Raw genomic sequence first — 241392 nt, forward strand, 5'->3', positions numbered from 1 at the left:
GATCACCTTCCGCAAGACCGCTCCAGGAATCAGTTAGTGAGCCAGGCAATCAGTCAGCGGGATATTGGTTGAAAATAACAGTCCTGGAATCCAAACGAAACAGGATTGCGCCCCTAAACAACTTTAGCAAAAAAGCATGGTCTCCTTAATTTTTAGGCTCTAAACCTACGTTGCCAGTAGAACTGCTGATCATACTTGCACAGGGGGGTGTTACCTTCTGTGCCTTATTTATCTGAAAAGAAAAATGCATGACTTTCGCGTACTCTAAAATAATTCATGTCAGCAAAAGGGGGATGCGTATTTACGGCTTCTAAAATTAGCAGCGCTCGCATGAATTATAAAAGCAGCAGAGCGATGGCGCATACAGGCGCCCTGGTAATCAAAATCGGTTTCAGAGCCGTCTCCCAATCGCTCCTTCCCTCCAACCTCTGCCTCTCGCCTTCTCCCATCCTCTTTCACTCCATCATTCCGGTGCTCCTGCTCGTTCAGTCCCCTATCGCTCTCCCCTCCCATCAGTTATTTCTGATCAAAGCAAATATTAGCCGGAAGAAGCATCTCTCGGCAGAAAAAATACCCCCTGCTGCATTTTTTTTCCCCCCCTCTGTGATGCCAAACCAGCACATTTCCTGGCTGTGCTCGGGGGGGTCAGAGCTCTGGAGACTCGCTTCAGGGTCACTTGCAAGGACAAGCGCTTTCTTGGTGGTGCAAAAACTCAATTTGGTGGGGAAATGAAGCTTCAAACCAAACCGCGGCCCAGTCACACACACACACACACACACACGACACTCCGTAGATGTAGCCGAAGCCCTGAAGAGCTGTTGGGCAGAGAAAGCCACTGGGCTTCTCTGGTTAAATGTTGACCGTACCACAGTATAGCAAGTAGGGTGTCACAACGGTTAATATAACACTGTGTGCACTGCTGGAGCCCTGGAATCAATTCCAGACTTGCGATGCCGCCTGCACGGAGCTTGTATGTTCTCCCAGTGTCTGCATGAGTTTCCTCCCACAGTCCAAAGACATGCTGGTGGGTTATTTGGCTTCTGGGAAAACTGAGCAAAGGGTGACTCTCTAGGAGAGCGCTGATCTCAATCCAGTTCAAGGCCTTGGCTGTTCAGTAACTGGTCATCCCCTCGTGAGAATGCAGAAGCGAGATGAGAAATGAGTACCCGATTTTTAGAGTTTTGCACAGCTACAACAACGAGGCAGGAAGCACTACAAACATCACGCCTGTTTGAAAAGGAGCAACAGCCCAGTCGTTCTTTTCAGCTGGTGTGTTGATGGAGAAGGAAAGCAGATGCAAACACACTCAAAAGAGGCATGACTGTTGGTGCATTACTGTATGCAACAGCACATCTGGCTAATGTGTCGATTCAGACAGCCTCAAGTTTTTGTACTTACAGTGGATGGAAACAAAAACAGAATAAAACAAAATTCAAGTAGTCTGTTACAGCCACTCAAGCTAGAAGGCCACAGGAACAGGAATATTCTCCGTTTTGGGCAACCCTAACCTTAACCCTTTATAAAATTTAGGACAAAAATTGCCATAATTTCCTCTTTTTATCTTTTTTTTTTCTAGTTTATCTCTCCTCTGTTTGCCTGTCCCCAGTCTGTCGGGGACTCTCTCCCATTCAGTATAATTTCTCTCTCTCTCCCAGCGTGCGACCTGTGTCTCAGCATCACTCCCAGGGCTGTTAGTGCAGTGCAGACAAAGAGAGAAAAGGGTTCTGAAATCGGGGGACTGGTGCATGTTGCTCTGCCCCCTTCCAGACCAGCTCTGGGAATAACGAACATAACAGCCCATTGACACAGAGAGCTCATCTTCCAGAGCTGTTGGCAGCTCACATTTATTTACAAGGTCCAGCTGACCCTGTGACCTGTGACGAACTACCACACCGGATGAAGGTGTTGTGCATTACAGCAGACAATGGCCTTGCTAAATATTTGATCAGGTACACAGGAGCGACATGTTTAATGCATGTCCAATCTCACACGGTATCTGCCCTCTCTGAATTGCCTGCCATGGCAACAGAATGATATTACATCCCCACAACACAATGGGCCTGAGCTGAGGGACCCACACAGCACAAAGGCAAGTGGAAGATTAGCAGGGAAGGTTTCTCTCGTATAGCTCTAGTCTAGCGTCCGTTTAAAACAAAACCCTAACATCTGCTCACTTTGAACCCTTGGGTTTATCATCGGGCTACTAGTTAATTATATCTTTCTTGATGAAATAAAAATTTTAATCACACTTGGCATGATTAAAAGGTCTTTTCTGCCATGGACAGAAAGAAATATTCCATTAGGCCCTTTTTAGATCGCAAAGATAATGTTGTGTAATTTAGGGGGGGAAAAAAAAGCAATTTCCAGGCACTCCCACATCTGTTTTGTCAGAAGTTACTATGATACTGACACTTATTTCATGAACAGTAACAGTCCAGCCCCCACCCCTACAGTTTCACAGACACAGCCTCGCTGAGAAGCACACACTGCAGCGATGAGGGCTCATACACCAGGAGACACTTGAATGGATACGTGAAGCCCTGGGAGCTCAACGGAGCCAGGGTGTGCAAACCCTTCCATTCTGCACAGCTGAAGTCTCACCAAAGAGCTGCAGGCTCAGGTGTTTTTTTACTTTAATATCACAACAAAAACAAGACGAGCCCATTTGACCTATGGCGCCTTGGGCTGCTAGAAGTTAAATGAGCCAAGGATTTCGTCCAGCTGTTTCTTGCAAGAAGTCAGGGTATCGACTTCGAAAACAGGACAGGGTATCTCGTAACCGATTTCCATAACTCCCACTAGCCTTCGTGTAAGGAAGTGCCGCCTATTCTCAGTCAGCTCTTTCTGCTTTTCAAAACTGGACATTCCCTGAAGGTCACCTGTCCTCTTTCCTCTGGATGGATTCCAAAAGGGCAGTATCTTTTATGTCACTTGGTAACCAAAACTGAAAAATTAAAGCGAAATGAGGCCTTACTAGGGCAGTGGACAAGTCTAATCAACTGATTAGAAATCTAAACTATACACCATTCTGCTGTGTTCTCTGCTTCTTCAGAAAACACAGCCTAGACGTGAACTGGCAACCTCTGGCTTGAGGCCCTGGCTACCTGCCACTTAGTCTCCCACATGGTAGGAGCTCAGACAGCCTGACCCTTTGACCTCTGACCTTTTCCTGGTAGGGGTTTTCCTTCCCCGCAGACAAAGCTCCACGGACCTCATGCATCTGGTCAAGCGATCAGATTTATTTCGATCTCTGGAGCAAGGCTGGCCTGCCCTCGCAAACACAACCTTCAGCAGTCAGATCAAAAATGTTTGAAGGAGAGACTCCAAAAAAGGAAATTTAAACTCGAAAACGAAAATCAATCACCCGTTGATAGCTCACACAAACGCGCCCAGATGTCTGCGCTTCCTCTGAAGGGTTACTGCATTTTCTGTTGCTTTCTAAAAACAAACTTGTCGGCGTCAGCCCCCCTCCCCCACTTCTGCTCTTCCCAATGTGAAGGGCAGACAAATTTGTCCCCCAGGACTCTCGTGGGGCTCGGGCTGCCTTGTAGGTTGGCACCATTTCGGCATCCCCGGAGCCCAAGTACTTTTAAAAAGTGACCTTTCCCGTCAATATTAGGGGAAAAAAAACCTTCTGAAATGTGGTTTGGAGGAATCTGGGCCCAAACAGCTTCAAGCTGCCCTTGAAAAGCACCGCGTTGAGGGTCACATGGCACTGTCAAGACAGGAACACCCCAACGCCTGTCTCCACGAGCTCCACTCATCACCCAGTCCCCTTGAGAGACGTCGGGTGCGAATTAGCAATTAGCCACTCATCGCTGCGCTCATCTCCCATCACCCGCTGCAGGCTGGGCCGCTGGGGTGCGATGTGAAAGTGTCAGCAGGGCCTGGGCGCAATGATGTACAGGGAAGAAGCAAGGGCCGGGGTCAAGCTGGAGATCTGGCCGACCTCATGCCCAAACTCAAGAATTCATCACTTCACGGAGGTCAAACCTCAGGGCAGTGAAAAGCTGTCCATTACACTCATCTGCACTATTAACGACGCGATATTACAGAGAAGGAAAAACGTTGATGCTTTAAACCCCAACCACGCTTGCTCGCCTCGTGCGCTGGCACCCTCTGGCCCGCCCGCCTGTCCTCGCCCGACCGCCTTCAGACGGCGCCCTGACGAGCCGGCAGCCCCAGCTGAGAGGGTGCTGATCCTCCTGCCGAAGGGATTGTCCTTGCAAGGAAGACCGAGTGTCCAGTGGGTCAGGAGGGCGCAGACTGGACCGCTACGTAGCCACATCTTAAGCGGGCAAGGGCATTGGCAGCCCTGGAGATCCTCAGTTGGGCATGGAGCACATTATAACCAACAGAGCTGTTTCATGTGCCCACTGGACCTGTGTGGAGCTCCCTCGACCAGCAGCAGACCCAGCGCAGGCAGGCCAGGGAGAGGACCTCAGCCGCGCAGCACACAAGGGATTCTGGCGACAACTGACGATTCAGTCTTCCAGGATCAGGGTCGACAGCGTCCCAAAGAGCATAATGCTTTTTTTTTTAAATCAGGGATGGTACATCGTTACAAAGCACTGTGCTTAATCTCTCACTTTGTTACTCCACTCGAACCCCTTTTTTTCCTTCCTTCTCTCCCCCTGTCAAACAATGAAGCGATTCTGCACTCACTATCTCCGAGCCGTTCAATAAACCCAGAGTCAGAATGTGAGTGGGTAACGGAATGGAGAAGAGAGGGAAAAGAAACAAGACCGATGGTTTTAGCGACTGGAAATGGGAGAAGCATGGCCCCTACTCTGCACTGAATACAAATCCACTGGCTTCCCCCTGATGAAACCTGCTCAGGGCAGATCTCCTAATTAGAGCACAAGCACTCCATGTCTTTGTCTCATTAATGGTTGCAAGGTGGGGTCATGCTTGTTAATTACCTGAAGTGTACTTGGCCTACAATTAATTTGAGCATTTACGTTCACTGTGTTAATGAAACACCTGTGGAGACCTGTACACCCCCTGCTCACGGCAGACAGCTCCTTGGAGATCCGAGGAGACAATGGGGTGGAAAAGAGCCCAGGCCTGCCTGAGCTCAAGACCAATTCTCTCCAGGGCTGGAAGCCCAGGCTTGGATAGTGATGCCCAGCCACACCGAGATAATCCCGTTTCTGCACCTCACTTCCACCAGTGACCTCCAAGGATACCCAAGAACGCACATCTGGGAGACATCCAGTTGTCTAACTGAGCAGAAACACCCCATGATGCCCTCTGGGAAACTGGCATTGGAGAACAACCACAGTTCAATGAGAATACCACCTGCTCCCAAACTGTGCAAGAGTGATTTGAGCTAAAGGCTCCCTAACCCACAGCCCATTTCCTTTGTAAAACTTTGACCATCTCCAATGAAAGAAGTGGACAGTAAAAGGTCAACAGGACAATGACCAGCACTGAAACAGATACAGAACTGTGCAGAGGAGCCAGCAGACAGGGGCTTAAAACACATTTACAAGCCCCTGATCAAATGATTTGCAGATTGCACTCACCCCTGTCCAACGAGGTGAGGTTCCAGGCAGCCAAGTAGCATGCTTTCACCTCAGTCAACCTCTCCTGTTCAGGGTCTTCAACCACTTCCAGGTTGACACCTGTCTCCTTCCAGGTCAGAGAAGACCAGCAACATGCAAGTCTGATTGAGTCAAATCAATGACAGCTGATGTCACTGGGCTGTGTCATGAGACTGACAGGGGCGAGAAGCTTCCAACTGTAATCCTTGGCATTAGCACATGGGATTGCAAGTTTGACCGCCCTGCTAAGGAAAATGAGGGCTTTGGTCCAGGATGAGGTTTATGAGCTGCGGTATAATTAGTCTCTTCCCCCTTTGCCAAATTGCCCCCTTCAAGACCAGAATGGATCTCAAGGTCATAAAAGCTCAGAGCAGCATTAAAAAAAAGCTGAGATCCATTAACTCAGTGAGAGGGCTACTCTGAAACTGCTCCAAGGTTTTTATTGCTTGTGTCACTCTGCGATCCTGGATAAAGCTGTTAAAAGCCAAAATTTTCAGCTGCCCTCAGCCGTTTTGATTTTGGACACAGATGTATGAAAAAAAGAAGCATTTTCAGCTTCTTGGTCGATACTCTTTTTTTTTAAAGTGCAAGGATGACGCATTTTATTCAATTAGACTGCGGGTGAACTCTAAAGTCCACATTAGCGAGACAGGGCACAGTCAGCACTTTGAGGCCACCGCGACGCTGCAATAATGAAGAATTGGAAAAGTCCCCTGTCACAGCCGCATGGCAGTTCTGCTCCCAAAGCAGCCTTGAAGTTCACTGCGCACCCAGGTTTTTAAAGAGGTTCAATTTGATTGCAGGGGGCTGCGAAAACAAAAGGCAATGGGAGGGATTCATCCAACACGGGGTCGTAGGGCAGCCAGGGGCCGATCCTGGAAAGCACCGAGCGCAAGGCAGGGTACACCCTGGACAGGACGCCAGTCCATCGCAGTGCAGCTGAAAATTGAACGAGACTCTGAAACCCCAGTAGACGGATGCTGACTGCAAAGAGGGTGATAAGCTGCCGAACACAACGTCGGAGGGAGAGCGTGAAACCTCACAAACCTCCACAAGGCGGCGTTGCACTCTCAGGCTGCCAGGGGGCCTCTGCTGGAGGGGCTGATGTGCCAATGCTGATCTGGGCTGGTACGAGACCCCCCAAGAGGGAGGTGTCCACGTGCCCAAAGCAGGGGTCCCAAAAGCAACCGAACACTCCAGCAACAACCAGCTTAGAATCTGTTATCTAATCAAAGCTACAGGGAAATCAATTTAATACATAATACATAAGCTCTTCCATATTTAACACGGATAAAAAGCTGAGCGCCGTGTCGATGTAAGGGTAGGAGATGCTGGGCTAATGGATCCTGGGACCAAAGTGAATTATGGAGGAGCAGGAGAAAACGGCTTTTAAAAACAGCAGTTGAAGGGCAGGCAGGACACACAGTCCCAGAGGCCATGCACAAAAGGTATGCCTCTACAAACAGCTTTTGAAAAAGGACACAGGGATTTAAACTGCAAAACACGGCAGGCAGTTCCTCTCTCTGGCAGTGGGGGAGCGAAAATCCATTTCCTCATGCCACAGCGCGTGAACTCTACACCCCCCCCGCCCACCTGCAGAAGTGCGCACCCTCGCGCTCGACTCCATGGGATCAGAGCCAGTGTCCCAGCAGGACCGGCAGCCCTCCTGATCGAACACTGCAGCAGGGAGCAGGGTCACGTTTACCCGACACTTTGACAAGCCCTCGAACCCCCCCTCCCCACCTCACGCCACTCTTCTGTACCCATCATGGCCAGCTCCCCTCTGGTTCAGCGAGACCCGGCTTCCTGCCAGCAAGCCAGCAACCCAGCCTTGACAGATAGCCAAGCTGACTGGCAAAGGCTCTTAGAGAAGAAAGCTGCATAGCTCCCTCCAGCTGTGGGTGTGAGAAATAGCCAGCTGTATCTTATTCTACCCCAGCCTCTAATAGAAGACCTTCCAACTGCCCGCAGCCTGATCCCACAGCTACATGCATTAGAGAAGAAAGGCCTACAGTACGGACAGCCAAGCTCACTCCCATTGCAGGTTCATGTGCTGCCGATAACACATTTATCCCTTCCAACGCGCTGCTGGTCTGCTCTTGAAGGCGTCTGCGCAACCAAACCGCGCTCGATGTCGTCATCCCGTCAGGCTTGCTCACGGTCACAGCTCAAGCTATTCTTGAACACCGCAGAGGACGAAGGCCAGGGCTCTCGGCGGGTTTTAGGTCAGCTGTTCCTGAGGAAGGCTATATATGGCTTCAAGTCTGGCAGCTAACCTAGTTTGCTCTCCCCCCCCCCCCCATCTTGGTCAAATTCATCTTCTGTCTGATCCTTTTGCCTCCTTCATTCAGGCACCCTTTTTCTTGGTGCTCCAGCACTCTAGGAATCTCAGGATATATATAAAAAAACATAAGGATCTGTAACCGTCACATGATTGCTTTTGTTTTGTTGGACATGGTCAGAGACTGAGCGTTTGGAACCCCTGAGCAAGAGGAGACCGACTCGTGAAAGACTCACGTGCACCACAGTGCACTGCCCCCAGCCCAGTTTTCCCAGTACCGGATCCCGATCTCCTGCTGGCGGCTGACGCAGTGGGCCAGGGCGGTAGGGATGGAGCGTTCCCCCCTCGCTGCGCCAGAGCCATCTACCCTGGAAGGATGGAGACCCAAAGACGGACCGACACCTGTCCTACATGCCACACTAGAAACAAGCCCAGAGGGATCTCCACCCCGGAGGAGCTGCCTGCACATGACTGGAATCATGGAAAAGTAACTGACACCACAGATGTTAAAGGACTTACAATGATATGGAAAAGGCAAATCTAACCATTTCATGCTAGTACGAGAGCACCTTCAATACAGTGGGGAAAAAAGTGAAATTGAACTCCTATACTGCAAATAAACAATGGCAAATAAGCTGAAAGCCTTGACTAGGCATGACCTGCAATTTATTTGGCCAGTGCTTTTAAACTAAGCAACTTACACCTGCACCCATTTATATTAGGTGTTATACTAGAGCAATTCAGGTGAAGTATCTCACTCAGGGGCTTTAAAAAGCTTTGTTTTACTTTGATGCACGCACATACCACTGTAAGGCTGAGTTACCTGGGAGAGGTGGAAGGGAATTAGAAACCTTCTGCCGCAGGGAAGAGAGACTTCAAACACACAACTAAAGAACTAAAGTCAGCCAAAGCTCTGCCTCAAAGCAGAGGTGCGGTGCCGTCACAGGGAATAAAGACTCGCGCATCAACGACAGCTCAAAGAACACTGAAAACAGGAAAAAAAAAAGAGCAGAGACACTGCAGAGGGAACCAAGGCAGCACACAGCACAGCGAAAGGTAGTTCGCGAGCCAAGTGGCAACTTTAAAGAAAAACAGCTGCATTAATCACAGCAGCATCGATGTCTTCGATCTGGTTTCTAATAATCGTGCTGTGAGAAACTGATGAGCCTGCGAAACAACGCAGGCACTTCCACAGTTACACGCAGGCTGCAAACAGGCTCTTCCCATCATTGTGAGGCAGAATGCACCAGGCGCTGATCGCTCGCCCACTGACGGGGAGTGTGAGCAGGGTTCAGACCATCCCGAGACAGGCTGCCCCTACCCTCCCGACGAGGCCTCGTAAGTGTGATCCTGCTCGGGACAAGACAAACTGCCGGCTCATACTCTGTCTGTGCTCGGCTGGGGAGTCAATCGTGCAAAGCTGCCATCTATGGGATGACGAAAAAGCCTCTTATCCACCCCTAAAAGGTCCAGATGAGGCACTAGATATGAACGCAGGTTAACCATCTCCTTGCTGGTTAAAACCATGGCTGACAGTGACCAAGTAGCTCCCTACAACTGCCTGACCACACTCAGGAGAGAGTCAACACAACACCTCTGGAACTGGCCACGACTCTCCTGTAGACAGAGGGGAGTGTGTTCACACAGAAGCAGGAAAGAGAAGCCTTGATTCCAAACTGGAAAGAAAGGAAGGAGAGAGTCAGCTACTCCCCCTGAACAGGCACCGATGCAGGCGCTGATGAGAGCATATTCTTTTCCTCTGCCACCCCTGCTTTTCGAGCAGAAAGATAAAAGCATTACCGCTGATCCAAACACACGCAGGATTCAAAAGTCTGCCGCCACCCCCGTCCCAGGTAATCCTTTAAGTCAGGGAACAAGGATCCCAAGGTGATGAAAGCCCGAGAACAATCCTCTTACACCACAGCACACATGTGCGCTCCAGGCCATCAGGCTAATTAAGAAAAAAAAACATGACCTCAGCAGCCCTCATGCTCTCTCCCTGCTGCACCCAAAACTTACATTTCAAAAGGATTTAATGTTTTCCAGAAGAAGCAGAAATAGCACACAAGAAGGGAGCTAGTAAAATCGCAGAAACCCAGAAAGGGAACAGGTCAGACTATTTTAAATGAGTGTGTAGAAGGCACTTGATTCTATGGATCTTGCACAGTGTTGTTGGACTTGTCTCTGCACCCAGCCCCATCCATCGCACCTGCGTACCAGCAGAGCAGGGGAACCTGGGACCCATCGCCCATTGAGCTGCCAGTTGCTTGACCAGAACAGCTCAACTGGAGGATGTTCCCAGTGCCCACAACATGCCAGCTTCACCCTGAAGGGTCTGGAATTATGCTCCCCTCTGAAAGCGTCGGTATAGTCTCGCAGACGCTCTGCATGACACCTTAGCACCGGCTGGTTGGCGTGTTGAAGTCTTTGAGGAGATTACAATATTTTCTGGACTGTGTCACAATCAGAACTGCCCCAGGTCTCTGGCCCATGGGAGAGCAAGACAGAGGCAAACATCTTTCAACGAGAATTTAAGCGGGCAACAGATTTACCAGCACAGCAGCTTCCCATGGCGCTCCAAGAGCACAAAGGGCAGAGCGGAGTGAACTTCAGCTTCCTGAAGAACAGAAGCAGGGAGTTAAGTTTCCTTGGCATCCTGGAACAGACCATCAGAAGTTCATCAGAGAGCGCAAACATCTTTCTAGGTCAGGGGTGCCCATTGCTGTCAGCAGGTTCTTTCCAGCTTGGCTCTTAACAAGCAAAAGCAGCTGCTCGCTAGCTGTCAATGCTCCAGTCAACCTCTCAGGTACTTCTGCTTTAAAAGAGACCTTGAAGACCCAGAAACACACCAGCCCTCCAGGACTGGACACCCCTGCTCAGGAGCCAAGGCTCATGGGTAAAGGGATGAAGGTGCTGTAGAAGATTCTCACTTCTGGCAACATGGCTTCAGAGATCTTCATACACAGAACACCTCACTCCAGCACACACCAGGGTGCAGAAGCATCCCCAGCTTTATCAAATATGTACTTAAGTCAAACCAAGACGACAGCACAGACCAAACTAAAACCAAAAATCTCTGGAGCTCTGGCTACAGAACTCCAGGACCATTGAGAGACCTTGCCTAACAGTAAGAACTATCCACAAACTTGTTGATTCACATTCAAGTGACCACCTTATCTGCTCTTTCACATTAAAAAACAATTCCTATTTCCATAAATCTGTTCATTTGCTGGACCCTTAACTCACAGGCTCATGCTTCTTTCCTGAATTTATTCTTATTCTGCGGTTCCTAGTTTTAGGGTAGGAGAGAGCAACAGCCGGATTTCACCCGTCAAGGCGCAAAACAAATGATGGCTGTGGGGCACACAGCGCCTCAGGACGCAAAAAAGCAATTTAAAGAAACGCGCGACGGCTTATTAGAAAATGAAGATTAACCTGGGTCGGGAGCAACACAAGGTAATTACAATCCATCGCCACCCGACATCTCCCAGACAACAAAGACACGTAATTGAGAAAAATGATTCCCCCCCCCCCTCCCGCCAAACATCCAGCTTTGAGACCTGTCTGATGCACATGAAGACGGCGGAGAAGACGAGACGCCTCAAGCAGCCCGCTCAGAGTCAGTGGGGCATCGCCACGGAAACGAGATGCCCCCCCCCACCCCACACGCTCCTGGACACGAACTGTCCCTTACTCCAGCTGAGCTGCTCAGAGGCACGCCGGCCCCAGCCCTCTGAACCACAGCACAACCGCCCCTGCGTACAAAACATGGCGAACATTTCCGGCAGCGAGTAAATAACACCCCGTTTTTCCCCAGTGGAGAGGGTCTCTCGATTAAACAGCATGCTGCTGGGGGCAGGCGGTTTATTTTGCAAGGTGAAGCTTACCAACCGCTATAAATCAGATGCTGGCACCCCTGCTCACTAATGAAGTCTTCAACTACATTAATCCTCCTCCATCCCCCCCCACACACTTGTAATAAACATTCTAGTCAATTAAAAATGAGCGAGGAATGGGAAAGGGAAAGCAGCAGGAGAAAACACCCTCTCACTGCCAGCCATGAAAAGATCAGGAGGAAAATAACACCGTGCTCCATTCAGGAGAGCACTGAGAGCCCAGCCCGCTGCTGCTCAGAGCTTGCACTAGCAAAGGGGGGTTCAATAGTATGGTACCTGCTGACCTCGGAAGCAACACTACCCTACAGGGGCCCTGCTTGGGTTAGGGTTAGGTAAGGGGGTCCACCCACATGACTGCCCAGCAGGAAGCTCCAGGGAACCAGCCAGGCCACGCTGATGAGCTCATCTCTTTACGTAGTGGCAGTCCTCCACCACAGCCTGCGAGAGATTCTCAAATCACACAGCTACACAGGGGGAAGCCAGGGCAGGGAATACAGAAGTTTGAGGGGACTACCTTCTGCGGTTTAAAAAGCCCAAGGGCATCATCAAGGTCAACCCAGCAGACATGTGGAAACAAGCTAATGTTTGTGAAAGAACATTGTGTTAATGTAAAAAATAAGACTAACCCAGCAATGCACCTACTTATTCATCTGGGAAAAAAAACCCCAACTACATTAAACAGATGAGGGAGTCTGCAACCCACGTCCCAGCCATGTTAAAGCTAGTCACAGCCTTCCTTTAAGAAACAGCTGGGTTGGATCTTCCACTCAGTTAACTGCCTCGGGCATCCATCTTCTGAGGGTGCTGCTGTAGAAAATCAGTGAAGAGCAGCTCAACTGAACAGAACAATTAAAGAAAATTATGGGCAAGACTGCTACTGCCAACAGTCCCCCCCGCCCGCCCCACCAAGATTCAAAAGGCTGAAACAGGATAAAATGGATCATTAAGACTGCTAAATTAAAACTACAGAAGTTTTTCCATTTTCCTTCTGTAATTTACCATTGCACTGCAGAGCGTTTTGCAGAGCCCAGATTTCAAGTTGCAAATATTAGTATTACACCAGGCACAGATTAATTCCCTGCTGTAAGGTTGAGAAAAAAAAAACCATCTCAGCTGTAGAGCCTCCTTCAAATGAGATATCAGCATTGACAGCATCTTGATAATCCTTTCATAAAATGTGAAGTACTTTACCCCTTGACACCTGCTTCTAATTATTCTTCATAGAATGGTGGCATCAATTAAAGTACTATGATCACTGCAAGCTTTCCAAGTCTCACTATTCCCTTATCAATGTCACATCCTTCCCCAATTCTAGAGCCCAGGAACACACACTGCAACTTCTCACTTGCTGAAAGAGTTCTGCACATCTGCCAATGACAATCAGCACCTACAGGGCATCAGGTGCTCTCCAATTACCAGTGTACAGGGGTGCTGCATTGTTCTGGAGGGGTGCAGAGATACCAGAGATGAACTGTCTTGATTCAGCAGCACATGCTATGGAGGACTCAGGTACCCCCATCCCAGACTGATGGAGCCCACAGGAGTGCTTTAGACCCCCAAAAATCACACTAGCTTAAATGCTTGCAAGAGAACTAAGCACACAAGGACATCAAAGCAGTTGGCTTTCAACTTGTTATAGCCATTAAGACTTGCAGCTTGCACAGGAAATCATTAAAAACTAGCCAGACCAGCTGGATGGTAAGCATCCACCTACAAAATACCCCCACCATGTTTTTTCTACTACAAAAACCATGATTAACCTTGAACTGTAAAAATTATCCAACACTTTGCACATCACTATGCAATCGCTGTTAGACTCAAAAGATCTATTCAACCCATGAGTGAGAGCTCCAGGAAAGCAGACATTTAAATGCTGTAACCGAGCCAGACAAGTTTAGCACCTAATTTAGGTATGAACTTCACATTGTATTTGTGAATTAATACCAATTTTTCCACATCATGCAAAAACGTGGGAGGCTACAAGCTACCCCTATTAAGATCTAAAACAAAGTACCCAGGCAAAACTAGTCACTACTGCCAGCCAGATCAGCCATCATCCACACATGATGGGAGACTAAGATCACTTAAATTTTACTCCACACTTGAGTAGCATACAGGAAGGTAACAATTCAGGTCATCCCCAGAACATCCAGCACAGTGATAGAGTTAACACTTCGATTCCTCCACTACCTTTCACCAAGCTCTGCATAAAATAGGAGACCACAGAGACCCCCTCCCTCCCCACCACCTTCCCACATCCCATTGCAACACACCAGCTTTCCATAGGAAAGCCCTTCTACCGGCCCCACTCTCCCAAAAGCACATACTGTACTTGCTGGATGGAGATGGACCTCACCAGCAGAGCTCTGATCATGGGAAAATACTCCGTTACCCCCTTTACCAGCACAATGCTAGACTCCTGCCATGAACTCCATTTCCTCCCCCCAACACACAAAATGCCCCACTGGAACAGTAAACCCTGTTTGAGACTTCAGGCTCCACAATCTGAAGGGGGATTTGTCTAAAACCAGAACTGCCAGACTTATCCAGCAATAAACAGGAGGAAAGAAATAAGTTAAATGGACATACAGTAGGTTTAACATTCAGAAGTATTAACAGTGCCCTCAAGGGAAAGGTCAGTTGCTTAGGATGGGAGATTATGCTTTAGTGTAGATAAGGTATGAAATACTTTATCATAATAGGACAGCTACAATTTAACTGATTGTTCAAGTCAAAGGATCCTGATGTCAGGAACACTCTCCATACACCACCCCCCCCCCAACCCACCCCATTAAACCAAGGGTGGGTCATACCCTGAAAGCCCAGTATCACAGGCTACTGGATCTCAAATGAAGCAACTGCAGAACAGTATGCATTAAAAAAAAATCCTGCACTTTTATTGGAAAGGGCCCAGCTTTACAAATTTCATCACTTTGCCAAGTTACACAAGCCTCTCAACACCATCAAGGTAAACAAAGCAATGCACAGTAACTCACCATTCAAAAAAAAAAAAGAGAAAGCACAGTTTATCGCGAACAAAGGCAAAACTCCTCAACTTAAGACTCGGCTAAAATTATAGATAAACAGCCAGGAACCCCTACCCAGAGGCATTGTGTAGTAAAGAAAAAGCTAGTTTCAAGTTCTCTTTAGCATAACGTGGCACAAGAGCACACTTCCAGAGCGACCCCTTGCTCCCCACCACTGCAGGCCTCTAAGTAGTGGTGGTGGTGGCGGTGGTGGTGTTGACGACCCTGTTGGGCTTCAGGTCGAACAGCTCCCGCAGGCTGACCTCCGGCTCCACGTGGTGAGGGATCTTGCGCTCGTTGAAGAGCCCCGAGAGGTCGGCCTCCACCTTGCCGCGGCTGGGGAAGCGCAGGCGCAGGGCGAAGAGCCGGCTGAGGTCCTCCTCCACCAGGAGCGTCCTGCGCCGCCCGCCGCCACCCAGCCTCTTCCGCCACTTCTTATTGGACCGCTGCTGCACCAGCTGCAACCAATGACGGGTCAGGGTCCACAGCCAGGCCCCTCCCATTCTCACAGTACAAGACCATTACACCCCCATGACCACATCAGGTTTTACCAAGTCATGCCCTCCAATATTGCTTTCCAGTATTTGGAAATTTCTGCATTCCCAGTTTATATTTGGGATTGTCAATCTTACTTGTTCCAGAAGGGGAAAAAAAAAAGATACTCTGCAGGAAGGTAAAAATTTAACATGAAGTCATTAACCAAGGCATGGCAAAATATACAATCAATGGTCCAAATTAAGCTAGTTAAACTCTGTCCATGGGAACAGGCAAGACTCATTCAACAGAGGACATATCCATCTGTTGACAGTTCTACAGCATATCAGAGTAGGATTTCTCAGCATTGCCCTACAGAGACTATAGCTTGGAGAAACCAGGTCAGTCACTTTCCTGACCCATCCAAAATGGTTTGGGAACTTGCCTACTTAAATGGAACTCTCCAACACAAGGGTGTCAAATGTCCAAACCCAAGGCAATTTAAACTCAGTTTGAACCCCCCTCCCAACACTCCCTGTGTGCAGTTTATACAGCATCAGACAAAGTTGCCAACAAGGCTGTTTCTTAAAGCCACTCCAGCTGAAGTGAACAAGCTCATTTGGAAATTAAAGATAAGGATCTGCCAGTGCATTGGTGGTGGAAGACCTTAGTGAACATGAAGACAGGCCTCCTTCAGTCAACTGTCCACATGCAAGGATCATCCAAGAACTAGGACGGCCACTTCTTTGCAGAAGCAGAAGGAGGAAATGAACACAGCAGCTTTGATCCCTTGAATCCCACCTTTCCCAGTGGGAGACCAGAGCACCTGGGCTTACCTTCACCCTCCCCTCCGGGTCATGATGAACAACATGCCTGGTGAGGCTCTCCTGAAAGGAAAGGTCATGCAGCGATGAGTACAAGAACAAAGCAGCCAACAAGCAGAGGCTATCCAGCCCAGAGCACTAACAGCATTGATCCAAGAACTTCCAGATGTTCCTGAAAGTATCTCAGAAAACCCAGTTGGCAATTACTTCAGCCTGGCAGCTTGCTAAAACCTCACATGTGCAAGAGATGAGAACAGTTCCTCTTACAGCACCAGTTTGTTTTGCAGCAGAGTATAAAGTCACTGGGTTCACCAATATATCCCAGCATAGGCCAAGATTAACATTTTGCATTAAAACTTGTAGATGTGCAGTCATGAAAATGGATTTCAAATTATAGCCACAGCAGTTTTACACATTTAACTACTCCTCTGATTAGGTCCAAAACCCATTGACGCATCACGCTTGTATGAAGTAGGATCTTGCTGTGAAGTTACGCAGCAATTCGCACTGTTCACAAAAAAAATGTTTGCTGTTAACAGTTAATTAGAAACCAAGCTTAAATGACTAAGAGGATTTACGTCTGATTAAGTCACCCAAGAAAAAGTTTTTTAAAATGAGTTTGGGGGGGGTGATTCTACCCAGCCAGCACTACAGAGCAAGATGCAGGTCATGATTGTTGTGTCCAAGCTACGAATAACTCAAGCACATAAAAGCAGGTGGGTTTTCTGAATTCTAATTGAATGAATGCACTAGTTGCTGATGGCTTCCCAACAGGTTCCATTAGTGCTTTTCACCTCTTCAACACTCAGCCTCTTCACTTAAACAACTATGCCACTCATACAATTCTGACCCCAATGGAATATCACTGCATTGCTCCAGCTGCACACTTTAATGAGTGTATTCTCAGAGGGGCACTCCAATGCTGCATTTAAACTCACTGGTATTTTGCAATGCATTTTAAACTCTCATATGCAACTGCTTTAATCCATTATATCCTTTTAAGTGGCTCTCCAGATGTCAGAACGCACCGACTCCTCCATATAGTATATACAAAAACTACTAGATGCACAAAGCCTACAAGTAATTATGGCAAATTCACATCCGTGTATGTTATCATGCACTGCTTACTACTACAAACACCACAGTGGTTCCCAATCCTGGTGACCTTCACACCTTAGATTGAGTAAAGTATCAATTAAGAAGTTGCTTCTAGTCAAATTTGAGATTCCCCTTACTCACCTGTAAAAGTTCCAACAGATCAAATTAAGTCAATGGAGGGTTTGGTTGTGTAACCGAGGGCTCAGCTGGAACACAAACCAGATGGGTGGACAGGACCAGGAGTGGAGCCGCTGCTGTATAGGGAGGACAAGGGCCTACAGACATGCTCCTCTGCTGACCCAGATTCCAGACCATCTCATGCACCAGGATCCCAAATGACTGAATTAAAAGGAGGAACTGCAATACTTATATTCCAGGGTTAGAAAGAATCAGCACTGTTGAGTGCATTTTAAACTGCAATTAAAGAAACCTCTTGTAAAGTATGGGTGAAGCAAATGGAGGATATCCAGGAATGGGCAGCGCCATGTTTTGCAATTTGGAACAAGGCAATAAAACTTCCCATGAGGTGAAGCAGCCCTATTACATTGTCCTCGCATGCTTGCTTATATCTTTTCATCCAATAGAAAGATTGCTCTGGACTTTGACGTGGTTCTGCCGATACAGAACTCTGCATCCAGATCACATTGGGAGCTTCCTGCAGTGAAATGTTGCACAACCAGTGATGCATGTATCCACACATACATTAGTCATTACAGCAACTAGTGAGCAGGAAGGGCTACATCACAATTCATGGGGATTTGCAACAGTACTTTCGAAAAGTTAAATTAAATAAATAACCAGTCTGAGAAAGTGGGACTGCAGTTCACCTTTAAGGGCGGCAAAGCTGGGCAACATCACCACACACACCCACCCACCCTGGGCACCTGTGCCACAGGGCTCAACAAGCCCTCCAAGGCAGGTCCCGTACTGGTGGTGCTGGTCAAGAACCCCAACCACAGCTAACAGCCCTTCAAGCCTGGGGGGGCAGGACGGACAGAGGGCACTCACCCGCATGGCGAAGACCCTGGGGCAGTCGGGGTAGTAGCAGCGGTACTTGAACAGCTTCAGGTGCTCCTTGCGGATGTGGTGCTGCAGGTTGAAGGCGGTGGTGAAGGAGGCTGTGCAGCCCTCGTTGGGGCACGACAGCACGGGCTTCTCCTGGGCGTGCGAGCGCCTGTGGCGCCGCAGGGACGGCCGCGTCTTGAACTCCGCCGGGCAGAGCGGGCACAGGAACTTCCCTGACAGACAAGGTGGGCAAGGGAAGAGAACTAAAACCTGAACTGCTCCTCCTGGGGCATCCAGCCACTCACCCAGAGAGGATCACCCCAACACGGCAGTTACACGATCCAGAACCTTCAACTGCTTATCGCTAGAGACCTTATACAGCGGTAGTTCCCCAATTCCTGGTCCTGGTGACCCCCCCCCCCCAACACACACCTGCTGGTTTTCATTCCATCCCACCTTCAGCCAATTGAAGCACCTTGGATCAGGCAACGCTTCAAATGAAACTGCATTTTGTTCCTAGGCACAAGCTTGGGATCTTGCTCCACATCCAAAATTGTGCCCTCCAAGGCAGCATGGGCACAAATACTTGAGCACAGGAAATGGCACAACTCAGGTGCCATAACAGCCCCACCGTCAGGCCATTTTTGGATTGGCGAGGAGCTTTCTCCCCCCCCCCCCATCGATGCTCATGAAGCCACTGCTCATGCTGTGCGCACCATTATGAGATGTTAGCTTTTCAGCCAAAATGTGGTAATGTTTTAATGCAGTTTTAAAAAAAAAAAGGAGCCATCAAAACCCATGATGATTTGGGGAAGCCTGCTTTAACCAGCTCCTAGATGGAAGTTGTAGCTAAAGGACAGGATTTGGTTTCTACTTAAAGGGTGGGGCCCTGCACACCTGCATTTCTAGAAGCACAAAGAACTGAACATTTTACCATCTTAATAAAATTCAGGGCCACAACTTGTTTACAGTGCATGCAAGGTCCGTCTTGGGTGGCCACATACAACAGTCCAGACACTGGCACCACAAGCATTTTTGCAACACTCATTTCTTAGTCAGGAAGTCCAAGAAAGATTACCTGGGTGCGTCGCCATGTGCTTGCAGAGTTTCCCCCATGTGGGTGCAACCACTGGGCAGCTGGAATCACGGCAGGGGTACCCTATGGAAAAAAAAAGGGGGGGGTTAGTGTGAATACCAATGCTTCTTTTACAGAAGGAATTTAAATCTTAAGCCACCATGATGGGCAATCAAGTTCCTGTAAGGCCGGCTGGAAGGTCCTGACCATCAATAGCCCATCTGATCGCTTCCCAGACCCCACTTAATAGATCTCTGCTTGCAGAATGTTTCTCACCTGCATTCGCAAACCATATTCAGGTACTTGTCATGTCATTCAAGAACACAACCATACTTTTACTCACATTATAGCACACAGGAGATCAGCATTAAACAGGCCGAGTTACTTCCCAGCAAGAAAGCTGGCTTGACAGCACCCTACCACTACATTCCCCGACAGTTAAGATTAATTCCACCCCCCATCAACAAGTGCGGGCAAGGATTTGTGGTCTTCCAGTTTTTTTTTTAAAACACTGAAAAGTCTGCTAAATACATCCCATAACTCCAATCAGGACCCATATGCTTGAAAGGCCAGAAATGGACATTTAAGTGCAGTGAAACTGCATGGCCCCAGCAGGCAACTCCACTGGAGAATTACACAACCAGCTCTAAAAACAAAAGAGTAGGCTTGGCACTTTCAGTTCACTCGGTCTGTAGACAGGCATTTGTCCCTTTGCAGCAGCTTCCCCGCTAGGATCAGAGGTGGGGCTCTTCCATTTAAAGCGATCCCTAAACTGACAAGGCTACAGCTCACTGGGTTTGGACAGTCCCAGGGTGGAGAACAGCTCAACAGCACCTGCGTGGGTCCTCTGGTGGGCTTTGCGAGCTGCGCTGGTTTCAAAATTCATCCCACAGCCGTCCTTCTGACACCTGCAACAGCAAGAAGATCTTGCAACCAGAACTTGCAAACAAGCACACGAGTCTTGATGGCTAATAAGGCATTACAATATTTTCTCCCAGTTCAAGAAGCCAGCTTCTTACCCTGGGGACCGCTGGTTTAAGATTAACCACCTGTTACCCTAGGTATCCCCACCCCATCTGGTGGAGACCAGCCCTGCAGCAGGCGTCTCACTGTGGGAGTGACCATGTATTGCACCATTACCATTCCTGGTCACAGGTGGGAATCTGTCCAGTGTGATCAAGTAGTCCACAGGACAGCTCCCCCTCCCCTGCTCCTGGGGATCCACACACCCCCTGATCCAGCTGAATTGAGACTTCTTGATAAGTCACTTGGGAGCCATTTCCAGTTCAAGCTAGGTATGACGTTACCCATGTTATGGGCAACAAACTGAAGCCAGTTGGACAAATGAGGACAGGGGACACCCAGGGCCAGTCCTCAAGGCTTCAATCCCCAGATTAAGAAAAGGCTCCAATTGGACCGATTATGTAAATCGGATCAGTTAAGTAACCGAGGGCTCAGGTGGAAAGAAACACCCTCTAGCTCTCCAGGATTGGAGCCGTGTGCTCATGAATTAAGGGCTTAATGAAGTAACATCCAGAAAAAGCCAAACACTGGGGTCACGGCCAATGGAAAGCCTATTCTACGCGACACTGCTTTATTTAGCTGCTGAAATTGGAAAACAGAGAAATTGGAAACACGAGAACCACTTCCTACTTTACATAAAAGTGGACCAGATTAAAAGGACTGCACCTTACATAGCAAAGACTAAAGCAAAACCCAGATCGGTCTGTATTCTTGCTTAGAGCCAGGTGCCTTCAATTGCATGAGGCACTTAATGTAACAAAACACTCAAGCCTGTCAGCTTTAATGCAAGTTGTGCCTTTAGTGTTTTTTTTTTTTTAATAGCGACAATAGATTAAGTCCTTGCTAGCGAGCAAAAAGCCCTGCATAGATCAGACCCAGGGAGAATAAATTCAAATGCCAGTCTTTGCCACCTCAAGCAGTTAACAGTGCCTGGGAGGGGGGGGGGGGGGGGGGGGGGGGGCTGCAGTGCCAGAGCAGCTTTATCTGCATGGCACAGGCAGGGCCTTTGGGGGGGGGGGGGGGGGGGGGGGGAGGAAAGAGACACCCCCCCCCAAAGAAATGGGATCCAGACCACAACAAGACAGTCCTCAGTCCTGCAATGGGACTGAGGATCTGTGGGATGGATGAGCAAATCAGCAGTAAGCAGCCGAGCAGTAAGCAGCCGACGCAGGGCTGGGGGAAGGTGTTCCATACTGCCATCCATTATAACGCGCGTACAAGCCAGCAGCTGTCAGAGGTGGCCCAGATTGAGGGAGGGCCATCTCATTCAGTCAAGAGATCAGCCAGCACGATGCGTTTCAATGGCGCCAAGAACATTCCCAAACCCAGCAAGAGATCTTACCTACTGCACACTAGAGGAGGTACAACAGCCGACAGCATGCATAACCTGCAAAGGTTTATTCTATGCTGAAAAGACTTGGCTTTTCAGATATTCACATCTGAAGAAGGCTCCACAGCTGAAGTCTCCTTTCAGCATGGAAGGAACCTTAACCTATCCCAGCTCACGCTTGGGGAACAGGTAAGATCAGTGGTGTCTCATTCCTGATGGCCCACACACACCTGTTGGTCTGTTCCAGCCAAGCCCTCAGTTACACAACCAAACCCCTCACAGCTCTCAAGCCTGCTGGAGCTTTAACCACTAAACAATTGTGAAATAAAACAGAAACAAATGCAAATTTCAATAAAGCATCTTAGATCAATTAAGGGGGGGAGGGGGTCCCAGGACTGGGAACCACTGGCTTAACATCTAACATTTAACAGTACATTAGGATAACATTAACAGTGCATGTTAATATGCATACAAACCTGTAAGTAGTCTATTGTTGTCCCACAGCTGGTGGGCTTCCATGCCAATTAACCACTGATTCAAGCACATGAGTGATAACACAGAACAAGCATTAGAAACATACCAACAACCCCTGAAGAGAAACCTGAAGATCCCAGCTCCTTCAAAAGCAGCCCCCTGACAAGAAGTCATGCAGACTCACCTGAAAGCCAGAGTAGGGTTGTGCTCATTTAAGTGAATCCTGTAAGCTTTGCGCTTCCTGAAGGTCTTGTCACAGTTTTCAGAAGTGCACTGCAGGAGGGGAAAAGGATTGAGGAATAAGCACAGAATTCCGGTCAAACAAGAGGTCATCTGGGCCCATCTGGCTTGTTCGGTTGCTAGCTGCCCATTAAGTGGCAGCTATCCTGACCCTGGAGTGCCAAGTGTCTGTGGGGTCTCATTTCAAACCCCATCTTAAAAAGAGCAAACCCAGCTGGTTATGCATTTCAGCTTCTCCCAGCTCAGCTCTTCAGGTGCTGCTGCTTTAAAGACTTTGAAAACCAGGCAGACTGGCCCTCCAGGACTGGACACTCCTGATCTAAATGGGCTGTTGGAGTCTGGAACAGGCTACCACCTTGTCCAGGACATGGACTTCAACAATGTGCTCGACAGCCCAAACAGCCTCTGCACAGCTGTAGTCTTCATGACCTGAATTGATCCAGCCACTTCTTGAAATGCCTGGGTCACCACCCACAAGCATGGCTGCAAAGTTGGACAGTCAGAATCCAGCAGGTTTACGTTTATGTAAAACAGCATCTGAGTTGTTGCGTTATACATTGATCCAATTAAGCCAATTAGCTCAGGGTCAGAGGTGCAACATTTCAAGATTACAGCACAATGATGGCAGCCATGCACCAGACAAACTGAAAGCCCAAAGCCTACAATAAAGAAGCCTGAAGTTTAACAGTCGTTCACACCCCACGAAAACTTTGTACATCGACCGTGCCTAGAAGCAGATCAACACCGCCGACCGCCATTTATGGTATCTGGCGCCCTCTGCCGTACGCACCTTGAAATAGCTGTCCTTATCGCCGTGAGTGTATTGGACGTGTCTCTTCAGGTTGTCCGAGCTGTAAAAGGACTGGGAGCAACCGAAATGGGTACAACTGCGACAGAGAACAAAAGACGTTTTCACAACTCATTACAAAAAGACTTGGACTATTGTATAAAAGTCTCATACTGGCAAGTATCTGAGAACACGTTAATTATAGATACCTAATGTGTCCCTTAAGCGGTTACACAAGGTCTCTGGTGTTACCACAGGGAAAACTATAACTAGTGCAGCTAAAACACAGCCCGATGCGAGGATCTTGCTTGAACCTGAATGATTTCGTCCCGGTGTGCTTCAGCTGGTGGCGTCTCAGATGAGCCTTCCGTGAGAACCTCAACCCACAGCCCGGAATATCGCATGCCAGCGGCCGCTGTGGACATAAAAAATACGCAGCTGCCGTAAACGGAGGACTAGCGCCATTAAAAAATTGCCCCGTATACCCCGCTGGCATGCTTGAAGGCACCCCAATCCCACCAAACCAGCCGTAACTACCGCCTCTGTGGGCAGTTCTGGTTAGAGAGCGTCAAATCTCTGCCTCCCCCCCCCGCGAAATCAAGGCAGCTGGGCAATAAAGGCCACATTATTTAAGACGTAGAAGTCCCCCCTCGCCCTTGAGAAGGGGGGGGAATCAGGCCGAGAGAGCGCACCTCGCCGGTGTGCACCGTCTGGTGCTCTTTGAGCCGCCACTCGCGTGTGAAGGCGGCGCCGCAGGCCGGGTGGTCGCAGTTGAAGAGCTGCTGGCGCGGCATGGCGTCCACCGCCGCCGAGAGGAGGTCCATCTCCCCTACTTCGCCTCCTCCGAAGGAAAGACTTCCGCGACCTCTTCTCTCCACTTCGCTACCCCCTGTCTTCTATGAAGACGCTTCCCCAGCGCTTTCGCGCCCCTATATGTACTTCAGCGAGGGCGGCGGGTCGCAGGTTCTTGTGATTAGCGCTTAATTGGAAAATCAGAGGAGGGGCGTGTCTTGACGAGCCTGTGAGAATTGGCCATTTTCACACCGCCTTGATTATAGACTGTGTGTGTGTGTTTTAACTGCTTAACCAGAGGGACGGGCCCCGAACAATTAAGCGCTGTTGAAAAGTTGATACGACAGCTCTATGTGGTACAGTGAAGAAATATTAACAATGTTTTAATGCGTTAAATTGTGTATATGCACAGAAAAACCGTGCATGTTCGTGCATGCTAAATGAAAACACCACGGCTTGCTTTCACTCTTCGGCGTTTTTTTTTATTTGCTCTCTTCTGAATGAAGAAGTCCGTCTGATTTATCATACTAGCAATAATTTAGTATTATTTGACCACTATTGCCCGGTAGAGGACGCTATGGGATCGGTCTTTGCAGTGAAGCACCAGCGACAGTAAATATCTCTCTTCGGTCGCTTCGCCGCCGCCTGGGACTTGACCCTAATTAGTTTCAATAAGAAACGCCTCCCCCGTTGTACGCCTATGGTAATAGATCTCATATGAATGCGCCGGGCGCAGGTAATTTGTAAATTAACGAGGCTGGAAAGCGACAGAACTGTTTGCATTTGCGGTGCATCTCAAAGACGGTCTGCGCGATGATACCCTTCTAGAGACGGTGGAATAAATAGCAGCTCCACGGACGTCTAGTCTCCGTGACTGACAGAATTAACACCAGCAGCTCAGTGTAAACTAATGGGAAGACAGAGTCATTAAGACGGCGCTTCCCTGCTGTGAGTAATCTATTAAAGATCATATGCAATGCAGCAATCATCCCTGCTCAGTGCTTTTCAATATTGGCCTGTAGCCCCTATTTTCTACCAGTTTATTTTCCGGCTGAGATCTGGAATACGTAATCGCGCTCCTAATTGAATTCATTATTGATTTTTATACTTTAACAAAAAATTAGTATATCTTTTCACTGCTAACACTGTAATTAGCCACGCTCAGTGGGGGAAAAGATCTCTAATTAAGAACCTCGAACTCAATTACGGGTTCAATTAAGTGACTGGGAAGCTCAGCAGTAAGGCTTAGCAGCAGACTCAGGGGTCACAGCCTACAGAACCAAGGCTGGAGATCTCCTGAGTCTCCTCTGCAATAGTAGAGTCCCCAAATTCTTAAAGCTCCCAGAGACAGTTTATAAGTTACCATTAGATCTCCATCCATCCATTTTCTAACCACTTCATCCAATTCAGGGTCGCGGGGGAGCCGGAGTCTATCCCAGCAGGCAACAGGAGCATGGCAGGGCACACTCTGGATGGGACACCAGTCCATCACAGGGCACAGCCACACACAAACACACACAGTCACACCAGGGCCAGTTTTCTCAGAAGCCAACGTAACCTGCCAGTGTGTCTTTGGACTGTGAAACCCATGTGAACACGGGGAGGACATACAAACTCCACGCAGACAGCACCCCTGGTCTGGAATCGAACCCCAGCTCTGCGAGGCCTTGCTGCCTGCCATTAAATCTCCAATCACTGAAACACTGGAGTGGCTTAATTGTGATCTTTTAAGATGGTGACTTGTTTAATTAAGTCGTCACAAAGACTTAAGCACCAGTTTGTTTATTTGGACAAATTTCTTAACTGGCCGGTAACTTGCGTGTTCCCAGTCCTTGGAAACAGATGTCCCAGGGTGACCTACAAGACTGGACTGGGGCTCGCTGGGATACAGGGATGTAAATGTGGGTGGGGAGATAAAGCGCCAGAGATCAAAAGAAAGGTTCTGACTCCCAGCTCCTCTTGCTCATGGGATTCCTTGCAGTTTACAGAACCCAAAGATCACATCTTGCCACTTCCTGATGGAATTGTTTACGAATTTCCTGGCATTAAGAGCTAAACAGTTTCAACCTTTTGCCTTTGACCTTAGGCAATAAATGATTTGAAGAGACCCAAAGGGTTTCAAACCGTATGCATCCTGAAATCCCACATCTGCTCAGATCCGCAAATATTTGGAAACTGGACTTGGACTGCATATATACATACAAGACTGTGGGAGGGCATTTGAGAAAGAAAGAAAACTCTTTTCACATATTTATTTCTGTAGAATTCATAATACTTTTAACGTAGCATCTTCAGAACAGAGAAAAGAGAACATCACAGAGAAGTTTTATTTTTTCAGTTACTCTGATTCTGTTTGGCGTTTCCTGAGTTTTCTCATCAAGGCACATACTGTATCTTAAACCGCACATCCTAGCAGTATAAAGCTCTTCTAAAACCCTGAACAAGCGTCTCAGCCCACTCTCAGACTGTGCACAGTCTGTCATTCCCCATGTCAGAACCTCATCACTTCCAGTTCAGCTCTTGAATATTTAACCGAGCCCCAGTCTTAACTCATGGTTTGCTCGATTGTCCTTCTTGAAAAGTTTTGGAAATGTCATTTAAAGTAAAAAAAAAGTAGTGGAAAACACAAAACACGAACATGTCTCATTAAAAAACTTAAGATAAAGAACACGAGAAAGGTTAAAAAAAGGACAGATGGCCATTGACCCTATGTTCTCACCCAGAAATTCCTTGTAAGAGTCCAAGGTATTGGCTGAAGCAATTTGCTACCACTCTCTGTATAACGTAGTGCCTCCTCTTATCAGTTCTCCTTAATTTACTCTTTGTTTCACTGTTGATTCTAAAACATGCCAATAAACTGTTGATTATCTTGAATGCTTGAATCAGGCTGCCTCCTATTTGCGTGAAGATTAAAATGTTGCGGTACTTTTAATGTTTAGTGTGTTAATACGCCCAAAGGGACCCAGTGCCAGACATTCAGCAACACCTTGCAGATTTTCTGCATCACTGGAACATGTCTCCTGGAGGCCGACAGGTTTCTTATATTTTTGGCCATTCAGCATGGCCACGTCACTCTCCCATGCAAGGCTGTAGTTTACCTTTGCAATATCATTTTGTCGTTGGATTTCACAAATGAGACGCTTTCTCACTTTTCTTTTTAACACTTCTGCTCTGTATGCGTTTCTTTTTTTACTCTTCCCGTGTCAGCCCAGAGCAAGGCCACACCTCCGAGTCAGCCTTGCCCCCAGTCGAAGGCACGCAGGTATATGTAGTGGTGGCAGTAGTAGAGGACAGACTCTCATTCTGGCAGACTGTCGGCCTGGATCCTGGAACCACCAAACACCAGGCCACAGCTTTCACCCTGAGCTCCAGTCCTGGCTCATTCACCGGAGCGATTTAAGCCCTGATCCTGAGACACCCCTGTGTCTTCTACCTGAGCCTATACTCACTGCGACCTGCCGATCTATGCTTTTCAGCTTCCTGCATGACCAGACCTGATTCTTCACCTGGTTTTAAGAATGTTGCAGGCGGACTGCTGCGAAGTAATCAAGCTGGATAGGAGACCAACGAAAGATGTCCTGACAGACGTGGGAAAAACACTCCCGCCAAAAAAATCACTTTGCACTGCTGAGGTCCGCTTGCTGGCATTCCACACAACCTGAAGTATGAAGCCCAAAAAGAGGATCAGAAGTCTTATAAACCCTAAAAAAGATCTGTACTATCAACTGGAGATAGCCCTACTGATTACAAGGTCATTTATTTAGAAGGCACAGGAGAAGGGCTTCTTCTGGAACTGAGCTGAGGGTCTCCGTTTTATCGGACGTACCGTTTGGAAAACCCACCCATCGTTCGACACTTGACAAGTAAAATCATGTTGCAGCGCAGCTGCATGGCGTGGCAGGGAATTGTGATGGTACAACGCTGAGCTAGTTAATCGTGTCTGAGCTGCAGTAATGCTTCAGCAGAATGATGGGCTCCTCTGTGCTGGCACGGCAGGATTTTCCATTCCCAAGTACTGGCAGCTCATAGCTCTATTGTCATGGTGTTTACTCACTAGCCTGGCTCTGGCACAGACCCCCAGCTTCTCCTGCTGTGTTGTGTGGGTAACCCACGCTCCACGGACGTTAACCTGTGACGGTTGTGACAGGAGGGCAGTAAACGCAGTGTCTGTTTATTCTTCCGCGTTGTGGTCACTGTAGAGAGAAAACTGCAGGAAGGCATCTCGTGTCACAGGATCCCTGAAGAAAACATTGCTCAGCTAGTCGACTTTTTTTTTAAACAGACCTGCAATTATCTTTGCAGTGTAGTAATTATGGATTTTGTGGTTGATCGTTAGGATTGGAATTATGGTTAAAAATGATGAATCCCTGGGAAGCAAGGAATTGTTTGTTTGTTTTTTGCAAGGCAGAAAAAAAAGAGGCCCCTGGACTGACGAGGAATTCTAGATTCTTTTAAAACGTCAGTCACGAATGTCTTGCCTGCCAAAACGTGTACGTCTTGCCACAGTCTCCACCATCTTCTAGCCTGGAGACCTGAGGCTCTGTCCTTAGTTTTGGTTACAAGCCACATCCAGCAGGATGTCTTTATAATGTGGCTCCTTCCAGATACAAATCCACAGCTGGACCCATCTGCTAGGATTTCAAATTGGTTACCCTACAGTAATTGTCAAGTCAGATTCTGTGCCAGCTTAAATAGACGAAGTTCCAGATTCCAGCTGGATCCTCTAGAATAAATACTCATGAATTCATCGCTTTTCACAGACACGTACCTACACTATATACGTACACCCACAGCGTACGTACAAAGTAAATACATTTTGTCTGAACGTCTTAGTGCAGGTCATGCGTCTGCTTTTCTGTCTGCCGACTACTGGATTTGCAACAACAAAAAAATCATTTGATAAAAAAAGAACCCGGCCACACTTTGAATCAGCGAGGATGTCTGCCCTGCGCGCTCTGGCGACGGGACGGGCTCTTGTGTCGGTGCCAGGACAGGCACTGGCAGCGCACCTGGAGCCCAGCTGCAGGAGAGTATGAGACACACCTGCAGCCCCGCCTAGCAGCTGCCCAGGTGAACCCTGATCACCCCCTGGCTGTGCAGCCTCAGCAGGTGCTCGAACTCCGCCGGCATGGCGTGGAAGCTTTTCTTGGACTGCTTGTCGTCGTAGTAGTGGTTGGTGAGGTGCTGCTTGCTGAAGGGGTGCAGGGAGAAAGGCCAGAAGCCGTAGAGCGTGACGCTGGCGCAGAGCTCCAGGGCCAGGCTGGCCACGATCAGCCCTGTGCTCAGCCTCACGGTCCGCAGGCCGTGCGCCTTCCAGAAGCGGGCCAGGTTCTGCAGGTACTCGGGGTTGAGGAAGACGGCCCGCACGGGGCTGTTGAAGTCCTGCAGGGCGTAGACCACCCGGAGAGACACGGGGGTGTTGTGCCCGTACGAGAACGCGGGTAGCGCCAGCATCGGCTGCCCATAGCCACCCAGGCTCTCCACAAACGGGCGCCGGACCTCCATCAGCCCCTCGAACCTGCAGGAGAGGAATAAGCGCCGTCAGGCCCAGACAGGAACCCTGACTAGTTTCCCGGCAGCTGGTGAAAAGAGAAGAGTGACACGGGTTTCCATGGCGGTTTTCCTCCAACAGGAGGGCGCGAACCCGGCACCGTTCCTTCGGGATCGGCAGGGAAACACAAATCAGGAGACAGCCCTGGAAATGCTATTTTTATACTGCGAGGTAGGAAAGAATCGTTGTTGATGAGTGCATCTCAAACCGCAACAAAAGCAAAATGTACACAGTAACGTGTGAGACCTCCATCACAAAATAGCCGACATCACGCTGGGACACCTTGCGGCGAACTGTCTGCTGCTGGGGATTGCTCCTACAGCACACTACATCAGCCATCACAGCGACTAGTGAGCAGGAAGGGCCGCATCGCGTCGCGGTTCGCACAAACTCTCGCTGGACCGCGGGTGGGGCAAACGGAGACCATACAGTACTTTCACAAAGGTCCCGATTTTGTGCAGGATTCAGAATTTTGTACAATTTTGCGATGCCATCAATGAATTAATTTTGTTACCTGAGATTCAATAACCGGTCTGAGAAATTGGGACTGCAGTTGCCCTTTAAGGGGAAATGCATTTAGGAGTGCGAGCCAGTGACACTGCTTTATTTGGACACGCTACCCAGACATGCTGTTGACGCTGATGCCCCGGGCTGTCTCAAGAAAATGGATGGACGAGATACTTGAATCAATTATCGTCTGACACCCAACCAGGCGAACAGACAATCCAAATGGCCTTTCCTGTAGACTCTTTCTTCTTCCTCTTTCCTTTCAGGAGCTGGTCGGCCCTTCAGCACCGGGGCCAAGAAACCTAATTTGGATCCTTGAATACAAAAAACCCCTGCTAGACAAAAAAGAAATGAAAGGTTCCCTTGCTCTGTCCACTGACGTTTTATTTGTGTGCAGTGCTACAGAACCATTCATCTCTGGAAGGAAGGGCTCGGCTCTGATGATGTCGGCCTGAAATATTCAGGCCTCTGCTCATTATGTGCAACTCTGGAGTAAAAACTAGTGTGGCCTTCTCCTGTCAGCAGCCCAGCTGAACTGGGGCTCCGGTTAATGACTAGCAGGAGCAGTGATTTGCTCTTTAAACAAGATGAGCTTGACAGCACTTAGAAAGACCAGCCCTCAGCTCACCTTTCCAGCAGGATGCTGGGATTGGCCGTCACCAGGTCCGTCTTGTTGCCCACATCGTCCTGATACTTCCTGTCCACAGGAGGCAGGTTACATCTGTGCAGCGCGGAGACAGAGAGATCCCATCAGGCCACGCACACCAATTCAGCAGAGAACAACGATAAAAAAAGAGAAACACTCACGAAGAGGAATGAACAGGCTCCCATACAAACGGAGAGACACAAAAATCACGTTTCTGTGCAAAATGTTCTCAAACAAATTCGTCCTAGGGCATCACCCTGTCTATTGGCAACCCACTGAAGCTCAGCAGGTGTGAGCCTGGCCAGTACCTCCTGGGAAAGCTAAGGCTGCTTCTGGAAGAGGTGTTAGTGGGGCCAGTAGGGGGCCTGCCTCCTGGTGCCCCAGTGTAGTGACAGGGACACTATACTGTAAAAAGGCGCCATCCTTCAGATGTTATATAGGATGTGTGAGGTCCTGACTCTTAGTGTTCATTAAAAATCCCAGGGCATATCTCTAAAAGAGTAGGAGTGTTACCCCGGTGTCCTGGCCACATTTCCTTTCTTGCCTTTACCAGTCATGGGCTTCTAATACTCCCCATCTCTGAACTGGCCTCATCACTCTGCTCTCCTCCCCACTGAGAGCTGGTGTGTGGGGAGCGTTCTGGCACATCGTCCAGGTGGGGCTGCACACTGGTGGTGGTCATCGCACCAACATCCCTCCCACTCTTTCTGTATCTCACCCCACCTAATGACGAACTGGGCGCCGTCGATCTCCTCTCCACAGCTGCTGTTGGCAAGGATCCCCCCGTTCCCCACCACCGCACAGGACTGGAAGCTCACGTTCCCAAAGGGATGCTCCTGGAAGAGTGGGGAACGGCACCCAGTTACACACAGTGCAGTGCGACGCAGCAGACTGGGAAAGCCTCTGACATCACAGTGCCGGGGGACTGCCCCGAAGCTCAAGCCCAGTTCCCCCACACCAGCCTGCCCACTGTCTAGACATGACTGCAGCTGACCTGTGACACACCTGCCAGGAGGCAGGCCTCCTCCCAGAGAGCAACAGTCAGCCTTGCAGTGGGCAGCACTGTGCAGACGTGCTGGTTGTGCCTTCCAAAAGGTAGTTCAGTGTCAATGGTAATTGCTGTGTTAAATACAAGCCATTCGACGATTTTTAAAAATTCCAGCTTTCCAAACACTTTACTCAACTGTCTGCAGACTGCTGGAGCGGAAAGATCCTTTTAGTCAGGTTGATTTATATATACAGTATATGGTACAGAAGGCTTACTGTTCTCAGTACTGTACATTTTCAGTGAAGGATTCCACTGAATCTCTCTCCCACGCTTACACAAGGAGTAAACAATAGTACACAATAGCTGTACACAATCCCCCTCCTCTCCTGAGACAACAGGAGCCCACCTTGGGGAAGGTGCTGTACAGCTTGGGGGTGACCTCGACGGGCTTCCTCCTCTCGCCATCGTACATGACCTTTGACCCCAGCAAGGTGTTGGCCTGGGTGATGATGGCCCTGGAGAAGCCGTGGCACTTCATATTGAGCTGTGCCCTGGAAGGGAAACACAATCAGCACGGAGAACGCACCCGTCAGCAGAGCAGAACGACTCCAAGAACACGCAACATGTGATTAATATGTTTCCAAATTCACTTCAACACTGGGATTGAAACCCCAGGGGCTGCATACAGAAAACTTTTGACTGCTAGGTTAAATTACCATCTCGTGTTTTTCTGGGTGAGAAAACAACACCAATAAGGTGATAAGTGTCAAAACATTTTCAGAGTGCTGATTTAAGCTAAAACAGGTTTGAGTACATCTTATACATTTTGCAAACTTAGTGGCTCGTGCCTACTTGAAAAAATGTGTTGCAAGTTTAAAAGCAAAAATATTGTATGAATAACAGTGTATAAGACAATTGGCTGAAAAGGCTGATTTACCCATTTTAATCATTAAATTTACATTTTGTCTTATGACTTCAATGCAATGTGGTAAAGAGAGAGACCTACAATCTTTTGACCTAATTGGCAAGCTAGATTTTTTTTAAAGCTTGAATTACACAATAAAGACCTTGGATGTCATTTGAAAATTGCCCTTTTACCTGAAAGCCTGCAGTCTGCTTTCCTGTTTCTGCCATGTCTGAGAGTGTACCTGCGCAAGCTTGTCAATATTGGCCTTTTCCCTGAACACACACACACAAGAGAGAGACAGAGACAGCCTGAGCACATGAGACACAGGTAGCTCAGAACTTCCCAGTACACCTCCACACAAAACAGCTCCCAGAGCATGCAGGGACGCACAAACCTACTTCAGTGACAATAATGCCTAACTCAAATTAATTTTTTGACCAGGCACAGACAGTGTCTATTGGAGCAGGGATACCACTGCCTTGTCTGGTCCCCCGCAGCCCCTGACTCGCACAAAATCTCCACCCCTGATTCCCGATCTTTCCTCACCTCATCCTCAGCTCCTGGTCCCCTCCCTGCACCTCTCTCCAACCCCACCCCCTCCTCCTCTCCCTCTCTGTCACCCCCTATACTTCAGCACATCCAGAACTGTGCTGCTCGGGAACGTATTACACCTGTGCGGGCACCCCTGCACAGGCTGCCTGTGAGCTTTAGAATTGACCCTAAGATTTTGCTTGCTGTTGACCTTTAAAAGTGTTCACGCTACTGCCCCATGCTATCGTAAACGACTGCTTGCTCCACCTCCAGACTTTCAGGTCTACTTTCCAATTTAAACCTCGTGTCCCGGGGATTAAGCTTTCTTCTTTTCTGACGCCCCCCGTTCTCTGGAATGACCTGCCCTATAATATAAGGGCCGCCCAGTCCTTGGCAGCTTTGAAATCAAGAGCTAAAACATACAGTATCTGTACAAGAAAGCTTTTGGTCTCCCTTTTTTTTAACCTTGTTGTATTATTTTGTGTATAATTATACATTATAAATTAAATTATATTGTCCGATTTTATTCTGTATTTTATTAATTGGGATGATATATTCAATTGTACTGTACAGTTCTGAGACTGAAATTATTATTATTATTATCATCATCCCCCTCTGCCCTTGGCCTTTATGGCTTTGTTGTTTTTTATTTGCTTCTTTAATATAACACTTCCCCCCTCCCTGTCTGCTTTAGCTGCTATTACTCCCTGAATTGAGAGTTACTATACCTGCCTCTCCGCCCCTGTAGTCCCTGCCAGCTTACCTGACGGCAGACTCCCTTTCATTTTTCTTTACTCCCCCTGACTGCCATTCCCCTGCCCCCCCCTCTGTCTGGCACAGCTCTCTTCCCCCCCCCCCCCCCCGCACACACACCTGCATTCCTTGCACTGTGTGGTCGCCTGCTTTCCCGCCACCAGCTTTAAAGCGCCCCTCGCCGCCTCGCTCCTGCAGAGACACACAAGCACAGGCTCAGCCGCCAGGGCGCCCGCTCTGTTGGCTCACGATGAGCCCCGGATGTCCTTGGTTCTCCTTTACCAAGCTGTCACAGTGTGTGCCTGTGGGTTCGCCTGGCATCTCTGCCCTGCTGGGCTCTGGCTTGACTGAACTCCCATGATGCCTTCCTGCCTGGCCTTTTTTACTGGGGCCTTGGCGTGACTGTCATGGCTGCCGCGCGCTGCGGCCCAGGGCCAGCGTCAGTGCAGCGTGCGGGGGCAGAGCGTGGAGGACTTACCTGTTGCTCAGGGTGGACCAGAGGCTCGTCACCAAGATCCCCACGATGACCAGGCACAGCGTCAAGGAAAAGAGCAACATCAGCAGTGCCTTCCTCATCCCTCTCCGTCCTGGTCGCTCCCCCTGCTCTCGCGCTCTCTGTAAGATCTGCTCCTCTCCCCCCCGCTCTCCTGAGCTTCTCCCTGCCTCTCTACACCTCCACTCCGGACTTCCTGCCTTCCCTGACCGTCTTACCCTGCATACCCCAATTTTCTGCCCACTCTCTCCTCTCCTCCTCTCTCTCTCCCAAGTCTGCAGCGAGCCTGTGTTTCTTTCCTCTCTGCACTCTGAAAATGTCAGAAATGCCTCCTTGTGCTTTTTCAGATAACCCCCCCCTCCTCTCTCTCTGGCTCTGTGCAGAACCCCCGCCCCTCTCCTTGAGCAGAGATTTCAGCACAGCTGCTAGCTGGAGTTGTCCAGGACTGAATTAGCTCCTGTTCTGTCCCGGGAGCTGTGAAGGGGGGGTACCCGGGGGCTGAAATGGGGGGATGGGACTATCTGTGAACTCGGTTCATGCGAAGGCAGCCTTGGACAACCAATCAGGGTCCGCCGGGGACCCGGGGTGGACGCGTGTGTGTGTGTGGAATCCGACGGCAGCCGCTGGATCCAATCACATGGCCCGGCGCCCCCTCCTCTCCGCGTTTCTCACCGGATTCCTCCTGAACTTTCTTTCCCACACAAACTAAATGGGGAAACGTCAACAGGAGAAAACAAAAAAAAACACTTAAGTTGTACAAAAGCCTCTTCCCCAATCTTCCTGCCAACCCCCGGGGACCTGCGGCTGTAGTCTCTTGTTTCACTCGTCTTTTCAGACGCGATCCTGCGAACTCCTCTTCTGCAAAGCCCCGGCAGCTGCGATTTCTAAGCAGATGTCGTTTCGCGGTGTCTGATCTGCAAGAAGACAGGCGACATGAGAACTGGAGTTTCCCTATGTCTTAGTCTTCTTCACTCGAGCTCTTCGGGTTGTGTATAAAGGCTGCTGCCCACAGGTGCTGGTCATCCAGAAATCGCACGGGCGTTAGTCCGGTTTACGCCTGATCGGGTATTTCTGACGTGCAATCCGGGCACGAGTCTTCTCCCTGAATAACGGTGAGCGAACGTGCAGTTTCGAGCACCGGCTACTTCTCTGGAAGTGGCTGAAAGAGCCGGCCTGGTTAACGGGTCCCGGCAGGCGGGCAGCTGCGGAAATTTCCGATCCGGTCCCAGGAGGGCGATGATCTCCGAGGCATCACCGACAAACACCGGCGGACATCCGAAGCGCTGCTCCAGACCTGTCGCGCCGGCAGGCGCGGCCTTCAAAGGAGCCGGGAGAAGGGATTAGATGGCTTTCCCTCTTCCGCTCCCTCAGTCTCCGGCGGCGCTGCACAGAGCTGGGAGTTAACCCTTTCTCCCCCCCCCCCCCGCCCCCCTTCGCGGGCAGCTGGGCACGCAGGATCGGGGGTCTGTCGCGCACTCCTTTTCCGAAATGCATGCGCGGTTTGCTGTGCGGTTCTGTTGTGCCGGCGCACAGGTTCACTCGGGACAGTTCAGATCATCCCCACACAATCTTCATTAGATTATTTGCCCTGACTGGGGACAGGACAGCCTGCTCTGGATCTGCCGGTCTGAGCTCTGTGGATCAGTTGTCTCCGTGTTTTGGACAGGTCATGCACGGTTTAGGAAGCGTGGAGTGGAACATATACAGTATATACTGCATGTACATATATTTGTTTCTATATTTATACAAAAATGGTGGCAATGGGAGAAAAGGTAAAAAAAAAGGCATTTCTAACACTTCAGGGGGCCCAATTATGTGAAGGAGCCACCCAGAGCATTCAGACAGCGTGTCACAAGGGAAACAAATGAAAAACGTAAAGACATGAAGAGGACTATACAGCTAACTGCAATCGAATAAACAAACGCTGGAGTATGGGAGTATGTTTTAAGACTGGATTCAAAAGCACTCTCTGATTTGCAAAATCCCATATGGGCTGGGAGGTCATTCTATAGCGTCTGAGCAACACGTGCTGCCCCGCTAGTCCAAACGCAATCAAACACCCTCCGCTTCCTCCTTACCTATGTGAGGAGTCACGCGAATCCTGTATACCAGCGAATGTATCATTTTGCATCTCGTACTGTGTCTGTCACGAGTGAGTAGAGCACATGTCCAGAACAACAGACCTGATCTGTACAGTGCGGTGATTGTTCAGCCTTGGTTGGAGGGACAGGGTATTGGAGGAGAGCGCCTCATTTGTCTCCGTGTCCTCGCTTGGCCCCTTCAGTTTATCTGAGGGGCAGCTCTGCAGAGGCTGTGCTTATTTAACATGACACATAGGTGGGTTGTTAGGTTTCTCCCAGCCAATTAATCTTAGAATTTCACCCCGCTGTTTCTTGAGGGCACCCCAGGGTTTTGGCTTCTTCGATGTTCCATGCTACCACCACTCTCTGTGTAAAGAAGAGCCTCGGAATCTAAGGTGTGAATGCGCTCCCATTTAGTTTCCACTTGTGTCCACTGGTGTGGGGTTCACAGCTCGTTGTGAAGAAGTCCGCTGTGTTGCCCTTGTCTGTGCCTTTGAGGATTATCAATACTCTGATCGAGTCCTCCTTCAGCCTCCTCTGTTCTTTACTAATAAGATTGATTTCATTTAGCCTTCCAGTGCTAGAAATGGCTTTAAACCTGGGGATGTTCGGCTCTTGTTTCACGTTTGCAGAGCGGCGCTGTAATTTGTTGTGACCAGACCTGTGCACCATTATCTAAACAAGGTCTTAACACAACATACTTTTAACATAACAGAACACCATCGTGTTAAGTAGGCATCAAAACAATCTACACTTCTAACTACAAAGCCCAGAGTCATGTCTTCCTCCATGTTGTCTACTTGAGCACTGGAGGGAGGTCTCACTTCTCTCTAGACACCTCCCACACACCCCAGGGTGACCCAGCCCCCCCCCCCCGTCCCCCTCTCAGCAGCTCCTAAATAGGTCAGGCAGCTCTGCAGCAGCTTCTGGATGTGAAGAGTCTTATGTGGAGCAGCTGACTGGGCCCTGTTCCTTCAGCCTGGAGCAGGGGGCCAGAGAGAGGAAACAACAGCCCAGGAGCAGAAAGAGAGTCACTGACGGGGGGAGCAGAGCTCTCAGCGGGGGACCCCACGAGGGCGTCCCGCTGGCCCCTGCCTCCCCAGCTCCCCTCTCACCCGGCCCAAGCGTGCCCCAGTGTCGCCTCGGGGTGGCTTGGAATAAGTGGCACTTTCCGGCCCCCTTTTCTCGCCCCGTTTAAAAAATGTTGAAAACCTGCATCAAACCCCTCCCCAGCTCGCCAAGATGAATTCCCCTCACCTCATCCTCAGAGCACATGCGCTCAAACCTTGGAATGAGGTTTTTTGTTCTTCCCTGGGTCATTGCCTGGGTTTCTTTATCATCTGTGTGCACTGCGGAGACCAGGCACTTCGGATGCGGTCCAGCTAGAGCTGGGGTGGGGGCAGAAATCGTATTGACTCGTATCAGTCGCCTTTCTGTGGAGCCAAGCACTCTGCTGGTCTGTTTTTATGGGAACACCTGATCTTCAGTGATCAGGAGCACAGAAAACCTGAGAACCTGTTTTCCAAAAAGCGAGGACGCCTGTCCCGTCCGTCTCCTGCAGAGTGAATGCCCTGTCCTGCGCTGTTTATACTGGCTCGTTTTACAGGCAGTGATTACCAGTAATCTAATCTGATTGCTCATGATGATCGCAGCGCAGGAAAAGCCATCATCGAGGGCCGACAACTGGGCGCATCATGATTGCTGATTGGCTTCTACCGAAACCAGAACCTTACGAAACCCCTTCGGAAAAGGGGCCCAGACTCATCAGCCCTTGGAACCCTGATTGGTACCATATCCAAAAACTGAGGCCTCACAGATCGCGAAAGTTGTTCGCAAACAATCAGTAAAGGGCATGTGTTGGTTCATTTTTAAGTGAGTAGAAGGCAATAAAGAAATAAGGAACACAATGTCTTCTCAGCTGGGGAAGCGAGAGAGCCATCCTGTACGAACCCTTACCTTTCACTCTCGAATCCAGGGGGTCTTCTCCTGGACTGCAGCTGCTTCCCAAGACCTGCTCTTGCACCCCTGATCAAACATCACTGACGCAGGGGAGCTCTTGAAACATAAGATACATTCTAACTACAGAATGAAAGAGAGAGAGAGTTATTGATCTGAATTTTGCAGTAAAATTAAGAATGCATCTAAAAAACTGACACACTTTTTTTAGTTTACCATAAAGTACTCGATGATGGTTTGATGAAACAAAGTAGCTGCCTCTATGTGCCTGCGCTGAATTTGTGTTTTTGAAGAATTACTGCCTGAAGGCCTGCAATGATCCGTTTGTACTCCTGTGGAGACTAAAATGGCATGTAGCACTGTGCTCAGCTGCAAGGGCGCCATCTGCTGGCCAAACAGAGCAAAATTCTTCAAATATCCTTTTGGATATCTATCAAAACAGGTGATTTGTTAAGGCAATTTAGAGATTAAAGAGTTAAATCTCACTGATCTTCAGCCCACAAAGAGCTCTCTTAATTGAACAGTCTGCTCTTAATTGCTTTAGTCAGTATCTTACAAGTGTTGCCAAATGTTACACAGGAGACCTGTATGACTGGAGAACCCTGCCCTAGGTTTATCACCTCATCCATTTCCATCTCTCCTACCACCATCCGGCATCTCATTCAGGCTGTAGTCTTATCTTGCATGATGCTCCTCATCAACACCCTTCAAAAACAAAAGCGGCAGTACATGACAATTCTTTTGTCACTTACCACGGTGAGCCGTTGAGCTCAATTTATTAGATCTTGAGAGGATGGTTGCTCTGGTTACGGCCGGGAATGCAACAGTGAAAGCAGGGGTTTGCACAGGTCCAACTGCTCAGTTTGATAGCTGACGGGAAGCCCCCAGTCTGTGCCTCTTCAAAGTGGTTACCTAGATTCTGGACTAACACTCACTGCTGTACCCTGCTGTGGGTGACCTGAATATCCACAATAAAGAGCTGGAGTAGGACAGTGAAGAAAAAGTGCACAATGGCTACAGCTAGCAGACGTCTATCCCAAATTGCACAGAAGGCAAGTATGATCACTGGTTGTCATGACCTCCTCTTGCAGAGTGAGCTTCAGCTACCTCCATCTGGGCATCAATCTGAACTACCCAGTTAATTTATACCTTAATCTCAGTGTCAAGCTGCTTCATTTGGATATCATATTTTACTTCAATTTGGCCATCATGCATTTTATAGATCCACTCCACACACAAGGCACAACCCCCCACCTTCACACACACACATACTGCATGTTAATGGGTTCATGTTGCGTTACATTATGTATCATATTATGCATTTTGCCTGCCTGCAGAGCCAATTACCCATCTAGGACAAAGCACATTGTTCACCAGGCGACGCGTGTGAGCCATTGTTGTGCTGTTTAATACGAAACATAATACGTGATGTCGTACAACCAACCAACCAGAAATCTGAATCATTTGCTCTTTTAAATGTGATCAAGCGTCTTACACATTTGACAGTTTTATCCCAACTGGGACAACAGGTTAAGGAAAAAAAAATGCACCGAGTGATAAGCGCACTGCCAATGGACGAATGTGATTAGATCAATGAACTGCCTTCCCAACAACAAAATAAAAGCTTTAACTTGCATCCCAGTGACCCAGGCACCCGTTTCATTCTGATGCAAGCAGAGAACCAGCGCTGAAGGAATGCAATACCACATAAATCCTGTAGGTATACTCACTCACCACAAGGGGGAGACAAATCCCCACAACCAAATCGGCCTAAATTTCACAACCGCAGGGCCCTAGAGCAAGTCGCCAAAAACCCCTTGCCGCCTACAGATGACTGTTCCCTGTGAGGTTCTGGCCAAGAAGGAGACTCAGGAGGCAAAGATCTTCCTGTACACTTTATTAACGGGTAAAGCTGGGGGACAAGGTTCACTTCTTGGTCTCCTCTTCCTTGGACAGAGTCTTGATGATCTCCTCCTTCTTGGCCTGGAGCCTCTCCTCACGGCGCTTGCGGGCCTCCTTGGTCTTGGAGCGCCGGGCCTCTGCCTGGTCACTGCAGAGGGGAGAGAGGATTCAGGGTTGGGCAGGAAAGGACAGCACACACACACACACACAGGCATCCACATGCTAATAATACTCCTTCGACTTTGTATGCAGGTCAACATCCTGTGTGCTTCATTTTGCCTGCCTGCAGAGCCAATTACCCATCTAGGACAAAGCACATTGTTCACCAGGCGACACGTATGAGCATTGTTGTGTTAAGTCCACTACATCCACCACTAAAGGTGTGGCAGTCAACATGTGCCAGCTGTCCCAGCACACAGAGGATCAGGCAGAGGAGTGAGAAGCCCCTTAGGGTTCATTCATCCGAAGGGAAACTTTAGGGAGGTCAGATTGTGCAAACCCAGAGAGGAGTTCAGCCAGGGCAGGCAGTGCCAGTGAGATCTTTCATGACCAAGAAGTCAGGACCTCTCATCCAAAGCACCTCCTACAACCTGGTGCTCCCAACAGGCAACACGCAGAGTGGACGTGTTCACCGCAAGGCAGATAGAAAACCAGCACTGGATCATGACAGACACCCCAGGAGCTGATGTTCATCTTCACCATGAAACAAGAACCTCTCTCAAAAAGCCCACATTCAAGGTCCCTGCAGTCCTATTACCAAGCAGCGTCAGAGTTTGTCTGGATCTCAGAGGGTTACAGTCTTGCCCCCCCTAAGACAAGAGATAGGGCTACATTCTATGCCAGGAAAGCCCACTTACGCCAGGAGCTTCTTGCGAGCCTTGTCAGCCTTCAGCTTGTGGATGTGCTCCATCAGAATGCGCTTGTTCTTGAAGACGTTTCCCTTGACCTTCAGGTACAGGTTGTGGTACCTAAGGGACAGATTTGGGGGTGGCGGGAGGAAGGAGACAGTGTCAGGGTAGCCCAAACACAGACAGGCCATTAACAGACCCTCAGCAAGGAACAAACACTTGCGGCACAAATGCACTTGTATGCACGAACAATTGCTTCAAACCCCATATAATGGAAGCAGAACATGGGAATAGCTGGTTCTTCCTCATCTGACCTGAGGAAGAGGGACAGGTACACCCTTACGCAGGCAAACGCCACGAAGCCACACCACACCAGGCCTGCCCTGGTGCCCACCCCCCCCTCCCCCCGGTGCCCCGCTCACATGTGGCGGTCAATCTTCTTGGATTCGCGGTAGCGGCGCAGCAGGCGGCGCAGGATCCTCATGCGGCGCATCCAGGCCAGCTTCTCGGGCATACGGGCGTTGGCTGTACCCTTTCTCTTGCCTGAGGGCGCAAGCACACGGCACCGTCAGCACAGCACAGCACAGCACGGGGGGGCTCAACACCCACCCCTCCGGCCCCTTGCCAGGCAACCGCGACGCGACGGAGGCTCTGGCAAGACGGCGCACGCAGACGCATCGGGCACAACCGGACTCGATTCTGAACCGCCTGCAGAACAGCCACAATGTGATCTTGACGCTCCGCTTCCTTCAGTGTCAAGTACGCCAGAGACACTGGGAGCCGTTCTCTGTTCCAGAGCAGAGCGCGTGCTCTCCAGCTCAAAGTATGTATCGAAGCGCAAAGGCGCGACACGCTCAAGAGAGAATACAGGGGCGTAAAGCCTTTCGGACCCGCGGTTAACGCAACCGACCTGGCCCCTTCAGTTCTGTTGGCAAGGTGCCGCGCTGCGGCCCTGACCCGAGGAGGCGCCCCGCGGGACTCACCGATGCCCATGTGCCTGCCCTTGCGGCGTGCCAGCGTGTTCTTGCGGCAGCGGGCGCGAGAGTGCACTGTCACCGGCTTCCGGATGATCAGACCATCCTTCACCAGCTTCCTGATCTGCTGCCCTGTTGGAGGAGGGAGACAGGAGGGGTCACGGGCAAGCCAAGGTCAAAGGTCGCAGAGTATGGAGACACCAAGAGGAACGCGTGGTCTCGGCTGTCCAAACAAGCTAATCACAGGCCAAAAACAAGTCAGCCTAATATATTATTATTATCAAGAGATTAAATCCCAGAGCTACATGTATACATATACACGGACAAGTTAACTACAGTGATGCAAGGACTTATCTGGACAAGTAAAAAAAACATCCTGTTTCAGGCTGCAATAACCTTGGAGGAAATAAGTGAAAATTTACAGCATCCCAGAATTACTTATTCTCAGAATCGGCACAGCCAAAATCACCTCTGAAAAGTTAATCAGCACTCTTTCACTTCAGCACAGCAGTTAAATCTACCCCCCAGAGTAACACTTCAAAGAGCCAAGTCATTATGACCAGTCCTTGCAGGGCTGAATGCATATTAAAATCTCTCTAACCCTTGTGATTCTGAAACCTGGCAAGGACAGGATGTAACCATAACCGTATCAGCAGAAAAACATGCCCAGACATGCCCTGTTGAACTTAAGGGAGAAACTTATCTACACACAAACTAGCCCCAATACTGTGGTTGAAAACATAAGCTGACAACAAAAAATCCCCAATTTAATATTACACATGCTAGCTGCAAATGTTTGCGTTTGAAATACAGGCAAGATTAAAGTTAGATCCCCAATTTCGTCACTGGCTTTCATTAAAAATAGATTACAAGGACACAACGGTGAGGGTGATCATTCACATCTACTGGTTCAACATAATTCCAGTACAACCGTTTTCCCCTGAAAGCTGTAAAAACTAGTTTCATCACTTTAATTACTCAATTAAAATAAGGACTCGCAACTGATCTAAAGGTCTAGGATGGTGCCTTTGCCTCAGCGGACCAGGTTACTGGCTTGTGATAAAAGTCAAGTTACCAGGTCTCCACCTTCCACCCGCATCCCCATTCAACAAACTGGAAACCAGCCCGACAGGAGGGCAGGGAGAGCGGTTTGACCGGTGACGGAGGACACTCACGGGAGTTGGCGTTGGCGATCTCGTTGGTCTCGTTGGGGTCGAGCCACACCTTCTTCTTGCCACAGCGCAGGACGCTGGACGCCAGTCGCTTCTGGAGCCTGAGCATGCTGGGAGAAAGGACCAGGGAGACGGGGAAGCATGACCACACCGGGCAACTCAGCTCTGCATTACCTCACGACCAGGTTTAAGTGGACCGATCTGGCAAATTCTCCCACTTAGTACAAGGACACAGTCACGAGCGGCACTGAACACCCGCACCCGAGAAGGCCAACTGCATTCCGAAGAAAAGTCAAATGTTTCTCATCTCCAGCCGACGTACAATCTCTTGCTCGGGTTCTAGAAATGTGTATCTTCTGTCGTAATCAGATAAGACGTCTGAGCAATTTGGTGCCGTTTATTTCATCCGGCTGCATGAAGTTTGCATGTTCCCTCACACTCCAAAGACATACTGGCTGGATAACCGACGTCTGGGAAAACTGGCTCTGGTGTGAGTGTGCGTCTGTGTGTGCCCTGCGATGGACTGGCATCCCATCCAGGGTGTACCCTGCCTTGTATCTGTTACTTTTCAGAAAATCTCTGGCTCTTGTGTGACCCTGAACTGGAGGAAGCTGCCAGACAATGAATGAAAAGGTATTTCACCCAGTGTCTGAAGTGCACTCTGTCCTAACAGCCAAAAAGGGCTAGCATCCCCCACACAACACTAGAAAGCCTGCAGTCGGACTGGACACCTCTACAGTTAGCCAACAAGAACACAGGAGGATACAGACTGGGCCCTGCGAGTACCAACAGCAGACAAAAACCACCTGTGTGCACCACACTGTGCTGAACAGCAGAGCTCTCGTCACAGGGCTGGGTACCAATGCACACTGCTTCTCTGAAAGCATGAAACCAACATCTAACAGGAAAACACTATTCGATTAGGCTCCTACATGATTACTGCTTTTAAACTGCAGAGGCAAACAAGCACCTGTAGTACGAGCACTGTTACAGGTTACTCAATTTGTACACCCAGGGGGCTTGGATCCCAGTTTGGCCACAATCCAGCAGATCTTATAGGTCACCCTTAAACCAATTCACGTAGGCTCAAAACATGAGAACTGTGTAACCCAAGAAGCAAACTCATTCAATTAGGTCTGGAAGTCTGCCAGCGGACACCACCAGAGCTAGTGTTGGCATCGTCTTGGATCTCTAAGCTCAACCCATCACCCGATTTTTTAGTTGAATGGAAACCAGTTTGGGAATCGATGACACGAGGGTGACCCTCAAAACCTACTGCTCGGTGGCTCCCCGGGCACCCCTAATACAAACCAAACTAGATAGAGAGGATGTCAGGATGCTCTGATCTAAAAAGCCATTAAGCATGTAACAGCCTTCAAATAAAGTGAAGTGTATTTCACTACTGAAAAGCTCGGTACTGGACAACACCAGCCCTGGCAGCTGATCAGAGGGGTACTGTGAGGAATCCACCCAGCTCCCAGTTTCATTTAAATATTCTCATCAAAGTTAACGCACTGGGTCCTAAGGCTGTCTGCACGGCGTTCGGGCAGAGGGCGTTCTTAATTACTCAGTTCCTGCTAAATCAACGGGAGGGCCGAACCGGGGACAGAGCAGCTTGATGACCTGGATAAATGAAACCCTCTGGCAGGCGCGTCCAGCAGACTGACCCGAACAGCGCTCCGGCAGGGGAACACGTCTCGGCTCGGAGCCTCTTCACAGCGAGAACACCCCCGTCCGGCAAGTGACAGGGCTGCTACCAACACGCCGCCGATGGCAGCCCGGGTGTGCGCGGATTTGAACAGAAAAGGCATCGCCGCAAATCCAGAAACCTTTCAGGTTTAATAATATGCAATAATAAATATAATAATAATCTAATACGATGGGAATGTCTAACATCGCTGGAACCTCGTCTTGAGAGCCAGACCTGTAATAGTGCCTCTGCACTCATTCCACTAGTTACTGCGACAGTTAGGAAGCCGCTGTAAAGCACAAGGAAACAAGTATGCTGCAGTCCCCCGAAATAAACCCCATCAGAAGTGCGCCATCGAGGTGTAAGCTGACAGCGAAGCGCGATGTCCAGAGGCAGACTGGGCCCGGACATGTGTGCGAGTGCACGGAAGGGGCCACCCCTAGCAGGCCGAGATGAAAAGAACTCAGGTGTTCTTAAAAACCTCTTAGGCCCCGTACATAGTTCATAGATACTCTCTGGGGGTGATGTCGCGGCTTAGGAACTGTGCTACTCCGAGCGGAGAGACTGACTTGGCTCGGGGAACGTCCTAGAATCCACAACATGGCCTCCTCGTTTCGCCTCGGGAGCACGTTTGGACGTTAATTTCCATTCTTTTCGAACCAGCATCGTCCGCGAAACGCATCCGCACACCCCCATCACCTTACGTTTCTGTTCACTCGTCCCCGAGGCAGGGGTGAAGAGATATTTTGGCAGGTTTTGTAAGTTTTATGCCGGGGAGAGCCCGGAGGTCTTACCTCATGGCTGCTGCTGTTTGAGAAAAAAGAAAGAGTCAGAGCCAAGCGAGGCTCTACCATTATCAGGGCAGGGAGATCCCATCTATGGTAGAAGAGCAGCCACTCTCTCAGATTAAATACTTAAATAAATATAAAATATGTTATTTTTATCTAATATTTTATTCTAAGTTTTCGCTTCATGCCACCTGTATTTTCGATTTTCTTAGGACATTTTTCACTTATCGAACGCAAAATCTCCCACTCCTATATGATAATGGTACATTCCACATAGCCTCAACTTCCGCTGGTGCACGCCGGGATAAAGAAACCAGATGTGAAAACTTCTCACTTGACGCTAGAGGGCGAGGTTGAGTCGCAAACGTTCATTTGAAACTGTATTAACGAGTATTTCAGTAATTGAACAAATTTCTTTATTGGAGGATTCCTCGTTGAATGTAACTCCGCACATAATCAACCCAGAATGAGCCACAGTAATTCAAAAGAGAAAGAAACCAAGCGACTGATTTTTAATTCTATAGGCTACGTTGCCTAAGCCACAGCTGAAGTATAAAAACGCTGAACTGTTTTTAATCTATAAAATACCATCCCGCGAAAATGTGTAGAGATTAAATACACACATAAATTAACAAAGAGGAAATATTTACACCAACTAAAAAGCTGGAAAAGTGAAAAAATATTATAGAAGTAAGTTTGCATTAGGAAGGTTTTTGGTTTTGCGTGATGTGGTTGTGTTGTTCAAAATGTCAACGGGCATTTTAAAATGGAGACTTTTGACTTGAGAGAAAACGTTTATATCTATAGTCAAATGGTTTATTAATGAGCTACACAATCTACACACCCGTCCCTTGTTGTGTCTTTTACCCTGGAGTGAAGTATTTGCGTTTCTCGAAAGTAAGCTATTGAGATATAACCCTCTGTGGATATGCCTGGTTGTCTCTTTTGGGTCAATGTGATCCGATTTGCAGAACTTGACCAAAATAAATAACCAGAGAGCATGAAAAATCCGAGGTTGTTAAAAAGATATTTAAACATAGGTATCAACAGGTGGATGCTGCACATTGGTGGTGGTGGAGGGGATCCCCATTACCTGTGTAAAGCGCTTTGAGTGGAGTGTCCATAAGTGTAAGCAATAATTATTATTAATTATAACAGACAAACGAAATAAACTTGGCAAGAAAATGTTCTGCTACTGAACAGACGGCGTCTTTTTGGGTCTCTGTCTCATCTAAGAAGGTACTGTTCTCTTTTAGATTTGTATCCAAAATCATATTATTTACAACTCTTGACTGGAAACGTGGCAGGAACTCACGAAACAATTGGCGTTGTCAAGTGCGAGTTGATACTAGACAACAATAAAACTAAGAACTGTTCAGGGGGCACCTGGATTTGAACCGGGGACCTCTTGATCTGCAGTCAAATGCTCTACCACTGAGCTATACCCCCACAGGCCTCCACAATTATGTCACCTGTCTGTCAGTGTGAATTCACCTGTACAGGTGTCCGCTACCTACCTGCACGGTGGTTTAGGTGGGATCATATGATTTGCAGCACCTCGTGACCATGAAGTGACAACTCATTAAAAACTGAGTTTGCCAGCAAGGTTTTCACAGGTCAGAAACGAGAGACAAACATAAAAAAGAAAACCAGGACACAGGGGGCACCCAGATTTGAACCAGGGACCTCTTGATCTGCAGTCAAATGCTCTACCACTGAGCTATACCCCCACAGTAATGCAGCTGTTGGTCACCTTTGGCTCAGTGTGATCTCACCTGTACAGGTATCTCGTCTCACTGCAGTGTTTTATGTGTGATCAAATTATTTACACTTCCTCATTGCAATAAAAGGATAATTCATCAAGGTCTGAGGTTGTCAACATGGTATTAATAGGTGGGGAATTAGCCAAAAGAAGTACATAGAAAAACAGGACACAGGGGGCACCCGGATTTGAACCAGGGACCTCTTGATCTGCAGTCAAATGCTCTACCACTGAGCTATACCCCCACATTATGGCAGCTCTTTGTCACCTTTGGCTCAGTGTGATCTTACCTCTACTGGTATCTCGTCTCACTGCAGTGTTTTATGTGTGATCAAATTATTTACACTTCCTCATTGCAATAAAAGGATAATTCATCAAGGTCTGAGGTTGTCAACATGGTATTAATAGGTGGGGAATTAGCCAAAAGAAGTACATAGAAAAACAGGACACAGGGGGCACCCGGATTTGAACCGGGGACCTCTTGATCTGCAGTCAAATGCTCTACCACTGAGCTATACCCCCACATTATGGCAGCTTTTTGTCACCTTTGGCTCAGTGTGATCTTACCTCTACTGGTATCTCGTCTCACTGCAGTGTTTTATGTGTGATCAAATTATTTACGCTTCCTCATTGTAATAAAAGGATAATTCATCAAGGTCTGAGGTTGTCAACATGGTATTAATAGGTGGGGAATGAGCCAAAAGAAGTACATAGAAAAACAGGACAGAGGGGGCACCCGGATTTGAACCGGGGACCTCTTGATCTGCAGTCAAATGCTCTACCACTGAGCTATACCCCCATGCTTCGGTCATGCTCACACGTAATTGTTTGTAGTTCTTCGCAGCACAACTCGATAAGCCTAACAAATGCCCGGATTGGGGTGATTTCATTAGTACGGTAGTTATCTGGATTCTGACGTAGTTAGTAAGCTAGTGCACCGAAAACAGAGTTTAAGTTCCGAACAGGGTAAACGACGAGGGCACCAGACGCGGGTATTGAACTCCCCCCTGCCGCCTTGCTCAGATCCAGCTGTGAGGTTAGGAACTGGAGGACGCGGGTGAAGACTGAGGCCAGGTGATATAAGATGGAGAAAACCCTTCACCCAAAGGCTGATGGGAGAAAGTAACCCAGCCACGTGACTGAAGCTGATACTCGGGGATCTTTCGAAGTTCATCTCTCCTGCGGCGCCCCAAAACTCCGGGACTCAGTCCTCGAGGATAGCAGAGAATCACCTTCCCCGAGCGCTTTCAAATCCTTCTTCTTAAGAAGTTCAATTATTCAATTAGTGCCGGCGTCTGCCCTTTCATCCTCTACTGCATGCTAAACCCTTGTTTTCGACTGTGCTCATTCTGTTCTCTCGTTTCCTCGTGAGCTTTTTTCTTTTAACTGGAAAGCGCTTTGAGAAGCTACTTCTAAAGCCGCTATAAACAGTGAAGTTGACTATTATTATCATTTCAAGAAACAACTGGATTCGATCCTTGGATCAGTTAGATACCAATTCCAGATGCGTCGAATTCCTCTCGGTAACCTTTGACATGTTAGTCTTTTCCTAAACGGAACCGGCACCGTGTCGGTACCTCCCAGTGGTCTTGTGAAGCATGTGGGTCCTTCAAGATCGAGGTCCGGAGCCCCACACCCACAGCTGCAAGAGCTGCAGGGGTTATAATAATAATAATAATAATAATAATAATTTATTTTAGATAATGCCTTTAAAAGTGGCTTCTCAAATCGCTTTACAGTAAGTAAAAAAGCACACAATGAGGGGAGACATCGGAATTGCACAAATCCAGTTAGGTAAAGATTCTTCTAAAGAAGAAGGATTTGAGTCTGGATTTGAAAGAGCTGAGGATATAGTTAGGTAGACAGAATAATGGGTAGACAGAGGGCATAACTGGAGAGCCTCCTGTCACCCACAGAGTGCAGACGGGCTTGGGGGACAAACAGGAGAGCAGAGTCGGCCGAACGCAGGTGGAGGGGAGTGTGAGATCACAACTCAGACGCGAACTGAGGTGCCAGCCCAAGCCTGACAGGAAGCCAGTGCAAGGACTCCAGGACAGGAGTAAGGCGCTCGCTTGCACCCGGGGGAAGCTATTGATGGTGTTTCCGTTTACCCCAAACTCATGCAGCCCCTCCCTTCATCCCTCGGGCCCCCACCGGCCAGCTTCTGTATCTGACCACTTGGTCTTTATTGGAGATGAGTGCGTTGAGTTGCACGTTTTTGTTCGGGGAGCGGGCGGGGTCAAGCGGAGCATGCCTGCCAGAGCGCGCAGAGCGTGCGAGCGAGCGAGCGAACTCCTGTAGCGGCAGCGGCGCGCACGCTCGCTGCGGGGCTCGGCTGGCTCGGCTGGCTCGCCTCTGCAGGTTGCGTTGCTATGGTGACAGCGAGCTAACGGTGCGGGGAGGGCGTGTGTGTGTGTGTGCGTGCCGGGCCCGTCGGTACAGCACAGTCCAGCGCTCAGCGCACCGGGCGACGACGTCCAGCCTCTGAGCTCTTGAAACCCACAGGCCACAGGGAGCGACGTCAGCTGCCAGGAGTGAAAAGTGTGTGTGGGGGGGTGGAATGAGCGTGGAATATCGCAAAGCAGGCACAGGCTACATGAGTACGTGTGGCTCTCGTCTGCCGTTTGGTGTGCATCTTACACAACTGCCGAGGGAAGGCGGTGAAATCGTTGGCGGAGGGAGGGATTTATGTCCAGGATATAAAAACCTCCAGTTTTGATACTGTCAGCAAACGAAGGCAGCCCTGAATCTAGCGAGGCAGTTGCTAAGGAACTCACACTTGATAGCAAATTCCAGCTTACAAGGGACAAGAAATCTTGTGCCTTTCCTTTAACTCCGGCCGGTCTCTCCAGTTCCTCACTAATTGAGCAGGACTATTTTAAAATAACGATTCTTTTTGTATGTGCAGTGAAAGCATTGCGGGGTTTAGTTTTGTTGATGCGGACAGAGCAGTGCCGTGCAAAGGGTACCAAGCTGGGCTGCAGGTCAGGCTGAAATGCTTCTCTACGGTTTTCCTGTCCTGAGGCTATATTGTACCGTCTTTTTGCGATATGATGCATGTAATGTCCAGTTACAGTCCAGTTCCCGAGCATCTCCAATGTGCTACTGAACATGATCAAATTCGGGTTGAAATCGAACATTAGTTTTGGGGCTAATTACTGCTCGCGACTCCCCCAGTGCACGTTTCTCTCAGAATATCAGCCGACAAAGGGAGGAAATGAGAGTCACATGCTATGACAACACTAATAATAAGGATGTATATTGTTTAGATAGATAATACTTTATTAATCCCGTAGGGAAATTGATGTGTTACAGCAGTCCAGCCCAAGACAAGCAAAAACAGACATCAGAATAGTTATAAAACAAAAGACAACAAAATAAAAAAAATAAATACATAAAAAATAAATAAATACATAGGTGTGTGCAAAATGTGATGATCATAGTCACTGTAAAAATAAAATATGTGCAAAATGTGCATAGGTTTAGACAGACTGATTGTCCAAAAAGTACAATGGAGCAAACATGCTGTCCATAGACGAGCAAATGAAGGGCTAACACTAACAGTCCTAGCCTACGGCAGCGTTATACACCCTGACAGCCGCCGGGAGGAAAGACCTGCGGAAACGTTCCCTTGAACACCGGAGCTGGAGCAGTCTGTTGCTAAAAGCGCTCCGCTGCTTTCCTAATAAAGGGAAGTTTGAAGTTGTTTGACAGGGTCAAGTTCACCGGCCGGGCTACCGGGACCGTCACCTCCCACATACGCGGTTCAAATAAAGGACGATGACTTAATCTATAAAACGGAAGAAGGAAAACCGGGGAATCTTGTTTTTCTATACTTCGGCTGTGTCGCCTCTCTTTCCAGAGAAGCATCGGTCGTTACGGAACTCGTATTAAAAGCAACGAGTATGGAGACGGCCGTCTCTCATCGGACTTGACAAACCCGTTATTTTAGCAAGTATCAGTAACTTCATAACACGATAACAGCTACAAGTCGGACAGACCCAGGCACTGCCATCATCCCACCCGCCTCGGGGTGTGAAATGTTCCAGCCTCTGTAAAGGGGGTTTATTAGAGACCGTCGGCTGCTCCCTTACAAGAAACTGAACTTCCTCTCTGTGCAGCCGGGCTGTGAGGGCTGTGGTAAAACACGCTCCAAGACTGAGAAACAAACTCCGGCGACAGCATCCTTCTCCTTGGGTAATTTTATCACCCCTCGAAGCTCGGCTGTTTTTTTTTTTAACCTATTTTTAAATGTCTTTTCACAACCTCAGCTTCGCCTGCCTTTTTTTTTTTCGCCACCCACCCACTCAACAGAGAACGAGGAAAAGGAAAGGCGGCAGACAGGAGAGCGAGAGGCAAGATGCTGTATTCTCAATCGTCGGAACCTTCCAGTCAGCGGCATCTTTGGAAAAGTCGCACATATAATTAAAAAAACAAGTCGCTGTAGCCTTCTTTTATAACCATACACGGGCGCCTCCTCAAAATCCTTACTACAGTCGTAAAACAGACTGCGAGAGCTGTTGAGTGTACCCCTCTTTTTTCCGAATTGATGTTTTTTGAAACAGCAGTTTTTTCCCCAAATACAGTGAACCCAGCTAACCGGGCACCTGCTTAGAAGAGACATTTGCTCCTTCATAGGTGGAGAGGTCGGGGGAGGGGCACACTAGAAAGCCACGCCCCCTCTCCCCCGTGTGGCTTTACTAACACCCATGATAGTTGTGGCAGCCAATCGCTGCGCGGCAGTGTGCAGCTTGTCCAGCCGTGATTGGCGGAGGTAGGCTGAGAGGGGCGGGTAGAGCCGGAGGTGGGCGGGACCGAGTGGTTCAGCAGCTGGATGCTCGGGCTCATTGTCTGTGCTCGGGGAGAGCGAGCGAGGAGGCGACGCACAGCTGCCCGTGGCTGTCGGGAGGATACACTGAACAGGATATCGGAGAGAAAAGACAGAATTGTTCATTTCCACCCGCTAAAAATGACTAAACTGTGAATATTAACAATACAATAACAAAAATTCAATGGTACAGAAAAGTAGTATGTCCAGGACGCCTTCTACTTCTACACAGGAGATCCAAATGGACATTTTTGATAATCCTAGCTCACAGGTAAGATAAACCGTTTTTTTATTTTTTACGATATGGTAGGAAATTCCAGGTAAAAAAAAAACAAACATATAAAACCAAGACTGTAAACTAATGAAATTGTGTCGCATTTTGAATGCATTTCTCCTTTGAATCTAACTAAAGTGAGAAACAACTCAATGATGGTGTACTACATAGGGCAAACGGTATTATTTTTTGTTTGCAGAAGAATTAAGATGTAATATGTAGGCAATAAATCTGAATGTACACATGGCAACGAACCCAGTCATTTTCTAAACCATAAACGAGTAAAGGAAACTCCAGTAGATATTCCAATATTGTCCCCATCATCACCATTCATACGGATAAAACGCTGAACACGCTTCAAACACACCGTTTTGTTTTATAATATGTCGAAAATTGTTTTTTACAGGAGTCTGCTTGTAGTTGTGATTAGATGTCAGCTGATATTCTCTTCAGTTCGGTTGTTGCGCTGACCTTATTTAACTCTAAAAAATTAAAGCGTTTATTTCTACATATATATAGGGTGGGGTGACTTTCATTCCACTTTAAAATAAGGCAGTAGAATTGTGTTTAATGAATCAGTTCATGTGAAATGGAAGTGTTTGATTAATATTGCTACTTCACGAACAACATACCGTTTTGACAATCTGGAGCTACAGGAGCAGGAGCAACCTGACCACCTTACAGCTGTCCTGTTTCCGAGTAGGTTTTTAAAGAGGAGTGAGGAGCCTGTCACGGTAATTTGGCGTTTTATACATGACATCGTGCTTTGGCTAAAATGCCGTTTCAATAGCACGACAGCGGTTGCTCTCGTTTACGCTTTAAACTGTTTTTTTTTAAAAGACGATTTCTAGCGCTATCTTCCCTGTTAAAGCAAAACCAAGGCTCCACTGAAAAGGAAAAATGGGGAAAAAAGACGAGATGGGTTGGAAAGCGCAGCCCGGGTGTCGCTGGCGGAGGAGGGCGCGTGTGGCGCGCAGAGGGGTTCGGTCCTCTGACGGCCGCGAGCGCGCCCGGCGTTAGCCCCTGACGTCGGCGGTCACTCCGCACAACCCACGCGCGGGCGGCGGTCCGCTCGTGGTAGCCTTGCAGGGCTCGGGAGAGGGCATGACAGCTCTCTCCAGTCCCCACAGGTGTCAGACCAGGCGTCTTACACGGCCCGGTAGGGTTCCCATCATGCTACAGTACGTCTGGAGGGCTTCAGTCCAGCCCGGCTCTTAACGAGCCAATCACGCTAATTATTGCCCTAATGGATGCAGGTAAGTGCCCTTGCTTCAAAACCTGCATCTTGGAAAGAGCACAGAAATAGGCCTCACATGCACATATGCTGTATATCTGCTTTTAAGCAAGGTGCTGAAAAGGGTACATAATTCAGAACTCGCCCGATTCATCAATTGCCTTTGCTTTCTAGCTTGTTTTTATTTTTGGCTCCTTAAAGAAATGATTTTTTTTAATCTTCCAGGCCTTCGATTTACCTTAATCTGTCAGAACAGTTTTTATGTGGCTGTGGTTCTCTTCTGTGTGTGTCATAATATATTATAACGATAGACAACACCACCAGTAAAATAGACAGGCAAGCTGTCTACTTCAGCCAAGCTTTGCCTGTTTGAAATTTTATTTTTATCTCCCAGTGCCTGCCCTCCTGGTTTGAAACGGATAGCTTAGGTGTGAGACGGAGAAGGCTTGTTTATCAGTTTGAATGTGCATGTCAGCTTTCATTAACATTAACTGGGATTTTATCTTTCAGCAGCAACAACAAAAAAATAGGGCCCACACTGTACCATAATTTACTCCTCTGATCATTCCTGTTGTTTTAGGACACCAATGGATTTCCTTTCTTTTCTCCCCATGTAAATACAGAGAATGATTTGGAATGTTTCGGAATTTTAACGAATGTGTTTTTAATGTGGCAGTATGGTGTTGTCCATTGCACACTGGGCTGTATTCCTAAAATATCCTTAGTTCGTTCCTGCACATCGGTTAAGTTTTTCATCAGCATGCGTAGTGGGATTGGTCTTTGAAGGTTGATGGAATATTAGTTCTGTAATAACTGACCCATTTCAACCCCCTGGAATATTTTAAAGAACAACTTTACCTGAACATGTCCAAGGCAGCTTGGTGGAAAAGCCTTATGGGCATGTGATGAACTCATGAATGTGAACTTCATCTGTGAACACAATAAAACAAACACCTCACATTTGAGAAGATGTACAGGTAGTTACAAGAAGTAAAATAAAAAAAACGATTAAAAAGCAGGGATTGAACAGGAGCCCAGTCTGGCTGCGTAGTGTTAACCCCTACTTTACATTAATGGACAAAACAGATATGCTCCTTTTAACGATTCTTGTTTGACAGTTTATTAAAAGTAACATCTTGCAGCCAGTATATTTCTTCAGTCTGTGTCATGTTGCGCACAGTGAAGTGGTCATTCTCCATGCTTTATCACACCCTTTCATTTCTGACACATTCACTGCCCACTAAACTCTCATTTTCCACCAGGGATTATTTGCTTTGTTGTGTTTTAGTGTTTAATTCAAAAAACCTGGAGATAGGAGCTCTGAGCTCTGTGTTCAAAGTGTGGAATGCTGTTGCAGCCAAGTGGGCTGAAGACCAATCCAGTAGCACTGAAACAATACTGTAAGACGGTTATTTTCACTCAATGGACTAAAGAAAAGAGGATGTGGATTGGTTTTGCTTTGAAACGGTGCGTATTTATGCTAAATTGTGTTCTGCATATTCCACGCAATGAAATAATATGCACTAAAAAGCACTTGGTCTTCCAAATATTGGATCATCATAAACTATTTTTATCTTCTGATTTGATGGAAATTTAATTGGCAGCACTTAAAGTGAGCATGGCAGACAGGACACCTGTGAAGCGTTGCTGAATCATTGAGGCTCTCCAGGAGAAGAATTAAATAGTTAGGTGTATCACTGCAGATATTATTTTAATATTTAGCTTATTTTTCATTGAAGCTGATGTCAGATGCTCTTGGCCTCAATGCCCATTGTGTTGACTTGCAAAAAGGACACTGATGTTGGTTTGTCTGTCCTCCGGCTTGGGAGGGTCTACGGCAGGTGGTGGTAGTGTTCGTGAAGCTTTTCCAACTCTTTGAGGGGTCCTCTTTGTGCTGTCTGTGTCTCTGCTTCCTGCGGCAGCATCAAGATCCTAACTGCCTGCTAGACCTCTGGCCTGGTTCTGGATCTGATGCTATGATCTTCAAACACCGGTGAGCTCAGGCAGCCGGAGGCAGCATCTGAGGAGATGTTGGCCTTCTCTGTCAGTGTCAGGTGTTTGTGGGAGATGACCTCTGAGGTCCCGTGGATCGGAATGCAAAGATCTCATTGGGAGCTTAATGGACGGAGGACCACAGTTACCAGATTGTTACACCACAGTTACCAGTCCGGTTTTCTGGTGTGTCTCAGTAAAAATGCGGCAGAGTTCCTGGAGATCTGCAGCTGAGCGAGGATGTGGTGCATCATCATCAGCGCGCAGGGGCTTGACAGCTGAAGTCAGGGTGGTCTTTGCCCTGGATCAGACTCCGTGGGGGAAAAGCACCTCAGCTTCCATCCAGGGATTTAGTTCTGCTCCAGCTGGGAGTTTTTGCTGGGCACTTGTAGCATTTCGGTAAGAAATATGTCAAAAACAGCACAGGAGCAATGAGAGACGTCAGCTAGATCCATTACTGAGAGTCCCTGCTTCAATATAATTGCACTGATAATACAATGATAGCAGTAAATATATTTATGTATGATTGAGGTAGCTGTCATTATTTTAGGCATGTTAAATTCTGTAATTTCAATTTCTCCTTGGTGAGGATAATCCTATCATATTCTTAAGATGCTCTGTACTGTGTGGCTAAATTAAGATGTTTACGTAAAGCTGTGAAGCTGTTCTATCTCAGGTTTACCTCCCAGGCAAAGCTGCAACCTGGTGGTTTCAACACCTGGGCGGACAGAAGCAACAGGACATTAGTCTGGTAGTGGATCAAGAGCATTAATGTGGCTCCTCAGCTTTAAAGAGAACAGCGTTTCTTTATTTCCACTCGCTGCATTGATCTCCAGTGAAAATGCCCTACACATCTGGAAAGCCAGTTAAAATGTGGGCTATTACTCCGCAGAACAAAACAGGAATTCACTAGTTAGGTGAGGAGCAGCAATGCTTTTCTTTTTTGGCAGAAGGAGAACGAAGGCATTTTGCTGCCTGCTAAGCAGTCTTGTTGTTTTGGCATAAAAAAAACATAACCAGCCCTCAGGGGAGCTATGTGAGTCGGCTGCAGAGTGTGACAGAGGAGGAACAATTCAGGAAATTTTCTTGTCATTAGAGCTACGGAAACGCCGCCGGAAAGAAGCAGCCGGAGACCGAGAGGCAGGAGTGGAGGGAAGAAACGAAAGTCCGGATGCCGTTTTGGGCTTCAGAAAGATTTCCCTAAATTATCTGCTGTTAGATTTTCATGTTGGACACATCCTGTAGCAGGAAACGGTGCTCCTGGCCTGGGGATATTGGTGTTTTTATCGGGTTCTGTTCGGTGACTTACTGATTGCTGAATAGGGCAGAATGAAATAATAGCAACATCTGTTGCTAAAAAAAGTGTCTTCACCACGGTTCCTTTCCGTATGATAGGAGCCCCAATCAGTCAGTTGTTTGCTGTGAAATGAATGATTAATCCTGAGCTGCCGTTTTTTTAAAGGTAGGTTCTCATTTATTTTCCTTTAAATATTTTGTTTTAACGGAAGCTGCAAATCCACCTCTTTTAACCGTGAGAGGTGTCCCTTAAGGACCGTTTTAAAAATAAAAGTGCGGTAAAGACACACACGCACACAATGCCCTAAAGCCACACTCAATAAATAACAGAGACAATAAAACATTGTACTTGTGTATCTGCATGAATAAGTACAAATGGGAGCATTGCTGAATGCAGCAGGGCTCCGGGGCTGGCTCAGCTCTCCCCTGGTAAGTCTGAGTCATGCTTGATTGTAAGAAGGTGCATCACACCCAAGGTCAGAGGTCAGGGGAGCAGTGTGGATGGAGATGCTCTTCGAGGCTCCAGGTGGAGTTGCTGTGGCTCTTGCTGTGAAGGCTGTGCTGCAGCCAGCTGTCTCATGCCTGAGAACAAGTCTTATCCATCACGCTTCCGATTGCTACCAAATGCAATTAGCAGGCAATGTATCTCCATGACAACGTGGCAACAAGAGGGGGCTTAATTTAATGGAGGGCTCTGCCTTGGTGGCAGAAGTGATTTGTCGGACCTCGGCCAATCGGATTAGAGAGATATGGCCCGTGACAGGTCATTAATAAGGCCCGATAATGAAAGGGGGGTGGGCTCTCCACCAATTAGTTGATCTTCAGACAAATGCCTTGTTTTTATTGTGCTAAAGAGGTTATTCAGATGACTTTCATTAGTTGTTTTTTTTTTTTTGCTGGCTTGACTTCCACTTCGTCCACCCTGCAGTGTTAGACGCCCACGCAGCGATGTCCAGCCTTTGATTGTATAACTTTTCCACTTCTAGTGAGGTGGCAACAGCTAAGAGCTAACAGCTAACGAAGATTTCAAGTCCCTTTAAAACTGTTTGTGACTGTGCACGTGCCACATAGGGCGACCCAGCTAGACCTGCCACCACCAGGAGGAACTCCCTGCTCATAAGCTTCGGCTCCCCTTGCTCAGCGTGGCACGCGTGTGGGTTTTTGCGGATGTTTTGTAGAGATGGAGATGTTTCAGGCTTCCAGAAACCCTCGGTGGCGTGCTCCGGCTGTTGGCTGTGCAATGGAGGGTGGAGGGGGAACGTTCCCTGGGGTCTCGCGTTCACTCAGCACAGCACAGCTTCCCGCTCGCCGCGCAGGCTGAGCTCTGCAGCCGCCAGTTCGAGCCTGGGGGCCACCTTGGTTCCCAAGTGGCAGCGTGCTGTTGGCAGGGCCCCTCTAGGTTAGCGCGGGCAGTAGCTGGGCAGGGAGCTCTTGGTGCCTCCTGCGCATCAGAGGGGTGGCCTGGGGATTGTGGGACACCCGATGACGAGTGGCTGCGCCAGGGGGCAGGCGAGAGCAGGAGGAGCGTGCCCGCGAGTCTTACACTCCCCTGGGTGGACACAGGAGTCTGTACCGGGTGAGCCGTGTCTTTAAAAAAAATAAAATGATTGCAAATCAAATGGTTACATAATAAAAATTAATTACAATTTGTCTTTTTAAAAAAGAAAAACGGAAGCAATCCCTATGGATTCATCCTGACTTTCCTGTGGCCGTTCATCCCGCTCTGTGATTTGAGTGTCAGTAATGGAGGCTTGCGTACAGGATAATCGAACACATGGTCTTTCTCCCTAAAGCCGCGATTTTCTTCTGTTTTTGTCTTTCTCTTCCCAGGGGAAGTATGTCAAAAGGAAGAGCCGATTCAAACGCTCGGATGGCAGTACCTCCTCCGACACCACTTCCAACAGCTTCGTGCGGCAGGTAGGGGCTCCAGCCGTGCCCTCCCAGCACCTGCAGCGCGAGACCCGCGACGTCCGCGCGCTCTGACGCGTGCCACGGCTCGATAAAAGCCCTGAGTGAGGAGACTTCTCATGCTAGGAAGGGGGAGGGGGCAGCGTCCGAATCCCCCACTCTAGCAGGTCAGCTCATCGGGCTCGGCCTACTGTCTAAAGGCCAGCTTGAGTGCATCTCAGCCTGCAGTCCAGGGTCACGCTGGTCAGTGCTACATTGACTCGTTAACAGTGCTGCACAGCCTTGCACGCGTGCAGTGTACAGGTGTAAGCTAGCCAACGCCCATCGACCTGCTTGTGGATCTGCTGCTATGTGTCGGTATTAAGCATTTGAATCAGAAGCGGGCAGGGTTAGGCATTGCATGTGTCCTCGCTGGGTTTAATCTCACTCCCCTGAGCATTCTTCCTCGCCTTTGTTACTGTTGGAAGCACTGAAACGAAAACACATTTCAGTGTGCAGTCTGGAAACCCAGAGTCCCCTTCAGACGAGCTCTCGACTCTGCCTCCACCTGATGCAAAAAGCTGTTTGCCAGGCCCGTCCTGGTGCGTTTCAGAATCACGGTGTCTTAACGCCAGCGATTCCAAAGGTTGGGCTTAAAAGGGTTTGAAAGCACGGTGTCATTTGTATGTACGGTAATACTGCAAAGGGTTAAAGGTCTCAGGCTATAAATAAACACCCAAGAAAGCAGAAGAGAACAGCTGAAGCTAGTTGTGATAGAAAAAAAATGTGCTGCCCACAGGTGTTCGCTGTGCTACTGAACACAATGTTGCTGCTCATACCAGAAAAATAATCAATATGCTCTTTAAAGCAGAGAGTCTGGCAAGTTTATTTGTTTTGGTTTACAGTTTCAAGGTACACTGTGTCCCCACTTGTGCTGTTAATGTTTTAAACTGAAGGGTGTATTGAAATATACCTGATACAGAATATACCATATTCAGAAAGAGCTCTTTTCTCTGTAGCTGGAGTCCTTCTTAAAGAGGGATGGAGGTTTAGCTCAAGAACAGAATGACCTGAAAAGCTGATTATGAAATCTCGAGTGTGCTGGGACAGCACCTTTGTCTTCGGAAGCTATAGGCACCTTTTAAGATCAAAGAAAGTTTGTCTGAACCACAAAGGACCCCACATGCTTTTTGCTTGAAATCAATGCAAATCTTTTTCATTATCGGTTGTTTGTTTGTAATGACAACTTAGGGAGCTGCGTCGGCATGCATAGGCTGCAAGGTTTATTCCAAGCTGAAAGGAAAAGAGAGACAACGAATCAGCTGTGGAGCCTTCCTCACACACGTGAAGAAGGTTCCACAACCAAAACTTTGTGTCTCATTTCTTTTCCTTGCAGCATGGAATAAGCCTTTACCTGTTCCTTTATTTGTATTCATAGAGCAGGTAGGTAGACCCTCTCTGGGATAGAGTCTAACATAAGTGTATTAAATTGCTCAGAGAGAGACGTTTTATTTCAGCAGAGTGAAATGATTGGCAGTCTCTCATCAGATATGGCTTGGGAGAGCATTTTTCTCTATCTCTCAAGGAGCAGATGTTCCCAGAACGCTGTCTTAAGAGTGAGGGACTGACGGGAGCGCGGCGTCTCATCCGTCGGATCGCTGACCCGCTGATGGGTCTCGGCTGGCTCGGGTCCCTCCGGCAGCTGGAGGCTCGGAGGGGGGGGGGGGAAGCGTTCGCATTTGATGGGGGTGGGGGGGAGTGCAGTCTTTGAGAGGTGCTGTGTCGCAGTGGGGGCTCACCGGAGATGAGAAAGATCACTCTCTCCCAAATCCCCGCACTCCTGCGGGATCTGCCTGAATTATTCATGTTCATCCTCGCCTCCTGCCCTCCAGCTCTTCCCCCTATTCCCGTCCCCCTCCTCTCCTGCTTCCCTCTGTCGGCTCCTCTTTGCCTCTGCCTTTCGCTGCCCTTCCGGGGGTTCAGTCTCCTCAGCCCCTGTGGCGGTTCCCGTGTCTTTATTTTTTGGGGGGGCTGTGGATCCGTGGGAAGAGCCGCGTTTTTGGTCACGTGCCACATGAACGGAGCCCCCCCCTGCATCTGTGCTTGCCCGGCTGCCGTGAAGCACGGACTCCTGAGCTCATTGCTCTGTGCAAGCCCTCCGGTCACCCCCCGCGATGGGAGATAAATCACAAACAAACCCGCCTTTCTGTCATCTAGATCCTCTTTCCTAGAGCAGGAAACACATTTTTCCCTCAACCTCGGGGGGCTTCCAGCGATGAGGCCCGAGAAGCTGAAGCCAGCAGACAATCCTGCACGTGGCAGAGGGTGGGAAAACACGCCCCTGACGCTACGTCCACTGCTGCCTGTGTGGCGGACCTTCGGGGCCCCGAAACCGCGTCCAGGAACAGGCCGTCTGAAGCGGGCCGTGGAGCGGCTCCCCAGTCGATCACGTGGGACTGGAGCGGTGTGGCCTGACCCGAGCAGGGCTGGTTCCGTCTGCCGGATGACATTTGCGCGCTCTGTGTGTGTGCTGCGGGGATCATGAGGCGATGAGCTCCGCCCTCCTGCTGGGTTTAAAGGTCACTGTGCTCCCAGTGGGTTCCTGTTCCCTCATTAATTCTTTACCTCTGATCGCCTTCTGGATGTGGGGGGGCAGCTTTGACTGTCACACCGCTCTGTGGAGCACAGAGCACATGACTGCTAATCACAGTTTTAATCATCAGCACACTTTGTCTGAGATAAAAGCTCATTACCTACTGTTCCTTTCTTGTGTGGTTAGTTTGATCTTTATGCTTTAATTGTGTAATTAGTCGGGGACTCTTTGGGTTGTTGGTTTGATGCGCTGGTCCCTTAGTGATTGCCACACAAGTGGGAGAGTGCATTTTTATAGCAATACGCTCCACAGCAAACCAGCATCATCCTGCAGCAGTATTCCAGGGAGGAGACAAGCCTGATCTGGAATCAAACTCCACCGTTCCATTTCCGCAAAATGTATCTATTTTGTTAGAACTGGGCATGCTTTGTGGTTTTACCCCAGCTTGCGCTGATGTAACATTCGAGTTGTTTCTGACTGACAGCGACGCAGACTTGTACAGCTTTGTGAGCACGCATTTGCAGCACCGCCAAAGAGTGGACCGTGACTGGATTAAAAAAAAAAATGATTTTCATTTTGTAATTTGACCTTTTGTCATCACCTCCGAAAGCTGTTTCTTTTTGCTGGGTTTCCAGAATTATTTCTGAAAAGCCAGCCTGCGTCACTGACTGATGAAGGTCATAGGCCACGCCTTCGCAGCGAGATGAGCCTGAGATTAGTGGACAGAACAGGGACGTTTTCGGAAGGGCGGGCAGACGTTAGTGTTGCTGGTGACTCTGCTGGACGGGGTGTTGTGGAGAGACAGGCAGACGGGGGGGCGCGGAGCTGGTACCCTGGCTTGGTTACCGTGGAGACCGTGCATAGAATTTCACCTCACCACAGATCTGCAAGTGGAGGGGAGTGGGGGGCTTGGCGGCACCTTGGTAACCAGGAAAATGACTGGGAGAGCAAGATAATTATCATCGCTTATTAGCATCAGGAATATCCTGGCTGTTAGATCGTGGGGCGCCTGTGCTGGGAAAGGGGATTTTTAAAAGCAGCTACTTGAAGGCATGTCTTTGCTGCAGAGCTCGGCTGTCAATATTTAAGCGATTTTCAGCTAGGGATGGCGACAAGCCTGTTGTCTGTAGATCCGGTGTCAGTGTGCAGGGTGTGCGAACGCGCAGACGGAGTGATAGGCTGAGGAGAGTGCAGGTAGGAACGGAGACTCCCTCTGCAGTTCTGTCAGACTGCTGGAGTAAGAAGGTGAGCCTCTTCTACTTGGTACTGACACGCATACAGTAAGGAATATTTCTGGCCCTTTGAAACCCTTGTTATGGAGATGTCATAAAATAATGTTTCAGAGCATGTTTAAACAGTGTAACAGTGTGTAAACTGTGGTCGGCTTTAATGCACTCAGCTATATCTTCTTTTTACATGCTCATTTCCCTGCATGGATGTGTGGGGGTTTTGTGGCGTTCTAGGGCTTGAGGAGGAAGAGAGAGCACTGGGGTGGTTCACTGGCTGGGAGTCTTGCTGTCAAGAACTGGGGTTAGGATTCAGAGTGGAAGCAGTGCCTTGATCTTCTCTCTGAACTTATTGTCCAACTGTGTTGTGCAGCCTGCCACAGCGGTGGTGATTGATATCGCTATTGTAACATCCGGTCTTCCTCACGTTTTTTTTTTCCTCGCTTGGCATCAAAGCTTGGCATCAATTTTTCCAGAGGCAACCATTTCTTTCCCTGTCTCTATGGAAATGAATTAAACCTGACCTGGAGTCTAGAGTTTACACCTGGCAACTTGCTAATATCGCTTTAGCTGAAAGGTTCTGCAGTTTACAATTGTTGAGGGGACTTGATGTTTTTTATGGTTTGATGATTTTTTTTAATTCGACGCTAGTGTTGCATATAACATCTTACAGTTTGATTAGCTTTTGTGAGGTCTGGGGTCTGGTTTTAGAGGCATCTCTGGAAAAAGGGGTTTCCAAACCAGGACAAGGTTTCAGGTAGTTATAGGTAAAAGTCTTCTTCTACATGGAAGTGGGGCTCTTGTCACAGTGGGAGCTGTCTCCCTCTAGTGGCATAATTGAAGCTGTCCTTCTTAGATTGTTGACTACTCGGGCCCAGCAGAAAACTGATCCCAGGGTTAGTGGAGATAAGCAACAGAACAGAGAAGCGTATAGTCCTGATATGTACATAGGATCTGAAAAAGTAAAATATCCATTCAGATGTCCGAATTAAGCTGATTAATAGCCATGGGAATACAGGATGCAGGACTGCATGTGTCCGGTCTCTCTGCCAGCTGTGCGTCGGTCCTGGAGCTGGCAGGAGGGAGTGGACAGGCTCAGGCTGCTGTACTAGGTAGCTGTGGATCGTGTCCTGTCGTCTGCCCCACTCTGGCCCCGGGACTCAAGCCTGTCAACTGGATTCCCCTGTGTACTGTAGACAGGCCTGCAGCCCTGGGATAGATTAGTACCATTAACCACCGGCGCTGATCCAAGCCACTTATCCCATTTACGGTTTTCTACAATTAAAGCACATAAATCTACCTCTCACGCACCAGATGATTTCCAGCGCCCTCGGAAGTGTGCTGCTGCCACGTTCTTTAAAGCCGAACAGTACCCTGGCTCTAGCAGGCTGCATTTCCGCTTCTTCACTGTACAGTTTCATGAGTTGTTTTGTTTCGGCCGGAGCTCCGGCGGTTTTCCATGGGAAAGAGCAGGATCATCCATCAAGTGCCCTTCCGTGGAACGAGGATCCATTCCTGACAGGTTTACGACTGGTTGATGTAATTAGTTCAAACGAGAAGCACTTGAGTATCAGCAGATTCTGCTTTGCATGAAGATGCCACATCACGAGTGTCCTGATGTTGCTCAAATGTGGCTTGGAAACTGCATCCAGTTTTGTAGATCACCATTAAATGATCAATTCCTAAAAATTTCACTGTGATTAATTAAGCAAGTGATTTCTTGTATATAGTATGTTCTATATATATAGTAATTTAGAGAACTTTTGGAACCAAAGTCTGGGCACTCTTTAGCTGGCGGAGACCAGAGCTCTGTTAAATGAACAGTTAACTGGCTTGATTCAATGATATCTCACAGGTCCAGTCCTTAGAAGCAAGCGACCTATAAGACTCACTGGTCACTCCAGGAGCAGGGCCGGAGACCGCTTATCACCACAAAATCAGTGCTTTAACTTAAACACGGACAGTTTTTCTTTTTGTTATGAGCTCTCCGGGCACCGTGGATGAGGCTGTGGAGAGCACTGGAAATCAATCTAGCTCTGTGGTAATTTGTTGACATTGTGTTTCTAAGCTGACTCTGTTTTGTGTTGCTATGGCATCCATGTTCAAATGCACAGTTTCTCAGGGGATAAAATAGATCTCCGTTTGAAGGTGTTTATTCTTAAGTGGGATCGGGCCTAACTCTGTGGCCTCCTTGCACTTATTTGAATTTTTTTTTTAAAAAGCCCGAAAGGCTTCTCCGCAATCGTTGTTTTGTGGACGTGCAGAAATGTTTGTATGAAATGATGAAAACTAGATTTTCCAAAAATTGGCGATTGCAAAAGGATGATCCAAAAGGATTAAAGGATAATTCCAAGTTTGCTATGGTTCATTTGCTAGAGAATCTGCTGTTCTATTGCACAATCTGTTCCTGTGCAGTGTATACGCCGAGGTTCTGCGATTTTAACAGTTGGTTTACAGCCCTGTTGCCTGTGCTTTATGTAATATTAATCCCCCCTTCACAACACTGTGCTCTTTTCATGCCTATTTTCTTTTTGCTTCCCCTGTGAAGTCTTCTCTCTTTTTAACGATATTTTGTGGGTAATGGCTTTCTGTGTTGTGTAATCCTCTGTCTTTAACCCTTACCCCTTTAACAAATGCACTCTGGGAGAAAGCTTCGAATTTGCTAACTGTTAGTGTTGCACGGTCTGCACTCTGTGCCTTCCTGTGCTTTCCAGTCTTTCGTCCTGCGCTCCAGCAATGTCTTTGGTCTCGTATACAGTAGAGCGTGGTAGCGGGGGAGAGGGAGGGGGTATCCCTCCTCTCTCACTGTCCTGGTTTTCTGCGACGGGGGGTGTGAGCGGGGTTGAATGGCTGACGGTTGCATACCGAGCCTCCTTCTGGGGACGTTTTTATTCAGCCCCTGTTTCTGCCCTGCCAGGGCTAAATATAATTACCAGTTTGCAAATGTAGCAAGAGTCCTGCAACCTGACCCTCTCTCTCCGTCTCTCCCCCCCCTCCCCTTCTCCCCTCTCTCCCTCTCTCTGTCTTCTTCTGCGCTGTGCTTAGGTTCTGGGGTGGGGTGGCGGCGGCGGTGGTGGGGGGGGGTGGGATAGGAACGGCCGGGGGGGGGGGGGGTTCTGCTCTCACTGCTCACTCCTGCACTCTCTCGCTCACACGGCCACTCTCACCCACTCTTGCCGGGGCCTGTGCACCTCCAGGTTTGCTGTCCGTGAGCAGGGTAAAGGAGGAATGGAGACTCTGGAGAAAATACACAGGCCCGTTGTGGTAAGCAGCGCTCCTGTTTTACTGGGCATGCCTTCGACGTTTTGGTGGTGGAGTGAGTTAAGGTTGGCAGCGTGGGCACGGGTTTTGCCAGTGTGGGGGGGGTGTGTGTGACACCGGGGGGCGGTTAGTGGACTCTGACGGAAGGCCTGATATTGTTTTGTGCTTCATTTCCGATATGCTCTCTCTCTGCTATCCTCCTCTCTATCCTTGATTCCATTTTTGGGATTCAGCACAGCTGCAACAAGTGTTGGTTTTTAATTAGACTTTCCTGTGCCCCTCTCATCTCCTCTCTGTTTACAAGACCAGCCATGACGGGGCTGTACCCTCCACCACCGTAGTTTTCTCCTTGAGATTCTGCCTCTGTTTCACTTCCCTGTGCGTTGCACAGAACGGGCAGTGGCCATCGACAGACCTGGGCTTTAACTTCATGCTGGGGCTCTAGTATAAGTGGGTTTTCCTCCAGCGTGGGGACAAAGCCCTGCAGGGTCTGCCGCTCCCATTGGAAATCCACCATCCCGTAATCCAACCCAACGCAGCCGTACTGCGCTATATTGCTGTCGTCACGGGAGCGCTTGTGCTGTGAGAAGCGCTAATCAGTCGATGGTATTCAGGAGAGGATAGCCGTGTGATTTGATTTTTATTGCTTAGTCATTTCTGTGACATTAGTGTTCATCTCACCTGGTGGCTTGCATAAATGGAAAATGTAGAAACTGTATAATGTGTATGTTGCTCAGCGATGTCGGGGAAGGATGGAAATTCACATTTGTTTTGGGTAACTAGGGCAGCACTTTGAGAACGTACCCACGTTTCGGCATTCCAGAAGGATATGTCGAGATTATAGACCTCATCAAAATGGAAGAACGCAGTGGCTTAGAAACGTGTGGTAATGGATCGTACCTGATGGAAACCTCCCTTTGGACATGAATCTGTATGTGTAACCCTGAAGCAGTCGTGTTTAACTGGTGTGAAAACCATACACATCTTCATTCCGCCCATTATGTAGCGCATTTCCCAAATCCGAGCAACAGCAGCTGATCGGAAATGGAGCTCGTCCCTGTTTGAGGAGCGTTAAGTGGACGAGAGAGAGCACATGACTTCCCATCCCCAACCACTGGACGGGACGCCAGTCTATCACAGACCCAGCAATTCTGGCTCCCATATTTACAGCTGGATGGACTGGAGCCACTGGCTAAGGCACCTTGCTGAAGGTGCTCAATAGTACTCTCTGGAGCAGGGACTCGAACCCGCGACCCATCAGTTAGTTATTTGGATGACTCTTTTATCCACCATTTTATTTGCACCCATTTTTATAGATGTGGAGGCAATTTAATAGTACTGTCTTGTTCAATGATACAGTAGTTGTATCTTTACTGAGATTTGAACCCACAACTATCCAGTTACAAGTCCACACTGCTCCATACTGCTGTCCGGTTATGAGTTTTCTAGGGCCTGGTTTACCCACTATGCTATCCCGCCCGCAAGCTCTAAAGTAGTGAATCAAAATGATGTAATCCAATTCCAGCAAGTCATTCTATTGGCAGTGGCGTCTTGGAGCAGTGTGCAACGCAGAACTTTTTACACCTGTGCTTTACGGGAACAACTGCGACATGTGGCCCCAGTGACTCACGGCACAGACTTCTTGCTGATACAATGCAGTATTTCTGCTCTTACGGCATCAGTCTTTATAGCAGCTCGGCCTGGGAGTGCTGTAGCCTCCGAATCGGATCGACGGCACTTGTCCTGTCCTTTAGTGTACTCGGAATCGAGCATAGTGCACCTCAGGAAGAATAGTGAACGGAAGAAATCCAAGACCTGGGAATGCTGACTGAGGAATGTAGAAGTACTTTTAAAACTTCAACCTGGAGGCACTTCCTTAGCCAAAGGGTTGTGGGAGTCTGGAACACGCTTCCCAGCCATTTGGTCAAAACTACTGCCCCCGCTTCTTTCTAGAAATGGCTGGATGAGATCCTCGGTTCAGCGAGCTACTAAAAACCAGATTATTTAGATGGGCCTCCCTCGACTGCAAACGTTCTTGTTTCTTACTGTATGCGTTGCTGTCCATCTGTTTTTACAATATTTGCAGTCGCTTCATCCCAGAGAGGATCTTGGCGATCCAGAGCCTATCCTGACAGATCCGGGGTGCAATTCATGTGCCCTGAATTCCTATCGTTCACCGATAATTCATATCTGGTGTTGGAATAAACCACCCTCTAAAACCAGGCGAATTGGAACATGCTTTAGCATGCTGCTGTGTTTGACTCTGTCATATTTACTTCATTGAAAACCAGTTTGTGTCATCTGCCGTGTTTCACATGGGTGCCTTTGTGTTTTACAGCCTCTGGCTGTGCATTCTTTCTCAATTATAATAAAGGAAAAAATAATCAAAAACACAAGAGTTTCTGCTAACTTGTGTTAGCAGTACTTGTTCTTCAAGTTCATGTTGCTGTCATTCTGTTGTTGATCGTGGATAATTGTATTAAGTCTAGTTAGCCTGTTTAAATTTTCATCAGTGTTTCCGAGTTCCTGGAACATATCCTTTTAATTCAGGGCACCATGGAAGATGCAGTGTCTGGAAAGAAGCACAACTGAACGAGCCTTTAAGCAAACAGTATTAAGTGGTGCTAAATGCTGTCAGGAGCTGGCAAACGGGGAAAATGAATTAATGCATTCTAGGCTAACTGAAACAGTCAAAGTCGACTCTTAAGAAATGTAATTGCTGGTTGGCGAAAGCCAGCAGTACTGTATGTATCAGATTTATTAACTTTGGTATACAGCAGTGCTCAGTCTCTCACTCCATCGTACCTCGGTCTCCGTCTTTTACTTCCGTATCCAAAATGAGGAGGAGAGCTGCCTAGCGTGCACAATAAAACGCATGCGTGCAAAAGCAGGTATATATATGTGCACATGAACATATAGTACACCCACGTGCACACTGTATCGCCTCAAGGCTGCGGGCGAGAGCTGGCACTGTATTGTCATGGCATCATGGCAAACGGACAGGGTAGCAAACACTGCATTTGCAATTGGAACCCCCTGAGCCGGGGCTCAGAGTCCGTTTCCAAGAAGACGATGTGAACTGAAGTTGGTGATGTGGGCAGGTTTAATAGCATTGTGCTAGTTGGGGAATGCCAATCCTGCAGTTCTGTGAGTTGCATCCAATGGCTGTGATGTGGAGACTTCCAGTGTCCAGCGCACATCTGAAAATTGTTCAGAAATGGGGCTGTTGGTTTTCATTGTTTGCTGAGCTGCAGTGTCACTGTAGCACACAAGGGCGATGCAGAGACTGCTTGCAGACTGTAAAGCTGTGTTCCTAACTGCTTACTAAAACTGATCCCATTAAGTTTTTCTCTGCAAAATCTTTGTACAAAAGTATGCAAAATAAAATGCATTTTAAACACATTTCAACCAAATAAGCCTTTCAACTTCTTTTCGTTACAGAACACCGAAGCACAAAGGAAAGTGTCATTTAAAATGTTATTGAATGACACTTTTATGAGGAGCGGGTATGACATATTCCCTACGTATAGACTACTGTATTATTATCTTGAACAGAGGTTGTCAGCATGGGAATAATCTTCCAGAAATATCAGAGAAAAGTATAGTAATTTTGTGACAAATAGCATAATTTAGCCCTCTCTGAAAACTTGGCTCGCTTAGATGTACCTGTGTGTGTGAAGAATCTGCTAGTGTGCTTTGACACATGGCACTGTTTTGCAGAAACCGAAGGCGTGATCTATCAAAGTAAAGATCTCTTTGCATTCCTTTTGAAATAAACCAGCTAGCACATCTGAAGATAAAGCCACTCTGTTTATATTTCTGAGGTGTCTCGGAGATCTCCATCTGAGAAAGCCATATCCTTGTAATATTGGATACATTCTGAGCTGATATATAGTTTGCCATACAAAATTGTATTGTTTTCAGGCATTTTAAGAACTTAAGAAGTATACAGTATTCCATGCTTAGGTCAGAGAATTTGCACAGCGTGTTGCTGGGTTAAATCACCACTGTACATAGTCCCCTCCAGAGCTCTTCCTGAGTCTGGCCTCCGTCAGGCTCCCCCCCAGCTCCTGTGCTGCTAATTTATTATGCCCTTCGGACAAGTGACAGGTTCATAAAGAGCCGGTGCATGACAGGCCCCATCATTCTATCTCATTCATGCTTTCTAAACTTTCACAATAACCCACAGTGCTCCAGTCTCTCAGTTGTAAAGATCAGGCCTCATCTTTTTGATTTATTTCCGATCTTGTTGATCTAGTTGGCCACAGTTTTGCGCGCCTGGAGCACTGCCAAACAGGAAATTCAGGGAATCGTTTACATTGCCCACAGTTTCCTCTTATTTCATTCTTGTGCCCTTTCATGCAAGTTAATTAAATATTCTGGCAAAGGCAGTTTGAAAACACAGTTCTGAAACCTGACCCTGACAGTAGAAACAGAGAAATCGAATACATCGAGATCCCTATTATGCGTCCAGTAAGTCGATGGATGAAAGTACAGTTATATGCTTTTATACAATAGATGTGCTCTATGTGTTCTGTGTATACACGGGAACAGATAGTGTTGCAGACCTTAAAAATGCACCCTGCATCTCCAGCAGTGTTTCACTCATCTGCTAATTGTCATTAACTTTGTGTTTGTCAATGATATCCCATCATGACAATGAAAACGGGAGAAACTCGTATGAACTGTTGTATAGAGGGTCTAAAACAAGTGCAAAACTGCCAGTGTTGCACAATGTGGAATTATTTAGCCTTTATGAAAATTCATATGCAAATGACGTACTTGAGCAACAAAGTTTTGAAATTGATCTTTTTTTTTTACCTTAATGACAACCCATAATGTGTTTCCTTGTGTTTAATTGTAGCTCTCAGTGTTCTTATGACGCATCACTGTGTGAGATTTGCATTGTTTTTAAAAATACAGGCTACCATGCATGTAACATAGGAGGTGATCTGATATTTATTGGTGAGTATCGTGGAGTGACAGGAATGAATAAAACTCTGTCACTCTGGTCCTGCCAAGGGCTGGTCCAGTTTCTGATGGTGATAATGATTGCGTGGAGATTTTGTTTTTGCCATACACCCTTCCAACTCGGAATTCCCAGTTTTTTTATGAAGCGGCTCTCCAGCAGCTGCAGCCCCTGTACCTAGCTGGGAAGCAGGGACTTATGGAATTGCTCTCCTGACACGTCCACCTGCACGCTGGGAGCCCTGCAGCTCCTGGCGGGAGTGGTGATGCCTATTGGAGGAGCGGACCATCCCTTGCGGACATGTCTGGGGTTCTTGTTCACCCGTTCCAATGAGCCCTGGCTTCCTCATCCAAGCCCTACCTTGGTGGCGCTCCGCCGATCGTGAGCTGCCTCTGGTAGACTCCTGGCCACGGCTGGCTTGTGACGTGACCCCGGGCTCGAACCCGTGACGTCTGGATCCATGAGCTCAGCCCAAACTCATGGTGAGCTCCAGAATTGGTTCTGCCGCTTGGGAGCTAATTGCATGGAAACTCCTTCCTCAGGAACGAGGTTCTTGAAGTTGGAAAAGGAACACCTCAGGGTCTGTTCCCTGCTTACAGTATATAAGCCCAGTGCACTGAGGGCTTTAATCGCAGAGCTCCTAAACCACAAACCTGAGCTTGTTAAGGATTTTCTCTCAGTTGTCAATAAACAACATACAGGAAGTTACTCATTTTCCCTGCCCATGCTGTGAATTAGAGTTGCGGGGAAATCAATGTACAGGAGAGGGATGGATTTTGTTGTATATTCTGTACAACATGGTACAGTGCTACATCGTCATTCAAGAACTGAGTAGTCCTTTAATCATGCAACTGTGCGATATACACATGACAGAATTGCAGTGCTTAAAGGTTTCTGACTTTCCTGTTGTAGTAACCATTTGAGTTAAGTTTCTGCCCTAATATGTGTAGGAACTGCCACCTTTTAATTCCAGATGGTACTGTCAAGTTTACATATCACACGCTGGCTTAAGCATCTATTTACTCCTTTAGAAGAAAGTTGCCTTACACAGGGCTGAACAAAACGAATAGTGGCTGCAGCAAGGAGGAAAGGGAGATGGATGATGACAGATTTAAGTAGTCCAGTATTCCCTTTAGAACAGGGAAGTTGTTACTTTACTCATGCAAGATTAATCATGATTTTCTTACTTCTCAGACTTATATTTTTTACCCCAGGAAGGCTAAAGCTTCTGTGTGTAGGTCTTTCGGAGTCACAGAGTGAGAACTCCCATTGCGTTTTATTTTGTTTGTGGAGCTTCGTGGTGAGCATCCATGTTCCTGCTGCTCTCACCTGTAGGGCCTTCTGCTGCACCTGCAGTATATAGGAGCCGTCCTGTGCCCTCTCCGGAGTACAGTGCTTTGATTAACGGAGCTCCCTGTCCACACTTGTCCTCTCGGTCTCACTCCTGGGCACCTCTTACTCTTAAGGACTCAAGGACAGTAGTCACTCCCTCCTCCTTGCATGCAGCCTCTCTCCTTTCCATCAGGCTTACCCACACTCTTGTTTTCTTTCTGTCCCTCTCCACCCCCTCTCGTGTAATGACACACTCGCAGACTTTTGTTCTCCCCTGTGCGCTTGTGTGGATTTCTGTCCCTTCTCCTGCTCCTGGCTCCCATGTTTCTCCCTCACCTCCCTCTCCCTCTGTCGAGCAGCTGTGCTGGTTACTATGACACTGCCTGGGTCCCTTGGCTGGCTCAGCCAATCGGAGTGCAGGCCCGGTGTCAGCTGGTGGGGAGCTATTTTGAACGGAGCTGTGAAGTGAAGCAAGCAGCTAAATCGGAGGCACAGAGGCAGTGCCGGCGCTCTCTGGGCAGATCCCATCGACTCCCGAGCGAGAGCAGCTGAGCACGGGCTGGCTCCCTCCCCACGGCGCCGCGCCCCGTCTTCGCGATCGATTAAGGGGAATCTGGTCCGATTCGGGCGTCCGTTCCTTTCAGTGTATTGATTTGGTCCCGTCAATGTCCCTGGCCGTGGCAGAGGCTGCACGAGTCGGGGGCTGAGTTGTTCTTCTGAGCCTCCCTGCCGCAGACCTGCTGGGGCAGTCTAAGAGGAGGGGTCCGTGTCTTTGCCTCGTCCGCTTGGGTAGGGCGCTTCTGTGAAGCAGGCTCGGCTGAGGCTGTCCGTCGCCGATGTGGGAATGTACCTGTATGGGCTAGATGACTCAGAGCCGGTAAGTGCCTGACTGACACCATCGCCATCGTTATTCTGATGAGTACTATTGTGTCACTGTTTGGTAAAGATAGTGGGGCTGTGACTCAGTTGTGGACTTGGTAATGACTAACTCTGAGTGAACTTTGATTCTGAAAAAAAACTGTTTGGAACCAGAGGACACAAGTGGACACTGTGTGGATGCGCATTTAAAACTGAGAGCAGGAGTCACTTCTCTAGGGGCTGTGAAAGTCTGGAACGGTCTACCCAGCCATGTTGTTGAAGCTGATACGCCGGCTTCTTTCAAGAAAGCACTGGATGAGATCCTCATCCTGACAACCAGACAGGCTTGGTGGGCCAAATGGCCTTTTCTTATTTTAGAACTGTTCAAAAGGTAGATGTAACTACATCCACGAAGCCTGGAAAGAATTCAGACAGCATTAAGTCTGCAGAACTAATGAAACAAGCAGAGAGTTTCTCTGTGCAGAACAGCGTGGGTAGGTATAGTACACAGTACAAGGACATGGGGAAGTTTAACACAGGGTAGTGGGAGTGAGAGAAGGTGTTTTTTATAGCTCTGGTTTGTAAGGCAGGCTACTATGGCAGATGTAAATAGAAGCAGCTTCTTACAGGCCTGGAGTCTTTGTGTTAGCAGATCAATTAAACTTGGATCCAGACTCTTGTCAGACGTGACTTTGATGGGTTGGGTGCGGATAAACTATTCTTTCCAAACTAATGTCCCCAGTCTTGAATATTGTGCCAGTGATTTCAAATAGAAGACATCCATTCATGTCATATTTATACATCTACTAAGAGAGGACGTTGAACAAAAATGTCTGATTTTTGAATTGTTAAAACCTCCCACGTTATTGAATAAATCAGGTGTATCCTTACACAACTGGAAACTCTAGTAGAGAATTCTGTGTAATGTTTTTTTAAGGTTCTGTGTTTTTCTTCCAGTCCTGAGTTTCTGTTCGCTTTGGTGGGCAGGATGCAGTTTGCAACATGCAGGGCTCTTGAACTAAAATAGCTGCCTTTTTTTGAATGAATGGCACTCCATGCTGTTTAAGGCCCTTGCATCTATTGATTTGTATTATTTTAGGCAGCCCATTAGTGCACTACAGTTCTGTTTATATTAGTAGGTCAGTTACTGTTGCTAATTGTACAGAGCTGGGCTCCATCCCCTTGAATTTGGGACCCAAAAGCCAAGAGCTCCAGCAAGAATGACTAAAGGGGGTGCATAGTGTCTGATGCCTTCTTTAAGCTCCCATTCAAGAATTTCCCTTTTGAGCACCTCTTAATGAATGGTGTGAGATGGAAGACATCTGTATACTTTAGGGACAGCCTAGACAAACATGAGCACAAAAACAAGAATCGAAACACCAGCTGCATTGCAGTCCTCACCTGCAAACCCAGAGCTACAGGATAGTAGCTGAGCATCTAACTGGAGAAGAGGCCTTTCACCTTCTGCACGGAGGTAGGGTAATGTGATGAGTCAGATCTCTCATCTGCCACAAGCTCTTATTCAGCCTTAGTTTTTTCTTTACCTGGTCTTTGCAGATATTATGAGTGCAGGTCTGCCTGGCATTGAGAGTTACAAGCCTATAGCACTCCTATAGCACTACTCATATAATAAAACGTAAGTCTCTTTGACCTGGCTTGAGAAGGAGCCAACATAGAGACAAGGGACCAGAATTCACTGGTTCCTGAAGATACATCGGCAACAGCAGAGGTGTCACAGTGCAGACCTAAATTTGAATAAGGTCAGTAGAATATGACCTCATGAATACCTTATGCCCTGCAACCTTAACAGTTGTCCATTCTCTGCTCCCTATTCTCTCAGTTCAGAAAAACCTTGCAAGTTCCCTTCTGCTGGGGGTGAACTGCCCTGCTCAGTAAACTAATTAGATGGGCAGCTTGCCCGCTGTGAAGGATCAGGCCCATTAAATGTGCTTTCTGGCAAAGAGCTCCTGGGTCTTTTTGGCCCTGAGTCTGTTAGATGCTTTGTGTTTTATTTTAACATGTTCAGAATATGTCACGTGAGGATCATTCTAGGTGCAAGAGGCCTGACAGAATGGTGTTACTGCGGCCTTTCTGGTGGTCTGGGAAATGTCTGAGGAGTGGCACGGTGGCACCTTTCATCTGAAGACTCTCACTGAACTGAGTGTACCGGGGCTGGGCTGAGCAGCATATCATGTGTGATCCAGAAGACATGCAAAAAGCAAAGGTCTTACCCCAGTCCTTAAACCACCAAGAAACTCCTCTCCCCTTGGTTTGCTGGACCTCAAAGCAGGCTCCTGTGTTTGCATTGACTGTGGAAGAGTTTAATATTCTGTCTGGGGGCGGCACAGTGGAGTGACAGCTAGAAGCACCGCCTCACAGTTCTTTGGTTCAGAGTTTCACTGAGTCGCATTCTCTTTGGAGTCTGCATGTTCTCCCCAAGTTTGTGTCAGCTTTTTGCCAGGTGCTCCGGTTTCCTCCCACCAGGTAGACTTGCTGGTTGGGATAATCAGTGTTTCTAAGGTGTGTGTGTGTGTCCTGCAATGGACTAGCATCCAATATAAAGTGTAGCTCTGCCTTCCTTGGTATATACTCTGGAATGCCATGCCCCTTGCCATACAATAATAACTGGCTTTCTGAAAAAGCGTGGGTGGATATTCAATTTATTTCACAATTTAAAATTCCAAGACCATAAAGAATGAAGACTGTCAAGCCCGGATTATGTACTGATATTTTTTGTTTCAGTAGTTTTGTTTTAATCTCTTTTATTGTCTTTGAACTTACACTGTGGCTGAATACTATGAGCAAGAAATGTTCACCTGATTCTTTTTCAAAGTCTCAGTGACCTTTAGGTTTGAAAGAATGTTTGGGTTCGGTTGTGATTCTCATGTTTCTGTGAAATGCCTTCTGTTCTGTGACCACAGGACACAGTGAAGACACAAATCTGCCCACCCCCCTGTTGAAAGCTTAGTAGTTTTAGTTTAGAGGTGTGCTGTGCCCTATTACCCCTTGTGTTTCCTGCATGTCTAGCAGGCGGTGATCTTGATCTATTGGTTATAACACAGTGCCAAGAATTACCAGCAGTCACTGCAGAAATGTCAAGCTCAATGGAGTGACACTTCTATGGCTCATCAGGATTGTGTTTGCCTCCTGCCCGGTTTTTAGGCAAAACTACTGTAGGTGGTGGTGATGGCTGGGGCGGGTTCAATGTTTCTATAGGCAAATATTTTCACGCCAGTATGATGGCAAGTTTATGCATTAAAAATGCATTGCTCATATTTCCTTTGCTGCTCGATGTTTCACTGTCGCAGTGTGAAGATGGAACTACACGTAAGCTTGACAGAAGATTTGTGCTGTTTCAGAGATTGAACTTGGCATGCACCCTCGGTTTATACCCCTTATTTCCAAAGCAGCATGTGTACTGGTGTAGAAATGTGTACTGGAGGTGTGGTGAGCATACCAACTGCCAGATATAAAAAACACATCACATTTCGAGAATTTGCTGCCAGATCAAATCAATTGTCCCTAATGAATGCTTGATGTGATGTGGAATAGTGAAAGCGGAGGAGCGTAGTTCAATAAAGCAAAGCATTGAACTGGCAGGAAAAGGCTATGCCGTGGGTAACAATGTAAAAAGGAAATCAATGTAAATACAGGCTATATAAGCATGGTAAAATCATCGGAGAACTGGGACAAAGCTGTGCAAGTCTGCTGTTCTAAACGTCTTTAAGAGTTATGTCCAGAGCTGCAGTCAGAGACTGTCTGATTATTGAACATCCCAGATTGAATTTGGAAATGTCAGCCATTCTTTGTATAGCTATATGACAGTATGGCAGCTTCTTTTGGCTTTTGATTAAGATTTGATTTTTCGCCCATGTTGTAAATATTGCGACAATCCCTGAAAACAAAAAGCACTTTTCTGTCGCTTGACATCTCATTGTTTCCAGTGAGTCACTTGATATACAGCTTTCCCCTTGTGTTTCCTGCATGTTGAGCAGGCGGTGATCTTGATCTATTGGTTATAACACAGTGCCAAGAATTACCAGCAGTCACTGTGCAGAAATGTCACGCTGAACAATGGAGTGACACTGGCACGGCTCATCAGGATTGTGTGTGCCTCCTGCCCAATCTTAGACAATAACTTTTGTCCAAAGTATGTGGTGGCGATGGCTGGGTTGTGTTAAACATTTCTGTTGGAAAATGTTTTCATGAACAGTATGATTGCAAATGTATGCATTAAAATGCATAGCTCACATTTCTTTGGGTGTTTGATGTATCGCTGTCACTGTGTAAAGACGGATCTGCATGTGAGCTTGACAGTGAATTTCATTTCAGTGCTCTTGTCTCAGAAATTCTCAAGGACCGGAATTATAAACAGAACCGCTGTTAAAGACTTCAATAGCTACAAATTATTCTGTACAAGGCACTAGTAGTAGACTAAGTATATACAGTATATAAAACATTTTTGGGGTCTGATAGCATAGTAAGTTTGATGCTACAAAACGAATAGCAGCCAGTAGTGTACACATTAAGGTGATCTCTGTCAAAACACAGCAGGTAATGCATGCATTTGATACAAAACTATAATACTTCAGTGTATGCTTTGTCGTAACATTCCAGAGAGTCATTAATTAGTTTTTCAAGAGAAATGTTGCCTGTTTTGCAGGAAGGCCAGAATGTGGTAATCATAATTCACAAAAGCATTCCGGGCATATTAAGATGCTAGGTAATATTTTTTTTCGGATTTCAGTGTCTGGACTTTTGTCAGCTTTCATCCTCAGGCAAGAATAGCACAGTGTGTACAGGACAGCCCAGCTCTGCTGTGCTCCCAGCAGTAAAAGGCCTGTCCTGCTGTCTGCTTCCATCTGTCATCCTGTTAAGAGCTGTGACAGCTGCACATGCACACTGCCGTGTGTTAACCCCCTCATTGCCTTACCTGGGACACACGACTGGAAGTTTCATTCTCCCTGGCCTGCGGTTGTACACACCACCTGTGCCCCTGGGCCTCCTTCCCTGGGAGTCTCTCTCAGTGCCTCATCCCGATAGAGTCTTCCCTTTCTCAGACGGGGGGACACATACCTCAGTCTCCCTTTTCCTGTCCATCTTCCTCCCAGGTGTCCTCTTGCTGTTTTGTCTCGGCCCCCTGATGATGTTTGCCTTTCACCCCTGTCCTGTTCAGTCTCAGTCCACAATGAATTGACCTTTTCCCCCTCTGCTACCTTTCTCCTCTCTCCCTCTCTCTTGACTCTTGACTCCTTGCCATGCCAGTCCGGACATTACCTTATTCCCCTCCAGCCCTCTCTGTGTGCTTTCATCGCCCTTTCCCCTACTGATTCATTCTGGTCACCCCTTTGTGCCCCTCCTGTGGGTTCCGTTATTTTTCTGAAGCCATAACCTCCTCCTCCAGCTCCTCCTCTCCTTTCTCTCCCCTCAGGGCTCTGCAGACTCGTACACAAGCCGGCCCTCCGACTCGGATGTGTCTCTGGAGGAGGACCGGGAGGCTCTGCGCAAGGAGGCGGACCGGCAGGCCCTTGCCACGCTCGAGAAAGCCAAGGTGAGCCCGGTCAGCCCCCTGGCAGGGGTCATCTCTAGGGAGGGACAGCGCCGACGTCTGGCAGGAGGGCTTAGCTCTGGAGGATCACCGACTCGGATAGAAACTCGTCTCTTGCATCATTTACTAAAACACGGCGTCACAGACTCACATCTAACTCTCTCCCACCAAGACGTCTTTCTTCCCTCCTTTTCTTTGGCTCGGCCCTGGGAGTGTCTGTAATTCACTGCTTGCAAGGGTGCAGGAAAACTCGGGTAGATCAGATTCACTACAAAGCGCTCTAGATCACCCGGAGAATTGGAGGTGGGTGGTCTTCTGACCAGCAGGCTGGGCAGGGAAAGTCTTAAGGAGTATCCAAATGGCTTGTTTGGACAGAAACTGACATTAAACAATGCAGTGCTTGTGTAGCAATCCCCAAAGCACAACCTAAAGTTCCTGCAGTGCATTTGTGATACATATAATTAGTGCACAGCTCAATAAATAACCTCTTAACGTATGTTAGAAACAGAATTAACCATGCAATTGACCCTGCTCTTTGTAGCCACACTGCATGTCTAAGTAAGTCATATTAAAAGCAAAACGTGAGCTCACAGCTGATTGTGCTCTGAGTGTATGTGAGGCTGTAGTCTTGTGGGATCTAACAGCCAATCTTCCACTCTGTGCTATTGATGGTATTGGCTTCCTGCTCTGTGTGTTTCTCCCCTGCAGACCAAACCTGTGGCCTTTGCTGTGAGGACGAATGTGGGCTACAACTCTGGCCCCAATGATGATGTGCCTGTCCAAGGAATGGCCATCTCCTTTGAGGCCAAGGACTTCCTTCATATCAAAGAGGTCAGGGCTGCTTTTCCATTGGCAAAATAATTGGTTTGTCGGTCAGTCGCTTCCAGGTGGGGTCTACTCCGTAATCATAGCTTAACACAGCGTCTACACGAGACAAGATCAACACAGAGCACTTAACTCTGCGCACGTGCCTGATTTACCGAATTCTGAGCAGCAGGCTTGGCTGGATGAAGATTCATCTCGTCTCGAAGAAAGCAAGTTTCAAATAGGTACATGGGGAATAGAGGACCCCAGACTCTTATGATGGGGGGAGCCCCTTTTGGAAGCAGTCTTTTTGGACAGGTAACCCCCCCCAGTTCAAAGTTCAAGTAGAAATGTAATTTTTTTTCTCATTTATATAAAAAAAAACTTAATTATTATATTGTGGTCTATGACTTAATGTACTCATAAGCCAGAAACGATAGTTGACTTTCCTTGAAATTCATCGCCTTTAAAGAGAGGAAAACTATTGATAGACTTAGGGTGAAATGTTTTCCAAAATATTAGGGGACCTCCCTGGAATATTTCTGAATTGCTTCCCTACAAAGATCCCTGAACCCCATTTTAGCAACGTCCGTCTTATTGTAAGGTGAGGAATATAGCAGCTGCTGTTGCATCAGATGGGAGATGGAGAAGATGGGGGTGCAGGGAGTAGGGGGTGCATCCGAAGCAGATGTTCTTAACTGAGCTGTTACAGGTCAAAGGAGTTTATATTTAAATACGAAAAAACGGGGGGAGAAGGGAACACCCTGTAAGTTGTAAGCTATGGAGTTTTATTTAACAAATTGGTCACCGTAAGTGATCACTGCTGCCAAATGCAACTGACACAACTCAAAAAGATTCATGACCGAAGTGGTGCTCCGTGTTCCCACTGGTGAGCTCATGGGACTCGTCTGTTTCTGTTGCTATTTCTAGTTAAATGTCATTAAAGTGAAATCGACCATTGAGGATTGTTACCAGTGAGCAGTATAAAAACATTGGGTGTAAATCAAAACCAGCACCTGAGCATACTGAGGTATTTAGAAACATGGCTTGCTCTGAGTTAAAAGACCTCAAGCAACGGGCTTGGAGGAAGATGCTGAGGGACTTGTGTATTCAGGACAGCCTCGTCACAGATTGGTCAGTAATTTCATGCCAAGCCGTGCTGTTGAGCCCCCAGAGGCTCCCAGCCTGTAACTGGGGCAGGGGCTCTCAGCACCTTCTGGAGCTCCTAAGAAGCAACAGGGGTGGATCTGTCTCCTCCTGCAGAAGTACAACAACGACTGGTGGATCGGCAGGCTGGTGAAGGAGGGCTGCGAGGTGGGCTTCATCCCCAGCCCAGTCAAGCTGGAGAACACGCGCCTGCAGCAGGAGCAGAGGATGAGGCAGAGCCGGCTCAGCTCCAGGTGTGCCAGCGCGCTGGAGGCGGTGCACGAGGCATGGGATAAAGGACATGGGGCACGGGATAAAGGACATGGGGTACTGGTCATGGGACAGTGGACATGGGGCATGGGACGAGGGCAACAGGGCACGGAGCACAGGACAAGGGCAACAGGACAAGGGCAACGGGGCACAGGATAAGGGACATGAGATACTGGGCATGGGACAGTGGACACAGGGCATGGGACAAGAGACAGAGGGGACAGGACAAGGGGCATGGAGCACAGGTCAAGGGGCACAAGGCACAGGACTAGGAAAAAGGGACATGGGGCACAGGGCACAGGAAAAGGGGCACATGGCACCCGGGCTGTACTATCGCTCTGATCCATCCACAAAGTGAACAGGCCTTGTCTTCGGGTGGGGTGGTGAAGATAGCAAATCTCCGGTAAGGCGTTGAACTGACGGAGGCCCTGGTGACGCAGCCAACAGAACAAACTCGGCGACGGTGCACTGGTCTACGCAATACTGCCCCTGTCTGCGCATTCATTCACCTTTCGCCTCGCCCCAGCGTTTCTGGCGTTTAATATGACCCTATCTGCGCACATCTGGCCAGGCTGTCGGTCCTCTGAGCATCGCCCGTCGGCCTGCGGTGTGTCCTCTGTCGCCCAGGTCGGTCCTAGCTTTGCCTGACTGCCGCAGTTTCTTCTTGCAGTAAATCTGGAGGGAACTCCAGCTCCAGCCTGGGGGATGTTGCCACAGGGACACGCAGACCCACCCCGCCTGCCACAGGTAAAGCTGCCGCATCTATATGTAGTGGAAACCTTGAGCAAACACACGTGCAGCACCCTCATTTGAGCCGATTCCTTTAAATATGAACTCACAGCCCCTTAACTGAATAGCTGCTTCACAAGTTTACAGTTAAGAGTTTACAAAACTGCTTAGATCGGATACTGTTTTACTGCAGGGTTATAGGTAGACCAGGGGTCTCCACCACTGGTCCTGGAGAGCCCCACGTCATCAGGTTTTATAGGAAAACCAGCATCGATTTCTAAAGACCCGGAGCAGTTTTAGTTACGTGGTTGAATGTTTCAATTAAATAATTTAGACATAATTTGGAACAAATATCCGAAAACCATTTAGCCCTTGGGGGCAGAGTTTCCTTAATGGAACACATTACACGGTTAATCAATAACTTACAAGGCTTCCCAGTCTTTAGAAGCACAGTAGGTGATTTAGGGTTGCCTGTAAGACTTTCCGGACCAGGGCTCTTCAGGACCGAAGCAGGAACCTTTCTGGGTTTTTTGTTCTGCTTGAGTGTTGGAGATCATGCAGTCAGTCACTTGAGAAACCTTTATGTTTAGAAGCTGAAAAGATCTGAAGAGCTCAAGTTAAATCTATTGTTAGGCCCATTAAGGAACAAAAAACAGGTTGGGGAAGGGGTACCTATGAGCAGAATTGGGAGACCTTGCTCGTAAGTTATATGGATTTAAGGAAAATAAGCAAATTGAATATCAATGATTTTTACTGAGACTGTAGATTGAGAGCAGTTTTCCTCAATTCCAGACCTTAAAGCCTACAATCCGACAGGCTTTATAGGTCTCCCTGAATCAATTTTCTGCTGAATTTCTCCGGTGAAGAGAACTGCATTTACAGTACTCATAGTTCAGGTAGAAAGAAAGCCAGAAGACTTTGTAGCCCTTGAGCACCCAGTATGAGGGATGCTGATGTGATTGACACAGGATGTATATTTAACATGTGCCTTTGACAGAAATTAAATTTAGAATGTTCAGTTCGGTAGCTGTCTGAGGAAATAACAGTTTGGGTGTTGCACTAACGAGAAATTTAAATCAGACCTCTCTTCAGGGGAAATTGTCACCTTTTCCTGTGTCTGTTAAAAAAAAAAAACTAGGTAATTCCCCTGGAAATGTTATGGCCCCAAAGTGTCTAAAGTACTGGAAGCCATTAAAACAAATTTGTATTTGTATTCACCTGGAATGCTTTTTTAATTTGTGGTTTTAAAGTTTATATTCTAACTGCAGAACAAGAATGTGCTTTGTAGCCCGCGCAGGATCTTGAGAGATGGAAGGCCCCATGCTCCTCTCAAGCCGATGGGCTCTGAGCCATTGCAGATGCGTTCGATATGTTGGGTCTGCGTGAAATGTGACAGTGACTTTAGATTCAGCTGTGGTTTCAGTCTCCAGTGTGACGGCTTCGGACTGTGAGTGTGGACTCACTGCGAGAGATCCGTATGAATTTCTTTTAATGGCTTCATCCACTGTAGCTGTACAGGGTACGACTGTACTAGTCCTGTGTGCTGCTGATGTCTCTTCTAGATATCCCGAATCTCCTTTGCTCTGCTGACTTAGCAAGAGCCCCCCTCCCACACCAGCTTGCCCTGGTCCCTGTGCCCACACCTCCCCTCTCCCTCTATAGCCACCCTGCCGAAAAAATATCTCTCATGCTGATATTTTTCTCTCCCGTGTCTGTCCACCCTGACTTGACCCGACGATGACCTTTTGTGTTTTTTTAATGGTTTCATCTCCATTTTTCTGCCACATCGGCATGTTTCCTCGACTTCCAACACTTGTGTTTTACTGCCTTTTATTTCTTTTCTCGTTTTCTCCATCTTCGTGGTCCTCACTTCTCCAACCCCTCTTCCCCCTCTGACTCGTGTCTTTCCCTGCCTCTTCCCGGACCCGTGTCTCTCCCTCTCTCCCGCTCCCTCTCCCTGTCTCCCGTCCCGCGCCACTCCCTGAGCTCTTGCTGCTCCTCCCTCTGCCCCCTCTCCCCCACCCTCTTTCTCTGTCTCCCCCACCCCATCACTCCCCACTGCGCCCCCTCCTCCCTCCCCCCCCCCAGCTCATGTGGAGATATCCACAGTGGGTTTTGATGTTGACCCCCTCGACTTGGATACAGAGGAGCCTTCCGAGCCCCCGATTGACTCCCGCTCCCCCAAAACCAGCGTGAGCAGCGTCACCTCCCCCCAGGCTAATGCCAAGCGCATCCCTTTCTTTAAGAAGGTAAAACCGGTGGCCGTTGGCACAGCTGTTAGGACCCAGAGCTGCTGCTGCTGCTTCTGCTACTGAGATTACCCCCCCCCCCCCCTCCTCCTCAACCCCCCTCCAGCCAACCCACCGCGTCTGGTCTGTAACCCCCCCCCAGCTCCCTCACTAACCCTCTCACCCCTCTGTCTCCGGTTGCTACGGTAACAGTTAGAGCTGTGTGTGCGTATTGGGAAGGGTGAGCTGGCTGTCACAGGAGGACCCGCACGGCCTGCTGGGTAGCATCAAACGAAGTTCAGAGGGGAAACACAAAAAGGACGAGACAGACTTGTTAAGTATTAGGGAGAAGCACCTTTTGTTTCACGTCATGAATTTGCTGCTGGGCTTATGGAGTTACACGCCTGAAGGAGCAGGGCTCGCAGGAAATGTGGCTGTGTCAGAACACACAGGTGGGTCTGCTAGTTAGCCGGGCCATCCCACAGCCCTTGCTTCTGTTTTATAAACAAGCTCCTGGCATCTGTACGGATTTACAAATAGCTCCCACAGATACCCGTGTATTTTCACTGCCAGGAGAACTCTGAGGAGCTGCCTGCAAAGAGGATTCTCGCTGCTCCACCTGAGATACAACAGAGACAGACACAAGATCAAATACATTCACGCTTATTTGCACAAAATGAAATGCGGCTCAGTACTTCTGAAAGATCGTTAAAAGTGGTTTTGATGCTCCCTTGGTGGTCTTTGCGTTGTGTCATGAAACGCCTCTGACAAAGTGGTCGTGAAGAAGACTCTGTGGTTATATAACAAAGCGACGTAAGGTTGCAACAAAATGTGCAAAAATAAAACCCAACACTTCCTGTCTCACAGCAGGGTTCTGCTCTGCTCCAGTCTGGAGGTCAGTGTGGCCGGCTCACCCCTTGCAATATCTCCGTCCTGACCTGTCAATAACACTCCTGCTCTGTGTTCTTGTTTTTTTTTCTTGTTTGTTGGGGGTTTTGTTTGCGGAATGAAAGGTGGTCCAGCTAAACAGAAACAGAAGTCGGTGAGTCTGTGGTGTTTATTCTCTCATTGGGCTTCTGGGGTTGAGATGTGATTCAGTCTCTTTCTGCATGGGGCTGTGGAAGCTTATCTTCCAGGAGCTGCCTCGCCCGAGCTCCTCCTGAGCTCCTCCTGAGCTGCACCTGAACTCCTCCGGAGTTCTGGCAGGCCAGGGAAATTCTTTTTTGGCTGGATTTATTGATTTTCTTTGATTATTTATTTCTGTTTTCGAAATCTATTTGTTCTCTTTTATTGTTCTTGATTTGCAATTCCGTTTAAAAAGCGCCATGTCAGGATAACTCGAGCGTTGGGTAATTCACTTTGAAATGTTTGCATTTCAATTAAACGGTTTTGCTTCGATGGCAGTGTCTCCGGATGTCACGGTGTCACTGTGATTTCGAGAGCTAATGCAGGCAGTGTATGCACATGACATCAGGGCTCATCAGCGGCAGACTTAGCAGTCCTGTGCTATGCAAAACTAAATTTAGATGTTTGAGACTGTGATGTAAAATCAAATGACTGAAAAAAAATGACCAGGTATTACACACTATAAATCGTTTTAGCTGCATGGCGAATTGTATTAATTCATACTGTGCTTGCATCTCTGCTCTGTCTGTAATTAACAATTGGCACACTGGTAAGTTCATTTTATGGCGAAAAGGCCTATTGTGTCATGTGGTATTCCTGACAGTGCTAAACTGCATATATAGTCCATTCCTAGAATCATTTCAGATGCTCACTCGTTATGGATCCAGGCTGTGTTTTGCAGATGATATGATGAGCTGCTAGAGGGTAAAGGACATGGCGTGGGTTGCTGTACCCCCAGTTGAGAGCTATGATCGAGCTGCAGGGAGATATTGAAGTGCCTGGAGCTAAAATGTGCAACAGACCTTTTTAAGCACTTTCCAACTTTGAGTACAGCCCTGCAGTCTATGGTGTTTGAGGCTGAAAACATTGCTAAGTGCAGAATTATGCTGAAAACGGTCAGAGGCACAACGTGTGTTATTAATTCCTTGACGTTCCTTGATTAACGCACTTGAACATGGAGCGCCCAGAGGAACTTGTGGTGCTCACATCCCACTTTCTGTACACCTTGATACCCCCTTGAGTACGACTATACAGAACACTTTGGCCTTGCATGCACAATGAGGCCATGATGCTTTCAGGCACAAAAGGCATGCAAAGATTTGCCTGTGAGTCAGTGCCATAACTTAGTGGGGGGGGGGGGGGGGGGAACACTCTGGGAATGCTGGGAATGTTGCCATAAAAAGTGTTGTGATGCGAAACCACTAGGGCCACCCATCCGCTGTCACCAGGCTAGTTAGACGTAGCCTTGCAGGAAACTGCACTGTCGAGCAACCCTGTCTTATTGGCCTTTACACACCGATCCAGAGTGCCAGACAAGACAAGCAGACATCTGTGCTGTTCACGTTAAAGTTCTAGACACGCTGGGAGAAAAAAACATAGCCGTTTTTTTGTTCGGCTGTAGAGACGCTAGGAAAGGGCAAGGCATGCTGAGTAAACAAAAGTCCTGAGCTGTTGGGAAGTCCATTAAAACCCTCTGTCGTTCCGCCTGCTGAGCAATGAGCACTTGCCCCTGCTGTCTGTTACCCCTCTTCTCTCTCTGGCTGCAGATGGAGCATGTACCCCCCTACGATGTGGTACCTTCCATGAGACCCATCATTCTGGTGGGGCCGTCTCTCAAGGGCTATGAGGTAACCGAGCTGTGAGCAACCCTCTATTGCTCAAATAAAAGGAGCATCTTATCTTCCTTTAGCGCTGTTGATTCATGGTTCCATTCAGCTGTGACATTGGTAATTTTTCTGCATATAAAAGAGCACAAAGCATTCACTTTTTAACAGCTGTTTTAAAGGTGAACAACAGTATTTTACATCATTATGCACCTGTGTTTAGGGTGGTTAACAGGTTTAAATTAACAATTTAACACAAACCCTTTAGATTGAAAACTGGTGTTTTACTACGGTATGTTGACTGCAGCAGAAATATGACTATTGAAGTTATGCAGGTCTAACTCGGTTTCTCTCTTGCAGTAGATCCACTTTTTGCTTCTCTCCCTTCAAATGGGAGTGGGCAGATTGTCATCAGTGGTTGAAATCAACAGATGCTTGTCCATCCTGTCTAATCACCTGCTCCCCCCTCTCTCTCTGTCTCACTGCCTCCCTTTCTCTCCCTGTTTTGTGACAGGTAACTGACATGATGCAGAAGGCTCTCTTTGATTTCCTCAAACACAGGTTCGATGGCAGGTAAGCCACCTTTTACAGTCGCGTAATCAACTGTCTTCCAGAAGCCAGGTTCTGTTTTCTGCAGAATAGGCAATGGAGGGGACCCCTTGTATATAGTAAGGCAGGGCATTGCAAAAGTGCATTGAAAAGAAACTAAACATTCGTGGTTCTAATATGTATTGAAATGGTTGATATTGAGGCAAAATTTGTCTAGAAACTGCGTGAACCAGCAGTGGAAGTGTGATGTATTGATGAAGTGTGGTACATTAAGAAATGAAAAAGGATTGTGAATCTTAATGACTAATGATTTCACAGTGGGGAAAAAAGAATCACAAAATTCACACCAGACAGAATGATATAGGGTTGACAGGATAATAAGGTTCTAATCCACATTCAAATGAAGGTAGATGTGAAATTTACAGCACCTTCTTAGATCTTTGGTTTAGTTTGTACTTCTCCTTGGACCAACTTGTGTTTAACAATTCTTAAATAATCAGGTGGGAACAAAGAGTTCTGTTCTAGCTGTCTTTCTGAAATAAATGTTTTTTATTGCCTTGCTCCGACTTTCCATTGAAAGTCTTTGTTTGCTCATTAATTTTTTCTGTTTACTAATTGTGTGGATTAATTATAAGAGATTTTTACTCACTGGTGAATCATCATTCACTCAGTTGAGATGGGGATGGTTCAGGACAAGGAATCCTAACATCCCAATGCAATAATGGTGTCAATAAAATAATTTTTATTTTTGTTTTCTCAGAATATCAATTACTCGGGTTACGGCTGATATCTCGCTGGCAAAGCGTTCCGTGCTCAACAACCCCAGCAAACACACCATCATAGAGCGATCCAGCACCCGCTCCAGCCTGGGTAAGAGTGGACCCAAGCCCCCGCACACTCGCCTTCACACAAGTGCACGTCTGATGGTGTGCACTCACACACATGCACAGCTACATTTGCACGCCCTCCAATGTCCACTCCCTCTCACATGCACAGCTACAGTACACTCGCTCGTCCGCCAGTGTCCACTCACACTCACATGCACAGCTACAGTACACTCGCTCGTCCGCCAGTGTCCACTCACACTCACATGCACAGCTACAGTACACTCGCTCGTCCGCCAGTGTCCACTCACACTCACATGCACAGCTACAGTACACTCGCTCACCTGCCAGTGTGCACTCACACTTACAGCCGCACACGCACGCCTGCCAGTGTGCACTCACACTCACAGCCACACCTGCACGCCTGTGGATGTACAGACCGTTTCCTACACATGCCAGCTGACACTGATGCTGTGCGCATACTGAACTGACATGTAAAACACACGCAACACGTAACACAAACTGGAGTCCACAGTGATGCAGATTTACAGATGTATAAATGGTTAATTTTCTTCCATTCAGACTAAAACTGGGTTGTGCATTTTACCTGGCATATAGGCGTCTCCCAAAGCTCCAGATAAAAAGACATTAGTGAGCTGATTTTCACAAGTAACAGGGGGTCAAGGGCACTGCACCTGTTGCAGAAGAGACATCGCCCACTTGAAACCCAGAGTTGATTCTCCCGTGGATCAGCGGGGTTCACAGCTGTCTGAGGAGCCCTGAACCCCCCCGCCTTCGTGCCCCAACAGTGTGGGACACCACATACGTTCCACTCGCCCCCATCGTCACTCCGGCGGGTCTCGAACACGAGCACGCCCGCAGACATCCACGCCAAGTCCAGCCCCGAACAGGCTGTAGACGGGAGACAGGCCCCCTTGCTAGCTGTTGGTGTTCCTCTGCTGTGTTTGCCTGCCACTCTGAAGTCATATTTGTGTGTCTGTCAACTGGTCAGCCGGGCAGCAGCCACCCAGACGGAACCTAAAAGTGTCCTCTTCAGGCTGAAGAACCACAAAGCTAGCAGATTAAGGCATTTTTCTTGAATTGCTGTCACCAAAATAGAGAGTCATTTAACATTTGGAGCTATCTGCAATATGCGAAAAACATGATTGATTAAGAAAACATCCACTGATAATGGTCAGCCTGCCAGTGTTGTACGTATCAACAGGTTAGAGTATGTTTGGGCATTGGCTTGCAGTGATGGTCCGGATGATTGGAATCTCCTGGTATAGAGGCAGTTGTGGGAATTGCCTATCTTATTTATGGCTCTTGCTAACAAGTGTCCGGCACTACACACTGTATCCATTCTGTCTCACACTGGCAGGAACAATCTTTGTAGTGAGTTCTGCTGTTCCCAGAAATAACCATCTAGACTAACATCTTATGAATAAGAATTATGAATGATAAAATCATTGTTCTGTTGTTTTTAATTGAAGCAGAATTAGCCTGCCCATTCAATATATAGAAGTTGTGCATGTTACATGAATAGAAACACCAATGGCTGTTAATTTACCTTATGGTTATTCATTCCTTTCTGAATGGAGTAGGACATGACTGCCCAGTCCTGGTCCTGGAGGGCCTGTGTGTCCGCAGGGCTCTTTAAAGCAGCAGCACTTGAAAAGCTGAGAGAAGCTGTTAAATTGGTTCAGTTAAACCCGTAACCAGCTGGTTTAGCTTCTTAAGAGCTAAATTGAATTAAAAATCTTCAGACACACTGGCTCTCCAAGACCTGGATTGACATGCCTGGAGTACAGAATGCTGCTGTTGAGTTGCCAAGACTATTTTAGTTTCCCTTTAATAACTCTCTCATCAAAGTGTTGATCTTTATAGACTTTCTTCTAAATAATTGGTTCATTCAAAATAATTTGTCCGATAAACAGTTCTTTACAATCTTCAGACAAAATCTGAACATGATTACAGTTTTATTTCAGTAAGAAAGTGCGCTTACTAAAATTGAAAGCTGTGTTTTACTACTCTTTTCCAAAAAAATAAAACCTAGCTTAGGCTGAGCATTGTGAACTGTATGGTTTTCTTCATGAACAGCAGTAGTGCAGATAGCGCAGCTGGTACCGTAGGTGTATGCTACTACAGGGAAGGTGGGGTTTTTGGAAAGACTGCTAGCTTGTCCTGTGAGCACAGAACAATGATGCACTGAAGGGCTGTTTCAGTGCCAGGGCCACGCCCTTGATGGCCTTGGAGTGGTGTTTCGAATTGCCCTGACTGACTGTCTGAATCTGATCTTGGCTTTTCTCTCTTTCTCATTCTGTCCCTCCCCCCCACTGCTCCTTTCCCCCAACCCTGCGCTGTCCCTCCCTCTCTGACTCAGACGTACTGGGTACGTATCCTCCATTAATACAGACTAGCGCCTCTCCTCTCATTGCACCAGCCTGTTGGTCGGTCTGTCTGTCTGCCTGTTGGTCTGTCTGCTTGCCTGCCTGTCTTCTCTATCTATCTACATGCCTGTACAAGAGTTCTAACATGCCTGTTGCTTGCTATAACAAAAGAGCAGCACAAGGTGACTCTGCTCTGCGCTTGACTTTTCGGGTTTCCAAGAACAAAACCCCTCACATCCAGGATGAATTCCAAAGCATTCATCCTTTTCACTCCAGTAGGAAATGAGCTCCCCTCTAGCTAAAATTTTAAAACGAAGTAAAAAAAACATCCCTCCCATGCGGTGCTTCTCTCTTAATTTGCTTTTACATTTATTTAAAAAAAAACAGGGATCTGTCTTAGCTTTTGAAAGTCCTGTGGATCTGAAGGTAGCGACCATATATCATGTTGAAGGAATCTGCGTGTTATGTTCTTTGTGGGTGCCATTGCTATGACAGACCTGTATTAATTTATACCAGCATCCACATCCAAAGCGCAGAATCCGGGAGCGATTGATTCCACCAGCTCATCCTTCATTGCATACTGTTGCTACCCCACCTAGGTCACAGGGCAGTGGTGTGTACCTCTTCCCACAGTCAAATGTGCAGCTCTCACTATTCCCTGCAGATGGAAGCCCCCCCCGGTTTGGCACACCCTGTTTCTAATGACTCAACATTTCCAGCTACAATCCCTGAAGACACACTACCTCACCATGCCCACCTGTCAGAGCCCATCAATCTGTTGATGCACTGCAGGCCCTATGGTGCTTTAACAGCAGGGATGAAGCCAGCTGGAGGAATAGGGACATCTCTCACTAGCCTGAAGTCCCAGAAGTCGCTATAGTCTTGAAAGAATGCCCCGAGAGGACCCTGGCCAGCTTCTGCCCACCCCACCCCTGTAGCACTCGGCACTACAGCTTGGGAAATACAGTCAGAGCTAGCTGGTCATGTGGCCCCAGGTTCGAACCAGAGATGGCTTAACCTTCTGAATGCCTTCAGTAATTCAGCTATGAGGGAGCCACAGATTTCTAAAGTTTGCTGACTATGGACTTTCCCGTGTGCTTTTGAAAGTGTTTAGTTAAGATCTTGTACCTCAGCTGGCACACATCATGCTGTTCAGGTCATTAAAATATAGTCCACTTCTGCCAGACTAGGGAGGCGCTGCACTCTGATGCACAATGGTTTACAGAAGCTACTCTACAAAAACAACAACTGGGATTTTCCAAGGGGTTTGACCTTCTGGAATGCTCTCTGGGCTCTGAGCCCTTTGTGTTTGGTTCCTTTCCACATCTGCACAGGATCTGAGAGACCTGTCATGTATTTGAGGTGAAATTGGTCTGCCTCCAGTTTGATGCCCTTTAGAAAAGGAGAGACCTTTTTTCTCAGAATCCTTAAAAAGACCTTTTATCTTTGCAATACAGTGTGCGTAGCTGAAAGTATCCCAGCTGTGTTATGGAGCATAATGAAGTTAGTGATGCTTTGCAAAGAAGGGAGCACAGCTTTTTTTAGATGCAGGAAGCTGGTTTTTCGTTCAAATGGGGAAAAATATAAGTTCCTTTGTGTGAGCCAAGCTGTAAAATGAAATATACTGTGAGTATAAGACATGGTAGAGGCTCTACAAAAATGATGTTAAAAGAAACCAAACACCGAAAACAGTTCAATTGTATAAAGAGATAATGCATCCCTTTACACTAGTCATACTCATCTGTCAGTACTCTGTTTGTTGAGAGAGGGCACATTCAGTAGCTCATTGAGTTCCACTGGACCTGCGCGTGCTCTTTTGTCCACAGATAAAACGCCTTACAAGCACAGTGATTCTGTGCTGCTTTCATTAAAGGAAGTGTCCTGAGCAATAAATAATTAAAATACCCATTTAAATTGTTGACATTGCAGGATCGAATATTGTATGTGTTCTAATGGCAGAAATTCAAATAACTTTTTGCTGTGATATGAAGACGAATTTCTAAATTAATCAAGCAGGTTTTTTTTAACAGACTACAAATATGGTGAAGGTTTTCCATTTTGTTTTTTTTTTCAGGAACAATTTCCTTGCAGACGAATATGCAATGTTAAAAATGTTCTCTCTACTGATGGGACATCCGGAATAGGGATTGGGAGTTTTGATAAAGAGGCTGGGTGGTTTTTTGTTCACTGAACAGCTCGGTTGGCAGTCTTGATTACTTGAAGGAGAACAGTTTACTTAAACCTCCAAATGATGCAAGAGATTATAGGATGGCCACCTATATCATCGTATAATTCCCTTTAAACACACAAACTGGTGTGTTCATTAATGGTTGCCTCGATGGGCATATTCTGCATTGAGGATTTCTGGTGCAAAGAAAGTCTCGCATATGTTTAACCTTACTGTTTGAATTACAAATTACTTCATATTTTGAATATTAAATTAAATATACAGTTTTACTTTTACTTGACTTTATTTTCATTCATTTCCTGTGTTGTCGTTTCAGCATTTTGTGCTGTTACAATATGCCGAAATGCAAGCATCAGTGTTATTTGTATTTTCTTATTCTTATTGTATTTTCATTTTCTTATTATTTCTTATGAAATATTCAGAGTAGAATATTCAGAGACAAAAGTAGTTAAGTTTGTGCTCCTTGACTCAAGTTTGAAGTTGAGGAAAACAGTCCTGTCAGATGCATCTTCAGTTTACTGATTATGTTGCTATAGAGGTTAGGCTTTCTGAATTACATTCAGCAACTGGCGTTTTAATTCTGCATATGAATATCAACATGTCATTGCATAGCATATTCCTCCTCCCCTGTTCCCGCATTTATATTAGTTAATCTTTTCTTATTCATCATTTTCTTAATTCATCTGCCCCTGCCTCCCTTTTGCTAATTGAATTTTCATTATCTCTGACTTATTTAATTTAAAAGCAGGAGGGCAGCCCTCAGGCCTCTTCTTAATCCTGACTGGCTGGACCTGCTGCTATTTCAACTCTGATAGAGAAGCATTTGTCAACTAAATGGAACAGAAAATGCTCAAATGATATCCTGCCACTCCTTTAAATAATTAATAACGAATCCTCAAATATCTATTTCCTACTCTTTGCCCTCTTCCGTTACAACAATAAGAGTGGTTTTGGGCTGCAGGCCTGTTTTGTTCCTGCTAAGGATCATAATTCATTTTTTATGATCAAGACAACGTTTCGGAACTCTGTTGAGAACAGGGTCTTAGGGGAATATGAAGAAGAATGAGCACATTGTGTTCCTGGCTGCTTCTTGAGTTCTCAGCATGCGCATGTGCAACTGTATGGGAAAATGCCTTCCACGCCTGCCCAAGCACAGCAGATGCTTAGGAGAGCCAGCAAGTCTCATTGTGCCCCTCTTCTGGAGGGTCTGACTCTGCTGAGTGAGTCTGGAGTGTTACGTATTTTGCCGACCTGAAACCAAGCCTTCAGAGAACCCCACTTCCCATTTTCAGCATCCGTGATTCATAATGCTGAAAGATGCGAGGGTATGCTGACCGTGAATGTTAACGCTGTCTTGCCATTTGCATCATTTCCACAGTTTCATGCTCCACAAACCCACACAGTGTGCGCTGAGTTGTGGTGTGTAGTCCGGGGGTCGCCAAAATGGCTCCAGCAGAGTAGTCTTTATTATCCCCAAGGCGCGATTTATTTGCCCCTCAAGGAGTGAAGTAGTTGCTCGAACCCTTTGGCCAGACGTCGCGGTTTCAACTCCAGGCTTAGGATTCGTGAACTGAGACCGGGGTTTTAAAACCACGGTGCACCAGTGGCTGAGTGCCACTAGCTGGGCACCTGTAAAGTGGCAGTGTGAGCCACATCGTTCCCCTCCATGATACGACTCTGATTCCCGGTGCCTCGCAGAGGGAAGCCTACGCAATCCTCCTGCCTCCCGCGTCGGAGGAAGGGTTCGAGTGGTAAGCTGAGTGGACCGAGCTTTTTAAAATGGCCTGCGCTGTCTTGCGGTTCAGAGACGCTCCTCGCACAGACAGGGGCACGTTCTGTGGGGGTTTCACAACATCTATGTTGCAGCACAAATCACAAAACGCAACGAACTGCGTCTCCCTTTGTTTAAGGAAAAACAAAGGTATTTTCCTCTCCTCGTTTGAAATCGGAATTTGAATGCATTCCGATTTTGGCGAGAGCTGGAGGCTTCCCGCATCAATAGGACTGGCGAAAGTCGGCTCCGTCCTCTGGGGTTCAGGCTGTGGCTGTGTCGTGTGCATTCCAGCAAGACTCTTGACACCGGTCCTCAGCGGAACTAACGAAGCTGTGCTGCTTATTTCACTGAATCAGGGCTGCCTGAGCCCTGCTCAGGGCCGCAGCCCGCTGAGGCCCCTGGCGCGGCGGCGGCTGGGGCGGCCCCTCCCGCGCGCCCTGGGGCCGGCCCTCACCCTGCCACTGTGTCCCCCTCGCAGCGGAAGTGCAGAGCGAGATCGAGCGGATCTTCGAACTGGCGCGCACCCTGCAGCTGGTCGCCCTGGACGCCGACACCATCAACCACCCCTCCCAGCTGGCCAAGACCTCCCTGGCGCCCATCATCGTCTACATCAAGATCGCCTCCCCCAAGGTAGGTGTGAGTGTCGTAGGTATCCGTTTCAAATGCTGACCACCCAGCTTTATCTATCGATCTCAGACTGTGAGAACTATTTTAAAGCTTCTGACTTGTTTTCTAAATCTTATACATGTATGTTTTTTTTTATTTGTCAAGGGTTTCATGTTGTGTCAAGCCCTTGACAAATAAAAGCTAAGGGCTGCAAAGAATTTGTGAAAGTATGTATTTGCAAAGAAAATTTCCCATCTGGACAAGAAAGGAAGGAAGGGAGTCTCTGTGACATTCAGTCATGATGATGACTGACTCACACTTTAGCTGGCACACTGAATGAGAGACTGAGATACTCCTGCACATGGAGAGTGACAACAGACCCTCTGTTGTTCATGTGCACCAAAACATCCAGGTGTTGCAGCATATGCCGCTTGTCAGCAACACTTGTCTGGGGGTATATTTTGACATAGCTCAGAAATCTTAGTCACTGCTTCTACATTTGAGTTGTATATTTAGCTGTGCTTGGTTGTGCTGTGCACATGTGCCCACTTTGTTTTTTTTTGGCACGGGCTTCTCTGTTTCACACTGTAGATCTCCTTGCTCTCCTGTCTCAGAGATGCTTAATGAGGCTCTAATGGGTATAAAGAATCCTGAAGCCCTGTTCTGGAAATATACTGTAATTTCTCTGGTGTGCGTGCCACGCTGCATAGCATTCCTCCTGTTGTTGTCAAGTTTTTTAAAGAAAGAAAGAGAATTTAATTCTGCAAATGCTACAACAAATGTGTAAATTGCAAATACAAACAAAATGCTAAAATAAATGCTTGTCATGCAGGAGCTACCCTAATGTGACAAGCCCTGTTACCACATTGAGAGTGATGTGAGGAGAGCAGGAGGGATGTCTTTTCCTCAGCGGCTGTGTGGCATTGTTAAACAGTGCTGTCTGGTGCACACATGGCTCTCTTGTGTACAGAGCTCACTGCTTGTGCTGAGTTCTGTTTAAGTTGAGTGTTAATTTCGTTGTTGTTGCTGCTGTTCTGTGTTTACATAGGTCAATATGTCTTTGAGCTGGAGCATGCAAGCAAATAAGCATTTCATTGCACTTGTGCATGTGTAAAATAATCTGAACTGTGAACTCGTTCAGTAAAGGGACCCGCCTGGACTCGTTGCTGGCTGGTAGGGACGGGTCTCCCCTCCAGGTGGCGCTGCAGGTGTGTGGGCGTCTCAGAGGAGTCTGCCCGCACCTCCCCTTTGTCTCGGTGTGGGTGCTTGGTCTGTCTCTGTGAGCTGAGTGTGGGTGTGCAGGCACAGAAGAAATAATCGGTGCTTTCTTGACTTTTAAAAGCCGGTGTGGTGTTCGGTTGTTCTGTACGCTGGGGTGCAGAAGGGGGATGTGCTGTACACGTTGTGTTTGGTGGGAGTCTCCTGAAGGGACAGCTCCACACCGGGTGTCTGTTTTGCCGCTGTGCCTCAAATGGAGGACGGTGTTTAGCTCTCTGTGCTCTCACTGCAGGTGCTGCAGAGGCTCATCAAATCCCGAGGCAAATCCCAGGCCAAACACCTCAATGTGCAGATGGTGGCAGCAGACAAGCTGGCCCAGTGCCCTCCTGTAAGTACTGACCCCCTGCTTCTTTCAAGTCCCTCCTTCTGACCCGTGCCGCAGTCCGTCTCCTGGCTCTCCCGTCTCAGAGGTGCTCAGAGAGGCTGACCTGGCAGCTGTTGAACGCAGCTGTTCTGAAAACAGACTTCTTGGCATCGTGGCATTCCTACTGTCTTGGCGCTTTGTATTCAGAAAAGAGAACTTTGAGTACTACGGAGATTATGACTCCCTCCACCACCGCCATCTATCCCCTTACTGAAAAGACGGTTTGCCGGATCGTCGAAAATCAAAAACAGCGGCTGCTGAGTGGCACAGCCAGTTAAGACTCTCGCTCGGAGTGAAGGCTGAGCTTTGTGGAGTGGGGGGAGCTGTGAGTACAGCCCTGGGCTTGTGTTTATGCCTGACCAGGATTCCCCAGGAGGTGGCGTAACCATTGGCAGAGCTCTGCCAGGGGCACAGTTCGGATTAGTCACCCTGGGCTTTCTCGGCTCTGAGCGAAACACCTTCCTGGGCGCCGGCAGGCTCGGCGGTGCTGGCAGTGAGGGAAGCACTGCTCCTCCACATGGCGCTGAGCGTCTCCCAAGGCGCTGGGGGGGCCTGCAGGGCGTCAGAAGACGAGTGACTCTGACGCGTGGGCGGGTCGCAGGAGGCTGTCTGCCTGTTCGGCAGCAACGCCAACACAAAATAAACTTAAAAAGCTAGAAAAGGGAAGGCAGATCTCACCAGAGCCCACAAGAGAAGCCTTTTGTCAATCCCATGAGTCACTTAGCAATTTTTGCTTGTTTATTTAATTGTCCCTTTTTTGAGTGGTGTTTTGAAACACAGTCAGTCATGGCCTATGGGAAGGCTGGATGCTCACCATGGCTAAACCGAATCCCTCACTCCCCCCTCCTTTTTTCTAACCCCTGCTGAATATTCCAGGAGCTCTTTGACATCATCCTGGATGAGAACCAGCTGGAAGACGCCTGCGAGCACCTGGCCGACTACCTGGAGGCGTACTGGAAGGCCACGCACCCCCCCAGCAGCAACCCCCCCCACCCCCTGCTGAACCGCACCATGGCCACCGCCGCCCTGGCCGCCTCTCCTGCCCCCGTCTCCAACCTGCAGGTACAGGTGCTGACCTCGCTGCGCCGCAACCTGGGGCTGTGGGGGGGCCAGGACGAGGCCCGGGAGGAGGAGCACGCCCTCTAGATGGGGAGGGGGATGGAACAGCGGGGCTCCTGGGCTCTCCCCCCACCCCCGACCTGCAGTGAACAGGGGGAGGCGCACACCGCTCGGTATAGAGAAGAGTCACGCAGCTAGGGCAAGAGAAAGGCACTGGGACCTCTCCATACCGAGGCTGTTGGGCCTCCATGCTCCCCAGGCAGCTCTCAGCGCGAAGACAGTGGGGCTAACGTACTCACTCTGGCGTACACACACACTCACACTGGCACGCGCACACTCACACTGGCACGCGCACACTCACACTGGCCCACACACACACACACGCGTGCGCGCGCACACACTCACACTGGCCCACACACACACACACACACACACACACACACACTCACACTGGCCCACACACACACACGCGTGCGTGCGCACACACTCACACTGGCCACACACACACACACACACACACACACACACACACACACACACTCACACTGGCCCACACACACATGCACACCCATGCGTGCACACGCTCCTGAAACAGACAGCAACCTCATGTAGGATCCGCGTGCAATCACACAGCCAAACTGAGAAACCTGGCGTCATTTAGCACAATTGTCACAACAGCCCCCTGGGATACAACTATTGATTTCTGTTGAGAAACCCGGAACTGTTTTACTCAATAATATCCGTTTTTTTTTTTTAGAGGTCCATAAAATTTTTAATTTTCTGTATTTTTTTTTTTAAAAGGGCCATTATGGTGTCATAGTTTTGCATAGAAATGGTTTCAAAGCAGCAAACACAATGCAAGGCTTTGTTGTACAATTTCTTCTTAAATCTTACTAAAAAAAAAAGTGAACATGCAGTTCAGGGAAGTAGTGTGTGCGGTAGGGAGAAAAATCTGTTTCATTTGAAATTCTAAAAGCATTTCAGGAGAACATTAAATTGCCACAGTATATATGTCAATTATGTGGATTGAAAGAGTCATCACAGAAAAACTAAATCCAAATGAAAAAAAACTCCAGTCCTCCTGAGCTGCATTTATGAACCTTTATTTAGTGTGATAAGAAGACATTTAAAACCGCAACTGAATACCTAGGGCTGCTTTTCGCAAGTGCAATAATCCCAAGAGCGTAGTTACGTTTCTGGTAGCTGCCTGGCCATTTAAACAAACCGTTGCTTCACCAGAAACATGTAGACAGAACTCTGCTGCTTCCTTCCTCCGTGACACCAGACGAGCTCCCTCAAGACCCCTGGGATTGTTCCTGTACTTGTGCCTGCTTGCGTTCATGCGGCTGCTGTGTTTTCCAGATTGGGAAGCCCAGACTAACGAGATAATGACCTGGTTTGTTTATGTCCAGTGCAAATAAACAGGAAGCCTCCTCGTGCGTCTTAACTTCCTTTCAGCATTTGCGTTGCCGTCCGACGAAGCACACAGCCCTGAGTGATCCCATCAACCCCAGCCATAACCATTTCCTTAGCATCCCAGCCCACCGTTGTGGAATAATGAGACGGCATCAGAATGCAAAGAAAAACTGAACTAAAAAGCACTTTTAAACAGTGCCTCAAGTTTCTTCTTGACTTTTTACGTTAAAATTGCACGTCCATTGTTGGATTATCATACAGAAGAAAAAAATAGAATCAGATAAGTGACTGTATGTGACCAAACTCTTAATAGATGCAAACTGCCATATGATACAGGCAAATGGACAGACAAATGCTACATAAACTTTATTTTCACCCCACTGCCACCTGTTTTAATAATCAGTGGCCTCCGGTTTTAAGTGCTGAATACACTTGTTGAAACTTTTATTTGAAGTTTACAGATAATAATGTGTATGCTGCTCAAAATATTTTTATATTCCTTAATAAAAAATAAGTATGAAAAGGGTTTTATTTGGAAAACAATTCTGAAAAACTTGTCTAATGATATGAAGGAGATTTGGGGTTAAAACCTACCTCAAGATAATGAAACCACCCCCCCTTTAATTTCTCACAATTCCCCTTTAATAGTGAATTCGCATTTATTCATATTTTAATTGATTCTTTTCTGCGAGAATCTGTTTTGTGGTAATCGATGATTCATGTTTGCTACATTATTTATTGATTGATTTATGTTTAACAGCATCTGCAAATACTTTTTGACTGACTTGCTAATTCAGGCAGTGTGAGGTGTTCGGTTTGAATAACATTTGGAAATGAAAGTGTCAGAAGGAGAGAATAATTTTATGTTTTGTGGTTGTGCCCTTTGATCTCCTTACAGCCTTGATTATGTCTTTGTGTTTGGGTGTTCCTTACCAGCCCTTGATTAATCCTTTCGTTTGAAATTATGCAGTGCAAAATGATATTTGCATTGTGGGGGCTGGTGTTGATTTAAGTACTGTACTAACCAGCCTAATGATAGCTGAAGGTACCTTTAGCCGTGCTTAGTGCAACTGCGGAACTGTACGTTTATTTCCAGCTTTGAATGCTGAATTATCTCCATCTCCCAGATCCGTCTAAACTTTTTGTTTTTCACATCATCTAATGAAGTCTGATGTCAGGTCTGTAATTCTCACAGAGACTGAGCTGTAATTCATTCCCATGGCTGCTTTTAAATCCATCTGCTTCTGAGTATCACACAAGAGAGGCCAAAGAGGCCCCCGTTTTCAATTAACAGGATCTTAATTCTGCATAGTGCAAGTAGCTTAATTTCCGAACAGCAGTAAGCACAGCCCAGCAGCTCTGTGCTGTTGGTCACCTCACATGTCAGGCAGTGTTTCGCTTCCTCCTTCCTCTCCAGCAGTTCCCTACAGGTTTTGCAGATTTTTCACAATCTGAAAGCGGGTTAGCCGCGTATGTCATTGGGTTACAGTAGAGCTGGTTAAGGAAGTAATTGCCTGCTCTCCCCCACTGGCACATGAGATTAAGATGCGCTGAATTTGCTTTCAGCTCTGGAGGTCTGGGAGACGCTCGTGTGTGTTTTGGACGGCGTGTCTAACTGACTGATGTGCCTCCTCTTCAGACTAACTCACTGCCTGTGCTTGTGGCTGTTTTTGTTTTCTCTCCTTGCATGGTGTGGTGTGGACATGCTCTGCCTTCCTGCTGTGGCCGGGCCAGGGCCCGTACCTGGTGCACGGAGAACAGAAGCGGGACGGGCCTCTGTCTGACAGAACCGGGCTTCACGACTACCAGGGTGACCCAGGGGGCAAACAGCACCACCACCAGCTGTACCTGCGCGCGTCGCGAGCGCAGTCGCGGGGCGGGGGGGGCCGCGGGCTGTCGAGGCAGGACACCTTCGACTCGGAGACGCAGGGCAGCCGCGACTCGGCCTACACCGAGGCGGGGGACTCCTGCATGGACATCGAGACGGACCCGTACGAGGAGCCCGACCCGTACCGCGGCGGGGCCCGGCTGCACCTCAGCCAGCACCAGCACCGCCAGGCCTCCTGGGAAGACGAGGGCGCCGAACCTGACCAGGAGAACCTCAACCGGGCCGCCCTGCACGAGCAGCAGAACCGGGCCAAGGTCCGGGAGAGGTACTGCCAAAGCCAGGAACCCAGCGAGCCCAATCTGGGCCACAACAAGAACCAGGAGGACTGGGGAAGAGACGTCTACATCCGCTAGTCTGGCACACCGGCTGACAGCCTGATGAGCAGAGAGGATCTCATTCTAGAGGGCAGAGGTACAAGTGGACAGGGGACGAGCTGCAGTGCTAACGAATATAAAAGTCATTTTACTAGAGCCTCGTGATGTTCAGCTTTCTCATTCTAGAGCCCTTGCTGACTTAGAACAAAAGAACATTTTTGCCAGGCTCCTATAAAATCATATTTTGTAGCACTGTACACTACGAAAGGGTGCAGTAAGGATGAACTGGGGTGAACAAATTCATACGAGTTGCGGGGCTTATGCCAGGGAAGGCTCATTGATCTGGCACCTGCTGGATGTAACCTCGGGCAGCTCTTCAAGATGTAGCACATGCTTTTCAAAGACACCTTGTTTTTTTTGGGGGGGGAGGGAATCGGGGGCAAGGTTGAGTTGATCTTACAGGACATTTTCTCCGCAGATTGATATTGGATACACCTAACATGGGTGTGTTTGGTAGCAATGTAAACAAAACACCAAATCATTGATTCACGGCATCTGGCTTTCACACCTCAAAGTTTAGAATCGTCAAGAGTCAAGAGTCCGTATTTAAAGTTCACTCATCAAAAAAGTGATTTCAGACTCAAGCTCTTCGAAGACTTAATCGGTGACATTGAACGAGAAAGGGAGCATCAAGATTTTAGAGGTTTATTTTTCACTTGGACGCGAAACTAACGTCGGCCAATATAAAGGCCCGTGGATTTCAGCTGATGGCACAAGCCGGTTTTCGGATCTTGTTCTTAATTATTTCTTTGTCGTTCGGGTGAACATCCATGAGAGCTGGAGCAGGTTTCAGGCTAGGACAGTGTCTGTACTCTGTGACTCAGACTCCGCTTCTGTCTAGTGGCTTTTTTGGCGCCAACCCCCCCACCCCCCCACCCCCCAAATCCTTGCCTTTCTTCGTTTTATTTTTCTATGAAGAGACTCTCTTAACCCTGCCCTTCGTCTCTGCTCGCAAGCGCAGTACTGTTAGATCCTATCTGCCTTTCCTGGCTGTTCTAGTAACCTGCCAGCAGAGGGGGTTGCAAGCTTTGTTTCTTCTGGAGTCTGTCAGCTTCTGCTCAGCATCCACAATCACGATGCCCCTTCTCACTTGATCCTGGATTTCTGGTCCTTTGCGGTTCATCCCACGCCTCATCTAAGGCTGTCAGCTAGTTTTCCTACCCCAGTATCCTCAGCTGCTCTTCAGTGGATAAGGGACACAGCCTGGGGTTAGTACTCAGGAGAACAGAGACTCTAACTATGTCTTCTACAGTCCTGTCCAGCCCTGTTTGATTGTGATACATACTGTACCTATCTCGCCTATTCTTCTTCCTGGTTTCCGAATTCTGGTTTTGCCCAGGTGCATGTTGCCAGCTCCAAACTCCTCATCTTAGCAAGCTTCTTGCAAGACACTGGGGGAAAACAAACAAGCTATTTCCCCATCTCCCAGGATCTCTGTTTTGTTCAGAGATGAATCTGTGTCTTCAGGTGACAGCCTCGCTCACCTTCTTCTGAATACCACAACTATCAAAGGGAAAAAACCTCCAACTTCGGGTGCCTGATTGTAGCAAGATTTTTTTTCACTTTTGTCTTGGAGATTTTAGTTAGTTTTTTTTTATTTCAACTTAAAAAAAAAAGACAAACTGATCAACCTAATTTTAAACAAAAACAACAACAAGGGACAAAAAGCAAGCCGGGTGTCTTTAAATGAAGCGGGGGAGTAGTGTGAGAACAGGAGCTGCTCTTCTCTGTGCTGATTATACACAAACAACAGACATGGAGATACAGGTGCCACATCTCAGTGCCTCAGCCTCGCACCTCAGTAACGCACGGACACCAGGATAGATGGGAGAGGAGAACGGGAGCAGGTTTTCCCATCACGCTGGACACACGGGCACACTGCCACCGGACACACGGACACACTGCCACACCGCCCGTCTTTGGGAATGAGGGAGCTGGACTCCACCTGAACAAGTTCTGTGGGGATGAGGTGTCAGCCACACTGACAGCTTTACAAGGGTCACCCAGACATCTGATTGTCTTTATTAGGATGTTAAAATTCCCTGCCTTTATGGAACTGGCATGTGTGTAAACTTAAAAAAAAAGAAGAACAGCAGGAAAATCAAATGTGAAAAATGCCAGAGCTGTCAGAGTGATTCTCAGAGCTGTCTAACTTAATTATCTCTTAGTGTATTGCTATATACAATAACTGGAGTCGGAATATCTGTGTTAAGCATTTAGAAATTGATGATTTGTTTTTAAAAAGGGCCCATTTCTCTGCTAAATTAGGGTATGTTGACAGGAGTTCAGACAAAATATAACATTTGTAGTTCGTTTTTATGCAGAAGTTTAAAAATACAGTTGACAATTGACCAAACATGCTACTGAGAATGTAAATAGGTGTCCTGCAAGCCTGGGCACTGTTGTAAAGCCTTTGAAACAGTTGGTGCACTGGTATGAGTGTCCACTACAGCGCTTTGTAGCTTTGAAGTGAAGTTGCGCCAACTTTTAAGTCAAAGCTATGTGCATTAACTCCACCATGGTTTACTTACAGTTTGTACAGTGATCTGGGCTAAATCAGTATTAAAGCCCAGCAAACGTACCCACAGGTGTCAACAAAAAATATTCAGGACTGTAAGCAACATTTTTCCTCACTTTCCTGTTCAGTCACATTGAAGTCTTGGAGCTAGAGATTTGTTAGCCCTCTTTAATGATGTTGTGATAGTGTGTTCTTTGTGTATGGAAGCCCAAACCTCCAGGTTCTGTAAGACACCAAAAGAAGACTCGGGTTCGAGTCCGCTCGGTGGATCAGAACTGCATGATTTCTGAAATGGGCTCCGGGGTGCAGGATGTGAGGCCTTGATGCCTGCTTTCTCCAAGGCTTACTCTCACTTAACAAGCTGTGAAAATCAAGCCCTTTCGACTCCATCGTCTGTCATTAGTGCTACATACCAGCGCCTCAGTGGATCCCAGTGCGAATGTAGTAACTGCATTAAAGGCGTGGTCGAGGACTCTGAACTGAAACTCTAGCTTATAGGCTCACAGCAAGCTGGAGTTTTGTTTCAGTCATTATTGTGATAATTGTGGGTTAAGGCCCCTTACTGCCATGTTCTCCTAGCTTTCTTCCCCTCTGTAATGGTTTCAGAAGTGAAACCAATTCACAGACTTAATGTAGAAAAGAGGGACTAGTGATCAGTCTCACCTTTGCAAATATTTGCAAGCTTGGAATGATTTTGTCTACAATCTTTTGCGGTACAGTTGCTAAATTAGTAATCAGGATAAAAAGGCTCTGATGATGCGGGGCCCATGTGTTTTGTATCATGTCTTACTGTTTAATGTATGCATAACGGAAGTACACAGTTTCGAGCCTATATACTGTATACAGTAAGTAAATAAGTGCCTGTTTGTGATGAGTTACTGTTAAGGGTATGGTCATGATGTTTACTTTTCATGAATCCGATTAGTTAAGATGTAATTTTTCATGTTTCTTCTGAAGTGCCAACCATGCACGGATTTATCTGAAGTTTAGTGTCAGGCACCTGGCTGCATGTTACCTTGCTGAAGCATGGAACCTGAAAATGTCTCTGTACATAGCACAAGGAACTAAGGTCCCTGGTTGAAACAAAATCCTGGCATGTTGGCAGAAAATTGCAAAAGAAATGGGAGTTTCAGCTCTCTACCGATTTCAGATTGGTAATTTCAGATCTCTGCAATGGTGACAAACCTCCACTATCCCAAGTATTACTGTCCTCTGAATGTCTGCCCTCCTACGACAAGGGCATTTTACTGAGTCTACCAACTGAGAGAAGCTGAAATTGTTTGTCTCACTGTGTGTGTCTGAGCACGTCTGAGTACCTGCACCGGAGATCAGTCTGAGCCCACTCTGCAACAGCAGTGATGTGCAGAGGAAAGTGGTCCTGAGAAAGCAAAGTAAGAAACGTTACTGCTCTACAAGGTCCTAGACGCAGGTTGCTATCATCACTCAGCCAGATGTCCGCACACCATTAGTAAGTGGCCAAGAAGGCTCCAGGAGCACAGAAACATGCTCACAGTAGGCCGCCTACAGGGCTAAACTCTCTGTCCATGAGGAGAGACAGAAGAGTCACAGAGGCACCTTCATCAGCCCATTGCAAAATTTTACACAACACTGCAGTTGCTGTCCATTGGAGACCTCTGTGATCAACTGCCTTTCTGAGCACACTTTCCCCTGACCAGCCCAAACACAGGCAACTTGGACCAGTTACCATACAATGTGGTTATAACGTAACAAAAGAATAAAACAGCTAAATAACCACAGATCCTTTACATGAAAACTTTTTTAAAAATCCAAGTCTTCATTAAGTCCATAAAGTGGGGAAAATACAGTATTTAATCCAGAATGCCTTGCATCCTTTTCTTAAACATTCAGATTACCTGATCTGATGGTTTTTATTGACGAATTCAGTGTCTTTACCAAGACAGAGATCGAGCTGAGCTTCACTGAACTGTACTGATACAGGATTCTAAAACTCTTTACTAAATATGGTGCTCCTGTGTCCTAGTTTTAGTTTAGGAATGCAACCCTTTTAGAAAAATGTTTTTTATAGTGCTTTTTTATAATGCTTTTGCCCTTTTTAAAACAAGTTATATTAAAGTAAAATTGCATTAGAAGCCCACATATTCTTGAACTGTCACCAGGTTTCAAGGCTGTATTTTCACAGAGGGAGGCCTTTCTCGTAATCACACTGGCTTCCTGTTGGACTGCAGACAGTGACCAGGCTCCTGGTCCCTGCTGTTGCATCTTTCAGACGTGCTCCTGACACACTCAGAGAAACAACAAAGAAAATCACTTCTTAAGACGGTCCATCTTGATTAGATTAGAAGGGTGTAAATGAACTGGCCTTCAGGAAGTGTATCCTTGTGTTGCTCCTGTTTCACACAGGAGAGCAGATGTGTCTGTTCTCCACTTCGACACTCTGGAGCTATGAATCGTAGTGCAGGTCCTGTTAGGCTGCAAGTGCAATCTGTTTTGAGTGCTTCAGGCTCAGAAATGGGGGATCCTTACTGGACTGTGTCAAAGAGAGCAGGGCATAAATACAGACCACCTAGCTGCTCCTACCTCACTGCAACTCACAATCAGGCAAAGCTCACACAGCCTCCTGGACCAAATACTATAGTAAATCCGTGGTGGGAATTTCTGTTTATGTGCATTAAAGCCTGGGTATTGTTTCTAGCTGACAGTAGCCTGGACTTCCCAAGCAACACTGCACAATTGGCTCAGCATCTCCTGGGGCAAGGGCTGGGGCTGGTCAGTCACAGAAACACTGGCCTTTGAGCCTTCCCACGTGCCTGCAGAATCATGGCGACATCACTGAGGGACCGGCCTCTCCTCCAGTCAGTGCTTTACCTCCTCTATGTCGCTCCAGAGCTTGTTGCTCGTCAAGTCCTGACAGACCCGACGTCTGGGCATGTCAGGGGAGCCTCTGAACTTCCTCTTTCTCCCCTTCTGGGCTCAGGGGTCGTAGCTGTGAAACAGCTACCACTACTGCCAAACTCATTGGATTCATCAGAACAACTGGTGGTTGGATAGACAAGAGGTTCCTTCCACTGTCTTGTTTGTGAGTGTATGTCGCTTGAACAGGACATTTTTATTTAACTATTGGCCATTTAGGTGTTTAGTTATTCAGCTGGAGCCTGTCTGGAGCTAGTCAGACAGTTACAACGCATTAAAATTCCTGTCCTTGCCCCTCTCGGTCTCACTGCTGCAGTCCCCCTGGGCCTGGCCTTATAACATCGAGTTTGTTGCAGTCAGGTGGGTGGCAATATGGTTTGGGATTTCTGCTCTGCAGGCACCACTAGGCCTGTAATATTTATGAGTCTGTAGTGCCAATGATGCCACAGTGCCATACTTCAGTCGTTCTGTTTTGCCAACTGCTCTGTGTACCAGGACAATACCCAGCACACTGTTTGACGATTGCCGTTCTCATAATACAGCTATCTGATGAGCTAGAGCTTTAGGTCCATTGGAATAAGATCAAAACGGGATCAGTCAGCCGTCTTGAGGTGCACAAGAGGGTATTTGGCCAAGCCTTGACATTTTCAGGTGAAACAAGAGCTTTGAGAACAGTGCACCGCTGAGATATCGATGGGGTCCAAGACCTATTCTCACATTATTAGATACAAATGATCTCAATTGATTGTATTCCTTTGAACAGGTACATATTAACTTTATTCTACATCGTATACGTATTAATCTATGGAGAAAGGCAAACTCATTGTGCCCGATTTAAGAAAGGTGAATTTTCAAGGCTTTACTAGCACCATTGTTTTCACATTTTCTAAGACAGAACTGGCTATAAACGACAGAGTTAACTTGGAATAAGCATATTTTGTGTGCTGTTTATCACTGGTTCTGTTGATCTAATGGGTGGTATTTTTTTTATCATGGCAAAGCCCACATTGGAACAAAAAAAAGCTTTGATAATCCCCTTGTGGTTTACAGCTCAGAGCCTGCCTATTGTCTACTGACTCTTATATAAACTACTGAATATTTAGCTTTGTCTCTGCAAAGCCACTGCCAACAGACTTTGCCTGCTGATGTACATTTGCACACTTGAGAAAAACACTATTCAGCTACCCACAGGGCTGGGTGAACTCCCTGGCATAGACCAGGCCAGCTGTCTCACACACCCTTTGATGAGATGTGCACCCTTCTCTACTGAGCGGCATCAGAGCCTTTATTAACGTGCTCATCGGACAGACGGCCCTCACAAACGCAAGAGCCCTGGGATCACCTACCGCAGGGGAACGTGTGGACACACCCAGGGGAGAGGTAGCGCGATGGATGGGGAACGTAGGGACGCGTTTAAGACTTGGACGTGATCAGAATCAAACGGGGCAATTGCTCTGCTGTTTCCAAAAGTGCAGGAACATCTCATGGAAAGTGTCCCCTCCTGGTCCCGGAGAGCTCCAGTCTAGTGGGTTATTTAGGTGACTGTTAAACTGTTCTCACAATAGCCACGGAACGGTTCATTGGTCGGGCAGCCGATTCATTAATTTAAAGTTGAAGTGATTTTAACATCATCTGGACAAAAGTCAGAAGACTTGATCAAGGGGTTTGTAGAGCATTCTGATTTTTGTCCATGTAATTTTGAAATGACTTCAAGATGACGTGCCAACGATGATTGAGGACCGTCGCTGTCAAATGCTTAATAGAGCAACAGCAAGTGGATCCCAATCTGTAGTAACAGATTTAGGATGACCGATAAGATTCACTGGACTGGAACCTTCCACACCCCTTAAAACAGGGAATAGTTAATCCCTACTTTGTGTTAGTTTACTTACACCTTGTATGTGGTTATCCAGACATTGGCTTATCTGAACATGTTATTCCATTCTCTAAAGACATCCACCTGTATGCAGTACGTAGGTACCTTCATTATATCTACTGCCGCTTCCCTGTGGTGAACCTCTGTGTGGGTTTCTCAGCCTGTTCCTTATGTTTTCTGTTGCTCTTGTTGCAACAGACTCAAGCACCTTTCTAAACTGATCCTCGCTCAGCAGCATGAGCCAGTGGTTTCATTTTTGAAAGATTTAGCGCCTCTTTGTGTTGCTGCGCTGTTTGTGCAACACATCTCACAAATGGTGTCAACAGCTGCACTGGTTTGAAGTCCAGGATGACTCTCCAGCCCTTTCGTCCCCCTGCCCTGGGACAATGTTTTACAAGAGATCTCATTTATGTTTTACTACCTGTGACTTTGTATAATTTATGGTGTAAAGTACTGAGAGTGTAACCAATCGTATATATATATAAATATATATAAATACAAAAAATAATGAATTTATTTAAATGAAGAAAAAATATGAATGACTTTTCTTTTTTGATGCTGTTTTGTTTTCTTTGGGAATGTTAGAAAACTTGCTTCAGTGTTTGTACAATATTTATAATTTATTGAAATGGTAACTGTATTAAACCTGATATTTGCTATCTGCTGATTGTATACGAGAAAAAGAAATTGCGATTGCATGTTCTCAATCTGTCTCTTGTAGGGAGGTTAAGGAACAAATACAACTATTTATAATTATCCTGCATTTTTAAAAAAAAAACAATTGATCCATTTCAGCGTTCCCTCCCCAATCCCGTTACAAATATTGATTGTGTCCTTTTAATAAAAAGGTGACGTTTGCCCAGTTTTGAGTAAAACTCCACTGACTCTGTCCTGCCACGCTGCCTCACTCTTCCTTCCACAAAATCTCCAAAACGATGCGGTTAATAATAATCTTTAATTTATATAGCACCTTTCATGACACATCATCTCGGGGCACTTCACGATAAAACAAAGATGGACATAAGTGTGCACAGTTTAATGCAGAAAACTACACCAAATTCAAAGCTGCAGTATAAAAGGAAGTATCCAGGCAGGATGTGAAGGTGCTGACTGATCATTCCACAGGGGCAGAACAACAGGGTAGAAAAGCTGGTCAGCCTGGTTCCCTGCTGGGAACTGACAGAACGCTGATTCAAAAGAGAACAAAACGCTCTTTTGTGTAGGTGTGCAAGGAGGCAGCGGTTCACTGATGTAGTCCGCAGACGAACTGTTAAACCCACGAAAGGTGAGCAAGAGTATTTCAGATTTCATTCTGGAATCCACAGTGAGCCAGAGTAGGAAATCTGAAACCGGAGCGATAATCCCAAAGGTTTAAGTTTGAGCCCAGATCCCCACAGCAGAATACAGTAAAGAAATGGGGAGAAAAGCAAAAATAAAAACTGATGCTGCCATACAGAATTTTGGAATATCTTATTTAAAATATCAAATGGTAATCGAGCATAACTGTTTCCATAACACCTAGCTGGGATCGTAACTGCTTGCTCTGTCAATTCATCTTGTGTTTTCCCCGTTTATCAGGAAGGAAGAAGGTGGGAAGACGTACACGGACGTCCTACGCAGCAGGCAATTTTAACTACCTGTCATTGCGAGACACCTGTTCTTTTCCTTTGACCACCTGGTAGATTTTACATGACGTTTCTCAGTCGAATGCACTCCTTGCCATGGTGGCGGGAGAATCACGAAATTATTGGATCGGTTACAGGTTAGCATTTTTTTTTTAGTTCTCTCCTAACTTGATTTTTGTAAATGTATTGAAGGAAAGGGTCATTTATTTGCAAGTACAGTACTTAGAGTCGCTTCCAGCAAGGACAAGCTGTCTGCCACAGCTACTGCTCTCCTAAAGGAGAATTCACACTATGACAGTTCCAATGGGTATTGTGCACTATAGATTTCGCAGTTTATGGTTTTACCTTTGAATAGTGGAACATTTTCCTTAATTTGACCATGGTTTCCTGGTTTATTCTGCACTTTATCAAGCTGAACTACATTTCATCCTTAGCACGGCACATCTCAGTGAATGTTCATAAAGCACACACCTGATTTTTGGAAGAAGACAGAGTCACAGTTTGGAACAGACTTCATTTCCTTTTCAAAATGTAAAACCCTAATGAAAAATAGTCCCTAGACTGAGAATGGAAACAGAAACTGGGCAAATGCAGGAAGCGTGCTACGCAGAGAGAGGCTCAGTGACCACAGGGTGTCCAGAACTGCTGGACACAAGCACGCCAGCACGCCCAGAGAGGACAGGCTGCGCTCCCGTTGCTAGCAGGGAGAAACCGAGACAGAGATGCACCGCAGGAAACTCTGGAGTTAACCATTTGTCCCCAAAAGAACGAATCTAATCCCCAAATTCCCACAGCTGCAGTTCCAGTCCTCCTGGAGGAGAGGGAGGAATCCCAACAGAACTGAAGTCCAATGTGTGATTTTCTGTCAAAACCTGAGGAACAGAGTGAGCCTGACAAATAAAAGTTATTGGCCTGAATGTAAATGATCAGCAATTATTGGTGCCTGATAACACTATTTACTGGTCATGCAAAAACGAAGCTCTTTAAACTTGATTAGTCCAAGGAAAAACAAAGGACAAATCGGAAATAGTTTTTTATCTGCTTTTCTCCTTAAACGATCACCGTTTAAAAGTGGAAGTGAGAGTTGGTTAGCTTTCTAACATAGCTCCTGATATATATGTATGGTGAATGGGTTTACAAAAGGTAACCATGGTCTTATTAAGAAGCTATTTCTTAGAAGGAAAACTGCAGGTATGTAGTCCCAGAAACCTTTTATCGTAAATCACTGCCTTCGACACTTTCGTTACTTTAAAAAATTTCCCCGAGTAATTCCCTAGTACTCCGAACAAAACAAACAACTAACGTGACAAGAATTCCCCTAGAAGAGGAGAAAAAGGTGGAGCACCATCGCGCCCCCCCTCTGCAGATCAACCTAACTTGGTATGGTAGTAACTGGCACAGTAGCCAATCACGAGTCTTATGCTGTTTAGGCCACACCCACTCTGAGTTACTGACTATGCGTGTCCGTTGACCACGCCCCCTGTGCGTTTCCGTGCACGCCCTTGTTCCGTGACGTAGCGATATGCCTCAGAAAGCCGGGCTTCCCAGACGTCGGCAGGAGGAGAAACGCAAAATGTGATGTCATAGAATTGAAACGCACTCGAAACTTTCCTGTTGACTTTGCTCATAAATGCATTTTCTTCCCCTGTTGACACTCATTTGAACTGAATCAGCTTGGCTGTCGCAAGCGGAACGTGTGTGCATATTATATTTATATTTTATCGTGTGGGCTAGTTGTGTCATTCTAGCGCTAGGATTTCACATCAGCCAAAGCGACGTCTGCCCGTGGTGTAGCTGGCTGTTTTTCTTTTATTTTTAGTTCATTATTGTTTCATTTCATTTGACATTTCCGAGCCTCCACCGGCGTCGAGCGTGGAGAAATTAACCGATCTCAGCGGCACTCGAATCGGCTTCGTGCGTTTGGAGACCCCCGCTTGCCTCGCCGGTGAAGCCTTTTCCTACTGACTCTACCGATTTTTTTTTTATTTTCTAAGCATATAAACCCAGACTCGTCACCCAGACGATGGGACTTCTCTTTACGAAATTAATGACAATCTTCGGAGACAGAGGTAAGAATTTTAATTGCTACCGTGTTTAACGTTGTCGCGGCGTAAAGGTGTCAGACTCTCTGGCTGGAGTACCAGAGAGCCAGGAAGAAACACGGGGTCTGATTCCCACAAAATAATCGTAGAAATTGGTTAAAAGTCCCATTTTTTACATTGACAGCGATTACATAATACATATATACGGTATATACTCATCAGCTTTACATGACACTGGAATATCATCGAGATTTAAATAAAGTCGCTGAAGTAATGATACATTTATCTTTATGCTAAGCGAGGGGGGGTGTCACTGAACACGGTGATCTGTTATTGTTGCAGACGATCAAAACGGAGCTAATTAAAGAGCCCCTGGCGATTTCAAAACTCGAATGCTAAATTATTAACAGCGAGATGAAACTGACGACAGCTGGCGAAGTAAAAAAAAGTTCAGCGTCCAGTCGCTGCAGTCACAATGTGGAAGGCCTTTATTATTGTATATATATATTTTAAAAATCACTTGCTTACATGATGTTGCATGAACTCAGTTAGGCTTCTGAGCCGTTAGGAAGAGAAAAGCTTCAAAGCAGTTGAAGCAGTATCAGACAGCATCGGAGGTCGGAGCCCTCAGAGCTCGCTGAAGGTTTAAGGCTGTGAGGCTGCTTTGTCTGAGCCGTGCACAGCCCCGTCAGCGGCTCGGTGAGGCCAGGCCGCTGGCAGTGGGAAGGAGCCCAGATCCGAGGGACCGTCTCTCAAAGATCCCGTGTGGCCGAGGCTTTCTGGGACAGATGTTCCGGAAGCGGTTGCTATGGCAACGCTCCTGCCCCAACCCCCCCCCCGAGGACGCGTGCCAGAGGCCGTGGCGGCCCCGGCTTGACCTCCGACCCCTGGCCCGAACTCCGCCTGCCCCCGGGATCACGGCGACAGATGTGACATCCGCGGGGTCGGGGCAGGGATCCGGAGGGTCTGTTCCCAGCGTGATGGCAGTGCCGCCTGCAGCTGCTTGTCTGTTTCCGCCGGCCTGCTCTGCGCTGTAGTTCCCAGCGGCGTCGAGAGCAGCTCTCCTCCGAGCCCTGCCTGTTTGTCCGGAGTGCCTTGCGGAGTGTTCTGGGCAGTAGCACACTTGCAAATCTTCTAACTGAGCTGACTCATAGCTTTGAAACTGGACAATGATATCCGCTGGGTCATATAGAGAAAATGTCCTAGGTTTGACGGTGGGAAGTCTGTCTTATGACCTCTGAGTACGATTTCGTTGTGACGGGCCTGCGATGTAATTCCTTTTTACAAGGGGGAAAACTTCCTTCAGGCTTGTTCATCGCACCACTGAGGTCTAAGGTCTGAGGTCTGCTTTAAGGACAGGGAGAAAGAGCTTCAGGGCTTCTTGGCTAATACTTCTGGGGTTGTTCCTCCAATAGTAACTAACCATTTTTCTCCAGAGCAATGTCGTGGAGGTGGCAGAGTCTGAGCTCTGCCGATAGGGGACAGCAGACGCTGCCAGTCTCATGTCGCTGCTGTGCTCTGACGCTTCTGTTTTCCGTTCACAGAGCACAAGGTGATCCTTGTAGGACTGGACAATGCAGGCAAGACCACCATCCTCTACCAGTTGTGAGTATAAATCACTACTTCATCTTACGACTCATTTTTTCCATGCACACAGAATCTTTTATATCATAAAATTAGGTTGCTGTGTTCCTCAAATGATAGTGATTCCTTACACTTACATAGCCTTTTTCTGGACACTTGACTCAAAGTGCTGTACAGATGGTGGGGACTCCCCTCCACCACCACCAGTGTGCAGCCCCACCTGGATGATGCGCCAGTACACTCCCCACACACCAGCTCTCAGTGGGGAGGAGAGCAGAGTGATGAGGCCAGTTCAGAAATGGGGATTATTAGGAGGCCATGATTGGTAAAGGCTGGGGGGAAATCTGGCCAGGACACCGGGGTAACACCCCTCCTCTTTTGGAGAAAAGTCCTGGGATTTTTAATGACCAAAGAGAGTCAGGACCTCGGTTTTACATCTCACCCAAAGGGCAACACCTTTTTTTGTAGTATTGTGCTCCTATACTGTATACGTCACTGCACTGGGGCATTAGGACCCACACAGACTGCAGGGTGAGCGCCCTCTACTGGCCCCACTAACGCCGCCCCCAGAGCCCCAAGAGCCCCCAAAGTCTGATTACTGAGCCCTTTCTTTCAGGTCTAATGCATGTGAGGTTTTATACCCACTTACCCCCTGGTGCAGGTTTTGGAATCCTCTGGGCATTGACCTTCCCTCTCTGTGCTAGTATCTGTGTGGTACTGACCCCTGTGAAAGGACTGGCTGCCTGTTTTTAACGGTGTGAAACGATCTCCAGTCTGACACGGCACCAACATGACGACACCAGTGCGGCACGATTCAGCTGGGATCGGAGCACTGCTAGCTGGTTCCCCCTCCCCTCCTCTGCTTGCCCACCTCCCCTCTGTCTCTCTCCTTGCACTCTGTTGACGTCTCCTGTATTAACACCCTCCCCGCCCCCTCCTCTCCTCTCCTCCCTCAGCCTAACGAAGGAGGCCGTCCACACCTCACCCACCATCGGCAGCAATGTGGAGGAGATCTCCGTGCGAAACACTCGCTTCCTGGTGTGGGATATCGGCGGTCAGGAGAGCCTACGGGCCACCTGGAGCACCTACTACTGCAACACTGAGGTACAGCCCCCAGCACCCCGCAGTGCTGCCTCATGGCCATCGACACTCCGGCTCGCCTTCTTCAGGCCTGTAGCAAATGCTCACCCTGCTGTCTCTCTCCCTCGTCAGATTGTGATCCTGGTGGTGGACAGCACTGACCGAGAACGGCTCACGCTCACCAAGGAGGAGCTCCACAGGATGCTTGCGCATGAGGTACGCCACCGGGTGGCACTGTGGGCTATGTGGATTGATTTGTCGCAGAGAGGGCCTTCGATGTGCTAGTGAGGGAGAGTACAGACAGTGCTGGCACTGGGCAAGGGGTGTCCCCAAGGCTGAGGGCTACAAACTCAACACGTCCCTTGCGAACGAGGATGCACAACACAGAGACTCACGGCGAACAACTTCAGTGAGAAGCAGTAGGTTCAGAAGAGAGGGTTAGGAAAAAACAAACCAAGCAAAAACAAGTTACGTGTCCGTACAGAGTCCCTCCCTCCTCTCTCCCAGCTGAGTTGTGGCCTCTCTGACCTCTCCCCTCCTGAATTCTCCCCCCCAGGAGCTCCAGAACGCAGCTGTGTTGATCTTGGCCAACAAGCAGGACATGAAGAACTCCATGACTGCCTCCGAGATCTCCAGCTGCCTGACCCTGAGCTCCATCACTGGTCACTCCTGGCACATCCAGGCCTGCTGTGCCCTGACTGGAGAGGGGTGAGTCCCAGGGAGCGTGCGTGACCGCGGTCCGGTCCGGTCCAGAGCGAGGCGGGGGCTGGCCTCCAGCGAAAGCCAGGGTGCTGCACAGAGGCCTCCGTCAGGCGGCAGATAAAGTGGGCCCCCTCTGTAGCTGAAGCTTTGGGACCCTTTACGCTGATAAACGCAGTGAATTCAGTGGACTGAAAGGCTGTGTTGGATGAAGCAAGGAAGAATGGACAGATTCAGGTATAAATGTTGATGGCAGAGTGGAGAGGTGGAGCGGACTGAGAGAGAAAACAGTGTGTGAGAGGCAGAGGTGAGAGCTGGCTTACTGTACAGATGGGGGGCTGAGGGGCTGGTATCTGGACTCAGCTCGGTTCACTCAGAAGCCGGGGACTCGGGTCTTCCACTGTGCGGGCGTGTTCCCTGACCGCTGTGTCCACTGCTCTCCCGCAGCTTGCTGGCCAGCCTGGACTGGATGAGGTCCCGGGTCCTCGCGAGCTAGACCCCCGCTCCCGCCCCGAGATGGAAGGAACTGATTTCCGCGGCCGAGCAGGAGCTGCTGGGACGCGTCCCTGTGACCTGGAACCGACTCCCGGCTGAGCCGGGCAGGACTGGAGTTGCTTTTCTGCGCATCGATCAGTATTTCTGCCGGACTGGGTTCTGCACAGGCGCCGGGAGTGTTTGTGTACCCTCACGCTGTGTGCAGGGGGGCAGTGTCTGCGGGCAGGGCCTCGGGAGAGAGGGGTCCGGGGGCAGAGCATCAGCAGTCCTGCCCGCTCCTGAGCTGCTATCACGTGACTTCAGTCCGCAGATCTGGTTTACTACACATGTGGATCACCATGGATGCCAGTGACTGGCCCATGTGGTCTGTAATACTGACTGTGCCAGCAGGAACTGATTGGCGTGGGTACAGGGTACTGGAATTTTGGTACTGACTTGAGCATGCAGAACTGCCAGCCAGTGTTTATCGTCTGTCTAGTTTTGTGCATTGACTTTATTCCAGAGTGCGTGCTGATGAGCCTCATTCTGAAATCAGACGTCTGAGTGGCACTATTGACTTTGAAAACGGGACATGCGTTGCTGTTGTCTGTTTTTAATTTTTACCAGTGAAAATTGATCAGCTTTTTTCTTTGCACGTGAAGATGATCTCTTTGTCGGACAAAAAGCGTCCTCCAAGTATGTTCTGTGAATTACTCCCGTGTTGCTGGACAATGAGCATGTTGTAAAGGGTTTTTTTTTTTTACATGCAAAATAAATGTCAGTGTTACAAGATGTTTCTTTCATTAGGGTTTTTTGGAAACCAATGTTGCTGCTGTTTGTGTTTTTTTTCCTCCGCAGTGAGGATCCGGCTGTAGCTCTTAAAAGGTTTGACCTGTTTAGAAGCACAAAAAAAATGGCAGCAATGCATAACGAACAGCCACCAGATACTAACCACAGCCAGCATCACATCCGGCCTGTTTGCACAGCATTATCACAGGCCCTGCTTGCAGCGTCTGTGCACAGAGTTTGTTTTTTCCACAGAGCCCCTGGAGGTCAGTGGTTTCCCCTGCGTCAGGGAAAGGGATTACGTCAATGGTTGTCATAATTTGTTTTTTGCTGACATCTCAGTGTTTCATTTTCGTTGTTGTATGTTGTGGCAGAAGTGATGACGGTTAGGCATGGTTTTGTAGAAGGCTGTAGTGATTTGTATGTGGTTGTTAATTATGTACCTTAATGGTTAGGCAATGCATGGCAGAACAAAAACACAGCAGGAATGAGGGGGGTACTTAGATTTGAAGCAGGGACCTCTTGATCTGCAGACAAATATTCTACCACTGAGCTATACCCCCATGCCTATGGTGTGTGCTCTTTGAGTCACTGTGATCTCACCTAAACAGCTGTTGAATTCCTGTACTTTTTTATGTGCCATTATATAATTTGCAGTTCCTCAATACAGTGCAAAAAAAGAATCTGGGATTGTCAAACAGGGATTTATAGGTGCCAAACAAGGTTAAAAGAGACAAATGAAGTAAATACAGGATATTATAATGCAGGAGGCACCTTGATTTGCACTAACCCAGTCACCCTAAACAGGGGGCTAGCTGATTGTTTTAAGCAGTATTACAGTATCTTAGTAAGACAATCGATCCAGGTACTTACAGTACATATTTCATGAATGAGATGAGACGTAAAACAGAGGCCCTGAATCTCTGTGGTCATTAAATATCCCAGGATGTTTCTTGAAAAGAGTAGGGGTGTAACCCCTGGCCTTTACCCATCATGGCCTCCTAATAATCCCCATCTCTGAACTGACTTCATCACTCTGCTGTCGTCCCCACTGAGAGCTGGTGTGTGGGGAGTGTACTGGTGCACTATGGCTGCCGTCGCATCATCCAGGTGGATGCTGCACATTGGTGGTGGTGGAGGGGATCCCCATTACCTGTAAAGCGCTTTGAGTGGAGTGTCCAGAAAAGTGCTATATAAGTGTAAGCAATTATTATTATTAATCAAAAGTGTGAATTACACAGGGGGCACCTGGATTTGAACCAGGGACCTCTTGATCTGCAGTCAAATGCTCTACCACTGAGCTATACCCCCACAGTGATGCAGCTGTTGGTCACCTTTGGCTCACTGTGATCTCACCTGTACAGGTATCTCGTCTCACTGCAGTGTTTTATGTGTGATCAAATTTGCACTTCCTCATTACAGTAAAAGGATAATTCATCAACGTCTGGGGTTGTCAACATGGTATTAATAGGTGGGGAATGAGCCAAAAGAAGTACATAGAAAAACAGGACACAGGGGGCACCCGGATTTGAACCGGGGACCTCTTGATCTGCAGTCAAATGCTCTACCACTGAGCTATACCCCCACAGGCCTCTATAATTATGTCACCTGTCTGTCAGTGTGAATTCACCTGTACAGGTGTCCGCTACCTACCTGCACAGTGGTTTAGGTGGGATCATATGATTTGCAGCACCTCGTGACCATGAAGTGACAACTCATTAAAAACTGAGTTTGCCAGCAAGGTTTTCACAGGTCGGAAACGAGAGACAAACATAAAAAAGAAAACCAGGACACAGGGGGCACCCGGATTTGAACCAGGGACCTCTTGATCTGCAGTCAAATGCTCTACCCCTGAGCTATACCCCCACAGTGATACAGCTGTTGGTCACCTTTGGCTCACTGTGATCTCACCTGTACAGGTATCCCGTCTCACTACAGTGTTTTATGTGTGATCAAATTATTTACACTTCCTCATTGCAATAAAAGGATAATTCATCAAGGTCTGGGGTTGTCAACATGGTATTAATAGGTGGGGAATGAGCCAAAAGAAGTACATAGAAAATCAGGACACAGGGGGCACCCGGATTTGAACCGGGGACCTCTTGATCTGCAGTCAAATGCTCTACCACTGAGCTATACCCCCCGACATATGTTTGCTACCTCGGGACCCGGGCTAGTTCCTCCACAGTGTTAAATCTGCGACTGAAGCACTACTCGTCCCCCTAGAGGAAGCTGTAACCGCTGACTAATTACTACACGCATCCGGGCCGTTATTAACACGCCGGAGGCTGATTTCCGTTTTTCAGAAAGCACCGCGTTATCCGCTTCCGTACAGTGTGACATCAGATGTCTGGAGGATAAGAAAGCGTCTATTACCCCCCTTTTCTGTGTTCTAAAGTGTTTATTTTTCATTGCGTGTTTGAACTGTACATCACCGTCTTGCAAGACGTTGCACGTACGCATCTATAACGACCTGTATCACTAAGGTGTGATTACGTACGCGGTGCATGGAGTTTGAATTTACCGATCGAAATGGGATTTTTACCAAATAATTAAACTCGGCAGTGGGGCGGAAGCCTCTGTCTGGGTCAAAACATATGATAATATCATTCAATATTGCTTACACGCTTGGTTACATTTACTTCCGTGTTATTGATGACTGGGGTTTTGAAATATACCCCGGCGCCGCAAGGTGACAGTACAGCCAAAGAAACGGTGCTGAAGGGAAGAATTTGATCACCCTTAAGACGCCGTTTTAATGACACCCCTAACACAGGGCTGGCTGATTTTTTTAAAGCAAATTAATAAGACAAGATACTGCCTTGGTATACACAACCGCCAGACGGATTTACATATTTGATAAATACACCGAACTAACCAAAAGACGAGCGGTCACAGGGGGCACCCGGATTTGAACCGGGGACCTCTTGATCTGCAGTCAAATGCTCTACCACTGAGCTATACCCCCGACGAAGCAGTAACTGGCGTCTGTGTGTGATATCTGCGCGAACAATACCAACGGCCCGTGATCACACAGGAGTGGCACTCGTCTTGCACAAGACAGACTCCGGCAGCGAGATCTGTTGCAGAGAATGCGCACGTTTTTTATGTCATTCTGATATCGAAGTGTTCGTTGGACGCGATTCTAATATACTAACAACACATACAACATAGTGTTTTGCTTTATATAAATAAAATGATCACTCAAACGTGGCTGATAGTCCTGTACCTCTGCTTTTTTTTTAAAAGAGGTTTAAAACTCCCAGACTGATTCCTTTTTTCCCCCGTAAGCAACACATTTTTCATGAAGGTGCTAAACGATTTACACCATTTTACTAAATATCAACGGGAGCAGATAACACTCCTGAAGGAGCAGGGACCGAACCGGCGCCGCTAGTGCGGCGGTCGGGCGTGCTAACCGCTCAGCTACCTGGACGCACGCGAGCGCTCTACTGTCGCTTCTCTCACGTCTGAGACCCTCCACTGCGGTCTCGCGCCACCTACGGCGGCGGTCTCGAGCCGGGGTCCGCGGGCTAGCCGTAGCGGCTCGAGACGCCGGGGAGCAGACGGTGGAGGTTTGACGGACGGAAAAGGTCAGAAAACGGAGGATTAAACCACGACAGAACAACAACAACAACAACAAAAGAAAAAAAAAAGGACGAAGGTATGAGGTTATCGTACCACCTCCTGAAACAAAATAAAAAGTTAACGTGGACGTCAAAGATGCGACGAAGTGCGCATTTTGTCTTTATCTTCCAGTAAAACTTTATCTGACAGTTTTCTTGTCCAATTCGGGACGTAGCTTATTTAGGACTTGCTAATTTAAAGTGTAATTTTGCCTCGGCTCTTAATCGACGAATTGTAGTCTGCAGTTACGATTCTAACGCACATAATAATGATGGGTGTCCCTGGAGATACGTATATTGTACGTGTCTCACAATCAACAAGGCCATACTCTGATTTAAACTGAGGCGAAGCATGGCCTGAGTCCCTGTTTTGATAAATAAGATAACGAGCCTTGGTTTAAGTAGAGTGTTACTGATGTTATTAAGGTTACCATCCGCCCGGTTTCCAGACGGACAGGGCCCCTATTATTAGGAAAACACATATCACAACGCATAAAACGAAAATCCCAAACAAATACATTATTTAATTATTATCTGAATAGCGGTAGTATGGTTTCCTGTCGAATTCAAAGTAACAAAAGTCTTCCTGTCACATTTCAAATGACGTACCCCTGATCAAGAATGAATAATGCGACAAAGCCTGTTTCTTGGACAGAAATGTCTACAACTAAAAGTAACAGGAGGTAGGGGAGTCCTAGACCCGATATTGAAATACTGTAAACCTCATTAAGAATTAAACCAAGTCTGTTCCCCCAAACTTTTTGCACACTGATGTCCCTGTCCCATAAATGGCCTTCTAACCTCATGGTGCACCCCAATACGAAACCCTGGTCTGGATAGTTCTTTAGGGGGTCAAATATAATGGTTCTGTAGATATTCCTTATTTTGTAGCTAATTAAGGTTGACAGAGCAGTCTTCTTCTAGCCTGAGTGCTATACTGAAGCGCTGCAAAGAACAGATTTTAGATTTCAGGTGAGACTTCCTTTGCGCAAGAAGGCATCTGTGCTCATATGGTGAAAAGGCTGAAATCCTAACTGTTTTTGTTTTTTCCCCTTAATTTCTAAAGTTTTAAGGCCTTACTGTTTGTGAAAGAGACCTAACTCAACCCTTTATCCGATTTTTGTGTGGGTTACCATGTTTTCCATGTTTGTGTGGGTTTCCTCTGGGTGCTCTGCTTTCCTCCCACAACCCAGAGACATGCTGGTAGGTTAAAATGGCCTTCTGGGAAAGTTGGCCGTGGTTGGAGTGTGTGTGCCTGTGATGCCTGGTGTGTCTGTGTGTGCCCTTGATGGACTGTCCAGGGTGTGTCCTGGCTTGTGTCCATTGCTTGCTGGTATGGGCTCCAGCTCCCCCATGATCCTGAATTGGAAGAGCTGGTTAGAAAATGGCTGGATGTTATACAGGCTCTGGGTTTAAATCCCTTCATTGTAGGACTGTAATTTCATAAACAACAAGACTACTTTTCTTTTCAAGTTTAATTTCACATGTAATAACTATGTACAGACCAGAGAATAAGAAACGTCTTTATATATAGTATATATTGTACGTTGGCAAAGTGTGCCATACAAATATAGGATTTTTCATATAATATACATTAAGTCCCAGTATTTACATTTAATTTACAGAATAAATAGGGGCTGTTGAAGAGGCGGGAGGTGGAAGTCTTCAGGCAGGTGGCGCTTGACATTTCCAGTTCTCGGGTTCAGGACGGTATACAAACTCTTTCCTTGTAGAAAACAGAGAACGAATAAATTATCAAGGGCATTTTACAGAGGTTTTTTTCAGCCAGGCAGTTACCGTTAAATAATTAAAGAAGAAGAAAACAGGCAGATTGCAAAAGTTTATATCTAAGCCGAAACCCACACATATTTATAATGTTTAATAGCCAAGTTTTTCATTTTTGCCTTTGTTTTGAGAAGCCGTGACTCTGTTTTCATGGAGTGGGTGTTGCTTAGAAATGCTGTCAGGCCTAGAGCTTTTTTTGATCACTGATCAAGAGGTGCTGTTTTTAAGGCTGGGTGCCCCCTGTGAACTCAACCAGAATGACCTCCTATTGTTTGTCACTTCTGTGGCAAGATTTCTGAAGACTGTCAACCCTTCAGAGAGTCGAGACGACCTGGAATCTGTGGCTGTCCTGAAATCGGTCAAGTTCTTGTGCTAGAGGAGATGTTAGAAGCAGAGCCCATGTACTGTGAGCACTCTGGTGGATATCTGTAGCTTTTTTGTTTTGACTGCCAGGTGATTTTGTGCTCTAGTGTGGTAAAATGCGATGGAGGCGGCCTTAATGATCAGATAAGAGGTTTTCAGCCGTAGTTTTAACAAAGAGCTGCAGACACAGTTCGTGTTGCCGAGAACGGCGTGCCTGGAAATAGGAGACTCTGCGGCTCTTACTCTCGTCTGGCGTTCGCAGCAGCTTGGCGGCACAGCAGTCCCTCGTCGCACGGGCAGATCTGGTTGATGCTGAACGCCAGCCCGCCGTCCGGCACGAAGCAGCTCGCCCCGAGCGGCAGGCGGCGCTTGCAGATGCTCTCGCCGTGGTGCCGCGCGCAGCACATGGAGCTGCCGCAGTCCCGGTCCACCTTGCACCGCGCGCCTGGGCAGAGAGGCGGGGGAGAACAGGGCATCTCAGTGACACACCTACACCGGGCCTCTCCAGCAGCAACACAGAGGAACACTCTGCCCAGGAGACGATGCTCTCTGAAGTTACCGTCATCGCTGCTCACAAAGTAGAAGAGCGTTTGGGAATGCTTAAACGTTTCTGTCTTCCTCGTTGTTGATCGACCTCTCACTTAGAAAAGCAATGTGTTTGTACATCCTCTAGGCTAGGTAAAGGCAGCACTGAGCCTCTTTCCCCTAGTTGGTCTTGGTACTAAAAACATTATTCACATCTGTGTGTTGTGTGTACTATGCTATGCAAGAGGTATCTTTAAAACATGTTTTGTGTGTAGCTGAAAAACACTGATAAAACATTCCAAATTAAAAGTTTGATTGCTTTTTCTCCTTTTACTCTGCAGTGGCTTCCCACTGATGGGCTGACTGCTGCCGACGACAGAGGAGTGTTTTCCCCGAGAGAGCGAAGCCTGACACAGTCGGCCGTCGTACCTTCTTGGCCCTCTGGGACGCTGCGGTGGCACTTTCCGAACATGCAGCTCAGGCCGCGGAGACACTGGGCGTCCCTCCTGCAGTACTGGCCAGCGTGCTTCAGGGGGACACACAGGCCGAAGTGCCGGTCACAGGAGAACCCCCTCCCACAGGTCCGGTCATGATCACACACCGCCTGAGAGAGACACACATCGACCTGGTCAGCAGGCATTGTGCTGCATTTACACAAACACTGTCCCCTCAGAGAGGGTCATCACTCTTTACGTAAAAGCTGTTAAGGTTTCTTGCAATTCCCCTGTAGGACTTTGGATTGTGACGTTGCGTTGATTTGAGGAAGAATGAAGATTCAGAAGGCTTATATCGGCACCTCAGTCCCTATCTCATTTCCTACTGCTTGAGGGAATTTAGATTTTATTTATCTAAATAAATCTAGAATTTAATTATCCAAAGTTAATCAGGTAATTGATAGCAATTCCAGTGCATGCTGTTTTGAGATCATGGAAATTTGCCAGAAAAGTAAGCTTGTATCAGACATAGATGAAGACTTCAATTTATATAAAAGTATAGTAACTCTTTAAATTCTAAATGCCTTTAAAGATGTCTTTGTATCTGTGATGAAGAGCTGGTAACAGAGTTGTCAGTGAAGCCTGAGGCATTGTAGCAAATAGTGCACTCAGCACTCAAACCATTGAAAGAGATATATAATAGGGAAAGATGAGAGCCCCCTGGGAGCACTTTTGCAAATGAACCATTAAACTCAGAATCATGAAATATGTTTTGTTGTGCTAAGGAATGAGGCTTTTGGCTAACAAGAGTGATCTGGAACGTACTTCTATAGATAACCTTAACTGTCTTTGGCACACAGACTGCTGTTTATCTGCAGCTGTTGTATTTCAATTTGCTACCAGGCAAAACAAATAACTTTGTTAATTGGTTGCTCCCTGGGAGAGCGGGATAAGCAAACAGCCTCTTGTGCTTCACCAAACATCAACATTTGACTGGAGGTTCATATTCACAAAGCCTTCATACAAAAAAGTTTGAGGAATGTTTGTAACTTTATTCATTAGGGGAAGCAAGCCTTGTGGTGTAGGGGCAGATTTACAGTAAGTAGCCGAAAGTGCATTTTAATTTACTGTCCTGTGTCTGTTAATGAGTCGCTTGTGAGCTGTAATTCAGATACTTGCAATACATTTTCTCAAGTCTAGACATTCGTTTAGAAAAAGAATGCAATAACTACAAAAAACATACAAGTGCTGCTGGATTAATGAAAATACGGTGCGTTTTGTTCAGAAATTTGACAAAGACGTGTAAATAACAGTAGAGAGCTGGAAGGCTGAGAGATGCAGCTGAAATAACCAGGCAAAGGGAAGCAGACAGACTCACCGTTGAGCTTCTGGCGCTGGAGGAGGGAGTAGTGTCTTGAGGGACAACTGCTCCTTCTTGAGGGGGGCTGTAGGGGATCGACAGCATCCAGGCCCAGATGTGGCCCCTTACTGAAGGCAAGGTGAGACAGACAGCCGCCAGGCAGATGTGCAGTGTCCCAGGAACACGGCGCATTTCCAGACTCCGGAAGCAACCCTTCGCAGTGACACAAAGAGTTAGAGAATATCTGCGGGATTTCTATCCCGGTAAAGCAAAATAAGATGAAGGAGGACGAATGCGAGAGCTAAGATCCCAACTGGTGCTGAGGAATTCCTCTCACGCAGCTCAGTAGCCTTTGGCTGGCAGACCAAAGAACACTGGCTTATATAGACCGATCTGCCCTTTCTCTGTCTCACGACAGTGTTTGTCTAAGGCACAGGGTAGGAGGGAACAATTAGTAGTTAATGGATTAGCTTAATTGCCTGTACCACCTCCTGGAAACGATGAGCAAAATTATCAGCAGGGGCTGGGGGGGTTGGCAACATGCAGACAGCAGGGCACACAATAGACAAGACATGGACCACATGGGCTCATCTCAGTGGGGCTGCTGGGAAACGAACGCGGTTTGGTAGGAGTTTGGACAAAGCAGACAAAAGATGCCTGTTTCAATCTGCTAACCCCAGGGCCTGCGTTGTTGACCCTGTCCTCTCCAAAAAATAAACTGCCTTGGACCTCAAGCTGAGAGCAATTTACAAAAGTGCCTGCGTCAGGCCCAGATTCTCATTAAATGCAATTTTCAGTGATAGTAATTAACTTCCTGTGAATGCAGGAGGGCGACACTATGCTACGACTTCTCTGTCTTGTGTAATTGGAACGATTTGAAATCTGCAATTTTCCCATTCAAAGAAGAACCTTTCACAGACCAATTTAAAATGTTACTTGGACTGAATTTGTTCTGTTTCACCTTAACACAACATTTTATTCTGATTACTTTTTCTTATTGCATCTCTGCTTCATTTGAATTGGCATGCAGAAGCTCATTTATTTAATTATCCAGTTTTGTCTAATTGATAGAAGCATTTACAATGTGGCCTAGGCCAATGTTTTCAGAAACAAGAAAAAATAAAGACAAAAAAAAAACATCCAGATAATGAACAATAACGTGCAATATTAACATCGTGATCACTTGTTCCCCTTACAGTGCACAACAGAAAAGAGAATAGATTAAATGAAATCCAGCCCAGGAATGTATTTGGACCAGGCTGTGTAAATCTGATAGTGTCATTCTCTCGCTCTCAGGCTGTGACAGGAGGCCACATACTGCGTAGTCTCCTCCAGGCACCATGTCTTCACTTAGCATCATATTTACCTGCATCAAGTCTGGGAAGGCAATGCATTAAGGGATACAGTTTTCTAATTTTGTGAAAACTACTTGTCGCATCCTTTGTGAATCACATGTCACAGTGTAGCAGAAAGCGTAGCTCTGTCTGTTTGTCACCTCTGTCTCTCAGCTGGTCAACCCAGTCTGCCCCTGATGTCACTCAGTTTCTAGAGCCAGTCTGAGGTCACTGAGCCCGTACTTCCCCAGGGTCTGTCTCTCTATATATGTAGACATTGTCATCGGTATGATAGCAAAGAAATTGAATGGGCAATAAGCATTGTAACAAGAACTGAGCATCGCTGGACCACATGAGTACCAGAGAAGATCCCAAGAGACAAGAAATACCCTAGAAGACGTTGGAAAAATCTGGATGTGGACAGCTGAAAACAGACCATCATGGAAGACTCGTGGGGAAGCCCATCATCCTGAGTTAATGTGTTAAATGTGATGCATTTATTTTGGTATAGAACTCTGGGCTACTGCGAATAAGTAGGGCAGGGGGAAAAAAGTATGCAGCCGCTGTTGTTGTGCTTGCTAGCTTTATTTAGCAGTGCACATGTCTCCTGGGAGAGGAGGGTGAAACACGGCTGCAGCAGGCAAGCAGTCTCCTTAGTTTACAAGGCCCTGGGCTCTGTCAGAAGGATGCTTATCTCTGGCCTCCAATCAGCCCTCTCTTAACTCTCCTTCAATATACAGCTCGTAGTGTACACTTCTCCCTTAATTAAAACTAAAAAACACCAAAGCGAAATGCCAGCCCCAGTGCAGGGGCGAGGCTTACAGTATGTTACTGGATGTAATGCAGTTATCTGTGAACCTTAATAGCCTTTATTTCATCCTGTCATTGTGACGGTGAATGACAGGCAAGTGCATTATGAACCGATCAGAAATTGCTGTGATTTAGGAGGCAATAGCTGTTCTACACATGCTGGAGAGAGAAACGGTTTCAAACCAAAAATGACAGTAACATTTTTTTATTTTGACACAGTCAGATTGAACCAAGTCCTTTTTGTCAATACAACAGTGATGATTCCTTTTTCAGTTGTTAGAGTAATAGAAATTTGAGAATATGAGGTACAGTAGGGACCATTGAATTGTTTTGATATTTTCTTGTTGCACGTGCTATAATATGCATTGTGCATGAATGAACTATAATCTATCCGTTAACATCTTAAAAGACAGCTCAAAAGGTCACCAAATGGGGGGTAGAGCCAACTATGTCGCATGTGACAATTCCCATTTTAGGACGAATAGTTTGAATTCATTAGACAGTGTCACACTAATCTTGAACACTGTTTTTGCACGGGGAAATGTTTTGAAAGGTTTTAAGAAGCAAAGAAAAACAGTCCTAAAATGCATAGATTTAAGCATGGTGCATTTTTATTTAATCAGGTTAATCAAAAGAGAACAGACATCCTTCACAACGACAACATGGAGTGTATAATTTATATAACAGGGCACTTTAATGGAGCAATGTCAGTGAATTACAGTATCTTGCTCCAGAGTACAAGAGCAGCATTCCATGGGACTTTATGTAAATCCTGATGATTATGCCACAGTTCATAAGCCAATTTTATATGTTTTGAACTCTCCTAAAGTGCTGCAACACAGTACAGATTGCTAAAATTTCTGCCATAATAATAATTGCATAAAAGTGTACCGGGAGTCCAGATTAATGTTGGACCATTGAAATAGGATTTAATTTACAGGAGGTATGCAATACCTGTGTCATTTCCTGCCCTTCAACTTTAACAACTTTTAACTTTATCTTCTAAAAAAACATTCAGATTTTTGTAGCAGTTTTCTGTTGTCAGAAACAATTTAAACAAATAACAAATCAAGTCAAATCAAATCTAATATTTACAATAGAATTAGCAAGAATTAAGAAAGCAAATTAAAAAGAAAGACACCCATGTAATTGAACAGCTACCTATATTTTTCTTGTCTCATTTTCTTGTCTCAGGCAAACTAGAAATTGAAAGAACTTGATATTGGCAGAATTCTGAATGGGGCGGCTTTTGACTTAATGTTCCATAAGCTGACATGTATTTATTTATTGTTATTCCTTGAGGTGCCATTGAGTTATTTTCCCCACTCTTCTGTCCCCTGCTTCAGACTCTTCCAAGTTGGGGCTCCAGTTACAAACGAGAGGATCACAAACCACCACCTTGAGTATGACACATGTGAGTAATGTGAGTCTTCTCCTTAGACACATTAGTATTGTGCATTAGTACATTTCTTCCTTTCAACTCTCTTGTAAAATTTATAACGATTGCTCTTAAGAACACACCACAGTCCTGAAAGGTGCTTATTGTAGCTTATTTGTATAGTTCCTTCCAATCAAGTGATAGGAATATAGTTTTTTACAGTATATGGAGAAAAAATCAGACCTCTGTTGAATCTGTGGGTGATATTATCTCTGTGATAATATGTTCATCACTACAATGCTTCTAAAGGTTTTTTTTTTCTTCTTGCAGCTTGTTAGTTGTTCAGTAGTACTGTCAAAATTGCAAAAATAATTTACATGGCATTTGTGTATACATCTCACATCTGTTACTAAAGGAAAAAAACATAGTTGAAATCGGCAGGATATTTAAACTTAGCATGTTTGCTTGAGTTTGTTTAATCATGTACATAATGTCTAATAAAACTAATAAAACTCCAGGTGCTAAACGCTTCAGTATCAGGGTTCAGTGTCAGTTACAGAGCAGATGTTCATTTCTTTATGAGATTATTCTCCTAGCTTTAGACATGCATTGAAAATGGTAATAAACGTAGTATTTAATATTAACAATGCAATATGTAAAAAAAAACATATTTCTGAACTCCAGCCAATCCCCCCCAAAAACACAAATTGTGACTAATAAGTATAAAGTTGCATGGCATGGTGGCACAGTGGTTAGCAATTCCTGACCTGGGGTGCTATCTGTGGAGTTTGGGACTGGCATCCCATCCAGGTTGTACCCTGCCTTGGGCCTGTTGCTTGCCAGGATGGGCTCTAGCTCCTCTGTGACTCTGAATCCTGGAAAAAGTGGGTAGAATATGGCTGGATGAATGGAAGAATAAAATGTAAATAATTCAGGTACGTTTTATTTTAAAAAACAGGTTTAGTTTTACGCAGTGCTGAAATATAACATGATTGATGTACAGTTTGTGTCTGTGTGCATCCCACCCTGTCCCCGGGTGGGATTGAAACAGGCCCAAAGGACACGTGCCAGACTGAAGGGCGGCTCAATAGAGGCCAGGAGGAGCTGGTGAACGGAGCGTGGGGGAGAGCGGAATGGAGCCGTGCCCAGGGTCTGTCAGGATAACTCACACTGGCAGCACCCACCTCTGTAGAGCTGAGCGGAGACTGCCTGCAACACGTCAGGCTGTCGCTGAGCTTCCTGTGCAAAAACAGGCAGAAATATCTCCATAGGTTTCTCGAGAGCCACTCTTGTAAAGACTTCAGAAAAGTAACAAGTAAGAGGAAGCCATTCAGCTTCTCTTCCATGTCATTTTTCTAGTGGCTTACTGGTCCAAAAAAGCTCAATAAGGCCTTTGTTAAGGATTCGAGTGGATCAGATTCCAAAGTACAACTGCTAGTGTGCCCCACACTGCCATGCTGTGATAAAGCCAGTTGGAAAGAGAATATATAATTTGACTGTTTCTGTCCATGTGGCATGAAACTGTAAATTTATTCACGTTTAGTGAATGAAAATGGCAGAATAAACAACCTTCTTAACATTGTTTTGTGGGATGTTAACTAAATTTCTTTCTGGACTTTGTTTTCAGTCACACTATGGTAATTTCTTAACTATTTCTAAAACAGTATTCGAGCCAGCCTAAAATAAAATCAGAGAGCACCCCCAATGCAGGGAAAATATGCTCTTCCATATGAAGTTTCAATAGAGTAAAAATAGTCTGGTGCTTTCTGTTGAAAAGGTGCCGACATTAACAGGGACCCTTTGTGCCTGCTTGTGACAATTAGTCTCAAAGCAATTAAACTGGAGTGGATAACATCTCCAAAGCCCTCCTCAACCATTCACCTCTGAGAGCGTCTTGTGTATGCGCTGCTAATGCAGGGACACAGAATATTGTTCTCAGAGTATAAACAAGTCGCATTGCCATTGTTTCTGTGGCTTCATTTAAGATGCAATTAAATCTTTTATCAATTAAGATCACACTACAGATAACGGGTGATAGAGACAGGGTGAGACAGTGATTTAATGTTCTGGGTAGACTGGTTCTTCCCCCCTCCATTCCAGCCCCTGTGCTGATTCTCTTATTAAAGGAGCGTCCCAGATAAGAGGTTATTTGGGATTTTAAATTGAAAGTAGATGAAGTGAGACAGTGCATTCTACAACCTTTGCATCAAGACTCTGAGGTACTAAAATTGTCCTTGGCTGTTTGTGTACTAAAGCATCGCTGTCCTTTCAGGTTGCATTGCTGCCAGGGAGCAGGTCATTATAATTGGTAAACCAACATATGATCCACTGAAAGATATATTACTGAAAGATATTACATTTTGTTTAAATGACTTAAACAGAAACACATTTAATTATTTTCTGACCACTGTCCTTTTCCTTTCTTGCTAAGAACTTCATTGCATTAATGCCCACATTGATAAGACAGAAATATGCTTCTTTAACAGATTCACAAGGAGTAGAGGAGTGGGGTTTGAACTGGCTGTGCTCCTTTTGATATCATTTACACTGCCATTGAAGACAAGAGTTTGGCAATAGCCACACATTATAAAATCTGTGCAGAACTGAAAGGAATGAGCCAGGCAGTGATGGAAATTGATCAATTAAAAGATTTTATAGACTGTGGCGGGGGGGGTGCATTTGATTTGCCATTGTGTTTATGCTGTGTGTTTTGCACTTCCAGGTGTGTGAGTGTGCTGTGAATGAATTGCCATATTGCTTCTAGCGCCTGGTCTCCTGGCTGTCCAGGCCTGAGCTCTAATGAGGCGCGAATGGATTGTTGTTTGCAGAAGGGTTCTCCTTAATGTTATCAGGCAACAGGGCTGAAGACTGGGCTTGTAACACAAACGCAAACACAATGGAATTACAGCCTGTTTTACAACAGACTCTTTCCCCATTACAGCAGCTCTTCACTCAATCCCATTAGAGAGACAGGGCCCATGCTGCTGAGCTAATCGCTGTTAATAAGCTTCTTAATGAATTTACTTGTGAATGAATCCTCTTAAGTTTTTTGGCGCTAGGTAGGAAAACTCATTGCATCACAAATGGAAATTCTAAGAAATAGGTTTGGTAGTAATACTTGAAAACATGAGACTTAATATGGTAAAACTGTGTGCAGAATTCAATGCATTTTTTTTGTATGAATCAGCTCGATGCTGTGATAAGATCGCTTTGATAGGTGTGGCTGACTCAGGTGGGCCCTAAAAATGTCATAATGACTGTAATTGTAAACTTCACAATGTTGCCTTCTTCAAACATTGGAGAGGTGATTTATTAATGTGGAGAAGGTCTGAATGGGGACGTCATCATGAATTCTGCAAAGGAACAGGTAGAAGTTAATTCTTTAAGAGGTTAAATTACAAAGAAAAAAGAGATGGGGTTAGACAGGGAGTTTATTTGCCATGTGGACATACACAATGGGATTCTTACTCGCTCTGATGTCTCGGGACATGCACAGCACAACAGATAAGACCATATAATATAGACAGTACATTACAAAAGAATAAATAATAAATAGTGACAGTATGTACTGACAATAAACATACAGAGCCATAAATACAAACCGAATAATAAGTATGTGGTAGAAAGTACAGTAAAAGTGCCCAGTGCAACAGTGGGTTGAATTGTGAGGCATTGCAGTTAACTTAAGGATGTGCAGTGCTGTAGGGTAGAAGCTGTTGTTAAGTGTAGTAGTCCATTGAGCCTTCTTTAGGTGCAGTTATTTATTTTTCAGGTGTGGTATATTAATTTTTTACTGTAACAGATTTCCTGAGATATTTTATGTCTAATGTATTACATTTGCAATAGTGCACACTATGCACATGCGACAGAATAAGAGCCAATATGTATTTCTTTGGAAACAGTTCTGTACTTCGTCTGTGCTTTATGTTTTGAAACAAGGTGGTTGGGCGGCAACAGGGGTTTCCCAGTTCAACTCTGGATGCCTCCTGGAATATTGTTTTTCATTGACACAGTAACATGGCAGTTCGCACTGCTGACTCACGGTTTGTGTCGAGGGTCTGACTGCAGCCTGGAGTGCCTGTCTCTATGGTACTTGCATTTTCTCCCTGTGTTTCCAAGGGTTTTCTCAGGGTTCTCCAGTTACCTCCTAAAGACTGGCAACTCAGACTGTTTCCTCTCTTGGGAGGGTTGATACAGTACCAGCTTACACAACATAGAGAAAAAAACCCCAATGAGTACAACAGGCCATGTGACCTCTTCTCATTGGGAGCCTTTTCTGATGGTCTCCAGTGGTTGGGTACCTCTAATTCCTGTTCAGCCAAATCTGAAAGTCTTGTGGCAGGCCTGGTGCATTTTCTTTACTGCCCTGACTTGATAACAGACCCTGCCCAGAAAACCTTTCTGAAAGCCTGTTTTGGGTAACTTCACCAAGTTACAGCATGCTACAGCATGAAGCTGTAGCCTTGAAAACGTTTTTTTTCAGGTTTATCTGGGATTGTATGGAAATTTGCTTTCCCTTTCTATAAAACCTCTGTCGGCATAAGTTGCGTTTTTGAAGTTACCGTTTCCTAAGAACATCTTGATGTTGTACTGTTGTTGTCTAAGAACTGTGATGATGTAAATTCTGCTCTGTAAAAAAAAGAAGAATTGAATAGAGCTTTCAAGTACCACTGGTGGAAATCCTTTTGAAGAGCCTGATGCCTTCAGAGAAAAATTTGCCTGTATTGAGACTTAATGTCATTCATTAGTGACAGTGTAGAACTGACACTTATTTTTTTTCATCAAAAGGATTAACAACTTTTTCAGAGAGATCGCTCTTCTTGTACATAAGCATATCTGTCTGAAGTACTCCTTCCAAAGTGTCTGAATTTTTTTCTCTGAGAAAGTATATACTTACCCAGTTTGCATTTGTATTTTAATTGCAGTTGAAGTAAAAATTAAAAATCATGAGGGGGCACCCGGATTTGAACCGGGGACCTCTTGATCTGCAGTCAAATGCTCTACCCCTGAGCTATACCCCCATCTGCTGATACTGTGTCCTCCCAGCTCTAGTTATTGTGATGGTTCACAGCTGGGCTGAGCTGCTCTGAATAGCTGCCCCTCCCAGACCAGTCCCAGCTGACCAGCAGGATTGTTTGCCTTCCACTCAGGGGAGAAAAACACAGACTGCCCTGACAGCCTGACAAAGACATGCATAATTAGAAAAGCTTGTGAGGAAGAGTCTGGCTCGGGGAATGGAAGCTGGTCCCAGAAAGTGCATTGCTTGTTTCTTTCCCAGGCTGAGGAGCAGGTCCAGCCCAGGCTGGGGGAGCTGAATCTCTGCCAGACCTCAGTTTTCCATACAAACATTATTTCCTCTGATGGATCTTCTTCCTGGCTTACTCAGCTTATGCGCTGTTTTTCACTTCTCGATTATCTTAAACATGAATAGTGAAATATTTTTTTTGTGTGAATTTTCACACTGGTTTTCTGTGCTGAAGAATTAGAGGAGGGTTAAGGTATGAAAGAGCAGTGGAAGAATGCGGTATTTTTAAGGTATACCAGGAGTAGCTGTAAACAACAATCAAGATAGGTTGTTGCAAGATATGCTATAAAGGGCTTGAGAGATGACTGAGGATTGAGAGGTCACAAGGGTGTCTTAGAGAGAGGGAGACTCTCTGTAAGTCTCTCCATTTCAACTGTATCATTGAATTTGAAAGATGAGATGTGATGCTGACACTGTGTACACAGCGTGGTGCCACTAGATTGATAGAGATAAAAGGCTGGCACTTGGTTGTGGAGAGATACACTGAGAGAGATAGGCTCTGTCAGTGAAGGATGCAGACTGAGAGACCGTTATGTTTGTGTAACAAACTAGGGGTGAGTTTGGTCTGTTTTCAGTTTGAAAGACAGTTTTGGCTCCGGTGTTTTCTTGCAAAGACTATACATGCAATTGAATGTAGCCCCAATCTGAGTGGAAAATACAGTACAATCTAATTGTATCTCACAACGCAATGAACATTTGCAGATGGGATTTTTCTGTTAAGTCGTCCTATAACGATAATAGTAGTAATAAGTGAAATAAAAACAGGGGAGCAAAAGTTTATAGTTATCCTGGCTCTGCATCAATGTTTATCCAGCTGTGCTGTTGGTACGGTGTTTGGAAAGCAGAGAGCCTCCTCACAACACAATTTACCCATGAGACATGCTCTGCTGTGCCAGACAGAGGGCTCTTTTAGGGTTTTGTATCAGTGTGTACTCTTATTTTCCTGTTCTTATTTTATGTGTCCCGCTGAAATGCTTGGTCAGTTTTTCTTAGTTTCGCTATTAGTGCATATGTTTATTTTCTTATTTGTCATGGAACCTCTTCTGCACATTCAACTCTCTTGGCTTTTGATTGTATTTTCTGCTGAAGTTTTGTTTGCCATGTAAACTTATTTTACCAGGAAAAATAACTCATTAAATGAACAACTACCCCAAGCTGATTTTGGGGAAGAGTGGAAAGGAATCAGTTTAGTGGGGCACCATTTTCAGAGGTCATGCAGAAGATTAGTATGATTCCCATTCATTACAGACAGTGCTTGTCATTGCTGGGGGACAGGGTTCAATCCATGATCTGTGGTAGCAGTTGTATGTAATCTCCATATTCATGTGGGTTTTCTCCCACAGTCCAAAGACATGCTGGTGGGTTAATTGGCTTCTTTGGGAAGTCGGCCCTGGCGTGAGTGTGTGTCTGTATCTTCCCTGTAATGTGCTGGTGTCCTGTCCATAGTGTATCCTGCCTTGTGCCTGTTGCTTGCCAGGATAGGCTCCAGCTCCCCTTTAAACTGGGTGAAACAGTGAGAACATGTATGAGTTTTGTGTCAGGAGCTGTTATTTCCTGTAATAGTTTATTAGTGCACCAAACTGCAATTTAAGCACAAAGAACCAAGAGCTGGTAAAGAAACATGTTGGTTTCGTAAGAGAAATGGGAAACCAAGTGAAAACATAAGGATTTGACCTTTTTTGGTATTAATGATGAAATGCACTTAAAGACCACAAGGGGGCAGGAAAAGTATTTCCCAGCATCTTGACACACATACAGTGACAAGAAGCACAGAAATTGAGGCCACGGAAATATGTCCAGTTTCAAAAACCTCAAAGGAACTACAGGAAATGGATATATAGGCTGACCTTTCTGGTTTTGTATGTCAAATCTATAGCAGCAGGTTTCAGAGGTGTTAGAAAGAGCTTGAAGAAATCATTAATTACTACTGCAAGTCATTGTGTGGTGTCCTAAAGCTCAGTCATTGCTTGGAAGCTGTCCTGTAGTACATTTGATTAAGTTCACAGGGATAAAAACTAAGGAGGGGTTTGTGCTTTTTTGTAGCGTTGATCTGCCTTAAATAGATAGTAATGACATCCCAGAGTGAATTCTTTCAGCTACTTGCTAGGATAAATCTCAACAAGCTTTGAAAGACCAGTAATATAGATTAATCCTTATTAGTTAATATGTTTAATGTTTTTCAGATGTTTGGATTGCTTGACACGGAATAACAATGGTGTGTGGTGCATTCTTATGTGAGAATGAATTACAAGTAATGTGGGAATTGTATTTGATGTATTTTACCTGATACAAGCCAGCACACATAAATGTGATGTGTAATATACAGTGAATATAACTACATTACTCACATTACTTTTACATTAACTTTTTCAGTTGACATATTCACTACTCCAGACAGATGAGATTAGCAAGAAGCAGTATAAAGTTGTAGATATGTTTTTGTACCTGTCATCATTGTGTATGTATTAGTTTGACATAGCGGCAATTGCAGAACAAGCATTTCTTGGGCTTATAGTGTCTAATCCTGTTCTTGGTTATATCCTGTTATGGGTGGAGTTAATTGTGTTGCAATTGAAAACCTTGGTGTCAATATATGTGTGGTAGATTTTTAATTACCTCCGCAACATCAGGGGCACAGAAGAATGTTTTTCTTTTTTTTCCATTAAAGGCTGAATTAATCGAAAGCACACCTGGACCTTTCAGGTGCGGTTTATCTTTCCAAGACAAGTCTAAATACCAAACCTTGTGATATTCTTTCTCATGAAGTTCTCGTGATCCTCAGTGTAAATAACTTAATTTTTCAATTGCCACGTTGACATATCGCCACTAGGGAAACCCCCAGGAGGAAAACTGCCAAGTCGACTACATTGCGCTGTTGCTCCTGTTGTTGCCAGCTGGCCTACATCAATCTTTCAGGAGGCAAACAAAGGGGTCAGACAGGACAGTGGAACCTCAGGACTCCTAATGATATCCAGCCTCTTCCTGCTCCACAGTCAGCAAATCCTATTGGAAAAGTGAGGTGACATTTCGTATCGGGGACTGAAAATAGAAAACATACTCCATTCCACAGTCCTGAGATCGTTTTCCGCAAGTTGGTGTGTGTGATATTACTTTACTATCAGTAGGGAAACCAGATGTAAAATGCAGATTGTTCAACACAGCGTTTATTTAAAGAAATAAAAAGAACATTTTGAAAGAAGCAGCAACACAGATGTTCCTGACCAGAGATGGAAAAGGGGAATGCTATGCTCTCAATCATTGACAGGTCCCATCTCAAGAGGAATTCCGGGGTTTTTTTTTTGGGGGGGGGGGGGGTTTGGCTTGGCTTCTTTTATTCCACATGACTTGAATAAAGCTTGAGTCTCCTCGGCAAATCTGTCTCACAGAGGGCTTGCCCTCCTGCTTCATGAGCAGCAGGGCAAAGATTCATGGCCAGGAAAAAAAGCTCCTGATTTTTCTTTTATTGCAGCTGGAATTAAATCAGCAGCTTATTTAGATGATGTAGCATTTGAGGCGAATCAATACCAGGTGAAAGGCATTTGTGGAAATAGGTCACTGCATTGTCCCGTTTCCACTCAAGATGGTAGATGTGCTACACTTCTACCTGTTGAACCTACCTCTCACTGCAGGTTATGTTTTTCATACTCCACTATGGTCGTCCGTATACCTTTCCTTACCTTGCCCTGTCTTTATATTTTCAAAATCACAAGTAACATAAAATGAACATGTGCAAGCAGTGGGAGCTCATACAGAAAAGAAAAATGGGAAATCGGGTTTATAGGAGGAGAAGAAGGCACCCAATAACTGTTACAATTTTTGTACTGCCAAAATGAAACCTAACAAAACCTCTTTTGATGAGGAACAAGTAAAGACTTATTCCATGCTGAGAAGAAAAGAAAAGCACAACATTTCGTCTGTGGAGCCTTCTTCGGATGTGAGGACACCTGAAAGGCTCCATCCCTCCACACCGCACCTCACCACAAGAAGGCTCCACAGCCGAAACATTGTGTTTCTTTTCTTTACTTGTTTCTAGTTTTACTTGTTCCTTTGCACCTTAACCATGCTGCTGCAGCTACCTACTTAAACTACTTCTTTTGATGGGAATTATTTCTGTGAGAGAAGCAGATGTTGTTGTGTCTGAATATTGATAGTAATTCGTGAGTCGCTGCTGAGAAGATGCTGTGGGGAGCTCCTGAGGTCTGTCTCATGAGACCAGTTTGTCACATGGTTTCAATAGTGCTGTATTACTGGACACTCTCAAAACATGCATAGGTAGTTAGTGTATTCATCTTATATCTCCAGCTTTTTATGTGTCCTTTGCACTTTCTCCTGCTTCCACTGTCTCTCACTGCAGTCTAGACATATTCCAATACTGGGACTTTTGAATGAGTGTGGGTAATTCTCTTGCACAACCTATATTGTTTCCTCCAGTCCCTTGGCATCTTGTTGCCTGTTTTATTTCTTGTAATGAGGGAATGCTAACTACAAGACTAGGGGTCTGTGAGAGAAACTGTTGCTGTGTTAATGACCTTCTGCGCTCCCAGACTCAAAGTCAGTGTGCTTTCGCTGTACTCAGCGTTGCAATAGAGTGCTTACTCCTTCTAAAATCCTCACAGCCTCTCTGGAGTTTATAGTATTTAATATATTACTGTCCTTGATCTCTGGTCGCCTTCACTTATCTTGCAGACAGTTTCTTGTTTAAGTGGTGAATCACCAGTTGTTGGGGAAGAAATATATTTTTTCAAGATGAAAATCTAAAAGATGTTTCAAGTCTTTTAGAGCAACTGAAAAAGAGTCAAGGGCAATTTAGTCTGTTAAACCCCAGGATTATTGATTCAAGGATGTCACTGAGCCAGCTTTTAAGCGCTCTTGTGAAATCAGCATGGCTTAATGATTTTGCTACATTTCTTTATTGAGAAGTGTCTCCTTCTTCTTTGCTGAGTCTCTTAGCTGGAGCAGTGCACACATTTGACCTTTACCTTCACCACACTCTTTAAAGGAAGGATGGAAGGAAGTTGTATACGGTGCTTTTATCATGCTAGGGGTAACGAAATAACTCCAGATCTGACATGCAGAGCAATATCGTACATAACAAGTTTAAAAAAAACAACAATCTTTACAATCTTGAAATTAGATGACTTGAAAAGGGTCTTCACAATTGACTCATAAAATGGTTCAGGAGGCTAGATTAATTTAGGCAGGTCTGTTGCAGCCTTGGTGCCACTCTCCCCCATATTCAATTGTTCTCTGTGTTTTTTTCTGTGTTAAATCATCTCTCATGTAATGTGTACATAGAGTCCTTCAGTGCCCCCGTCCGGTCCCCTGAGGAATCCCACACAAAAATACTGCATGGAGTGGACATCAATCTCCAGTAAGGGCGCGGTCCTGAATCTACTACAATGACACCCCTGTTGAAAATATCAGACCAGCTGACCTAGGGGATTACTGCATTCTCAGCAATGAAAAAAGACCCCAAGGGCACATGTGAAAAGAACAAGAAAGTATATTTTGGACTATGAACAATAAGCACTTCTTTGTCTCAGGTCATAGTTGTCTGGAACAAACCTTCCAGCCACGTTATTAAAGCCATTTTCCCTGGAAGTCTTTAACAGCTATTCAGATTATTAGATCGTCTCATCAATAAGATGCCAACACCTGAATGAGCAAGCTGCATTAAACAGGCTTCCTTGTTTATGTACTGTTACTTCCCTTCGATCACAAACACCTAAATCCTGCACAAGAATGACAACAGAAGCTCACAAATACAAAATAATCCGTGTCTGTGTAATAGCCTAAGGTGCTTCTATTTTGTTAAACTGCAGTAAAGGAGTTTGGGGTCCCTTTACACATTCTTTACATGTGAAACTCTTGCGCTATTGAAATGAATCTTTATAATGGATGAAAATGAGGCCATAACAGATATTAAAAAAAAATATGCAGTAACAGCAGAATTTTCGTGAGCAAAACACGCTTAATAACCCCCGCCCACGCATATAACACACAAACACACACACATGTTCCATAATCCAATTTCTGGATACCACATCCTAGTTGCCAATGCAATAGTCACTTTCGGCCTTTGCTCTTATTTATTTATTGCTCCTTTTAGCATTCAAGATTTAGCCCCGCTGATCCTAAATATGTTTTCAATCGGACTGAGTGAGTCAAGCGATGATCTGTGGCTAAAGCTCTAATGGGAAGCAGCCCTGCGGTTTCCCTGCCAGGTTAATACAGTGCTGAGAGGGGAGAGCAATTCAGGGCCCGGTCAGCCCACCTGAACCCAGCAAAAGCACAAGAACCAGCTGCATGTGCTGCTGATCCATCTTCCCACGCTGCGTGCTAGAAGACATCCTTTCAACAGCAGAACCGGGACTCTCCAGCTGGTGCAATTGTGAACTGCAAATGAGAGACGTAGCGTGGGGCAGGCCATATCAGATCTTGCTTCAGCTATTTATTGCTTTATGAAAACTGTCTGTTTTTCTTTTTTTCTGGGTTTTATGGGATAAACAATAGGATTGCACAACTTTCTTAAAATAATGTTATGATTAGTTTCTTCCTTTTAAAAAAAAAGTAGGGGGATTGTTCATGTTACAGTAGTTGAATGTTAGTTTCTGAGCAATAATTACATTTGCACATATCTCCAAGAATCACTAATCATCACTTCCCAGTCACAGTTGTTTTGAATAACATAAGCAATTCTACAAAGGAGACGAGGCCACTTGGCCAGTCTAGTGTTTAATTGATATGTGAATCTCATTTAGCCATTTTCTGAAACAAGTTAGGGTATTGGCTTCAACCATGTGGCTGGCTGTTTAGGGATGCATTTTCACAAAGTGGAAGCAGAAAAAATACATGCAGTGCATGGTTTTCCCCCATGCTCTCTAACATATACAGTATGAGTTTGAAACATACTGTACAGTGTTTGACAAACCTGGCTTTTTATTAACAGGTAGCCATTGTCATAATGTGCTTTACAGCTGCAATATTGGAAAGCAGTGAAAAAAAGCGTGCAAGTCATGTCTAGGAACTCTTCAGACAAATATATCTAAAAAAATCTTGTTGGATTTTGGCATGTACTGCGCTTTTAACAGTAAAGTACAGAAGTGAGAGTAGTTAATAAAAAGCTTCTTCCTTTAGGTTTGCTAGAGGAAGAATGATTTTCACAGGTGCAAGTTAACTAGGTTTCATAAATCTCCTTCTCTTTGTTCCTTAAAATTGCATTTCTAATGGGATGAAACAATAACCAGGCCAGGATTAAAATGTAGTTCCAAAGCTTCAGTGTAAATATAGTACAATTGATTACTTTAGGCAACATGCCTATCTGTTACCATGCCATTAGTCAGATAACACTTAAAAAGGAAACCACACTTGAACTGGCAGAATTAAAGAATCACGGAGAAGAAGTACATATGAATCAACTTCAGTACTGCCTGTGTGCTGCAGACTCAGAAATACTGTAAATGGGTCCGAATACAAACAAAAGTTAAATTGTAGTCTGCTTCATAATTATTAAGGTCTATATGCAAAAAACGCTAAGAGCAGAAAGAGATAAGCTTGAAGGATACTTGGAGCAGCCTTAAGAAGAAAGACTGAACCTGATCTGTGGAGTTGCAATTTCCGAAGCTTCTTGGGATTTTAAAGGTCACGATCACTGCAATGGATTTAATCAAAAATGTCTCTGGTTTAACAAACAGCCTGCTTGTCAGGGCTTCTGTTGCTTGTGTGTGTGTGTGTACTCCATGAGTGTTCAAATGTCAAAATGTGTCATGTTTTTAAAACAGTTTTGAAAGGTAATTCTGTTTGGGTGCTTTTACACGTTAAGAATATTAACTGTCTGTCCTTCTTATTCATGTTTTTTGTATTTCAGTTATTTTTCTGTTGTGCATTTATAGACGTTTAACATCATGAATCTGTACAGAAACAATTCCATATGTCCATGACAACTGCGAAGATTATGATCAGAAACAATAGCACAGCCCTGTCTACACATCCCTCCTGCTGTTCACTTTACAGCTTTGCGTCTTCTGCCTTCTTTAATGGGACAGATTTGTTGTTTTTTATGATCCCTTGTTTTATCAGAACTCCTCTGCCGAGGCTCTTTGAGAGAAAAGCATGTTTGTTGTCAAGTCAGCCATCTGCCCGATGCTTCCTTCATTCCTTTTCCCATTGTTTTTTCCTTGGAGTGTGTGTTTGTGTGTGTCTGCGTAGGAGTATTGGCATTCCTCATAAACAACAGCTGCGCAGGATTTTATGAACCTGCTCCAGTTCATTTTCCTAATATGCCGGCAGCGCCAAACCCGACTGCCTTGTACCTGTCGCCTGATGCTCACCATGAGGTTGCAATAGCGCATCAACTTGTTTTTTTTCCGTGCCTCGTGCGTTTGTGTAGAATTCGAGAGGTTTTGGCATGACAGTCTGAAACCGCAGGCGGCGTTTCCCATCCATTTATTATGCCGTAAAACCCTGTGAAGCGGATGTTATCAAAGGTTAATGGAACAATGATGAGCCCAGGCACAGAGGTAGGGACTCTTTAGCCAAAACAGAGTAATTTTTATTAATTCCAGATATGTGAGGGTGTTGCTGTCATCATGTGTCAATGAAGAACACGTTGACGTCATTTCTGATTATCTTGGATGTTTTGGGACGAGGCGCTTCTTTTATTCATTTTGTCCTCTTTTAACTTTATTTCGAAGGGCTGCATTTCCATCCCCTCTCCCTTTCGTTCTGTATGCTTTTTACTTCTGCCCATTACCAGAAAACCTCTTATTTCTGGTAAGGGTTGTGGCATCTTGGAAAAACCCACTGTTTTCCTCCTAGATGTTGACCAGGGAATGGTTATGCCTGATTATTGCTAATGAGAGAAAGTCTGCTGGCAGTGCAGTTCTAGGTGTATCGGTCAGTTCATGCCCCCACCCTGGGCAGTGCACAGGGGTTTGTAGGCAGAGGGATGGTGATGTGGAGTTCATAAAGTTTAGACATCTGAAAAATTACTTTTGCTCTTCCAGCACCACCGACATACCTGTAAGACCAAATGAGATCAAATCAGATCATGTTTTTCTTTCTGCAGGCACATTTGTAGAGGTTAAGACCAGTCACGGTTTATCATTTATGGAGATGTTTGTTTTATATTTCTTCATTGTAGTGCTTCATACTTACTAGATTCATATTTTAAGGAGGTGAATTAAGTAAATCTTTAAGATGTGTAGGTTTGGTAGAAAAGGCAATAAACTAGCTAGAGCAAAAATATGCCCAGAAACCCATAATCTCTGTCTGCTATTTACTGCACTGTACTTCACAGAACAGCTGTTTTTCGATCATTACATGTGGCACAGATAACCACAAGGAGGCGCCAAATTCCTGTCCTTCTTTAGGACTTGACATCCTTTTTTTGATCTGAGAACAGAAACCAAAATATATAAATATATCTATATGGGTCTGTCTCTGCCCTGCTGTGATTACAGAGTGGTTTACCGGCGCCCGAGTGGAGAGAGGCAAGGCAGAGGAGGGAGATAGAGAAACAGAAAAAAATGAGAGAGAGAGAGGGAGAGAGAGAGAGAGGACACTTTCGTCTCTGAACTGCAGTGCCTCATCAGTTGTTGAGTCCCACATTTCCATGGCAACATCAGAACAGCGCTGAGAGGGAGAGAGAGAGGGAAGGAACCGGACAGGATCCCTTTAAAGTCAGAACGGAGAGAAGAAGAGGAGAGAAAGACAGAGGAGGAGAGAGGCAGTGAAGGAGCGCTGGCTGGGAGGTTCTGAAAATGGGTCTATGTACTGTGCTGCTGATCTGCCTCTCCCAGGCTGAGTTCATGAGAGTTTGGGCACAGGAGCAAACAGGTAAGACTCCTTTTTCAGCCACAGATGCAAAATCAAACATTGCCCTCATTTTCTCTGGTTGCTGCCTAGTCCCATTCAGAGATTTTTCCATGAGACAGAATCTTGACTTTTGCACTAAGCATATGGGTTGCTAGAAAACTCATTATTTTACATTACACCTTTATTTAGTACTTCAGTGTTTCATGTTTTTTTCTTATTTCTGTAATGTATTTTTTAAAATTCATTTTCTTTTTTGAAACATTATCCTTGGCCTGATTTAATCACAGGAACACGAGAAAGGTGACTTTTATTATCACCCCTGGCGGATATTAAGCAGAGGTGGTTACATGCAAATAAAGTTCACCCAGAGGATTCACAGATCTTTTGCCCTTGACCCCAATGACTGCTGAATAACAGGACCTCTCAGGCTGCAGACAGCTTTCTTTGTACTGTCTTTGTTGTGTTTTTGTTATTGTTCTCTGAATTGGGCATTTTGTGGGAAGTGTAGCAGTGCTGTGTTTTCCGCCTAATAGCACACCGATATTCAGTGAAAGACTGTCCAATCTATAAGCCAGAAAGATGCAAAATGAATTAGAAATAATTTAGGGTGCTGTTGTTTTATTTTTTTTTGGGGGGGGGGGTTGGTTGTGATGAGAGGACTTTCTGTCTTATTCTATGAGACTTCAGTATCACCGCAGATTGACTAAGGTTTTATAGGATCTGTGTTTGCCTGTATTCAGTTTACCTTCTTTTTGAACTCCTGCATTCTCTTAGGATGTAATGGCCTGAGCAAATGATTTATATAGGCAGCAACGCAAATCAAAGTGAAGAGCACAGCTGAAGCTGTGTCAACTATCACAGTTATTGACCCTTTTATCTTCTGTTTATCACTGGAACTGCAGGCTAAAGTCATTTTGCAGAAACCAATATATAGTTCCAACATGCTTTCCAAAAAGCACAACCTATAGTTAGTTCTTTCATTGTTTATTTTATTATTTTCTGTTTTTGAACAAAATTTTGAGGATCCGATGGATATCCCAGTCTGGTTGCCTCTGTTATAGCTCCATGTTAACCAGATGTGTTTTCTCCAAAGAAAAGGGCATTACCGATCAAGAACTATGAAACAAAATCAGCAGTGCTTAAATTTGAGCTAGAAGACACTGTATTACTAAGAAGGGTCTGTATTACCGCCCTTTTTCCAAAGTCAACACCCTGGCTTCTTTCAAAAAACAGCTGGATGAGATCCTCTAACACTTTTCTAGTAGCAGTCGATTAAACTAGATGGTTAGAATGGCCTCCTCTCCTTTTCAGTCTTTGTTATGTTTTTATGTTCACTCATTGTAACTCTTCTCTCCCATGTGTGGGGACTACATGGCACTGCTGACAAATAGCACAGCTTATATTTAAACCAAAACGTCTTTTAGTGCATATTTCACACTGTGGGATGAGGCTTGTACAACACTGGCCAGCCAAAGGGCCCTGTCTTGTTGTCTGCTAACTGACTTGAAGAGCATTGATTTTAAAACTTATATAAAATACAATTTTCAAATGTCAATAAGCTGTTCTTAAAGATGGTTCATGAATACACCAATTCCTTATAAAAAAAATATTAATAGTACATTTTATTTACAAGTGTTTTTCAAGAACTCATTGGGCAGTACAAAATGATGCACTAAAACACCTAACAGACATAAAAAATAAACAGTCTGTTAAACAAAATCAACTAAAAAAGAAAGAAAAAATACAAATATTCTTTAAAGAATATTTAAAATAATGAATATTAAGATAAAATCTAGTGGGTTTTATGTGTGAAAATGTTTATCGTAGTGTTTTCAGAGTAGTTCCTTCTTGTAAAAATAACATATTATGGCTGCATAATCAAAGAGTGTAGGCATACTGTATACTGTAAATGCACATCAGATAGTGATGTCTATGGAGGTGGTGTAGATTAAATGAAGATGTTGAGACTTGACATCATGGAGCAGTTAAGTCTTGTAATTTCATCTTGTTGCTGATGTTGTGACCTAGATCATGTTCTCTCAATTCCTTTTTTTTTAACTTCTGCAGAGGAGCGACCTAATTATCTTCAGCACAAAAAACAAGGATTTAACGCTTTTATGGCTTGGAGAGGTCGGTCTACTAGAGCTGATACATTGGCTTTAGGTACGGAAGGACATCTCAGTGCTGCCAGCCTTAAAACAAATCCGCTGCCTGCTGCACTGAATCTGAACACAATGTGCTTAATGTTTATTTTAATTAAAGACCTATTAATTTTAGGAGGGAGTAAACATTAGTGTGACATCTTTCAAGGGTTTGGTCACTGAGCTGAGTCAAGCAGAGCACAGTGTACAGTATGTTATATTTAAGTTATGTTTGCTCTTATGATGTTCTGTAAGTTCTATTTGATCACTATTGATCTATTTGGAAATTTGTCCAGGGCACCAGGGTTACACCCCTACTCTTTTCGAGAAACGCCCTGGGATTTTTAATGACCACAGCGATTCAGGACCTCGGATTTACATCTCATCCAAAGGAAGGCGCCTGTTTACAGTATAGTGTCCCCTTCACTATATTGGGGCATTAGGACCCACATAGACTGCAGGGTGAGCACCCCCTGCTGGCCCCACTAACACCTCTTCCAGCAGCAACCTTAGTTTTTCCCAGGAGACTCCCATCCAGGTACTGACCAGACTCACACCTGCTGAGCTTCAGTGGAGTTGCCAGCTGTGAGTTGCAGGGTGATATGGCTGCTGGCATTAGTCTTTTTATGCCTTCAAACTCAGCAGTGCTTAGAGGTTCATGCTCTGTTAATCAGACATCTTCTTATATAAGAATATATCACATGCTTGGTTCTAATTGCATACTTAGTGTCTATACTTGGTGAAAAGAATTAACTTACTTACTTACTCGTTTGCAAATGTTCTGTGGCTAGCAAGACCATGTAATTATCTGTCTGACACTACTTTTACTGCTACCAAAGTAAATAAAAACTTAAAGTAAATAAGATCAAGATCTTAATGATATACAATTAGTTTTGAGATCAACAGAGCACACAATCTGGTAATATTGATTCTTTAATTGGTAGGCTCTGATCAGTGCATTTTTCTTAAAGGAAAAATTGGTTTTCCACAGAAATCATGGTAGAAGAATTGTTTTTTGAAGCTATTTACAAATAAAAAAACGTTGGCATATAATGTACTTTGATTTGATACATTTCCAAGCAAATGATATATTCAACCACAGCTATAACTGCCTGAATCATCATCACACCAGAAGCTGAAAAAATACTGAGTTAATAAATATAAATATGTAATATATAAATATATAATAAAAATAATATAATTGGTTTCAAGCAATAGCCTAATGGACTTCCTGAAGCTGTATGTTCTCTGATAGATGCTGATACATTAAAACCACTTTGCAAGCAATGAGAGCAGTTGAGGATTGTGTGAAAGTAGAAAATGTATTGAGTTTCATGAACACTTGGCTTAAACTATTTGGTTGAGGGCCGACCTCTCGGCCATAGGCCAGAGAGGCTAGGACCCCCAAGCCCAATGGAGACAGGGTGGAGGAGGGAGTGATGTGTGGTACTGTACTGTATATATGGGAATCTGAGAAATTACATCAGGCTTAATTGTGGCTTGTGGCAGCTGAGCTTAATTAGTCTGGCTGCCCTTGTCCCTCCCAAACTTTTGTTAAAAAATGTTGAGTTATAAAAATAATAGAATTGGTTTCAAGCAATAGCCTAATGGACTTGAAGCTGTATGTTTTCTGATACATGCTGATAACCCCAAAACCTTTAAAGTCATGCGAAGATACAGAATATTATTTACTGAGCAGACACCCTTATCCAGAGCAACCTGCAATGTATGTATGAAGTTTACATTAGGTAAACAAGTATCAGTCATGTAAGCACAATAATAGAACTTAACAAAATGACAATAAGGCCTAAACAGCATGAAAGTACAATGGTGCAGAGTGGTGTAAGTGCTGTGCTAGGCAAAATTAAATGCTAAATTAAAACATTATACAGAAATGAATACAATGCAGTAATGAAAACAGCCTGAGGGAAAGTGTTCCTTAATAAGTGTAATAAAAAAAAACACTTTGAGAGTTTTGAACACTAATGCAGTATGATTTAAGAGCTACTGAAGAGTGGAACTGAGGGCTGGGAGATCACAGGTGTTATCAGGGGCTGAGAACTAATTATTTTTGTAGGTAGTTCTTTCCAATGACCAGTCTTTAGAGTTGAGGAATAGAAGGTCAGGTGGAAGGGAAGGAGGGGTCCCAAGAGGAAAATGTGTTGGGAATAGGAGGGGGGAGGGAGAAGGGGTCAAGTGTGACACCAAGGTTTGGGGCAGAGGAGTAGGGGAAGACATGAGGTGGTGAGGTCTGCAGAGGAGGAGAAGAAAAGGAAGCCAGGCATTGAGGTGTTTAGTTGAAGATAGTGGGAGTGCATGCTAGAGAGGTTGTTTGTGAGACAAGCTGAGAGACAGGGGTGAAATAATCATCAGAAGGCGGAATAGGAACATTTGAGCATCACCAGCATGAAAATGATATGAAATGCAATGTGAAGAAATGAGAGGACCATAGGAGTAGGCGTAGAAAGAAAACAGAAAATGGACCCAGCTCTGTGGGACACCAGCTGAAAAAGAATAAAATGATCTTTAAGGGCTGCAATGCAAGGTATCAACTTGTGCAGCTATTCTATAGGATCAATGTTAAAAAAGCTTTGCCATTTTATGCTTATTAATATTGGTTATATTTTGTTAAAGCCCTTTATTGAGATTTCACAAAGCAACCTTCACTTTGATGATATAATCAGATGATTATTATACTGTATGCACGTATATTGTATGTTGGATATTCACAAATGTCACTCTGTTCCGGATTTTATTGCATGAGTTTACATCTTGCCTATAAATAATACAGATCAAGAAAATAACAGCAATAAAAAAACTGTAACAGGATGACCTATTAATTATGTAGTTCTCTTTAGAAACTGTGTTTTCTAGGAATTGCTTTTGAACACATGAAGCTTTCTAGTTGATTGAAACAGGATTAAAGAGACCTCTTCTGTCATATAGACTCCTGGAGAGGTGTGCCGGCTCTTGGAGTTAATACCTCTGTCTTTCTGAGTCCACTTAATAAAGTGTGGACATGCAGCTGTCAGGTTTCCAACAAGTCCCAAAAATCAGAACTAATTTTGGCAGAAAGTCCTTGGCCTTTTCTTCAGTCGGCATGCAACATCTTGATTTTTCTTGTCTCTGGTGGGATGCTTGACTGGGTCAATATGAAGCCGTTGTGTAAAGACATTTGAAACTAGTGGGGTGTTGTAATGCTTACCATGCGACAGCATTGTAAAAACACGTCGGAAGCGCTGGAAAACCACTGGAAAACTGCAGAAATCCGGGCTGAGCTTTATTATCCAGGTGACATGTTTACACACTGCCTCCACTCCAATTGGCTGCATAGCCTGCGATGTATTAGCAGATGTTTGGCTTGAAAGTGGGTGAGTGGGAAGCCCCTGTCTGCATCTCCTCATTCTCCCCTACTTGTCACAGATCAAGCATGAGTGGAGACCTGAAAACACACGGCTGGCGATTCCAAATTAATTACATGTTAAGAAACAGATAAACTGCTAAACTGGATTAAACTTAAACCTGGCCGTGTGGGGGCAGTGGTCGGACCCCAGAGTTCTCTTCACGCTCCAAGGTGCAGCTCATCATTTCCTCAAGGCCAGTTTCTGGCACGGTAGGGCATTTAGACGGCTACAATTTTTATTTTTAGTGATGATTTGTTGTAGTGTGCTCGTTTGCTTCGGATCGATCCAATATTTCAGGCGTGTTCTTTCCATTATAAGTGACAGAGCCCTAATACCTGCAGAATTGCAATTACTGGAGCAAAGGAGTCGAACATCAGCTAAACAATCTTCATAGACTAGTTTAGGGGGTTCTAGGAGCCATAGTTTACCTTTATAGCACTGATTCCTTTGTTGCACCTCGGGATAATTTCATACTGTAATTTGAAATGCTTGGCAATTATTTCTGAAGACATTTCATTTTTGCTTTACCTGAGCTTTACGGTACAATCAAATGCTGTTCTCAATCTAAACTGATTTCTGTAGATTTCACAGATCCAGGATCCCAAAGTGCTATCAAAAATACTTCCAGCTGCACACCACCCATAGGGACAGCTAAAGAAGAGGGTGGAGCTGAAAGCAGGCTTTAATTTGAAATAAACCAGTAGCAGTGCAATTTGAAACAATAATACATGAGGAAACATCAAAGGGAAGTCAGAATTGGATATGATGTCAACCAGGCAAAACACAGAAAAAAACTTAATTGCTGTTTTTTGCTGAAGAACTTGTTTGTTGAGATGATGGAGAACAAAGGATCCCAGGGCATTAAAAGCACTGTGAAGCATCTCTGGAGATTTGTCCCGTTGCTCTTCTTTTTGGCAAAATCCCCCAGATTGTTTTATAGTGTTCTAAAGATTGAAAAACGTGGGGACAATTGTGGTTGTGTTGTGACTCTGGTGTTGTGGAAATGTAATGCAAGTATGGAACTGGGTTTAATTTCAAGCCTAAACACAAGCACTTTATAACCTATAATACTGGAACGTGATTACAGCCCACCATCTGAGCTGGGATTTAAGACAAACATTAAAAATCTTTAGAGGTGTTGTAGCTCTGTAATCATGATGCAAGCTGAGAGGATGATGTTGAATAATTGTTGCTTGTGTGCTGGGGTTGTGCTTGTGGTTCTTCATAACAGATGAATCAAACATTAAAGTAAGAAGGCAAAACTGGCAAGGCTTCCATTGGAAAAAAAAACATACCTATTCAGATCTTTTATTTTATATAGTATACTACTTCAGATATTTACTTTATATTCTGAATTGGAGTACTGCACTGGTTCTCATTTCACTGATTGCATTTACAAGCACTATAATTACATAAAAAGGAACCTCTGGCATGGAATTATTCATGAGTGAACACAGACAGATATTAAACAGAGATACACGACCCAGTGTATTATTGACAGTAACAATGTGTTCTTCATCTCTGGCTGAATGCCTTGTGTTCTTTCTCTATATGACATCTGGCCCAGAGATTCTCCTCTGTTGTAGACAGTTATTATTATCTTATGGATTTCTGTAGGATGGTGTGTTCCAATACAACCACAGGGATAAATGCAAGAATATTGATGTTTCCCTTTTCTGCAAGGACCCATGCTGAATTAGCCATGAGTGCACTGGTAGAGCACAGATCAGTCAGTCAGGCATCCTCTAATTCTTTGTATTTGATAAAAGTGAAACAGTTAGGATAAATAAGAACATAAAGGTTACAACAGCTGTATGTGAGGCCATTCTAAACCATCTACAGTAGCTTGTTTGGTCATTTGCTAGTAGCTAATCAATAGGAGGAAATCATCTAGCTGTTTCTTGAAAGAAGCTGGGGATCGGTTTTGACCACATGACTGTAGCTTCTTGCAAACCCCCGTCACTTCAGAAACACCTCTTGCGTGGCTCCTCTTGTATTTGTGCCATACTCTGTGCCTGTTGCAGTCCATCCATCCATTTTCTAACCACATTTTCCAGTTCCAGCTTGAATAGGAGCGGATCCCGGCAAGCAACAGACTCAAGGCAGGGTACACCCTGAGCAGAATGCCAGTCCGTTGCTGGACATACACAGACGCACACTCACACCTGGGCCAGTTTTCCCAGTAGCCATTAAACCCGCCAGCATGTTTTTGGACTGTGGGAGGAAACCCACGCAAACCTGGGGAGAACATGCAAACTCCATGCAGATAGCATCCCAGGTCTGGAATTGAACTCGGGGCCCCAGAGCTGCAATGCTAGCCACTGTGCCACCTTGCTGCCCTGTTCTACAGCCGCACATCTTAAACCTCCCTCACAGATAAGCAGGTATGGAGCAGGCAGCAAAGCATGTTGAGAAACAACGCTCTGCCCTTCACTGCCTCTGAATGACTTTTAATGAGCTGCTGAGATTTACGCTCACTCTCAGACCTACAGCTGAGACAGCATTGCTGCTATTGTGTCTGCATGGCAGGCCAAGCTGCCACCTCTGCCCGGCTGTGTAGAGTTACGATAGGCAGCCTTTGCTTTGCTTGCTGTCGAGTTTATCTCTGAATTTTCTTGCCGATTATTGTTAGTTTTACCATGTCTTCGCCATGTCTGGAAGCAGTGCAGAAACAAATAGGCTGTTATGATAAATAGTTAAAAGTAAAGCATTTAAATAAAGGGACATCAAAATTGCACACATTACACTTGTGAGGCTTTAAGGCAACTATGTACAGTTGTGGTCAGTAGGGTCCAAGACAGATATTCCTGCTGTGAGCACTGCCCAGAGTGGAGCAACCAGGCAGATTTGTGAACTTAAAGGAATGTCTGACTCTGAAAAAACAGAATTTAACAAGTAAATAAATGAGCTTGATGGGTTGAATGGCCTCTTTTCTGTGCAAACCTTCTTATGTTTTGTGTTTGTTAAAATCTAATTAAATGTAATTTAGAGCGGCACAGTTATGTGCATTGCTGTGGAGACAAAATGTGAACATTAAAAGGGGTCTTTTATTTAAAATAATTTATATCCTATTTCCTCTTTATTGTTATATTGACATATTGTTATGTCATATTTTGTTTTTGTTTAAGGGTCCTTGGGAATTCTGTGCAGATTGTTTGTGTGTCCTGTAATCGCCAACGTTTTTCCTAGAATAGATGAGTCCTGAATACATTTGTTGCAGCTTCATATGAATGCCTGTAAGTATGTCACAGGCTTCAAAAAATAGTTATTTGCAGAAGGATCCTTTTCATTTTTTCCTTTTAATGATAATTTTATAAATTCCAGTCAATTAATTACTAATTAATTATTAATGCATGACTTCTAGTCATCTGAGGAGAATCAATAAGAAAGTAGCTAAAAACATGCATTTTAGGGTATGTACATTCATGTAAGAGCTTAAATGGCAATACAAATCTGTGTCTTTTATAAGCTGCTTCTTCTGACATGTGTATAAACAATCATTAATGTGATTCTATAAGTCCTCTCTAGTTATCTGCTGTTGACATTGATTTTATGTGACTTTGAAATGTAGCCCATTAGTAATAACACACAGATTTATTAACCTTATTCAATAGTTCAGTCAAACCCTATTGTAAGGCGCAGAAGAGGCGTGCTCTGAATCAGGGGGCTGTATTAGAGCCGCGTACTGTAAGCTGCCTGGCTGAGGAAGACTCAAACCAGCATGTGTGGGTGGGCCTGTTAGACCCCCTCCTCTCCTTCCTGAGGAATGAGCCAGGGAGCTGCTACAAGGGAAAAATGGGATGGAGGGAGGGATGCAAAACTAAACATTAAGTAGGTAGTCATGAGTGAGAATTTGACCTGCTCCCAGGCTTTCATTTAAAATTTCATGTTGTAAAATGGCATTAGAAATATTCTGGTTGAGTTACTGGTTTGCCCAGTTTAATGAGAGAGGGGGTTCGGCTGCAACTAATGCTTGACTAAAGGAGGTGGTAGGACATAATCACCTTAACATCTTTTAGGTTGAATTATAGCACTTCAGTGTTTCTATCCATATGTCCCATTACACCTGGAGACATGGTCAAATTGAGATTTATTAAAGCTTTTTAACTTGTTTGTTTTAAACCCTAGGCCCTTGTGAAAGGAGCTCTGTGCCAGTTAACCTTATTTCTGCAAACTCATTCTATTTTGTTTTGAAAAAAGTGCTCATCTTATTGACGCGTAAGACATGGAGACGTACCTTTTCAAAATCACTTTGCAGGGGTGGCTTGGTCCAAGATATTTAAGGCACAAACAAGATTATTCATTAGGCAGGTAGACTGCCCACTTTAGAGCTTCCTGATATTAAAATGTTAAGCTCCTGTGTTACCAAAGGTTTTGTGTCAGGATCTAGATCATTAGTCAGCAGCACAAAGGAAAGAAAGTAAAAATTGTGAACGCAAGGTATTCTTGTCTTTGAAATGAGATACTGGCATAGCTACAGTATGTACATTCTCTTTTGCATCAGATTATACAAAAAACAATAAGTGAAAAACTATGGCTATGAAAAATACTCAAAAATGTATTAGTAAGCATACCAAGAGTATGATGATCACTGTAAAGGCTTATACAATTTGTCTAGGGCTTCATTCCTCATTCCTGACAATGGCAGCTGTTGCCGAAATGCACCAGTGTTTTATAATTTAATAGCATTTCATCTCGCTTGAATGGTTGCAAGTTGGAGATGTTGCTGTTTTCTCTCTCTCCCTGCCGAAGCTGCTGTTAATGAAAGAGGGAATTTAAAGTCAAGCAGGCGTTTGACGCCCTGGCTTCCCGCAGCCTCGCTGTCAGTCTCCGGCCCAGCCCGGGCTGCGCTCACAGCCCTCCCCTGGCATGGCCTGTGTGTGTAAACACTCACAAAACACCACCAGCGGCTGGGGGTGGCCCCTCTCATTAAACACCAGGCACTGCTCTTACTCCCACTGCTGGTGGGGCCCGAGACATAAATATGCCAAATTATCACGTTTGAGCGCCAACCCAGCCTGTCCTTGGTCCGCAGTTGCTTCACTGGCAGATGTATTTTACCCTGTTTTCACTTCACTTTCTCCCACTGGCCTGAGCTGGAGCTGCAGCTGTTCTGTAGCAAGCTCTTCTTGCTCTGTCTCTGGCTGTGCGTTGAGTTTTGCTCTTTTGCCAGGTTTCACTACATAGTGCATAGCTCTTTGCCACGTTATGACACCTTCAGTTCTTCTTCTGTTCCTACACTCTTGCATTCTCCATGCAAGCCTCACCCTATTGGCTGTGCTTAACTGCTGTACAGCAGGAGGTCAAAGTATATCAGAAGCTCTCCCAGCCACTGTTTTTAAATTCGAGTATCCCCCAAGGCTGTTGTCTGTCACCATTTCTGTGTTCCTTGTATACTCGTGACTCTCTATCTACTGCTGAATTGGTCAATTGGATGTGCCCAACAGCTGTACAGAGTGCTTTCAATTTTCTCTATTTTTGTAGTGAGTGTTGTGGTCGTGCCACTGTGGTATTTCACACTAACTTTGACCTTTGCATTGCTTTCGCTGCTTTGTATTGTCCGACGCCACATTTTGTCCCACTTTTGAAACTCTTTTCACAGAGCAATGAACGTGAGAATATCCCGTGGCCTGTGATAGCCTTCACAGCACTCGTACACTGCTGCCTGCACACGCCTCCCTGGTGTGTCTTTCTGCGAAGCCCTCGCACGATGCATATGGCTACGGACAGAATTGTGCAACCAGGCTCTGCCAGAGCTCGCCTCGTCCCTCCAGGAAGGGCTGGGCCCCAACTCTCTTGTTTTTGTTGGCTGGTACAGACAGTAAAATAAGAGTATTAAAATACCCTGGTGCAGACCACACCACAAGCAACAGTGACAAGAAGGCTGCAGTGTTCTGCATAGGCTGAGTAGCTGTTTATTTGCCTTGTGTATCTTAGTCGCATTAGCTTAAAACTTGGTTATGCAGGAGTGTTTTGCGTTCTTCAGTATTTTCTCTGCAATCTCATCTCCTTTTGACTTCCTTTCTGAACAAAATCCTCGCTCTGGTCATTCTCTTCCATCCCTTCATCTTTCTGTGCTTTACAATTCCCAGGTGGACTGCACTCCATGCTTTAAAAGAGGGAAGCCAGAGGAGTGGGGGGAGAGAGATTTACATTTTATGTAAGACAGATGACCATGTTTAAAGAAAAGCAGGGAGGAAAGAGCCCACCAGTGTGATCCCATATACAGCACACAGTTGTGATTGAAAAAGAGGAAGATAATTAGTTTTATTTTTAGCTTTACTTCAGTGTTCATTTCAATTTGAAATGCCCCCATGTTACTGCCATCATATGTAATGCAAATTTAAAACAGAAATCTCAGCTCTGAGCCCACAGATTTGCTGTGCAGTGCCCAAGGCTAAAGGAGCAGCAAGCAAGCTCAGCTCTGACCGTAACACATTCTGGAGCAGACCGCAGTGCTCTTAAGACCCAGCGAATTTAACGTGGTCTTGGGTTCCTTTCCATCCAGCACTTTAAAATACTGAAGTCTGCAGTTCGTGCTTACCAGAAACAGGGCAAAGAAAGCCAAACTAGTAATGCATTTTATTTCAGGAGAAAAAAAAAAGATTTTTAAATCTCCGCGGCTGTTAGATTTTTTTTCTGTAAGAAAAAGAAAAGAGTTGCATTACATTATCATTAGAGCGTAGTGGGGTGACAGAGCATAACTCATAACAGGCAGGATGTGGGTTCAAGCCTGTGTTGTAGACCCTGTTACTGTTCCCCTTGACCAAGGTACTTGACCCCTGATGCTTTAGTTTACTTACCAGCATTGCCAGGGGTAATCTGTGTAATGGACTGGCCTGCCATCCATGGAAGTCATGTGCTCTTTATGCTGCTTAACACTAAGGAAACAAGCATGATCTCTGGAAGGGACCTTACCTTTGCCTTATGATGACATCCATTAGTCATGACTAAAGCTAAACTGATGAGATTGTCACATTGAGGATAGGCTTGGCTGAATATCATAGGGAGCAATTTTGGGGGGTTTATTGAAGAGTACTGAAGGGTACCAATTAGCTTCTGTGTCTGGCTTGAAAACTACCCCTGCGGGTAGGAAGTTCAGAAATATTAGCATTATAGTCTTAAGAGCTTTTCGAGAGCTCCAGCAGTTTAAGTAGTGGTGACTTTAGAAGAAGAGTCCCCTGTTTTGATTGCTAGCTAGACTCCAGCCTGCATCTCTGGTTCCTCCACATTTCCCTTTCCCAGATCCCTGTTTCTCATCAGAGATGTAGCTCAATTAATCCAATTAACTGCCTGTAATTATATCGGCACAGATTTAGCCCTGCTTGAAACTGAGAAGATAAATGAGGATGCAATTAATGCTGAAAGCAGACCAGCTCCCTTTGTGACACCTCTGTCCCCACCTCATTTTCATTGCATCGCTGTATAAAATCTAATTACTTACTTTATTTCAATTTGCTCTCTCCTTTCCTTTTCATTCTTGGTCTGTATAATCTCTCTTTTTTCTTTTTTGTACTTCCATTCTTTCTGCACCTTTCAAATCTTGTTTTCTTCACACTGTGTTCTGCAACCCTGCTGCTTTTTCATATGTTCAGCATATGACATGACCTTAGAACATGCACATGGTTACTGTAATGCTTTCCATCAGTGGAATCAGGTGTGTACTGCTGAAAAAGTACCATGGTTTTCTTTTAAGCAGCAGTCTGTTTTTGCCCTCCAGCTCTCCGCAGCTGTTAGCAGGCAGGCGTACATATACTTAATTAGAGTCATGTCATCAGCATGCAGTATATCAAATTCAGAAGCATCAAGAAAACAGTTACTTTTGATTTATAGTGTTTCTCACATTGTACATTATTTGCACTTTTGTGGAGTTAATTTTCTCTGCTTGGAGACTCGGTCCTGTTGTGTATTTTGCCTTTTTCTTGTATCGGCTACTCCTTGGCCAACAGAACCGGAGATCTTTTTTTCCACCGTGTGGCTAGTGTTCTTAAAATCGGTGGCGCCAGCCTGTTCGTATGTGTTCAGGCTGTTTGTCTCCACGTGTAATAAAGAAAAAGAAAAATAAGTGGGAAAGTCTTGCACAGCAAAAGGCCATTGTTAGAGGAGTTGCGAGTACGGCACCAGCTGCTTGGGCCTACCTCTCCACTGTCCATCTCTTCATTCATTTGCTGTAAAACTTTATATGCCTGTTTTACGAGCCTGTGAGTCAGAATAAAGAGAACGTGCCGTACTAGTCCCCCTGCTTCTGATGAATCACAGGGAACTCAACATCCAGGGACCCTAAACCATTCCAGACCAGGATTACAGAGGGATATTAGATTTGCTATGCAACAAGCTCAGAAACCTTCTTTAACCTCTTCTTAGCCCAGGTAGACTACAAGAGCCCAACTTACAGTACATTAAGATAAGCCTAGCAAAATAGCCAGTATTAACTTCACAAACATGCCCTCAGCTATGGAGCCAGGTGTATTACCAGGATCCATTCCAGTTTCTACACCGTTGTGCGCAGTTGTTAAGCGATGGCTCACCTGTGTTATCTGCCATCCATTGTCTCATCTACAGTGAGGATACCAACTCTTTGCCTATCCACGCTATTTCCCGTACCGCGTTTTTTCAGCATCTCTCTCCCATCCACCCGTAAAACACGCCAAATTTTTGCCTTGTTGACTGAAAGATATATCTCCCACACTGGAAAAACAAAATCTTAACACTTTTGCTGTTCTCCTCATCCTTCCACTACTGGAGTATGATCATGGTTGTTGGTCTGAAAGTCAAAGGTTTTGTTTTGGAATGATCCTACTAATCCCCAACCTTCTCATTTTGAGAGTACACTTTATATTTTGATGTTTTAGGGAAACCTCTTCCAGAAAAAAACTCAATTTTCAAAAAAACTGATTGATAGATTGCAAGGTAGAACTATAATCTAGCAAGTCCATTGCAGGGGACACACAAGAACAAGTCAGAGTCTCTAGTTAACCTATCCAGCATGTTTCTGGGATGTAAGAGGATATTGGAACACCCACAGAGAAGCCAGGTAATCACTGGGAGAACATGTAAACATGTAAACACTACTCCGATGTCACTGCAGTCCAGAGCCAATTCTAGCACTGTGAGGTCTGTGAGGTGTGGTGCTACCCCATTTTCCTTTCATCTTTATCTTACTGCTGCGTATCCTATTAAATTCCACATGATGCTGTGTTGCTGATTCTGTCTAGATTGTTTACCTTCATGCATTCTTAATAAAGCAGCCAAAAGTAGTTTTTGAAAAGGCTTCTCAAAGCCGATCATGATGAAAAGAATCGAGTGGAACCAGCACAATGAGATTTGATATAAGTGGGCAATGAAAAACAAACCAGTAAAAAAAAAAGCAGAGAAGCCACAGGCATTTCTCCTTTAAGCTTTGTAATGGCTCTCAAATGGAAATATGTTTGACAGCTAGTTCATTTCTCTAAAATACTCATTTTAGATAGATTTCCCACAATGAAAAAAAGGAGAAACAAATGTATGAATGGGCATACTTTTATTGTGTGGTTTGTTTGATGGAAAATCAAATATTGATGTATTCAGCAGAAGCCTTATTGAAAATGCATCCCGCAAAGCTTGGTGAGTTCGTTATTTGCTAGAACCTGAGTAAAAGATTATGAATTTTGTTTTCCATTTGTTGCTGGTGAAATAGTCCAATTTGTGAAAAAAGCCACAGGTGGGGGTAATGTTATACATTTCTGGAAACATTTTTGGAAGTGCAATTATATTGTGCTTAAGTTCAATATACAGTAATACAGTGTATACTGTACAGCATACGATGATATACTGTACTGCCAGTGCCAAACTCAGCTTTATTGTCTGTTTTAACATTATTGATGTAAGTTAGGCCTGATGGGGGTCTTATTAACTATTATTTTGAAACTGAAAAACCGGAAACCTAAAACACTGAGAAATAGAGACCAACCACATGATCCACAGCAGAGGTAGCAGGGACTTACCCTGACTGCCTCTGCAATTATGTTATTTTTAAAAACAGGATAATGGAGCTGGGTTGAGGTCTGCTGTGGCTCTGCTCAACTAATTACAGATCTGCCTGAAACCAAGCTTATACAATCAAATACATGCATGCATTTCGAGAGACAGAAGCAGCCTCTATGATTAGCTCTACAAATGTCTTAAACTTTCACATGTTGAAGGGAAGCTCTCATTGATCCCAGAAGCTAAGCTTATATGACTTTCTTATCTTTTTTATACTGACTAAACACATTTTTTCATAGTCAACTGTTTTTTAGTGAAAACTAACAGCTCTATTCTGAGTAATGCATTGTTTTAAATCCCAGATAACAGTTATCCTATTATGCTTAGCTGTAACTGAGATTCATATTACTGTACATGTTCTTTTTAAGAGTGACATCTTGTTAAAATCTGAAAAAGTCTATTAGACTTGTTTCTTGTTTTTTGTTTGTGAATTTTCCTTCTGAAATTCCTATGGATGGAAAAGGCACGGCAGTGTACAATCCTCTTTAGCATTAGAAGAGGGTAAATACTCCCGTTCCATTGTCCGTTCCACTGGACAGGGGTCAGAGTAGTGTAGCAGGTATACTGTAGGTATGGTTCTCTGAAAGAGTTAAGGCACAGTCACATTATTAGCACTGAAGCCTAGAGAAAAAAAAACCCAAAACATCAGGAGATTTCGGATTACAAGCTAAATGTTCCCGTACAAACGGAAAGCAAAACAAAGAAAAGAACAATGATTTACAATTGCAGTCACAGTAATCCCAGATTTCATGATAGGTTTTATTTATGTGCACCCCAGGCATGTTGCCCTGGCGTCATCCCCACACCCCACACCCCACTCGCTTTCCCTTCATCCTCTCTTCTTTCCACATCTGTTTGTTTTCCTTCATCTGTCTTCTCTTGTCACCTTCTCTCCCTCTCCTCCCTCCTCCTCATCGGTTATGGTGCTCATGGTTGACAATGAAAGCCCAAATTCTCCGTTTCTGCAGTTCTCAACTAGAGGAGTTACAGTACAAACAGAAGCATGGGAAGAAATACAGGCTCTTCCCGAGTGAGCAGACACCTGGCAAATTAAATTTAATGCTGGTGAGTGTGTAGTAGGTGGTACAGTGGCGCACTGGCTGGCATTACTGCCTCGCAGCGCTGGGGCCTTGGGTTCAGTTCTGCACCTGGGGTGCTGTCTGCCTGGACTTTGTATGTTTTCCCCAGTTTTACACGGGTTTCGTCCTGGTGCACTTCTCACAGTCCAAAAACATACTGGTAGGTTAACTGTCTTCTGGGAAAACTAGTGCGCGTGCGTGCATGGTTGTGTCTGTGTGCGCCTTGCGATGGACTGGTGTGTCGTTCAGGGTGTGTCCCGCTTTGCATGTGTTGCTTGCTGGGATAGAGTCCAGCTCCCCCTTGACCCGTGGATGGATGGAGTTACAGCAGTCACTAAAGTGCCCCTGTGTGAGCACTCTGTGCTTTCAGCATGGTCTCTTTGTTGCCAAGACTTTTACCAGGGATTAGTGACTTTCTGATAATGGATGGATAGGTGTGCAAAGTAAAAAGTAATATGTGCTGCTAAAAAAATCAATCTGTAGATACAGAGGAAGAAACCTGTGACATTAGGGCCTAATGAATTTGTGATGAACCGTGATTGTGATTATTATTACAACTTAGGGAAGCAATGAAATGAAGCAATGACAAAAACTAGAGGGAAGTATGAGAAGTGTGTTTGATTTAAAGAAAGTAACCTTAATGCTATGTAATGCATCAGTTAGTGCCACACAATGTTCTGGTCAGCACCTTATAAGAAGGTCATTGCTGCCCTTAAAAGAGTTCAAAGGAGAGAAACCAGAATACTTCCAAGTTTAAGAGGACTGTCACACAGTTTAGGTTAAAGCAGGAGTCTCAAACTCTTCTCCTGGAGGGCCTAGAATCCTCTGTGTGTGGGATTTCTTCATGTTTTTAGGCTTTGATATTATAAGATGAATATCCTGAAGGGTATAGACAATGTCAGCAGCATATTTTATGCAAGACAAGAACAAAAAGATTACAAGTGGAGGATGCAAGGACGTGTATTAACGACTGAGAAGACCAAGCAATGTCTTTTAGCGGTCACCACAGTATAATTAATGTCTGGATCAAGCTGCATAATGTCAGAAGAACTGATTCAGCCTGAACTTGTTGAAATCGTTGCAGTCTTAACATTTGGAGTGAATGCAAACTGTCTGTCTTGGGGGCCCTTTTCCAGGATGCTGAGCCAAAAATGGATCACCGAGATCACCTTGCAGTAGATTTTGTATACGTTACATATTTGTATTAAAATGATCTTACTGTATTATTCTGAAATGCATTCCTGAAGTACCCTGAAGGCCTCTTGTGTTTTTTAAGTGTGTGGTGCATGTTGTTAATGTCGTACATGGCAAAGTGTCTTATCTAGACCATTCGTTTTTAATGGAAGTACAGTACACGTATGAGCTTCCTAAGGAAGTGTGGTATAGAAGACAATGAGCCTCATCCTGGTGTATTCCTTAGGGAACACATTGTGGATAGAAATTGGTGCAACTATGTGTAGTTCCCCACATCACTTCCTGTTCAGCTTGGGGGCTTTTCTTGCCTTGCAGGGATTTGTTTTTCCAATCCAGTCCACCATCCAGCTCCTTATGTGATTTATTATTCCCTGTTTGGTAGCCATACTGAGGTTTTACCCCAAATTTTTCTTCAGATAATTAGACACGATCAAAGAGAGTTTTAGGTGTCAGAAACAGAGTGAGCCATGTCCTTGTCAGGCTCTTGCTACACTGCAGATGTTTCACTGTTTTTGCTACAGATGTGTTCACCACAATCCAAACCAGAGAAACCCCAAATTTCCCACATGGAACACTCCCCAGAACACATCACAGAGTATATATTTCATTTCTGTCGCTTTCATTTTTTCCAGTTATATTCAACACAGTGTACATCAAACTATGAAAACTGCAGTTGTTGTTCTGAATGTAATCCTTTCTTTATTGAACCAGATGAGTCAGATGAAAACAAATTCCCATTCACAACAATGCCCTGGGGTGTGCTAATTTATGCAGCAGGGCATTTAGTGAAGCAGTCTGAGAAAAGAGCAGTACCCTCTTTGAGATTTAAAACCATGACCTTATGGTTTGGAAATGAAGAGCCATAACCACTACTCCACACTGCTGATGGAGCCCCAGGTCTTTCCTCACAGGGAGTCACAGTTTATATCAGCTCAATGCAGCTCTAAGTGAAAAACTAATATATCTCAAAGCTGTGTTACCAACTCTGTGTGTTGTCAACAATAGGGATATATTGTAACAGCAGGTGGTGCTCTTCCCTGTGGACCAATTTCTAAACCTGTGCCCCATTATGGTGGCAGGGAACACAGTGCTGTTGGTAGTGTTTTTAATTGTGTTTAACTGAGGCCTTAACAACTTAAGGATCCCATGGCATTTTTCCATGAGAGTAAGGGCGTTATCCTCAATGTCCTGGCTAAATCCCGCACTGGGCTTGCACAATCCAGCTGTCCTAAATCTCCCAAATGCAGACGGCGAAGCAATTTCTCACTTTTCCTCCCTATCTTCAGTGTTCTGGGGCTGTTAGCAAAAAACAGCAGCCACATACTGCCTAGGTGCTGCACTTCAGTGGTGGATAAAGAGTGTCCCCTCCTATCTGAGAAGTAGTTTTAGAATTCTTTGGTATAAAAGACAACTACACTGGTAGGTCATTTCCATATCCAGACTGTGAGCTCACAGTCTTACCAGGGAGAGATGCATCACTTCTGCAATCAGTAGTGACTCTCCTGCAAGGCCTGCTCTGTGTAAAGGTGCAGATGGCCTAATACTGCATGTTTTGGAGGAAGGCTGGTATTGGGCTTATCCTTCCACTCTCAGTACAGCTCAATGGACCAAAGCACATCCTGGTTTCCGTGGTGCCCAGTGCACTTGAGAGCACAAGACTCCCACGCTGAACTGGATGCTGGTCCATTGCCAGGATTACCCCCAGCATTGCTGGTCTCCATGTACATAGCTGGGTGGACTGGAGCAACAGGGTAGAGTATCTCACTCAAGGTATACCAGCAGAGTATCCGCAGCAGGGACTTGAACCCCAAACCCACCAGTTGTGAAACCAGAGACTCTTAACAGGCCCTGTACTTCACTGTTATATATGTGATCTGCGGATAGCCCCTGTTTGCCTTTATGGTTCAGGTACCTGCTCTAAGAATACCTAGGCAGAGGAGCACAGGTCTAGAACAGGAGGGACAAAGTGAGCAATAACATCTGCACATGTTTTACGAATATACCAAAAGGAGAAACAAATATAAGAATTTTGACAGTGCAGATGATTCCTCAGCCAATGCAACCTCCTGTTTTCCCATCTCTGTATTTTCCAGTTTATGTTCTTCGGAGCATTAAAAAAAAAACCCTTCTTCCATTCCCTGACAGAAATCCCTGTTTCTTTCCATCTCACACAGGGACCCTCTCTGGTAGCTGGAAACCGTGGATCAACCCCCCCCTCCTCTCCTCACAACCCCCATCACAGCATAACCACATACTGTATCTCAATAACAATTAGTGCAATATTTCACTGGGCTGTTTGTGCTGTCTGGCACGGGTTGTGTTGACAGCTCAAGGGCTCTGAAATGCCGGGGGTGTGCACGAGATCTGGCAACTGTAACTGTTCCCCTTTCAAAGTTTTTGCGAGTGTTTTTATTTCCAAATTTCTCGTTGAACTGGTGTCATGACGACGGCTTTGATAAAACAAGCACAGCAAATTACCATCATCAGCACTTTCAATCGGGGATGCATTAGCCTGAAGCTCGGACTCCCTTGGATGAACATACCTTTACTTTGTAAAAGAAAAACACTTGTTATCCCACTTGCTGGCGGGGAGGGGGGGGTACAGGGGTACAGAAAGCAAAGTTGTTTTCCACTTTTAGTATGGAAAAGATTTCTGGAGCTCTCTGATGGCTCAGTCAGTAAAGATAAATCGAGCCCAAGAGTTCAAACACTGCAGGATCAAGCCTAAGGTGTGGCATTAGTTTCCCGTAACAGGACCCCATTGAAGGGAGGTTTTGAGTCACAAAGGTACCCCATCCTGTTGCTTGAGAGTGACCCCTTTGTTTTTGCAAGATGCTTGTGAGCTCACAGCCTTGCCAGTGAGAGATGCATCACTTCTCCAATCAGAAGAGACTCTCCTGCAAGGCCTCCTGTATGTAGGGGTGCAGATGGCCTAACACTGCGTGTTTTGGAGGACAGCTGGTGTATTGGCCTTATTCCTCCTGTCTCAATACAAGATGCACAGCAAGGATCTGAGCTGATTAACTGTTGGCTTTTCCAAGGTATTCCAAGACAGGGTAGAAATATGAAAAGTAATCAATGATTCAAAATATTAACAAGTTAAATTATTTTAATTGTATGTGTATTGTATTTTTTTTTCTCCATAACTGCATTTCAATCCATGAAAAAAGAGATGTGTTGTATCATGGGCTGCAGAGTGTGGCTGTGAGCAGCCCCCAAACACATTTTTTAAATAGCTCTTTTTTAATATGATTTCTTTTGGAGACTTTCAACGGGGGCAACTGCGATATCTGGATCTTTCTCTGGCCACTACTGAGAGGCTGTAGTCTGGGCAGAGCTGCTGGCCTCCCCTCTGCACCTCAGGGTGTCCCCCAGAACTGAAATGAGCATCTTATTGTCAAGGCTGTATTGTTTCCCTCTGTTAACGACTCTACTCAGAAAGCTCTGAAGCCTGACTCTTTGGTCTATCAGTTTAATGCTGCATTTCTCCCCTGTTTTACCCCCCAGATCCCAAAGGCTCCAAAAGGCCTTTTGCCTTGTGCTGCTGTTTTGGTCAATATGCATTAAACATACAGTATCCTACTAATTTGCATTCATACTTTATTCCAGCTGAACATTTTTTTCAAGGTGAATACAGGTCCCTCTGAATGTGTTTTGTTGAGGAATCAATCATAATAATTCTCTAGCTAAAAATGACACTCTTGATAAGTGTGCAATGTGACACGGTGTTTAATGCATTTTACAGGCAAAGAGAAACTACAGTTCATAATGAATTAATGAAAATGGCATGTTCTGACATCTGTCTTGTTCACTCGGACGTGCTTTGCAGATTCGTTCGTAAATGCAATTTTATGCTGCCGTAAACCCCATTGAGGAATAAATTGCTTTTTTGTTTAGTGTTAATTTATCTCATTCTATATTCTTGATCCCACGAGATTATAGGGTGGCTTCTCCTGCTGTAAGAAACGTGCACTGGTGTAAAGAGGAAGTGAATCCTACGGGATGTGAATCCGAACACAGGTCATGGATGTCGTGGTGCATCAGAACCTGACCAGCTCACTCCAGGTGCATCATTCTTTGACTGGTCTGGATTGCGATGTGTTTCTGTTGGATAACTGCCAACGCACGCATATCGAAGAGCAGGAGAAGAATCACACACAAGAAGAACATTTTCACACCACCTGACTCGTTTGGCAGCTAAGAGCTCGTAGATCTCACAGCCTCATCTGGCTGCTTGATAGGTATATACTGTATGCATGATGACTATGCGGTGCAGTTTCATGAGCTTACCTCTGACTCAGGAGAGTGTGCTCTTTAAAACAATATTTCAAGAATTGGAAGGGGAAAAACGAAGGCCTCGTATTGCACAGAGGTGATCTCTCCAGTTGGATGACAGTGCCTTTTCGCACATGTACTGTAAGAAGGGGTAAGACGCTGTTTAGTCGGTCTCTCTTTTTTTTCTTGCTTTTCATACCCCGTTAAAAAAAATCTGGAACAAAGGCAGGTAAGGCTTTTTTTAGCTCAAAAGTTAATGCGCCTTGAAAGTCGTAAGGGCGTTAGATGTGGATTATATTTCTAAAAAAATGTGCCCTTAAGGAAAATGAAGTGGGAGCAGAGGTTCCGTAGAGGAAAGGGAAACCTTGAGAGCAAGCTAACTACATGGAGACAATGCGAGGGCACCTGGGAGCGAATTCTTGGAATAAAAAAAATGAAATGGCAGACATTCAAAATGCTTTAAGATTTTTTCTGTTTTAAATCTTTTTTTAAGCAATGATTATACTGGAGAAGTCAGACAATTTTGTTTTTCTTTTCTTGTACTTATTACAGCCTTCCAAGAAAAAAGGGTAATAGTAATAATACAAAAGTACCAATTGGCTTGGTTCATGCTCCTTTCGTGTTTTAATTTTCACAGAATACGCCTTTTTTTTTCCAGAAAATGGGACGTGTGTGGTTCTCTTGCATGAGACTGGGAGACTCGCAGGGTGATGAGAAGTCCTCAAAAAAGAGCTGCAGCTCGTTTGACAGCTTCGGACTTGGGTAGCTTATGCTAACCCCTACAGTTAAGTCCAGCTAATGTTTGGGAACTTAATACACTGGCCTTAGGCTGTTAACTAAAAGGCTCTGTCAGGGATCTAAGTTGGTATATTTTGATAGTGCATCTGGACCTAAATTTCCATCTGAAACGAAATAAAATCCACTGCAGGTGCAAGAACATGCAGTAAGTGAATGCAGAAAGAAAGAGGAGAGAGTGTGGTATTTACAGGGACGAAGATGGAATAGGCGGCAGTTGTTCTGCCTGCGGTGACTTGTTTATTCTCCCCAGATACAGTCCTGAACCTCAGTGCTCTGGTACCTAACCGGCTTATTAAAGCTGGTGATACTATCTGATCTCGGCAAGGCTATAAAACAGATCCTGTCTAATAAGCCAGTCATGAAAAACGGCGGGGCTGTCGTAGGGTTGCCAAGCCCTGAATGTAAATTTCTACAGGAGAGAACAGAAATACAGCCCCTTGTGCAATTGATGAGTGAGTCTGTTCTTGCCTTGGCAGGCAGTTATAAATATCTCCTCCTCTGGCCAAGTGTGCCTCTACCTCTACTTGACTGCATTGATTCTGTTTTGTTGTGCTGTGTTCAAGCACATGTTTAGCAATACAAACTGCTGTTGTTTAATTGTGCATTAATCTGCCCCACCTCCTACACCTTCAAAGTCTCTAACTCACTGCAATACATCTTGTGCAGCAACTTTACACCGTACTGTGAGGTGGCCAGATAGTTCATTGATCATCTGTGATAGAAGGAGTTTTTAAAGTTGCTCCAAAACTGAATTCCATAAACTATTAAATTTAAGCATAAAATGCTAAACATTACTGAAACCTACTGCCTTACACGCTGGAGCCTTTCAACCGCTGAACCACTCAAACCCAAATTTATACTGTATGACTGTTAAAGAGCTGTTCTTATGTTTTGGCCTTGCACTCTATACTTTTAAGGAATGCTTTCTTTTGAAGATTTTGTATTGCTCTTTAGACAAACTAAATAAAGCTGGTTATTTCTAAAGTTTTTCAGGATTGCTGCTCATTATGCCATCAGCAGTGGACAGACATGTCTTTCTGTGTTTGATATCTTTCTAGAAACTTTTATTTCAATCGGCATGCTTCTTCATGTCACCAGGTACAGGGGAAGTGCTCAGAAGTCAGGGGGTCCGCCAGGGGGTTTCGGGATTAGCTCTCTGCCGGTTGTGCCATTGGGACTTTGCTTTTACACGCTGTGCAGAGACACCAGTGGGAGGGGGTTTAAATTTTGGGGGCGTGACTGTGATGGGGAAGGTGGGTTTGAAGGCCCTTTGGCCCACCTTGCTCGTTCATCTGGTAGTTAGAAGGTAATTGATCCAGGAATCTCATGCAGCTGGGATCTCATCCAGCTGACCAGTGATAGCACTTGTTGCACCCCAGCCTCTCTCCCCCTGGAGTCCACTGCCCTCCTCCCGAGAAGATTATCATGTGACCCAATACCTAAGGAATGCAGAATATGAGTGAGTGGGGGGCAGTAAAATAGAAAATGAACAAGAGGAAGGTAAACATGTGATGTTGTGGAAAGTAAACATGAGAATTCAACATGGATGTTGATGGCAGTGTACAAGCATCGTAACTTACCGCACAGTGTGCTGTACTACGTAAGTGCAAGGTAATGTGTTTGTAATCTGACCAGTCTGGTCCAGATACAGTATGTGGTGCTTGTAAGGCCAGTGTGCATTTGAACAGTTTCGCAATGGCTTCTGCTGGTTGCCAGTCAACCTCAATGCTTATATGGGTGTTATCTGACATTAGTTCAGTGATATTCTTCCAGCTGTCTTGCCCAGAGAATCAGTATTGGGTATAAGCCTGGTGGTCCTGATGAACTTTTAAGTGGGAAACTCATGCTTCAGGAGTCTGCATTAGTAGACTGGGAGGTGGAGCTCTTTCCTCTCAATCAGAAAATCCAAATCAATGCCCAAGAGCAGGAGGTAATGCTTAATAGGATTGGAAATGATATCTTTTGTATGACATGTTAAAACAAGGTCCCAACCAATGTTCCTAAAACAAAAACCAGTACAGGCTAATGAAAATCTGGCCTGCCCTAAGTCCCTCTAATTTAATTTAGGTTTAATACAGTTTCTTTTTCTTAACTTCATTTGAGCCATTCCAGTGCTCTGGCTGTGGTCCTGTGTGTGTTGTGACAAATTGGCTCTTGTGTGCTCCCCAGAGGAGTGTGCTCCATGCCATGTGATTGCTTCTTCAGCTGGGGGCATTTATTGCGAAGCACTCTGTGATCCCGGGCTGTGATAAAAAACTCTCCATAAAGTGCAACTGCATTTGTTGGTAAATCCCCAATCTTCAGTTAGGACCCAAACCTCCCTATTGTGTTCGCTGGATTTATGTGTGTGCAGAGCTGAGATATGAGGCTGTGTTTTACTGCTATCGAGGTGGTAGCTCAGAAGCTGCTGTTAGGCAGATTTATGACAATATTATTGTGAATGTAAAAACCAAGAAATACAGCCATTTTCTCCATGGGGCAAAAGTACATCTATAACTGCAACTCACTCATGCATTAAAATAATTTGAAACTGCTTGTTAACATTATTTTTTAGTCCCCTTTTTCTTCTTTTAGTTTTCTTCAAACAGACCTGATCAGCATATATATAATATGCTTGTTTCATCTGAATGTAGCTCTAGGTATGTGTCTTTCATGGCTCTCTGATTTTTTCTTTTCATCAATTTTGTTCAATTTACAGAAAAAATTGTCTGTTTGCTCTCTGGAAGTGTGTTGTGGTGCAACAGTATTTTTCTTACCCATATTTGAGAATCCTTTTCAAAAGCTGTTGAACCTAGATGTGCTGCTTTGTATTTTTTGTAAAAGGCAAAACAGAATCGGTTATAAAGTCGAACAGAACAGATTCAACAAGGAATGAAATAGCGAGTCGAGCACCATAAAAACATAAGAAAGGTTGCAAGTGAGAGGTGGTTCTTTTGTCCAGCTTGCTCGTTGGCTTGGTTGTACTTAGTTGATCTAAGAATTCCATCAGTGTTTCTCTTAAAGGATCCTGGAGTTGGTTTCTACCACATCGCCAAGAATGTCTGTCTCCCACGGCCACCTACAGAAAAATAAGTGCTTTTATATTGACGCTCGTCTTGAAGTAGTGATTGATTTGACCTGGCCAATGCCTTTTGGGATTTTGAATACATTGAAGCAAACCTTTGCATCATCTTCTCACTTCGGGCACAAATAACTTAGTTTCTTTAATCTGTCTGAGTATGACAGATGGTATTGACTTGCTCTTAGCTTAAGATTCACACCCACAGCCGCCCTCCAGCATTGAAAGGCTGGTGAGGTCCTGCCCAGTTTTCATTCTTCTGGCAGGCACGCTGTAACAGGGACTCTCACTGGGTGGATGGGGACTGACTGCTCCGCTTTGTCCTGCAGGTTTTGGGTATGCTATGGTTACGGAGCAGGAGGAGCTGTTGGAGCCAAGGAGGATGAGGAGAGACCTCCGCTTCTTCACTCATCCAGACAGGACCAGAGCCAGCCGGGAACACCTTGGTGGCGGCCTAGCCATTGACACGCTGCCCGACAACATGACACGCGTAGTGGTGAGAAGAGGACTGTGTGCTTGAGCAGAGGAGATGGGTGTATGTGTGTGTTTCCGTCACGGGCATTTTTCTGCAGAGAACGGCTGACTCTACAGATCCATAAGGTCTAGACCAGGATGGTCCAACTCCTAGTCATGTAGGGCCTGTGTCTCTGCAGGATTTCCATGTAAGTGGTACAGCTCTGGTCTTGGAGATCTGGTATTTTGGAAGATTTCCTAAGTCTCTCTAATGCAACCGCGCCTATAAAGCTGGGAGAAGTTGGTGAATTAGTCGAGCTAAGCCAATAACGAGGTGATTTAGGCCACTATGAGTTGAGTTGGAATGAAAACCTGTCGGCAAACTAGACATCCCAGATCTACAGTAGTCTGCGCTGTGGATGTGACAGTCTGGCCGTGTAGAGGGGTTTCTTCCTGTTACCCAGAGCTGCTTGGATGATGAGTGAGAGTTATCTGTCTGAGAGTGGGACATTTCTTTGCGTGGGAAGCAGAGAAAACAAGTGTCTGTACATTGGCAGCTGCTTATTAGGAAGCTGGGGAGTTTCTGTTTGCTGTCGTCTTTCTCTCTATCCTATTCTTTTCAGTTTTTTGCATTGCTTTCATCTGGTGCAACACCCGTTCATGAAAGCACGGTAAAAGCACAGCAGAAGTAAATGAACAGGCTGTAAGAGAGTTAGGATTGTGCATCTCAGCAGAGTGGGGTGAAAAAAAACTAATTAAACTACAGTGTAGAAAACAACTTGATTATTACAGTGTAAATGTAATTACAAACTTTAATTATAAACAAGCGTAAATCTTGAGTGTTAGACTCACTGTGGCTTGACAGACAAAAAGTCCTAGTCTGCCAGCAGGAACAGCATTGCTCCCCCTGGTTCTCAACACACTGTAGATTCACCTTGCTGTGCTCCCAGCATGCATGTGCCAATTAAATGCACATTACTCACTGCTAATTGCCAGCAGTATACTTACTGCCTTAATTAAATGCTTAAATTATGGACATTTCATGTATCCTGGCCAGCGCAGTCAACATAGAGGGATAAGAATGCTACCAGGTGAAAGTGCAAGCTTCCTGAAATGTGTGCCAATACTAGACTTGCGAGCTTAATACTGTTCTCATATTAAACAGTGTCAGTGTAGACCAAAAGTCTCAAACACAGCAACTCAGTTGCCGGAGGGTCTAGTGTCTTCTAGTTTTTGTTACAACCATGTTATCATGTACATACGGGGCCTAATTTTTTAATTAAATGCATAATTGGAATAGTTCTAACCAGACTCCAAGGTGTTTTCTACAGTAGGTAATTATACTTTTAAAGAATTAAGTGTCATGTGTTATCAGCTATAAAAGACTGCAATAAAATTCCAATCTATAAAACAAAAAGCCAACACTCTTAAAAAATCATTATTTTATTATATGATTTATTATGAGCTGGACATACAGCAAAATTTATGTGTTATGGTAGTTCTTTTTTCTATGTGTCTTATTCTAGCACAATAAAAAAAAACAAGGAGGCAGATTGCCTGAACATTTGGCATGTATTGTGAACATCAGTACCTCTGTTTACAATCCTTAAGTTTTAAGTGTGAAATGATTGTGTAAAACTAAAATTTCTCCCAGCTAATCTGTGACTTAGCCACTGATGGTCAAAACTGTGCTAGAAGTGGCTTGTCTTTATTACAGTTCTCAGTTCATTAAGTCAGTGCAAGTGTTTAACAGCAGTCTGTTTTCAATGCATTCAATTACACTAAGGTAATGGGGCAGTGCAGATATTACTTGTTTTTTTAAAGGTGACCCCTTTAAGACACTGTACCATCTGTGCATGGCAGAATGGAAGCCAATTTTGGACATAAAGTACATGTGATGAAAAACATTGCTGTAAATATAAAGATCTGGTTATTCTTGCACAGGGTTTTTTTTTACATAAAAGGAAATTGCCCTATTTGGTCTAGCTCAGTGCTCTACAACTCTGATAAGTTCCCATTCAAGACCGTTAGTAAATACAAGTGGAGTGGTGCTAACCGGATAAAACCCAGCAATACACAAGTTGTAAGATTCATCTGCACTCTTTGTAGAAACTGTTATTTATCATCTGATAGTAGGTAAAAAAAATCCTTTTTACAAGATATATTTAGTGGTCCATTTGTCTATCTTAAATAGCAACTTATGTGCTAGTTTCATTTTTATCCTCATTGGAAAAATCTGTGCTCTAATTTCATTTGAAACAGTGTTTTGAATACTCATAGTGGTTACATGGATTTAATAAAAACTGCAATAAATAAAAAAAATCACTCCTGTGGGACACTGTTTTCATGCACTGATGGTGAACTGCGTGTGACTGCAGAAATCCATTGCAAATGAGTACTTTGGCCATGTGTCCAGTGTTGAAATACTCTGATTAATGAAGAAATGGGGTATGGAAATGTTTCCACACGTCACCTCGCAGTGTGAGACTGGCAGGTCTGGTGTCTAAGCTGGGGCCCAGCAGGGCTCTGATCTAATCCCTCCCGCTGATATCAATTACTGGGGAGAGGAAAACAAAACCAGGCCCATGGATGGGAGTCAAACTGGAGCTTTGATAGCCGACACTACCCTCAGCCCTCTGACTCACCCTGCCTGGCTGGCTGCCTCCATTGATTACCACAGTGAAGCACTTGTGCACACCGTCACAGACATTCACATGATCGCTTATGTGCATGAACCAGTATGAAATTACACACAGCCAACTCTCTTACATGTACACTGCAGCGCATATGAACAACACAAGCATGCAGTGCTCCTTCACACACACGTAAATTCACAAAGCATGTGCAAAATACAAGTGCAGGGGCAAACTAATGACATAAGCATCCATTTACGCAAACAAACATATATTGACAGTTGTACGTTAATTCTACAAAGAAGGCACTTCTTCCTACTTTATTGGACAGCAGGAGGAAGCTCTTTAAAAACACATTCTGATGGCATTCATCCCTTCGTTCGGAATATGCTGCACTGGAAACAAAGAACAATTGTGAAGCACCTGACAAATTACACATTTTAATAATTTGATTCTCAAATTGCAACTAAACGGCTCTGTACTTTTGCAAAACCATGTTGTCTCTAGTTATTCAAGCGTGTAAAATTTTTGGTAAGAGTTACATATATTTTCTTCAGTGAACCCCTAAGACAACTCAGGCAGTGGCCAACTTTTAAACGCAGAAACAGACAACAAGAGCTGCTATTGCAGCACAAAAGTCATTTATTACTTCTTCCATTTTTCAGAGGTACCTGCTAACGCTAAATCATAGCACTCGTGAAGACAGACAGTTGTGCCAAGAAACACAATGAAGGGAAATAAACAAAGAAACACAGTGAAAATGGTAACTCAGACATAACGATTTGTTTGTTCTATATCTGGCCTCTGATTTCTGTGAGGTCACGTGGTCTCATCAGCACCGGATCAAATATTCTCCCTCGCAGTACGTCTCGAGACGAGCCGTCTTGTAGGATGAAATTGTTCTTGACAGGTGTCAGTGGTAATGGCCTGAGAGGTAGCATTCATTTAGCCATGAGCTGTGTCATCCGGTCATCAGCATGATGGTCATGCACCTTCATTATCCAGGCAGAGAAAAACTCCACATGCACAGGTTTCAGGAAAGGACGGAGTGGTGAGAGGAACACTAATGAGAGATGCGTATGAGCTTCACAACTGAAGTTGACAGAAGGTAACATTGTCCCAAATTACAACACAGTTTGTCAGATCTGGCCCCACCTGTAGTTCTCTTGAGAAGTAGATGTGCAGTAGTTACAAGGCCATGACATGAAAAATACAAACAGGCATGCTGGTGTTGTATTCGACAGTGGTGGAGATATGGAAAGAAAAACCATTCCTTTATATTCCTCCCACATCTCTTTAGTTTGGTCAGAATGAAACCAGCTTCATACACATGCATTATCTACTATTTTCTGTACAACAAAACAGTATCTCTCATAATACAAAGTAAAGATATCCGTATACATCATATGGTTATATACAGGTGATTGTAACACATGCGGACAGGACTTATTTATCCATTCTGGCTCCTCATCTTCTTTATCTTATCAGTGTTTCTTTAATAAGGCTTGCTGTACACCTGCTATTGTTATAAGTCACCATATCCTCTATAGCAGCTTCCTGTTGAGCTGTGCAGATTATCACTTGGTCACCAGTTCTGTAGGTGAATAGAATTTTGTCAGCTAAGAATGCAGGCATTGAATGACACTAAAACTGCACTTGCAAATACACTGTGACAGAATACAGAGATTAGATCTATGATTATTTATCCATTCTCATTCCCAAAAGTGAATTTGAATGATTGCTGTCGTGGTGGGCTTGCTCAAAATAAGCTGTAACCTCTGCTGAACGTCTGTCATTGTCGTTAGTCTGTAGTTTGTCACCCGGTCGACTATTGCTGACTGCAGCACGTTTGATAGATTACAAGTGCACGTTCCCCTTTGGTGCTGAATCCTACCAGCACTCTTACAGACACCCATTTCTTTCGTGATCTCCCTCCCTGATGTGCTTCATTTCTCTGCAGCAGCTGGGAATCCGCCTTTTGGCCTCTTTTATTTATAATTAAGATCTAATGGGTGATTAAACCCATCATTTTCAATTTGCATCATGTGAGCTATAGAATCATGGAATTGATTGCATTTTCCTGCTGCAAACAAAAAACCTCGATTGTTATTAACAGACTCCCCCTTACATTCTGTGTCAAATGTTAAGACTTTGACAAAGAGTGTTTTGCAAAAACTTTTTTTTAAGATTTGCGAGACTTGAATGAAAAGAACCATAAATGACTTAAATAAAAACTACAGAAAACCAATGCCATTTTTGCTGCGTAGGAGTGGATATTGATGTCTTTGACCACAGTTTCATTAACATTGATTTAGCATTTTAGAAAAAACTGTAAAAAATATCCAAGGAACTGTAAATAATCCCTTTGACAAACAGTTGTCTGTGTTTGCTCTAAATGTTGGGGCCTCTTGTTTAGTGTCTTTGTTTTTGAGTAATGGAATCCGTGTAACCCTGTTATAAAGCATTGGCACTTGGGACTATTATTTCTGAAAATTATGAGTGGAGATTTCTGAGCAGCTGTTCCCGGTTTGGTTGTGAAAAATATTAAATGGGAAGCCTTATTTTTACCGAGCCATTTACAGCGAAGCCCATAACTTTCAGTAAGAGATAATCGCTCCGATGATCTTTATTGCTCTGGAGTCCTCAACTTTAAGTAAGCCATCCACTCTGCCTCTCTTCCTCCAAAGCATCTTGGCTCCCTCAGCTCCAGCTACTGTGTCATATTCCTAAACAGAGTCAGCGAAACTCTGAAATGTGCTCTCAGTGTAAAACCGCAGTGTTGTCCTCTCGTTCCCTCGGCCACGGTGTGCCCACCCTGTTCCCTGTAGACACACTCATTCTCTCCTTCCTTCCCTTCAGCGATTGGTAAGCCATCTCAGCCTACTGCTTTCCCAGCATTGCATTTACTGTACAGTGATTCAGGGGGGAGTGGGGGGTGTATTGTACGTTCTTAAATTAAAACCTGCTGTGGGTCTTAAATTGAATTAACTGAACAAACATGTCTTGTTTCATACCAGGTGGTTATAAAATTCATTCTGTCTCAATAGAAGTGCGTCTGTTCGGGCATATCCTGTATTGCGTACATGGGTAATTTTAATTTTCTTGTCCTAATACATTACAGATTGAAAACAGATTTGCGTTGGTCCTGTCATTTCAGCCTGTTGTTTTTTTGTTTAATCCAGTGTACTGTATGTGTAGGCAGGGGATCTGGGAAGTAATTGCTTTCCTCCTAAGTGCCTTGCATTGATATCCATGCTCTAACCTTCTTTCGATCAATGTGTAGCATCTTTCCTTGCAGTATGAGGTTAACAGTGCAGCATTGTCCCCAGCCAGTCCAGTAACATGTTAGATGAGCACATTGCATAATATAAACCACACATATCTTCCCTGCACCCCAGTGTCTGCTGGTTTTCATTCCAGTTGAGCTCTCAGGCTCTTAATTGAACCCATAATTGAATTAACATTATTATTCATTTATCTGGCATACAGTATGCTCTTCTCCAAGGCAACTTACAAATGCCTATTTGTTTATATACAGATATTGGTAATGGCTTTTACAGCTGGGTCTCACTGGGGCCCTGGGAGGTCAGCTGATACGAAACCAAAGGACACAGGTGCTATGAAAACTGGGGGAAGGAGGCCCTGTCTCAGATTAAGGGAACAGCTCCAGCTTTGAAAGAGGTGCTCTCAAGCGATAATCTGGATATCCCTTGGCCAGGCAAAGAATGCGTGTCATATAAAGAGAAACCAGAGCAGTTACAGTCTTCGAACTACCATAAACTGCTCCACTTAACAGAGCTACCTCCCTCATACCATTCTTCACTGTCACCTTGAACTGAACAAGATATTAATAATGCATTTTATTTCTCTACACTTCCCTGTGCTGGTGGCTCAGTGTGCCATCAGAGGAGGAACAGGCCTAAAATAACTGAAAGCTTTACGTTTTAGCTTTCCGTGGTTGTGTGCGTTTCTGCCTCTGACGTATTTGTTGTCGACGGTGTCTCTAAATGACGTGCTAACAGCCTCTCTGTATCTTTCCGTGTGATAGGAGGACTCCCAGGGGTATTACTCATGGCGCAGCTTCGGCCCCGGAGACCCCCACACGGCCGAGCTCTGGGTTGACATGACCTTGCCGGAGCACAGCCAAGTGCGAGTCCATGGCATCCTGTCCAACACGCACCGCCAGGCAGCGGTGAGCACGCGGGCCTGCGCGAGTGACGCCGTGGCGGAGCACCGACACGCCGCGCGCAAACCGCCAGCGGACAGAGCACCAGCATCAGTACAGCCGAGAACAGTTCTCAGTGCAACACCTGCGCACGGGTGTGCACACCTGCGTATACCACAGCACTTGCACCCGAGACACCAAACAGGCAAAGCACATGGGACACACAGCACCTCTGTGGTGGTTGCAGGAGTTTCAGTCTTTGGCAGCGTGCTCGGCAAGCGAAATGCATGAAGAGGGAACGTGTCACACCCACTAGACACCACCTGTTCGTATACCCACACAGCGATGTAACGCTTTTTTTTCTGTCTCCTTTCCTCTCTCTCCCTCTTCTGCTTTCCAGCGTGTGGCCTTGTCCTTTGATTTCCCCTTCTATGGACACTATCTGAGGCAGATTACCATAGCAACTGGAGGTGAGCTGTTGCACAGGGATGTGACGAAATGTACCGCACAGTAATGGTGGCTGTGGTTTGACATTTCAGAGTAGAAAAGGTTAATGCCCAACAAGAAAAACTCAGAATTCCTCTCAGTACGTTTTTAGGAGTAAGATAATATGAGCTGTGCTTGAAATGTATTTATCTAAATTTTTTTGTTTAGTTTTTCTTTTTTCTCGTTTAAAGTAAACAGGATATATTAGTTTCTCTTAGTCTGGTAAGTTGTTTTTTATGGGTTCAGCCTAGTGTGAGCTAAAAAACTTGGTGTATATTTCAAGAAGTCCTGTTTCTGCGCTTCTTGCTGATTGAAATTATAGAACTATTAATCATCCATGCCTCTTCTCTGTGGCGTGCGTGCCTGAGTCAGCCACGATTTCAAATGCTTAGCTCTTTTACTTTTGTTTTCTTTTTTCGTGACTAATTGTATTCAGGATTATTTGCATTTAACTGTGGAGTAATGGAACCCAGAGCAATTTTTTGGCTGTGTTGGATTTTGATTTTTGATATTGTGTTTTTAAACCACCAAAATACCAGAGCCCAGCCTCCTATTATCAGCTAATTAAACTTAATATTCAATCATGATCACCAGACACAGTGTGCTGTGAAACCACTGCTTGGCTTTGGTGTTGAACCCATGTGTGCACGTGTTGTTCATTTCATCAGGGCTGGATAAACAGCAGAGCAGATGAGGCTGGAAAGCTTTCTTACAGAACAAACACTCTGTTCTCAATCCTTCGAGCTCGTTCAAAACTACCTGGCTGTCAGTGCACTGACCAGGACCCCTATACCCACAGAAAAGAATTTAATTTTTGAGCATGATTTCAGTCCAGCATGCAAGCACTGCACTGAAGTGTTGTAAGTGGTGTCAGTATTTTTGTAAGCCTACTGTGTAAAGGAATGTGTATTACATTTGAAACACCTCAATTTGAATATGTGCAGTGTGCAAATAACCTGATAGAGTGTCCACACTCTTAGTGCTTATCTAACAGAATTGTACCTAATGATCATTTCAAATACGAACTGATGGAAACATGTTCCGTCCCTTTTCCAGTTTTTTTTTCCTGATGTGCTTTACATCTAATTTTATTCAAATTTTCCATGTCTGAGTCACAATAAGAAACAATATTGTGTATAGTTTTACATTTAACACACTTTAAATGTTTCTTAAACCCTAGGAACTATTACAGTGAAGGCATTCCTCCACTCGATTCACTAATTTACAGCAATAATCTTTCTTAGTGGACAATCTAATGTGGTTGATTCAGAAACAATGGCGAATACATAAAGAATGTATTGACTTTGTGCTATGTAATCCCTTAACATGCACATGGAAGTACTTGCTCCTAAGCCTATCAATAGCAATAAACCATTGTGCATCCCGGTGGGATTTGTGTGGTTAAATTCCTTCACCTTTCTTGAGGGATCTTTTAACACAGGAGTGTTTGTACACCAGTATCCTTCACAGGGAAATCAGAAATGGAAGCCAAGTCTGTGCTGAAGGCCTCTCGGGAGGGTAAAGCAGGTCTCTCCCACTCCAGTGCCTGAGCCCAACAGCCAGCAGGTTTTGCAGGTTTTCTTGAATCGGCTTCAGCCCTGCACAGGAGGGTTCTGTTGGTCTGATCAGGCCTCAGCTGAGCTCATTTAACCTTTGTTACAACTAAAAGAAGAGATCTATAAACAAGATGTTGACATAACCTACCGGATTGTTGTTCTTGAGGACAGGCCCTGGGGAGCCCTGCCACAGAATAGAGCAGTGATTCTGGAATGGCAGGCCTCTGACCTTTAACCTCTTTCTCCCCTTTAGGGTTCATCTTCACTGGGGAGATCACGCACCGCATGCTGACAGCAACACAGTACATCGCGCCTCTCATGGCCAACTTCGACCCCAGCTACTCCAGAAATTCCACAGTCCAGTACTGTGACAATGGTGAGGGTCCCATTGAAGGTCTCAGGTAGTTTCCTAGTGTTTGAGCGTTATATGTTTTATATGTGTGAATTGTGCCATTAGCCCTGATGTGGATTTTGATTCACATTAAGACTAACAGCTTCTGTCTAATGAGTATTAACTAGGACACGAATACCAGAGGATGCAAAACGATCTGAAATCAGAACGGATCCAATATCTGTTCTTCACAGAAGGGATGATATTCTTCAGACACCAGATTTGTGAAGCCAGCCTCAGGTGGCAGACTTGGAGGCGCTGTAGCCGGATGATTCCCAAGTCTTTTTCAAGGGTTATGCCAACAGCGTCCTTCACATACGTGTTGTGACAATAAAAAAATATTTTTGAGGCATTTGACTAAGCCTGCAGGTACCTGGCTGCTGTGTCGTGAATCAGGCGAGTGTGTTTATTTATTTGCCTTGCTGAAGTCTGGGCCATGGCCTGCTCTCATGTGCTCTCTCTCAGGAAAGGTGTTTGTGGTCCAGTGGGATAAAGTACGTCTCCAGGGCAGAGAGACGGAGGGAGCCTTCACCTTCCAGGCGGCACTGCACAGCACAGGGGTCATCACCTTCAGCTACAAAGACGTGAGTCACTCGGGCATACTGGGAAAACACCCTGACCAACAGGAACCTCGTACTTGGCTCAAGGTGTCCACAATAATGTATTGATTATAATTGAGTACTGACTAGTACTCGTGCATTGCTTGGATGGAGCAGGCCGACAGCCCCCCCGCCCCCCCGGGCGCACTGCTTCCTAGATGAAGATACAGCTCAGGTTATCCCCTTGAGCAACAGAAAGGTTAGTTAGAAACGTGCAAGGCAATGCAATGCAGTTCTGTATGAGCACACACCCCACGCATACTCACTGTGAAGGCTGACATGCTGTCTTTCACACAGGCTAGCAAACCGGTCCTCTATCTCTTGAATGCACCCCCACAGCATTTACTGCTCCCCAGCTGCGTCTGCCTTGTTTCCTGGTTCCATTATCTCAGCCTGACTACTGATGTGTGACTGACAGCCGCCATCTGTCTCATTGATTTCTCTCTCATTACCTCCCTCCCTTTCTCCCCCTCTGAAACTAATTTTCTTGCGCCATCCCTCCTCCTCCGTCTTCCTCATCATCATCAGTTTCTTTCACTGTGGGTGACAGTGTAGCGTTTTACGGATGACCAGTCATACAAAAGTACAAAACAATCCAAAAAAACAACACTGCAGTGGTGTCTTTTAACATCTAGCGCAGCTTAAAACTGCTCACGGTAGCGCACAGAACACAACACAGTCATGTTTTTTTACTGACATTCACAATCCGTTCTAATCATTTTTTTCCAAAGATATAACACACACACATTTTTATGTTACACATTTATGTGTGTGCTGCTCTTAACCTTTTTGAAAAAAATAGTCATAAATACTTGTATATTTTGGTACATCATTATTTGTAGCTGCAGTGAGGGCTACGTACTGTAAGGCTGCATTCAAATAATGAATGGTACTGCTGATGTTCAAGTGGGTAGAAATATGTGGTTTTTCATTGCAGCCCAGTTCATATTGTATTTAAACAATAAAACTACACATAGAATTACACGACTTTATTTTAACAATAATTATAAATATGCCTCTTCTTGCAACAGCCCTTTATTCCGCCTCTTGTCCTCCTCCTCCAGGTGCCGATGGCTGTGGCAGAGATCAGCTCAGCTCAGCATCCTGTGAAGGCTGGCCTCTCTGATGCTTTTATGGCCATTCACAGCTCCCCCCACACACCAGGTAAACCACCAGGGGGTGCTCTTTCTCACTTGTACTGGTTGGACAGAGGTTGAAAAGGCTCCTGATAAGGGTGTGAAGAGACAGAACACTCTAAATCAAACACTAGCTAGATACCGTCTGCAAAACATTCATACTGCTGTTGCAACATAAATTAAATGTTCAGTATTTAATTCAGAGGTGGGATTCCCCTTATGTATTTTTAATAATTACAAAGACTTGTCTGTCATCTTTTAAAGTACACATGGATGCCATTTAACTATGTCTCCAGGTCTTGCATTGAGCCTGTGTTCCAGTGTATTATTTGAGCACATCTAGAGTGATACAATGTGTTCCCCCCAGAGGCACGCCGCAGGACCATATATGAATATCACCGCGTGGAAGTGGACCCATCAAAAATCACCAACAGCTCTGCCTTTGTGTTCACCCCCCTGCCCAGTAAGTACACATTAGCTCTCAGTTATCTCTGGAAATCACCACTCAGATCAGCAGTGTCTTGACTCTTCAGCCAGTCAGACCTGTCACAGCAAGTTACAGGCCAATTACAACTTGCAGGAGTAGATATTTTGTCCTCAAGATGGAGGATTGTCCGTCAGTTCAAACCACGATTCCATCACATCTCCTCCTAAAAAATGTTTTTTCCTTATTGGATAGGAAAAATAGTAATACGTAGGCATTGCAATTAGATTAATGTATTAATGTAATTAGGTAATGTATCCATTCATTTGACATGTCTTATGTGCTTCTGTCCCCAGCTTGCCTCCAGCATGAGACCTGTGAGTCTTGCCTCTCGTCCAACTCCACCTCTGGCTGCAGCTGGTGCAACATCATCCAGAGGTGAGAGCATAGAAGGGCAGTCATTGACAGGCCAGATGAACTGTGTGATTGTGGGCATTTCTGCCATTGATGGCTTTTTTAAAAGCTGTCTTGGGTGTTTTTGCTTGTTTCGTTCTATAATATTTGTTTATGTAAATAACTGTAAATGTGTGTGTGGGAGAGCTGGAGAAAGTACTTGCTTCAGTGTCAGCTGCATATGTATAAATTGTTTGTTACTGTAAGAGCATGTTCGTTTGTTTATACGCTTGTGACCTTATCTGGGCACATGTGTGTGTACGCACAATGTGGGTGAATTATTATTATTTGGCACTTTATTATCAACCTGCTCAGATCTGGGAGCTGAGCTCAGCACTGGGACTGTGTCACTGAATGGCAGGAGAGAGATTAAGAGAGGGATTTAGGAAATGAGAAACAGCTTGAGGTGAGTAATAGCTGCAGATTTCAAAGCTGAAGTATTCAGGCCCTGGTCTTTGCAGTAACCCTTCATTCTCAGAACCGAGGTGTTGCTGTTTATAAGTAAATAACCTTGGGCATAGTGCCACATTCTGTGGACAATAGGTAATCAGCAACACAAGGTTCTTGCCTGGCATTTGAGGAAGAAATCCCAGGTTTCCTCCTTATCTCCGCAAAACATAGAGCAATTTTCTGTGAGGAACAAAGGGCTCTTTGAGTCTTCTGATCTGTTTTTTTTTTTACTGACTTTCTCCCAGAAAAAAAAAGATAGCCAGAAATACGTAATGAATTCTAAGCAGAATGTCGTGAGAACATCAAATTGATATCTGCTAGAATTTCTTTAAATCATCAACTAAAATGAGGTAAGTTGTGAGGCAGAAAACACTGAAAGTCAACTCTCTCATCTCAAGCACTGTAGTACACTCCTCCCAGCTGGACAGTGTTGTTGTCACATGTGGGCCTAGCCAAAATAAATAATGAATTCTGTTTGCAGCCTGTCCTGGTGATGTCACCCATTTTACACTTGTGCAAGGAGTCTCTTTTCAAGGTTTTAACTAACAGTTCGATTGCGTGGAAACTGGACATGAATCATTCTCCTTTCAGACAGCCCCCTGTTTCTCTAGCGATATCAGAAAAAAAATGGAAAAATGTTTATCTTGATTATTTTTCTAAATAATGCACAGAGCTTCACAATGAATTTAATGAGCAAAATGTTATATTATCTACATGCACCTGTCATTCCCTTTCACACTTGTTGTGCATTGTATTGTGTACGTTCTGTATCATTTTGCTTTGCTCTTTTAGCTGATAATTCTAAATACTTAGGTCAAGCATCCTATTCAGGATCCTATTATATCCTAAGCCATCCCATTAGGATGTCCCAAAGGTCAATGTGGCACCATAACGCTTTATCAGAGCCCAGTAATATATTTACCTTGTTTAGGAAGCGTGAATTGTTGCTTTCTTTTATGCTTTTTGTCAGTCTCGCGAATAGAAATCTAGACAGAAGCAAAACAGGAAGACTGCGTATTACAAAAGGAATGAAATGTTTTGCAAGACAGAAAATTAAGCAGATGAATAATGGAGATCCTGTCTCTTTCTGTACACTGAACAGGCCGATAGGCGTGCTTAGAGCTAGTCCCTTGACCAAAGGGAAAAGTATTATTCTTTTACCCCGTGGGAATTTCAGACTGAAGGGTTATTAAAAGCAGGGTGCAAGAGTAAGGGCTGCTGCCAGTCACCGTACTGACGTCTGTAAAGAGACAGTTGAGCTTGTTTTTTTGGCACGAGTAACGAGTGATTGCATGAATTGGAAGGCTGTCACGATAATCTAGATACCGCTAGCCCGTTAGCGCAAGAGGCCGTAGGAGGAGCTGGGAAAGGGAATCGGAAATGGGATTCAGCGGAGCCTGCTCGCCCGACGTGTTTATTCATGGAAAACTGTGCAAATAGAGCAATCTGGATATTAATGTTTGACTTCACAGCAGAGCGTCCATCCTTCTTATTAGGATTTTTTAAAATTCCCCAAGACAGAAAACCTATGCTTCTTGTCACAAGCAGTTCGTGCAGGATACGTTGTGTACACATTCTGGGACCTCCCTTTGTATATCGGCAACATCTCTTTGTTTTGTAATGTTTTGTAATTGTTTTGTTTTGTAAAAGAAGTATGTGTAAACTTTAATTATAGTGATTGTCGTATTGTTTGTTTCATATATGGCTGAGGTTGATCTTTTTCTCTTTTTGTCTTTTCCATCGTCTGTTTGATTTTTTTTAGTTTTGTAATGTGCTAAAAATAGTTCACTAACGTAGTACATTTTTACTATGAAGTGTAAGTAAATTTTTTTGTTCACTTTATCATTGTGCTGATTGCTGGCATTTCCAGTCTGTACTCAGCTTTTCTGTTTCTTACTAGTTAAATTAGCTCTAGTTGAATTAATATCCTGTTAATTAAACAACAAAAACAACAAAATACTACACAGTGCCCTGGAGTCTCTGCTGTGTCTTTGCTGTCACTGTTGTGTTACAGTTCAAGAAAAAGTTTCTGTAAAACAAAAAATTGTTTTATGAATTGGTGTGGGTAGAGGGATTTTTTCAGTGGCTGTGTGAGTTTTAGGGATGGAGTTTGGGTTGCAACTCAACAATAGCATTTAGGTTTGCATTTCAGAATGTTCATATCTACTGTATACACCTGCAGAACACCTGTAAATATCCCAATAGAATCCTCCAGGAATGCCAGGATCCTACGGGATTCATTTCTCAGAAAAAAGTAAAGGATTCCTAAAAAATGTTCCAAATACTTACAGGAACCACTAATGATTTGGGCTTCAAACCTTTGCAGGATTTCTGCGGATCTTCTGCTGTAGTTTTTGCAGGAAATCGTTGAATTTGCAGCATACAGATTCAGATGTCAGAAACTGACTCACTGACTTTGCTTAAATGACTGTGTTTCCTTGAAAACACCTTGTCCATCTGTGTCTTTCAGGTGCTCAGATGGGATTGACAGGCACAGGCAGGAATGGCTGGATTATGGCTGTGCAGAGGAGGTAGGGAGCCATCATGAGATTACTTTGGCTTCCCTTAGGATTCCCTCTAGAATATTAGCACTGGGGAAATCACAGAATGGTCACTGTTATTCATATTTCATATTTCATTCATATATATTTGTCATTTATTGAGGAGTGTACCTGCCTTACCGTCTTACGTGTCATCTGATCTTTAGTAGGAGGTCAAAAATGCTGTCTGTCTTTATTCTGAAAGCACTTCTGAGTCCCGATGTAAACTCCTCTGCGGCAGATGGCTGAAACGACACCTGGTGTTACATCGTCGTGTTGTTTCTCCCCTCTAGCCCAAGGACATGACGTGTGAGGATTACGCCCCACAGGGGACAGACATCTCCCTGGGGCAGGTTAACCCCTCGGTGTCCGAGCCCACCCCCTCCCCCGGGACGCTTTTGGACAGTCCCGTCACCGAAGGTAAGTAAGCTTGTGTCTCGTGTGGCACCGGCGGCCTACTGCATCCGCGTGCCGTGCTGGGACGGCCCGTTCCTCGGAGAGGTGGGTGACTGGCTCATAAAGAAGAAAGCAGTATTTGTTGTCATCAGCCGGGGGCATGGTGGCGCGCATGGCAGTTAACACTGCTGCCTGGCACCTTGGCCAGGGTTTGGCTCCAGTTTGGGGCAGATTGGTGTGTGAGGAGGTGGTGTATTCACCCCAGTGTTCAGATGGGCTTGTGCTGCGTGCTCCAATTTTAATCTGGTTTGCATTGTCACTTGTCCCTTTCCGGCAGGGGTTCGAAGGGAATTTCACACTAAAAAGCACCAGCACAGCCTTACAAGTGTGGCCTGACTGACTGGAAGTGTGTCTGTACGGATGCTTGTATCATCTACCCGCGTAGTGGACTGGTGCACATTAGAATGGCTGTCCTCTCAGCCTTCTGGGTGACTTTAGATGAACTTGGGCCAATTACCTTACGGTCCTGGCAAGTGGGACAAGTTTAAGTATGCAGAGGGATTCATTAGCATGGTAAATAAATAGGAAAATTGTGCTATTCAGCAGCCTGGCTTTCTACACTACTGAACATGGAAAGAAACCAGCAACAAAAATATTCACTTAGACCTAAATGATAAAAGTGGTAAAAAAAATAATCATGATCAATGTTTGTTACCATCTAAACTCTTAACGAGGCTAGGTGTCATGTCCTTCAGTGTTGTGAAGTGGTCTTTGATGTTCAGCACTGTGATTCTGCTTTCATTCCCTGTTTTTTTGGATCTGTCAGTGTTCCTCTCTTGCTCTAATCTGGAAGAATGGAAGCAGTACAGATAACTTTTTTTAATTCCTGCGATGGCTATTTTCTGCAGGCCTGCAGAGTATATTTTTATACAGAGCTGTGTGCTTCATTTCATCTGTCTGTTCTGATTTAAATCCTGTTTCTTCACAGATGACACCAAACAGCTCATTCATTACAATGGCAATGGTGAGTTTCCTGAGGCTGATGTTACTGTTACGAATATTTTGTTAAAATATTTCAAATAACTATTTCCAGAGGGGCCAAAGTCTGACTCCATGCAGTTCTTCAAACTATTCTTTGTAATAGCTCTTGAAATAATGAACTGGTATGAACAGATCTAAAAGGTAATCACCCAAGACTTAAAGTCTGTGAAGAAAGTATCAGTGTAAAATCATTGTCTTCATTGATGGACTAAACTTCACACAACCTTTGCAAATTGCAGAAAATGCTACAATTGTGTTAAAAATAAACTTAATCATGGTTCATATGAAACATCAGTAAATAGGACTGTGATAAAAAGGAAAAAAAGTTCAACATAACAGATTACTCTTTTTTTTCTTTTTTGCATATCATATTCTGCAGAGGCTGTGCAGAGTTTTTTTTCATATTTTTGCATACATTGCATGAGATAAAAATCCACATCAAGATGAGACAATATTCATAGAAGAGCTCAAATGAAAACTGAGCTTATACTCGCCATATAACATATGTCACAGTTCTCTGTAATGATAAATTAATGGTGAGTTTACAACCAGTTCCTCCTCTGGCTGTTGTTTCTTCCAGAAAGCCCCAGGCACCAGTTATAGCGAAGATTAAACATGCTGCTAATTATCCAGTAGCCAGCATGGAAACTAATTGTGTAGGTTAATGATGAAACAGGCCTGCGTGTCTCTGTCACTGTGACTGCACTCTCAAGGAGGGGGACCCAAGACAGGGTTTGAATATTAATCAAAATAATCATAGTAATGATACTTCTCAAATTGTGTGTTTTACAATCACATCAGCGGTACAGGCTTCTTAACGAAACCGGCATTGAAGAAATTAAGATGAAACACATTTAATGACTCAAGAATCTCTTACTATTCACAAAGCTTGCAGAGCACTTCAATGGAAAATTAACTCCTTATTTTATCCCTCTGTCTCACTCTTTCCTTCTTCTCATCCTCCATCTTCTCTCTTTTCTCTGGACCCGGTGTGTGTTCCTTCAGACCTGCAGACAGGTCCTCCTAGGCAGCAGGGGGCGCCAGTGCACACTGGGATCATTGCAGGTGTGGTGTCGGCGGTGGTGCTGCTTCTGGCCCTGACCCTGCTGGCTCTCTACATCAACACACATCCCACAGCTGCCCCTGCTTTCTATCTCATACAGGTTAGTCAGTCTGTCCTCCAGATGGTCCTTACTGTGGTCTCCTCTGCCTGTCTGTCTGCCTGTCAGACAGTTTCTAGGTCTTCCTGGGTGTTTTTGTCTCCTGTGCTCATATTTCTCTCCTTCACTCTTCATGCTTGTACAGTTAAATGCCAGTCTTTCACACTAATAGGTTTCTGTCTTCTTTTGTCTATTACATACTGTACTCGGTTGTTTATTTTTTGCCCTTTTCTGTTTACCACAGCATCGCTCTGTCTAGCTGTCTTGTGTGTTTTGCTCTCTCTGCCTTGTCAGTCAGTCAGTCTGTCTGTCCCTGTATGTGCCTGTCAGTTTTAGTGATCTTCGGGGCGAGACTAAACAGCAGATTGAGGTGCAGGTCTGGTCCTGACTCCTGTCATTGTCTGAGTTCCACCTCAGCAGTCAAATCAAGGAGCTCGGCGTCAGCGCCTTGAATTCTAGACACAGCTGTCATTTCTAATTGTAATGAAGAAATTATTGCCTTCCTGTGCAAAAGCTGACAGCCCACAGATTAGACGTGACTGACTCCCTTTTCTGTTTTCTTCCCCTTACCAATAAACAAATGTCTGTCTTCCTCGAATGTATGACACAAATGTAAGAATTGGTCATTTATTTCAGTAACAGGGTATACATTACAATTGCGACATTGCATGTTCCCCTGAAGAGGTGTGGAGCTCTCAGCCAAAGTACCTGTCCCAGCAAGGAGAGAGGGAGGAAAGTGACAGCACTCAGAAGGGTTACTCCATTCATTCCAAAACCTCATCTGTGACTAATAGACCAAAATCCATCCCTCACTCTGTCTGAAACACAAGAGTGTGTTTGTGCTCCTAGCTCAGTCCAAGGGAGCACCGGTTAATCAATGGAACAGTACCTGGGTTAGAAAATTAGAAACAAATTGGTCATTTTTAAATCAAACAAAGTATCTGGAACATAGCATGATTCGGTATTGGTGATTTTTAAACAAAACAATTGACATCTTGTTCATTTGAGTGTGTATTTTGTTCTTATTTCACAGAGACGCTCCAACCATTGGCCAGCCATGAAGTTTCGGAACCAGGGCTGTCACTCGAGCTACACCGAGGTGGAGGTCGGAGGTCATGAGAAAGAGGGCTTCATAGAGGCCGAGCAGTGCTGAGGAGGAGGGGGGGGGTATGGCATGAGGAGTGCTCTACAAGTAACGGACAGCAAAGTGGACCAATGCAGGGAAGATCCGGGACTGAAGTGTGGGCCTGTTCCAATCCTAGTTAGCATCCTGCTCTCTGTCAGCAGTGGGCCTGACTCAGGGCTCCCCTGTTTCTCTCTGCACTGGTCCGCTCAGGCACTCCCAGCTCTCGTCTGGGGGCTGCTGTAAGTAAAACACCAATGACCACAAGCAAGAAAATGCATTACAATCGGGCACATGGGCAAACATTGAACAGACACTATAAATCAGCCCTCTGTTCCCCTCTAGAGACTCACACCATGGGCAGCAGTGAGGAGCAGTGGTTATGGCTCTGGACTTATAACTGGAACGGTGTGAGTTTGAATCCCAAGTGGAGTTACAGCTGCTGAATCCTTGATCAAGGTACATGGATTGCTTTGGTAAGCTGAGCTGTACGAACTTGGATTACTTCAGATGAAAGTGTCAGCCAAATTATTTAGTGATAAAAAAGGGAATGCACGTTATTCATCATAACTGCAATTGATGTACAGTTTGTCTTCATAAAACCTGAGTTTTTTTTAGGTGAAATCTGCATTTTAAAGTGTCTTGTTGATCACTGACTTAACCTGCAATCTCACATCTTATTATTACATTACTCTTATCACTGACATCCTTTGAAATCTTTTATGGAAACTTTGCTCAACTTTGGTTCTGTTGAAAGTAATAAATAGTACATTGAGTTTTTATAAGACCTTGATAAGTTGAAAACACTGGTTATCGTACCAGCATTAAAAAAAGTATTGTAGATATTCAGAGTGCTTGCCAAATCCTATCAAAGTGTATGATAAATCATGACATTTATAACTTGAAGCTCTACAGTTATGAACTCTAGAAAATGATAAACCAGATTTTCTCTTCCAACATATTCTGAAAAGTTCCATATTGTGTTTTTAAGGATTTCTAGGATGGTGAAGGTTGCTTATGGTATCAGTATTATCCTAAAGAAGACATATCTCAAAGCATTCATTATCATGCTATGAGTTTTTGCTTCATTAGAATGTGCTAAACTCGCTCCAGGTTGAAATCATCAGTGTGATTTAATTTTCAGGCAGGACATAGGAGAATACTATTAAAGGCATATACGGTCTATATATATATATTATGTATATATTAATGGGGGAATTCTGCAAAGTGTATTATACACATGATCACAAATGCAGTGACAACCTAGAGACTTTTGAGATGAGAGCTGTTGATTTTAGCTTGGTTGAACAGCATTGCCTTCTGCTCCCCTGGGGAATACTGAGGGAGAACCATCAGGGTCTGAGCTACATGTTTATCCGACATACCGAGCAACTAGCGCACATTATTCTCGTCTCATACTGTGTCAAAGTAGCCTGCCCTCATTCTTCTTATTCCTGGAGATTGATCAGAGGGAAGATGTTACATTGTTGCTCCTAAAAAGCCTCTGTTTGTAGAGCAGAATGAGCCTCAGACACTGGTGATGGCTGGTCCAGGTCCCAGTTACACTGCTTGTATCCAGGCACTCCCTGTAGCCTGGCAGTACTGCCCTGGGCACTCCCAGATGTGCATTTTCCATAGTGTGCAATAGACTCCAAGTCTGCTGCTCAGCGTCAATGTGGTTGCCCCTTGCCAGGGCCAAGCTGTGCTGGCATAGGAGAGTCAGGAGTCAGGCTGGTTCTTTGCTCACCGCTTAGTGTCATCTGTCTCCATTTTGGTACACCAGGGCTGTCCAACCCTGCGTATCTGAAAGTTTCTCAGAGCAGCTCCCGAAGAGCTGAGCAAAAGCTGTCAAATCGATCTGCTTGACCGGTTAGTTTAGTTCATTAAGGGCTGAGCTGGCATGAGACTCTGTGGGCACACCGGCCCCCCAGGACCAGGCTTGGACACTCCTGTGACCAGCGCTGAAAATCGCTCAACAGTGAAAAAAGCTTAAAAGACTCAGCCTCGCAGGGCCTTATGTTCCTCCTGGGTGTCTGTCGGTTCAGTAAGGAGGCACAGCGGAGCCGCGGCACGAAGGTTAAATTAGGCTTGGCAATTTTATTAATATATGGGGTGACAAATCAATGCTGAATCCTAAAAAATATTGAAGAGCTGGGGTTATAGGTACTCATAACTACTGTAACTGACTTGCTCAATATAATATATTTGGATCTGGATTAGAACAGACCACAAGGAATGTGCCGCAATTCAGCAAAGAGCTTATGGTACTTCCTGGTTATCACAGTGCAAGATCACAGGACTACTGCACCTCTTTCCTCCCTCTTACAGGGATGTACAGCTGAGGGTCTTATTGGGGGAGACTGGTACCATTGTTTAGTTTAACAGTGGGATGTGAACATTCAAACCACACACACACAACAAAATATATTGTGAATATATCACATCTTTAAGGCAATATGAAATAAAGAGAAAAATGTGAGAAAAATACAGTATATAGCCAAATTCTTTGATTTATTTTATTTTTAAGCAGACAGCTCATTGCTGGGAAGAATAGGTCACAGTTTCTCCTGGAAGAGGCCCTTTCTGTGGGCACTCCAAGCTGGGACTATCGGAGCTCTGTAATTAAAAGTGCAAGGATACAAAGCGACATTGATCCGCTATAACAGTATTGTATAAAAGAGTAAATATGTTAAGAAAATAAATCAATAAATGATTTCCTGATTAAAAAAAAAGATTGAGTACATCTTTGTGATGTCTGTTGTGCTCTGGTGATTGTTCGTATCCTTCTGCATATCGTGTGCTAATCCATCACTTAATTTTGGGATTTTTGGAGCTGGCAAGCACATGACTACAGTGTACATGCCAGCCCATGTTGCAGTCTCTCTCATCCGTACAGTAACATGCAGGAACCACACAGCCACATGGAAACATGAGGGGCTGGCGTGTTCAGAGAACTCCCTTCCCCAGGGGCGTGTGACCACCGGGCCAGTCTTGATTTGGGTGGCAGAAAACTGGTTTTCAATCCAGCTGAGCTGTAAATCACAAGGGCAAGCTGATGCGTTTAACTGAACTGCTCGCCGAGTCTTTTGGTTCGGGCAGGGAGCTGTGTCAGCATGCAGCTTTGCAGCAGTTTGCAAAGGAGCAGGTGAAGATTTTTTTCCATGCTGAAAGGAAAAAAGAGACACAAGAGACTTGTTACTGCACTCAGGCCACATTTAAAAAATATTTGTCCTCAAGAATACTGTTTCTGCCAACTTTGGCATATATAACTTCCTGAACTTGCTGAGCGTTCTTTGTGACTAAAAACTTCATAGGTGAATCTATAATAAACACAGATGAGAATGACAATACAACACAGAAACATATGCCCCAAACATAATATTAAAATGAATTAGCCTGTGATTAAGAACTTGGCTGGAGAAAAAACATGGAGAGACAGTGGTCCCCCCAGGATCAGGACTAGAGTATCTCCACTGCTCATTAAATAGTCACCTAGTGTCAAATTGGGCTTTTTATGTTGAACTGAAAAACAGGGTGTCAGCTTTCTGGGGTTTGAAGTGGTTCAGTGAGTGCTGTTTTGTTTTTTACTGTGTAGCTTCATCCAGTTGGCCAAATACTAGTTTCCTACGGCATGACTTTGGAGAGGATCAGACCTCCTATTTAATGGAAGGGGTTCCTGCTCAGAGAGTGCTAACGATATAAGATATTAAAAATGCAAATCTAGTCCACTGGGAAAGAAATGATCTTGTCTTATTCTTCCTTGAATTCCACTGTTATGCTGTAGATTTCACTCTACGTGGCTGTAACGGTAAGTGGGATTTTAATCACTACTTAAATAGCCCTAGTCTACATTTCATGGGGACCTTAAATATCTGTGGATGTTTTTTAAAGGGGTGGAAATCACTGATTTTTAAAAAAAGTTTAGCATTACAAATACCATCTTCTACAACAGTGATTACGACTAGAATTATAATGACTGTCTTTAAAAATGACCGCAGAGGCATGAAACTAAAAAAGCACACTAAATTCCTGTCCTACTATAAACCCCGGGTCTTTCATCCTCCCGCTATAACAAGGCACACGTGTTTCCGAGCGATTACAGTCAATCAGAGCGGACGGGTGTGGCTGTGCCAAGAGAGGCACGCCCAGTCGAGAGCATGACAATCTGGGGGTGCTGCAGACACCCCAGCGTCGACACAGGGCAGCTCCTACACCATCTGGGGGTGCTGCAGACCCCCTAGTGTCAACACAGGGCAGCTCCTACACCATCTGGGGGTGCTGCAGACCCCCCAGCCCAGACACAGCGCAGCTCCTACACGTACACCATCTGGGGGTGCTGCAGACCCCCCAGTCCGGACACAGGGCAGCTGCAGCACACAATCTGGAGGTGCTGCAGACCCCCCCGGCCCAGACACAGGGCAGCTCCTACACAATCTGGGGGTGCTGCAGACCCCCAGTGTCGACACAGGGCAGCTCCTACACAATCTGGGGGTACTGCAGACCCCCCCAGTGTTGACACAAAGCAGCCTCACAGTCTCGGACTGCTGTTTTTTTTATCACACTGCTGACCCTCTCACAAACATCTGAAGGTGGGAGCCACAGATAGAACAAGGTTTGAGGTGGGTAACTGAGGAAAGATCCTCCTGAATTCTGGTAGCTGAGTGCAATCAAAGTACTGCAGAGCCGCGTAAATGTATTAAACCTAAAAGCCTTGTGCAATTACTCTGTAGTTAGCACTACCTTGTACATACCAAACCTGAACGGATTACGCTTTTGCCTGAGCTAAATCAGGCGCATTTGAGACCATTACACAATGTATACATTGTTAGCTCCTCAGTACAGGAGTGTGCGTGGGGAATTGTCAAAGTAAGCTGTTACCAGCATTGGGCGTTTTAGGGGCCAGGGAGCTGACATTAGCTTGGTTCCCTGTTCTGGGAGCCCTGAGAATTGCTCGGGTTGTGGTTATGGAAGGTGGGAGTAAGTGAGGGTGTTCTTTCATTTGTTGGTCGAAAGCGCCTCCTTCTGGTAGTACTGCATTATAACGAGCGCTGTACTGTGTGCCCGGAGGCTCGTCAATGATGTGAAATGGTGTACAGTAGGTAGCAGTTAGAGTCCGCTAGGATACTGCACTATCAGCGCAGTTCCGTAACCTTTTTGAAACCCTTTGACCACTCTTAGATGGACTGAGTCGTCCTCTTGATCTTTATAACACACGGAGTTTATAGGTTAGTTTAAACGCTGTTGCGTGCCAGCGGGTGAAGTTGTAGTATCCTGCATTTTGTTCAGGTGGGGAGCTGCGTCAGCGTGCGCAGTCTGCAAAGGAACACGTAATAGGCTTCTTCCAATTCTTCAGCTCAAGAAGGCTTCACAGCCGAAACGTTGCGTTTTCTCTCTTCTCTTTTCAGCGGGGCATAAAACTATCACTTGTTCCTTTGCAGATATGCGTGCTGACGCAGCTGCCCACCTGAACTACTTCAACTTACTTCTGCTGCGACCCACTATGCCTTCCTCCTAATCGTTTTCTAGATCTCTTCGTCGTTCCTCCTCCTCCCTGGGCTACATGCCCCCCTCTCTCACTAAACCAGCAGTCTGTCTCTTCACAGCTGTCTGTTCCACGACCACCTTTCTAACCACCTTCTATTCCTTTACAGATGTCGTTATACTATAAATGATATTATAATTCCTAAAGGATTTCACCTAAAATGTAACCCTTTTTATTTTGACTCCGGTAATACTCGGAGACTTTTACAACTGTATCCTGCATTCTGCTAGACGATCTCGGGCACCTCCTGGAGGCGTCATTGCGACACTGCATAGTTTTTATTGGAACGGGGGGGGGGGTAGGGTGTGTTAGGTACGTTTGTGTTCACACTATGCAAGGGTAAACAAGCGAATTAAACTGGGAATTTAATTCTAGTTTTGTTCAGGGCGGAAAAGCCAGGTAAGTGGACTTGACCTCTAAGGGAAATTCCTATTATTGTCTTACAGTAAACACAGGCGCTGAACTTCATTCGTTTAGTGCGATTCTCCCGTCGACCACCAATAACAGGTATTAATAGATTTCAAGCTTTGCGCTGCAATAAAATCAAATTTGTTTCTAGATACCGTACTGCGTTTTATTCTGGCTATAAATATTTTTAAAAGCGATTACCGCATAAATCTTTGGGGGGGGAAAAAAAAGAGGGGGCACCCGGATTTGAACCGGGGACCTCTTGATCTGCAGTCAAATGCTCTACCACTGAGCTATACCCCCGCTCCGACGTAAACGGCTCTCTTCTCTCTCTATTTAAAGCCGCAGCAAGGAAGCGCGATCTCGGAAGATTATCGTAAGGATTTGATATAGAAACGCCATCTTCGTAAATATTAAACTCTCCTGGAGCAGATTTTGAATATGTTGTCTTAGCTCTATCTGAAACTTACATTACTGATCCTCGATATTTTCAGTTCAGGGCATGCATAGGGATCGGTACCTTGTCTGTGGCTATAAACACTGTTAACTGTCCCCCCCCCCCTAAAACTGGTGTTGAATTTTAAATTAAAACCACATAATCAAAGCCGTTCCACGTGCTTTGAATGCAACGTCATCCTGTCCTTGGTGTGAAAAAAGGGGCGCAGCGTGGCCACAAGGCGGCGCTTCGAACAAAGGGAAAAGACGCCCTTGCCGACAGCACCTCGGATCTTTGAGGAAGACGCAAATTTCACTCGCTACTTCGTGATCAAAACGAATATGCACTTTTTTGTCGCCGCTTCAGGTGGAATAAAAAAATCACCCTCTGTGTTTGAGAACGGGTACTCTAGAGGTCTAAGCAGGAAGGCTGGCTGTGTATTTTCAACAAAAAAAAAGAGGGACGCTTATTCTTGAAAGGATGTCTGTGAGCAGCCCTTGGAAGACCGCGGCGCCCATCTGGGTCTTCAGCAGGCTGGCGAGACGCGTTACCGCCCCTTCCTGCAAACCCCCCCCCCCAAAAAAAACACGCCAAATGCGCTCGCCCGCTCCAGGCGCGCCCCTGGCCTGCGTGCCCGCGCTTCGAGCCTCCTCTGAAAGATTTATGCCGACGGACCCCGGGCAGAGGGAAGCAGGAGCGTCTTCTCTCCATATGCGGGGCGCATGCGGGTCTGTCTTACAGGACGAAAAGAACACGCCCTGGGAGACCGACAGCCAAAAATCACCCCGTGCTTTTTTTGTCAGAAAAAAAAAAATCCTTCTTGTATGTGTGCGTGTTCTTAATTGCACATGGGCGCGCTCCCGCGGGCCCGGCCCCCTTCCTCCTCCTCCTCGGGACCGCGCAGCGCCCTTGAGCTGCGCTCGCCCCCGCCGTCTCGGCTTGTTCGCTGACAGCCAGCGGTGCGAGAACCACGCCAGCGACAGCCCCGTCCCTCCCGGCGTGGACATACATCTGCCCCGCACGAAGACCAGCCAGTCACACGCCCGTGGCTTCAGCCGGACCCGGTCGTCGTTTCGGGTTTATTTTTTTTTTTTTGTTTTTGTTTTTTTACTTTTTGTTTCGTTTGGCAGCGCCGCCAGGGACCCCAACACCCACCCACCCTCCCCAGCGAATATGAATCCGTCGTGCAGCAGATGTAACAAGGTGGTGTACCCGACTGAGAAAGTGAATTGTCTGGACAAGGTAAGGGAGACGACAGACCCCGCCGTCCCTCTGCCTTCCCTGCGCTGTGCGGTGTGCGCCCTACGTGCTTCAGAAAATAAACTAGCAGGGGGACCCTTTGCGATTTCGGCTGGGGGGCGGGGAAGCGGGCACCGGGCGAGCCAGACTGGGATGTACAGGGAAGAAAATCGCGTAAAAGTGGGATTTTGGGGGAAAAGTTGGGCGAAGTCGGTCGCTGCAGTGTCCGTGCGGGTGGGTGGGGGGGGGCGCTCTGTTCCGCCCTGGGCTCGCTCGGTCCCGGGGGTCCGGGGTTCAGACGCCCTTTTCCGCCCGGGCAGCCTGCCTGCCTGCCTGCCTGCGGGGCTCGCCCGTGGACCGTGTGCGGGGACAACTGACTGCGTGGGGGTGGCCGCGGAACACGCAGGGAGCTCCCCCCCCCCCCCCACCCCCGGCGCCTGCCACAGCGACCGACTGTAAAGGGCAGGCGAGCTGAAACAGGAACCATTTTGTAGGAGACAGAGGGGGGGGGAGAAAAAGTTGAGAAGTAACCGTTTGTTGGTCTGCTTCCTGTTCTGAGAAAGTGAGGACGCGGTGTAGCGCAGAGGCCTGGTCTGGTGCGGTCCCACAGCCTACCTGCGGGGTGGATTTAACAGTCTGTGGGTTCACGGGGAAAAAAACAAACCAAAAAAAGCATTTCATGACCTCCTTCCCCCCCCCCCCCCACACATATATATATATAGTTTCAAGAAGCATGGTTCAACTACAGCCTGGTTTATTTTGCGCCCCACCCCCGCCGGCGTGTGAAGATGTTTTCACGGCCAGGTGGGTCGTGGGACGTGTCCGTGTTGGCACTCCGGCTGTGGGTGTGGGTGCCCCTCTCTCCATCTCCGTCACCCCGTCTGTAGGGTCGCGGGCTACGAGTGGAGCCCACTGGCTCCAGGGCTGCGTCCTGTGTGTTACCTGCTCGCTCTTGTGTACGTGTCTTGTTGTTGTTGTTTTACTTTAGACGGCAGGTATGCGTGAGAGATTGCTGAAAGGCGCGTTGGAATTTTGTTTTCGGGCCGAAAAAAAGTTTAAAGAAGTTGAATTCTCACTGGGACACTCGTCCCAGAAGTCCCCCCCCCCCCAAGTCCATGGGTGTGTATTTGGGGGTCATGCCTGTGCGAGAGGCGAACAGACACCGGTGTCCAGCGGGGATGTGTCTCGGTGAAACTCCGCAAATGATGGAAACACCCAGCTGGTTTCCTGGGGTTATCACGCTGCCGGGCTGGGTTTTGTAAGAATGAAACTGCTTCTGCACAGGTACCCGGGCTGCTGGTTCCGATCTCCACTCGCCCGCTGTGTTTCTTAGGCGTTTCTTTCACTGTCCTTCCGAAAGCCTTTTCCCCCTATTCGGTCTTCAAAATGGCTATGCCGTTTTTAAGCTACCACCCCGGATACTATTCGCTGCTGTTTGCCTTTCGGCGATCTAGAGTGCTGAACAGTGAAAGCGTCTGTATGTGGGTCGTTATTACTTTCGGGTCTGTAGCTTTTACTGGACTGAAACGATCTCTGTAACTGGCTCTGCGTGTGTGTGTGTGAGAGAGGGGTACTTATTTACAGGTTTAGCAGGCGGTGTTCGAACGGGGGTGTCAGTGTGTCTCAGAGGACACTAAAATTCAATTACCCATTAACGAGGAGTCGATAGCATGTGTATTAAAAGCGCTTTAGTTCATAGTCCCTGGGGACGCGAGAGGCGGGGAGGGTTGGAGGACGGGGGCGCGGACGCGCTCTTGGTGCTCCACAGAGCCAGGTGACGGGTCCCTGTGTGCGCGCACGTTCAGGTATGTGCGCGACGTGCAGCCGAACGTGCTCGCTTATCGCTTCCGCAATGGCCCGCGCTGGTTTACCGTTTGCTCCGATGGGCCGTGCGCACGCCTTTCACCACACACACACACAACGTGGAGCGAAAGCAAAGTCTTCTCAAGGTCGCTTTACTTGGGCTTAGCTAACGTTGTAGTCTCCATCTTTGGAGACCCATTTTTTTTTAGAATATAGAAATCGTTACGAAACAGGATGTGTGCTCATGGTGTGCAGAGACCGTGCTCTGCCAAGCATGACAAATGCAAGCAACACCCACCGAGGCTGTGCTGAATAACGGCTCACATCGCCATCGCTGTACAGTGTCAGTGAGTGTTTCATCCCAGCGCGGTGGCTCTCTCAACCTCGGGGGTTCACTCGCGGCCTCCTCCTGGGCGGAGTCTGCACGGGCTCCAGGCGTGTGTGTGGGGTTGTGTCCAGCTGCTCCAGTTCTCCTGCCTGCTTTGCAATACCCCTGCCTCCCTGTGTCTGCGGGGCAGGCTGCATCTGGCCTAGACCCTCGTGGACAAGCAGCCCATGGAGAGTGGGCAGACCCTTTACACTGCTCATGTACAGCTTTTGACACGGAGTCGAACAAGTCAACAGAGCATGGCGGTATGGCGGCTCAGTGATCAGCATTGCTGCCTCACAGCTGGGGCCCTGTGTTCAGTTCCTGGGGTGCTGTCTGCGTGGAGTTTGTATGTTCTCCCTGTGTTTGCGTGGGTTTCCTCTGGGTGCTCCTCCTCCAGGTGATTATGTGGAATTTACTCCATTCTTAGCTCAATGTTTCTAGGTTCTGCACCCAAGGCTTCAGCGTAGGCAGAGAGAATATCGGTGAATATCCTCTTTCTCTGTGCATGTCTGCGTCAGGCCATGCGTGTTGCACAAATGGCCAGTGTTCTTGATGCTGGTGTGTTTGTGTGTGCTGTATTGTTTGGTGTGCAGTCAGGATGCTGTGTTTTAATATGCCAGTGGTTATGTAATTATATATTTATACTGGTGCATACTGTACTGTATTTAGGGAGATGGCTAAATCAGAAATGGGCTCCGCTGAAATGGAACATGTGCATCCGGGCGTGATTGAGTAGCCTGAGTGCAGACAGGGTCATGCTCCAGAGCACATGGAAGGTGGAAGAAGTGCAGGCTCTCTCTACAGCGCCGGAGCCTGCGACAGCCTCCCTGCTCCTGTGCCGCTGTGTGTGTGTGTGTGTGCGCGTGTCCGAGTCACGGAGCACGTACTGCGTGCGTCGCTGTCGGCTGTCTGGTCTGCGCCGCGGGCCCCAGGTCCTGCGGAGCAGTACGCGGACCCTGCGTGTCTGGGCACGGTGCACGCCAGCTGTGTGGTCGCTGTCTGGGTCTGTGTTTGCATGCATCTCTCTCCGTCTGTCTGCTAGTCTGGGAGATTGTGCCAGCCATATTGTCTCCCCCCCACATGTGCTGCTGTTGATGGAGTGTTTTTTGGAAAAGCATGGCACCTCCTGGGAGAAAGTCCAAGAGAATCTCTGCTCTTTGCCAGAGCGTTTGTCTGACAAGTGTGCGTTGGTCGGGGAGACAGGCAGGCAGGCAGGCAAGCCCGCGTGGGGCCTGGGGTGCAGTGTTCGGCCGCGGAGCGTGTCCGTGTGCGCCGTGGCTGACCCAGCCTGTCTGTGTGTGTGTGCCGGGGGTCCTGCGCACCTTCCCCAAACCCTCCGTCAGCATTTAAACAGAGCCACAGTCGACGAAGCCAACAAAAGCTAGTTCAGGAAAATGAACACAAACATCAGTATGCCCTTGTGGAGAGGAACAGCTGTGCAGTTGTACAAGATTTATGGATACATGTTTTTACCAATTCAGTGCTTTCAGGAAATATTATATATGTCATTTTGCATGTAGAAGGCAGCTCGGTGAGGTTGTGGTCAGCACTGCTGCCTTGTAGCACTGGGACTCTGGATTCAAGCCCAGACCTGGGGTGCTGTCCGTGTGGAGTTTGCATGTTCTCCCCATGTCCGTGTGGGTTTCCTTTGGCCGCTCTGGTTTTCTACTACAGTCCAAAGCCATGCTGGCAGGTTACTTGTCTTATGGGAGAATCGGCCCTGGTGTGTGTGTGTGTGTGGGATAGGCTCCGTCTCCCCCTGACCCTGAACTGGAAGAAGCTGTTAGATGATGGACTGATTGCGTGTGTGAAGGTATTTCTGAGTCAGTCCTGTGTCGTGAATGGATTGTCTTCAGCGGGCTCAGTGTGGAAGCCTGCGCTCGAGTCCGAATGCGTGTGCGAGCCCCGCGCGGAGTCTAGACCACCTTCATCCTGCGCCGTGTGGGGGAGACAGTGTCAGCCTGGAGCGCGTCCCCAAACCAGGGCCCTCGGGGCGCCTTGCCCAGCTCCATCACCTCCGGCCCGGACAGTGCGTGGGGCTGGGGAGGGGGTGGGAGCCGAGGTTGTCTGGTTCCGTCGCTCCTCGTGGGCCGGGCCGGGCCGGACCGGACCAGCCCAGAACAGTCCTGGCCAAGCTCGCGAGCCGGCTGCCTTCGCCGAGGAGTGGACAGCTCACCCGTGAGCACTAGGAGGTCCTCTTCACTCTCTTGTGCCTTCTAATGTTATTAATCTGCTCATTGTATTAATTCTCCTTGAAGTCCTGGTTTTCAGAAGAGCGATGCTAACCCAGGAGGCAGGTCCACCTCACTAGTGGATGGCAGGCATGGCTCACAAATGCAGTGGGTTTTGAGAGGGACGTCGGTTCTCTTGTCTGCAAAAGAAGTGTCCAGCAGTATCAATGGCTTCAGATCTAACGCTTGCTTTAACTGTGTGTGTGCCAGTATTCCAATCGACCGCCTGTCTGAGTCCCTTTAGTGGCTTTAGTGTTGGTGGTTTCAGAACAACTGCATGTCCTGCACGGAGGAAACTTACCTTTTTATACGGCTGCACCCAATAGGGGAATGTGCCTCTGTGACTCAGGTGTGAACGGCCTTATTTGTATCACATGCTGGCCCTGTTAATGTTTTGTGTAAATTTGCAAATAACTGTCTGCAGCTGCTCAGGTTTGTTCTGTGCGATATGACACTGCAAGGCGTGCAGGCTGTCCTCAGCTCTGCGCTGTGCTCGAGAGGGGCTTGGTAGTTTGAGCCCGGCCTGCCAGTTCCATGCTCCTTCCCTGCCTTTGTGGCATATTGCATCGGATGGTGCGGGGCTGTCCAGTGCCCGGAGCGCCCGCGCTCCTCTGCCCTTACTTGCCCTCTTCCTGCCGCCCAGCTGTGTGGAATTCCACGGTGCAGTTCTGGGAATGCCGACTGGATTCTCACTGTGATCGGGGCCCCGGCGCGCGCTTCTCTGCAGTTTGAGATCTGTGCTGCAGCTAGAGATCTGTTCTGAATAGCGCCTTGGCACTTAGCCAGCTTTCCTTTGCAAAAGTGTGTGGCTCAGCCATGTGAATGAATAAAACAGGCTTCAGTCAGGAGCTCATGGATCAAACGCATGGCCTTTCAGGGCGTGTCCTTGAAAACTGGAGAGCAGCCCTACAGTGCCATTAAGCCTGGGTTTCACAGTCCTGCTCTCACTAATAAATAGGTTTTGCTTCCAGCTGGGTGCTCTGTTCAATTGACCCCCAAAATGAGCTAGCGAGTTGCTTCATTAGGCGTTTTTCCTCCAATCTGAGCTGCAAAATCAGTTCACGATTTCAAGTCGCTTCTAAACCTGAAGCTCTGTTCTGTAGCTGGGCTTTGATCCAGCCAGTGCTAGACTGGCTTAATTGATGTTTAATTGCGCGTTTGATCTTTGGCTTAATTAAGTCCTGGTGCGGATGATCATTGAAATGAGTTGAGGATTAGTTGGAACGAAGCATGCCAAGTTTGTCTCTGTACACCGAGGACCGTGGGGTCCTGGTTCCGACTCTACAGCCACGTGACTTAAACCACCTTCTTTAAGCTCGGAAGAGTACTCTGGTTGTTAAGCTGCCAAACATCATTATGTAAGAAAGGTTACAAACCCAGAAGAGGCTATTCATCCCGTCTGTCCCGTTTGGTTGTTAGTTGTGAATTGATCCAAGGATCTCATCCAGCTCATGCAAATCCACACTCCCACCACTCTTTGTGTAAAGAAGTGTCCTGATAGAAGGATCCACCCAGCTGTTTCTTGAGGGAAGCCAGGATATCGGCTTCAACAACATGGCTGGGCAGCCTGTTCCACCCTTGCAAAAACAAGGGGTTTTGGGCTGGCTGGCCTCCTCTCACTTCCTCAGATCTGTGTGGTTCCTGGTTTGGCCAAAGCCAGTACGAGCTCCTAAAGACACAGAGACCAGACCCAGCCCCCACCCTGCTCTGCAGTGTGACCGGGACAGAAGCTTTTATTTCCTCTGCTGCGTGAGCTGCAAGATAGTTGTCTCATGCTCTGCACAGCTGTTTTTTTTTTTTTTTGTGGTTGTCTTCATGGCACGGAGGTTTCTCCTGCATGAATATCACAGATAATTAAGCTAATAAAGACATGTTGAATGAACAGAGGCTGTCTTCAGTGTACGCCTTAAACGCGCTCCTCTTGGTGTGGAAATGGTTGCGTTTGTGGTCTTATCCTGGCAGAAATTCATCACTGCGGATGTTACTTCTTTTTTTGCAGCCGGTTTGGTTTTTTTTTAAGCAGGACAGAGAGCCCCTGATTATCTTAAGAGACTGGCACCAGAATTGAGTTCCTTAAAGTTGTTGGTTACTTAATTTTTAAGCCGTTTTGGGTACGTTCTGTGTGGACAGACTAGGAAACCCTGAATAATCCGTAACCCTTCTCCTTAATTGTCACAGCTCTTGCAAAGAGGCGGTAGCTTGTAAAACAAACAGAACAGCAGGGTGAAATGGCGCAAACAACTGTGCAACATCCATCCCTGTTACTCAGCTTGAGATTTTCTGCGCTTTTGCAATGTGTTTGGCTCTCGGTAGGCGTGAGAATCCTGACGCGCAGTGTGGGAGCTGCTCAGATTGCCCTGAACCTCACAGCGCTGGCAGTCAGGAGCTGTTGTTACGAGGGGCGATGGTTGCCGAGTGGGTGTCTGAGATGGGGGTGCAGGAAGAGTTGGGGGGTGGCAGATCTGGGCTGCAGTAGCGGGCGGGTCTGTGCAGAGAGCCCATGGGGGGACAGCGATGTGTCGGGGCTCACCGGCGAGCTGAGGACACATGCTGCGCATCAGACATGCGAGAGAAGGCGCAGCATCGATGGAACACGCTGGCTGGCCATCAGCTCTGTGAGCACAGGCGCTGCACAGTTTATCTCAACTGAAGCTGGACTTCCCCATTAAACATGCCCACATTTCCCTCAGCTGAGCAGAACAATAACAGCAGGCTGGACTTTGTTCAGCTTCTGCAGATAAGGATAGGCTCGCGGTCTCTCCCGTGAGTGGTACACTGTAGGTCCATTCAAATATAATGGGAAGATAAAATGCAAAGACCACACAAAAGATGATTTTAAGGTTTTCATGCGTCACATTTGCATTTTCAGATATGTTTAAAATGTTGTAACTAAAGCAAGACAGATACGCAAGAAAGGTTCATCCAGCTTGTTTGGTTACTAGTAGTCTCATCCAGCCATTTCTTGGCTATCGGCTATGACAACGTGGCTGGGGGATCTGTTCCACCCCCCCAACCCCCTTTGTGTAAAGATGTATCTGCTGTTTACACTGTTCTTTCAATTAGGTGTCTCCTTGTGTCCTCTGGATCATGTTTGGCTGTCATTTCTGTCTATAGTAAAACAGTCAATGAATCAAAATGGAGGGAGAGAAAACTACCCTGTTTTTGTTTAACAGTGCTTTTTTCAGTAAAAAGAAGTGCTTCCAGCTCACTGCTCTTAACCACAAACAAAAATCCATTACTGCACTACATAAACACCCCAGGCAGGTGGGACCACATCAAACCAGCCAGGCTTCAAGACACTACTGCTCTGGATGCTGTCCAGACAACGACACTCAGGTGAAATGGGAACGTCCTATGCTGACTGGCTAAGAGATTCTTAAAAATCCTGAGCTGAGTACTGAAAATCCTTAAAGAATTTGACACAGTCAACTCACTGGCAGTTTTGGACATTTTTCTCCTCTTATTTTAGCACTTAATAAAATTTGGCTCAAAATTCCTATCCTATTGCTTTCGGCTCCACAGTGCTTCTCGCCATTCTGGAGAAGCCAAATCACGAGTCGCCTAATTGGTACTTTTAATAATAATTGCTTACACTTATACAGCGCTTTTCTGGACACCCCACTCAAAGCACTTTACAGGGAAGGAGGATCCCTTCCACTACCACTAATGTGTATCCCCACCTGACGGCAACTGTAGTGCGCCAGTACGCTCCCCACACACCAGCTCTCAGTGAGGAGGAGAACAGAGTGATGAAGCCAGTTCATAGATGGGGATTATTAGGAGCCCATGATTGGTAAAGGCCAGGGGGGAAATTTGGCCAGGACGTAACGCTGGGATTTTTAATGACCACAGAGAGTCAGGACCTCAGTTTAATATCTCATCTGAAGGATGGCACCTTTTTACAGTATTGTCACTATACTGGGGCATTAGGACCCACACAGACCACAGGGCGAGTGCCCCCTACTGGCCCCACTAACACCTCTTACAGCAGCAACCTTAGTTTTTCCCAGGAGTCTCCCATCCAGGTAGTGGCCAGGCTCACACCTGCTGAGATCCAGTGGGCTGCCAGCAGGGAGCTGCAGGGTGATATGGCTGCTGGCTAATTGACTTGAGACACGGCCTCAGTAACGTCAGAAGCCCCCATGACGTGCGTTTGCACGGTTGTGGGTGTGTGTGCCTCTCTCAGTCCAGTGGCTGCTCCAGGAGCTGACGGGTACCTGTCTGGGGCAGAAGGTGACGATATATTTGTCATCCACAAAACTGGAGTGGGAAGAATGCATTAGTGGTGCTCAAGTGGAGTGGGAAGGCTTTGAGCATGCTTAACTTGGTCATTAACAGCCTTTGAGTCCAACTGAGAGAGACAAAGCAAAGGTTTTATGAAAGGGAAAGTAAAAGCATTGCAAGGAGAGAGAGGCGTGTTCTTGTCAAGAAGTTCCCTGAGTTCTCAGAAGGGCCTGGATCTGTATTTCTGCGTGTAGGTGTGTACTGTCCTCCGGAGTCCTGCGTCCCAGGGCGAGCTAGTTAAGCTCTGCCAAGTCTTGATTTTCAGGTCTCGGTCTTGTGAGAAGTCAGATGCCTCAAGGCAGACTCACGTATTTATGTGAGCAGTGGGGGGGTGACAGCAGCTGACAAGTCACCTCGCCCTGTCCCGGGTGAGAGAGAGGTCATACCTCTCCTCCCCCTGTGCGCTGACACTCGAACCCCACTCGACCCGACAGGCTGCTCTCTAACCCCCCCCCCCCCCGCTTCCCTCTGTACGAGCAGCGGCACGCGTTGCCACTCAGACCAAATGGGCAGATGAGCAAAACTTTAAACGCAAGTGGGCATCCAGCGGAAACGCTGCCTTGACCAGGACGTCTGCCTGTGTGAGCGTAGCATCGCCTCCTCGACTGGGAAGACTTGCCGTCGTCCCCTTTTACTGGATGGAGGCTCCCTCCCGCGCTGTGACACGGCGTCGTTTCGGCCGAGACGCATCTGCTCTCTCACGGAAGTTATTTTGGGGGAGAAGGCGTACTTGGGCATGTTTGAGTGGCCCTGCCGCAGGTTAGCATAAGGACAGTCTGCAGCACCGCAGGGCTGTTGGAACAGCGGTGCGACGCACACCGCCAAATACTTTTACCCTGACAGCAGCGGCAATCATGACTCATCCGAGCATCAGCCTTTCCCGTACTGAAAGTGTTTTTGTGTTGTATTGGTTGTGTGAATCTTTTGTCTGTTTTGCAACAGTGAAGCCCAGGAAGCTCTGCTTTGGCGCAGGTCTGCTTCATTTACGCTTCTTACAGTTGCCTTTATGAAGCCCCTCAGTCTCTTTTGCCTCACTGATACTGGGGTCTGCAAAGACCGCTCTTCTCCCCGTCTCTTCCCTCTGTCTCTCCAGTCTCTCCCCTGCCCTCCTGTCCCACACTGGGATATTCCCCCAGCCCTAGCCCTGCTAGAAGTGTGCTCAAATGCAATGCTGCTCAGAGCTGTGAGCTGCAGCTTGCAGAAGGAATGACCCGCGGTGCTCAGTCTGTAGCAGACGTGCCTTAGCGTCTGTCCTGCTGGCTTCTCTGGCTTGTGGCACATCTGATTGCAGCTCTCAAGAAAAATGCATTTGCCTGTAATTAGTTCATCCACAATTGCATCATTGATCACAGTGTTTAAATGGCTATAAAACTACGAGTAGCAGCATGGGGAGAATTTTAGAGGTCCTTACTTGATGACAGTCGTTTGGGCCCCAAGGGTTTTATAAATGGATGTCTTGTCAATAATAACGTTGACAGACTCTCGAGTGGCTCGGTGATGTCACTGAGGGATGCAGTGATGTCACAACGCTCCTGCCAGATGCTGGAGGACTCGCAGCCTATCGAATGACAGCCTGCTGTATGTGTAGGAGCGTAAGAGAAGTAAATGTGTCTTTCTCTCCTGCATAGTACAGGAGCTGCAGCCAGAAAGCGGAGTCCTAAAAACCGGTTGGCTCTTTCCCATTGAATCGGTGTATGATTCTTTTTTTAAAAAATTGGCCTAGTTCCTAATTTCAAAACAAGGAACTGACATGTAATGAGTACAGATTTATTTGAGTGTTTCAGCTTTTCAGAATAACAGTGATTGCTTACAACACTGTAGCACTGGCATCTGTGTGCTCACACTCGCAGGTCTGGACGCAGCTCATTCATTTTCAGCATGTGGCTTGGGATTCAGAATTCACAGCACACATCGCGCGTCATAAACAGCTCTGCGGGACGAGTGCCTGGTAGCTGTACAGACACAAACACTGTGACTCTGCTGAGCTGCTCACAGACTCGCAGGTGTCTTTGCCAGCTCTGTCTGAGCGCCCCTGGGGAGCCGCCCTGCTGGAATTAGGGGCATTCCAGCGACAGAAGCGAGACTCCTATTGTACGGCATTTGGATCCATTTTAGGATTTCCAGGTGGCATCAGGGGTTGGATGTTTCAGGATTGACTTATGTGGACTGTGTTTGCACATGACGCGTGAGGTGTTGAATATTATTAAAACCGTGGCTATACATGGCTCCTTCTTTGTGCTAACTACATAGATAACGTTTGTTCCATCTCACCCCTGTGACCCCAAGGCCTGGCCTTGCTGGTGAATGTTGGCACATTGTCAAGTTGGGAAACCGAGGGCTGGTGACTTAAACGCAGCGATTCCCAGATAAGCTCTTTTAATTGCATCGGGTGACCTGTCTCCCCGAGATGTGTGCGTGTGGCAGGAGCCTCTCCAGCTGGAAGCACAGCTGGTTTCGGACCTGCTGACCACCAGCATGTGTGTGATCTTGGTGTCGACTTTCTGTAAGCGCCGCGGAAGAGGCTCTTGGGTGTGGGCGGCAGGTAGACTTCCCGCGGAGATCCTCAGGTTGGCCTGTGTCTGCACAGTCTTCCCCACACCGGGAAGCGCCCATGCCGGTCTGGGAGATTGGCAAAACCAGTTTCTTCCCAGTGTGATGATAAGGGGTTGCGTAGCAAGGGGCAGGAGAGGGGGTTGACGGAGGGTTGCTCTCGTCTCAAGAGCACGGTGCGCCGCTGATGGGCTGCAGAGCCCTGCGTAACGCCCAGTTCCTTCCCCCTCACGAGTCTCCCCGACTGTCTGCAGTGACCAAACCCTCCAGGCTCTGAAAGGACTGTTGTGGCAGAACACAAACCAGGGAATTGTGCTGGACACACACAACAGGATGCACACAAAGCAAACACAACAGCCTAGCCTGGTTCCCATCCAAGATCAATATTTGTTCAGGAAGCTGTAGATCAAAGTTCAGCCCTGATTCCTCACACGTAAGCCGGCAGCCTTTAATTTATAGGTGTGTGGAGGGTTCCCATCTGCGTGACCTTTGAAAGGTTGCGTTTGAAAGCAAAGTCGCGATGTGTTTTCAGCAGAGCTGCGCTGCCTGCGTCTCTTCACCAGCAGCGGAGCATTGCGGTTCCGTGGCTGAACTCGGCGTTCGGCTCGCTGCGGTGCTTGGCCTGGCTTTGTTCCTTGTTCCTGCTCTAGCTGGGATTTTCTGTCGGCTCGTTAGCTATTCCAGACCACGCAACACGCCACTGCTCTTCAGACATTCAGCGGCCTGGTTTCGCAGCCGATGTTGCAGGAAGGGCGAAGGGGAAGTGGATCGGAGGCGGTCAGAAATCTGAAGCCCGCCGAGGAGGCATGGTGTGTGCCTGGGCGCCGCCCCCCTCTCCCCGGCAGGCTCAGGGTTCGTTTCAAATAACAGGCGGATCCGAAACCGCACCAGAGCTTTCCATAGAGCACACGGAGATACTGACTTGTTAAAATCAGACACCGCCACTGCCAAAAAATACACCCTTCGTCGGAGCTCGGCGCGCAGAAGTCTGCGTCAGGCCCTGCGTGGTGTCAGAGCTGCCCGAGCGGGGTACGTTGGTGCTCACTTCTCTACTCCTGTGATGTTCGTTTGCATTGCGTTATCTCTGCTTCTCTTTCACAAAGAGAGAGAGAGCTGGATCAGATCAAGACAGGCAGAGACACAGGGAGAGTGAAGTCACTCCTGTCCAACTCCGGCACGACCTTCTGCATTATCTCTGTCGTCTGACCCGCGCTGCCGTGAGGACCTGGTCTGGCGCCCTTTGCAGCTCAGCAGCTAAACCAGCGCCTGCAGCAGGTCAGGCTGCAATGGAAGTCAGTGCCATCTCCCTTGGAGATCCCCAGCAATCCTTGGCTGTCCTGTGTAGAAGAGGTGGTGGATCTGCACCAGTGCTCCTTTGTCAGATTCCCTTGAAGTCACCTGCCGACACCTGCAGTGCATCGGGATAAAAAAATTTGGATTTTATGGGGGGTTAAATTAACAGTCCACACATGAGGGACTGGCAGCCTGCCCTGCAACCACTGAGGCCTCCCTCTCTCCTGGCCTCACTCCTGTCCGTCTCTGCTTCGGGCCCTGACACTGCTCACACACAGACACCCTCCCTCCCGCTTGACATCTCCCCTCCAGCCTCTCTCAAAGCCGGGGCCAATCTTGGGGAGTGGAGAGAGCACAGCCCCCTGAAGGCCTCTGAGAGAGAGTAGGAGACCGTGGTGCTGTGTCTCGGTAGGTCTGCCAGCATTGTGCGCGTGACTGTAAGCACAGTGTGTGTGTTTCCAGTTGTGGAGGTAATGTAATGCGTACAGGTGTTGTGTTGTATCTTGTCACAGGGGCCAGGAGTGCGGAGCTAAGGGCACAGGGCTTCCTGGTTGGGAGGGTTGTGGGTTCAAATCCCACTGTTGCTATACCAGACATCAAGGAACAAGATTGCTCCAGCAAAATCCACTTGTAAAAGATAGGAAACGTCAAAAAATAAATTAGCACTTACAAATGCAGCAAATTCAGACATTTAAAATGAAAATGTTTCGTTGCAGGTGCACTTCGAATATTATTGAATAGAGGTACATTCCCCACGCTGTTTCTCATCAGCTGTAGTCTACTGTGAGGGCTAGTAGAGGGCTTGACCACTGCTGGACTCAACACAAGCTGTCAATCGGGGACACGTGCTTTGCACCAGGTTACTGGTTCTGTCCCATTCCTCTCACACAGCCCGGACAAGCACGTGCCTGTTCACTGGGCTCTGAGCTCCAGGCTCCTGCACTCCTGAGCTTATTGCACCAGACATTCAACAGGGCTCAAGTCTGCCAAGCAGGGCTGCTCATCTCACAAGAAGGATGGTGTTACATGTGTGTAAAACATAGCACACGTGTATGTGTGCAGTTCTGTTAGCATGTGACTGCAGGGAGAGCAGCAAGCAAGCTCCCTTTCATTCACACAATCCACTGGTCGAAGCTCCAATGTGTGTAAGAGCTGGAACAAACAGTTCAAATGAAACTTAAGTCAATGCTAATTAGCGCCGGTAACGAGTCTCAGTCAGGATGATGCTACAGGAGCAGCCTGGGTGTGCGGCTCTGCTGGCATGTTGGCTCATCCTGCTGCGACTGCAGGAAGAGCAGTGAGGACTGCTGTTCTGTGTAAGGCGGTAACCTGCTAAAATGTGCTCCATCCGGCTTCTTGCAGCCAGCAATGTTTTTTAGGTAATTATCAGTAATTATCAATGAGCTGTAGCATTCTTTGTCCTCCTGCTGTACATTTCTATGAATTAAACCCTTATTCTATTCAGCAGCGAATATTGAGAGAGATTTTGGTCAGCACATGCATGGCTGTACCTTTGGGTGCCTTGACTTCACCACAGAGGCTATTTTCAAACAGTACGCTAATTATTAGCGAATAGATCAAAGCAGAGGCCAGCTTCCGCCTCTGCGTAGGTGTATGACGCTTTAACGCGAGAAACGTTTCGTCTCTCCTCCCCAGGTCTGGCACAAGGCGTGCTTCAGCTGCGAGGTCTGCAAAATGACTCTAAACATGAAGAATTATAAGGGCTTCGAAAAAAAACCGTACTGCAACGCGTGAGTATCGCCCCCTCCTGGTCCGCCGCCCGTGTGCACCGACGAGAGTCGCTCTGCTGTGTGTGTGTGTCTGTGTGTGTGCACGCCCATGGTAAAGGGGAAGGAATGAGAATGATTCACATCGGAGCAGGATGCAGTATTGAATGGCAAACTGAAACCATTCACTGCTGTACATGTGAGTCATAAATCATCGTCTTCTGTTTTTTTTTTTAAATATTTGAAAAAACACGCAATCCAGCCTCTTGGTTCCAGTTTTTTTTTTCAGCGCGCTAAACGGGTGCTGGGGGCTGGCGTGTCTCGGCAGCCGCGTCATCTTGAAAGGAGAAGGTCACACCAGGCTCGTTCTTTCCCTGCCTGTGGCTGGAGGTCTGGAACGAGCCAGACTCCTGCAGCTGGTACCCTGGATCCTTCCGAGAAACCGGCTGGATGAGATCCTCTGATCAGGACACGTGGCACTGGGTGCAGGCTCCCCAGAAACGCTGTTGAAGCCGGTGCCTTGGATTCTTTCAGGGAACAGCAGGAAGAGATCCTCAGATCCCTAAGCTGCTAACTCCCAGCATGCTAGCAGGGCTGACTGGCCTCCTCTCGTCCATCCCAGTTCGGATGTTCTGCTGGTCCTGTCTCTTTCCTGCCTGTGCTGTGGGAAAGGGCACGCCCCACACCACCCCCTCCTCCCACTTCACCCTGCTGCCTCTGGGGAAGACACGGAAATTGTTCGAATTCCAGAGGTCTGACAGAATTCCCAGGGCCTCTCCGAGAGGCAGTTTTCCCAGAGCAGCAAGGAATCCTTGGAATCCCCCTTACCAAGACACTCTCACCCCCACCAGCCCCCTCCCCCCATCACCCCTCCTTTCCCTGGCAGCGCCTCTTCCAGATCTGGAACTTCTCTGAGTAGGGAGACTACTCGGAGCCGAAAAGTGGAAAATGGAAATAAAAGGGGCGTCATTACTGCCGGCCTCACAGGAGGCAGCCACCTTTTTTTCCCCAAGAGGGAATTAAACTTCACAGTTTTTCTTTAAAAAGGAAACAATCCCACAACATTTATTTTTTTGTTAATGTACATCCATGCATGGAAAGCAAAGGCTACCAGGAGCAGTGCCGTGGGGTGGACCGGTCAGGAACTGACTCTGTGTCCATAGTCACTGGAGTCTGTGTCCTGCGTTGCTTGGCTGTGTTTTTACACTGCAGTGCTTTAATGAAGGACTTCACCAGAGAAGACATCCCTATGGGCCTTGATGGCCTGAAAGGGACCTGCCTCCCAGAGAAATCCCGTGTAGACTGGTGTTGGAGCGATTGAGCCCAGAGTAGACGAGCACTGTGATGTCCCTGGATTTCTTTTCTTAGAAACGAGCCATAACGATGATTCCTTGCATCGATGAAGCGCTTCTCTTCCCAAAGGCACCGCAGAGCTCTTTGCTTATAAAGATGGGGCGTCGCATCATCCAGCACTGAAGTGCAGCCCCACCTGGGTGACGCACAGCTGCCCCCCCTGCCAATCGGATCTGGGGGAGAGGCGAGGAGAGCTGTAGTGGGGCCAGATTGTCTGTTTCCCAGTTTCACACCACCTTTGTCTGAGATATTGACTCGGAAGCCTCTAGGTCAGCTCTGCTAGCAACACCTCAGTTGTGTGTACATCCCCCAGCTCTGTTTGCTCAGGTGTCCTGAGGCTTTGTGTCAGACATCAGCTGCAGACTTTTGCTGACTATGATGGTAGTGGTGGAGAGCAGTGTTGTCTGAGTCTGGCGCCTCATTTTCCTCCAAATGCAACCTACAGCAAAAAAAAAAATCCCTCCACCCCCACCCCAGAAAGCCCCGTTCTGTCTGAGCGATGGACGCCGCCAGCTTGGGCTGGGCCCGGGCTGATAGGACCGCGTTATCTCAGCTGTGGGTTTCCTGTCGGGCCACCCTGCACTGTGGGAAGTCCAGTCAACTGGTCATATGCAGAGCACCGTGCTGCCACACGGATTGTGACGGATTATGAGAAATCCCTCGTGAAAGAACTGGGCCTCTGCACGCAGCGGAAACAGTCCATAAGTCCATAAGCGTTTTTCACGAGGTTCTGAAAGATTTGCAGCCCAGGCTTCTGGCAGGATCACCTGCGGCAGAGGTTCCGGTCCGGAGGCAAGCGTGTGGGACTGAGCTGCACATTGCACTCGTCCCGCTGGTTTCCAGCAGGACCTGAGCAGTGGGAATCTCTCTGGCCGGGGAAGACGGTGAAAGTCTTTCTGCTGCTCCGCAAGGCCAACCTCATGTTCAGCCACTGCGAAGAGAGTGTTTCATTTGACTGGGAGGATCCAGGTCTATACTGTAAGCCTTCAAGTCTTTGCGCCTTTAATGATCCATCAGTGGGCATCGGTAGGCGTGTGCTGTATGACAGTAAGTCTCGGCTGTCCAGCTGTGAGCCAGTCTGGGCTCAGCACAGCAGTCCTGCTGCATCAGAGTGCTTAGCCTGTCTGTCAGCTCGAAGTAAATAGCAGGCAACACGATCCACTTTGTTCGGGAGTTGTCGGCAAGAGTGATGTCCTCTGTGGAGAGGAAGGCCAGGCTATTCCGGGATTGAGCACTGCTCCACTGGGAGGTGTGCGGGATTAGCTGGGGTTGGGGAGAATCTGGATCCAGCAGCTTCAGGCGCCGACGCAGACTGGGTCCCGTACAGTTGATTTGAATGAGGGATCGTGACACAACAGAGCTGGGGGGGGAAAATTCTGCGAGTCAGGTTATATTTAAATGAAAAAAATTCCCCTCCTGTTTTGAAGAGGAAGTGGAAAGCATGATGCTGGCTGTTGTTTACTCAGCGTCCTTGGTCTGCGGGCCGGGGATGTGGAACTGGGCGCTTGGAGAAACGGGGATGCTGCTGTCTGCACGGAGAAACTCCTCCCCGGGGTCTCGGTGCGTAGGTTATTGTTCCACGGGTTAAATTTGCACTTTGTCTGCAACTGCGGTGGTCAGCAAAGGCTTGTGCAACGTTGCAACTGGGGGTGTCTACACAAAGACCTGCTGCAAAAGGACGCTGATGAATTGCCGGATTGTAAAAACTAGAACCAGTGATAGCATCTGACTTTTTTATTGAGAAAGCATTGGTGAGGCTCATTGACACCCTCGGACTAATGAGGAAGCACCACAGAAGTGTTTTTTGTTGTTCATGGGAGGTATTCTTGTGGTTAAAGTGCATATTTTTTCCATAAGACCTGCCTGCTTGGTTAGATGCCAGTGTGTTAAAGTGCATGTGAATTTCCAGACCGACAGATCTTCTCACGTGCGCAGCAAGTTAAATAGCAGACAAGCATCAAGCTATGCAAATCTTTGTGGAGGAGGGTGGAAGGCCGGGAAATGTCCCTGGTGAACCAGGAGGGCTTGGTGATCACAAACCGTTTTCTCCGTTTGCATGTCGATCCCCGCTGTGTGCGTGGGGTGAGGCTGTGACCCCTTGTGGAAAGTCGCTGAGGCCGGGCAGTGGAAATGAGGAACGGGGGTGTTGGAGGCGGAGGGGTTGCACAAGTCCAGCCCCGCTCCTGGCTCTGTCCAGCCAGGCCCTGTGTGAGATGAGTCTGAACAAGCCAGCCCCGCTCCCCATCCTGTTAAAGACTGTTCCCTCCAGGCACAGAGAGCCACTATAGGAGGTGCTGGATCTGCGCTGTCTTAGGACCGGAGGTGGGGGGAGTTGGTCCTGCTCATTACAGGAAGCTGCTTTTGCGCTGAGACTCTGAACAAGCCCCCAGGGAACTGGGAGATCACCGTGCATGCAAGAAAAGGCACTTTGATGAGGCCATGGTGTAGTAAGGTGAAGAAAAAGTGTGTAATATATATTGCAACTAACATAAATGAAGATTTTTAAAGAACTATTGAAACCGCATCAGTCTTCTGCTGGTTGGTGAATAGAGAGTGGAAATCAAGTCTTTATCCGGCACTTCCTGTAACATTCCAAGCCTGGAGCTTGTCTTCCACCCTCAGCAGCCAGGGTGGGGATCAGTGCACCCTGCCTGGCTGTGGAGCAACGCCATTGAAGCACCTCAGTCCTGATGCTGTCCCTCAGCGACCCGGACGCGTTGGCACTGGTATCCCATCCAGGGTGTACCCTGCCGTATTGACCCCAGCTCCCCCGCGACCCTGAATTGCACGAAGCGTTTAGAAAACAGCTGGATGTTGCTTTAGAAGGTGAACCAGCATGGACAGCTTCTGCAGATGTGGTATGTTTTTTTAAACTGGGCTCTCGGTGTCAATGTTTTGTCATCATCGCAGGATTTCGTGTTGCAACACGCAGCCCTGCTTATCCTCTTTGCAAAACACAGGCACAGTCAACTTCCCTTCCCGCGCGTCCGGGGTGTTTGTGGAATAGGCAGACGGTGACCTCAGCGCTGTCGGACTCGGGGGCTCGGCTCAGGAGAGCCGAGTACAATGACCTGCGTTGCTTCACTTCGAAGACAACCTTGTGCCTCACGCTAGTTCAGTCACTTAACATGTCTTTACACCACTTAATGTGGCTTCGTGAAACTCAGAAGTGGTTACCCCCTGTACCCCTGTGAAAAAAATTGCTTTATAAATAGTAGCTGTGATTATTTAGCAAGGGACATTGTTTCTTGAGTAGGTGCCAATACCTTCGTTTACAAGTCTGTGTGAAATACAAGAACATATAAATAAGTAGAGAGAGAAGATTTTCAGTGTGTATTAGGCACACAATTGGCAGTTGGCCAATTGGCAGAACCAATGTGTCATTCTAATGTGACTGCAAGAGTGTCTGACTCCTGTCTCCAGAATGAGAGGCAGAGACCACGTGCACCATTAAGAGCCTCAGCTCTTCAGTAAGCTTTCCAACAGGCAAGCAGATCCAAAAAAAGCAGACAGACCAACTCCCTTTTCTAAGGTGCCAGTTGTAATGTTCAGTTGTAAATTTTTAACCCTAAGCTTTTCAGGAAAGTTATTTTTGCAAACAGAAGAAAAACTAACTTCCTCCTCCCGAGAGCTGCGGTGCGGCGCGCTGCAAATTTGCATAGGCTCGGTTTTAAACTCGGGAGAGGAGAGCCCAGGGCATGATGGGACAGCACCACTGCGCTGGCCTGCCTGACACCGCCTGTGACTCAGAGACGCAAATTTGCAAAAAAAAAAAGGAGGCCTTGTGTTTAACTCCTGGCTGAAACACCACTCTTAAGCCACAACACTGGCTGGTTCATACTTCCCGACCACACTCGATGCTTATCACTGCCTCTCTGCCCCTCTCTGCAGTGGAAGCGCTGAGAGAGCGCGCAGGTTCCTGCCACACTGGCTAAATTTAAATGTGGGCTAAATAAAGTTACTTCTATAGGCAGCATAGTCTGGGTTGGGCTTTTTTTCTGCTGGTTTAACCCATTTTAGGAGTTTTCTATCTATGTCTTGTGTAGCTTCTTTATGACTTGTTACATGTCTGAGTTATTTTTTTCACGGTCTCTTCTGTTATTTTTAGAGTCCTCCAGGAATAATGTGCTTCGCCCACTGGCAAAGAGTTATGCCTGTTGGGCCTGTGAGACACCAGTGTGATTCCCCCCCAAAAGCTTTTCCATTCATAGGAAAGAACAGTCACAGACAAGAGGCCACTCAGCTCGTCTAACCCGTTTGGTAGTTAATTGATCCAAGGATCTCATCCAGACATTTCTTGAAAGAAGTCAGAGCATTGGGTCCAGCCACATAATGGGTAGTTTGTTCCAGACTCCCACCACCCTTGGGGTAAAGTGAACCTCAGGTGACCATCAGAAGCTGTTCTATCCTCCTGCACTAGTTGGTTATCTTGAGAAAGCCGGTGGATCTTCTGAGTGTTGCATGAAAACATATCGCAGCAACTTCACAGGACGGAAATGATGAAAATCACTTTTACATCCAAAAGGATCATCTGTCTGGGAATGGGTGTGCAAGTAAAGGCTATTTTAGCTTTATTGGAACAAGAAAAAAATCCTCAGAAATTTTGCTTAGTTTATTTCTGTTTTTTTTTATTTTTTTTTAAAGTGCTGTTTTTCTCAAGTTTAGTAAATACTCATTCATCCTGGTAGGGAGAGTTACATTCAAGTGAGTTAATCAGACACAGCATGGCTAGCGCAGGTGTCTGTGGAGCTACAGACATTCCTGCTGACACACTGTAGCTTCAGATACTACAACATTTTAACGATGAGGGAGCCAGCGTGTTTAACAAACCTGCTCCCGATTCGGGGCGTCGGTACTGAACTACACATGATGCACACACAGCACCGCCAGAGCAGTCACATTCAGAACATGCTGGGTGGCTTCCTGGCTTTTTTTATTTTTGATTTATTTTGTTGTTCTTTGTCTCTTTTCTTGCTTGAAAACACCAGAGCTGTAATTTACAGCATGTTCTCTTCCGCCAGGAGCCTTTATTTAGATACGGCTTCCTCCCTGAGGACGTTACGGTCCGCTTTTCTTGGGTCCTGGCCTTTGTCTGTGTCTGAGGGCGGCCGCGGCAGGCGTCCGTGAGTCAGCGTGGCCGTGTGACTGGCTGTCTGTCCGCTCTCCGTCGGGGGCCGCGGGAGCCAGCCCAGCCACAGATCGTCACTTGTGAAGCTTCCTTCTGGTGAGATGGGGTTAAGCCTGTTCACCTCGGCTGTGCTGTTGTCTTCTGTCATACATTAACGGACAGGCAGGGGAATGAAGACTCCTGTTGCTCATGGGTATGACAGTCTGCTAGAGGGGTTCTGGTCCTCTGTAGTGTCTTTTAGGTTTTGTAGGGAACCAATTAGCAGGGGCCCATATAGTGTTATTTACCAACCATGCAAATTAGTGATTCGGTGCCCTGAATGCCACTGTCTTTCTAGGGCTGGCCCTGCAGATTGCGGAGATGGGCAAAGCACTTGGGGACAGTTTCCCTAGCAGCCCTGCAGGGATTACTCCCCTAATCCAGACTCTGTTTTCAGGGGCTTCACACAGGAGGCAGAGGGGAGAGTAGCTTTGCCGTGATTAAACAATTAATTAAATCAAGACTAACGACGGAGGGGGATCACTGGAGCAGACGCTGCTTGTGCTACTTTTTTCCTTTTCCTGTCCGGGCAGGAGGCCCTGTTTCAGGACACCTCGGAGACGCCAGTCGCATGGGAACAGCCAGTCATCACAGATTCCTTTGACTCTCATGTTAATTCGCAGAGCTGCTTTCCCATAACCTGAGAATCATGGGTGCCATTTGGCCCTTTGTCCCTCTGTTGACTTGCCTGAGCCAATCCGTCCCCAGATGCCATCCGGGATGTTCCTGAAGGGTCCAGCTCGTTCCGGGCCTCTCCTGGGCGGCAGCTCTGTTGAGTTTCCTCCCCCAGTAGGTCTGGAAGCCGTTTCGATTCTGGCCAGCGTGGGAATTTGGGAATTTGATTTATTTATTCTCCTTTCTTCCGTTTTGTCCTCCTTCCCCTTATTGGCTGTTTCTCTCCCTGCGTGGTGTGCAATCAGAGTCTTGCACTCTGTCGGCTCCATTTCCTAGGGACTTCCAAGAAAGGGCCTTGATCCTTCGTTTTCACATCATTTTCCACTTGATTTCCAAGAGCTGCTGAACTGTAACAGGAAGTTCAGCAGCGAGAAGAAACTCGAGACGTTTCGCTCAGAGAGGGAGAGTAATGACTTCCAGAACTGGAGTTCATAATTAAAGTCTCGCAGAATCCTATAAAATGGCAGACCCTTGCCATTGCCGTGTGTGTTTGAAATACTGGCACACGGGCTCTGTCAGCTGCAGTATTTTTGATTTTATTTGGTAGAAGTGTATTTCACTGCATCCGAAGTTTATTTTGATTGCTGAGAGTGGGTGTTTTGTGTGTGGGTCAGACTTTGATCGCATTTAGAAACATTGTTTAAGCAGTTTTAGGGTTGGGTGCATCCCTCCCTATTCCTAACTGACTGGGAGATGCTGGCTGGTTGCTTAGCAGCCAAAACAAATATCCAGTTGAGTGGGGCGAACTTGCCCCTTCAAGCTCATGTCACGTCAGTGCAACCAGGTGAGTTTGAGGAATGGGCAGTAGCTGATGACGAACCTAACCGATCGCATCTCAGTGAGCGGGGCATATCTAGTCCTAAAAGAGCACCGCTGTCGCCACTTTGTAGCCCGTTCAGATCAGGGACTGTGAAAGACTGGTCCTGGTCAGTACTGGGATGGGAGATTGCCGCCGTCAGCGGTGCTGGTGGACCAGTAGGTGGCGCTCTTTCCTCTGGAACAGAATTTTCAAGCCAGTGTCCCGGTATGGTGGTGGCGATGAAGATGAGCTACTTAACTGGGGTCCCGATGACTTCATCATTAAAGACCCTACCCTGGTCCTGAACAGCCTGGCCTCTGTGAATTGGGAGGGGAAGCTCCCTGTTGAGGTCGCCCGAGGCAGTTTCTCAGTCCTCCACAGCTGACCAGCTGTGCAGTGGGGCTGCCGGGGGTCACCCAGGTGCAGGATGCACCTCAGCTTGAGCTTTTGTCCCCCAGGTCTGCTGGACTGGGAATCTGAATCTAAGGAGTAAGAACAAATGGGGGTGACTTGTATGTCAGAAAGCCATACTGTTCTTTCAGACCTGGCCCATTTCTACCAGTTACGAGTCTTGCGTAAAAAGCATTTTCCGTCCTAGAGCACCCTTCACACGCTGTCTTTAATGAATTCCACTTACCCCCCTCAGAGTGCAGACACAGATTTCCTCATTTCAAAACGAGCGGGTTTAAGTTCTCAATTATACCTGTGGCTATAACCCCGCTCAACAGTGGATTCCCTTGTTCATGTTTATGTGTTTAGTTTGTTTTTCATTATGTTGTCCGCTCCTGCAAGACAAATTGCCCCTTGGGGATAACGGAGACACACTCTTTGTCTTGGTGGGGTTGGAGTGGGGCTCCTGCTAGTGTGAAGTGTGTTGGGATCCTCCGGGGTGAGAAGACTTGTACAAATGCCGGGAGTTGATATTGATTAGAGCTGTTAGCACAGGAGTGTCAGGTACGACATTCTGCATTATCTCCGCTTTCCCCAAAAGCGTTTCAGTGCAGTGGCGGGCCTGAAAGGCACTGATCGTCCAGCTGGCAGTGTGGGCGTTTGTTGATTTGGAGGTTTATGGGCCTGGGAGGGAAGCGGGGTTGCGCGTGCCCTTGAGGCGCTGACCGGCGTGCTCTCTGTGTGTTTCAGACACTACCCCAAGACCACCTTCACCAGCGTGGCAGACACCCCCGAGAACCTGCGGCTCAAGCAGCAGAGCAAGATGCAAAGCCAGGTACTGGGCCCGCCGACACCCCCCCTCCACACACACGCCTCTCGCGCTCCAGTCCATCCTTCATTCCTCACGGGCTTCCACATGTCTCTCTCTGTCCACATTCCTTAAGGTTTCTCTCTCCATGTCTATCCGTGTCCCTCTGTCCCACTCTCCCAACACTTCCTGTTCCTTCAGTATCTCTCTCTGCCTCTTATTCTTTCCCTACTCTGTTGTTTCTGCTCCTCTGTCCTGTTTTCTTCCTCTTCCCTTTGGTCTCCTCTGTCTTGCCTTTACTTTCTCCACTTCTCCCCCCCACACACACACCCTTTCTCTCTCTGTACCCCTCTAGCTCTTCATCATAGCCTCATCCTCCTCCTCTCTTTATTGGTGGTGCGTCAGTGGCTGGTTGTGAGGTCTGGTAACGAGGGCTGAGAGAACACTTGCCTTGCTGCTATGACGATGGGGTTCCCTTGGCAACGCTGGGGGGGAGGGGCGGCTCTACTGGGCCGCGCTGACCCACACCCTCCAGCCACACACGCACGCACACAGACACACGTGCGCACACACAGGAATGCTGCCACCCTGCTTCTGACTGCAAACGTCGCAGTCAGATCCAGTTGATAACCGCTCCGCTGTGAGACCTCGTGCATGTGAAGATGTGGATTACAGGGGGGTGAGATGACAGACAGCAGGTGGACATGGGGCTCCATCCTGTGCATGCCGATCTGTGCTGTAGTGAAAGGAGCACTAGCAGGGAATGTGGCGTGGCTCTGTGTGTGTCAGCCTGCCCCCTTGTTTCTGTCCGGATCTCTGGGCAGTCCTGCTGCTGCAGGGGATTAGGACTGCCGGGCAGGGCCACAGACAGTCCGGGCCGGCACACCACACTGATTAAGACTCCGAAGGCGGATTATGTTGTTGTTAGTGGTGGTGGGGTCTCTGTTACGCCAGATTATTGCAGTCATGTTCCACAGAGACAGACAGACGCGCTAGCTCTCCCAGGATACCAACGCAGAGCAGGCCTGCACCGGGGATCGAGTGAAATAAGACCAGACTTTTCTCGGACTGGCTGGTCTGTTTTTGTTGCTTTCGAGTGTGGGTACAGATGTGTGCACGCTAGAGACAGACTCGTGTGCAACGAAGCAACAAGCAGGAGCACCCCCTTCCCCAGGAAAAAAAACAACAACAGGAAATTGCACACGTTCATACATAGAGATTGCACACGTTGGCATTTTCATACCTGCACCCCCCTTGGAATATAAATATCAAGCCTCCTGCATGACTGGCTACATCAGACCCTGCTGGAAGCTCAAGGCCCCACTAGCAGATTTTTGGGCCTGTAGTTGCTGTTTATAGAGGAGGCACCTCCAGGTGCTTGCAAAGCCAAGGCTACTCTGAGGAACTGGGGGGGGGCATTGCAGCGTGCCAGACCTTGGGGGAAAGGGTCTTGGCTGAAACTGGGCTCCCAGCCAAGGCACAAGCCGAGAATCAAGGGCTTGCGCGGTTGTCGGCATGTTCGTTTGTAAAAAGGAACCCATTGCACGCCGGACCGACACACAGACCGGTCCCCCTGCACCCCCGCTTCTTTCAAAACACAATCTGTGCAGTGCAAAAAAAAAAGAGATACAGATGTTATTGCAAGCGTAGTTCTGTAGCACTGGTAGATCTGGGGCTGGAATTCTGCCCCTGGAGGAAGACAGTGTAGCCACTGCGATGTCATGTTTGTATTCGAGCTCTATGTCTCGCATCATCTTTCACTCAGATTGCTCTAGTGTGGGCTGAGTTATTGATGGCATTAATTAGCTTCGTTAACGCTCTTCCATTCTGGCAGTAATTGGACGGGTCATGACATTGCTCTTGTCCTGGCAGCGCCAGCAACGCTCCTCAGCCCCTGTGCCAGTTTTCTTTGCCTGAGTTTCCCCTGGCAGCGAGCAGCTATGCCCGTATGCTGCAGATTTGCATTGCATTGGCAGGGATCCTGTTTTAATCCTGTAGGACTTCCCCGCTCGCTTCCGTCTCCCTCTGCCAAACAGACTGCACGACCCACAGCTCTGTCGTAATAAGCCATTTAAACCTCCTGCAGTAAGACTTGTAAAAGCTCAGATGAGAGCCATGATAAAGTAAGTGTCCCATCTTGTGCAAATAGGGTGTAATTTCACTTGGTCTGTTTTTTGCTGTCATTCATTTTAGTCACAGGAGATATAGCCATAGTGTAAAGATAACCGCGCTAGCAGCATTATCAGTGATAGCTCCATTGGCATTATTTCCTCACTAGTGGCTATAACACATAGCATCAATAGATGAAGTGGAGAGAATTGGTCATGGTAACAGTAGTCTGAGCTGCCACACGAGCAGTATTTGCTGTAGCAGCAGTAATAATAGTAATATTAGCAGTATCACTCATCATGGCAGTAGTATCAGTGGCGGCAGCAGTAGCAGAAGCTGCAAGATCAGTCACAGTGGCTGTGACTGTAGCAGCACTAACAGTACGAACAGTGGAGTCAGGGGTGATGCGGACAAATACTTTGTTGTGTGAGTGTGTGCGTGTCTGACTCACAGGAGAGCCTCTGATCAATGAGCTGCTAGCCTGCAAACAGACAAAAATGGAGCAGAAGACCTGCCCTGATGTGTGTGCGTGTGTGTCAGTGGTTTGTAGGGCCTCTATGTGCCGGAGGCAGGAGTTGTGTGTAGTGAATATTGGGGTACGATATAAGACAAAAGAGAATCGTGTTCCTGGCCTCTGCCACTTCCTGCCCAGGCTGTGTGACTGAACACAATGTGTAGTTTGTATGAAAATAGAACAGAGATTTTCATACCCTGCCCCCCTCCCCCAGTTAAAACATGCAATGGGAAGACCAAAGCTTGGTATTAATAGGACAGTGAAGAGCTGAAGAAAAGTGCGCTGAAGGCCCAGGTCCAGCGCTGGACGTGAGCGGGGCAGCTGCAGAGTCGCTCGGAGATGTGTCTCAGGAAGGCGTGCCGGTGTGTGTGCGGGACCCGCTGGGCGGGACGCTGTCAGCACAGCACTCTGCAGCCCTTAAAAGGAGATGGCTGGGTGCCGCGCGCTCTGGCGGCCCGCGCTTCTCTGCAGCCGACAGGAAACCGCACAGGCAGGCGTGCAGTCCCGGCCCTCACCTTGAGCTGGACAGTGCGCCCGCTGGAGACGCCGCGCTCGCTCACACACGCCCGCCCCCACACTCCCAGTAATAGTGTCATCTTCTGAGCCCTGGGCATGGGGGGGGGGGGGCTGATTCTCATTTCCTGCAGCTATTTCTGAGCCGCGTTCTAGCGTGACACAAGAGCGTGACTGTGCTGGGTTTGTTCCACTGAATGTAACCACTTGATTTCAGTTAGAATTGAGTCTTGCCATCTTAAAATACTGCCCCAGTACATTGTCCTGGGGTTGCTGAGTCCATCTGAAAATAAGTGCATGAGCGTCTTTCTCAGGCCCTGCATGGTGTGCAGGGCCGGACACCCACAAGCTTGTGTGCTGCATGCGAGTTACTCTCATTACCCCCAAGAGTCACGTTTGTGGCTCAGCTGCATATCTGGTTTGAGTCTTTCTAGCATGGTGAATATGAGTGTTGTGTATTTTATCTGATTGTATTGTATTCTTAATAGAGAACTAAAACACCACATACAAGACCAGGGGTTTAAGAAAACATGAAGATGAGAGAAATTATCTTACTGCTTTTTTGCAATAATAGAAACGGAGGATTGCAACCCAGTGCAGTCTAAAGGTATTTCAGTCTCCACCTAGCCTTTTTGCCCAGCTAAAGACGTTGTGCCATTAGACTGACAGTAGCTTGGGAATCTGCACTGAGGAGCTGTCAAGAGCTCAGTGTCACAGACGCCCCAGATAAATGAAAGCACGTAAGTCACCCGCAGGCAGAAAGATGAGTGTGTATTGAGGAGGGCTGCAGGAGAGTGTGTGCTGACCCCTGCGCGTGTGTGCACCCTTGTCTTCCAGGTGCTGTACAAGGAGGAATTTGAGAAGAACAAGGGGAAGGGTTTCAGCGTGGTGGCCGACACGCCGGAGCTGCAGAGAATCAAGAAGACGCAGGACCAGATCAGTAACGTGAGTAACGTGAGTCCTCTCTATCCCTCCACTGGGTTCACCTCGCACTCTGCTTCCTGGCCTCCCTGCCACCCTTCCGATCCATCCATTACATCCTCTCTGTAGACGCACTGTCAAGGCGGCAGCCCCAAGCCCACAGCTCGGGCTGGTGACATTCACAAAGAGGAGAGCCACTTACCCGCTGGGATTGGTTTTACACTTGTAATTTATGGGGGGATGTTATTCTAGCATTTTTTTCTGTTTTGCACACTAATATTTAGAATGCTGCCTGCTTCGATGGGAGCAGTCTGATTTTCATGGGGCGTGATTAAGAGTTGTGTGCACATTTAAGCTGGGGCAGGCGGACAGAGACAACCAGCCGAACACCAGGGTAGACGCGCTAGCAGAGAGAGGGAGCTCTGCCTGGCGTGGTGCTAAATGAGATAATAGCTGTGTTGGTGCTGGAGTAATTACAGACTGACTGCCTGATTAGGGCCCGGTGTTCCTAGACAAAATGCTAATGACACCCCAACGCAGCAGCACGACAATTAGAGAGGGTGTGACACTCGCAGAGCACGAACGTGTGCACGGACGGGGTGAGTCTCAGCAGGTGTGGAGGTGGGAGTTGGAGGGGCAGGAACAGGGCAGTTGGGATGTGAATTACGAACCCTCCTCTCTCAGGTGGCGGATTTGAGGTTTTGCAAGATGTAAAGAAATCTCTCCATCCTCCTTTCTCTTTGCTCTCTTCTACCCTTTGTCTTCCTCCGTTTCTCTCACTCTGCCCCCCCCCCCCACCAGGTCAGATTCACTCTGTGTTCCTTTTCACAGACATGAGACAGTGATGATGCTCACTCTTTGGTATTTGTGAGGCTGCCATGGGAACCAGTGGTGTTTCTGCTGCAGTTTCATCTTCCTGATTCTTCTCCCTTGGCGTGCGTGTCTGTTCTGCTGGCCTTTCCAGCCACTCCCGAATGTTGCTTCTGAAAAATTGTGCTGTGCCATGCCCTTTGACCCCACCTCCCCCTGCGGTGGAGCAATGCACTGTTTTGGTGCCGTAGAAACACGTCCCCAGTCTGCGACCGCTTGCTCAGGTTGGAGATCTCTATCAAGAGGCTGTTTGAGCTGGATGGCCACACCTAGAGTGATCCATTGCCCAGACTTTAGAAGAGGGGCAGAGAAACTTCCCATGTTAGACGCTCGGGAGTGATCTTCAGCTGCCTATGGTCAGTTTATCCCGGTGTGCTGATGGTAGCACTTTGCATATGAAGGAACCAGAGCAGCACTACCTCATTGCCCTGCATGTGCGGCTTATGTCAGCCCCCAGGATGGAGGCCAGCAGGAGGGAAGAAGGGAGCCGCAGTGTGGATGAGAAGTTACGAATAAAAATCTGGGTGCCAGAACTGCCGGACGTTTCCAAACCGGGAGACGTGGGAGACCGCGTACCGCTAAATCCGAGGGAATTCGCATTCGTATCGGGGTTGTGGATTACCGTGTCAGAACCCTGTTGCTGTCGGCGTTTCTTCGGTGCGGTCGGTGAAGATCGTTGCCCCGAGTCTCAAACAGCTCTTGCTGCGCCTGTGCTGGTGGTGTCCCCCCCTCCTGTAGCACTGAAGAGCTCCTGCGCTCACACACTCTTTCCGTGGGGGGGAAACAGCCCCTGCCTTTAAAGGAGCAAAGGAGAAATGCACCAGTTACATAAATTCATTACAAAATCAAACAGTTGGAGAGCTGGACGCTTCCATTTTTCAGTGGCTTGAGCTTTTATTCATCTGTTAAATCATTGCAAATCTGCTCAAAAACTATTCCCCCCATTGTAGAGCCAAAGTTCCTTTTGTCTGTTTGTCTGCCGAGGACACATCGCAGAACGAGAAGTTATTTTTTGGCTTTCAGTGTACTCGTTCCCCGCCTACGGCCTGGCCTTCATCTCTGATCCTCTCCCAGCGTGCCTGCAGGCCGGCGCAGGCTGTTTCAGCCCTAGGAGAAGCGGTGTAGCTCTGTGTGTTGACCTAAGACACTCCCAGGGGTGGACTTTCCTGTTCTAACACCCGTTCCGACTGCCTGACCGACAGCACCTACGCAGATAACGGTTGCTCTGCTCCCACAGACCCTTTTACTGCTGATCTCTGGCACTTATTCAAAACCTCAGGAAGCAGTTTCGTTTTTGCTGGGAAAGTACTTCTGTCTGAAAAGGAGTTAACTGACATTCTCATTGTGTGGTAGTTGAGACTCCTTCCTCTCTCTGTTCTGCGTACCTGTTCCTAACGCTGTATTAAGGCGAGCTCTCAGCACTGGTGTCCTGGCAACGCAGAAATCAGGTGACTTGCTAGTGATCTCATTTCCTGCCGTTCCGAGTACTTCCAAAAAGGGCAGTGTGTTCATCACATACCAAATAAGGAACAAGGCAATCTGGAGCCCCCTGCTGGTAAAAATTCAACAACCCTTCACTTAAATTTAAATCATGGTACAGAAAAATTATTGTAGCCTCCTTGAGTCTGCCATCACCACACCCCCTAGTGAGAAATCTCATAGAACTTGACCTGGCTGTGCATTGTGCTTTGTGTTCAGGGCTCTGGCTAGGATTGATCGATTGTAAAAATGGCAGGGGAGCCAGAATAGAGAAATACGGCTCCGATTGCCCAGACATTCAGTCTGAAATTTCAAGCATGGTGCCTTTTATTGAGTGCATTTGTATAGGCAGACATGCAGCTGTAACAGTACTAAATAAATTGCCTTACAGCTTAAAGCTGCATGAAAACACGCACCTACTGAAGCCTGAAATGGATCTAAGTGCTTTGCAGGAGGAGTCTATTTTGATTTATAATGCACTAGTGAAATCAGTGTTGACAGAAATGTGGCAGAAGGGTGTTCCTTTCAGTATCAGACTTCCAGACATAGACACAGAGATGTATTGTACATAGTGGCATGCTGCCTCCAGAAATCCAAAAGCCTGTGAGTGACAAAGCTATAGCATGTTAATCATAGATCTGAAATCTCTGCCAGATGGGAGAAGCTGAAACAAATGTCTCAGATTAAGAAGTCACTTGCGGTGTGCAGTGAACCCTTCTGCCTAGCGCAGACTGCACCAGGTGTGTGGCACAAGAAACTCGGGAAGAGATGGGAGTTTCCCTGTAGGCTCGACAGGCTGCAGCTCGAACCTGGGCCAGGGGGACGTACAGGGCCACCCTGCGCTTTTCGACCGTGCGTAATGGAGACGTTTCTGTCGCTGCTTCTTTCCGCAGATCAAGTACCATGAAGACTTTGAGAAGAGCCGGATGGGTGGGGAGGGACACAGCCAAACCCCCCCTCCTCACGGCACCCCAGGTAAGTCAGCAGGCTGGCCCGGGACCGGGAACACGGCTCTGCCTGTATTGCCTTAATGGGGTGGAAAGAAAGTAAGCAAATGTAGGTAAAAACACATGCAAATGATTTCCATACGATCAGGATGCTTTGGAATCCCAGTAAGAAAAAAATGCAGTTACCTCGATTTTTGTACTTGTCCAAACATAATGCAAATAGTGCAGATTTATTAGACTCGTCTTCTGTAATGAGCTGGTTTCTTTAAACCAGCTGACACCCTGCTTTCCCTGCTGTACGCAAAGGAAACCCGATTGATCAGCTGCTTGTTTCTGGAGCAGTTTTGTTTTGCAATTCTAAAATAAAAGATGCTTTACTTATTTGGGTTCCGGTGCGAGATCTGCAGAGCCTAATCATGCATTGTTGTCTGCGTTATTCTTTCCCCCCAAAACAGAAAAATATGCTTTAAATTGCACAATATGCTGACTTGTTCATTGTTTTAAACGATATACAATAAGCAAGTGAAGGGCAGAGGCTGTGCTGTCCTGTCTCGCTAACCAGATCCTCTGTCTGTAGGATATCACCAGCAGCCCGGGGCTCCTCAGAACTTCAACTTTGAGCCCACCCCCGAGCCACCCCGCCAGGCTGCTGCCGCACCGCCCTCTAGTGCTGGGGTAAGTAACCGCACCCGCGCAGCGTGTGTAGCTGCAGCTCTCAGAGGTCTGTCGCTTTTTCTAACTTCTGACGCCAGTGTCAGTGTGGTCCTGTCAAGTAAGTGACAAGCTGGTAAATATTTTCAGTTCTGGGGCTGTCACTCTGACCCGACTCCTGATTGGGCAGATTCAAGCATCGCTCTCTGACCCGACTCCTGATTGGGCAGATTCAAGTAGCGCTCTCTGACCCGACTCCTGATTGGGCAGATTCAAGCATCGCTCTCTGACCCGACTCCTGATTGGGCAGATTCAAGGGGCGCTCTCTGACCCGCCTCCTGATTGGGCAGATTCAAGCATCGCGCTCTCGACACAACTCCCCGTTGGGCGAGTGGAGGTGTTCTGAGGCAGATTTGTGCATTGTGCTGAGGAAGTATTTTTTGCTCTTGGAGTCTCAGATGTTGGAAACCTGCAGGCTTTCCCCGCGGACCTCCCTCTGCAGAGACAGCGGGTGGCGTGTCTTTGGAATCGTGTCTCTCTCTCTCACCGTGTGGCGCCGCCGCCTCCCCCTTTTTGCAGAAGCGGTACCGGGCGGTGTACGACTACGTGGCCGCGGACGAGGACGAGGTGTCCTTCCAGGACGGCGACATGATCCTGGACGTGCAGCAGATCGACGAGGGCTGGATGTACGGCCGGGTGGAGCGCACCGGTCAGCAGGGCATGCTGCCCGCCAACTACGTGGAGGCCATCTGACCTGGGCACCCCGAGACGGGGGGGGGGAGGGGGAGAAATAGTTGGGAGGGGCTGGAGGGAGGGAGGGGAAAGTTCCTGGCGCCATCTCACTTTACTGCGCTTTTTCTGCTGATAATGATTCTGCCGTTTCCTCCCCACCTACGCCCGCCTGGGCTCCTTTGCCGGGCTGTGCTGTGCTCTGGGTGCTAACAAGCCTGCCGCCCTGTGTCCTCAGTCCTCTGCAGTGTCAGCCCCCCACACCCCCCTCCCCCTCCAGGGCTCCCACACCTGAGCGCACCTCTGCAGGCCCCTGCCACGCACAGCACCCACACTCTGGCAGCCGTCCATTGAAATCTCCCATTCCCGTCTGCCAGTTATTTATACAAACAGACACGTTCACTTTCCTGTTTTCTGAATCATTCCATTCTCTTTTTTTTTTATTCTTCGGTATACATAATTACATTTTCAATCAAGCTACCAGTGCCACAGAAAGCCTTTAAAATAATATATATATATATGCATTTACACGTACAGTATATACTCTTGCTTCTCGATCGTATAGCTGTGAGAATCGTGTCGGGGGGGCTGATAGAACTGGAATCCGATACAAGAAACTGAGACACCCCACCCTCCAGCGCCTTCTTAATAAGACACAGCTTACCAGCTATGCGATACTGTTATTATCCTGCAAGCTTAGCTCTGCCCTTGTGAATGCGCTGATGCCTCTATGTATCCAGTGTGCGACGCTGTCCCCGTCTTCTTAACGCAGAGCTCCACCGCAGTACCGTGGAGCTTGAGAAACCCTCCACACCTCCAGAAGCAACTGTGCTTGGTCCACGGGATCCCACGATGGGGTTTTTTTTTTGGGGGGGGGTGTTTGTCATCTGTTCAAGCACCGGGGGTCCACTGCCGGAAATGTGCAGACAGTGTGGCCCCCGCTGTAAACCCAGCGAGAGAGGAGTTTCATTTCGGTTCTTCCTTGTAGAGTTGTGGAGTGAAAAGCACTTGATCTCGTTTTGAGCAGGGTCTAGATGGCATTAAAAGGAGGTGCTGAAAGTCATAGGAACGTCATCGCCCAGCTGTGCTATGCACTGATTCACAAAGATTTAGGCATATAAGGTCTATTACATGACCGTATGTAAACAGTTTAAGAAGGAGAGCTTTTGCACAGCAGTTCAGCGAATGGAATTTTAAAAGTCTGCCTCTGAAACGAAGCTATTTTTTTCTGCCTAAAATAATCTCGCTGTTCTCGTGTCCCTCTTTGAAAGCTACCAGGAGGCTCTTGTAATGTCTAGTGTGGCGGAGTTTGTTTTTGCTAGCAACAGCCAAGATCTGCCAAGTCCCTGTTAACGTTGTGTGAGGGAAACGGCAGAACCCAGTGCTGTGCAAGAGGAAAAAAAAAAGTTTTCTGTAAGTTTCTGTAAGTCAAGGGGCCAAGCACCTGTTTCTGAAATGGAAAAACAAAACATGACCATGAATTTTACACTTTATTCTTTTATTTTAAGAAACATTCCAGACATTAATCCACAACATAGAAAGATGCGGATTAAAACGGCGATGATAAAGGCTGAGGTCATTGCTGTTATTAGTAATGTTATCATGATTATTTTTTGCTTCTTTACCCTCACTGTCCTGTTTTCTGAAGAAAGGGAGTATATTTTTTTAACTTGAACCATTAATCTTCTCTCTAACAAAACGGAAGGCAGGACGTCAGGTCAGGGTTCTGTGCTGGACGGCCAGAGCCGCAGGCAGTCCTGCATGAGGTGACTGCAGTGCGGTTTCAGAGCCGACCTCGACACCCATGTCTCAAAGCCGCCTTTCTGTACTGGCTTCACAGAGCCGCTGGACCGGCCAGCTGGTAGGTTGTCGTTGGCTAAAACTCCTACAAGGTCTTTTGCTTCAGCACAGATATTTGCTCCCACTTTTATTTAAAAAACAGAACCTGCAGTCCTTTTCCACGATAGATCCAGCCAGTGTGGTGTTGTCACACCCGGGATCACAGCCCTTAACCTTGGTCCTCCAGAGGAGCTGACAGGCGCTTCAGAAATGCACCCTGAGGCCCCGTCGGCACCCCTGCTGGCTTTGCCATGTTCAATCAGCGCCTGTGGCACCAAGACAAAGACTAAGATGGGTGCTGTGGCGTATGTGAACATCATGCCCTCTGCTCCTGCTAATCCATTACAAAAGAGCAGAGTCTGCTTGTTTCCGTGTCTTGCAGAGAGATCCTTTTCACTTGCTCTTGTAGTTGCATCGGAAGTCAGAAAAGATGGAGCAAATTTTTACGCTGGAACAAAAGGTTTTGGAAGCCGGTCAGCACCTTAACTGGGCCTTCTCTGTAGAAATCGGGGGGAAGCTGCACCAAAATGGGGCTGCTGGGCTGGGGTTGGTTCTGGGCTCTGACTGACCTGGCCTCCTCCTCCTGTGGTGGGGAGCAGTGTGTAGCATCTCATCTCTGCACAGTGCGCACACAGAGCCCTGGCCTTTCCCTGCAGGCGTCCCTGGCTCAGCCATTCTGGATGTGCAGACACACCAAACCCCAGACAGGAGACGATACCGGGCAAGCCCAGTAGCCGGTACCTGGACCCTCGTGCAGGGTCTGACACACATATATGTAAATCTTGGAGGGTGGCGGCATTAATGTGGATACTGCTTGCAACGTGGCAGGGGTCTGTGTGCGCATCACATGTAACATTCCAGCAAATTGCCGGGGTCTTCCTAACATTCCATCTCACGTGTGTTATCAGTGACATTCCATTAAAACCCATGTCTGCTATTTTAATGCTGCACTGTGATTTAAAAGAGCAGGGGGGGTGGAGGTAGGAGGAAAATATACTTTTATTTTTGGCTATTAAAATGGAAAGGAATCAAGCTGTAATTTATGTATGTATAAATTAGATTTTAAAAAATTCAGGATTTAAAAAAGGGATTTTGGGATTTTGAAGGGGTAAAAACGTCAAATCCAAGGTGTGAAGCATTGATGTTGTCCATTCCATCCATGTTTATCAGAAAGATGTGAGTGGCCCCGAGTCGTGGGTGGGGCTGGGAGTGGGTATGAACTGTGCTGTGGATTTTGTAGGAGGTGAAAGTTAGTGGAACTACTCGGAGCCCCTTGTTATTATAACAAATGGCTTTGATCTGGAGTCATGTGCCACCTGCCTTGTACACAACATGGCAGGCACAAATGTGTCTTGGATCTTGCCTTGATGCGTTGTGTGGGCCCTGACACATATGTTGATGAAAAAAGAAGATATTTACAACATAGGTTTGTAGTGAGGGAAGGAAATTAGCCCGTTCTGCTGTGTTAGGAAAGAGGGCTTGTTGCTGTAGAGCTACAGGGGTTTGCTCGGTGTTGGAGACCTGCTCTTGATCTCCAGTTTGTCCAGTGTGCGATAGAAGGGACCAGGCATCACCCATCCAGTAAACTCGCCATCCAGATCTGTACAGCGGATCCTAATTTCTACCCATCACGCACGCTGTCCTTCATAAGAAAACCTTGTACTGGACACTTCCAGATGTGTCTTCTTTGATAGAGAAGTACACTGTATTCTGGTGCATTGTCCTGGGCTGCTTGGTGACACTGGAGGGTATCTCCCAGGGCAGCCTCTGGAGTTAATGACAAGGCCCTATTTCAGCAGGGAGCTGAGCAGTTACTGGGTATTGGTTGGAGATCGTGCTGCACTGACGTGGTAGGTTTTACTGTGTCTAGGAGCTCAGGAGATCTTTGAGAGGGCTGATCTAGCAGTGGGAACAGCTAGGATGGTTTGCTCCTAGGTGGGGTCTTTCAGCACACGTGTTTGCGTTTTGGTGCTGGGAGTGGCCATGGGGACTGGAGCGGTCTGTAAAAGCATGCCCTCTGCGACTCTCCACTTCCTGGTATGTGATCAGAGCCTTAGTCTCCTGACTCTTCTGTGTCTCTCAATTAATGGTGGGGTTAAGGGGGGTCTCGATTCACTCTGCCTTATACACACACTTCCCCCATTTCCCTGACCCTCCTTCCCCAACCTCAAGGGACCATTATCCCCATTCAGTTTCTCGGCTTCTCCCATTTTCCGCCCCGATCCGCCCTCCTGGTTCGTCTTTCTGCCTGTCCTCAAGGGAGCGTTTCATCCCAGGAGAGGTCATCGACCAGTACGCTTTATTTGTGCTAAACTGTCTTAATTTTTTTTTTATTGTTAAAATTTCCTTTTATTTTACATGGTGTGGGGGGGGGAAAAAAACCCGAATTAAGAAACCAATGCATTCCATCTTGAGGTCGTGGTCCGTTTCCCCCCGTCCTGATTTTCGTTAGTACTCGCCAATCCTGTGTTCTCTCGAGGTTCGTTCAACATCCCTGCTGTCTGCGTCACAGCATTGACACCTGTACTGACCGGATCTCCAGATTCAATAAATTGTCATTTGTACCCAGCGTGGCCCGAGAGTCTTCCTTTGGCTGTCCTCGGGGGTGTTTTGGGGGTGCCACAGAGCCCCCTCGCGTTCGCGTTCGGTTCACGAGGAAGGGCAGCCGGATTTTGGGTCGTGAGGGTTCGTGTGTGAGCGTGTGCCCCGCCATGGACCGGCGTCGGCTACTCCAGATCCTCACGGGTCAGCCCAGCAGACGGCTTCAGCCCCGGAAGGTAAGGCCAGCGGAAACTACCGGCAAGCGCATTAAAAACCGAAGGCGGTTTCCTTCCGGAAGGCTGCGGGGAGTCGGGGCCCGGCTGATGCCCCGGCTCCTCTCGGAGGGCAGCAGGGAGAGATCATCACAGCAGTTTTAATTCCCAGCCAACCAGGAGCCAGCTCCCGGGCCGCCTCTCCTTTGCGCTCTGTAATGTTGTATGTGCTTGACTGCTTCAAACTGGTTTGAGGGGGAAATGTCCCTGCTAGCACGGAAACGGGTGGCTATCCCAGCTCACACCTCCTAAGGTCCCGAGTGCCCATCACGACCTGGCCCGTCCAGGTGCTCTTGGAATCGGTTCCGAAGCCCGGCCCTCGGGAGAGCCGGGTACGCGGACACGCCTGCGGAGACTGACCGCAGGAGCGGGGTGTGGGGGCTCCCCTGAGCTTGCTGGCACTCGCGTCTCCCCGACTGCAGCTGCACCTTCACGCCCCAGGTCTTCCTGTAATTGCCTCGGCTTAGAAGGCGAGTGCGGCTTAGCCTGTCTTCCTAAACTTACTGCACAGCCGTCACAGCTGCCCTTCATTCCTAACATGCGTCCTAATGTGTGTACGGCTGCACCTTATCCGTCAGGTTGACTCCTGCTGAGGGCGACTCCAGAGCTCCCTGCCAGGAATAGCCGCTCCGTCCTCTCTGCTGTCCACACGGACAGGAGCCGCGCAGGCCGGGCCGTGTCCTCAGAAACCCGTCACCCGGAAAGCCGGGTCATGCGAGAATGAACTTTCGGAAACACCTCCCGGCTCCGCGCGGGACAGGCGGCCGGCACGTGCCTCGGCCTCGGGCTGCGGCGCTCCGCTCCTCCTCCGGAAAATCCCGGAACACATTCCGGAGTGTGGGGGGGGGGCGCAGCGCATCTGGCGACGCCTCCCCTTTCAACGGAGGGGGCGCAATCGATCGTTTCTGCTGCGGCTGTTCTGAATCCCCTCTCCCCGGTGTGTGCAGACCTGACTTCCGCCCTACCGTCGGCATTTGTCCATTCCTGGTTACCGTACCCACAGCACACACACACACGCACAAGCACACCTCAGTCCCCGCTGCTCACCCTGGGTCTGATCATCTTTCTCGCCGCGGCGTCTCGTCCTCCTCCTCCTCCTCCTCTCCGCATCCCGGCGCGTCCGTCTCCATCACCATGCTGGACATCTTGATCCTCATGTTCTTCGCCATCATCGGACTGGTCATCCTGTCCTACATCATCTACATGCTGTGAGGGGCGGACCGCGTCCGAGCGGAGGCCGTGAGCTGAGCTGCACTGCCCGGGTGGACAGCAGTAAGTCGGCGGCTGCGGGAGGAGAGGGGTCCTTGTGTAGCTGTGGTTGTAGCTAGCGGGGTGCGTGTATCGGTGCGGAGATGGGTTGTGCACCAGTAGTCAAACATCGCACGGCCTTAGAAATACGGAACCAGCCGGACAAGCGCTGGTTTTCTGAACGGACAAATCCTCTGGAAATGTCTTGACGGCTAAATCCGATGATTTTACTGACGACCACCAAATACGCGTTCTGTTTAATAAAATATATTATATGAACACACGCGTGCCGTAAGGGCTTTATTATTTTTATTTTATTTTAATTGAAGGCGTCCGATGGGACCCGATTCGGAGCTTTCTTGCGTTTTAATGTAAGCCTCTTATTCCGCCCGAGGTGACCAGTATAACGCCGCCTCCCAAAACAACAACAACAACAACAACAACAACAAAACGCTGTTTCCGTTTTCTGAGTGCGACCGGTGTTTTATCTGAAAGCATCCCCGGCTCCGGGACCGGAGTCCCCAGAGCAGGCAGGTTTCGGCTGCCTTGGCGTGTCCGGACGGTAGCGCGGACCGTGTAGAATCGCCACCCCGAAACTCCGTTTAACAGGAGATCTCGCTTTTGGGGTACGTCTCACACTGGTTCCCAGAAAAACGGTCCAGACAACACCGCGGGGATGCGTGCTAGAAAGCGAAACCTTATTTTAACTCCAAAATTGTGCTAAGCAAACGGGAAGATTAATAGAATTTGCAGAATGTAATACATGAGACACTGCATCCCCAAGCTAGATCTTACAGCATCTTTTATTTAAAAAAAAAACAGGACATAAGGTTTTGGACGGCCCTTTTCTTTGGACTATTCCAGTAAAGCAAGGGGATTTGTCAAGGTGTCAAAGGCTTTGGGTTGTCAAATCTGCTGTTTCTTCCTCCTGTACTGCTTTGTAGTTTGATGTTATGCCAATCCTGTGCTTTTAATTAGCTAATAATGACTGTTTTCTGCTCCCTGTGCACCTTGACCCAGACGTGATCGTAAATCGCTCTGGATCAAGGCGTCTACCACACTAATTGATGAAAATGTAGAAAGTGTGGTGTTATTTCTGGCATTACTGTGCTGATACGGCACGTCTGTGCATTGCAACCTGGATGATGCACAAGCCCTTTACAGCAGCTGTTTGCAGGAGCAGCTCTCTGCGGGGCTGTCTGTGTTCTGCCCGATTCTCAGCCCTGTTGTTGCTTCTCTGGCGGTGACGAAGAGCCAGGAGGAAAGAGACTTCCCAAAGCAGTTTGAACCAGGGACGCATGAGCAGGGGAAGAAAATAAGAGTCACACAGTGTCCTGCAGGCTGTTGGGCCCTCATGAACATGAGGCAGGTCACACCATTTAAGAAAACCGTGCTGTGCAGAAGCCTGGGCTCCAGTGTTGGTGTTTCTGTCTTTTCCAGAGCAGAGATGCCACAGGGACAGCGGGCAGACCGACAGCGCTGGACCCGCAGACTGAGCTGTGCTCCCCGGAGGAACTTTCCTGCCTGGGAATGGAGGAACTGATACCAGGGGAGAGAAATTTCCAACCCTCCCCGTTCTCCTGCTCTCTTCCCTCAGTCCTCCGGCCTCTGTCCCTCAGCTCTGACCACAGCAGGGACCAGACCCACAGTGGTCTGCGACACGGAGGCCGTGGAAACCCTGTCGCCTAGGAAACGCCTCAGGCTGGTACACAGGTCCTGGACTGTCCTCTGTGCATCTGCAGGGTCAAGTTCAGCTCAGCTGCCGGCTGGTTTCTCCGAAATCTGCAGTCATGTGACTGCATTCCTACAACAAGGACGGGCAGAGCCCGTTTAGCACAGTTAACTTCAGTATTACTAGCTGAGCTGCGACCCTCCCCAGGAAAAGCAGAGTAAAAATGGATGGATGGATTACTAGTTGAAAGGAACCCTGGTAGCAAGGGCATCTAGGTCCCGGGTTCAGCCCCAGGTAGGGGCAAGCGATGGAGCTGCTCTGATTCCTTCCAGACAGCTCCCAGGTCAGCCACTCAGCCTGCTTTTCCCATGGGCCTTCATGGCCTGAAAAGGGACCTACCTACCTATTACTAGTTCAATCCTGAGGGAGTCTCGTCCCTAGCCGACTGCCCTGGCCCTTCACTGGCGTGGAGAGAAACAGGGGCGAATCCCAGGAGCTGATGCCTCACCTGCAGAGGCAAAGAGGAACATCAGGGCATGAGCAATCGGGAAGCCCAGCAGAGGTAGTCTGCCAAGAGCTGGTCCTCTCTACTCTCTACTGTGTAAGGGGACAGAAGTGACTAGGAATTTTTGAAACACAAGCAAAATGAGGCTTCATATATGCCAAGTAGGGCCCAACGTATAAGGAAGCAAACCAAATACACCAGTCTTCTGAAACACTCTGTATGCCAGTGCTACAAAAATATTAAGAATATATTTTTAAGCACAAGTTATATGGTCCTGGGATTTTCTCCTCTCTCCTACATCTAGATGTGATTGAATAAAGTGTATGTTGTAGATGTCTCTGGGCTGGCCCTTGACTTAGCCTACTCTTCTCTCGGTCTCTACATGGCTAGATATAAAAAAAGGCGTTCGGTTTTCTTCATTATTGTTGCGGGTGTCGACCTCCCAGCTACACTTCTCACTGTGCGCCACCTGCTGGTGAAGAGGCGTTCCTGTAGAAGAACTAGACGCGTTCCCAGCACCTGTCTGCAATGACGAGAGCCAGACTTGCACTCCGCTGGACTGTAAATAAACTGAGCCTAGACCTGCCCGCTCCAAGAAGATGCACATTTATGTACCACCCCAAAAAATCACAGTATTACTATTCCTGTGTTGTAGTTTGTTGTTTTTCCTGTCTGTTTGGAAAGAGTATTTTGATGTGTAATCTGAGTTTGCTGCTGTAAAAACCCACTTGAATAAACAGCTGGTAATCAGAAAGGCTCGCTGTGGCTTCACTTCACCGCCTTGCAAACATGAAAGTGGCCCATATCTGGCCCAGAGATATTAAGTCTTTCCCACGACATATAACTTTTTTTCCCCTTAAAATGTCCGTTCTCGGATTCCGTAACTACGAGATTAATGAATATTGGTGTGATCTAGAGCCTGAAATCGCAACATTTTCCAAGAGGCAGTCAGGTTTGTTCCCCTTTTTTCGACATTTGGCGAGTTTTTCCCCCAATTACGTGTGGTGTTTAAGTGTTTTCACGAATAGCCGGATTGGGATTGAAAGCAGTAAAACTGGCGGGAAAATCTCTGGTCAGACCCGTTGGGGTTGAATTTTACTCACGGTGCTGCTGTGGCTCTGTGTCGTTCTCACAAAATATTTTCCCTCTGGTCAGCAGGCGAGTATTGCCACTTTTAATAACGATACCCACGTACTAATATTATATTCATAAGTGACCTTAAAAACTTGGCATACTGTATGTTTGTGCTGAAGGTCAGTTTCCAGGTGTGGTTTTAGTTGTTGTCTGGAGAAAGACGGACTAATTAAAAGAGTAACCTACTTAAAAAGCGAGTTAACATCGGCCGACAACGGTCAGTGATGTGGATTTTCAGAGTGGGTCTCTCTTTAATTTATAGTTTACCAAGGGGGAAAAGGAAATGCCGTCAATGAGAACTGAAAGCTGATATTAAAAGATATTTTAGTTTTTACTCTTTGGTAAAGGTTTTGATAAGTTCCCAATGCATGATGCATTGGCACTTAACGGTTTATTTAGGAAACATTGCCATTTTACCTCCTTTATTGGTAGGGCAAAGTATAGGCTTCATATCTACCTATTGAATGGGTGTATAATTTAGTTTTCGTGCATTAGACATTGCTTAACACGAGGACGACGTGAGCGGGGGCAAAGGCAGCCTTTTCTGACGTATGGGTGCAGAGCTGACGGGGTCTCGGGTTCGAATCTGTGTGCCCCTGCTTTGCATCCGTGTAAAAAATAAAAACAATTCTGTGAATCCGGGTGTGAGCGTCCATACCTGCTACTTTCTTCAGGTTGAACTATGGGCAAACCTGCAGTCCCGGGTAATGCGATTAATCGCGGCTAATGAATGTGTTTTTTAGGAGCTGCAATTAACTACTCACTGTGTTGTGTTGACGGGTTACGTGCTCCTACGCAGGTCTGGCGTGCGTATAGACCAGCACACTCCTCAGTGTCTGATGCCACGTCGCCATTCCGCTATTCCTGGGGTTCCAGCGCCTCCTACTGACGCAAATGTGCATAACAAGCGACTCCGTGCTCTGAATAATCCTTGCGAGCTGATTTACATACAATATCTCCTGTGGAAAAGAAACATATTTCTTACGTGGCAATAAAACATGTTGTATACTCTTATACATATATAAAAAAAAAGAGATAAAGTCACCGTGGCGGTAGTTTTAAACTGTGCAACCGCTAACTTCATTTTTCAGTGTAACACATTGTGGGGGGGGTGTCTTCAGCGTTTCGGCCCACGCACCACAGCGAAACTGTAGTCACAGCTGGTGAAAGTTGAACAAAACAGCCTGTATGAGGGCTTTGAGGCCGGGGTGCGGTATAACTGTGAAGAATGGTAAGGTTTAAAGCAGACAGCGCAAAGCCCAAACTAAGACCGTGACCAGCTCTTAGGACTGTCTGGACGAAGCGAAAGCACACGCGAAATAACACGGCTAGATTTTTGTAAAGGGCTCCACTCACACCCCCGAGTTCCTCCTCCCACACATACAAAGTCAAATGACGCCCACGTCATCGACTAGGTAAGGCGATTGTTGCCGTACTGGGGGTATAGCTCAGTGGTAGAGCATTTGACTGCAGATCAAGAGGTCCCCGGTTCAAATCCGGGTGCCCCCTGGGCTGGGATGTTCCCTTTTTTACTACTTGGGAGTTCTTGAAGGCTAGATGGGGATTCATGGATTTTTGTCCTTTTTTCCCCCCCCCAGAGGAGGAGGACGTGAGAGCGTGTGTTCGTCGCGTTAAACGACAGGGAGAACTACAGACCCGCCCAGGTGAGATCAAACGGGCGTGAAAGCACATCAAGCACAGGGGGATGAGGGAACAGAAGCTACAGTATACTATTGCATTTCCAGAAACACCAACTGCAGTTACTGCAACAGGGGGGCTGATCTGTATTGACGGCACCGGTACCTTTTTATCTGTGACCAGTTATTATTAAATTTCTAAATCGTACAGCATCCTTTCTTTAGTGAGCAGATTAGATCTGCGGACACCACAGACGTTTCCGATAGGATGAAACTCCGTGCAGTGTCGCTGTTGTAAATCATGTATGAATATAATCGTATGGATTCATATAACGTCTTCAGAAGTCATGTAGAGAGCGATTCCGCGTGTTGATTTCTGATGAGAGTAGTTTTTTTGCTTGGCGCCTGCGTTCCGGCTGCACAGTGCTCTGAAGCTCATCGGCAGCACAGACCAGCCACAAGTCTGGAAGTTTCTCCAACGTCTCGTTCCGGAACCGGGTTTTTCGAGGTTAATTCTGAAGATTTATATTCTGTATAGGGCCCTTGTATCCTATCCAGCACGAACAAGAAATAGAAAAACAAGATGTATTGTAATTATTTTACGTGGGGGCGACTTCATTCTCATAGCTATCCTAATGTGAGGAGAATTTGAAGAATTACGCTGGAAGGGTTCGTGGGAGTCAGAGCATGTACACACGGCCCGGGTGAGAAGTTAATAGGGCTCATTGTGATTTCGTAGGCGCACCTCCAGTAGCTCGCCGGCAGATGGCGCCCTCCTACTTCCACCCGCAAGCCCGCAGGCTGCGGCCCCTCAGCTGGGAGTCTGAGTTGGAGGCTATGAGAGTCTCTCGTGGGGAACACGCTAGTGGCTATAAGCTATGAACAGCGACTTGCAGTCCAGTTTTTTTTTACCAGGAGCAGTTTTTTACTAAGGGGAGAATTAATGTAAACCTTGGATACTGTGATGAGTTTCTTTTCCTAGCCTTGAGGTATAAGACGGGTACGATGTACCCCGTGCATTTTATTTATAATACCGCTGTGCACTTTCAAGAGCTCTTTGCTTTATTTTTGTGCTGTTTGGAACTTGGTGGTTTTAAATTGCATGTGCAGCCAAAAAAAAAACACTTAAAAGGCAGATGCACCCAATGGGTTTAAGTATGGCGAACGAAGAATTCCGTTATTTCGTTAAGGAAAGGATTCGGCTGCACGATTGAGAGCTCAGCTGAAAGAGAGAGCAACAGGTGTGTGGACCGGGCCTGAGAGCCTCTGTGCTACTTATGGCCCAGAATCAGTCCCAGTGTCTTCTGGACTCCAGAGCTCGGCCTGCACTCACCAGCAGATGGCGCCCTCCCACTTCGACCCGAAAGCACGCAGACCGTGGCCTGGCAGCTGAGCCACACGGGAGACCCGTTGCGTGATGAAGGTGGGGATTATTTTGTGTTTTTCACGCTGATGGTCTCTGGGAAGCGTTGGCTGGCGCGGTCGGTCGCTGGCCCCTGCCTGGGGTGTTTTCTGCCAAGAGCAGAAAGTTCAAACCGATCGCTTGGCTCCTGCCCGCTAAACGGTATCAGCGCGTCAGCGGCCCGTACCTGCAGCCCTGTGGGTTCAGACCCATCTCTCCCAGTGGTGGCTGAAACCTGCAGCACCCCCCTGGTAAAGATGGGAGGTTACAGCTGCCCCTGTGCGTCACCTCTCCTGCTCTTCCATGGGTGACCTCTCGCCTACAAGGAGCCCAGGCCAGATCTCCTCACCCCTCCTTGCTGTGATCTGGAGCCCCTCCCAAGGCCTCTCTTCCTCAGGTCTAATTTTATCTGCTCTTTCTGATATTTATTGTCTAGAAATAAACCCCCGCGTTCTGTCTCGGCTTGTCCGCTCCTGGCCCCCCCTCCCCGCCCCTCCTCGCCCCTCCTCATGTCCATTTCCTGCCCCATGTGAAGGCCTTGCCTGTCCCCTGTGTGTGTGTGAAATATTCCGAATTCCAGTGGCAATAATGGAACTTGCCCCCTTCGCGCCACAACAATAACCCCGCTGTTCCCTCGCGGCCAATAGGAGCAGAGCTCTCTCCTCCTCACTCTCTCCGCGACCTCGCAAGGCATCGCACGACGCCCCTCT

At 46.6% G+C, this 241392-nt stretch overlaps 8 protein-coding genes, 1 long non-coding RNA gene and 13 other non-coding genes across 22 annotated transcripts; 6 read left to right on the forward strand and 16 right to left on the reverse strand.

Moving 5' to 3' along the window:
* Positions 1–14934: 14934 nt before the first annotated feature.
* Positions 14935–23944, reverse strand: 42sp43 (P43 5S RNA-binding protein). Its single transcript, XM_088905951.1, has 9 exons — positions 23772–23944; positions 23394–23494; positions 23083–23179; positions 22237–22325; positions 20060–20133; positions 19229–19309; positions 18154–18383; positions 16060–16110; positions 14935–15207 (listed from the first exon to the last, which is right to left on the reverse strand). The coding sequence occupies exons 1-9, from the start codon at positions 23901–23903 to the stop codon at positions 14935–14937; spliced, it is 1128 nt and encodes a 375-aa protein (XP_088762077.1). The 5' UTR covers positions 23904–23944.
* A 1696-nt stretch (positions 23945–25640) lies between these two features.
* On the reverse strand, positions 25641–35639 carry st8sia6 (ST8 alpha-N-acetyl-neuraminide alpha-2,8-sialyltransferase 6). Its single transcript, XM_088906546.1, has 7 exons — positions 34233–35639; positions 33875–33946; positions 32662–32742; positions 31970–32114; positions 31299–31411; positions 30558–30650; positions 25641–29389 (listed from the first exon to the last, which is right to left on the reverse strand). The coding sequence occupies exons 1-7, from the start codon at positions 34328–34330 to the stop codon at positions 28927–28929; spliced, it is 1065 nt and encodes a 354-aa protein (XP_088762672.1). The 5' UTR covers positions 34331–35639; the 3' UTR covers positions 25641–28926.
* A 4527-nt stretch (positions 35640–40166) lies between these two features.
* rpl19 (ribosomal protein L19) lies at positions 40167–45712 on the reverse strand. The gene is made up of 6 exons (XM_088906197.1): positions 45665–45712; positions 43184–43290; positions 42018–42140; positions 41457–41577; positions 41044–41154; positions 40167–40334 (listed from the first exon to the last, which is right to left on the reverse strand). The coding sequence occupies exons 1-6, from the start codon at positions 45667–45669 to the stop codon at positions 40211–40213; spliced, it is 591 nt and encodes a 196-aa protein (XP_088762323.1). The 5' UTR covers positions 45670–45712; the 3' UTR covers positions 40167–40210.
* Positions 45713–47035: 1323 nt separating this feature from the next.
* On the reverse strand, positions 47036–47107 carry trnac-gca (transfer RNA cysteine (anticodon GCA)). Its single transcript has one exon. It is a non-coding gene; the product is annotated as a tRNA-Cys (tRNA).
* A 209-nt stretch (positions 47108–47316) lies between these two features.
* On the reverse strand, positions 47317–47388 carry trnac-gca (transfer RNA cysteine (anticodon GCA)). Its single transcript has one exon. It is a non-coding gene; the product is annotated as a tRNA-Cys (tRNA).
* Positions 47389–47593: 205 nt separating this feature from the next.
* On the reverse strand, positions 47594–47665 carry trnac-gca (transfer RNA cysteine (anticodon GCA)). The gene has a single exon. It is a non-coding gene; the product is annotated as a tRNA-Cys (tRNA).
* A 205-nt stretch (positions 47666–47870) lies between these two features.
* trnac-gca (transfer RNA cysteine (anticodon GCA)) lies at positions 47871–47942 on the reverse strand. Its single transcript has one exon. It is a non-coding gene; the product is annotated as a tRNA-Cys (tRNA).
* Positions 47943–48147: 205 nt separating this feature from the next.
* Positions 48148–48219, reverse strand: trnac-gca (transfer RNA cysteine (anticodon GCA)). Its single transcript has one exon. It is a non-coding gene; the product is annotated as a tRNA-Cys (tRNA).
* Positions 48220–65857: 17638 nt separating this feature from the next.
* cacnb1 (calcium voltage-gated channel auxiliary subunit beta 1) lies at positions 65858–101441 on the forward strand. The gene is made up of 14 exons (XM_088905952.1): positions 65858–66014; positions 78602–78721; positions 79427–79549; positions 80786–80922; positions 81609–81685; positions 83756–83916; positions 86568–86648; positions 87139–87197; positions 87934–88043; positions 94828–94979; positions 96466–96561; positions 97474–97659; positions 99115–99231; positions 100726–101441. Exons 1-14 carry the CDS (start codon positions 65979–65981, stop codon positions 101311–101313), a joined length of 2043 nt encoding a protein of 680 aa, XP_088762078.1. The 5' UTR covers positions 65858–65978; the 3' UTR covers positions 101314–101441.
* A 10545-nt stretch (positions 101442–111986) lies between these two features.
* On the forward strand, positions 111987–116916 carry arl5c (ARF like GTPase 5C). Its single transcript, XM_088906246.1, has 6 exons — positions 111987–112314; positions 113832–113892; positions 114828–114975; positions 115084–115167; positions 115508–115659; positions 116098–116916. Exons 1-6 carry the CDS (start codon positions 112269–112271, stop codon positions 116144–116146), a joined length of 540 nt encoding a protein of 179 aa, XP_088762372.1. The 5' UTR covers positions 111987–112268; the 3' UTR covers positions 116147–116916.
* A 1233-nt stretch (positions 116917–118149) lies between these two features.
* Positions 118150–118221, reverse strand: trnac-gca (transfer RNA cysteine (anticodon GCA)). The gene has a single exon. It is a non-coding gene; the product is annotated as a tRNA-Cys (tRNA).
* A 202-nt stretch (positions 118222–118423) lies between these two features.
* On the reverse strand, positions 118424–118495 carry trnac-gca (transfer RNA cysteine (anticodon GCA)). Its single transcript has one exon. It is a non-coding gene; the product is annotated as a tRNA-Cys (tRNA).
* Positions 118496–118704: 209 nt separating this feature from the next.
* Positions 118705–118776, reverse strand: trnac-gca (transfer RNA cysteine (anticodon GCA)). Its single transcript has one exon. It is a non-coding gene; the product is annotated as a tRNA-Cys (tRNA).
* A 205-nt stretch (positions 118777–118981) lies between these two features.
* Positions 118982–119053, reverse strand: trnac-gca (transfer RNA cysteine (anticodon GCA)). Its single transcript has one exon. It is a non-coding gene; the product is annotated as a tRNA-Cys (tRNA).
* A 753-nt stretch (positions 119054–119806) lies between these two features.
* trnac-gca (transfer RNA cysteine (anticodon GCA)) lies at positions 119807–119878 on the reverse strand. The gene has a single exon. It is a non-coding gene; the product is annotated as a tRNA-Cys (tRNA).
* A 2323-nt stretch (positions 119879–122201) lies between these two features.
* Positions 122202–125114, reverse strand: LOC148814720 (dickkopf-related protein 3-like). The gene is made up of 4 exons (XM_088906380.1): positions 125022–125114; positions 123639–123813; positions 122928–123129; positions 122202–122262 (listed from the first exon to the last, which is right to left on the reverse strand). Exons 1-4 carry the CDS (start codon positions 125106–125108, stop codon positions 122202–122204), a joined length of 525 nt encoding a protein of 174 aa, XP_088762506.1. The 5' UTR covers positions 125109–125114.
* An 8360-nt stretch (positions 125115–133474) lies between these two features.
* Positions 133475–133546, reverse strand: trnac-gca (transfer RNA cysteine (anticodon GCA)). Its single transcript has one exon. It is a non-coding gene; the product is annotated as a tRNA-Cys (tRNA).
* A 9746-nt stretch (positions 133547–143292) lies between these two features.
* On the forward strand, positions 143293–191350 carry plxdc1 (plexin domain containing 1). Its single transcript, XM_088906198.1, has 14 exons — positions 143293–143667; positions 169948–170114; positions 176753–176896; positions 177270–177339; positions 179165–179287; positions 179768–179886; positions 180966–181065; positions 181405–181500; positions 181818–181899; positions 184835–184895; positions 185198–185324; positions 186289–186324; positions 187347–187504; positions 188535–191350. Exons 1-14 carry the CDS (start codon positions 143592–143594, stop codon positions 188652–188654), a joined length of 1479 nt encoding a protein of 492 aa, XP_088762324.1. The 5' UTR covers positions 143293–143591; the 3' UTR covers positions 188655–191350.
* Positions 191351–194805: 3455 nt separating this feature from the next.
* Positions 194806–194877, reverse strand: trnac-gca (transfer RNA cysteine (anticodon GCA)). The gene has a single exon. It is a non-coding gene; the product is annotated as a tRNA-Cys (tRNA).
* A 1080-nt stretch (positions 194878–195957) lies between these two features.
* Positions 195958–232839, forward strand: lasp1 (LIM and SH3 protein 1). The gene is made up of 7 exons (XM_088906520.1): positions 195958–196252; positions 210437–210531; positions 219642–219726; positions 223673–223780; positions 226999–227080; positions 227630–227727; positions 228283–232839. The coding sequence occupies exons 1-7, from the start codon at positions 196184–196186 to the stop codon at positions 228454–228456; spliced, it is 711 nt and encodes a 236-aa protein (XP_088762646.1). The 5' UTR covers positions 195958–196183; the 3' UTR covers positions 228457–232839.
* A 1130-nt stretch (positions 232840–233969) lies between these two features.
* Positions 233970–237263, forward strand: LOC148814725 (uncharacterized). Its single transcript, XR_016086111.1, has 2 exons — positions 233970–234356; positions 235773–237263. It is a non-coding gene; the product is annotated as an uncharacterized LOC148814725 (long non-coding RNA).
* A 1817-nt stretch (positions 237264–239080) lies between these two features.
* trnac-gca (transfer RNA cysteine (anticodon GCA)) lies at positions 239081–239152 on the forward strand. The gene has a single exon. It is a non-coding gene; the product is annotated as a tRNA-Cys (tRNA).
* Positions 239153–241392: the final 2240 nt, after the last annotated feature.

This window comes from Atractosteus spatula, chromosome 26, assembly GCF_055471065.1.
Source record: "Atractosteus spatula isolate fAtrSpa1 chromosome 26, fAtrSpa1.hap1, whole genome shotgun sequence".
NCBI classification, from domain to species: Eukaryota; Metazoa; Chordata; class Actinopteri; order Semionotiformes; family Lepisosteidae; genus Atractosteus; species Atractosteus spatula.

Coding starts and splice junctions, on each gene's coding strand:
- st8sia6 (XM_088906546.1), bottom strand. CDS start 34,330: ATGAGGAAGGCACTGCTGATGTTGCTCTTTTCCTTGACGCTGTGCCTG. Junction 33,947..34,232: donor TGGTCCACCCTGAGCAACAG/GTAAGTCCTCCA, acceptor GTGTCTCTGCAG/GAGCGAGGCGGCGAGGGGCG. Junction 32,743..33,874: donor ACACAGTGCAAGGAATGCAG/GTGTGTGTGCGG, acceptor GTGTGTGTTCAG/GGAAAAGGCCAATATTGACA.
- cacnb1 (XM_088905952.1), top strand. CDS start 65,979: ATGGAGACTCTGGAGAAAATACACAGGCCCGTTGTG. Junction 86,649..87,138: donor CGTCTCTCAAGGGCTATGAG/GTAACCGAGCTG, acceptor GTTTTGTGACAG/GTAACTGACATGATGCAGAA. Junction 97,660..99,114: donor CCCCCGTCTCCAACCTGCAG/GTACAGGTGCTG, acceptor ACTTCCTTTCAG/CATTTGCGTTGCCGTCCGAC.
- plxdc1 (XM_088906198.1), top strand. CDS start 143,592: ATGGGTCTATGTACTGTGCTGCTGATCTGCCTCTCCCAGGCTGAGTTC. Junction 181,900..184,834: donor TGGTGCAACATCATCCAGAG/GTGAGAGCATAG, acceptor TGTGTCTTTCAG/GTGCTCAGATGGGATTGACA. Junction 187,505..188,534: donor CTGCTTTCTATCTCATACAG/GTTAGTCAGTCT, acceptor CTTATTTCACAG/AGACGCTCCAACCATTGGCC.
- rpl19 (XM_088906197.1), bottom strand. Junction 42,141..43,183: donor GATCGCCAACGCCAACTCCC/GTGAGTGTCCTC, acceptor CTCCTCCAACAG/GGCAGCAGATCAGGAAGCTG. Junction 40,335..41,043: donor GCTCGCAAGAAGCTCCTGGC/GTAAGTGGGCTT, acceptor TCCCCTCTGCAG/TGACCAGGCAGAGGCCCGGC.
- arl5c (XM_088906246.1), top strand. CDS start 112,269: ATGGGACTTCTCTTTACGAAATTAATGACAATCTTCGGAGACAGAG. Junction 112,315..113,831: donor GACAATCTTCGGAGACAGAG/GTAAGAATTTTA, acceptor TTCCGTTCACAG/AGCACAAGGTGATCCTTGTA. Junction 115,168..115,507: donor ACAGGATGCTTGCGCATGAG/GTACGCCACCGG, acceptor TCTCCCCCCCAG/GAGCTCCAGAACGCAGCTGT.
- lasp1 (XM_088906520.1), top strand. CDS start 196,184: ATGAATCCGTCGTGCAGCAGATGTAACAAGGTGGTGTACCCGACTGAG. Junction 219,727..223,672: donor AGAGCAAGATGCAAAGCCAG/GTACTGGGCCCG, acceptor CTTGTCTTCCAG/GTGCTGTACAAGGAGGAATT. Junction 227,728..228,282: donor CACCGCCCTCTAGTGCTGGG/GTAAGTAACCGC, acceptor CCCTTTTTGCAG/AAGCGGTACCGGGCGGTGTA.
- LOC148814720 (XM_088906380.1), bottom strand. CDS start 125,108: ATGCTGTCGATCCCCTACAGCCCCCCTCAAGAAGGAGCAGTTGTCCCT. Junction 123,814..125,021: donor CCAGCGCCAGAAGCTCAACG/GTGAGTCTGTCT, acceptor TGTCTCTCTCAG/GCGGTGTGTGATCATGACCG. Junction 122,263..122,927: donor GCTGCGAACGCCAGACGAGA/GTAAGAGCCGCA, acceptor GTTTTCTACAAG/GAAAGAGTTTGTATACCGTC.
- 42sp43 (XM_088905951.1), bottom strand. CDS start 23,903: ATGGACCTCCTCTCGGCGGCGGTGGACGCCATGCCGCGCCAGCAGCTC. Junction 23,180..23,393: donor ACCGGGACGAAATCATTCAG/GTTCAAGCAAGA, acceptor TCTCTGTCGCAG/TTGTACCCATTTCGGTTGCT. Junction 20,134..22,236: donor AACCCTACTCTGGCTTTCAG/GTGAGTCTGCAT, acceptor TTGCTGTTGCAG/GTGTCAGAAGGACGGCTGTG.